Genomic DNA, 288,358 nt, shown 5'->3' with positions numbered 1-288,358 from the left:
CCTACCTGACCAACATAGTGAAACCCCGTGTCTACTAAAAATACAAAAATTAGCTGGGCGTGGTGGCGGGCACCTGTAATCCCAGCTACTCAGGAGGCTAAGGCAGGAGAATCACTTGAACCTGGGAGGTGGAGGTTGCAGTGAGCCAAGATCACACCACGGCATTCCAGCCTGGGCGACAGAGTGAGACTCTGTCTCAAAAAAACAAAACAAAACAAAACAAAATAAAATATAATAAAATAAAATTCTCCAGTAATTTCTTGTTGCATGTAGAGTAAACCTAACCTTACCGTAGTGGCCTCTCTGGCCTGGTGATCGAAACTTTCACCTTTGTCTCCTGATCTGCTCCCTTGTCTCTCTACTCCAGTCCCACTGGCCTCCTTCCAGCTCCTTGACCACTGCGCTGGCTCCTGCTCTTGGCCTCCACCCAGCTCCTGTTCCCCCTAGGTCCCTCTTTCCTCTCCCCTTTCACGTGGTTTTTCCTTCTCATCCCTCTGTGCTAAGCTCAAACGACCCCTCTTCCAAGGGGCCTTCCTTCTCCTTTACTCCCCGTCACAGGCCCCTGTATTTTCCTTGACATCATATATCATAATTTGTAATCACTCGCTTATTTGCCTTATGTATTTTTCTGTCACCCTCACTAGGCTGAAACACCAAGAGAGCAGCGACTGTATCTGTCTTGGTTGCCCTGGCCAGTCCCAACACTGTGCACACAGTAGGCACTTAATAAGTGTCTGTTGAATGAATGAGCAAATGGGGCCTTGGATACAGACCTTTCCAGGGACACAATGGATTCTGATATGTTTTGTTGATTCATTCATTCATCCACCCATTTATTCATTCTGTTTGTGGGCTGGAAGCTGAGCTGGGCATGAGCAGGACAGAAAGCTGCCACAGCTGACAGTCCTGGGGGAGGTGGACGTGGCACACGGCGGCCGAGACACAAGGAGAAGGTGAGGCCTGCCCTCAAGAGGGGAGTTGACTGTGTTTTGGGAGTTTGAGTGGATGAGGGTTACTTCCAAGTAGGGGAAGGAAAGATGTGGCTTTTCAGTTGGGCCTCAAAGGATGAGTGAGTTAGGAACACAGGGAAATGGAGGGGAAGGACATCCCCGGGGACAAGAAGAGCCAGAGCAAAGACAGAGGCAGGACGCAGGGAACTCACTCATGTGTAGCACAGAAGCTGTTTAGGGGCTTGGGGGCAGGGAAGATGGCAGCTGGGCCAGGGCTCGCTGAAGGCCTGAGGGTCTGGACTTCAACCTGCCGCCTTGGAGAGCCCCTCACAGGGCAGGTGGGCTGGGGTGGTGCCATCACTGGCAGCATGTGTGGTCCGCTGGCCCACAATTTCCGTGTGTCTAGAATAGAGAGCATGAGCTGTGTTGTTTCAACAGGCAGCAGTGGAGGAATGGAAGGACGTCTGGGATGTACGAACTGTGACTTCCTGGCAGGGACAAAGCACCAACAAAGCTCCCAGAGATAAGGCAGGTGATGGGCTGGCCATCTCCTTGTGGGTCCCTAGGCCACAGGCAGGAGTAATGGGGGCCAAGATGACGGCTCCCGCTCTCCTTCCACTCGCCTCCACCCCTGGGTTATCCCCTGAGATGTGGCAGCTGAGGGTCTGGGGGAGCTCCAAGCAACCTCCTCCCAGTGAATTTAAGAATGTTGGAGTCTGCCGGGCACGGTGGTTCACGTCTGTAATCCCAGTACTTTGGGAAAGCGAGGGAGGAGGACTGCTTGAATTCAGGAGTTCAAGACCAGCTTGGGCAACATAGCAAGACCCCGTCCCTACTAAAAAATGAAACAAATTAGCCAGGGATGGTAGCACGCGCCTGTAGTCTCAGCTACTCGGGAGGTGGGGTGGGAGGATCACTTGAGCTGCAGTGAGATACGATTGTGTCACTGCATGCCAGCCTGGATGACAGAGTGAGACTCTGTCTCAAAAAAAAAAAAAAAAAAAAAAGAATGTTGGAGTCACAAGGACTTGAGAGCAACATTTTGCAGATGGAGAAACTAAGGCCCAGAGAGGATCAGGACCCACCCAGAGCTCACATATTTATTCATTCAACAAACATTTTCTGAGCACCTGCTACAGTGTGCTGGGCTGTGGTCTGGGTGCCAGGGCAGACTGCAGCAGTGGCAAAGTCCCTGTCCTCACTGAGCTTGCATTCCAGAGGGAGGGGGCAGGCAGTAAATAGGGAAGCAAATAAGATAATTTTAGAGAGTGATAAATGAGAGGCTGAGCCAAGACTCAAACCCAGCTCCTCAGGAGCCAGGGCTGGAGTCCGTTTCACAAGCGAAAAGTCCGGTGGAACCTCCATTGAAATGGACGTTTGGGCGGAAGTGGTGGGCAAATTCAGGCCGTCCTGGGGGCCTGGAAGTGCTGAGCAGACAGGGATGGGGTGGGGGAGGAGGGGTTGGGAATCAGAGAGCCAGGCTGGGGCCAGCTGTCTGCGGGCAGGGAGCCGAGGCTGAGGACGCTGGAGGGCGAGGCAGCTCTTCTCTGGAGTGGGTCCAGCCCTGCATTGTCTCTCTCTGTGGTGCAGCCAGATCGGAACACCCAATTCCAGATATAGTCTGATCACAGAGGCCTTTTCTCCCTGGCCTGGACACCCTTTATATTCATTCATTCCGGGATGGCATCACTTCTTCCGCAGCCCAAACAAAGGTGGGGTTTGCAGTCACTCCTAGGTCTTTTCCTCATGAGCTGTAATCTAATTAGGTCTTCCCCTTCTTATGCACTGTGCAACTGATTTTTTTCTTTTAAACCCATGTGCACCTCACAAAATATTAGCATCTTGAATCCAACAATGTATGAAAAGAATTATACACCATGACCAAGTGGAATTTATCTCAGGTATGCGAGGCAGGTCCAACATTTAAAAATCAGACTGGACACATTGGTTTATTCCTGTAATCCCAGCACTTCGGAAAGCTGAGGCGGGCAGATTGCTTGAGCACAGTTCAATGACAACCTGGACAACATGGTGAAACCTCAACTCTACAAAAAGTACAAAAAGTTGGCTGGGTGTACTTTTTGTACATCGTGGCGCCCACCTATAGTCGCAGCTAACCAGGAAGCTGAGGTGGGAGGATCACCAGAGCCCAGGAGGTCAAGGCTGCAGTGAGCCGTGATCACACCACTGCACTCCAGCCTGAGTGACAGAGTGAGACCTTGTCCCCCCCCAAAAAAAAAAAAAATCAACTAATGTAATCCATCACATCAACAGGCTAAAGAAGAAAGATCACATAATTATATCAATAGATACAGCAAAAGCATTTGACAAAATGCAACTCCCATTCATGATGAAGTCTCAGCAAACTAGGAGTAGAGGGGAACTTCCTGAAGTTAACAGAGTGTTTACCAGGAAACCTACAGCTAACATTGCTTTGTTTTTCTTTTCTTTTCTTTTTTTTTTTTGAGACAGAGTTTCATTCTTGTTGCCCAGGCTGGAATGCGATGGAGCAATCTCGGCTGCAACCTCTGCCTCCTGGGTTCAAGAAATTCTCCTGCCTCAGCCTCCTAAGTATCTGGGATTACAGGCATGCACCATCATGCCTGGCTAATTTTGTATTTTTTTTTTTAGTAGAGACCAGGTTTCACCATGTTGGTCAGGCTGGTCTCGAACTCCTGACCTCAGGTGATCCACCCACCTCGGCCTCCCAAAGTGCTGGGATTACAGGCATGAGCCACCACGCCTGGCCTAACATTGCTCTTAATGGTGAGAAACTCAAAGCTTTCCCACTAAGATCATGAACAAGGCAAGGCTGTCCCCTCTCACCACAGCTTTCCAGCATCGGACAGGAAGTCCTAGCTAATGTAATAGGACAAGAAAAGGAAATAAAAGGTATTCTGACTGGGAAGGGAGAAATAAAACTATCTTTGTTCACAAATGATGTGATTGTCTAAGTATAAAAGCAGAATCAACACGAAAATTTCTAGTACTAATCATGATAACAGCAGGGTTGCAGGATACAAGGTTAATATAAATCCAGGTGCAAGATTTTACATCTTCCTTTACTTAAGTTCCTTTTGCTCATTGCACCTCTTCACCTCCAGTCCTCTGAAGGTCAGCTGGATCTTGATTTTCTTTCAGTTCAAGGCCATCCCTCACAGCTAAGTGTCTCTGATCCTGTCCTAAATTATTGGCCAGGCAAAGCTCAGGACAGATCTCCCTCCCTATCCCCATTATATCCTTCTAGAACCTTCCCTCATGGGACAACTAGACTTTTGGCAAGAGTTCTTCAAACATCCAGAAATCCACCCAGCTGAAGTGCATCAGCCTGAAATCCCCCAAGTGGTCTCAGCCATGCCTCTGCCAGCCTGGAATATAAAAGCCACTGTAGGGGCCTGTCGTGGGGTGGAGGGAGGGCGGGAGGGATAGCATTAGGAGGTATACCTAATGTAAATAACGAGTTAATGGGTGCAGCACACCAACATGGTACATGTATACATATGTAATAAACCTGCATGTTGTGCACATGTACTCTAGAACTTAAAGTATAATAATAATAAAAAAAAGCCACGGTAAGGTACTAATATGGTTTGACTCTGTGTACCCACCCAAATCTCATCTTGTAGCTCCCATAATTCCCACATGTTAGGAGGGACCCAGTGGGAGATAATTGAATCATGGGGGTGGATCTTTTCTGTGCTGTTCTCATGATACTGGATAAGTCTCATGAAAATCTGATGGTTTTAAAAATGGAAAGTTTCCCTGCACAAGGTCTCTCTCTCTCTCCTTTCACCTGCTGCCATCCACGTAAGATGTGACTTGCTCCTCCTTGCCTTCCGCCATGACTGTGAGGCCTCCCCAGCCATGTGGAACTGTAAGTCCAATAAACCTCTTTCTTTTGTAAATTGCCCAGTCTGGGTATGTCTTTATCAACAGCATGAAAACTAATACAAGTACTCTTTTGGAAGATTGAGAATGAATGTAATCTGCCCCTCACTGCCTTCCCTGTTAACTCCAGGGCACATCCTTCCAGATGCAGAGGTGGCGGGTTGCTTGCTGGCCTTGCTCAGGCACCAGCCACCTCCCCTCTTGCCAACCAAGCATGCTCTTCATCTCTAGCAAAGCTACTAGCCACCCACAAGGATCTAGCTGTTTTCTCTATGGATTGGGAGCAAAATGATCCAGTGCCATCTGTGGCCAGTGGAGACCCCACCCCCACCCCCAAGCTTCACCTGCAGTGGGGGCTCAGAATTGGAACTTCCTGGGAGTCTGAAACAGACCAGACTTCTTTTTCCTGGCCAAAGACAGCACCGGGTATCCGGGTGGCCCACTTCCCAAATTCCTATGTTCCTGCTATGGCCCAGCTCCAGGAGTGAAAAATCCACCCCTATGTCCCCCGGGTTGTAAGTCTCAAGTCACAACATTTTCTCAGCTAGGGCAGGCTGGGGGTGGGGACAGGAAGGGGGTAGCTGTATTGTTTCTCTGCCAGCACTTGGGGCCTGGAGAGGAGGAAGAGTGGCCTGTGCCTTGGCAGGCAGGGGCCTAGAGGAAGTCACCCCAGGTGGCCCTCCCCTCCTGGCCTGACACTCTGCAGAGGAAATCTGCTCTGAGAGACTTTGGAGGGAGGCCTGGAGCCAGGAGCCTCGGATGGAAACCTCCAGACACTCAGAGGCCCAGAGAGTTCCGGAAACCAACTGGGGTGATGTGGGGGTGGGCTCCTGCGTGAGGGGTGGGCTAAAGCTGATTGCATTTTCCATGGGGGCTCACTGGGTCAGAACAAGCCTCCCTGTTTTAAGCTCCTGATTCAACCGGACTAATAACTTGTTCTACCCAAGGGATAAGAGTAACAGTGGTGGCCATGTTTATTTTGCACCTACTGTATGGTTGGTTTCCTATTCAGGATGCATGGGCAGGCCCTCCTTTCACGATCAGCCCCATTCCCTGACAATTTCCAAAGGCTCTCCAAGAACACTGGTTAGTTTTTGTTTGTTTGTTTGTTTGTTTGTTTTTTTCGAGACAAAGTCTTACTTTGTCACCCAGGCTGGAGTGCAGTGGCACGAACGATCTCGGCTCATTGCAACCTCTGCCTCCCGGGTTCAAGCGATTCTCTCTGTCTCAGCCTCCCAAGTAGCTGGGATTACAGGTGCCCACAACCATGCGTGGCTAATTTTTGTTGGCCAGGCTGGTCTTGAACTCCTGGACTCAAGTGATCCACCTGCCTCGGCCTCTCAAAGTGCTGGGATTACAGGCATGAGCCACCGCACCCTGCCAACTGGTTAGTTTTTCCCCAACTTTCTTCCTCCTCTCCCAAACCTGACCCTTTTCCTCTACCCAGAGTGCTTCTAGCAGGCTCAGGTCTGATGAAATAAAAGCCCACAAACATGCTGGTTGGGTTTCAGGCACCGTGCCCACTTCCCACTAACTTCTCCCAGCTCATCTGTTGGCCCCAGAAGCCTTTTCTCCCCAGACACAAGGTTCCAGAGTGGGTTTCTCCTCCCAAGTCTGAGCCTTAAGTTAAAAGAATTTGTTGTAAGATGCGGAATTCTGAGCTTCAGTCAGCTTGGGAAAGATTTTCCATAGCGTGGGAGGGGCTGGTTTCTGGCCCCCAAATCTCTGTGCAGTCACCTGTAGTGCTGACGTGCACAGGCCCATGAGGTGGAGGCTTAAGAAATATTTCTAGATGAAAAGTTATCACGGACAAGTTCATTTGGAGCTTATCACGTGCCAGGCACTGTTCCAGGGACTTCGCTTTCATCATCCTAGCTAACCAGCGGTGGAGCCAGGACTTGAACGCAGCTCTCTCTCATGCCAAGCCCCTGCGCCTGCTACTACAGACTCGGCCTCCCTCCAGCCCCTTGGGGAACTCGGCTGGGCATAGCTGCCCTCCCTCAGCACGGGGCCCGCCCAGGTTGAGGTCCCACTCAGTTTGCTCCCTGGACCGGCCTGACTCTCAACCATCTATCCCCTTCGAAGGGCAGACCAGATCCTTGGGCCAAGCCCCTGAGAGGTGTGGGCTGGGGTCGGCATCTGGTAGGCCCTGGCAGGGTCGTGCTCAGGCCTCCTGGGGTTTTGTGCTGGGAGCTGTGTGTGGGAGGGGTCAGTGGGGGGAAGAGAACCACAGGTCAATTTGCACCAATTCACCCTCATATATCCCCTGACCCCCATATGGCCTACTTAGATGCATGCACATGCCCTCGCCAGTGTATACACACACACAGGCACACACATACTCTCACACACACACACACACTCTCACACACACACACACACTCACACACACACACACACACACACTCATTGCCTCTATGAGTCATTTCCCAGCTGCTCAAAAGGGTGGGGAGGCTAATTTGTTCCACTCAGGCCCAGGGCTTCCTGCCCTCTGTTGGCTTGGATCTTTCTTTTACAATATTTTCTACAGATAGGGTCTAACTATATTGCCCAGGATGGGCTCAAACTCCTGAGGTCAGTTGATCCTCCTGCCTCAGCCTCTCAACTAGCTGGGACTACAGGTGTGTACCACCATGCCTGGCATCAGATCTTTTTAAGGAGCCCCTGAGCATGATGGCCCCCCAAACTGGTGTGTGCACATCCTCTACACACACATCTAAGCCCACCTCCCCTGCCCTTAGACACATCGCCCCTGAACATAGAGCCACCTCCCTTCCCCTGCTTGCTCCTCAAAGCAGTGGGTCCACGGAGAGGCCACCAAGAGGCCTGCTCACACCTGATCCTGGGCCTGGAGAACTCCAGGCAACCTGGCTCCCCATTCCCTCCATCTGTCCCCAGCCATCCAGGGAGGGTGGGTTTCGAGTCTTCCCGACTTGAGACAGGAGAGCTGGGGGCACAGTCACCAGCACTAGAGAAGAGGCTTTTCAGTAACAGCCTGAAACCTGGAGGAAGGAAAGGCTGACACCCAGCTCCCCTGCTCCCACGACCACGAGCACGCCCCCTTCAGGAGCTGCGCCCTGCCGCTCGCTCTGGGAAAGTCCTCCACTGCAGAAAGTACTCCGGGGGTGTTTCCTCCCCAGCTACTCTTTGGAGAGCCTTCTCCAAAGCTAGACTGATCACGAACTTGCCAACCTCAAAAAAAGCTAAGTGTTGACAGCAGAGCTTACTGAAAGGTGGGCTGGAAGGACCCTGCTCTGCCGCTCTGGCGTCATGGCCATCATGGCCACATCTGCAAACCACAGGCCTTCATGGAAGGGGCTCTGCAGTCCACTTTATAGAAGGACCCTCACCCAGCCGGACATGGTGGCTCAAGCCTGTAATCCCAGCACTTTGGGAGGCTGAGGCAGGTGGATCACTGGAGGTCAGGAGTTAGAGACCAGCCTGGTCAACATGGTGAAACCTCATCTCTACTAAAAATACAACAACAACAAAAAAATTAGCTGGGTGTGGTGGCGGACGTCTGTAATCCCAGCTACTTGGGAGGCTGAGACAGGACAGTCACTTGAGCCTGCGAGGTGGAGGTTGCAGCGAGCCGAGTTTGCACCACTGCACTCCAGCCTGGGTGAAAGAGTGAGACTCTATCTGAAAAAAAAAAAAAAAAAAAAAAAAGGTCCCTCACCCAGGGGAGACCAGATAGGGAAAAAAAGCCCATCCCTGACCCCCCAGCTCCAAAGGGTGCCCAGAACTGAACAAAGCCATCCTTCTTGTAACTCTTTCTCTCTTCTTTTCCCTGGGATGAGACATTTTATGTCAGGGTCACAGACTGGCAATAGCCACAATAATACTGTTGAACACGTATGTAGAGCTGGTTACATGTCAAGCGCTGTTCCAGGCACCTCACATGTCCACGAGCACATTAAATTCTCACCCTGATCCTGTTATCACCCCGATTTGACAGATGAGGACACTGAGGGACAGGGGAGATAAGTAACTCACCAGATGGTATTTACATAGTAAACTGGGATTGGAAGCCTGGCCCTCAGGGTTTGAAAGAAACTTGGGCTCTTAATCAGGAGGTGGACCGTGACCTTCAAGCACCTATGGGGTAGGTGAGGGTGCCTGGTTTCACAATCCAGTTCAAAAACAGGATGGGGACCAGCAACTATTGGAGTTTCACTCTTTCCTTTTATGCGAGGGCTCTTGGCAGAGGGCCCTGCCCGGGCACTGTGGCTTCCCCACCACCCCTACTGTCCCTGGGTTCCTTGAGCCCCCCTCTCTCCTCCAGCAGCCCCATCCCCCCAACAAGGGCTGTTGACTGAAAACTGCGGGGAATAAAAATAGCTGTTGCTGATGAGGCAGAATGGGGGCCAGAATGCATGAAAGGCTGGGGTGAGGGTGCTGCAGGGAACCTGGGATCCCCCAGCCCCAACGAGCACCTTCCAATGCAGCCACGGGGGACCTGGCCTGTCCCTGCCACAGCAGGGCTGGGGACCCCTGCCGAAGTCACCAGAACTGCTGGGAGCCCCACATCTGCCCCAGCCGCAGGGCTGCCCATGAGACCCACTGCCCTCTGCCCCCACCCTGCCTTGCACCAGTCAGCTTCCTCCCCAGGGAGCGGGGGCCTTGGCTTCTGTGGACAGAGCCCTGTCCACTCGTGAGCTGTGCGCCCCGGGGAAGTGACAGGAGTCAAGGGCCTGACTGTTTCTATAACCTGTTCCCTGGTCCTTGACACCCTCCTCCAGCGTCCCCTCCCTTCTCCCAAGCTGCTCTCTGAGGCCTCAGGGCCAGATTTTCCGTTTGGAGAGAGCCTTTCCACTTCTCCCTGAAGGTTCCAATCCTTCCTGCCTCTCTGGTTATGCCTCCTCCAGGAGCCTTCTCAGAACCCCGCCCCTGCCCTGAAGATGCACTGTCCCCACCCCCACCACCATCAGATCTGTCCTCCTTTCTGATGGCCAGAGTTGCCCCCAAAAGGCAGACACCTTGTCAGAACCACCCCAACACTTGATAAGGAGTTCCATGCCTTCAGCATCAAACTCGGGGCTTCCCTAGGCCTGGCCTGGGGTCATGGCAGAGACCCTGGCGACGTTAAGTCAGCAGAGCAGGTCTCGACCAACACTCAGGCCAGCCTTGAGCTGAGGAGAAGACCCCTGAGGCTGAGCTCGCACCCCATGCAGGTTTCCAACCAGAAATGATGAGCAGGGCCAGGCTGGGATGGGAGCCACCTAGGAAGGACCCTCCGTTGCCTTCCCCAAGCCCCCTAAAATCCCAGCACGATTCCTTGAGAGATGCCAGGGATGGAGAGCGGGAGGGCTGCTGAGGAGCCCGGGGGCAGGGCACATGTGGCCAGGGGGCTGGGCAGGCCCTTACCCAGCTCATCTTTGCTCGGTCGCCCTGCCTGACACAGGTTCCAAGGCCCTTGGGTCTATTTACGTGGTCCCGCACAGGTGATGTGGCTCCAAATGCTAGCACAGTGACCATAGCTGTCCATACCACCGCCACACAGAGTGAGGCCACTGGCCACAGGGAGGGGACTTGGGGATGGCCCGGAAGAATCCGGAGGGTCCTGGTAGAACCAGCCCTCCCTGCCTCCAAACTACATACCCCCAACTCCACTCAGGCCACTCTGCCTTCTCCACCAGCCACGGCCCACCCCAGCAGGGAGGAAGGGAGGGGGCTGTGTTCTGTGCCAGCCCCGATCCCCGGACCCCACTCTCCAGCCCTGTGTCTCCTCCTAAGACCCCCCCCACCACACCCCTTCTGGTCCCCCAGAGTACCCTTTTTGCTGTGGTCACATATTTTTCCCCTCAAGCTGGGCTTTCTGGCTCCCGTCCCCATGTCCCCCTCGCCTTCCTGGCAGGGCTCAGCGCTCTTGACTTCTCTAGGAAAAGAGCCCAGCCGTGCCGGGTGGGCTGGGGGAGGGGCAGGGACATGGGCAGAGCCTGGGATGTGTCCTCTGCTGGCATCTCGCAGATTCCTGTTCTCAGCAGAGCAAAGGAGCCGCCGGCACCCCCCACCCCGGCCTCTTGCCGCACTCCTCCCCCAACAGCCCTGCCTCTGAGCCATGCAAACAGGCCAAGCAAAGTCACTGTTTTGGCTCCTTCCTCTCCTCTCCTGAAGAAACTGCAGCCCCGTTCTGTGTCCCTTGGGTCACCCATGCCCCTCCGGAGCCGAGCCTTAGCCCTTGGGCTGTTTGTGACCAGAACAAGGAACCTTGCTGAGGGCAAGGACAGCTCGCCAGGCAGGGGCAGAGGGAACTGATGACGGGACAGAGAGAGGCAAGTCTGGGGCTGGAGAGAGGGTCCAGGCACCAGAAGATTCAGCAGAGGCCGCGGGACAGAGCAGGGTCGGGCCGCAGAGTGTGCAGGCGGTCAGCAGTACCCAGAACAAAGTGGTGACTTCCTTGGAGCCAGGCTGGGGTTGGGGCCAGAGAGGCCTGCCCCTCGGGGTGGCCTGCCCCTCGGGGTACCCGGCCCGGGGCGGGTGTGGGGGTGCAGTACTCACTATTGGACGAGAGCAGAGCGGTTGCTGACAAGCCCAGAGTGCCGTGCCCACCTCAGGCTGGGGCTGGAACTCTGGGGGACTTGGCTGGGGGGCCGGGCCGGCGAGGACAGCTGCTGCCGCTGATGTCACAGGGTCATGAGTGAAACCTGAGGACTGGGCCAATCTTCAGGTGGGAGCCTCAGCCACAGTTCCCTCGCCGGGTGTGCTCTGGGCTCAGCCTGCGACCGCTTGGGCTCCGGCCTCACTGCTCCAGGAGTGACAGACTCCCGGGCACACGCACCCATTCACAAGGGCACACAAACACTCACTCACTGGGACACGTGTATTAGCCCACATAGGTGGTTCTTCTCCCAACCTCGACAGTTTACACAGGCTCATCTCACACTCGAATCTCCACACTTATACCCAGAAGCACTCCGGAGGTACGCGCTGGCTCACACTCACACAGTCGCTGGCTCACTCTCACAGTCACTCGAGTGCACACTCACGGACGCACCCACACAAAAGCTGTGCTCCCACAGGCTCAGTCATGTGCAAATCACCCTTCATATGTTCACGCAGATGCTTCTTCTGCTGTTACACCCGTTCACACACATGCCGCCAGCTCACATGCACAAACACACTCGCACCCGCGCAGCAGGCTTGTGCACATACACATGGCTTCTAGTTGTGCCCACAGTCACATCGTGCCCTGAGCAACACAAATGCCATATTGCACAGACACAAGACTCTTACTGAGTGCCTGCCTGTGTGTACACACACCACAGCACAAGCACACACACACCCACAACTACAGCCACAGCCACACCCACTCCCACACCCACTCCTACAGCCACACACACCCACACCACTACACACACACACACACACACACACACACACACGCACACACAGCCATGCCCCTGTGTTTATGGATTTCATGCATGTGACATGCTCCCATTCATGTGGAGAAGTACCACTAGCATGGTCACTGGATGTGCGCCAACGTATGCCCATCTGTACACCCACAGCCGTACCCTCACATCGCACACCAGACACACACAAGTGCATGCACACCCCCGCCCCCAGCTGTTTAGCTGGACCACACAGACATATCCAGGTCCCTTCTCCACCCCCACGCCCACCCCCCTGGCTGGACATCCGTCCGGGGCTGAGGGAGGGCTGTGCTGGGGGCCAGGTTGATGGACCCCACCTCGTCCCTCCACTCCGGGGCTCTGGTGACCCCTGGTGGAGCCGCTGTGAAGTGCCCCCGGCTGCTAGCTGGAGAAACCCCTGGGGAGTTCTGTCGCCCAACCGTTGTTCTCCCAAATCCGTCAGCCTTGGCAGTCCCGTGCCATCTTTCCTGGCAGCCCAGAGCTCCGGCGGCTGCCCTGGGCCCTGAGTGAGCTCAGCCCAGGTCAGAGCAGCCTTCGACAGAAGCATAGGGAGGCCTGGGGAGGGGCTGCCCACCCCCGTCCCCACAGCAGCTCCGCCCAGACCCCGTGGACACAGCCTCAGTCCTTGCCGAGCCCCTCCTGGGGGCCAGGCCTGCCCGTGGTTCAAGAAGTTCCTGCCAGGCCCGATGCCCATCTCTGCCCAGCCCTCCTCTGTCTGTGGCCTGTGGTCCCCACGGAGTTGCCTCACACCCCCAGCGCTGTTTTCTAAACCTAGGTGTGACGCTGGTGTTCCCTATGCAGAGAATCCTGACTTGTGATGGTTCCATTTAGGATCTTTCTTTCTTTCTTTCTTTCTTTCTTTCTTTCTTTCTTTCTTTCTTTCTTTCTTTCTTTCTCCTTCCTTCCTTCCTTCCTTCCTTCCTTCCTTTCTTTTTCTTTCTTTCTTCTTTTTTTAATGGAGTTTCACTCTTTTTGCCCAGGCTGGAGTGCCTTGGTGCGATCTTGGCTCACTGCAACCTCTGCCTCCCAGGTTCAAGTGATTCTCCTGCCTCAGCCTCCCAAGTAGCTGGGATTACAGGTGCCCGCCACCACACCCAGCTAATTTTGTATTTTTAGTAGAGATGGAGTTTCACCATGTTGGCTAGGCTGGTCTCAAACTTCTGACCTCAGGTGATCCGCCCACCTCGGCCTCCCAAAATGCTGGGATTACAGGCGTGAGCCACAGTGCCTGGACCATTTAGGATTTTTTCAACTTCACGATGGGTTTATTGGGACAGAGCCCATGGTAAGTGGAGGGGCACATGCACATGGTTCTTCCTCTGGTTCTGCTCACTGAAGAGACACGCCCAAACACACTCGCACCCGCAGAGCGGGCTTGTGCACACACACACGGCTTCTATATGCGCCCAGAGGCACACTTGTGCCCCCAGCAACACAAACGCCCTATCGCACAGACACAAGACTCTTACCAAGTGCCCATGTGTGTACACACACCACAGCACAAGCCCAGATACCGACAACTACAGCCACACACGTACCCACTCCCACCCACTGGAGTTTCATCGCTGATGTAATCCAAGTGCCTGCCCAGCCCCACCTCTTCTTTGCAAGGGTCTGCTTCTTCTAGCGTTCAGAGGAAAAGAAAATGTTTTTTCCCATTTCCTTCTCATGCTGTCTTCCCGAAGCTGCTCCTCGGGGGCTCTCTCATTACCCTGAGCCCTGCTGTGGCTTCAGTTCACTTTGCTGCTGGTCACCATCTGGGACTGCTGGTCACCACCCCGATAATCACTGGGCCGCTGCTCCCTGTCTGTGGGCATGGGAGAAGAGGGGGTAGGAGCTGCTGTCATTCCCATTTATGGCTCTACTCCTTGGTTTCTGCCTCTCCACTGCCCAAAGCTCTACAGGGCAAGACCTTTTTTAAAGAGCAATTGGACTAATTGAAGGGGATTACCACATACGAGCGGGCAGGGCTGCTACATTCAGTTGCATGGGTTGCATACTACACAATTCTGGGCACCAAGCACATTTGAAGTCAGTGTAGATTAGTATAACTTAAGATGATAATGTTCTGAAAGATGGCAGCAAAACGCCTAGGGGAAGGGGCTAATTTTTCTAATTTGCACAGTGTCTTTGGACTAAGGATGGGAATGATTGGACAAAAAAAGCTGTATGTTAAGTATGGCTTTTTCTCCACAACCTAAGGGGAGCGAATGCTTCCCTCTCTTGGCTCCTTCCTTTGGGAAGTGGCTTCCTCTCCTACTCCATCCAAGTATATGATTCTGCGGAGTTGCTGCTTAAAGGATGATCCCCTCCCCTAACACACGGAGGGGCATGTTACCCACCTCTGGCCAATCCTTTGGGCCATAGTGGTTCATCCGAAACCTGGGGACAAGACTCAAGCTGAACCAATCCTAGTCCTTCCCTGGGAGTTATGTGTACTGAGATTAGAGGAAAGACAATCTCTTTGGTCTTGGGAGTTTCTAAATGTGTCTGAAGGAGCCATGGTGTGTCTCCCACCTGTGGAGGAAGCTTGTCTGTAGGAGGAGGAAACAGGAACATCAAACAGAGAAGCAGAGATGTAGGAGGGGAAGGAAGGAGGAAGGAAGGAAGGAAGGAAGGAAGGAAGGAAGGAAGGAAGGAAGCTGGCATCCAGGCTGGCAGGGCTAGAGTCAGGAGGGAGGAAGGAAGGAAGGGGAAGGAAGGTGGGGAAGGAAGGAAAGAAGGAAGGAGGGAAGGAAGGAAGGAGGGAGGAAAGGAAGGAAAGAAGGAAAGAGGGAGGGAATGAGGGAGGAAGGAGGGGAGGAGGGAGGGAAGGGAAGGAGGGAAGGAAGGAGGGAGGGAAGGGGGAGGGAGGGAGGGTAAGGGAGGGAGGGAAGAAGGGAGGGAAGGAAGGAGGGAGGGAGGGAAGAAAGGAAAGAAGGAGGGAGGGAGGGAAGAAAGGAAAGAAGGAAGGAGGGAGGGAAGAGAAGGAGGGAGGGAGGGAAGGGGAGGAGGGAAGGAGGGAAGGAAGGAGGGAGGGAGGGAAGGAAGAAGGAGAGAGGGACCTGAAGACACTGAGTCTCTGAACCAGTTAAACTATAGACCAACTTCATTACTGTCCTGTCACATGAGCCAAAAAAGCCCACCCTTTTCTCTCAACCTAGTTTAAATTGAGTTTCAGTTACCCACAAACAAAATAATTCCGCAAAACAGAACCACATCTCAGAACCTGACACACAGGAATTGGCCTGGTCACACCCCACTCCACCCCAACCCCAGCCTGCTCAGTCAGCTTCCTCCGTGAGTGGTTTGGTTGGGGTGATTTCCTGGGAGCTGCATCAGGATGCTCCCCCATGGGTGGTGGCACCCTGACTCCAGGGGGCCGGGAGGGGAGGCTCTGGTACTCCACCCCACAATGCAGTTCCAATGGAGTGGGACCTCGAAGCCAGGTCCCCATCACGGGGCATCCCACCTATGCAATGCGCTCACTTGTAAGTCTGCAGAGTACCTGCAGGTGTCTGTTGGACAAAAGCACACCTGAGTATCTCACCAGGATAACCATAATTTGCAGAAACAGTGCAGCTAGAGCCTCTAGACAGAAAATTGAGGTTTCTTCACTGTTGAATTTTCAAGATTCCCTCTCTCCTGCATATCCAGTCAATAACATAATTCTGCAGAGCAATACTTAGTTCGTTTCCTTCAACTTTGATATTGCAGCTCCTTCCAATTTGTGTATCTTTAGGAACTGCACCCAAGGAAAGGGCTGATTTGCTGGGGTCACTCTCTGAACAATGCTTCCTCAACTGTACCAAAAATAGCTTTGAAATTTCCACTTGAATTCTTAGAAAGGGCCCTTTTCTCTCCATTTCCATCTGAGGAAAAGAGGAGGTAGCTTATTTTCACAGTTCCATGGTTTCTAATAATGGCACAATATTCTTTTGAGTGAACTGCCTTAATTCACTCAACCATCCCCCTATTATTAGACATTGGGTAACGTTCAATTTTTCCTTTTTCTTTTTTTTTAAGACAGAGTCTCACTCTGTCGCCCAGTGCAATGGCACCATCTCAGCTCAGTGCAACCTCCACCTCCTGGGTTCAAGCAATTCTCCTGCCTTAGACTCCCGAGTAGCTGGGATTACAAGTGCCCGCCACCAAGCCTGGCTAATTTTTGTATTTTTAGTAGAGACAAGGTTTCATCATGTTGGCCAGGCTGGTCTCAAACTCCTGACCTCAAATGACCCACCCGCCACGGCCTCCCAGAGTGCTGCGATTACAGGCGTGAGCCACCATGTCCTGCCAAATGTTTAATTTTTAACCCTTTAAAAATGACACTATGATGAACATGTTTGAGTATAAATCTTTTCCTATGTTTAGCTTATTCCCAGAAATAGATTTACCAAGGCAATGGGGAGGACTTTTAGCCCATATTGTCTTGGATCACAAAAAAAAAAAAAAAAAAAAAATCTGAAAAACAAAATAATCCAAAGAGGCCAACAAGAGTTCCTATTGAGAAGAAAATAAAAAAGAAATAGGTGGAGTGTTCAGTGTCTCAAAGAAAATAATAGTAGGCAAGTCAAATAGCAGGAAAGTAAGTCATCTCCTATTCTGCTGCGCTGATGTGAGATCTTCTATGAGCAAAATAGCTCAGACAGATAAGTGTGTGGCTTTCCTTTCTTCATGGCAAATGCTTCCGTTTCTTTTGACAAATAAATCGAATGGAATACCATAAGCCAGATAGTTTTGATCTCAGCCTTGTTTTTCAAAATACAAGCGGTTAACATGCCCTTTTACCTCTGAGGCATTGGAATGATCACCTCCTCCTGACTGTTTTCTATGGCCACCTCTAGTCCGCTGCAGGCTTCCTTAGAGGGACAAGTGTGGCAGCCTCTTTGCTGGGCCCCCTGCCTCCAGCCTTGCTTCAGTTGAATCTATTGACCATTGTACACCCAAACTCATTTTCTTCAATGTCTATTTCAGTAGTTCACATCTCTGAATGCAGATGTATCATAGAGCTACTTAAGTCCCTTTTCCAGGAGTTTTCAGTAGCCTGGAGGCAGATGTGGAGCGAGTAGGAGGCTGATGTCTTCGTTGGGATCCCCCAAAAACAGACCTTGACACAAGGCTTGGGGAGCAGTCGTTTCTTTGGAAGGAGATCCAAATGAGCACTACGAGAGAGTGGAGAAGGGACAGGGAGAGGAGAAAAGGCAGTAAAGTGTGTGTTTCTGAGCAGGTCACTGTGGGCCACCTGGGCACAAGCCCACAGGCATCACTGAGAGGCTCTGTGGGAGACACCTCAGAGTTGTCGCACTGAGACCAGGAGGCTGCGAGTTTAGCTATCAACTCCCATCCATTATTGCTTGTGGGCTGCTCCTGTGCCACCTTCTGGCCTGTCTCACCTGTGGCCAGGTGTCCTCAGGTGGAGGGGCCGTAGGTGAGGGCAGGAACCCTCTGCAGAAGACTCTAGGGGAGGCTGCGGGTACAGGCCAGCTCTGACAGCTGCTCCACAGTTGGATCTGTGTGTGTGTGTGTATGTGTATTCACACACACACACATATGTACATACACACATGTATATGCATATGAATTTTTTTTTTTTTTTAGATGGAGTCTCTGTTGCCCAGGCTGAAGTGCAGTGGCATGATCTCGGCTCACTGCAACCTCCACCTCCCAGGTTCAAGCGATTCTCCTGCCTCAGCCTCCTGAGTGTCTGGGATTGCAGGCACCGCCACCACGCCCGGCTAATTTTTGCTAATTTTTGTATTTTTAGTAGAGACAGGGTTTCACCATGTTGACCAGGCTGGTCCCGAACTCCTGACCTCAAGTGATCTGCCTGCCTTGGCCTCCCAAACTGCTGGGATTACAGGCGTGAGCCACCGTGCCTGGACTTATGCATATGATTTTTAAAACAAAAATAAGATCTTACTATGCTTACTGATATTTTTGACTCAACTCTCCTGGACAACTTTTCACATCAACAGAGATATTCTATTCCCACATTATCCATGGTTGAATAGTATTCTTTTGGGAGGATGCATCCCCATCAGACATTTGTTTGTTCGTTTGTTTTAGAAACTGGGTCTCACCCTGTTTCCCAGGCTGGAGTGCAGTGACGTGATCGTAGCTCACAGCATCCTTGAATCCCTGGGCTTGAGCGATCCTCCTGCCTCAGCCTCCTGAGTAGCTGGCACTATAGGCACAAGCCACCGCACCTGACCCCCTATCAGACATTTGTTACTTCTAAATGTGGTTGACATAAACAAAGGTGGACAAGAACAATCTTCCTGAAACATGGCTGGCCACAGCACTTGGTATCTCCCTTTTGCTTGAAACCCACTGAAAGCTCTCCATTACCCACAGGGCCAAGCCTAAATTCCAAACCTTGGCATTCCAAACCTTGGCCTGTCCCTGGACCTCTGCTCTCTGCCCGGCTCCTCTTCTACAGTCAGACAGTTTGACCCACCGGGTCATCTCAGGTCCTGTCCATTCATACACCTGGGTCTTGGCTTGGGCTCTGTCCCCAGCCTGATAGCGCCCGTCTTCCCCTGCTGCTTGGCCCCATCAAGGACTGCCTTCCTTGGAACTCCATCCCTCAGCGGTCAAGTCCTCTCTTTTTCATTATCCCTGGGGCGTAGTCTTATCTTTCTGCTCTCTTTCCATGGATACATTTTCACTTCCCAACAATGCTGGGACAAGTGACCATACTGCTTATGCCTCCAGGGTTCAGATGGCACATTGCACACGCAGACACTTCCTTGGTCAAGGTTTGTTGATGATGAGCAAAATGGCTGGTTCTCTTTCCACCTGGAATGAGAGAGGAGATGGAGAGAGGCATCTCTGTGTTCTACTCACTGGGGGGCTGTGACCCCAGTGCCTGGATCTCAGCTTGTTAATGGCTATTGAAGCCATAAGACCCATGGGGACAGTAAAGTAATGCCCACAAGCCTGCTCCCCTAGAGACAGGTACTACGGAGCAAAGGAGGAGGTGGGAATGGTCTTTCTGGTTCTTACTCAGGACTGGCAGGAAGGGGAGCTGACATGGAGAGTGGGGGAAGGGCTACTCGGGGTGCTAAGCCCAGCTTCCTGTCTGGATTTTCCTTGACTGCTGCCGGGGGCCTATCTTAGGATGGTCACAGCTGCAGAAATAGATCTCCCCCTTCACCTGTTCTTAAGCAAGGAAGACCTTGCTAACTTCCTGTCAAAAGAACGCGTGCTTTGGTAACTTTTCCAGTACGGGAGACAGTACTGGGGACGCGGGTGCTGAAGTCACCACGATTTTCCTCGTCTGAGGAGCAGTGGCTCACCTTGGCCAGGAAACAGGGCAAATAGCCGCAAGGAGAGAGGCGAGAAGCCGGCCACGTGTTTCCAGCCAGAGTCCTCAGCCTCTTCCGTGAATTCGGGCGGTGTTTCCTTCCTTGGTCTGCTCCAGAAACCACTCTTTCCTGGCAGGAAGCCTCTCTCTCTGTCAGAGTGACAGGAAACAGACCCTTTGTCCTCCTCACTCGTCTGCCCTGGCCCCCAGCCTGCTCCTGCAAAAGTCTCTGTTTCTCCTGAACTTTTCAGCTGAGTCAATCGGGCTCTGGGACCCCGAAACCAAGCCTCCCCAATCACTCGCTTATTCACTCAACAAACACACCCCCCTTCCCCGCACTAACCCAGGCCCAGTTCTGGGAACCAGCAAGGGGAGGGGAGGGGAGCCCCGAGTAGCGCGGCGGGAGGTGGACATGCCGGGGAGGAGACTGGCCTCCTGGTGGCGGGGGAAGGCTCCTGGGGACCCCAAGTCCGCGGAGGAGGAGACAGGAGGGAGCAGGGAGATGGAGGACCCGGGAGCACGGACGGGCTCCGCGCATGCGTGGGAAGAGACCTTGGCGTCCTCGGCATCGCCAAGGCAACCGGCGCCAGCCATGGCCTCTGGGGCGGGCGGAAGCTGGGGTCGCTCCCCACCGCAGAGCTCAGTCCCGACGGTGAGGGCTGAGCCCGGGAGCAGATCCTGCCTTAGCTTGGGAGACGGCAGAGTGGGGAGCTGTCCCTGGAGGGGCCAGATCCTGGAGGGGTGGGGGGCGAGGAGAGACAGCCCCAAACCGAGAGGAAGAGGCGTGGCAGGGAGCAGGGAGGCCGCGGGGCGGGGAGGAGAGAACCTGGCCCCTGCGGGGTTAGGGAGGCCACTGGCCGGGAGGGGTTGGGGCTCGCGACGTGTCCCCATCCATTCCCCCCACCCCACCTGGCTGACTCCGCGCACACCCCCAGCCCTGGGTCACCTTCCTGCAGCCCCTCTCGTGGGCCGTCCCACCTGCGCCCCCGCAGCCAGGCCGCGTGAAGGAAGGTGAGACTCCCGGGTCCCCCCACCCCACCGCCACCATCACCACCACTCACCCTCTTCTGCCTCGCACATCCTCTGGGAGTCCCCGCAGCACAACCCGCCAACCCATTCTTCACCCCCTGGGACCGGGGTGTCAGGGGGAGGGGGACTCGGAGGCCCGGCGTGGGCTTGCTGAACCCCGCTTCCTAGACCTGCTGGAACTGATGATGCTGCAGAACGCGCAGATGCACCAGCTGCTGCTGAGTCGCCTGGTGGCTGGAGCGCTGCAGCCCGGGCCTGCTTCGCCCTGCCCTCAGGTGTGTGTGGGTGGGCCGCCGGGGTCGCTCACCTGTGGGTCCAGGGATGGGGATCCACCTGGGGTTCCTGTTCAGGGGGGAAAAGAACTGGGAGACAGAGGAGCAGGAAGCCAGCCCGTCTCTCTGGCTGGGGCTGTTTGGCATCTGTCGTGTTTCAGCCTCCATGAAAGGTTGGGGCGGGGAAGAGACCCCCCAAAGTCCAGACCACCGAGGTCTTGTTTTCAAGGAGGTTTCCCTGCAGTGCCTCCCCCACTGGACTTAAGGCTCCAGGAAGGTAGGCACCCTGGTAACCCCGCGCCATGCATCATGAGCGTCTGGCCTGGTGCCTGACACCATGTAGGGGCTCAGCTGATATTTGTTGAACGAGTGAATGAATAAATGAATGGTTAGGGATACAAAGCCAGGTTGGCTGTGATGGCACATGGAGAGGTACAAAGCACAAGTGCACATAGGGTTGGGGGATGGGGACAGGCTCCTTGGAGGAGCAGAGGATCTTAGAACCACCCCTTGAAAGCCAGGTAGGATTTTGACCCTTGGAGGAGGCAAAGGGTGTGTCCCCCATCCAGGCTGGCAGGGGCAGAGTCAGGAGACAGAATGGGGGAAACCGTGTGCAGCAGTGTGTGTGTGCAAGAGTGTGTGTGTATGTGTGTGCAAGCGGGTGTCTGTGTGCATGCGTGTGTGTGTGCAAGGCTGTGTACATGCATACGTGTGTGCAAGTGTGCGTTCACGTGCGTGTGCAAGTGTGTGCGTGCACGTGTGTGCGAGCGGGTTGTGAAAGCAAGTGTGTGCGTGCAAGCATGTGTGTGCAAGTGGGGGTGTGTGCAAGCGTGTGTGTGCATGCATGTGCATATAGCTCTAAGGCTGAGCCTTACTCAGCCAATAGTGGGCATCCTGAGGTCAGGAGAAGCAGGGACTGGGTGGAGAGAGAATGTTGTTCAGCTCAGAGGAGGCGGAGAGGGGTTCAAGGAATCCAGACAGAAGGAGACCCTGAGGAGCTACTGCCACCCCTCACCCCTGGGTCCTCAGTGATGACACATAGGGGGGTCCAGGGGCTGGGGGTGAGGCCGGGGACAGCTCAGTGGACTCCTGGCCCCAGCTCTCGGGGTCACACCTGGAATCAACTGGGTGGCCAAGTTGCTCAACGTCCTTGAGCTACAGGAGTAAATGTTTCCACAATTCGTTGTCCTCATGTAGTAAATGCTCAATAAACACAAGCCATTCTTTTTTTCTTTCTTTTCTTTTCTTTTCTTTCTTTTTTTTTTTTTTTTTTTTTGAGACGGAGTCTCTCTCTGTCACCTAGGCTGGAGTATAGTGGTGCGATCTCGGCTCACTGCAACTTCCGCCTCCTGGGTTCATACGATTCTCCTGCCCCAGCCTCCCGAGTAGCTGGGACCACAGGCGCCTGCCACCACACCCGGCTACTTTTTTGTGTTTTTAGTAGAGACGGGGTTTCACTGTGTTAGCCAGGATGGTCTCGATCTCCTGACCTTGTGATCCGCCCGCCTCAGCCTCCCAAAGTGCCGGGATTACAGGCATGAGCCACCGCGCCCCGCCTACACAAGACATTCTTTTTTTTTTTTTTTCCTTTTTTTTCTTTTGAGATGGAGTCTCGCTCTGCCGCCCAGGCTGGAGTGCAGTAGCTGGATCTCTGCTCACTGCAAGCTCTGCCTCCTGGGTTCACGCCATTCTCTTGCCTCAGCCTCCTGAGTAGCTGGGACTACAGGCGCCCACCACCATGCCCGGCTAATTTTTTTTTTTTTTTTGGTTTTTTTAGTAGAGACGGGGTTTCACCGTGTTAGTCAGGATGGTCTCAATCTCCTGACCTTGTGATCCGCCCGCCTCGGCCTCCCACAGTGCTGGGATTACAGGCGTGAGCCACCGTGCCTGGCCACAAGCCATTCTTACAAAGCCTATCTGGAGGAAATAACTTAGGGGAATGGAGGAGTGGCGGTGGGGAGAGCCTGATGGTGGATTCTCATTTCCCCTGCCTGTTTTGCACAATCCCCAGGTCTACCTGGAGGTTCCGCAGGAAGAGCCTGAGGAGGAGGAGGAGGAGGAGATGGATGTGCGGGAGAAAGGGCCTTTGGTGTTTCACCACCACTACTTGCCCTATTTGATGCCCTCCCCGGGTGCCCTGCTGCCCTGGCCAGCCCCCTTCTTCCCCACCCCCGCTTGTCAGCCCTACTTGCAGGACGTGCCCAGGATTCAGCACTGTCCTGCCTCCAGGGAAAGGGAGGTGTAAGTGAGGCTGGGTGCTGCCAGGGTTCTGCTCTGGGCTGGAAGTTGCAGAAGAGCTGTGCAGGGGCTGGTGGTCGGTGGAGATAACTTGTGGGTGAAACTCCAGAGGCCACCCCTGGGCCTCTGATGGGGGTCTTTTTCTTTCCCCCATCTCAGGAGAGCTGTGCCCCCACCCCCACCCCCCAGTGCCACAGGGACTGTGGGTGCTGATGTACCCCCGGCTTCAGGTAGGGCTGGGGTGGTGGGCAGCGGGGCCCAGGCCTGGGAGTGAATCAGGAGGCCAGGAGGGCCCTGTGCCCTCTGGTGGGGTTTGGGGGTTTCCTACCATCACTGCTGCAGGCAACTGGCCTGTCCCCTTCCCTTTTCCTCTTTGGGGTCCACTGAGACAGGAGGGAGTCAAGATGAGGTTCTTGTTTCCCCAGACTACTATGATGCCGAGAGCCTCCTATGAGGACAGACCCTGGCCCTGGGAACTGCACCAGCTTCCTGCTCTGGATACAGCCCCGGAGCCGCCTCCTGCACCTCTCTTGTCGACTCCCCTGTGCCCATGGCTGGCAGTCCTTCTCACTCTCTCAACCTCAGCCAGGCCCCCTTCTCCTGGGGAAATCAGTCCCTGCCCCACGCCAATGAGTTCCTGGATGGGCTGGATCTGTGCTGTTGTGTAAGAGCTCCTTGGAGCACCACCCAGGCCCTTGAAGCCACGTCAGCCCGCCTCTGCCCCACTGCTTCCTGCCTGGAGCAGGGGGAGGCCTGGGAACAGAGCCCCCACCCTCTCTCCCTCACCCCTCTCTCTGGGATGATGAGGTCTCCTTCCAGCCTGGTAATGGAGCAAGAGGGGAGGGGGGGATTCCTTCTGCTTTCCACAGCTTTGAAGGCCCCTTTGAGGTGGCTGGAGGGGCCCAGAGTGGTGGGGGAGAGACCTTGCTGGGCAGCGCCCCTGAGCAGAGTCAGTTCGCTGGGCCCCCCACCCCTCGTCCCAGGAAGCAGCTCTGTTGGCAGAAAGGAGAGGTCAGAGCTTTGTCCTGCTGTGGCCAGGAGTGGCCTGAGGTCTCCTGGGGCCAGGTGGGAACAGTGTGTCCTCTGCCCCCTGGGCCGGGGTGTGTTTCCCCCACCCTCCCTCAGTAGCAATGAGCTACTCAGGCCAGATGGGGGCCTGTTGCATGGGCTGGGAGTCCCCTGTGAAGGAGAGGGTGGGGAGGGAGGCATCTAGGGAGAGGGGTCCCCCATGGTGGCTCCCCTCCCTGGCCATTGTTATCCCAGGAGGAGACACTGTGGGCACAGGGCTAAGTCCAGGTGTTTGTATTCTGGCTAGAAAAGGCAATGTCCCAAGTCTCTGCTGCCTGTCACAGTCCTTCAGCCAGGGCTGGACCTCAACCCTGAGGAGTCACACTGAGTTCCAGTGACCACCGTGGTGGTGGCCATGCCACTCATGCTTGCTATGGCCGGAAGGCCTGGGGCAGCCTCCTCCAAGCCGCTCGCACCCCATAGGTGCCCATCCGCTGCTGGCGCAAGTGCTGGCCGAAGATGAAGCAGAGCAGGACAGATGTCACGAACAGGGACAGCAACACCGACACCACCGTGACTATGATGACCATCTGGCTGTCCGACACAGGCTCTGAGGGGGGAGGGGGCAAGGGTCTTAGACGTCCTGTGATCCCAGTTACCAGGGACCAAAAGGGAGTGGAAGTCCACCCCCAGCCCAGACCCCCAGCCCCCGCCGCCCGCTCATGCATCCAGCAGTCACCCCAGTTGCAGAGATGAGTGGTAAATGGTGTCTGCATTAAAATTATTATCTGGAAAAAAGGTGGCCCAGGGCTCAGGCTACCAGCTGGACTTCTGTGTGGCTGTGAGGGCAGATGTCCCCTTGTCAGCAGCCATGGGACCAGTATGTAGCTGCTGGACACTGTGGCCTGGAGGGTGGCATGGTCCCAGCCAAGCCCCTTCTTGGGCAGAGCTGAGTGAACTTCATGCCAAGCTCCCTGTGTGCCGGCCGTCCAGTCACCGAGCAGCAGAGCTCTGGGGACCTCAGCGGGGGCAGTCAGGCCAAACTTCTCATTGTGGAGGGGAGCCAAGGCCAGGGAGAGCAGTCAAGGTCATGGGGCTTGATGGTGGCCGAGGAACTAGTTGACTTCTCCCGACCTCTGGAGCAGTTGAGGTCCAAGCTGGGGACTTGGAAAGAACTTCAGGGAAGAGGGAGAGTAAGAGGGAAGCCTCAGGGTGAAGGGTGGGCTCCTGGGTGTTTGCTTCCCAAGTGGGACTCGAGATTTTTCTTCCCCCGAGGGGCTGAAAGTGACTTCTCACTCCCAACTCCATCCACGGATCCCCCCTCACCATAGATCTCCAACATCTTTGGGGCTGAGTGTTCCTGAAAGATGTTGCCACCGCGAGATATCAAGTCCAGCACAGCCAGGCAGGAGAAGTTGCGGTGGCCATCCTCTCTGTCAGCCGTGCTGTTGAATGTGGCTGTGGCCTCCTGCAGAGCAGGGGCTGCCTTCCCGAAGGTCTGATTGTGCAGAGTCTCATTGCCACGGAACAGGAAGAGGGTGAGGCTGTCCAGGGGCTCCACGGTGGGCACCCTGCACTCAATGGTGAAGGACTTGCCCACAGCCACCAAAGTGGGTTGCAGTGTCAGGATGACCTGCCTTGGAGGCTCTGCAGGGGACAAAGGAGGGAGGTCTGGTCAGGATGGGGGTGCAGTCCCAGCAGCCTCCCCCTGGCCAGGGCCATCTCCTGTCACCATGGTGTTCCACGGTTGGGGAGGAGGTGGCCTGGCCGGCTCCAGTGCAGAGAGGAAGAGGGCGGCAGTTGAGGATGGAGGCTGGACTGTGTGGTAGTTTTACAGACATGATGGTTTCCGGTGACCAGGTGTCTACAAGGACAAGGTTCAGAAATTGTACAGCCAACTGGAAAGATATAAAAGTTTGGGTCTGTCTCCTCTCCTTCAGAAATGAAATATAAATTTCAAACATTAAACAGTTGGGTGATCACGTTGAGAGAGACTTAGATGGGCATTGCTCACTGGAACTGGGCACTGGAGGAACTGAGCTGTGAAGTTCATCACTTAGGAGGCAGAGGCCAGAGCCAGACCTGCCCAGGTTCTCCAGGGTCAGGGCCATGGCCACCACGATTCCTCACGTATTCAACCACCCGAGGGGGTGCCCTGGATTCTCTTTTGAATTAGAATATTTCACTTCCACTCACCCCACCTCCCACCCCGAGAAAATATGTTGGATTTAAGATGTTTTTCTGTTCATTGATCCACTGAAACTGGTGATGGAATGGACCCAGGTGATACCCTTAGCGCCAAGATGTCCTATCCCAGCCCATCTGGAAGGTTTTCATGGCTCATGTGCAGGTGGAGTGTGATGGCCACACATTTGCTGTGGGCCCTGAGGGGAAGATAAAAACCCTGGGCGACACTTCAACCTTCTTGCCATGAGATGGACAGGCTCAGCTCCCCTGATGGTGACCCCACTACTTGGCATGGGACATGGGGTGCTCTGGTGACTCAGCTATGTTGGGAAATGACTTCTGGATTTGGTTAAATGTTGGTTAGATTGTCCTCCCCTAAGCAAGACTCAAAATGTGGGTTGTCTGCATCTTGAGATGCCAGCGGGCTCAAGGCATCCAACCAAGGGCTGGCCTGGTCCTGCCCCTTGTCACCCCAGGAGCTCAGGGAGGCAGGGCCCCATGATGACAGTGCCCAGGAGCAGGCACAGAGGGGCTCTGTGTGCATTCAGTAGACACAGCCTCTGTCCCAGGGGAGAGGAGGGCCCTGCAGCACAGCCACTCACGGTACACGCTGACGTTGGAATTCATTGACTCCTGCTTCCCGGAGCAGGTGAAGTGGCATTGGAGGACCGTGTCATGGGAGATGTTTGAGACCAAGTAATGTTTCCACTGAGCCTGTTCGTCCAGCAGAATCTTATCTAGAGAGGTCTCCAGACCACCCACTTCAGGCTGGTTACAGGTGGTGCTGCAGTTGACCTCGAGGGACGCTTTGGGCTCAACCGCCAGCTTCTTTGGCCTCACGTGTACCTCAAATACCTTCTCATCAGATCCTGGAAAACCAGAAACACTGGGCAGTCGTGTCATCCCCCCGCCCCCTGCCCTCCAGTGGAGCTGTCCATTGAGGCAGTCTGGCTCCTGGGTCAGGGGCTGAAGAGGAAAGGTCATTGGGGACCCCGCTGCTACTTTCCCCTTGTCAGATGTCATGGCCCCGGCTAGACCAGGAGGCCACCCCCCAGCTGACTCCCTGCCTCTGGCTGTCCTTCCTCCAGCCCCCTAGCTGACACCCTGCCTCTGGCTCTCCTTCCTCCAGCCCATCTGCCCATCAGCTCCAGATTAGTCTTCCTCAGGCTGTGCTCCATCTCCATGGAGTGGGATCCGACTCAGTCTTTAAGGTCAGCCCAAACGTCCCCTCCCCCATAAAGCCCTCCCACAGAGGGCCCTCTGTAGCCCTCCCTCCTTTCCTTTCTTGCACAAACACTTTTTGAACACCTGCTATGTCCAAAGCATCAGGCTCTGGGGATACAGCAGTGATCACAGTAGACCAAACACTGCCCTGGCAGAGCTCCAGTAAACAGTGACAGGCAGAGCACCCAGCCGGTCAGATGGCAGGAAAGCGCCGAGAAAGGGAGCAGGGAGTGGGGGTGAGGCCACTTTAAATACTGTGCTCAATAAAAGCCTCACCCAGATGCTGACTCTGTGGGCAAAGGCATGCAGGGGTGTGGCACGCCCTGCAGATACTCAGGGGCAGTGATCCAGGGGAAGGGGGCCAGCAGTGCAAAGGCTGGGGCAGGAGGATTGTTGAGCCCAGGAGTTGGAGGCTGCAGTGAGCTATGATCACACCCTGCACTCCAGCCTGGGCAACAGAACAGGAACCTGCCTATAATAAAAATAAAAAATTTAAAAAGCTTCAGCAGGCTGGGCATGGTGGCTCATGCCTGTAATCCCAGCACTTTGGGAGACCAAGGCGGGTGGATCACTTGAGTCCAGGAGTTCGAGACCAGCCCCTGCCATCTCTACAAAAAATACAAAAATTAGCTGGGCATGGTGGCTCTCACCTGTGATCCCAGCTACTCAGGAGGCTGAGGTGGGAGGATCACCCGAGCCCAGGGAGGTGCAGTGAGCCATGATCACGCCACTGTACTCCAGCCTGGGTGATAGACCGAGACCCTGTCTTAAAACAAAACAAAAAAACCTAAGAACCTCAGCAACTTTTGGGACTTCTCTTCCGCCTGAAGCCACAGGGAATGGGGCACCCCCACCCTCTCGGCTGGCATGTGCCAAATCAGGAACCCCAGGAAACTGGCTTACCTGGACAGCAGATCAGGGCGAAGAGGGCCACAGTCAGTGTCCTGTAACCGAAAGAGGACATCTCTGGCAGTGTCCACGGGCTCGCAGGGACCAGCCAAGGGCTGCCTGGAGGGAGATGGTGGGCGCAGGTCTGAGCTATGGCCCAGAATCCCTAGCCTTCTGCAAACTGATGACTGCATTTCCTCTCATTATCTGAGAGATATTTGGGAAGCCATGTGCACCAGCTGGTTCTAGGACCCCAGGCCTCTAAGAATCCAGGCAGAGGAAGCTGGGAAGCTGCTGATAAGCAGGGCATAACCCAGTCCTCCCTGCTGACTCCCTGTGCAAGGGGCGGGGCAGGCAATGGGTGCACGCATGCGTGTATGAGACGTGTGCACAGGGGAGAGTCAGGCCTATAAGCCCCAGATCTGGGGAACCCCAAATCCCATGGGATGCATTGTTGGAGTCATGCCTGGGAGACAGCCATCCAAAGGCCAGGACCTGTCCAGGACTTGCAGTTACCATAGCAAAAGGGGACAGTGACTTGGGCTTTTCTAAGGAAGCCTGGACGGAAATTTGAGCTTCTCCTGCTAAATGCCTGCTGCAATTCTGCATAAACCTTCACATTCCACTCAGTTTTCTTTTCTTTTCTTTTCTTTTTTTTTTTTTTTTTTTTTTGAGATGGAGTCTCACTCTTGTCGCCCAGGCTGGAGTGCTGTGGCACAATTTTTGGTTCACTGCAACCTCTGCCTCCCAGATTCAAGCAATTCTCCTGCCTCAGCCTCCAGAGTAGCTGACATAACAGGATTGCGTCACCACACCCAGCTAATTTTGTATTTTTAATAGAGATGGCGTTTCACCACGTTGGCTAGGCTGGTCTTGAACTCCTGACCTCAGGTGATCTGCCTGCCTTGGCCTCCCAAAGTGCTGGGATTACAGGCCTGAGCCACCGCACCTGGCCCTCACTCAATTTTCAACCTAGACTTGATCTTGACTCAGCTGATTCAGGGCCAACTTGAGGCCCAGAGCCTCAGGAAATGCATCCCATAATAGTCCCCAGCAACCCAGGCACAGACAGAGAATGGGGTCAGTCTGGCTGCAGCCACACCCCCCAAACCATGGCCTTCATTTCCTGGGCTACCTGATGTCCTCCATCCTCTCTCTCCCTCCAGGAGGGAGCCTTGGGTTGGGAGGGTTGGAGCCTGAGGTGTTTCACTTTATTCCTAGGGAGGAATCCGCAGAAGCAGTGAGCAGGTAAGGGAGGGATTTCAATGGACGAGAGGACCTTCCTGGGTGATCGCCACACAGTCTCATCCCTCAGTTCTGCCTAAGATCCCTTTTGCAACCAGGCAGGGAAAGAGCAGGACTTCTTGCTTTCTCAGGGGAACCCCTGATGGGGCCTTTCCAAAGGGATGCCCCAGAATCCTCAGGACTTTGGCCAAGCTCCATTCCAGGTTGGGAGGGCAGGGTGAGGTCCTGCCCTTCCCTCACTGCTGAGGCCAAAGGCGGTTACTACTGTACACAACCATCAAGGGCTGCCATTGTCAGCCTGGACCCAGGGAAGTCCCTGGACGGGGTTGCTGGACTTGGGAATGATGCAGGGAGGAAGGGGCAGGGCCTGGGGCCAGCAGAGAAAAGGAGAACAGGGTGGAGTTTCACCCCCAGCCTGAAGGAATCTGATTTCATGTGGGGCCGGCAAAGTCCTGAGAGCAGGAAACACTCCTGAAACCCAAGCCAGGGGCTGGGACAGAAGGGTGGGGATGGGGACATTGCTGTAGTGGAGACTCTGTGTCCTCCACTGAGTCAGAATAATAATAACAATAACAACATCAATAATAATAATAGTAAACATTTACTTACTACAGGTCGGGCACTGTCACAAGCACTCTATAAATATTAACCAATTAATCCCCTAACTCTCTGAGGCAGGTACTGTTACTGTCTCCATCTCACAGATGGGAAAACTGAGGCACGTCAAGGTTAAATGACTTGTTCAAGATCACATACCTAGAAAAAATGAAGTCACCATGAATGATAGCCTGCCATGGTGACTGTTGAAGCCCGCCCGAGCAGGCGCAAGAAGAGGATTGTTAGGAGCCTGGTTCCCAGGAGACCCTCAAGAGGGAAAAGCAACATAGCAGAAGGCCAGAGGAAGGTTCTGGGGCCTGCCTCACTGTGAGGGACTGTGGGAAGGTGGGGTGATCCACGCCTGGAGTGCTCCAAACAGCTTCTGGAAGGGACAGTGCTTGGGAATCCCACCTGCTTACACAGCAGGGCCAGCCTGATTCCCTCTTCAAGCAAGGCTTCTGCAGCCCCACGTCCTCCCTGAAAGCACAGGCTCCAGTTCCTACCCCCCATCTCCTCCTGTGATGTCTCCCATCCTTCCTGGGCAGGCCCTGCTTGGCTGGGACACACCGGGCATGTGACCATCTATTTGTTAGAAATAGTTACTGTATTCTAACCTTTGACACATCAACCTCCCTGCCTCCCCACTGGCCCATCAACAGTGAGGGCAGAAGCTGAATCTCATGTACCGCTACATCCACCCAGTGTAGGACACTGCCTGGCACACAGTAGGTGCTTCGTCATTGTTGAATTGGTAGATGGATGGGTGCATGCATGGATTAGTGAATGAATGAGAGAGTTTGTCCTAAACAAGCTTGTGCGAAGGCTGTTTTTAGTTTTAGGTCCTAAGCATTTACTGTTTTTTTTTTTTTTTTTTTGTCCAGCATCTTCCTCCTGCTGCTGCTAAAGTCTCTGCTTCCCAAGGCCACAAGGCTGACCTTATAATGTAAACAAGGCCAATCATGGTACCTTACTCCTTGAGGATGGGCACTTTGAGTTAGGCCTGCACAAAGGTTTTCTTTTTTTGAGATGGAGTCTCGCTCTGTCACCCAGGCTGGAGTGCAGTGATGCAATCTCAGCTCACTGCAACGTCCGCCTCCTGGGTTCAAGTGATTCTCCTGCCTCAGCCTCCTGAGTAGCTAGGATTACAGGTGCCCACCACCACGCCCAGCTAATTTTTGTATTTTTAGTAGAGACGGGGTTTCACTCTGTTGGCCAGGCTGGTCTCGAACTCCTGACCTCATGATCAGCCCGCCTCTGAGCAGAGGTTTTCCTGGGACTTTCTGAACCAGAGCCGGTTCCTTCTAGCCAGACCCTTCCCTTTCTAGTCCTAACACTAGATGCACATGAGCCAGCAGCTGTGCGTGCTCATGCCCCACAACTGAAGAAGCTGAAAGGAAGGAAAGTCAACTCAGTGTAGCAGGTACCCTTAATCCAAGATGGAAGGTGATCTAGAATTCTAGAGTGCTGGTTGTAGGGGTAAGGGGTGGACTCTGATGGGTGGTGGGCTGGGTTAGGTGCCTGGCGATGACTCTGTGTTCACTCAGGAATCGTGTTGCAGAAGTGAAAGAGCTATCCAGGCTGAATACAGTGGAAAGTTCTGACCCTTCAAACCTGCCCGTGGGAGGTTTGGACATGGGTCCTTGCGTACAGAGAGTTACTGTGGGGCTTGCCCTACAAAATGTCCACGACAGGAAAAGAGCTTGCAGCACACTCAACATTAATCATTAGGTCAGCATGCTCTCTGACCTGCTTCCTCATAGTTGCTCGGTGCCTATTGCCCCAGAATTATGCAGACTCTGTCATAGGATTAGAGTTCCCCTAACTGCTCTAAAGGTAACAGCTTGAACATTATAAAATGTTAAGCTTTCCCTTTGAGATATTCTTTCAGGTCCTGCATACCAGTGAAAGTACTCATGCAGGCTGGTCTGAAGGACCCCACTGATGCCAGCCAGTCTGCAGGACCCAATTGATGCCAGCTGGCCTGAAGGACCCCATGAGGAGCTGACTCACAAAAGAATGCAGTTTCCATATTCCAGTGATTTATCCCCTTACCTCGACTAGTCATTGACCCCAGTTTACCAGCCTGTTGCCCTCCACAATGTCCTCTAAAATCCCAGCCCAGAACTCTTTGGGGAGATGGATTTGACGGTCTCCCCGATCTCCTCATTTGGCACCCTGGGATCATTAAACTTTTTCTCTGCAGGAAACCCTGCTGTGCTGGTGTAATTGGCCTGTTGCTGCACAGCAGTGGGCCTACACACCTGTTGGTCCTGTAACACAGGAATAAGAGGAAACTGACCATGATGTAGAAGAGAGAAGAAACTTGGGGTCCTTCCTGGAAAATTGTTTTCACCATGAAATGTCTCCTGTTTTGCTCTCTGGATCCCTAAGTTTCTCAAGGAAGGGGGCTATAAAACTGGAGGAGTTAAGATAGTTCTGGAAAACGTGAGAGAATTTTTGAGGGGAGGGGAGATTAGAGTCTCAGTTTAGAAAGTGAACTCATCTCTCCCACAGAGCTTTGGAAGGATTATGCTCTGAGAGGGTCCTAATCCAGTGACTTTCCTCTCTTGTTTGAAAGAAAAAAAAAAAAAACTATTAGAATTGTGTACCCAGCAAAACCATCTTTCAAGAGCCAAAGTTAACAAAAACAGATAAACAAAAAGTTTATCCCCCAAAATACCTAAATGAGCATTTAAAAATGTGCTTCAGTAAGAAGAAAAAATGATTACAGAACAGTTTGCTATGCAAAGAAGGGCAAGAAAATAAAATGGCAAATGAGTACACAACTCCAAACAAATATTGTTTACAATAATGGTAATATTAATCATTATAATGTTTATTTTGAGAAGTTTTAGAAGTTCAAAACTAAAATACTGGGTAAGAATATATAAGGAAGTATTGGAGTTAAAGCATTCTAAGATTCTAACTTGGAATTTTTAGGAGGGAGGACACATTTTAAGTTATATAAGGAATGGGAGAAAATATTTGCAAACCATACATGCAGTAAGGGGCTAATATCCAAAATATGTAAGAAACTCAAACAACTCAATAGCAAGAAAAAAAAACACAATTTTAAAATGGGCACAGACCAGCCCAATGTCTCTTGGACTTTATTTAATGCCATATAATGTTGTCAGAATAAAGAGAAAGATGAAAAAAATAAACAAAAATGGGCAAAGGACCTGAGCAGACATTTCTCAAAAGAAGACATACAAATGGGCCAGGCGTGGTGGCTTACACCCATAATCCCAGCACTTTGGAAGGCCGAGGTGGGTGGATCACGAAGTCAGGAGATGGAGACCATCCTGGCTAACACGGTGAAACCATGTCTCTACTAAAAACACAAAAAAGTAGCTGGGCGTAGTGGCACGTGCCTGTAGTCTCAGCTCCTCGGGAGGCTGAGGCAGGAGAATTGCTTGAACCTGGGAGGCAGAGGTTGCGGTGAGCCGAGATCGCGCCACTGCACTTCAGCCTGGGTGACAGAGCGAGACTCCATCTCAAAAAAAGAGGACATACAAATGGCCAAGAGGTATATTAAGAAGTGCCCACCATCACTAATTATTAAGGAAATGCAAATTAAACCCACAATGAGATATCACTTCACACCTGTTAGAATGGCTATTTTCAAAAAGACAAGAGATAAGTGTTGATGACAGCTGGGCATGATGGCTCACGTCTGTAATCCTAATACTTTGGGAGGCTGAGGCAGGAGGATCCCTTGAACCCAGGAGTTTGAGATCAGCCTGGGCAACATAGGGAGACTCTGTCTCTAAAAAAACAATAATAATACTTTTTTAAAAGAGATATGTGTTGATGAGAATGTAGAGAAAAAGGAATGCTTACATGCAGTTAGGAAGAATGTGAATTAGTACAGCTGTTATGGAAAATAGAATGGAGGCTCCTCAAAAAATTAAAAGTAGAACTACAGAGGATCTAGCAATCCCACTACTGGGTGTATATCCAAATGAAATGAAACCAGCATGTCAAAGAGATATGTGCACTCCCATGTTCATTGCAGCAGTATTCACAATAGACAAGATATAGAATCAAACTAAGTGCCCATCAGTGGATGAATGGATAAAGAAAATCTGATACATATATACAGTGGAATACTATTCAGCCTTAAAAAGAAGGAAATCCTGTCATTTTTGACAACATGAACAAACCTGGAGGACGATATGCTAAGTGAAATAAGACAGGCATAGAAAGACAAATACTGGCCAGGTATGGTGGCTCACACTTGTAATCCCAGCACTTTGGGAGGTTGAGGCAGGAGGATTGATTGAACCCAGGAGTTTGAAACCAGCCTGGACAACATAGTGAGACCCTGTGTCTATTATTTTAAAAATTTTAGGCTGGGCAAGGTGGCTTATGCCTGTAATCCCAGCACTTTGGGAGGCTGAGGCGGGTGGATCACTTGAGGTCAGGAGTTCGAGGCCAGCCTGGACAACATGGTGGAACCCCATCTCTACTAAATATATATAAAAATTGGCTGGGCATAGTGGTGTGTGTCTGTAATCCCAGCTACTCGGGAGGCTGAAGCAGGAGAATTGCTTGAACCCGGGAGGTGGAGGTTGCTGTGAGCTGAGATTGTGCCACTGCACTCCAGCTTGGGTAACACAGCAAAATTCTGTTTCAAAAGAAAAAAAAAATTATTAAAATGTTTACACAACATTTCAAAAAGCAAAACTTGGGTCTGCTGCACACCAAGTACTGTTGAATCCACGTGAATGAAGGGATGTGTAACACTGTATTAGGTGTCCTAAATAATCTAGAGATAGTTTAAAGTATACAGGAGGATGTGTGTAGGTTATACGAAAACGCTATACAATTTTATATTAGGGACTTGAGCATCCTCAAATTTTGGTATCTGTTGGGAGGGTTCTGAAACCAATCCCCCCATGTATACTGAATAGTGACTCTACAATTTTTGTCAAATATTAAAAGAACATGTAAAATTTCAAGGAAAACTAGTAAAGTATATAAATTCTAAACCACTAGAGAGGCTTAAAATTGTATAAAAACAATCCAAACAATCCTTAGTTAAAAAAAATTAAGAAGAAAGCTGAGTGTGGTGGCTTATGCTGATAATCCCAGCACTTTGGGAGGCTGGGGTGAGTGGATTACCTGAGGTCAGGAGTTCGAGACCAGCATGGCCAACATGGTGAAACCACTCTCTATTAAAAATACAAAAATTAGCTGGATATGGTGGCGTGTGCCTGTGGTCTCAGCTACTCAGGAGGCCGAGGCATGAGAATTGCCTGAACATGCGAGACAGAGCTTGCAGTGAGTTGAGATCGCACCACTGCACTCCAGCCTGGGCAACAGAGTCTCACTCTGTCTCAAGAAATAAAAAAATACAAAAACAAATACAAATACAAAAATTAGCCAGGTGTGGTGATGTGTGCCTGTAGTCTCAGCTACTTGGGAGGCTGAGGTGGGAGGATTGCTTGAACCCAGGAGGTGGAGGTTGCAGTGAGCCAAGACCATGCCACTGCACTCCAGCCTGGGTGATAGGGTGAGTTCCTATCTCAAAAAAGAAAAAAAAAATACTAAAACACAAAGCTCAGCTCTATGTTGTTTACAAGAGACATACTTCATGCATAAGGATATGGAATTGGTTGAAAGTCAAAGGATGAAAAAGATATACTAGGCAAACACCAAAAGAAAGCTTGGAAAGCTATATTTATATCAGACAAAAATGAATTTAAAGACAAAAACATTTATTAGGGATAGAGTGAGTACCTAGAATAAAGGGTCAATTCACCAGGAAGTTACAATAGTTCTAAACTTCTATATAGAAGTTTCTATATAGAACTATATACGTCTATATATACTCTTTATAGTTCTATATACTCCCATATAGAACTATAAAGAGGTAAAACCACCATCACAACAGGAAATTTTAACATATATCTCTTAATTATGAGTAATGATGCGGACAGAAAAAAAAATCAGTGGTGTAAATGCTTGAACTGCATCTATAAAGTAGAGAATACAAATTCTTCAAGAAGATGAGTTTTAAAACCCTTATATATTTGACAGTTTAAAAACAGAATCTAATGCATTGGTCAAAGAAGAAATCATAATGACACATTTATAAATTCTTAAAATTGAATGATAATGAAAATACCATGTTAAAATTTCTGCGAGGCGCAAAAGTTGTGCTTGGAGGGAAATCTATAGCCTAGAATGCTTGTATTAGAAAAGAACTCTGGGCCAGATGCAGTGGCTCATGCCTGTAATCCCAGCACTTTGGGAGGCCAAGGCAGGAGGATTGCCCCTGCCCAGGAATTTGAGACAGGCCTGGGCAACATGGTAAGATCACATAGAAAGAAAAAGAAAGAAAGAAAGAAAGAAAGAAAGAAAGAAAGAAAGAAAGAAAGAAAGAAAGAAAGAAAGAAAGAGAAAGAAAGAAAGAAAGAGAGAAAGAAAGGAAAGAAAGAAGGAAAAGAAAGAATGAAAGAGAGAGAGAGAGAAAGAAAGAAAGAGAAAGAAAGAAAGAGAAAGAAAGGAAGGAAGAGAAAGAGAGAGAGAAGGAGAGAGAGAGGGGAAGGAAGGAAGGAAGAAAGAAAGAAAGGAAGGAAGAAAGGAAGGAAGGAAGGAAGGGAGAGAGAGAGAAAGAAAGAAAGAGAGGAAGGAAGGAAGAAAGAAAGAGAGAGAAAGGAAGGAACGAAAAAAGAAAGAAAGGGAGGGAGGGAGAGAGAGAAAGAAAGAAAGAGAGAGAGAAAGAAAGAAAGAGAGAGAGAGAAAGAAAGGAAGAGAGAGAGAGAAAGAAAGAAAGAGAGAGAGAGAAAGAAAGGAAGAGAGAGAGAGAAAGAAAGGAAGAGAGAGAGGGAGAAAGAAAGGAAGGAAGGAAGAAAGAAAGAAAGAAAGAAGGAAAATAAGTCTGATGGCCAGGCATGGTGACTCATGCCTATAATCCTAGCACTTTGGGAGGCCAAGGTGGAAGGATCACCTGAGCTCAGGGGTTTGAGACCAGCCTGGGCAACATAGTGCGATATTATCTCTCTATTAAAATAAAAAATATTACAAAAAAACCCTTCCCTACAAAACTCAATAGGATAGGTAAGTCTCCAGTGAAATCGATATATAAAGAAAAAGAAGGCACGCGTAAACATGATTAGGAATGTAAATGGAAACGTAAACATGAGAAGAAAGAAAGCTATACAAATTTATAGAAACAGAAAGTGAAACAGTAGTTGCCAGGGGCTGTGGGAGAGGGGAAATGAGAGTCCTTTAAATGGGTTTAGTTCTGGTTTTGCAAGATGGAACAATTTCTGGAGATGGGTTGCAAAACAATGAGAACATACTTAGCATTAATTGCTGAAGTGTACACTTAAAAATGGTTAATTTGGTACATTTTATGTTATGTGTATTTTACCACAATGAAAAATAAAGAAGACTATAAAAAAGTTATGCTACAACATAGGAATTGAAGTAGATCAAGTCTTAGACAAATATAACTTACCAAACTTATTTAAGAAGAAATAAAAAGCCTAAATGGTTCTATAACTATTAAAGAAATTGAATCAGGGCCAGGCATAGTGGCTCACAGGTAATTCCAAGAAAGTGCTTACGGCTAATCCCAGCACTTTGGAAGGCTGAGGTGGGAAGATCCCTTAAGCCCAAGAGTTTGAGACCAGCATGGGCAACATGACAAAACCCCATCTCTACAAAAAATACAAAAATTAGCCAGGCGTGGTGAAACACGCCTGTAGTCACAACTACTTGGGAGGTGGAGTTAGGGGGATGGCTTGAGCCTGGGAGGTTGAGGCTGCAGTAAACTGAGATTACGCCACTGTACTGTAGCCTAGGTAACAAAGTGAGACCATGTCTCCAAGAAAAAAATAAAAGAAAACAAAAAAACTTGAATCAGTAATTTAAAGATCTTCCCATGAAGAAAATACCAGGTCTAGATGGTTTTGCAGAAGTTCAAGTAAGGGTAACTCTTTTAAAAAAATTATTATTATTATTTTTTTTTTTAGAAATGGAGTTTTGCTATATTGCCCAGGCTAGTCTCAAACTCTTGGGCTCAAGAGATCTTCCTGCCTTAGTCTCTTGAGTAACTGGGACTATAGGCATACAGCACTGTGCCTGGTTAGTAATTCCAATTTTATAAAAACTCTTTCTGAGAATGGAAAAAATGAAAACATTAACTCTTTCCATGAGGCCAGTGTAACCTTAATATCTAAACAAGACAAGTACAGGAAGAGAAAGCAATATTAGAGGCCAGTTTCACTCATGACTATAAATGCAACAGTTATAAGAAAAATACTGGTAAATCAAATCTGGCAGTGTAAAAATCAAAAGGCATCACATTCTAGTTGGGTTTATCTCAGGTGTGCAAGGATGGTTTAACAACGAAGAAATGTCTATAAACATTATTTATTATGTTGGTAATAGTAGACTTTGGTCCTCTGTGTCATATCACTTCTGCCCTCTGCTGATTTCAGCTGTCCCTACAGTGGATAATTTTGTGCAAGCCTAGACTCCCTTTTAAGCTGCCAGTGCCCCTCCACCTACCCCCAAACTTATACTATGCTTCTTTTTGCTTTTTGTCTCAGGGTCTTCTTCAATGCTTTAGGAACAATTTACTTGCCAGCTAGTGATTCCCAGAAGTGTGGGAGAGTTAAGGTCCCTAGAATGCGATCCTCACCCAGTTGGGGAACAGGAGTCAGTGGATATACTTTCCAGCCTCCTTCTTGCCAGTGGGCAATTCTGGGAGACATCCTGTAGTTTTATCAGAGGTCTCAGCAGAATAAGCTTCCGTCGCCTACAGCTGCAACATCAGTCACCCGCCTTTAAATGGGCTTTTCCTTCCTTCCTGTCTGTTTTACCTGCTCCTTCACCCCCTGCTTCCTGGAATCACCTCTCAAATAACCTATCTGAATCTAAGTCCTTGCTCCAGCCTCTGCTTTGGAACAAAGGATTCTGCTTTAGAGCAAAAGGAGACCAAACTAAAACTTACATTAACAGATTTAAAAAGAAAAAACATACAAAAATATCAACAGATTAAAAAAATTGACAACATTCAACACCCTTTTACGATACAAGCTCTTAGCAAATTAGAAGCAAATGTCCTTAACCTGATAAAGAAAACTTACATAAAACTTCTATATTGTTTTTAATGAGTAAATCTTAGGAGAATTTCCTTTAAAATCAGGAAGAGACAAAGATGCCTATGATTTCTGCCTCTGTTTAATATTGTACCAAAGGTCTTATATATTGCAGTAAAAGGAAAGGAAGGAAAGAAGGAAGGAAGGAAAAAAGGAAGAAGGAAGGAAGGAAAGGCGATCAAAACCATCGGTATTTGTGTATGGCGTGACTACCCAGGTAGAAAATCCAAAAGAATCATCAGGCAAGTGATTCAAAGTAATAAGAGATTTTAGCAAGGCAACTAGCTAAAAGATCAATATTCAAAAATTGGTTGTTCTTGTGTATATCAGTAACATACAAAAACGTAATTTAAAAAATACATCATTTATAACAGTCAAAAAAGTAGAGCAAGAAAAGTAACAAAACCTAGAACTATAAGACCTATAGTAAGAAAATTATAATACTTTATTGAAAAATATTAAAGACAATCTAAATAAATGGAGAGATAACACATGTTCATGGATAGGAAATTCAATATTATAAAGATGTAAATTATTCTGTAACTGATCTACAGGGTCAGTGCAATTCCAATTAACCCCAATAGGGTTTTTCATGGAAACTGAAAGCTGATTTTAAGGTTTATATGGAAGAACAAAAGAACAAAGACGCCCCTAAAGGAAATGAATAAGGTGAGGGATTTGCTCTGCTAGATATTAAGACTTTCTGTAAAATATGGAGTTAGTGTAGGTATAGGCAAATTAACTGATGAAACAGAACAAAGAGCCCAGAAATACACCTATGCTTGTTTGAAACTTTGATGCATGACAAAGATGACATAGAAGATCACTGGGTAAAAGAAGGGCCTGTTAAATGACACAGGATCAATTGATTAACCATATGGAGAAAAAAAGGGGAAAATGTATCCCTGTCTCACACCAAATATAGAAATCAATTCCATTTAGATTAAGGATTTATATGTGAAAGAAAATCTTTATAAGAAAATATAGGAGAGTATTTCCATATCCTTGGGGCAAGACCTTGAAATTGTCAATCATAAAATCAACAATTGGTATCTTTGACCAAGATACAAAGAAACAGGTCTGGTGCGGCTGTGACCCCAGCACTTTGGGAGGCCGAGGCGGGCTGATCACGAGGTCAGAAGATCGAGACCATCCTGGCCAACATGGTGAAACCCCATCGCTACTAAAAATACAAAAAAATTAGCCAGGCATGGTGGCGGGCACTTGTAGTCCCAGCTACTCGGGAGGCTGAGGCAGGAGAATGGCGTGAACCTAGGAGGCAGAGCTTGCAGTGAGCTGAGATCGCGACACTGCATTCCAGCCTGGGTGACAGAGTGAGACTCTGTCTCAAAAAAAAAAAAAAAAAGACACAAAGAAACATTTCAAAGAAAGGGAAACATGTCTAAACAAGTGAAAAGATTATTTAGCTCGAGTAGCCAGGGAAATTAAAATTAAAATTACAATGGGACTGATACTATTTTATATGTATTAGGTTGGCAAAAGTTAAGAAATATGACAAGACCAATTGTTGGAGAGGCCGTAGGTTAATAGGCACCCTTCTAACTGCTGATGAGAGTGTATATTGGTGCTCTCAGAGATAATTAGGCATTATCTTGTAAACGGAATATTCTTATACCCTGTAACTCGCAGTTCAATTCTTAGATGTATGCCCTAGAAACGCTGTCACACTAAGAACCAGACATGTCCTTGTGTTTCCTTCTCTTTTTTTTTTTTTTTTTTTTTTTGAGACGGGGTCTCGTTCTGTCGCCCAGGCTGGAGTGCAGTGGCGCGATCTTGGCTTACTGCAACCTCCACCTCCCGGGTTCGAGCTATTCTCCTGCCTCAGCCTCCTGAATAGCTGAAACTACCGGCGTACACCATCACACCCAGCTAATTTTTGTATTTTTAGTAGAGATGGGGTTTCATCTTGTTGGCCAGGACCGTCTCTATCTCTTGACCTCATGATCCTCCTGCCTTGGCCTCCCAAAGTGCTGGGATTACAGGCATGAGCCACTGCTCCCGGCCTTACTTCTTACCATCTGTGTGACCTTGAGCAAATCACTTAATCTTTCTGTGCCTCAATTTCCTCATCTGCAAAAAGGAATCAATAATAGTATCTTCCTCATAGGGTTTTTGTGCAGATTAAACAAATAAAATAAGTAAATATTTTAAAGCATTTAGAACAGTGCCTAGCACACAGTAACGCTATATAACTGTTTCATAAAATAAAAATAAATAGGCATAGCCAGGCACAGCAGTTCAAGACTGTAGTCCCAACTAATCAGGAGGCTGAGGTGGGAAGATCACTGGATCCCAGGAGTTCGAGGTTGTAGTGTGCTATGATCATGCCTGTGAATAGCCACTGCACTCCAGCCTGGGCAATATAGTGTGACCCCATCTCAGTAAATAAATAAATAAATAAATAGAGATGCATATGTAATAAAGCACTTAAAAATAAGAGAACAATAAACACAAAATTCCAGAGGGTGGCTACCTGTGGGTGGGAGGCAAGTAGCATAAAAGTGGACAAGTGGTGGCCAGGTGTGGTGGCTCACGCCTGTAATCCCAGCATTTTGGGAGGCCGAGGTGGGTGGATCATGAGGTCAAGAGATCGAGACTTTCCTGGCCACCATAGTGAAACCCTGTCGCTACCAAAAACACAAAAATTAGCTGGGCATGGTGGCATGCGCACCTGTAGTCCCAGCTACTTGGGAGGCTGAGACAAGAGAATCGCTTGAACCCAGCAGGCGAAGGTTGTGGTGAGCCAAGATTGTGCCACTGCACTCCAGCCTGGGCGACAAGAATGAAAACTCTGTCTCAAAAAAAAAAAAAAAAAAAAGCAGATAAGTGGTGTTTGCAGTTTGGTGATACTCCATCCTTGTGCTGAGTGGCAGCTTCAGGTGTGTTTGGTATATTACTGTGCAGTATGATGTATATGTATGTTACATATGCTTTTTATGCGTTACCTAGTAAATTTTACAAAAATAATAAAAGGGAAAAAGGGCCTTTCTACGTGCCTAGAAAGAAGAGGCTTCATGGGAATGTGAGCCATGGGTTAGGAAAGACCCCTTCGAACGGAGGCAGGTAGGAAGTGAGTGACTGAGATTCATTATGAACCCACCACGCCTGCCGGGGAGAACAGGGACTGTCCCTTCCCCTCTGCATCAGCTCAGATGGTCCAGATCACAGCCCACGTGGGCCCCTAAATAAGGAGGCAGCCCCACATTTCTACATCGGCCACCGAGATGGCAGAGCAGAGGAAGGAGAGAGGGGAGACAAATCAGGAAAGGAGCGCCAGGGCAAGTGCGTGAGCTCAGAGACCCAGCAGGGCAGGGCAGGAGCTTCACAGAGTGCAGGATGTCGAGCCACAGGAGCGCTGGGGATTCCCCAACCCCTGCACTTACCAGCGAGAAACTGAGACCCAGAGAGGGGAACGGACTAAAACTCAGACCTCGACACTGCCAAAATTCTTCCCATGCTGCCAAGCTTCATTGGAGGGAAAGTGAGAAGCTCAACCTTACCCCTGTGGGCTCCAAGAAGGGTAGCTCTGGGATCCCGGGCAGGAAATTGGTGACAAGGTGACAAGGTGCGCGTGTCACAGCTGCCCAGTTCACGGCTTGTTATTCAGTCTTCTCCCTCCCCCCACTCCCCACCAGAAGTGACGTGCTTCCTGTGCCCCGGTTCCCACCCTAAACTAGCCTCATTTAGCTCCACTCCCATCCCGCTTTTTTTTTTTTTAATTGTGGTAAAACGTACACAACAGAATTTACCATTTCAATTTTTTTTTTTTTTTTTTTAGACTGAGTCTCAGTCACCCAGGCTGGAGTGCAGTGGTGTGATCTCGGCTCACTGCAACCTCTGCCTCCCGAGTTCACGTGATTCTTGTGCCTCAGCCCGCAGAGTAACTGGGACCACAGGCACCTGCCACCACACCTGGCTAATTTTTGTATTTTTAGTAGAGACAGGGTTTCACCATGTTGGCCAGGCTGGTCTCGAACTCCTGACCTCAAGTGAACTGCCTTCCTCGGCCTCCTAAAGTGCTAGGATTACAGGCAAGAGCCACTGCGTCCAGCCAATTTTTCGTTGTGTTGTTTTTAAGACAGAGTCTTGCTTTTGTCACCTAGGCTGGAGTGCAGTGGCACAATCACAGTTCGTGGCAACCTCTGACCCCTGAGCTCAAGTGACCCTCCCTCCTCAACTTCCCAAGTGACTGGGACTACAAGTGTGCAGCCACCAGGCTTGGCTAATTTCTGTAGTTTTTGTAGAGACAGAGTCTTGCTTATGTTGCCCAGCCTGGTCTCAAACTCTTGAGCTCAAGCAATCCTCCCACCTCAGCCTCCCAAATGCTGGGAATGAGCCACCGTGCTAGGCCCATTTTAATTATGTTTAAGTGTACAGTTTGGGGCACTAAGTACATTCACATTGTTCTGCAACCATCACCACCATCCGTCTCTGGAGCTCTCTCTTTCTCTTTTCTTTCTTTTTTTTTTTTTGAGATGGAGTTTCGCTCTGTTGCCCAGGCTGGAGTGCAGTGGTGTGATCTTGGCTCACTGTAACCTCTGCCTCCCAGGTTCAAACGATTCTCTTGCCTCAGCGTTTTTGTTGTTGTTGTTGTTGTTTGTTTGTTTGTTTGTTTTGTAGAGATGGAGCCTCACTCTGTCGCCCAGGCTGGAGTGCTGGAGTGCAGTGGTGTGATCTCGGTTCACTGCAACCTCCGCCTCCCGAGTTCAAGCAATTCTCCTGCCTCAGCCTCCTGAGTAGCTGGGACTACAGGTGCACGCCACCACACCTGGTTAATTTCTTTTGTATTTTAGCAGAGATGGGGTTTCACCATGTTGCCTAGGCTGGTCTCAAACTCTTGAGCTCAGGCAATCCGCCCGCCTTGGCCTCCCAAAGTGTTGGGATTACAGGCGTGAGCCACCGTGCCTGGCCTTGCCTCAGCCTCTTGAGTAGCTGGGATTACAGGCACGTGCCGACTGGCTAATTTTTGTATTTTTAGCAGAGATGGGGTTTCATCATGTTGGCCAGGCTGGTCTCGAACTCCTGACCTCAAATGATCCGCCCACCTCGGCCTCCCAAAGTGCTGGTATTACAGGCATGAACCACCACGCTTGACCAGAACTGCCTTCCTTTTGAAGGCTGAGCAATATCCTATTGTGTGTGTGTGCTGCATTCTGTTCATGCATTCATATACTGATGGACACCTGTGTTGCTTCCACCTTTGGCTATTGTGAATAGTGCTGCTACAAACAGGGTTGTACAAATACCTGCTCAAGACTCTGCTTTCAGTTCTCTGGGGTATGTACCCAGAAGTGGAAATGCTGGATCATAATGGTAAAATATACACAACAAAATCTACCATCTTAACCTTTTTTCTTTTTTTTTTAGTGGTAATTCTGACTGGGCTTGGTGGCTCACACCTGTAAATCCGGCACTTTGGGAGGCTGAGGTGGGAGGATTGCTTGAGTCTAGGACTTCAAGACCAGCCTGGGTGACAAAGTGAGACCCCATCGCTACAAAAAAAAAAAAAAGTAATTTTGTTTAATTTTTGAAGATTTGCCATCCTGTTTTCCTTACTCCTCCCTTTGATGTGCAGTTTCTGTACTCACTGGGGCCTTCTGTGAATGAGGCAGTTCCAGGACAAGCTACCTTCTGGTCCCCCAAGTGAGGCAGGCGAAGATCACAGAGCTGAGGCTTCCTTGGCTGTGACACACCATTCCACAAAAGCCTCTTATTAGTGACTAAGACCTATCACTTCATCAAATCTTATCAGACCTGCCACCTTGCCTAGCAATTTTACAACAATTACTCTAGAAGAGTGACTTTGTACAAACAAGCAGAAAGTATGAACACTGGGTGCAGAGGTGGCTGGCGGGCAGCCAGCTAGGCTCACCCACGAGCAGAGGATCTTGCTCCCACGGGCCAGCCTCACAGCACATTGAAACTTCTGGCTTAGCAAAGTCACAAATTAGACCATTCAGAGGCCAGGAGGACAGTCAAGGCCACACATTTCTCTGGCGCAATTTCTCTTGGTGCTTGTGTGCATCAATTTCTTCAGCTCAGTTCTTTTTGGAATCTCCTTGTCATACTGCTGGCAAAACAGAGCCAATATAAAATGACTATGGTGGGAAGGAGGCAGCAGGGCCCAGAGCTTTGAAGGGCCCACGTGACTTTAATGTTTTGGTGGCATCTGTCATAGACACAAATGGGGGTGGATGTCCCATTTGGGACAATTTCTCCAGGAGCCATGTTTGGACTCACCCTTTTTTAAAGATAACCCCTTCTTTTTCTACTTTAGACAAGTTTTTTGGGAAGCTTCCATCTTCCTACTCAGCTCCACCTTCCTGGTCAAATGATTGGTCCAAGGTTGGCATCATGGTACCTCACCTTCTGGCTCTTTCTTTTCTTTTATCCTTTTTTTTCCTTTTTTTTGAGACAGAGTCTTGCTCTATCGCCCAGGCTGGAGGACAGTGATGGTGTGATCTCAGCTCACTGCAACCTCTGCCTCCCAGGTTCAAGGGATTCTCCTGCCTCAACCTCCTGAGTAGATGGGATTACAGGCATCTGCCACCATGCCCACCTAATTTTTGTATTTTTAGTAGAGACGGGGTTTCACCATATTGGCCAGGCTGGTCTTGAACTCTTGACCTCAAGTGATCTGCCTGCCTTGGCCTTCCAAAGTGCTGGGATTACAGGAGTGAGCCACTGTGCCCGGCCAGAACTGCCTTCCTTTTGAAGGCTGAGTAATATTTTATTGTGCGTGTGTGCCGCATTCTGTTCATCCATTCATATATTGAGGGACACCTGTGTTGCTTCCACCTTTGGCTATTGTGAATAGTGCTGCTATCAACAGGGTTGTACAAATACCTGTTCGAGACTCTGCTTTCAATTCTCTGGGGCATGTACCCAGAAGTGGAAATGCTGGATCATACTGGTAAAATATACACAACAAAATTTACCATCTTAACCTTTTTTCTTTTTGTCAGTGGTAATTCTGGCTGAGGTGGGTGGCTCACACCTGTAAATCCAGCACTTTGGGAGGCTGAGATGGGAGAATTGCTTGAGCCTAGGACTTCAAGACCAGTCTGGGTGACAAAGTGAGACCCCGTTTCTACAAAAAAAAAAAATTAAAAAGGTAATTTTGTTTAATTTTTGAGGATTCACCATCTTGTTTTCCTTACTCCTCCCTTTGACGTGCAGTTTCTGTACTCACTGGTGTCTTATGTGAATGAGGCAGTTCCAAGACAAGCTGCCTTCTGGTCCCCCAAGTGAGGCAGGCGAAGATCACAGAGCTGAGCCTTCCCTGGCTGTGACACGCCACTCCACAAAAGCCTCTTATTAGCGACTAAGAGCCATTACGTCATCAAATCCTATCAGACCTGCCACCTTGCCTAGCAATTTTACAACAATTACTCTAGAAGAATGACTTTGTACAAACAAGCAGAAAGTATGAACGCTGGCCATCTATGCAAGTTTTAACAATCCAGGTGCTAGATCCACCCAGAACTTGCAGATTACCCTGTGTACCCACTTCGTGAGCTGCACACACAGTCCTGCTGTTCTGTTGTGTAGCCAGAGTTGAGACCCCTTTACGTACTTCCTCAGGCAACATTTGGGCCAAATCCCACTCTGGAAACCTCCTCCCTCAACTTTGTGGCCTCTGAGCAGATCACTTTCCATTTCCATTTATTTCTTTTTCTTCTTTGCTTGGTTTCTGGCACATTCCTCTTTGAACTGCCAAGATCATGCTAGGTAAATGTTTATTGAATGTAAGCTAGCAGCTTGGTTTTAGGAGACACATATTTTATAGCAAGGGGTTTCAAACTTGAACGTGTGTCAGGATTACTGGGGGGCTTGCTGCAACAGCCCACCAGGCCCCATCCCTAGAGTTCCTGAGTAGTAGGTCTGGAGGGAGGCCTGAGAATTTTTTGCATTTCTAACAGGTTCCCAGGTAATGATGCTGCTGCTGGCATCAGTATCACCCGGGAACTTCTTAGAAATGAGGACCACACTGTTTCAGCGGAATACGAAAGTGTTCTCAATTCACATAGCGTCCAGCTAGCTAATCAAAACCACAAGTAGAAACTAGAGGTATCACCAGCCTATAGACTGACTTAACAGAGACTGTGAGCTCAGTCTGGCAGAGTGGAATTATAAGGCTGTGTGACCTTGAGCAAGTTGTGTAACCTCTCTGACCTTCAGTTTGCTTATCTGCAAAATGGGGTAATAATAATAGCCAACGTTTGTGACGTGCTTACTACATATGCCACACACTGTTCTAAGCACTCCACAGTAAGTATCATCACATTTCATCCTCATAACAAGCCTATGAGTCGAAACTGTTGTTATGCCTCTTACAGATGAAGAACATGAGACATGGTAGAGTAGATGGCGGGCAGTAGCTGGCACACAGCCAGCAAGAGGCTGAACCAAGATTCAAATCCAGGCAGTTGGGACCCAACGTCTGAGCTTTCATACTAGGGAGCCCCTCTCGCCCCCTTCAGATCCCCCCTCCAAGGGCTTCTGAGAGGAAAGTGTGATGATTTGTAAAACGCTGGCTGATAGCCTGGTACACGGAAGCACTCAACAAAGTTTGTGGTTATTGTGAGTTGGTGCCTGGACGTGCACCTATCTGTGTCCTTGTAGGCTGTGCCCAAGGACATCCCAGCACGTGTGTTGACTATTGCACAGATCCACAGAATATCAGACCCCAAAATCATGCCCGTTGGACAGGAGGGGGCTGTCCATATTATGTAATGTGTTAATTCTTGGGTCCTTGGATGGGACAAGGTTGTGAATATGCATCACTTAGAAAACTTATCAGCGGGTGAGGAATGGAGTTGTTTACAAAACCAAGCCCTTGACGTCTTCCTGGACCTCAGCCTCATCTCATCAGCTCCCCCTGCGGAGTGGGGCGGAGGCGGCGGACACGCTGAACGCTCATGGTCGACAGGAGCAGGGGCTGCACTGCCCGCCACCTAGTGGCCAAAGTGAGCCCGTCCCCTAAAAGACACGACGCCCTGAAATCTGCGGTAAATCACATTCCTTGCGATTCTGCAATCACAGGCAGATTTGGAATGGGCTAGGATCCCCTGAGAGACTGTTTATAAGGAGGGCGGTCTATGTAGATGCACTAATTTGAGGGAGGGAGAGCGTGGGAGGGTCTCTGCGGAGAAAAGATGCCTTCTCTCTGGAAACCCTGGACGTGAAGGCACCTGCCAGCTGCCATTTTTCTTGCTCTAAGCTTTTCTGCAAAGGAGAGAATAAAACTGAGATGCTTTACTAGGAACTCAGGTAGGAAAATAAACAGTTTCCTTAGGAAAGATGCCAGAGGCAGCGAGCAGAGGCAAAATCCAAGAGAGAGATGAGGTTGTTTTTTGTTTTTGTTTTTGTTCGTTTTAAATCAATTTGGGCCGGGCGCGGTGGCTCACGCCTGTAATCCCAGCACTTTGGGAGGCCGAGGCGGGCAGATCACAAGGTCAGGAGTTTGAGATCAGCTTGGCCAATATGGTGAAACCCCGTCTCTACTAAAACTACAAATATATATACATATCTATATGTACATACATATATATACACACACATATATATACATATATACACACATATATATACATATATATACACTCATATATATATATACATATATATACACACATATATATATACACATATATATAAACACACACATATATATATATTAGCCGGGCGTGGTGGCACGCACCTGTAGTCCCAGCTACTCGGGAGGCTGAGGCAGAAGAATCACTTGAACCCAGGAGGCGGAGGATGCAGTGAGCCGAGATCGCCCCGCTGCACTGCAGCCTGAGCCACAGAACGGGACTCCGTCTAAAAAAATAAATAAAAAACAAATATTTCTCCACTCTGCCACATCGAGAGGCCGGCATGGTTCACCCGTGGGAGGGGAGGAGCAGGTGTGCTAAGCAGTAGCTGTGGTTTTAAAATGTTTTTCTTTTCACCATCATCCTTCTTTATCCCTCAGTTTCTTCCCTCTGCAGCCCCGGAAGAAGGAGGTGGGCCGTTCTCGCATTGCTGTAAAGGAATACCTCAGACTGGGTAATTTATAAAGGAAGAGGATTCATTGGCTCACAGTTCTGCAGGCTGTACAGGAAGCGTAGCAGCATCTGCTTCTTGGAAGGCCTCAGGAAGCTCCCGATCATGGCAGAAGGCAAAGAGGGAGCAGATGCATCACACGGCGAAAGCAGGAGCAACAGGAGCAGGAGGTGCCACACACTTTTTTTTTTTTTTTTTGAGATGGAGTCTCGCTCTGTCGCCCAGACTGGAGTGAAGTGGCGCGATCTTGGCTCGCTGTAACCTCTGCCGCCTGGGTTCAAGCGATTTTAGTGCCTCATCCTCCCGAGTAGCTGGGAGGCCTCCACAATCACCGATCACTGTGTCCAAGGGAGAAGGTGCTGGAGGAGCGTGTTCTGCTCCTGAAGACTGTGGCTCAGAAGCAACACATGTCTCTTCTACTCCCATTGGCCAGAATTAGTCACATGGCCCCAACCTAACTGCAGTGGTGGCTGGGAGTGTTGTCTTCCTGAGTACCCAGAAAGAGAAAAATGCAAAAAGATTTGGTGAAAATATAGCATTATCTTTGCCATAACAAACATGCTTCCTTTGTTGATTTTTTTAAATCAAAGGCAATAATTGGAGATAAATGTGTTATATCTCCTCTTGGAGAATATTTTGTTGTCATGTTAAAAGCCTCTGAAAAGTCTTGCAGTAAATATGGAACTTTTATTTAATCTGGCATTTCCCAGATTTGGTGATTGAGGCCTTTTAAATAATTTAATAGCTTTGGAATTAATATTTGGAGGTATAAACTTTGGGAAATTGCCCTAAATGTGTCAACTGGTGAGTCCAAATCTGTGGGGGGAAAATGATGAGCAAAGAGATGAGTAATGTGTTCTACAAAAGTAGAGGACAGTCAGGTGCAGTGGCTCAGGCCTGTAATCTCAGCACTTTGGGAGGCTGAGGTGGGCAGATCACTTGTTAGTAGTTCAAGACCAGCCTGGCCAACATGGTGAAACCCTGTTTCTACTAAAAATATAAAAATTAGCTGGGGGTTGTGGCGGACACCTGTAATCCCAGCTTCTAGAGAGGCTGAGGCAGGGGAATCACTTGAACCCGGGAGGTGGAGGTTGCAGTGAGCAGAGATCATGCCACTGCACTCCAGCCTGGGCAACAGAGCAAGACTCTGTCTCAAAAAAAAAAAAAAAAAAAAAAAAGTAAGGAATGAATTAGACCTGGGGCTGAGAGAGGGAGAGGATAACACTGGGGAAAATTTTCCTGAGATGGGAAAGGCCTGGGAAACAATGACAGGCTCAGAGCAGAGGGTGATTCGGCCCAGGCCACAAGCTTGAGGGCCCTGGAGCAGATGCAGCTATAAACCAGGAGAGTCGGTGCAGCCAGTGTCAAGAGCTGGGAGGCTTGTTTGGTGCCAACTCGTAGCCCTGTGTAGCTAGAGGAATCTTAGGGCTCATTCAAACTGCCTTCTTCATGTTATAGACAAGAAGGGTAGGGGCTTAGAAAAATGTAGTTTTTTATTCTTAAAGTAATTCATATTCATGAAAGACAATCTGAACTAAGCACAAAGAAGATTTAAAAAAAAACAACCACCATATTCTGGTCAGGTGCGATGGTTCATGCCTGTAATTCCAGCACTTTGGGAGGCCGACACAGGTAGATTGCTTGAGCCCAGAAGTCTGAGACCAGCCTGGTCAACAGAATGAGACCCCATCTCTAAAAAAGAATTTATAAATTAGCTGGGCATAGTGGCACTTGCCTGTAGTCCCAGCTACTCAGAAGGCTGAGGTGGGAGGATCACCTGAACCCAGGAGGTTGAGGCTGTAGTAAGCTGTGATCCCACCACTGCACTCCAGCCTAGGGGGGCAACAGAGCAAGATCTTGTCTCAAAAAATATATAAATATAAATAAAAACGTATTCCACCTTGTAAAGGTTAAGTGTTTTATTCTGGAGGAGACAACTGCCACCAGGTGGCACTAAACCTAGCTGGCCTGGGCTGATGGGGAACCCCAGCTGTGCAGGCTCTCCAAGGCCACTCATTAACCTCAAAATAAGGCAGCTCCGTAAATCATATGGTTGTATTTCTGGACCCCACTTACTGGTTATGAAAATATTTTACCATTTATTTGGTCGGTCTTTCTAATTGTGCTGTACAAATCTTCCACATCTTAAATTTTTGGGGGTCTATATGATCAGTGAGAAAAATGGTTAAAATATCCATTGTTGACAATTTTTCCTTGTAGTTCAGTTTTTGCCTTATATATTTTGAAGCTATGTTGTTAGGTGTGTAAAGGTTCGTGCCTTATATGTTCTATTCAGTTATTTTTTTGATAAAAATGAAATATCTTTTTCTGTCCCATTCAATCCTTTTCTTTTTGAATTCTGTCTATAGCCAGCCATAGCACTCTGAACATGCCTGATCTTGTCTGAATTCTATAGAATCTGATTGGTATTGCTAAACCAGCATTTTGTTAATATTTGTTTGCTATATCTTTTTCTATGTATTTATTTTTTAAAAAAATTTTTGAGACAGGGTCTCACTCTGTTGCCCAGGCTGGAGTGCAGTGGCACCATCATGGCTCACAGCAGCCTAGGCCTCCCCAGGCTCACGTAACCTCAACCTCAACCTCCCAAGCAGCTGGGACTACAGGTGCACACCACCACACCAGCTAATTTTTGTATTTTTTTGTAGAGACAAGGTCTCTCTGTGTTGCCCAGGCTGGTCTTGAACTCCTGGGCTCAAGCAAATCCACCCACCTTGGCCTCCCAAAGTGCTGGGATTACAGGTGTGAACCATCGTGTCCAGCCCATGCTGTCTTAATTATAATATTATAGCATTTGGAAGGATAATGCCCTAATATTATTCTTTTTCAGAGCTCTCCTAGTCATTGGTTACTGTTCTTTATGCAATTCTACAAGAAACCTATTCAGATTTTTATTGAGGTCACATATGACATCTTTACAGTGTTGAACAGTGTTGAGCTTTTCCGTCTCTCTTTCTATGGTTTGTGTGTGTGTGTGTGTGTTTTCTTTTTTCTTTTTTCTTTTTTTTTTTTGAGACAGGGTCTCACTCTGTCACCCAGGCTGGAGTGCAGTGGCCCGATCACGGCTTACTGCAGCCTCCACCTCTTGGCTTAAGCAATCCTCCCACCTCGGCCTCCAGAGTAGCTGGGACTACAGGCACACACCACCATGCCCAGCTAATTTTTGTATTTTTTTTTTTTTTTTTTGTAGAGATGGGAGTCTCGCCATGTTGCCTAGGCTGATCTTGACTCCTGGGCTCAAGCAATCCACCCACCTTGGCCTCCCAAAGTGCCGGGATTACAGGTGTGAGCCACTGCGCCCAGGTCCTATGTCTTTATTTTCAGCTTTCCTGTGTGCATTGATTGGGAATTGGTTTCACTTCATGTAGTAGAAACAAACTAATGCAGCTCTGTCAGTAAGATTTTTTTCTCACACAAGAAGTCTGAAGGCTGTGGTCCAGAAGAGGTGAACGTCAAAGATGCATCAACCAACTGGGCTTCTTCTACCATTTGCTCCTCTGTATTTTTTTCTTTTCTTTTCTTTTCTTTTTTTTTTTGAGACGGGGTCTTGCTCTGTTGTCAGGCTGCTGGAGTGTAGTGGTGCGATCTCAGCTCACTGCAACCTCTGCCTCCTGGGTTCGAGAGATTCTCCTGAGTAGCTGGGACTACAGGCATGCACCAGCACGCCCGGCTAATTTTTTGTATTTTAGTAGAGATGGGGTTTCACCACATTGGCCAGGATGGCCTTGATCTCCTGACCTCGTGATCTGACCGCCTTGGCCTCCCAAAATGCTGGGATTACAGGCATGAGCCACCGTGCCCAGCATTTGTTTTTTTTTTAGGCGGAGTCTCGCTCTGTCGCCCAGGCTGGAGTGCAGTGGAGCAATCTCAGCTCACTGCAACCTCCACCTCCTGGGCTCAAGCAATTCTCCTGGCTCAGCCTCCTGAGTAGCTGGGACTACAGGCACCTGCCACCATGCCCAGCTAACTTTTTGTATTTTTAGTAGAGATGGGGTTTCACCATGTTAGCCAGGATGGCCTTGATCTCCTGACCTTGTGATCCGCCTGCCTTGGCCTCTGAAAGTGCTGGGATTACAGGTATGAGCCACGGTGCCCGGCCAATGCTCCTCTGTATTTAGGGCATAACTTAGACCTCCTGGTTGGGAGAGAGCTACTGTACCTCCATGTCGGTGACAGCATTCCAGACAGGAAAAGGTAACAAGGGTAAAGGACACAGAGACATGCAGATGGAACAGTCCTTTTTAGCAGAAAAATGAGAGCTTGCTATGAAGCTGCACCCAGCAGAATTCCACTTACATCTTAGTGCCTGGAACTGGGTTCCATGGACACCACCAGCTGCAAGAGAGTCTGGGGAGTTCAGCCTTTTAAAATGAGCACGTTGCTTCCCTTAAAAAAATAGGGTCTCCATTAGTAAGAGGGGAGGATGAATCTTGGGTGAATAACTGGCACTGTCTGCTTCACCACAGTATTTTGCTTTTGCTATTTCTTGTAAACAGCATATAAATGAGTTCTTTTTAAAAACCCAATATGAATTTATAAACCTTCAATAATAAAATAGTATGAGACCAGTGCGTGAATAGACAGGGATAATTAGAACAGAATATAAATTTCAGGAATAGGCCTAAATACACATCATAGTTTAATAATGTGATAGGGGTGACATGGGGGAAGTCATGGACTATTCAGTAAATTATGTAGAAAAAAATAAGGTTAGACCTATACTTCACACCATATACCAGGATAGATTCTAAAAGGTCCAAAGGCCAAAATGTAAAAAAAAAAAAAAAAAAAAAAAAAAAGAAAAGAAACCTTAGAAATCTGTAAGAAAACCTGGAATAACTGTTTTATAACATAATCCATATTTCAAAGTGAGTGTGATACACCGCAAATGACCACAAATTCTTTGAAGCTCTTTTCCATCAAGAGATGGAGTCTATTTCTCTACTCCTTGAATCTGGCCTGGGCTTGTGACTTGTGTAGATCAACAAAGTCATCAGAAATGCCACTGACAAGTTCCAGAGCCTAGGCCTCCAAAGGCTCTGAGCCTTTGGCTGTGCTCTCTTGGAATGCTGTGGTCTGTGAAGAAGCCCAGGCAAGCCCACAAAAGGATGAGTGACCGCGTGGAGCAGAGACAAGTCACGACTCAGATAGATGAGCAAGGCCATCCTAGACCATCCACCTCCTGCTGAGCTGGCCCTGACTGAAAGAGCCACCCAACCACCTACAGAGTTGTAGGCAAACAAATGATTGCTATTTCAAGCTGTTTTGTTTGTTTGTTTGTTTTACTACATATTGGAGTAATTTATCACTTTGCAACAAAAGATAACTGTAACGTCACTTCTAAAAATTTATCCTGCAGATAGAATTGCAACATGTGCAAAATGACAGACATTAGGTCCAGACCATTCATTGCCCCTTTGTCTGTAAAATCTTTTTGTGGGGCAGAAACGGGGATGACAGGGTCTCACTCTGTCACCCAGGCTGGAGTGCAGTGGCATGATCATGGCTCACCACAGCCTTGACCTCCCAAGCTCAGGTGATCCTCCCACCTCAGCCTCTAGAGTAGTTGGGACTATAGGCACCTGCCACCATGCTTGGCTAATTTTTTTTATTTTTTGTAAAGACAAGGTTTTGCCATGTTGCCCTGACTGGTCTCAAACTCCTAGGCTCAAGCGATTCACCTGCCTCAGCCTCCCAAAGTACTAGGATTACAGGCATGAACCACTGGACCTAGTATTGACCCATCGTTTGTAATATCTAAAGACTGAAAACAACCTAAATCTCTATCACTAAGGGATGGGTGAGTAAGTTATTATATATTCATACAAAGGGATACTAGACAATGTGAAAAAATATTAGCACCTATATGCTGATATGGAAGGATCTTCAAGAATATTGCTAAGGTATATAATAAAAAGATATATATGGCCAGGTGTGGTGGCACATGCCTGTAATCCCAGCACTTTGGGAGGCCAAGGTGGGAAGATCATGAGGTCAGGGGTTCGAGACCAACCTGACCAACATGGTGAAATCCCGTCTCTACTAAAACTACAAAAAATTAGCCGGGCATGGTGGCATGTGCCTGTAATCCAAGCTACTTAGGAGGCTGAGGCAGAAGAATCACTTGAACCCAGGAGGTGGAGGTTGCAGTGAGCTGAGATCGAGCCACTGCACTCCAACCTGGGCAACAGACCGAGACTCCGTCTCCAAAAAAAAAAAAAAAAAGTATATACAAGAATGTTCATAATCACCTTATTCATAATAGCTAAAACTGATCATTCAAATGTCCACCAACAGGTAAAGTATGGCGTATTCATACAATGAAATGCTACACAACAAAGAACAAATAACTAATATACCCAACAACATGGATGATCTGAAACAATATTGAGTCGAAGAAGTCAGACACAAAGAGAACATATTGCATGCTTCCATTTCTATGAAGAGTAAGAGCAGATGGATCTAATCTATGGTGATGGAAGCCAGAGGGGTGGTTACCCCCTGGGGAATGGAGAGGTGTGTTTGGACTGAAAGGGGCAAAAGAGGACCTTCTGGGGAGGTGGAAATGCTCCATGTCTAGATCTGGGAGGTGGTTATACTGGTTTTTATAATGTATGTAAAAATCACCAAGTTGCACATTTAAGATCTATGCATTTTACTATATGTAAATTATATCTTAATTTTTCTTTCATTTTTTTTTTTTTGGAGACAGAGTCTGGCTTTGTTGCCCAGGCTGGAGTATAGTGGTGCAATCTCAGCTTACCTAGGCTCAAGTGATCCTCCCACCTCAGCCTTCTGAGTAGCTGGGACTACAGGTGTGCGTACCATGCCTGGCTAATTTCTGTTTTTTTTTTTTTGGTTTTTGTTTTTGGTAGAGGTGGGTTTTTTTCATGTTGTCCAGACTGGTCTTGAACTCCTGGGCTCAAGTAATCCTCCCGGCCCAGCCTCCTAATCTTTCATTTTTTTTTTAAGAGACAGGGTTTCACTATGTTGCCCAGGCTGGCCTTGAACTTCTGGGCTCAAGTGAACCTCCTACCTCGTCCTCTCAAGTACCTGGGACTACAGGTGTGTGCCACTGTACTCAGCTTTATAGCTTAACTTTTAAAAAGAAATATTGCTAAAGAGAAGAAAAAAAAGCAAGATTCAGACTAGTGTGCATAGTATGTGCATAAAAAAGTGGGAGAAAGAATATGAAGTCATGTTTGCTTAAACAACGACTGTAAGGATACCCTAGAATCCAAAGGAGACAGTCTACTTTGGTGGTGGATTTACCAGAAGGGGCCAGGGAGGGGAGAGGGAGGCATTTCACCTTTTATCGTTTTGGACTTCTTTTTTTTTTTTTTTAATTTTATTATTATTATACTTTAAGTTTTAGGGTACATGTGCACAATGTGCAGGTTAGTTACATATGTATACATGTGCCATGTTGGTGTGCTGCACCCATTAACTCGTCATTTAGCATTAGGTATATCTCCTAATGCTATCCCTTCCCCCTCCCCCCACCCCACAACAGTCCCCGGTGTGTGATGCCCCCTTCCTGTGTCCATGTGTTCTCATTGCTCAATTCCCACGTATGAGTGAGAACATGTGGTGTTTGGTTTTTTGTCCTTGTGATTGAGTCTCGCTCTGTCGCCCAGGCTGGAGTGCAGTGGTGTGATCTCGGCTCACTGCAAGCTCCGCCTCCTGGGTTCACACCATTCTCCTGCCTCAGCCTCCCGAGTAGCTGGGACTGCAGGCTCCCGCCACCACGCCTGGCTAATTTTTTGTATTTTTAGTAGAGACGGGTTTCACCGTGTTGGCCAGGATGGTCTTGATCTCCTGACCTCATGATCTGCCAGCCTTGGCCTCCCAAAGTGCTGGGATTACAGGCATGAGCCACCATACCCGACCCCGTTTTGGACTTTTGAATCCTAAGCATAAGTTACTCATTCAAACAATTTTAGAAGTTTAAATTTAAAAAGAGTCCAGCCTGAGGACTGCTGCACTTCAGTAAGTGAGTTTATGCCATTGACTTCTGTCATTTGAAATTTTCCTCTATCCTACTTCTGTACTTTTCTTGTTTACCAGGTTTTTACCTCTTTCACACAGTTAGTGGGTTGAATTTTGTTGTTCCATTCCTCACCTGGCCCCAGTAATTTGAAAGGTTCTGCCTGTCCTGCAGTCACCCCCCACTTAACCCGCCTACTTAAGCTCATTGTTTCACCATGTCTAGAGTTGACCATTATCTATAACCTCCCACCAAGCAGGTCAAGAGCCTTTGCAGACATCTGCCAAACATTGGCACCCCTCTCCCTAAGTATTTGGGAATTTTAGACTCAAATTTGGGAGGGGGAGGTTTCAAAGAGAAATTAATGGAAATATTTAATTTTTAATAATTTTACTAGGCGTGGTGGCTCACGCCTCTAATCTCAGAGCTTCAGGAGACAAGGTGGGAGCATCACTCGAACCCAGGAGTTTTAGACCTTTTCTCTACAAACAATAAAAATACAAAAAATTAGCCAGGGGGGTTGCATATGTCTGTAATCCCAACTACTTGGGAGGCTGAGGCAGGAGGATCACTTGAGCCCAGGAGTTCGAGGCTGCAGTGAGCTATGATTGGGCCATTGTACTCCAGCCTGGATGACATAGTGAGATCATCTCTAAAATAAACACACAAACTTCTATACTTACCATCGTGGGTCTTAGTATCCCACTACCTTCTCCTGAATTCCTTTTTGTTACTATGTATCTGCCAGTAATTCCTTTGTTGTGGGTTTGTGGGTGGTAATCTTTTTAAATTCTTTTATACTGTATGTGAAAATGTCGGCCAGGCACAGTGGCTTACGTCTCTAATTCCAGCACTTTGGGAGTCCAAGGTGGGAGGATCACTTGTGCCCAGGAGTTTGAGACCAGCCTGGGCAACGTAAGTGAGACCCCTGTCTCTACAAAAAAAAAATTTTTAATTAGCCGGGCATGGTGGCACTCACCTATAGTCCCAGCTGCTCGGGAGGCTGAAGCAGGAGGATTGCTTAAGCCCAGGGTCTTGGAAAGAGTCCACTTCCTGACCTTTTCCAGTTCCATGGCCTTTTCTTCCATCAACATACATCCCTCCAACCCCTGACCCTGTCACCGTCTTCTCCCCCACTGTCACATCACCTCTCATGGCCCTGTCTCAGTCCCCAGCCCCATCGTTAGGGGACATCAGGCCCAGTACGGACATGGGACTGGAGCGCCAGGCCTCTCCTGGTCACTGTTGGTCAGTGACAGGCTCCCCCGGCCCGCCCTCACCCAATCACTTTCTCTTTAACACGGAAGCAGGCCTCCCTGTCATCCTCTGCGTCTTGGGTCAGCATTCCAGCTTCTGCTTATCCTCTAGAAACTTCACTGGGCCATAGTCCTGGTGGTGATTACTCTTTCCAGCTCTGTGTCACCTGGAAGCAAACTCCAGGAGCACCTCTGTGACTTCAACCAGTAGGGGAGCAGGGCTGGGAAGAGAAAGGGCAGTTTCAAGAGGCACAGGGATGAGAAGAAAGGGAAGAACACAACAGTCGCCACCTACAGGACTGACCAGCCAAACCTTGCTCAGAGGCCAAGTCTACTCAGTTACTGTCTGGCCAGTCCTACCCCTCAACCCCCACTGTGGGGGCTAAAGCTACTCCAGCTTGGATGCTGATCCCACACGTTGACCTCGATTAACCCTAGTTCTGGGAATGCTTCTAAGATTTCTAATTTCACGTACTTACCCTTAGGTCAAAAAAGGTTGATGTAATTGCAAATGTACACTTACCCTAAATCCTGGTCCTTAGGCAAATCCTGAGTCTGGAAGGTAGCAGTGCAGGGATCCACCCTCTCATCTTATGGCTGCCTGAGACATGGCTTCTATCTCTATGTCCCTATTAAATGTTTCTGAGAAAACTGGATTTGTCACCCTCTTTTTTCAGCCTCTCAGCTCCCTCAGCCTTCAAGGGTAGGTTTTCCAGGGCTGCCATGTTCTAATCAGCCCTGACCCTCGGCCCACAGCAACTGGCCTGGAGATAGGTGGGCTCATGATTTGATTTTTGGCCTTGGCACAGGGTCTGGTCAGTCTCTTGCTAAAGTGAAAGATGTTAAATGTTTTCAATAGCGAAGGAAACACTGGTCTGTGGAGAGAGGAATAAGTTAATCAGGGGACTTCCCCAAGGCACAGGACACTCCAGCACGGGTGCCTGGCCCACCATGGAAAGGCAGACAGGGGAGGTGACTGTCACGAGGATCTGGGAGTGATGCATGGAAGTGACTACTGGAACAGATACTGAGGTAGTATGAATAAGGACACTCACTGACAGAATACAGATGTGTGCACACTGATCCGGCTATATTTTATGAAATGGATCAAACATCTGGAAAAGAACATTTTTGCAGTCCAGTATGGACTTGGCACGCAAAGCTGCAGACCCTGCCTCTGTGCCCCATCTTTGACAACTGTCCCCAGGCCCCAGAAGTACATCCAGGTCGTGCCTGCCCTCCTCCCAGGCCTGGACCATTTCAAGACTCAGTCCCAGCCCTGGTGAGAATCCAAGAGCTGTCTCTGCTGCCACATGAAGTGAGACAAGGCAGCCAACTGAGGCAGAAGAGTAGGGTCGGGAGGCAGGGAACCTAAGGCTGTTTCACGCCGACTTCCTAGAACTAAATCGAAAGGAAAACCCTAACTTTCCACGCCTAAGTAACAAAAGGACCAGAGGCTACTCCCTTTGATCTTTTCTGTCCACAACCAATCAGATTGATTGCAGACTGAGTCTTCATTTGCATAGAAGTATAACTTTGTAACTTCATCCTAGCCTCTGATTGGTTGCTTTTGGCAACCAATCAGATGTTTCGCACAGGGGTGTGACCTTTGTAACTTCACTTAAGCCTCTGGTTGGCTGCTGTCTGCAACCAACTGATTGCAGGCTACCACTTCATTTACCTGAGGTGAGCATGAGTGGCCAATGGGAATCTTCTAAGGGGATATTTGGACCCAAGAAGATTCTGTATCTGGGCCCTTGAGCTGCTTCCTGGGTCCACTCCCACACTGTGGAGCCTACTTTTGTTTTCAATAAATCCCTTTCGTTCTTTTGTTGCTTCATTCTTTCTGTGCTTTTCTGGGCGTTTTGTCCAATTATTTGTTCAAAACGCCAAGAACCTGGGCAACTTGCAGTCACAACCCTCTACCGGTGACACAACAACACCTCACTGCCCTTCATTCACCCTTGGAGTTGGCTGTGTCCAAGACTGCATCTCAGAGGAGGTGTGTGTCCAGAGGCCTCAGGGTCGCTCCTGGTGCCCTGCGAGGCGTGAGGCGAGTAGGATGGGATGGTGGCAGGTGGAGCTTGCGGAGGGCAGGAGCTAGCCTGGATGCAGCCCCCGCTAAGCTGTCCTGGGGCACGTGGGCCCTTGGGGTCCTCCCTTGTAAGTTGCCCCCGGCCTGGCACTGCAAGAGCAAGTGGAGCCTCACCTGATTTCTCCATAGAGAGGGTGCAGGGGAAGGAGCAGGTGTGTTGGGAGGATTGCAAAGTCCAAGCAGACGTCAGCTGAGCTCATTCCACACGCCGCTGACCCACTCTTTGGGGGCACTCCCAGCCCTTGTTGGCCTCAATGGCATTTCTTCCCTCCTGGGTTTCCTGGTCTGGTATCCTACCTACTGTACACATGCCCCAAACTCTGCTTTGAAGCCCAATTCTCACCACGTGGCATGACTGTCCCAGCTGGCCACCTTCCTGGAATTCAGCCCAAATCAGTACTTTTGGGAACTTCCTGCAAGGTTTCAAAGAAGCTTCTCTGACACACAGCCACCATGGAGGGTGTTCCAGTCCCCGGACCCTGCTGTGGACATGAGGACACTCATCCCCCACCGGCCGAGCCAGCTGCAAAGGCCTCATAATCCAGCCCCGGCCACCCAGAAGGACAGTGAGCACAGCCTGTCTGAGAATGGTATTTGAATCTTTAAGAAAATGAGACTGACTCCAAAATCTAAAACTACCTTTATTGTGGTTGGCTTGACATAAGATGCCGCCATCAGCAGAATTATAAAACTGTACAGGAGGCACAAAAATAGGCTGTTTAACTTAGATAATGACCCTCATGTCTTCAAGCTTTAAAAATGCACATAAAAGTTGTACAATCTGGCAGTTTATAAAATATAAAGCTAAAAAGAGGATTTTGGGTTCCACAAAGAAGACTGTATCACACAATTAACATGTACTAATTAAACAATTAACCATCCACACAGAAGACATAATGGCACAGAATTCTTAAAAATCACCTAAAAATTAACATTTTACCCCGACCAAATTAATCACCCTTTAATAATAAGACTACTGTAAAGCATCCATCCCATGGAAGGATACAGTATCACTTTTCCAGTTTTAAAATGGTCAAGGGTGTTGTCCAAAACAAATCTGATGTGCTTTAAGCAAGTACAATTGTAACTGGATACATTTCAGAGTAAAAATTAAATAAATATAAATAGGTTAAATAAATAGGTCATTGCAAAAAGAACACTACACAAGGTTTACATCTGAGAATGCAGAGTAGGTGACTGGTAATGCTTTCTAGGTAAGTGGGGACTCCCCATCACAGCTTTAGGGACACTGAAAAGGAATACTGTATCCACCAAACACACACACAGTACACAGGGGAGGTGGGGGGGCTTTGGCCAAAGTGTTGGTTAAGGCTGCTCCAGTGGGAGGCTCACTGCAGTCACGTTCTTTGTGGCTTTCCAACGTCTACAGAAAGAATTTAAGCGCCGGTACAAAAAATCAGAACCAGAGTTACTCACGGGAAATCACTGTTTCATAAAGAAGGAGGGGAGTAGACCATTGGGTTTAAAAGATGATGTCCAACCTGGGAGGGTGGAATTTCGGCTCACCTGGAGAGGATGCCTGATGACTTCCTGCCAGGAGAAGCCAAAGCCAGGACATAGTCAACCAAAATAACTCCAGGTTGGTGAGGGAAGGGACAAGGAAAAGAAACACTGGGAAATTCAAAGAAAGGCAATCTCAGACACTAAAAGAGCAGAGAGAGAAAGCGACATGGGGAACTTAAAGAGGCTCCTTCCAGGGCGCTGGGCTTCTCTTCCAGCACAGAAGGCTGCAAAAGTGGAACTGGCCCCCAGTTCCCAGAGGATCACAAGGCCAAGGATCCAATGGGCACACCATGAGGACCCAAGGAAAGGACAGAGAAAGGAACGGCTCTGGGAAAGCCAAACCTGGCCAAAGTCCAACTTCCTGAAAAGAAAGCAGCCAAGAGGAGAACGGCTTGTACAATCCAAAGGTCCCCCCATCTGCATGAACGGTTTGATCAGCAACCAATTAATCTCTCACTGCAGCAAGAAAAGAATTGCCAAAGATAACTGAATCGTATGCACACAAAACCTTACCAAAGGCTCGGGGTCAACTCTGATAAGGCCCTTTCTTCTAGAGTTGGTGGCAAGAAACTGCTGGATTTACTCACCTGCAGATCTTCCAGAACATCTATCTGTAACTGATCAGAGTGATGTCTCCTTGGAAGGGCCTCTGACCACCACTGCACTGAGAACACGGCGGGAGTGAGAACACCTGCGCACCCAGGATTTCACACTTAGCCGCTAGATTGCTTCACAGCTAATCAGGGAAATGCCAATGTTCCCCAGGTGAAAATGTTTTGGTGCCTAATGACTTGTGGAGCACTTCAAAAACTGAGATTAGGCCGGGTGCGGTGGCTCAAGCCTGTAATCCCAGCACTTTGGGAGGCTGAGGCAGGCGGATCACGAGGTTAGGAGATTGAGACCATCCTGCCTAACATGGGGAAACCCCGTCTCTACTAAAAAAAAATATAAAAAATTAGCCGAGCGTGGTGGCACACACCTGTAATCCCAGCTACTCGGGAGGCTGAGGCAGGAGAATCGCTTGAACCCAGGAGGCGGAGGTTGCAGTGAGCTGAGATCGTGCCACTGCACTCCAGCCTGGGTGACAGAGCGAGACTCTGTCTCAAAAAAACAAAAAACAAACGAAAAAACACTGAAATTAAAAAGACTCAAGAAGCAACAAGAGAAATTCTGGCACACATGCCCAAGAGAGGTTTAGTAAGACAAGATTTAAATAAGTCATAGTGTCCTTTGGATTCCTAACAGATGTGACCAAGCTCCATCTTGAAGATAGCGTACAGTACTTCTAAAAAGCTCAACAGCCTTCCAGGATTGGAGAAGTCCCATAACCTGAACTACAGACCAAACAGCTAAGCCGCAACACGATATGTGATGGTGCAGAGCTGTTCTGGCCTGAAAAGAACTTTCCACTTGCTGAGCACAGTGGGAAACCAGAATTCTCGAGACTAGAACTGGATACACCAGATGATGCCCAAGGTGTTTTCACGACAAGTACCCACACGAGATCTCTTCAAACAAACTCCCCAGAGGATGGACGGGAACCAGGGCTCCTAAAGGTGACTAAGAGGAAAGACCAGAGGTGACCGGACCAGATCCCTGTGATTCTGGGACAGAAGAGATGTAAACCACAAACACGCGCCCTTCCCCACACACTTTGGTTTCTTTGTGGCAGCAACACTTTTTTATTGTTCTCTCATCACAAGTTTTAGGAAAGCAGAAGTTTTGCCTGTCTTGTTCATCGCTGTATCTCCAGCACCCTATATTCTGCCTAGCTCAATACACTAAGTGCTCAAATAAAATACATTGAATAAATGATTTTGAGAAATCTGGGTGGTTAGAAACTAGTATGATAAGCAGAAAAGGCATCGGAAACAGTTGTCTCTAGGCAAGTGGGGCTAAAACAGGGAGATGACACAAAATTGGGTCACTAGAAATCACCTGGGTACTCCCAAAGAGACAACCTGTGCTGAGAACGAGCTGGGCGGGGGGCACTCCCTGTGGCAGTCCTGCTAAATCACTCGTGGCACCTTCTCCACCTTCTGATCCTCTCTTGGGTTACTGCCAAAGCCCACAGGTAAAGCACCTTGCAGCCGTATGGGGAGCTCTGTCTCAGGCCACCTGGCATGCGGCATGGGAGCAGCAGGAAACGCAGTCTGGCCACATTTCTGAACAACACACAGCCTTGCTTAGAAGACGCCAAGGACAGCGACCAAGGGCCAAGGTTCCAAGGCCTAAGTGAGGTAATTGATGAGATTTAAGGATGTAGGATCACGTTAATAGTAGGGAAAAAAGTCACTTTAGCTATGATGAAAGGAAGGGAACTGAATTCTACAAAGGTAGAATGAGAGCTTTTGATGAGTAACCATGATACAAATACACAAACAGAAAACATCTTACAACATGAAGAAACAGTGATTTCTCTGTGAGTAAAATTCAACAATTCCATTCTTAATATTGAATGGAATCTCTGAGTTCACCAGGCCTGAGCTGCAATGATCCCCCAACTGGCTGGAGAAAGTACATGGACAACATCTCCTTACACGGTAGGCTGATTGCATTTTAACCTCTAAGGCTCTTGGGAGAGAAAAGACAAAGTTTTGACTGAAACTAAAGCTAAAAATTATGTTAAGTTTAGAAAAAAAAATATGGTACAAACAATTTAGAGACTATTTCTTTGATACTGTTCAATACATTTACATAGTGTTGCTATAATGTTTTACTCTTCAGCATTAGAGAATGTTCTATACATGAACACTCTTGAGGGGATGGTGATTTTTGGTACCACAAAAAATAGAAGATGTATTCTATCTTGCATTTATTCTTCACAAGAAAGCTTCAAGTTTAGCTTACTTATGCTGACATAGCATTCTACAGTATAATCAAAATATAGTTATTAAAATTTGCCAAGAAAAACAAAAAAGCTGGCCCATGAAGCACACAGTGACCCTGGCCTTTGCCACCCACCCTGGCCCTGACTCACCACGAGCCTCTTGTTCCACCAGCCTTGGGGACGAAGGAGTTTGACTGCCTACTCGCTGGCCCAGGGCTTTCTCCTGGTGACCAGGAGGGTCCCATTCGGCGGCCTCCCTCTGGTCCTGAAGGCTAGCCCCTGTCTGGGTCTTCGCTGCTCTCCTTGAAGGCCAGGGAACTCTTTACCTCTTGCCCCAGGCGCTCCTGAGCACCACCCCCAGATGGCCCGGGACACACCCACCAAAGGCCACTGTTCTGGCCACTGGCACTGGGCCACAGCTGCCTCCAGAACAGAGCAGCCTCTTCATTTCTGAGACCTGCAGACAAAACCCCACCTGCCAGCATGCATAGCTGACCGGTCCCTAATGCCACGCCTCATGCTCATGGCTCCTGCTGCCTCTGCAGAAACACTAGTTAACAGTGACCTGGGCTACTCTGGGCACATCTGTGATCAATGAGAAATCTCATACTGCAGGACGACACCCTCTGAACTCCGTCCTCCCGCTCCTCAGCATCCCCCACCTCTCAAGTCCGGTCTCCAGTGAAGGCTGTACTTGGTGCATCTCAGCCTAGCTGTCCCAGCACGCAAGCAAAATGTAGGATTCCTTCCTCTCCCTTCCTGAAAGGCCTGTAGACTGACATTAAGCAGGAATTTAAAAAGTCTGAAGCAAGTTTATCCAGTAGATGGCTGGGGGTGCTACTCGCGCTGTCTCTGAGGCCCTCCTTTGCAGACATCATGACCGTAAGGCTTTTGGGGCCAGCATCTTCCCACTTTCCTGTAGGTCACGAGGGGCCACTTCTCCCACTTCCTGGGGTCAGCACTGTCCTCTGTGGGCTGCAGAGCAGGCAGCTCAAGGCACTTGGTTTGGGAAGCCTGGTCTCCCTGCAAAGCCGGGAGGCATCAAGCTCTAATTGTGGTGACCAGGCCCTCAGTCACAGCTGGGGCCACCAGAACAGAGGGGCCGCCCTCGCTCAGAGGGCGTCTGGAGTCACTGGGGGCTGGGGCTCTGGGGGCTCGTGGAAGTAGTAGGGCTGGAAGAGTCTCTCGTGGCTGCACAGCTCCATGGCCCGGTAGGTGTGTGCGAGGAGGTGGGGGAAGCGAGATGTGAAGTAGCACATGAAGTCGTCGGGGAGGGACCCCAGCGTCTCCCGCACCTCTGCAGGCAGCTCCCGGTAGTGGTGCTTCTGCAAAGAGTTAGAAAGCTCGGGAGATTAGAAAGGGGTTAGAAAGCTCGGGAAATGTTGGCAAAACACCCTTTCATCATTCAAGGAAGAGACAGAATGTGAGTGTTGGTTTTTGGTAAAGAAAAAGAAAAAAGGCTTATGTATCCAAGAATCCAGCCCCATCATCTCGCCTGCTCCCCTCACTCAGGAGGAGGCCTTGAAGTGAGCAAGGCCCAGCCAGTCCAGGGGGTGCTCAGGCCTTCTGTGACAGTCAGGACCTGGAGACACTCCTGGCCACCTCAGGAGGAGTAAAGTCGCCTGAGATTGGAGTGTCCGTCCCAGCGGGGTCCCCGCATTTGAGGTATGTTTATACATGTTTACACACAGTGGCTGCATCAGACAGGGAGAGGGCCCCACAAAAGTCAGCGACCAGAGACCATGAGGGACATGGGCCGCAGAGCACTGCTTCCCGGAGCTTCACCTGCACCTACGTCCCTGAAGGGAAAATCAGCGTAAGAGAGGCAACAGCCTGCAGTTTGTCAAGTCCAGCTGAAGCCGCCTAGCTCCTGAGAGATGAGAATGCCAGTACAGATAAAAGATTTATAAAGAATGGATGAAAGGAGGAAGGTGTCCATGTCATGGCCACTGGGTCTCCTCCTCAGTATTTACAAACTGCTTACCTTATTTCTCATGGCTCGGAGGAGATCTCTGACAGAACCACCTTTATAGGTCCTGAATTTACGCAGGTCTAGAAAAACATTGAGGGAAGCAATGGGTAATCAAATTTAAAACTAATACATTTTAAAAGAAAACAATTCATGGGGTCCTGGGGATTAGGGAGTTGGACTGAAAGGTGAGGTCACTCCACACCCAGGCATGGGAGCAGATCCTCCCATCCAACCCAAGGGTGGTGTCCCCCTGAACCCCACCTGGTGATCACACCCAGGTCAGAAATGACCACCTAGAGCACGACACCATCACTCACCTGTCACTCTAGGGAACAAAAATGAAACACACATCGGTGTAACCAAACCACAGAGGACACACCCAAGAAAGTCTCAAACCTGACAGGTGGGATGTGGGGCCTGAACAGCCTGGAGCGGCCATTTCCACGTTTACTTTTTGGAAAGGCAGCAGCGACTTTTGCAACCTGCCCTCTCACACGCTGCAGCATGATCACCTGTCTGGAGGGGGACAGTGATGTTCTCCCGCCAGTCCATCTTCACCACGGCTCTCCCGCCTCTCTCTAACTGCTTCACGATCGGGCCATCCAGGGATTCCTTTTCTATTCTGTCGCTCACGTCCTGTGAGAGAAACAAGGGCAGCAGATGATGGTCAGTGCTGGAGATGCTGAGAGCTGTGCGACTGGGACTCAGTAACAGATCATCACTGACACATAAGCCTGCCCCAGAGCTGGGCAGCAGGTACCCTGCCCCCTGCCTCCCTCATCCATGACTTTCCCTGTGAGCTGCTCTGTTCCTCACGAAGCACAGGCCCACAGAGAGCTTCTCCCATGTCAGAGAGGTGTCACAGAGTACACCTGCATATAGACCACGAACGCATACCCTGAATTTCACATGTGCACACACACGCCATGTGTACGGAGCCGCAAGTGCAATCTATATCCAATGAACCAAAACCAAAAAGAAAAGGAAAGCTCAGATTTGATGTGCATCCCGTGCTTTGTCTACTCACTGAAACAGGGTATGCTCAAGCCCATAACTGGTGGAGGGTTGCCACTCTTCCCTCCACCAGTAGAAAAGACCTGTGAAGCTGGGCCTTCTTCTCAAAGAGGAAACTTGGTGGCAAGAGTATGGGCTCCAGGGGCTCCTGTTGGGATTCAAACCTTGCTCTGCATTTGACTTTGGTAATAAGGAGAGGGTCAGGAAGCACCCAAGTATGGCCTCTTGAAGTCCCACCAGTAAGACAGGTCGACAGCTGAGGACACAGGGAGTGGTGAGCCCTGTCTACATCAGTGTTAAGTAGCCTTAGGAGACCCTTTTCTCAGAGCAGCCTTTTCTATGATGAAGATGAAGCCAGACTGGCTGAACTCCTAATTTACAATTGTCAGAGAGAAGCTGTGGAGAGGTTAGATTGTCAACTTGGGTACACTGGGAACACACGTGTCTGAGCTGCAAAGCTGTTACGGCTAAATGACCTGAGTGGAAGCCAGGTGTGTTCGAGAGACATATGACCTGGAGATACTAAGCATTTAAATCCTGTCCCTTGGTGGGTGAAGGTCCCTTTGTGTGGGTTTTATTCCTGTTCTATATTTTGCGATCAAAATGACCTGGTTAGTTTTCACAAGTCCCTGGAAGACATATGGACTTGAGAATTTTCACATTATGTCCATGGACACAGTGACCAATCCTTACGCTACAACATGGGAGACAGCATTAAACTCTTCCATCTGAATGGTTACTAAGCCCCACCTTGGGCCAGGCAGCGTCCTCCCTAGGAGGCAGGGACACAGTAGTGAATGCAGCAGTCAAGCACTCCTGTCCTCGAGGAGCTTACATTCTGGGGGCTTCCCTCTGGCCAAGGCCCCAGTCAGACCCCAGGAGAGCATGATGGTCACTTCTCAGTACGGTGCCCACCAAGCTGCACTCTGCCTGGACCCAAGGGGAAAAGCACTGCCCCACAAGCCTGCTTTCAGAGCCACATGCTGGGCAGGAGGCGTTCGGGTGAGTTATGTTCAATTCATACATGGAAGACTTTGAAAAACACATTACCTCTTCAAAAGTCACCTGACATTGTCACAAAGCTTTAAAACAGTCAAATCACCAAAGGAGTTCTAACTTTGCAGAACCTATTTTAAGCAAAAGGAGATCTGGGCCAAGACTGTGTAAAAGATGATAGAAACAAATACAGTATAAGAAAGCACTGAAATTTATGACACTTGGGCTGGGCCTGGTGGCTCATGCCTGTAATCCCAGCACTTTGGGAGGCTGAGGCGGGCAGATCACCTGAGGTCCGGAGTTCAAGACCAGCCTGGCCAACATGGTGAAACCCCATCTCTACTAAAAATACAAAAAAACTTAGGCAGGCGTGGTGGTGCATATCTGTAATCCCAGCTACTCAGGAAGCTGAGGCAGGAGAATCACTTGAACCCGGGAGGCAGAGGTTGCAGTGAGCCAAGACTGCACCACTGTACTCCAGCCTGGGTAACGGAGTGAAACGCTGTCTCAAAAAAAATAAAAATAAATAAATAAGCTTATGACACTTGAATGAAATTATATGATGCCTGAGATTTACTTCGAAATAACCTGGGGTGGGGAGAGGGTGAAGGTTAATATTTATTGAACCTGAGGGATGAATAAAGGAGTGCTCATTATAGCATTTAAACATTTATGTATTATATATTTGGAAATTCCATAATATAAAGCTTAACCATTATGGCACATCCATACGATAGAATACTATGGTCATTGGAATTTTAGAACTTTAACATGAAAGAAACTTAGAATATCATGTACAGTTAAAAAAAGGGATTCTGAAACTGTATATACGGTTAGATCCCAATTATACTTTTATATATGAAGAAAACATTAAAACATCAGCCATGATTATCTTCCAGTTTTAGGGTAATGGGCAATTTATTTTATTCTTTGTCCTTTTCTGTATTTTCAAAATCTGAAAAACATTAAATGAAGACTCTGGATAAAGAGAACAGACGTCTCTACCTGGAAGAACTGGAGCTGCTTCTCTAGGCTCCAGAAGAACGGGTGTTTGAGCACGTGCTTCGCTGAGGGGCGTTTCTGAGGATCCATCGCAATCATCTTCTCTATCAATTCACGTGCAATGACGTCTTCTATAAAGGAGGAAAATAAGCAACTCATGACTACCAGTCCAAAGCCACAGTGAAATACCAAAAACTTTAAAAAGCTGCACACCCTCTCATTTATGATTCTATTTACAGGAATTTATTCCAATAAAATAATTAGGAACAGACACAAAACCTCAGCCAATGAGGTGAGTCCTCACTGCATGGTTTGTGAAGGAAGTGACTGTAAATATCCAGTATCAGAGGCCCAAGTGGATACACTACGGTGCCTCCCTACGCTGGGCCATGAGCTGTTAAAGTGCAGCTGTGACTAAATGTGGATTGACGTGGAGAGAGATTCAAGGTGACGCGGAAAAACGTGCATGCTGCAAAACAGTATGCAGGATTTAACTGTATTTTTATAAAATATGCAAACACGTCTAGATAAATGACTGGAATAACGTATATGCAAAGGTATCAATAGCCATCATTCATCCCTGTATAATGGGAATATATGGGCCTTTATGCTAATCTGTGTTTTCTACAATAAGAAAAATTAAGCATAAACAAAACAATAATTTAGTTGTAATTTTTTCAAAAGGCAGCACTGGAGTGTCATGGGCCAGTTACCACCCAGGAAAACCTGAAGTCTGGAAGAAAGACTTGTTGCACCCATACCAGGAGACCAGGAGGGTGAGGATAAAGCTTGTCTGTCCCCAGCCCAGCACGGACTGCACCTACTGACCACTCGCCATCCCAAGAGAGAAGACAATTTGTCTTCCCAAATGCCAGTGCAGGAAGGGACCTCTGATTATTCAACCCTCATGTCACCAGGTAGAAAAAGAAGGTCTCCAAAGGGGGCTTTGCCTAGGTCACACAAGTAGTTGGTGACCTGGAGGAACCTTGGAGCGTCTCAGCTTTAGAAGGTGGTGCCCCAGAGATAACCCTACCAACCCTCTACCAGATTTGGCACAAGTCTGGAGGTCCTGAGGCCTGCGGGGTGAGCAGCTGAGGCTCCAGGGCCTCTGTGAGTGCAGAGGTGGCACCAGCCCAGCTCTGCAGGGCCATCTGAGGCAGCTGAGGAGCTACTCCCAACCCCAACCCCTGGACCGCTCACCGTGCTTCTCCGGGTGCAAGCAGTCAAGGCTGCAGGCACCCAGGAGGATGTTGGCCTGCCGCTGCAGGGACTTGCCAAAAGGGTGGCTGCCCTCAGAGATTACGTAGTAAAAGACGCAGCCTGCAGAAAAGATGTCCACCGTGTAGGTCTGAAAAGAGACATGAGGCGTGAGAGGTCTGGAAGCAGAGTTTTCATCCTCACTCACAGTCAGGGAGGGAGGAGCATTGCTGCTGCTTCTGCCACCTAGAAGGTGTCCTGGGAGAATCAGCTGACATACATGAGCTGCACAGAGCAGCGAGGGCTAACCTGCAGCACTGCACGGGTGTCAGAGGTCCCAGTGGAGAACCTGGGCTTGGAGCCACCTGGAAGCCCCTGGTTCCCTCTCATGTGAGATGAGGACACTGACAGCATGGGGCTGTTGTCAAAAGAGATGCATTAATATGCAAAAATGGTTGCTTACGACAGTGCTTGGCCCATCAAAAGCCCTCCTGGCTGTTATATATTCCTTACCCCCAACATGAAAGTGCTCACAGACAGGGTCTCTGTGTCGTTGCTTCCCTGCTGTACCCCCAGGGCCCAGAATGGTGCAAACAGTAGGTATCAAACAGTAGGTATCAAAATTGCTAATAAGTGAATAAAACAGCTTATGATTCAAAAACAGCCCTAGAAAGAAACTATCTGACAAGTTACCAAGGAGGTCATGTATGATGTTAATCCGAGAAAGCCTCTCACTTATCCCATGAAACCATTCTGTGTCTACAGAATAGCTTCCTTTGAGGGAAATGTACGTTTGTGTTTTTTAGCTCATGCTACCTGGGGTGTAATACCAGGGTGGTTCCTGAGCACAGCTTGGGTCCCTGTTAGTAGGCCCTGCCTCTGAGATTCTCCACCAGGTGAAGTGAGGGTCTAGTGTGAGGAAGCAGGGGCTCATCGCCTCCCATGCTGGAGGAGACACACCTTGAACAACACAGCACTCTCATTCAGCCTCACAACAACCTTGTGAGGCGAGCAGAGCAAATGCTTTCATCCCCAGATGAGAACGTGGACAGAAAGGTTGCATGACAAGCTCAGGGTCACTGCTGGATGTGACAAACCAGGATGAGACTCAGGTCTTCCAATCTCCAAACCTACCATGCTTTATTCTACCTCACTGGATTTTCCCTTAGGAAGGTGCTGGATTCGGGACAGGAGGAACATGGCCACCACAGCTGGAGCTCGCCCCTGACTCCCAGAGCTCTCTGGGTCTTTCACGCCCCCCACACTCTCTGTAGCCTGCTGTCCCCAGCATAGACAACACTAAGGTGAAGAGGCATCTTTCCTACCTGCCTGGCCCAATTATGTTCTTTCCCAAACTTATTATTGCCACTTGTCCTTGTAATTTGGATATTCCATAAGCTGTTAAACATGAGTGCCACGAAGTCTGAGATAAGCTGAATCTTTAGAAAGACTCGATAAAGGAAAGGGAATGGTTACAAGAGCTGCTGCGGCATTTGGTGTGGTGGATTCAACTGTAAGGGACTGGGTCATGAAGTGTTAAAAACCAGGCTTCTGCTCTCAAATCGCTTAGGAAGTGTTTGAAGTGTCCAAGCCTCCATGCAGAAGTCACAGAAGTGGTACAGAAGTGTGCTTAATGCAAGGGGGAAAATGAGGACTCCAGTCAGTCAGACCCAAATCTGAAAAGACCTTAGCCTATAGCACAAGATTTCTATGACTTAAAGGCTAATATTACTTGCTTTAAGTTAAAATTAAGTGTTATGGCGTGTGTGCGTGTTTTTATGATTCTTCGCTGTAACTGACTTCTTTGATGATCTGACCAGCTGCTGGTCCCCAGTGAGCTGGATAAGAGGCGGCCATATCTAATCCACTCAAGATGGCTGACCCACCCAGGTCTCCATCGGGGAGTGTCCAAGGTGAGCCTCGGCAACTTGTGCTAGAATAAGGTGCTCAAGTGTGAGTGCGCTCCCAGCAAATGGATGCAGAAGCCAGCTTGAAGGGGTTCCAGGTTGGCCAAATTTGGAACAATTTGTGTATCAAAAGAAGTAAATAACAAAAAAAGGACTAAAATAGATTATAATATTAGTTTTAAAATCCTTGAGCCCATAGCGATTAAGAAAAAAAAAAAAGAGAGAGAGAGAAGTGAAAAGAAAGCTCTGCTTTACAGAAAAATGTCAGCTAATAATGTAGAAGAATTTCTACTCAACTGAGTACTTCAGGCAAGGGTGATCAACAGATGCTAAACCACTGGGTGAGTGACTGTCAGTAAACAGGATATTCACATTGTGCTGAAGTATCACCCCAAATACTAACAACAGAGGAGGAAATGAACCCTTATGGTAGAGAGATCAGCTGTAGCATCACTAAGAGGAGGCGATAATAATCTTACAGATACAATCTGCCATCACATGCTTTCTGATGTAGAGACCTGCCAAAAACATTCGTGCCAAACACATTTAACTTGAACCTAATCAAGCCTCTCCACCTAACTTCTGGTTTCCAGGAAATACGAGGAATACAGAGAAATGTTCAACGCTGTCATGAGGAAAAAAGCAAACAAATCAGAATGGGGCATCCTATAACCCACTGCCTGGACTCTTCAAAATGGAACTTCAACATGGAACAAAATATAGGTGGAAAGATTTGTAAATTCCAAGAGACAGAATCAAATGTAACGCAAGACACCTGATTCCATCCTGGTATACAAAACCCAGTAGGTATCAAAACCCAGTAGGTAGCAAAATACCAACTCTATAAAAGACATTTGGGGACTAATTGGGGAAATTTGAATATGGATTGAATATGAGATGATGGATAGAAACAGTATTAACTGTTGAGGTGGGATAATGGTATTGTGGTTGGAAACCCAATGTATTCCTTAGGAGACACGTGCTGAGGTCTTCAGGGGTGAAGGGCCAGGATGCCTGCTACTTATATATTCAAATGGTTCAGTAACAGGTAAAGATAAAGCAAATGTGGCAAAAGTATTAACAAATGTTGAATCTAGGTGGAGATACACAGGTATTCATGTTAACATTGTTTCAGCCAGATGCTGTGGCTCATGTCTGCAATCCCAGCACTTTGGGAGGCTAAGCCTGAGCCCAGGAGTTCAAGACCAGCCTGGGCAAAATAGCGAGATCCCCTTCTAAAAAATTTTTTTCTTTTAATTTTCTCTATGTCTAAAAATTATCAAAATAAGTTGAGAAAACAAAAACAAAATTTTAAAAATAATGAAAACTTGAAGTTTGCTCACGCTAAGCAAGCCCTGACTTCCCAGTTTACCAAAATTAAAAAGGGGTTAAAAAATGATTGATTTAGCTGGGTGTGGTGGCAGGTACCTGTAATCCCAGCTACTCAGGAGGCTGAAGCAGGAGAATCGCTTGAACCTGGGAGGTGGAGATTGCAGTGAGCTGAGATCATGCCACTACACTCCAGCCTGGGTGACAGTAAGACTGTCACACACACACACACAAAACCCAACCAACCAACCAACCAAAAAAAAAAAACAAGTGATTGGAAGAATAGGGAAAAAAAAATAGATAATTGCCCACATTTGCCCCTTTAATCAGCTGAACATGAGATGACACAGAATGTTCACACAGAAGCTCTTGGTGAAAGGAATGCCATTCTCCAGCTACACGGGCACCAGCCCCCAAACCTGGAATTTAAAGGTTCTACTCCTGAAGATACAATGGGCTGGTTCTGTAGTTTTCAAAGGGCCATTGCCTATTACTCACAGGGTTCTCCTTACAGTCTTCGCTCAGCATCTCCGGAGCAATCCAGCCTTCTGTGCCAGGCACCCCAGATCGGCGGCTGAAACTGTGTCTGCCCACTGCCAGCTTCTTGCAGAGGCCAAAGTCGGAGATCATGGCCTTGATCTTGCCGTGTGCATTGGGCATGGATATGAGAATGTTGTGTGGCTTTAGGTCTCTGTGAACTAACAGAGAACTCCAGATTAGTCCAGTGCTTACCAGGTGCAACCCCAGGCCTCCTCCTCCAATGGGGAATGTGTCCTCGTCAGACTCCCAATATGCCTGCCGCCACCTCCAAATGTTCTGATTTTCAACTATGTCGGATTCCCCTCAAATTCTTACACCACTCATCTTTGCTACTGGTGATATAGCCAAGAGCTTGAACAGAAGCAAGGCCCACCCGAGCTACCGGTTAGCCCCACCTGGGCCACTGATTATCCCCACCCGGGCCGCTGGCCTGGTAAAGTGCAGCCTCTCACCGATGTTGAGGGAGTGGAGGTGGGCCAGGCCCGAGGTGGTCTGCTGCAGCAAGGTGATGGGCTCCAGGCCGAGATGCGCAAAGTCCTTCTGCTCCACATACTGCAAAAGACATGACAGCAAGGTCACGGCACACAGTCCTCAGGACTTGGCCCCTCGGCTCATTTTCTTTGCTACCATTTTAAGAAAGAAATGGGAAGTTTTACTGACAACATTCTGTCTAAATCCATGTTTTCCAGCAAGGAGCAAACCTCCAAATCTACTAATTTACAATGAGAAAGATAAGAAGGCAAGAAACTCAAGTTCATTGCCTCATATAAGTAAACCTACAAAGGAATCCAAATGATACTGATATGGTTTCAAAGTGAGCCTGGAAAATGAGCAAAAGGAGTTTGCTGGATGATCTTAAAGACTGGAGTTACCAACTGGCATCCTCCAAGCCCACACCAGCCATGACTGAAGATGGAAAGAACAACTGTCCAGGTTTCCTGGAGGCAAAGAGGGAGAGACATGCCAACTGCAAGCAGACTGCCCAGGCATGCTGGGGGGACCACCCTGTTACAACTAGAGGGATAAAAATGCTCCACATTTTGACTGTGTATGTGGTTAAATGGGTATAGACATTTGTCAAAATTCATCAAGCTATTACATTTAAAATTAGTACAATTCACTGTAACATTTTTTTTTTTAATTTGATGGGGTCTCACTCTGTTGTCCAGGCTGGAGTGCAGTGGCACAATCACTGCTTACTGCAGCCTTGATCTCCCAGGCTCAAGCAATCTTCCCACCTCAGCCTCCCTAGTAGCTGGGGCTACAGGAGCACACCGCTAGGCCTGGCTAATTTTTGGTTTCTTTGTAGAGATGGGGTTTCACCATGTTGTCCAGGCTGGTCTCAAACTCCTGAGCTCACGTGATCTGCTCACCTTGGCCTCCCAAAGTGCTATGACTTTAATAAAGTTAACAAAATAAAAAAAATAAATCCACCTCTTGCAGGGTGGCTGCACACAGCTCGATGGCAATGTACTGGAATTGCCGGTCCTTCTCCGTGCAGAAGTAGCGGATCACGTTCGGGTGCTCATCCGATTCTCGCAACAGCTGGACCTCACGGTCTGCGAAGCTAAAACATTCGGGGAGGATCCTCTTCACGGCCACGTCGCGGTTGTCAAACATGCCCCTGCGGGATGAGGAGTGGGAGTTGTGTCTGGGAAGCACGAGTCAGGCTGTGTAAATGAGGTGAGAACCTGGGTCCACAGCATTCACCTACTGCCTCCCAGCCTAGAGAGCCCCGACTGACTGCCTGGTGGCCCCGGAATCATCACTTGTCTCTGTGCAAGCTCCCTGGAGGCCGGACTCCACGCGTCTAGGTCACTGATTTGACCCTGCTGTGCTCTGAGCCTGGCACCAGGCTCGCAACCTGACAGGCACTTAGACACCAGGCGGTGAGGGCAGGGGGCTGGCTAATCCACTCACCGGTACACAATTGTGCCCTCAGCTCCATGGCCCAGGACATCCTTGGGACAGAAGGAAATTTTCCCAACTATCACCATGCTGGTTTCCTCATCTGGGACAAAATAGGAAAAAGAGATTGTTTCAAACAGATATCACCTAAAGAACCTTGAGGTTAACATAGTGACAAGCTTCCTGACCTCAGATTAAAAGATGGGATTTAAGAGGCACTGCACCCCAGACTGCTGCTCAGCAAGAGCCTGCCGGGCCCACTCCCCATGTACACCCAGGGCTGCCTCTTCCCCCTGCCCCTGCATTCTGTCTCTGCCTTTACCTTATTGTGCGATTGCATATCTTAAAACCTTCTGGAAGGCAGGGATTCTCCATAGCGTTTCACACACTTATACATATTCATTGTGATATAGTTAGAATGGTTTAATAGTTAACAACCACCACAAAGTCCACTGTAAAGATCCGCACTGAAACATTCAGGTGGCGGCAATGGACATGTAAAACGAGGAGACTGCCTGGGACAGAGGGCTCTGAGTTCCCTGCACCAGCTCTGTGCCAATTCCCTCAGAATTGGGGCTCTGACAACTGGCTTGAGCCAACTTCCACAGAGGAAAGCAAATCAACTGTGACACTTCCACACTTGGCCACCGGCTGGCCCTGGGAACTCTCTTCAGCCCAATGGGCAGCTCACCTCTGGTCAGCCGCGATGCCCAGCCCTTGTGGAGAAAGACAGGAGGATGGCCAGGGTGGTCCCCAGAAGGCCCTCTGAAGGGGAGATGCCAAGGGATGGGGCAGAAGCCTTCTCACAGAGACCCCCAGAGTGGAAGTTAGAGGAGAACACAGTGAACCCCTGAGAATGGTACTTTACAATCTTATGGAGACTCCTTGGACTTCTCAGGAGGTGCTCAAATAAAGCATAAAATAGCACCAAGATGGCAACTGGCTTTACCTCCATCGTCTTGTTCCAGGGAGGGGCTGCTGCCAGCCTTGGAGGCAGAGCTGCCGGAGCAGAGCGAGTGGTTGGAGGCCCTGGGGGACGTGCTGGGGCTGCTGGTGCCCGAGCTCTCTGAGTATGGGCCAGACGTGTCCAGGAGCTCGCCGTCCTGAGCCATGTCTCCAGGTGGGTGGAACGGCAGCTGCTGCTGCTGCTGCTGCAGGAGCTGGATCTTCTCCAGTTCCTTCTGGAACTGCTGGTGCTGGAGCTGCTGCTGCTGATGCATGCTCTGGGAAGAGAAACCCACATCCAGACAAGGGCAGCTGTTCCCACATGGAAACAAGCAGCTGGGAAGGGACAGGTCCCAGTGGCGGAGGGAGCATGTGTACTTTATGTGACCCCACAGGGCACAAAGAGACCAGTGAGAAGGCACCTGGAAGCAGAATTGCTTTGATGACTGGACGTCTTTCCACCGACTAGTTGATCCTTGCTCGTACAGCCCACTCCCCAACCCTAGGAGGGGCTGGATGGCCACCAGGGGAGGGACTGTGCCCTAGGTTGAGGGCTGTGCCAGTTTCATTCAGTTCTAAAATTCTGTGATTTTCATGGAAGTCTGAGAGTTGTTGCAAAGGTGAAACCAAACAGGAAGCACAGGTAGCATGGCTGAGCCAGTGGTGGGTGAGAGCAAGCCCCAGGTTCGCCACCCACCATGTCTGTGTGTTGGCTAGAGGCTAGCGCACAGACACTCAGTAGTCCAGAGGGGCAGGTGAGGAAGCTCTAGTATTCTAGGTATGCAGAGTACATCTGCATACACATAGCCAGGAGGTGGCAGTGGGGCTGACACATGGTGAGCCTGGCTGAGGTCCTGCTTCCGCCTTTCATCCCACTGCCTTCCCCGAGGCCACATGCCTCTCAAATACTCTGAAGGATTCATTCTGTCATTATCTGAAGTAGCAGCGATCTGTGATCATCCCTACCCATGTGCAGGAGGTGGACTGAAGGGACTTCTGTGAGCCACCAACCCACCAGGGAGTCGTCTCTTCTTCCCTCCACCATGGGGTGGAGTCCTGGAAATGTCGTCTACTAGCTGGGTACCCGTGGGGAAAGTTACTTAGCTTCTCAGGGTCTACTTCCTTCTTTTGTGGACAAGGGATCAATAATAATGACCTCATAGGACTGAGTGAGGTGAAAAGTGAAACTATCAGGTGCAGACGTGCCAGTGGGGAGTGCCATAAAGAGTCTGTCATTCCCATTCCTGGGCGGGTCATTAGCTTCCTGAGCTCTCAGGTAACAGCATCTCGATGCTCTGAGCAACCTGCTGAAGGACCACGCCCCTCACATATTTCATCCCACCCACGGCCTGTTCTGCTACAGAACTTGCTCATTTCCAACTAGGAAGTAAAGGGATGGCCACACTGCCTTTTTCACACAAGCTGATCTCACAGGCAGCTTCTTTTTTCTTTTTTTGGTTCTTCTCCCCAGCAGAAGTTCTAATGGCAGTTTTTAAGGGAGGAAAGGTCTTCATCTATTATCCTTATTCTTTAAAAATACAGATAACTATTCAAAATCATCTTTGAGCAAGGCTTATAAATCAGCTCTTAGCTGAAAAACACTAAGATTTAGGAACAAAATTGTCCCTTTCTGGGAGGCTAGTGTCTCTTTAATTATGTTTTTGAAGATAAACAAACACTGACTTTTTTTTTTTTCTTTTTTTTGAGATGGAGTCTTGCTCTGTCGCCCAGGCTGGAGTGCAGTGGTGCAATCTCAGCTCACTGTAAGCTCCGCCTCACGGGTTCACGCCATTCTCCTGCCTCAGCCTCCAGAGTGGCTGGGACTACAGGCCCCTGCCACCATGCCCGGCTAATTTTTTGTATTTTTAGTAGAGACAGGGTTTCACTGTGTTAGCCAGGATGGTCTCGATCTCCTGACCTTGTAATCCACCCGCCTTGGCCTCCCAAAGTGCTGCGATTACAGGCGTGAGCCACTGCGCCTGCCCGGCCAACAAACACTGACTTTTAAATGGGGAAAGAAATGTGCTGGTTGTTTTTGTCTGGATCTCACTGACATGAGGCGACAGGCAGAGAAGCCCCAGAAATAGGTGGATGGCAAAGGGGAATTGTTGAGCTTTACCAGGGGATAGGTGATGATGAAGGCCACCCAGCCAATCAGCAGGAAGGTGCTCAGGATGATGGTAGCCATGTCCTTAAGCATGGAGTCCACGGGGGCCTCGGGCCGGGCAGGGGCATGGGCGGGCTTCTCCTCCACATCCCGAGACACGGTGGTAGGTGCGTTTTCTGAAGTCTGGTCAACCAGGTTGATAACCTTGCATGGGAGAGAGTTGCGACATCACTGCAAAATTTCTAGCCAGATACAGATGAGGCCAGCAATCAAGAGAAGCAATCACTGTTTACAAGGATATGACTGTACTGCAGGTTGTTGTATTTGTTTTAAGCCCACCAAAGATCATGTAGCCAGATAATTGTTGCCTCTTTCAAAGCAATTGCTTTGAGAGGCCATGCATCTTTGCAGTGAGGTTATCATTATTCAAAAATAGTTTTTGGAGCAATACTTTTGGCAGGTGTCTTCAGACCCTACATATTTTTTTCAAAAATCCTCAAAAAGGCAAACACTTCCTCCTTTGATGGTAGGTTCAGTCTCCAGGAAAACACTGAAGTCATCTGTAACAAAGTCTGGTGAAAAGTTGGTATTTGATTTAATAATATCATTTCACATTAAAAGGAAATCCGCACGTATACAGAGGTGCATGGCTAGAAAGCAATAAAGCAGTTTTCTCATGTTGCCTGTAAACTGTCAGTGCAATCCCAAAATTATAATTTATTCCAGTAGTCCACTATTTCTTCAAAGTTTTTAAGAAGCATCAGAAGCGTTTGTTAAAGAAAATTTAGAAGCCCAAAATTAAATCAGATAAAAATGGAGCTTCCCTAGAGTTCCTCAGAATCTCTAAGACTTCACGGAACAGGCATTTAGAAAAATGCATTGACTCACTTTCAAATATCTAGTATTCTAGGTATGCCGTTATCATTTGCCCAACAAAACTAACACAGCCTCCCTGGCACATGCTGAATTTCCCACATGCTAAACTTCCCACACGCTCACACCATTTCACCCCTCCCCCCAGATGGCTGCCTAGAATGTTCTTCTCTCCCCTTCCAGGTGTACCCCTCTTATTCATGCCTCTCCCACAGTGCCTCCCACATTTTTGGGGGTTTGTGGCCTGCAGAGTATATAGGAAGCATCTGGGCATGTGGCCAGGGACATCTGTATGTCTCATCACCATACAGATGCACCTGAGAGTATTTTAAAACATACTTTTTCAAAGACCGTTATCCAAGACCAGATGGTTAAATACAAAGATTTGACACGTGGCTACCTCTGGGTGTTAAATTAAGGGCACTGTCTTATTTTCTTCTGTATGTGTTTATTTTCTAAGTGTTCAATAATGAATATGCAGGACTTTAATAAGATTATAGGACAATGCTGTTTAAGATTGCTGTTTTAGGAATCAATGTATTTCTCCAACCTGGCTACTTCCGTAGATGATGGTAAACAGATACTGTGCCCTGGAATCTTGAAAGTCTACAATTTCCTTTGTCTCTGGATAAAATCTAAATCTCTCAACTGAGTTTGTTGTGCTTTTAGTCTCGGCATCAGTCAGCCATTCTCTTCTTCTTCTGACCCTACTCATGTAGCCCAGGTGCATCTCTGTCCCTGGGCCCTCCATGGCAGGGGTGCTGAAGCTGCCAGGCCTGAATAGGTCACTAAGCCTCAGACGTCCCCTCTTCCCCTTTCCTGGCCATGTTGCATTCCCTCCTGCAGAGCCACCCTTCCACCTCCTCCACCGGCTCTGTGCCCCAGAAGGCTGACCTGTATGGGCCAAAGCAATGGCTTCCCCAACCCCCTGGGGTTTTTGATTGGGTAAAGCTAACAGGGGGCACCAGCAGATGAGAGAGAGAGGTAAGAGAAAGAGGTTGACTTCTGTGGGGCTGCTGAATTCCTCAACTGATGCTTTCAGCTCCCAGTCTGGAGTCCTTTCTACTCCCTCTCCTCTGGCTTTAGGCCAAGGTGTGCTAAGAGAGCCCCTGGAACTCTGTGCAAATAGTCCCAGGCCACTCTCTGTCTGCTTCATAAAACTTCAGATCTCATCACTTCTTCAACAATTTTTTTTTTTTTTTTTTAGCAATAGGGTCTTGCTATGTTGCCCAGGCTGGTCTCAAACTCCTGGGCTCAAGCGATCCTCCTGCCTTGGTCTCCCAAAGCACTGGGATTACAGGTGTGAGACACCCAACCCAGCCTTCAACAACTCTTAAACTCCTCCACAGGGCTTGTTTCAGGCCCTGTAACATGGTTCCTTTTTACCCATGTGAGCCCATTTCCTACTACCCCCTACTTAGTAGCCTCGGGTCTGGCCAGGCCTTTCTCCCCACAGCCTGTGAGCTGGGCACACCAGCATTCTTCCCACTCCAGGCTTTTGCCCTTGCTGTTCCATTCCCTCCTGTGCCCTCTTGCTCCCTCCACCTGGCCAAATCCTACCCATTCATCCAGGTCCAGGCCTAGCTTGGTCCTGCTGCCTTTCCTGCACCTTCTTTCACAAGTTGCTTCCTATTCCTCTCCACTAGCCCTTAACCATTTATGTTTTTTGCTTTGGATTCTGGTGCATTCCTCTTCCCTCCCAGACTAGGCTGCAAGCTCAGAAGGCAGAGTCAAAGTCTAATGCCTCACCCTCCCAACACCTAACACCAACAACCCCCGACTGGTCGCTCCCTCACTCACTTCCTCAAAGCTCTTTTTCTCTGAATCAGCAGGAATCACATTTTCCCGATGTTTGGGTAGATTGTTGGGAAATCTCTCCAGCATCTTGGTAGACGCAGATAGTGGGGTTTCATGGTGTCCTATGACAGGAAACAAAACCTTTAGTGAGAACAATTTCCCGAGCTGTGGTGGCACTCAATGCTAAACTTAGGCAACAGGTGCTACCCACTGAGGGGTCCACAATGCAAACTCTCAGCAGGACTGTGAGTTAGAGAAAATGAGTGGCAGTTACCAGAAAATTCCATCAAAGCAGGACCTTTATTACTTGATGGCAGAATACAGTATTCCAAGTCTCCTACTGAGGAGTGAAGAAGTATCCTTGTCATGACAGGGATCAGGACATTTGGGAGGCACCAGACGCAAGGCTCGTGGGGCTGCATGGGCCCGATCCACAGGTGAAGTATTATGAGGCTTCATTAAAAGTTCAAGGAGTTCTCCTTTCAATGCTTTTTCCTGTAACGTCACTCTTCTATGGCCGCCGAATTCCCATCTTGGTATTTAAATTGCTCAGGTGGAGTTCCAGTCCTACTATTATCTAAATGTGAGCTTCCATCGGGGAAAGTGGTACATTACTTGCGAGAAAGCAGTAGGACACACCTGCTAGATGGATGGGGCCATAGCTCACTCCACGTTCATTTGCTGTTCACTACACAACTATCGCATGGCTACTGAGTGAGCATTCATTACACATTTGTTGAGCATCTATCGTGTGCAAATTGCTGTAAGAGATACAAAGCTGACTAGAATAGGGAACTGGGATTTGATAGGGCTTGATAATCCATTCAGCTCTAAAAATGAGTCCACATACTGCCCCAAAGAGCCAGGTCACTTCTTCAGATTAGGCTGCCAGTAGCCTGGCTGACTTTCCTTTCTGTTCTCTGGCTGTGAGCAGATCTCACTCTGACTCACGTCTCTTTCACCTTATGATCTTTCCGTTGTTCCCCTAAACCTATCAAAGGTTTCATGACATACATGCCAAGATGACAACAAACAGGAACTAGTCTAAGCTGTGTACATTTCTTGATCTGGAAAATTCCTCTTTGAGTTCCCATCTTTAGGTCAGTTCTCTACCTACAACATAATATCATTCTTTAAGGGAAACCTACTTTTGTTTTGAGCCACCACTAGTTTCTCTTGTGTACCAAGGAGCTCTGAGACATGCTTTGCTTGGGAGCAGGATTTCTCCACGTGTGGTCTGCCCACTTCAGACCTCTGAATCAGACTTGCTGGTAGGGCCCAGGAATCCGAATGTGAGTATGTGCGGGTAACTCTGAGGCTCACTAACAAGAGACCTATGGCCTAAGAAAAGTGAGGTGTTCTTCCACATGCCACGCTGTGCAGCAGTGTCCTGTCCTTCCCACAACACCCACTCAGTGCTCAGGGTCCTACCTGTCTGGTAGGACACCTGCCAAGAGACTGCTATGGAAGGCATTAGCCTGAATCCCCCTAGTTCTTCTGTCAACCTTCTTGTAAACAGGCTTCTCCTGGAGCTGGGCCTTCACTGATATCACGCTGTACACACTGGATCAACCACTGTACAACCTTACTCATGAGACCACTAAATATTTTGTACAAATATTACCTGGTCTTCTTGATGTATTCATCTATCATTATCTCTTAGGTCCAGATTCCAGAGCAAAAAGCAGATGGCTAGGCCCTGCCCCAGACCTACTGAATCAGGCTCTCCCGGGCTTATATATGCCTAGTTAACTAAGCTCTGATGCCGAAAGCACCCAAGGTCAGGGCCATGGCTTTGGGGCAACCCACAGACCATGCCTCTCAAGCTAATTGGATCCTTGTATTTTCACGATTAATGACAACCTGGAATATCTTTAATGCTTTCCACAAAGAGAAAATGAAAGGACACATTTGGACATAGTAGGGCATATCCTTTTACTTGTGGCCCTCGTCAAGAGGAGACACTGCCGTAGTCTCAGTGCCATATTTTAAGATGACGAGCTTTGGAGCTCCTCAAAAGAGGCTTTCGAATTGTGGGATCCTTACACTTAACAGATTCCTTATACTTTGCTGTTTTCGCAGTTTCCTTACTTGGACAACCTTTCCATTTTAAAGGGATCTCATTTTACAAGTTAACCATGAAGACTCCCTGCCCCCATATTTTCTGTATTCTCATATATACACATTTCCTTAATTCCACTTCTTAATCACTGGTGGGCAGTCTGTGAGCCCCTTAACTGGCACATAATGCTGAGCAGCCTTGTAATTGCAATGACCTCTTCTCATTAGCTATTTTTTTCTCACCATGGGCCTATTCATACATGTTCCTTCAACTACTTCTGTTAATAAAAACGTATTATTATTTTGTCATCTCCTTTACCCGTTATTTGGTAAAAATAAAATAAAAATGGCTACAAGGAAACAGGATGAAAAAAGAAATGGACCTTGACAATCTATAAAGAAAGCGAGCAGGGCTCAAGGATACCTGGTTTCCCCCCATAATACCTGGTTACACACATCCCCCCCTACACCGCACTGCCTGGCAGATCCTGCTGTTTCCTGGTCCCCACATGCTCCCAGCCGCCCCACATCTCTTTTCCAGAGCCCCAGCCCTGACCTCTTTCTCCCCCAGTACCTGTCACCAGCAAGCACGACAGGAAGAGAACAGAAGAAGAAACTGCACCGGCCCCTGGGTGCTCCAGCACCCGACTGACCTCCTGCCCTGCTCTGCCCCTACTGGGGCTGGGAGGTGGCAGAACAGTGGGGGATGGGGCACAGGAAGGGCAGATGGGGTTCAAGAAAACTCCTTCCTGCTCTAATGACTTGGCACACTCGCCAGGAACACAGCTCTTCTCACCTCCGCCTTCGTTTGTCACACTCACTGCCAACTCAAGAAGTGTCATCTCAACTCATCTCTCTTGGGACAGGGCCTCTAGTTCAATCCCTGGCCATTAGTGATGGCAGCAAAAACAAGAGAGAGAGGAAAAAAGGGACCTTCCCACACACCTGGGATGACACTGCCCTAGAACCACGACCAGCCCCTGACTCTGCTGCTCTCAATCCATCCTGGGATTTAATCCCTCCTGGGTCTTCAGCCCTCGCCTCTCCAACCCCTCACCCTCATGCCCACGTGGACTCCAAGTTAATTCTTCCATAGAAACAGTCTCAGTTTTCTTAACTATAAAATGGAAATGACAAGGGTACCTACCTCACACAGGGTTGCTGTGAGGAATGAGGAAATGCATTCTAAAGGGCTTAATGTCGGATACTCACACAAGGTTTACATTAATTTAGTACCTGAGTTTTGGAACATTAAACAGTTTTCAAAAACTGACTCAGAAACACAGCTACCTTGTTGATTTTCCTTGGGGGTAAAAATGTCCCAAGGTCTCAGGGGCCAGCCGGGAAGGGCTCTGAGCACAAGGCCTTCCGAGCTCAGTACAGTGTAACTACCAGGGCCGGCGGTCGCCCACCAGGAGGCAGCACGCTGTCACCTCAGGCTACTGTGGGAGACCCGCTCTTACCTATCAGAAGCCAGTAATTCCTCAAGTAGTTGAACTTGTTCTTGCTTTTGAGTCCGGGGTCAAACTTGACGTCCGTGCTGGGCGTGATCACACACTCCCCCTTGTCCCCGATGGTGACGCCATCAGTCTGGGGCCCTTCCAGCAAAGGAAGTGTGCTGCCGCGGGGCTGTGGAGAGGGTGCAGTGAGGGTCAGGAGCCCTGGAGGGAAAGCGGGTCCCACGGCACACCATCCCAGCCACTGTCCTGAAAGGTGAGCAATTTCTAGTGCAGGGCTAGTCCAGGACAGAGCAAGACACAAAGGCCCAAAGTCTGGGCAAAGAAGCTTCTCCCTCAGGATGTGACAAGCTGCACTGATGTCTTTATGGACGTCTTTTTAGATTCTTATGTCTGGGTACTGGGGAACAAGAAGTGTGTGTGTAGAACTCCAAGAAGCTATTATGAGAAGCAGACATAAGTGAAGGAGAATGAATGGATATCTCTGTTAGTCACCATCTACGCAACCAACGGGGCGGAATAAAGTCCAGCCACACGCCCAGTGCTGGCTCAGGTGCTGCTGGAACTATGACAGAGGCAGGTGCTGTCTATTCACAGAAGCAGCCGCCCAAATCACTGGGAAGACAACAGAGCCAATCACACAGCCCAAGCATTGTAGGGATCAGGACAAACAGCTAGGATTATGACGCCTCGGACTTTCGGAGACAGAATGCTTGAGGCAGGCATGTGAGGCCCAAGGAGGCTCGGCGAGATTGCAAAAGCATGCAAAGGGTTTGAGTAGGGAAAAGGAAGAAGAAAGGGCATTTGAAGTGTGAGGTGAGGAGCAGCCTGAACAAAGGCCCCGGGGAAAGATGAACACGGGGCTTGTAGAAGTCAGGGAGAAGGTGCACACGGTTGGGCCACGCAACTCACACAGAGAAACTAACAGGGTGGAGGAAGGGCATCGTGGGACTGGATGAAGCAGGGCCATGAACACCAGCCTGGGGAGTTTAGATTTGACCACAAAAGCAAAAGGGAATAATCAGGGATTCCTCGGCTTTAAGAAGCTGTTTTTGTCATGTATCTTTCTTTCAAAGTAGAATGTGGCATGTGCAGAAACTGTTTTTGAGAATTTAAGATTTGTGTTTTTCATTCTTAACCTGCAGGATGCTCGTGCATAGCAAAGTCATTCTTTGCTAAAATGGAACAGAAGTGGTTAGGCAGCTGCGAGCCCTCCGTAGTGGACTTACCACGACAGCAACCCCCTCGTGTACCATTGAGGGAGAGGCATAGAGGCTGGTAGAGTATTTCCCAACATACAGAGTGGGCCTAGGAGAAAAACAGATACATGCATTCCAGAGTCATTGAATTTCCAGATCCCACAGAAGGGAGGAATCATCACCCCAAATACCACCCGCAGGGGTGACCACATTAACCCCCCAGACATGGAGGAAAGCAGTAGGGGTGTGAAGCTAGGGGCACTGCCCTGGGAACAGGACCACAGGACTTCAGTCCCAGCTGTCACTCACTGCAGAAACATGGACAAGCCACCTAACGGCAAGCCTCAGCAAAATCGCAGGGCTGGACTAGACGATGCCCATGATGCCTGCAGAAAGGAAGAAAGGACTACGCCCAGTGGCCACAGAGGAGACTGAGTGCTTACCACCACCGCCGAGGCCCCTCAGATGACCCTCTACAACACACTTTCACTCCAGCGATCACTCCAGCGACCACCAGAACTACCCCCATTCTGCCTTGTGCTTTCTAAGGATCCTGGAGGTTTTACAGAACTCCTGAGAAATGGTCAGCTGCTCTACTCTGGATGCTGAGAGCAAAAGGGATGCATAAGAAATTCCAGACTTGGTGAGACTTCTGGTTCCCCAGCTGTGTAGTCTGTCCCCATGTGGGACATCAGGGAGACAGAAAATGGTGAGAGCTACACCTCCTGGCCCTTCTGCTTACTGTCAAGAGCCCACCTGGGATCGATCATCCACTACATTATCTAAACCTCTCTCAACGAATACCTTACATTTGAATGCTGTTTTACAATCTAAACACTTTCTGGCATATTATCTTATCTGATCTTCCACACAACTCTATATATAAAGTAGGAAACTGAGGCTTGGGGAGTTTAAGTGACTCGGTGATAGGCTATGAAGAGGGGGATGGAGAACAGAAGCCTGCTGAGTCTTGGACACACACACGCTGTAACTATTTTTTCTGATTTTTAAAATGAATATAACCTAAAAATTTAGAAAATACAGAAAGTTAAAAAAATAAATCTCTTGCATCCCTACCACCTAAGATAGATCCAAACTATACTTACACTGGCAGTCTCTTTCCTATCCCTTTATTTGTGTGTGTGTGGTGGCAGGGGGAGGGTCTTGCCATGTTGCCCAGGTTGGCCTCAAACTCCTGTGCTCAAACAATCCTCCCACCTCAGCCTCTCAAGTAGCTGGAATTACAGGTGTATGCCATGGTGTCCGACACCTCCCATCCATGATTTTTATGTAATATTTAAGAACTCTGAAGTGTTAATGGGTGCCCCTCAGCTCTTGTATTCTGAGGTTTCCAAATGAAGCAGTCTTGGCTCTGAATATTCCTCATGGCTTCAGAGACTGCCCTGTCTTTGGCCTCCCGTGCAGGGCCTGCTATACTGCAACAGCACCAGAACACGAAGGCCACGGCCGCCCCCTCCTTCCCCGAGCTCCCAACTCACGTCAGCTTGCTCTTGGCCTCTGTCTCCTTGGGGAACGGGTACTTCCACTTTGTGATGCGCCCCACCTCCCCAGACATGAAGGTCAGATAGCGCAGGGTCTCCACAGCGACATTGATGTGCATCACCTTCCTCAGACCCTCCCGCTGCCAGACATAAAAGGCCACCACAGGGGAGGCGTAGTTTTGGATCCACAGGACGTCCCCAGATTCACTGTCCACAGTCACCACCAGCCCATCACCATTGGACACAAAGTGGGACATCTCTGTACAGATCAAATAAACAAAGCATGCTGAGTCTCACCCCATCTTGCAACCACATCCTCTACTCTTGTGGCAGGCTCTAGTCACTCAGTTAGAGGAAACAAGACTTCTGGAATATTCTCAGATCTCCTCTGAGCAATTTCACTTGTTTCCAATGAACTCGCTTAGTCTCTATAATATCAAGACACTGAGAGCTGGCTGGCTTATAAACACAAGCCAGGATCACTCTCCCAAAGGCAATTTATTTGGTGATGTTCCTTACCACTCTATTCAATAAGTGAGAGTAAATACTGAGGAGGAAGGAGCCAGTGGAGATGCCTATTAATCTGGCATTTCATAGCAGTCACTTGAAACCCATCGATCAAACTGAAAGTCAGGGACAGCTGTGGTGGCTCATGTCTATAACCCCAAGAATTTGGGAGGCTGAGGTGGGAAGATCACTTGAGTCCAGGAGTTCAAGACCGGCCTGGGCAACATAGTGAGACCCCCGTCTCTACAAAAAAAAAAAAAAAAAAAAAATTAGCCAGGTAGGTGGGGGAGTGGTGGTACGTGCCTGTGGTCCCAGCTACTCAGTAGGCTGAGGTGGGAAGATCGCTTGAGCCTAGGAGTTTGAGGCTGCAGTGAGCCCTGATTGCACTCCTGCACACATCCTGGGGAACAGAGGGAGAACTTGCCTCAAAAAAAAAAACAACAAAAAAACACCCTGAAAGTCAGACCTGAACCACTGACACTGTCCCATCAGATTCACAAAGGAGTCCTCAGAGAAAAATGAAAATATTCTAGGTCCTTGACCAGAAAAAGCAGAGTCCAACTTTGATACCAATGTTAAGGTGGCAAATTGGTTTTTAGTCTTCATTTGAGTTGGGTGAATGTTAACCGCAGAAATAACTAGGGATGAGTCACATTTGCAGAGTGGCCTTCTTGACAGGGTTGTTAATGTCCTATGCTGATTTTACTTCTACTTTCCATGGGCTTGCAGTAAATTCCTTCTGTGACATAGAAAGACTCAACGAGGGATGTCCTCCTTCCTCTCTGGCTAAGCTTGTCACCATTTTACTTCGGTTTCCCTTCAGACTTCACCAAGGCCCCTGCACATTGACTGTGGGAAGTATTTATGATAAGCCCATGAAAAGTCCATGGAAAAAAAGAACCTGGTGACAAAGAGTATCTTAAAAGAAAATCCTACTTTCTGGAGCCACTGTTTCCACATAGGTCAAAAGTACTGGCCCAAGCTTGTGAAATCCAGCAGAGAGCACTTACTGTAGTCCACGTCGTCCTCAGGCAGCGAGGCCGCATAGTCAAAGTAGGTGGCATTCCACCGGAGCTCTCGGGTTTTGGTGTCGTACATGGTGATGGTGTATTCTAAAGAACACAGACCAGCCAGCCCATTACCACGGAGGGGCCATAGTACCTACTGAGGTGTGGTCCTTATCTAATTATAACAAACAAATCCTCCCTAAACTGTAGGCCAAAAAGTCCAGACTATCCATGTCGATAGAGAAAGGCAATGTGAGGAGAACTGAAGGCCCAGACACATGAGTGAACCTGGCCGACAGCATGTGGAAGCAGAGACGACCCACCCTCGCTATGCCCTTGGACTCACGGCTCACAGAAGTGTAAGCAATAGAATGTTGTTGTTAGCCATTAAGCTTTGGGGTGCCTTATTACATAGCAATGGATTGCTGACAATTAAAAATTGGCACCTTGAAGCAGGATGGCGCCATAACAAACACCTAAAACATGTGGCATTGACTTTAGGACCAGCTGGCAGGTGGAGGCTGGGAGGCTGATAAAAAGGTTGGTGGAGACTTGCTAGTGCAGAGGGGGCACTGCTATTCAAAATGGAAAAGGGGTGACCCGGCTTGTGGAGGGTGCCATGATGAGTATGACTATTGCTTGCAGTAACTTGGAAGACAGAAAAAGTACCTAATCAACTGAGGGATCCAACTAAGGAGATTTCCAGACAGAAGGCAGAAAATGTTGAATGGTTTCTCTTAGCTGTCTATGATATATTGTGAGACAAATGAGCTGAGGAAGAAATCATTCAGCAGAATACAGAGGAACTATAAAGGGTCCAGGACTGAATATTGCTGGAAAAGATTCTCAATATAAAAAATAACTTTAGGGAAAAGATCAAATCCAGGGTACTGCCAGCAACAAAAAATGGGCTCAGGGTAAAGATCAACCAAATCAAAGTTGAAGCTGTAAGATCCTTCTTTGAGACCTCTGAAAGATTTTAAGGTGGCCCCTCATAGACCCTCTGCATCAAGGGAGTTCTAAAAACCATGTGTTGTCCCATTGCACTCACATTCCAAAGTCTAGAGACTTGTGGGTATGGCTTTTATCTAATGGAATAAATTATAATTTGACACATGGGAAGCCCACATAGTTTTTAAAGGAGGGTATCAGCATAGACTAAAAGGATCAGAGACAGTCAAATTGAAAAAAAAGGGCTTCTAGATCCCCAAATTTCAATGGACAAGGAATGGATTGAGAAAGATACAAAACTGGCCATTTGTTATGGAAAAGAAAGGACTTCTCAGAGGGCAGAACCAAGAGCCACTGAGAGCACTATATTAGGGAACCAATCCCAGAGGGCAAAACTGGGCCCTAATGAAGGAATATTCCCTACCCCTGGAGGAGGGGAACCTGAAAACATGTGCCTGGCTGGATTTCAGAATTACTAAGGCCCAATGTGTGATATGTGTCTCTCTTTCCTGCCCTTTTTTGAGTGAACATGTTTACTGCAGCTATCCTGTCTCTGTCTCACCACTGCATGTTGAGTGGGGGATGGGAAGGGGAGAAAGACCCTGTCTCTTTAATTCACAGGTCTCCGATCAAGAGGTGCCACATTTGAGGAGCATCATCTACCTCCAGACCTCATGCAGATAATGAGACGTGAGATTTTGGGACTGATGCTGGGATTGGACTTTGGGGGTCTTTGGAGGGAGTGGGAGGGTTGTAAACTACTGCAGCCTGAGGGAGGACTGCAGTAGAACATCTCTAAAGGTCACTACCACCAATTCTTCCCATTCCTGTAATATGCATGTTACTCTTCCCATCAAGAAGCCGAGTCTATATCTCTACCCTTGATTCTCAGCTGGCCTTGAGACTTGCTTTGACCAACAGACTGCAGTGGAAGGAAGGTTCTGGAACTTTTGAGCCCAGACCTTAGGAGGCACTGTAACACCCATTTTTACTCAAGAGGGAGCCCGCTGCCATATCAAGAGTCCAGGCTATCTGTATGGAGAAAGGTCACACGGAACTGAACTGAAGTCTCAGATACATGAGTGAGGCCAACCAAGCATGTGGAATAAAGATGATGGGTTCTTGTTGAGTCCTTCCTGAATTCCCTACAGAATCATTAACAATAAAATGCTTGTTTTAAGGCACTAAGTTGGGGTGGTTTGTCATGCAGCAATAGATAATGGAGGCAATGGATTTACACACCTATGCACACACATTCCACCTCATGCATACCCCAGCTCCTTCGAACACCACAATTTCACCTGAGAATGACGCAATTTTTATATCTGGATGAAGCTGGGGCCACTGTAAGAATTTACTTAATGGAAAAGGTAAACACATAAATACTAAGCAGTCACTACAGTTAGAAGCTGGAATACGTGATTTCTACAGTCTAAGACCTTCCACCCATTTCCATGAGAGCCCGGCCAGCTTCTGCAGGGCCGAAGATTAGTCTCACTGAGTTTTAGAAATGCAGTGCTTTCCCCAGCACTTTCAGGACGGTTCTCTTTTTTCAAATCCTTGGCTGCCTGAAAGTTTAGACCTAAATGTAGTGCTCAATTGTAATGAATTCATCCTAGGTTTTTGGTATAATTTCTTCCTTCTAAATGTTTTTTGTTTCTCCTTTTAGCTTTAAGTATTGTTCAACAATTTTCATGGCATCCCCGACATGTGTGAGGTGCTGCACATATGGTAATAAGTAAGGCAGGTCTCTGCAATAATGGGACCCACCCATTCATACATTCAAACATTGAGCCCCTGCTACACATCAGGCAATATGCCTGATGTAGAGAGACAGCAGCTGAGCAAAACAAAGTCATACCCTCAGGGAACTGATATTCTAGTGAGGGAGGCAGGAAGTAGGCACATAGAATTTATAAATATGCAGTGCCAAGTGTTAAGAAGAAAGAGGCTGAAAAGGGAGGAAACACAAAATGGTGCGGTGAAGAGGGTGCAAGCCATGCCTGTAAAGGGACAATGACGAGGGGTGAGATGGCTGCCACTACAGGCCTGTTAACTGCTACGTGTGCCCCTAGAATGGGAGAGCCGGGTGTTCCTGAGCAGGGTGCAGGCTGTGAGGCTGCAGAAGAGGCTTCACAGAGAAGGTGACTTTTGAGTACAGTTGTGAGAGAGGATATTTGCCAGATAGGCAAAAACAGGCATACCTGGTGGAAAGGACCACACCACTACAAGTCTTTAAAAACAACACTGCTATTCTGGGAGCTGCAGGTAGTTCATCCTAATTGGGAAACTTTTTTTTTTTTTTTGGCGGGGGGGGGATGGAGTTTTACTCTTGTTGCCCAGGCTAGAGTGCAGTGGCTTGATCTTGGCTCACTGCAACCTCCACCTCCCCAGTTCAGGCAATTCTCCTGCCTCAGCCTCCTGAGTAGCTGGGATTACAGGCGCATGCCACCACACCTGGCTAATTTTGTATTTTTTTAGTACAGATGGGGTTTCGCCATGTTGGTCAGGCTGGTCTCGAACTCCTGACCTCAGGTGATCCACCTGCCTCGGCCTCCCAAAGTACTGGAATTACAGGCGTGAGCCACCACGCCCAGCCGGGCAACTTTGAAATGAGAGAAATGAGGCGAGAAAGGTGGCAGCGGCGTCACAGGGGTTTTTCTGGGCCGTGGTGCAGTTTGGACTGTATCCCTTGCGCACTGGGGGGACACTGAAGGGTCTTATAAAGGAAAATGACATGATGGGACCTGTGTTTGGAAAAAAGCAGCTCTGGCCACCTTCTAGGGAAGGAGGCTGGGGAGCTTCTTCCGATCTTCTGGAAACAGGCAGGTTGTAGAAGACAAAGGTTCATTTCTTACCTGTTCGCCCAAGATACAGAAGAGAGGTTGATGGGCAGAGACTATCTGCAAAGGCCGATGACAAAGTCTGCTGCTTCTCCCCAGTCAGGAGGTCAATAACATACCAGATGTCCTGCTTTTTACCTGAAAGGACACAAAAACACATCGTCGTTTACACCATATGGAAAAAAGTATCGCTGCCAAACTAGCAGCCAAGATGCTCTGTATTGAGAGAGATAGACCTGAAATTCTTAGGATGTCATTTCTAAGGTGATGATATAAATGGTAATGCAGCGATAATAAAACTTCTTAGGTCCATAGGTCTTACAATAATTTAATAACCTAAACATGGTATACAAATTCCTCCAAACCCAATAACATAATTATAGTTTCAAAAAGTTCCCCAAACTTTCAAGTTAGATTTTATTGCTTTGATGAGTGGCTTTAAATGTGAAAAGTCTTGCCTGTGAAGGGCAATCCTTTTCCCGTGGACTGGGATCTATAGAAATACAGAAATGTGCCCAGGGGTTCATTTCCCTAATAACCATCATTCACATTTCTCAACCTCCCTACTAACCAGCCACCATGTGAGAAGGATCTACAGTTACTGTTTATGACTATAATTAACTAGTACCTGGGACTGGTCAGTGGAGTTGGTTGCAACCTGATGCTAAGGATGTCAAAGTTGTCTCGGCCTCTGTTCCTAGCCAGTAAGTAATTCCCTGGACTCGGGCCATACCCCTAATCTTGGTCAGCTGATTATGACAGGCAGACAGCACAGTAAATAACACTATATATTAAGAAAACCCAAAGCATATGTATCAATGGTATATACCCAACAGCATCCTAGCAATGGAGAGTCTGTAGCAAGGGCCTCCAATGTGAAGGTCAACACAGTCACTGTGATGCATGTATTTCCATTTTGTAAAGCATGATCTCTGGTGGTCATTTTTATCTTCCTAACTTATTGGAAAAGTCTCCTGTTTTGGAGACTCTTAGAAGAAGAATATTGAGATGCTGGAGAAGGTCACAGAGCCTTTGAAATTTTTTTTTTTTTTTTGAGACAGGGTCTTGCTCTGTCGCCCAAGGAGGAGTACAGAGGTGTGATCAGGGCTCACTGCAGCCTCAAACTCCTGGACTCAAGTCATCCTTTTGCCTCAGCCTCCCCACAGTTGAAACTACAGGCATGTGCCACTATGCCTGGCTCTTTTTTTATTTTTTTTGAGATGGAGTCTCGCTCTGTCGCCCAGGCTGGAGTGCAGTGGAGTGATCTCGGCTCACTGCAACCTCCACCTCCCAGGTTCAAGCGATTCTCCTGCCTCAGCCTCCTGAGTAGCTGGGACTACAGGTGTGTGCCACCACACCCAGCAAATATATATATTTTTTTTTTTAGTAGAGACAGGGTTTCACTGTGTTAGTCAGGATGGTCTCCATCTCCTGACTTCGTGATCCACCCAACTCGGCCTCCCAAAGTGCTGGGATTACAGGTGTGAGCCACCATGCCCGGCCACCTGGCTAATTTTTATTTATTTTTTAATTTTTTTTGAGACGGAGTCTCGCTCTGTCACCCAGGCTGGAGTGCAGTGGTGCAACCTCAGCTCACTGCAACCTCCGCCTCCAGGGTTCAAGCGATACTGCTGCCTCAGCCTCCTGAGTAGCTGGGACTACAAGCACGTGCTACCACGCTTGGCTTATTTTTTGTATTTTTAGTAGAGATGGGGTTTCACCGTGTTAGCCAGGATGGTCTCGATCTCCTGACCTCGTGATCTGCCCGCCTCAGCCTCCCAAAGTGTTGGGATTACAGGCGTGAGCCACTGCACCTGGCCTACACCTGGCTAATTTTTTAAAAATGTTTCTTTTGTAGAGACGGGGTCTCACTATGTTGACCAGGCTAGTTTCAAACTCCTGGCCTCAAGCAAACCTCCTGCCTCACCCTCCCAAAGTACTGGGATTACAGTGGTGAGCCACTGCACCTGGCCTATAATTTGCTAATGCTATACTTCTAAAGTTCCAACAGATGTTGCATACATGCCTGCTCCACATGTGTGCAACTTACCCATGGATCGCAACTCTGTTCTCACTGACAAAATCATAATATGAATATGATCTGAAGGTAGAGGAGAACAGAGCTAGGACCACGAACCTTTTCCATCTAGCATGACATAGCTGGTTACTTCAAGAACCACTAGAGTTTACATAACTCAGTTATTACTTTAATGGGTAGATTGGGCAACTACCATGCTCTTAAATATGTTTAATGAACTCGCCTAAGAGGCCACAGCACAAAGATGATAAGAAGACAATATCCTAAGCAGACTATAAGTGATGAACTGCTGGCAAAAGCTGGAAGACCAGATAGGACACAGTGACATGGATGGTCAGAAGATTATCAGATGTTCCCAGGTCACGGCCCACAGAGAGAAAAATCTGTGCTGATCGTTTCCTCCAAATTCCTAGGCTGGGAGTTCCTCATTCTGAAGGTGTGGAAAGAAGCAAGAGTCTCAATGTCCTGAGCAAAACCTTAAAAGTCTGGCCTGCACTTGAGACCCAGAAATACACATAAAGCTCCTCGAGGCATGAATAGGCAATAAGCACTTTCAGTTCCTCAAAAAGAAAGCTGCTGTATAAATACGGGCTATTATTACTACTATGATTGCAAGATAAATACAGCTCTCCTTTGTGTTGCAAATACTTTTTTATTGACATTTTGGCAGCAACACAGTAAAAGAAAAGCAGGTGATCTGATGCTTTGAAAGCTGTGACCCCATAGGTATGAAAGCAGTTTATCTAGGCAAGCTATTAAGTGCTGTTCTATCAAACATTCTGATAGCAGGAAATACTAAGAAAGCGCTATAATTAACAGGCAGAGCCTGGCTTCCCTTCCTTGGCTTAGATGATTGTACTCACTTTAAATTTCATCCATTTGCCACTGGGTATGTTGCAATCTTGGAATCTCAGGACTAAGTCAACACAGCAACTAAAAGCTTGTTAAATGAGTAACCATATTAATGATGTCAATTCTTCTCCCAAGTTGGGGGAGCCCTTTCTTAATTGGTCAGCTGATCCTGGGGAGAACAGCACCTGAAGCACAACCCAGGAAAGAAAGGGTTGGCAAGGCGGTGACTGCGCCCTCTCTCTCGGCATGCCACTTTCCCAGATTCCGGGACTTACATCAAAGAGACACAAGTTTCTGGAGACAGGAACTCTTACCCATGTAGAGGATCCCATCTGAACTTCGGCATGGGGATGCCTGCACCAATTCTGGGATGGTAAAAGGAAGTTTCTTTAAAAAAAAAAAAAAAAAAGAAAAAAAAGTTAACCAAGTCTTGTGCAATTATTACAATTTTACCAGGCAGTTTGTTTCTATTACCTAATTCTGCTAAAAAGAGAGAAGCACTTTGCAGATGAGAGTTTTCCTAACTGAATACAAAGGAGAAGGGGGCACCCTATGCTTCCACATCTACTTTGTTTTTATTTTTATTTTTTTGAGACAGGGTCTCATTCTGTCGCCCAGGCTGGAGTGCGGTGGCGCCATCTTGGCTCACTGCAACCTCTGCCTCCTGGGTGCAAGTAATTCTCTCACCTCAGCCTCCAAAGTAGCTGGGATTACAGGCATGTTGCCACTACACCCAGCTAATTTTCCACATCTATTTTGACAAGTTCCCAGGTCCCTGAGCTCCGTAAACATCCACTCCTTTACTTGACACCATGTGCGGAGGCCCCTCAAGGTCTCCTGTCCAGGGTGCTTCCCAGGGGTGACACAAATCTTTTCTGAAAAGATTTACACAAATATGGAGAGTTATATATTCTTTGAAATTCTAAGAGTGGGAGAAAGAATTGTCCTGGCTTGGAATACAGAGCCAGAGCTGGCTAGACTGAGTAAAATGACAGTGCTTTGTAGAGCCCCATGGGAGGGAGCCAGGACATTGATGCTGAAGGGATGCAACCTTGGTGCCAAGCTCAAGCTTCGAGGGAAAGGAGAAGTCGCCATTACAGGGGCAACACAAGAGTGTGAGGTGGAAAAGAGTTTTGATGTTTTCTTCAGTAAATAATCCACTACTGAAAAACAAGAAAAATTGAGACTTTTGGTTTTAAAGAGGAAGTTAAGATAGGTGCCAGGAAAAGAAACTCAAAGGAATCCAAATGTTTCAACTGCATTTCATCATAAAACTGATTCTTCTGAGTCTACAGCTGACATCTGACGAGCTCTTTTGGTTAATGCTCGTTTCAGTATACTTTATTTTTAGAACATTCTGTGTTTTTGAAATTGTTCTATAGATACCTGCTTTTATAGAAATGCCTCTACTGCATGGTCACCTTTTTCTCCAAGAAAGAAAAGATTTCTCTCTAGCTTTAATAAGCAGAGCTTTGCATACTAAATAACTTGGATTTTCCCATCATCCCAACATTCGAACCAAGCCTCAGAAGAGGAAAAATGCTTCAGAGAGGCTGCAATGACTGGGTTTTGCCACGTGTTTCTGAGAATCAGAAAGGCACTGCAGATCTTCTAGTCTTCTGGAGTCCTATGATCTCTGCTGAGCACTGCCACGGGTGCCCTGATTCAAGGCCCAAGCTTGGGAAACATTGTTTCTGGAGCTGCTAAACCACAACCCAGAAAGGAGCACAAGGGAGTGATGAAGGGCATCCTCTTTTTTTTTTTGAGACGGAGTCTCACTCTCACCCAGGCTGAAGTGCAGTGGCGTGATCTCGGCTCACTGCAAGCTCTGCCTCCTGGGTTCATGCCATTCTCCTGCCTCAGCCTCCCAAGTAGCTGGGACTACAGGCGCCCGCCACTGTGCCTGGCTAATTTTTTGTATTTTTTAGTAGAGATGGGGTTTCACTGTGTTAGCCAGGATGGTCTCGATCTCCTGACCTTGTGATCCGCCCGCCTCGGCCTCCCAAAGTGCTGGGATTACAGGCCCGGCTGGGCATCCTCTTTAAGAACCAACTCCAACACTAGAAGACTCGGCCCTGGACATATTCCTTCACTTCTCCAGGCTGTTTCCATACCTCTAAAACGGGGATATCACCCACAGGGCTGCTGAGAGATTCCAACGAGATAACTTATACAACTCACTCACCCCAGTTTCTGGCAAACAAATTGCTTAAGAAATGGGGACTACAGAGCTGTGGAGAGAAACCAACGGAGAGCAGTGTTGAAGGTGAAATACACACAGCTCTATACAAGCTTGCCCTCCTCCCCTCTGTTTTGGTCACAGGCATTCACAAAATAATTTTAAAACACCCAAGTTAAAGTCCACAATCCACTTACAGCCTAGATCAGTGGTTCTCATCCTTGGTTGCCCATGAGAATTACTTGGAAGCTTTAAAAACTTCCTACTGATGCATAATACGCAAACAGAAAAGCACTCATCATCACACAGCTCAGTCAGTTTTCACAAAGTGAACATACCCACGTAACCGGCATCCAGGTGAAGAAACAGAAGCCCCCCTCCTCTCTTGCCCCCCTTTCTAGCCATAACTCTCCAGGGTAACTATTATCCTAACTTCAAAACAGCAGAGACTCGTTTTTCCTGTTTTTGGCTTTACATAAGTGAATGGCAGCGTGTGGCCTTTTTTGTCTGTCATGTTTTGCTCAACATCACGCTTGTGAGTCATCTGCGGCGTGTGTCGTCATAGACTGTTGGTCCTCATCACCGTGCATGCCGCTTCCAGAGTTTATTTTTCCACTCCACTGTGGATGTTATTTGGCCACCCTCTGCTTATTATAAGTGGTGCTGCTGTACATTTGGGCACATGTCCATTGGTGAACAAAAGTGCATTTCTTCTTTTTTTTTTTTTTTTTTGAGTTGGAGTGTCGCTCTGTTGCCCAGGCTGGAGTGTAGTGGCGTGATCTCAGCTCACTGCAAGCTCCACCTCCCGGGTTCACGCCATTTTCCTGCCTCAGCCTCCCAAGTAGCTGGGACTACAGGTGCCCGCCACCGCACCTGGCTAATTTTTTGTATTTTTAGTAGAGACGGGGTTTCACCATGGTCTCGATCTCCTGACCTCGTGATCCACCCACCTCGGCCTCCCAAAGTGCTGGGATTACAGGCGTGAGCCACCGCACCTGGCCACAAATGTGCATTTCTGTTGGGTCTGTAACCTAGGAGGGCATTACTGGGTCCTAAGGACTTTAGCACTTACTGCCAACAGTTTTCCAAACCACTTGTGCCACCCTGCACTTCTGCCAGCAGTAGGTGAGAGTCCTGGTTGCTCCACAGCACCAACATGTTTTCTTTTTCTACTTTCCTTGTTTTGGCCATTCTGGTGAGTAGCAGTATGGCACTGTGGCTTTAATTTGCATTTCCAAATGACTAATAAAATGGAACATCTTTTCATATGTTTATGACCATTTGGATATTCTCTTCTGTTATTCTTCCATTGGGCTGTCTTTTTTTAATGTACCATAGGATTTCTTCATATATTCTGAATATGAACTTTTGTTGGATGTGTATACTACAAATACTTTGTGGCCTCTTAATGAGGAAAAGTTCTTAATTTTAATATAATCAATATATTGATTTTTTCCTAAATTTATAGTGTTCTTTAATATCCTACTTAATAAATCTCTACTTACTCTAAGATCATGAAGATGGTTCCATTACTTTTTTTCTTAAAGCTTTATTATTTTGCATTTCACATTTAGATGTGTGATCTATCTGGAACTGATTTTATATGTGTTGTGGGGGGGTAGGAGTCAAGACTTTTATTCCTATATGGATATCCCAACTGACCTACACCACTTATTGCAAAAACACTGTAAGCTGGGTGGTGGTGGCTCACGTCTGTAATCCCAGCACTTTGGGAGGCCGAGGTGGGTGGATCACTTGAGCCCAGAAGTTGGAGACCAGCCTAGGCAATATGATGAAACCCCATTTCTACCAAAAATACAAAAAATTAGCTGGGCGTGGAGATGTGCACCTGTGGTCCCAGCTACTCAGGAGGCTGAGGTGGGAGGCTGGCTTGAGCCTGTGAGACGGAGGTTGTAGTGAGCCAAGACTGTGCCACTGCATTCCAACCTGGGTGACAAAGTGAGACCCCGTCTCAAAAGAAAAGAAAAGAGAAAAGACAAGACAAGACAGGACACTGCAGTGTCACCTTTGTCACATATCAGATGACCATATGTGTGGGCCTGTTTCTAAATTCTCTTATCTGGGGAGCTTTTAAAAAGTCCTGATGACTTAGATCAATTAAATCGGGACCTTCTGGGATTGGGCCCTATGTTCTAGGTCCTAATGCTGTTTTTTCGAATTCCAGGTTATTACAATGTATAATTAAGGCTGAAAACCACTGGTTTAGATTCTCAAATGGAAATGAGGGTAGAATATCACAAGACTCCCCTAAGGAGTCATCGGAAGGTGGGGCAGGTGGAGACAGCACTTCAAACTATATCCCTCCCGCCTAAGGTGAGGGTCGCCAGTTAGAGCAAACCCTGTTCTTAACATTATATCCTCCAGTGTATGGCTGGGCCATGAGAACCTGCTGGTCTGCATCTGTGTTTCTGAACTCTGGCACCACATTTAAAAGCTCATTTAGGAAGCTCTCTGAAAAGACTGATGCCCAGGCTCCTCTCTAGACCACCTGAATCAGAATCCCCAGGGGTTGTTTTTAAAAGCTCCAGGTGGGAGACACAGTAAGACACCGTGCAGACACACTTAAGGACCGCTGGTCTAGAACCCCTGGAGTACAAAAAGCAGCTAAATATACTCACCGTCAGGCCTTCATTATTCTTGCTTCCAAGCGTATACAGGCTGCCATCATTAGGATCTGGGAGAAAGGCAGGCCTAGAGATTAAATAATAAATATCAAAGATAAATTACAGCCCAGGGCATGGAACAACATACCAAAGCCATGCAAACCCATGATGGAGGAATACAGAGTGGAGGGTGGTTGTGTGTAGGTGTGTAAGTGAGTATATAAGACAATTCCACCCACTACTCTCTCTCACTTCAACCACAGATAAATAAAATACCCCTATGGTGGTATACACTATCCTCGAGTGGAGAAAAGCGGCCTGAAAGGAAAAATCATACAAAACCATAGAAGACAAATCATCATTTGGTCAAAGCACCCTGGATGAAGGCAAAATATGTGAAAAGGACCCAGTAAGTCCACTTTTCAATTTCTACATCAATTGTATATAGAACTTCAGCCACTAATATTTAACAGGATGGCATGGTACATAAACAGGTAGAACAAATCTGCTTTTAGTTTTCAAGAGATATTTTTTGTTTAACTTGGAGGCAATAAAAGCAGACTCTAACAGCTTGACATCAGAGAGAACCCGCCAAGGGGACAGATCAAGGTCCCTCCGTCAGTAGCTTCCCTTGAAGCAGATGTGAAGTGGTCTTTTGTCAAGTTAATCTGCTAAAGACTAAACTATAACTACAGTCCCTCAGAAACCCTTGGCTGAATCGTTCCTTAGGTTGCGCCATCATTTAAAGCTCTTACAGGTGCTATCCAGCTTTTACCCCAACACACACTCTGTAGTAGCAGGTCACATTCACCTTTTTTCTCCATGATATGACACAGCAAAGAGGAAGAGGTCCAGTCCCCCTGAGGACTCTGGAAGTTTAAGTTCAAGGCTCAACTTGAGTTTCATCTCAAATAAGCCTTTTTAAAACCACTACCCTTCTCCCTCAGGAAACTGACCACCTCCTCCTCAACACAAGCTTTCATCATAGCACCTGTAAGACTTTATATGTCACTCACTGTTATTCCTCAAACTTACACACATATGCTCTCCCAGCAACTGGCCTCATAAACACTGATTGAATGAAGAAGACTGAATTAAAGGGAAGTACTGAGCAAATCAGAAAACTTACTCTTCCACATGTGTTGGGACCTGCAGGACTGGATCTGTGCAAAAGAACAACAAAGGCATCATCAGAAACATCCCAAAATGTCAAGATTCCCAGAGGCTTCCCAGGACCAGGCCAAGTTGTACCGGTAATAACTTTCTCCCTCCTGTTAACCTACATGGGCTAGTGTACGTGAAGGTTATATGCACTTTTGTATCACCGTGCATATCTTTTAGAAAACATATCCACAATGATGCAAATGTAAGCTCTTAGATAGTTACTGAGGCTGGGTAGAGAACTGAGACCAGAACAGAACTGCTTTCAAGAAACTTGCATATAACTTGGGGGATGGATGCAGAACGAAGAACCAGTCACCACACACCGTGGACAAGGGGTCAGAGCATCACTATGTGACACCTCAAAGACTTCTAAAACCTTAATCATTACCTTGTCCGATGCCTGGAGTAGCTCTACATATTCCCATTAGGAAAAGTAAAATGGGTTTAAGAACTGACTTTGATTGGCCAGTAAATGGACATACCTCTTTGGAGCGGCAATTCTAGAGCCTCCAAGTGTTCATTCCCTTTGGCCCCCCCATTGCATTTCTATAAAATCTAATTTAAAGACAATATAAACTATAGAAAATGGTTTTTGTACAAAGATGTGTACGTAGCAGCATTACAAATGACCTACCCAATAATATGGTTAAGTTATAGAATGTCCACTTGGCAAAAAATTAAGGCTTCTAAGAGGGCTAATAAAATTTTAAGACATATACAAACCTATGCTATTATGTTCAGGAGAAAAGATAACATTGTACATAGAGTATTAATGCAACTATGGGGAAAGGCTTCAATGTACCTAATTAGATGGAAAGATCAAAAATGCTAATTGTAAGTTATCCTTGTTAGAAATGCAACTCCCCCCAACCTTTTCTATATCTTAAAATTTCTGCAAGAGCAGGCATTACTTTTTAAATTGAGAACATGTTTTTTTCTCTAAGTCAATTTTACATTTGCAGCAATTAATGGCAGAATTCTTCCCTCCCTAGATTTTCCTGGGCACAAAGCAAGAGGAAGCTCCTGATTTCAGGGGCAGATGGTGGTGGCAGTGAGAGAGCATGAACACTTGCACAGCAGCACTGTGTAGTGACAGATCCAAAAGTCCGCAGGCAGGAGACTCACAGCGATGAGGTATTTCCAGCAACCAAAACCCCACAGCCATGCTATACACAACTTAATCTCTGGGGGCAAGAACAGCAAGTATTCTTATATGATTTTGTATGCAGAATTCCAGACTCTGTAGGCTCTGCTTATGGTGACAGACAGCTGTCCAATCCATCCAATTATTGGATGAAGGAAAATCTTTTAAGCCTTATCATATGTTGACTTTGCTTAAAAGCCCAGCTCCTATACAAAGGCATATGGTGTTCACAACAACAGAGGTGTACACACACCATATGCGGTCTGTGGGCAGCAAACAAACAACTCACTAAACCAAAAACACTCTAGGAAACAGGAAGAACTTTCAGTCAGTAAGCACATGTTTATCTTTCCCATTAATCACCTCTCGGTACACTCTCACAAACAGACTGATGCAAGAGACAGGAAATAAAGGCACACCACACTCATCCTACTGAAACAAGCTAGTCAAGGTGCAATAACCCAGTTATTTTAACACCGGCTGAAGGCATGCAAGCCAAGAAGAGCAAGAATATCATATTCCGAAGAAAACACGGCAGTAAAATGGCATCTTTTTTGTTTGTTTCAGCCACTTAAAGGTATCACAGATAAACGCAGATTAAGAGGACATGGCCAAATTCCAGGAATTCACCAGAAACAAGACATGGAGACCAACGTGATTTAAATTCCTGTTCCTAACCTGATCTTTGCTGTACAGTGTTTGCTCAGTCACACAGACTCGTCTTCAGATGCAGATTTTCCTGGTTTTCTATAGCTTATCCACTGGTCACCTGACACTGAGGCCTCAGGTCCCAAGATATGCCCTGTATCAGGAAGGTTCCAGTTAAGATTCAGGACATTGGCAGGAGACAGGGGAAGATTCCCGGGACAACTACATTGGTGTTTAAGAACTGTGATTTTTTTTTCTAGGCTTAGGAGAAGATAAACTCCAGTAGGAGGACCTTATGGTTATCTTAGCATTTCCCATCCACTCAGTAAAATAAGCACCTGGAATAAGCCTCTTCAAAGCTGCAGCCCAGGTAAAGACACAATTATTAAGACAGTTCTGACAGAGGCAGACACACTGCTGCTTGGCTTCTGAAATGTAACAATGACCTAATTCTGTAAATGTTTTTCTTTAAGAATCATCTGAATTCAAGATTTGCTTTAAAATACTACAGAAAATAATTATACGGGGGGCGGGGAGGACAGATAAAACAAGAAGTGGCAGGCTGTTGATAACAGTTAAAGATGAGAAACGGGAACACTGGAGTGTTATTTTACTACTCTCTGTACATATGGTTAAATTTTTTCATATTAAAAAAGGTTAAAGAGAAAATTATCTTTGGAAAGTCAGCAAAAATAAAAAGAGCATTATCTGAAAATGTACACTAAAAGAGTAACATGAAAAAGTGGTTTTGATTTAATAATGAGAACTGATATCAGGTAAGATTCTTGCTTTAAAAAAAAAAGTTTTCAGCCATGTGAAAAGAAACACTGTCCTACCTGTAGGGATGTAAACAAATACTGCTGTAAAATAAGCCACTATCTATATGGGGCCTGATAAGAATAAAAGCCAATGTCACCAAGTTGTTTTACTTTCAGAAAAAAAAAGTTGTGGGGGAGTTACTTCACAAATATAAAAAGTGGCTGTTATGTAAGGTAAAGGTAAGGTTATCTGGTAAAGGTAGAGATATGGCAAAATATAGCTGAAATCAAGGTTTGGTCTCCCAGGATTAACACGGGAAAGAAACAAACCTGCTCACTGATCCCCTGGGAGCAGCCACTGGCCTCAACTCCACTCCCCGGCCCCCATCGTGTGTCCAGCTGAGGCCTGGAATGGCACAAGTTTTACACCTGCAGGAACTGACATCCTGGGTGAGGTCACAAGATGCTCATTGCTAGGCTAATCTAAATCACTTCTTTAAGCTCAAATAACAAAACAGACGTCCACATCTTTCCTTTGTCCATGTTCATAAGGGTAAAGTTTTAAACATTTCTGTCCCCAAAAGCAGCGAATTTTTGTCCCCACTCCCTCCTCCACACAGGGAGGAACATTGCCAGCTTCTCCCTTCAGCCTTTCTTCTCACTCAGAGAGCACATGCCTCTCTATAACTTCCACCCTAACCACAGTGGGGTTCTAGGCTCCCCTCTCCCGGGTCCTCTCTCTGGATCAACTGGACACGCCCACTACTTCCCACCAACGCCTCAGCCTCTGCTTGCCCAAGTCACGCCCTCTGTCTGTTGCCTGAGACTGGCTTCTACTCCTGACTATCGTATTTTATTAACAGTACCACCATTCTCCTAGAAGAGAGCCATGACTCAAACGACACTGTTGACGTCTATTTCTCCCTAACACATGCTATCAGTTGCCAAACTCTGTGGTCTATTTCGATGCCAATCATAATTCTGTGTCCTGTTCCCATTCCCTTCAACACCATTGGAACCCTTTGTCTCTCAAGCCTTCCCTCCTCTCTTAATCTGTGTGGCCTTTGGAATCAGACAAACCAAGGCATAAATCCTGGCTCTGCCAATCACCAGCTGAGTGACCTTGGCAAAGTTACTTAAGCTCGCGGAGCCTCAATTTCCTCATCAGTAAGGACAAAAAAATAGAGATAACATCAACCTCATGGGGCATCTCTATGTAGGTTAAATGTTTGTCAAGACTGTAAGTCAGTGCCTTTACACTGAGAAGAGTGATCCTTTTAAAGGCATAAATCAGATTAAGCTTCTCTGTTACTCAAAATCCTTTGGTGGTTCCCCGTCTCACTCAGTGAAGGCCAGTGTTTACACAGTGGCTCATAAATCCCAAGCAGTCCCTCCCTTTCAACCTGTCACCCTTTAACAATCTCCCACTATTTCCCACACACTCCATTCCAGCCATGCCGGCCTCCAAGTATTCAACAAGCACTGCCAGGCCTGCCCCTGCCTCAGGACCTTTGCACTGGCTGTTCCTCTGCCTAGGTCTTTGATCAACTGTTGCCACCTCAGAGCGGTCTTCCATGATCACCTCCTACTGCCCAGGATTTCCAACCCTTCTTCCCTGCTTAATTTTTCTCCATGTCACTTACCACCTCTGTAGTTCTGTATATTTTATTGCTTACTTAATGCCCGACTCTGGCCACTGAGGGTTGGGATTTATTTTTTGTTGTCTGCATCTTCCCAAGGATCTAAAACAATACCTGACACACAGGTGGTAACCAACGTATTTGCTGAATGGAGTAATTAAGTGTCATTTCCTGTCTTAGTCTGTTTGTGTTCCTATAAAGGAATACCTGAGGCTGGGTAATTTATAAAGAAAAGAGGTTTATTTGGCTCACAGTTCTGCAGGCTGTACAAGAAGCATGGCATTAGCATTTGCCTCTGATGAGGGCTTCTGGCTGCTTCCACTAGTGGCAGAAGGCAAAGGGGAGCCAGAGTGTACAGAGATCACAGGGCGAGAGAAGCAGCGAGAGGGGAGAAAGTGCCAGGCTCTTTTTAACAACCATCTCTCACAGGAATTAATAGGGTGAGGATTCACTCACTACAATGAGGACAGCGCCAAGCCATTCATGAGGGATCCACCCCCAAGACCCAAACACTTCCCATTAGGCTCCACCTCCATCACTGGGAATCAAATTTCAACATGAGGTTTGGAGGGTCAAATATTCAAACTAGCGCAGTTTCTTTCCTACTTCCACTCTTGGCTAGCCTGGAAATCCATTGTTGATCACTTTTAATAATCCAGCAGATAAGCTCTACTCACCCTGAACCCAGGATCTGCATAGCAGTCCCTCTTCCTCCACCCAGGCTTCTGAGCACAGCTGTAGAAAACACTGCGATCATTTGTGGAGATACCATCATACGTGGTATCTCCATGGTGTGGCCAGCTAGGCCCCTGCCACTAGGAGATCCTGGCTGGCTTCTGTTCTCACCCCTGTAGCTGATATTTCAAACTACTCCTTGCCTCAAGGTCCCTGTCTCTCCACAAATGACTCTGCCTTCTGTGTCACAGGGGATATTAAGGGAGACTGAGTGAGCTTGCTGAAACTTCCTACCCTTTGTCTTCTACATTTGCCCAGCTCCACCCTTCCATTCACATCTCTATAAAGGAACAATGCTTTTGTCTTCACACTCATAGATTTTTCACACTCACATCTAGATCCTGTCTTCAAGGATCTTCAACTCCTCCTTTGCCTATAAACACAAAAACCTCTTGGCTCTGCCTGCTCTTCTGCACACTCTCCTTTTCCTCCAAAGTGCATCCATTTTAAGTTTACAGTTCAATCAATCTTGAAAAACACACACCCATGTAACTATCTTCACCATCAAGATACAGAACATTTCCATCACCCTAAAACATTTTTTCACATCCCTTTGGATTCAGTATTTCCAAATCTTGCTCCAGATAAGTACCAGTTCATTTTGTTTGTTCTAAAATTTCACAAATGACCACGTCATAGATACTCATTTGTGCCTGGCCTCTTTATCTCACATAATGTCTTGGAAATTCATCCATATTGTTGTGTGTATCATAGTTCGCTCTTTTTTATTACTGAATAGTATTCTACTATAAGAATTTACCACAATCTGTTTACCTATTTACCTGCTGAGGGACATTTGAGTTGCTTCTATTTTCTTGGCTGGTGTGAATAAAGCTTCTGTGAACATTTGTGTACGAGTGTTTATTTGGACCTATTTTCATTTCTTTTTTTTCTTTTCTTTCCCTTTTTTTTTTTTTTTTTTTGAGATGGAGTCTCGCTCTGTCGCCCAGGCTGGAGTGCAGTGGCACAATCTCAGCTCCCTGCAACCTCCACCTCCTGAGTTCAAGTGACTCTCCTGCCTCAGCCTACCGAGTAGCTGGGACTACAGGCGTGTGCCACCACACCCAGCTAATTTTTGTATTTGTAGTATAGACGGGGTTTCACCTATTGGTCAGGCTGGTCTTGAATTCCTGACCTCGTGATTCACCCGCCGTGGCCTCCCAAAGTGCTGGGATTATAGGTGTGAGCCACCGTGCCCAGCCTATTTTCATTTCTTAAAACAAGGAGGGGGACTGGCTGCATCATATTGTTTACATCTGATAAAAAATTGACAAACAGTTTGCAAAAATGGTAGTACTGTTTTATATTTCCACCAGCAATGTATTAGAGATTCCTATGGAATTTTTAGAATGTTGATTCCTAGGTTCTTCCCCCAGGAAGCTGGCTTTGTAGGTAGAGACAAGGAATCTGCCTTTATAACCCAAGCTGGGTGATTGAGCCATGTGGGGAAACTACACTGCTCCGAATCCTCTGCTCCACCTTCCTGCCTTCTTACCTTCCTCCACTCACTGCCCTCTGGCCCCTGCCCTCAGAATAAGATCAGAACTGCCACTGTCAAGTTCCCGTGATCAAAACCAACACTTGCAAATCATCAGACGCCGCATGGCATCTGAGGATGTTCTCCCTTGGACTCCTGACCCAGTCCCACTTGCAACTGCTATGGGTGTCTCAGCCCAAGGCCATACCCCCAGGACCTGCTCCTCGGTTCACATTCCCCAGATTGGCTAGTGGGTCCCACTTCCACCAAGTCACACAATCTAGAAACTCAGAAAGTCCCCAAACCAGTCCCTTTTAAGTGTACCTCTAGCAGTGACTGTAAATGTTTTGGGTTGGCCCTTTTGAAAAGTATTTAAGGGAGAGGGACAGGGATTACCCCGCATTGATCATTACTGAAGCTGGGTGCTGGGTACATGGTTTCATGATACTACTCTTCTTACTTTGGGGTATGTATAAAGTTTTTATAAAATGAAAAGTTAAAAGAAAAAAAAGCCAAAAAAAGAAGCTATTTAAGGCAAACATCTGCAATAGGTTGGAGAGAATGGCCTGTTCCTCCTGCTCTCACCTGTGGCATAATTCTGAAGAGCCTGCTCTTCCAGTTGCACAGGGCACAGAGAGACTGAACGGAAACCCATGTTAAGAGCATGAAGGACCCTGTCAGGACCATCCCAGGCTTCCCTAAATGCAGGGCTGGCAAAATTCGTGAGGGCCTGGGGAAAACATGGGGTGATAAGTCAGCTGAACAGAAAAATGTCTTTGACGCAATCAACCAAAATTTAAATAACTGTTTCAAACCAGACTTCGAGATTGACGGCCTCTCTCTGGAGGTAGCTCTGGGCAGACTTCCTTCCATGTAGGAAGAAGTAAGATCCCTTTGATTATAGAAGCCACAAGAACAGGTTGCTCACTTAACTGGAGCTCAAGGAGCCTTGCAAGATCCTTCTCTTCTCTTTCCCAGATGAGCACGGATATTTCTGGAACACCCTGCTTTTGCTTTTCCATTGGACTCTAGATGACCTCTGGCTTTACTGTCCTCCTCCACCTTGTTCTTTCTGACCCCATCTGACCACGCTTCTGACCCCCATAACGCAGCAATGGAAATCAGCTCTCTCTTCTGTACAACTAAGACGTTACCACACAGTTAAAAAGTCCCCAAACCAGTCCCTTCTAAGTGTACCCCTAGCAGTGATTTTAAATGTTTTGGGTTGGTATTCAAAATACCTTTTGAAAGGTATTTAAGGACCCAAAGAGCAGAGATGAAGTCTCAAATGCTTTATAGTCTGTGTAATCCTCTACACACATGCACCCCCATTCCCCGCCGAGGAGGAAGAGGACTGACAACCCTGCTACTAGTAACTTTCTGTTGAGATGCGCCAAACACATCTCAGAAACAACTGTCAGATATCTGCTTCAGCTGGGCTCTCTGTTAAGTGCCATGCAGGATAAAGAAGGGAGCTTATGGTTTGAGTTACGAAGCTAATACACATGAACCATACATAACGAACTGCTAGAACATGGGGCATGCACCACAGGCTTTCCTAGGTGGGGACCAGAATACTCGGAGCAGAAAACCCTCATAAAGGCAGCCGGCCCCGAGCACAGGGATGACAAGACAACATGAGTGAAAAAATGTCACTGTGTTCGCGGGACAGAGGACGCAGGCTCAGTAAGTGTGACATGTTCCTCCTGAGGAACAACACAAATGAGGCTGGACTGCAGGCAGTGCCACCATGGGGAAGAAAGCCTTGAAAACTTTGTGATGTGGAATGTTGGTCACTAGAGTCCAACTGGAAGCCTCTGAGAAATAGAGGAATGTGGGCCAGGCGCGGTGGCTCACGCCTGTAATCCCAGCACTTTGGGAGGCCAAGGTGGGTGGATCATGAGGTCAGGAGATCGAAACCATCCTGGCTAACATGGTGAAACCTTCTCTCTACTAAAAATACAAAAAATTAGCCGGGCATGGTGGCAGGCACGTGTAGTCCCAGCTACTCAGGAGGCTGAGGCAGGAGAATGGCATGAACCTGGGAGGCAGAGCTTGCAGTGAGCCGAGATCGTGCCACTGCACCCTAGCCTGGGCAAAAGAGTGAGAATCCGTCTCAAAAAAAAAAAAAAAAAAAAAAAAGAGGAACGTGACACAGGGTGAGCATCCCAAATCCGAAAATCCAAAATCTGAAATGTTCCAAAATCTGAAGCCTGAGCGCCAACATGATGTGCAAAGGAAATGCTCACTGGAACATTTTGGGTTTCAGATTTTCAGATTTGAGATGTTCAACTGGTAAATATAATGCAAATATTCCAAACCTAAAAAAATCCAAAATCAGAAGCACTTCAGGTCCCAAGCATTTCGGGTAAGGGATATTCAACCTGTACAAGTCCTCTGAAGGCAAGTTAGACAGGCGGGCATTGAGGCACAAAATGAAGGGAAAAAGGGAGAAGGAATCACAAAGGTGCTGCAACAGACAGACCCGAGCCGGGGAGGAGGGGAGTCAGAAACAGACAGCAGGGAAAAGAGTGTCAGCAAAACTGAGCCCTGTCTAGATAAATGCAGTGGGAGAAAGGAACGATTTAAAGGTGACATGGAGATTTTAACCCTGGCTGACAGGCAACAGTGAAACTAGAAAGGCATAGTCTGAATGAGGTAAACAACTGCTATTTTCTCAAGAATGTGCTTAAGGTTCTAATACTGTTTTCTTATTAAAAAAAAAAATTTTTTGGCAGAAACAAAGCCATTCATTCACCCTTCCTTAACTCAAACCTTCAGTCTCCCAAATATGTTTCATACATTCGAGTGGCCCAATTAGGGAGTACTTCTCCCCAGTGGCAGCTCATTCCTTCCCTCCAGAGAAAAAGCACTTCATTAACCTAAGCCATAAACTCCCATTAAAGCTGTTAGGTCCAAATTTTAAGACAGAAAGTCTCAGACATTCTTTACAGTTCAGCTTTCATGAGGAAAGCATTTTTTTTTTAAAGACATCTAATAAAAAGCTCCTCAATTTCTAATCTCAGCAGAATTGGAAAAGGATGTAATAAGTTTTCTTTGGAGGTAACCTCCATAAGTCACAAAGTGTCACATTTGGCAAAGACGATCACATAGAAATGACCAAGTAATCCGGAAAACTGCCCATACGAAAAGCAGCTGAAGTCTACTGCATTCTCATTTATCTCTACCTTGGCAGAAGTAACTCAGGCCAAAAAACACACTGAACGTTATAATCAATCATGAAGGCACTGAAGACAATTCAACACTACAGCCTGTGTCCAAATGCCTCTCAGGATGTCATAACTTCACAGAATTCATTCCTGAGTGATGGAGTGCCATCAAACCAGACACTCAAAAGTGAACAAAGGGACAGGTAACTAAGTCACAGACAAAATAAGGCACTTTATCCATGTACTTCAACAATGACAACCATATTCCAACACACACCAACCAATGCTGCAAAGACGACCCATCGAAGCTGAGATCCCCGCTACTACGTGTGTGGCAGCTGCTAAGAGGAGCCATCTGAAATGAGAAATGCATTACTTTGAAGCAAGTCGCAAAAATAAGGGAAGAAAGTGAGTGGGGGTGCAGGTGAACAAGGCTAGATACAAACCAGTCCCTGTTGAAGCTGAGTGATGAGTACATGGGGGTTCTTTACATAATACTTCTACATTTGGATATGTTTTAAATCGTCTATGTTTAAAAGTAAAATACAAAAAAAGAAAGAACCAACACATTTCCAAGATGCTCAAAAGTAAAAACAGGTTTCTCTCACAGCCCCTTTCATAAAACTTAATTTTCAATCCTTCACAACAATGAAGAGGAAATAAACACCTTTCTTATACTTAAGCAGTGAGGGTAAAAAGGTAGACGATGCATATTGTAAGCCTAGAAAAGTCCTTGAGAGAAAACAGGTTAGATCTATTAACAAAACATCATCACTTTTCACAATTTTCCCTTCTCATGTTTCCATTGCACTTCTGAAGACAGATCTCCAACTCTTCCAGAGTCCCACACACTGCCTAAAGTGCAGGACAGAAAAACCAACTGCCAAAGGCCATGCAAAACTCAAGATCAGAAACCAGAACCGGAAACTGTCATGACTATGATACAAGCAACAAATGATTCATCCTGAGAAGGCAGTCAAGTCCCATTTGTTTCTCAGGACTCCCAAAAGACGTCCAGGCAGAAGAGTTCTGGGACCCGAGTCAGCATCAAGTGCCTTGGACATTTACTGAGCATCCTGGCTGCCCAGAGCCCCAGTAAGGAGGTAGAAATCCACTAGGAAGCAAATGAGAACAAAAATTTACAACACAAGCCAGAAGTGCCACAACAGAGGGTTCAGAAAAGCACCTCCAGGACCCAGAGAAAAAATGGGCTCACCCTGCTTGAGAAGCCAGGGAGGTAAATGGGATCTTCACAGATGAACAGGAGCTTATCTAACATTGCAGGCTGCTGGTGGAGAGGGAGCATGAGCAAAGGCCAGAGGTCTCCAAGGCCTGGTAAGGAGTTACATGGCTGCAAGTAGGGCACCTGCTGAGCAGGGGAGGGAGCCCAGGGAGTTGGGGCCGGGGGGCGGTGGCGAGAGACCACGAATGGCCTCGCACATGCACTAAGGAGCTTAGACTTGACTCTGTGGAGCAGCACTTCTCAAACTAGCAGTGGTGAAGGGCCAGTTGTTGAAACGGCCAGCCCATCATGGATGATGCTCACGCTCCCTATTTGTCCTTTCCTCATCATTCACAGGTAACACACCACACACACTGGTGCAGGCGCAACGCCACCACTATAGACAACACCAAGAGCATTTCAGCAGGCAGGGGTACAGCTAGGTCCAATTGGTCTTTTTGGGGGTGTATCTGAGGGCAGTGTGATGAGTGAACGAGAGGGCTAAGGTGTGGGGGGCATGGATGGTGGTCAGAAGGCTGCTGCATTCATCTAGGAAATGAGTGCCAAGAGCCTGGCTAAGGCACCAGCAATGGGGCCAGAGAGGAGTCAGGTTTGCAGGGTCCTTCCCAGTCTGCATGACAGGGCTTGGTGACCACTGGGCATCAAGGGGGAAGTAGCACAGCATCATTCTATTTTCTCTAGTTTCTATACTGCTTGGACGTGATTCTGTCGGCACAGGGAGGAACTGTGGCAAGAGGCACATGTTTAGAAAGAGACACTCACGTGAGAATAAAATTGTCTTCAAATTTCAAATAACTTTGTTCTGACTCTTCCCTCCTAAGAAATCTCCAGTATTATGTCCTGTTTTGTTCACCTGCTGTATACTCAGAACCTGGAGTAGTATCTGGATAGCTTTATCATTTATCTAAATGTCCACTCAAGGGACATCTCAGGAGTCTGGGCCCAGCTGGCTAGGAGAGTAGTCATATTGCATATTTAGCAGATTTTCATGATTAGTAAAGAATGGTTCTAATTTGACCCAGCTCTTCATGCCTACTATTATTGGAAAGGAGACAGAAAAGAATAGAGCAGGGTTGCTATAGAATAACCTGTAATTTGATGGGGATTTGAGTGTTAAATATCAGCATTAACTAGTATTTTAAGGTGAGCTCAAGAAGCCCTACACCATCCCTGGAAATACTAAAGAAAGTCCTCTCAACTCCATCAGGCCAAAGCAAGCTAATCTAAAACAAAACATGATGGCAACATCCTCAGTTTGCATTTGGTCTAAAAGTACAGAGATGAAATATATTCAACTCTATTCACTGGTGAGGTTTTAGAGAAAGACAGACTACAGCTACAAAATCAGTGCTTAGAAGGATGGCCCCTAAAGTAAAATGTCACAACCCAAATGAGTTCCAGAAAACAAAACGCATTTTCTCTATTAGGTATAATTTGCCACTATGGTGTAAGAAACCACCATTTCTGGGAACTACAACACGTTTGGCTGAGGAACAAAAGCACCTGCCAAACCACCACAGAAAGCAAAAAAAAAAAAAAAAAAAAAGTAAATAAATAAATAAAAATGTCCAGTTCATTGGCTCCTGAAAAAAGTAAACAGCCGAATGGAGTTGCAGGCCTCTATTCTGAAGAACCCCAGTTTGGTGAGTTAAAGGTATGTGTTTGCATCAGCAAGTTTATTCCATTCAGCTCTGAATCCCTCTTTGAGACTCAGACTCAAGCTTGTATCCTCTCTTGTCTGGACTAGTGCAGTACACCCCTGCCTGGCCTCCCAGTTTCTTCCTGGCCCCATCTGTTCAGTTTCAACACAGCACTTGTTGATCTTGTAAAGTGGAGGCCATGTGCCTTACTCTGCTCAAACTACTATAACAAAATACCATAGACTAGGGGGCTTGAACAACACAAATTTATTTCTTATGGTTCTGGAAGCTGGAAGTCTGAGATTGGTTTCTGGTGAGGGCTCTCTTCTTGGCTTGCAGACGGCCACCTTCTCACCATGTCCTCACATGGTGGAGAGAGAATGAGCGAGCTCTGGTCTCTCCCTTCTCATAAGGACACTCATCCATCCTAAGGGCCCCATCTTCATGATTATCTCCCAAAGGCCCCATCTCAAAATACCATCACGCCGAGGGCCAGGGCTTCAGCTTATGAATGGCAGTGGAAGGATGACACAAATATTCAGTCCAGAACAACAGGGCATGTTGCTCCTTGCCTCAGGTTCCTCCAACGGCTGAGGAAAAGCCAATGTCCTCACACCAGCCACTAGGCCCTACACCAGTGGTATCCGTAGGGAGAGCACAGCTCCCCAGGGAATGCTTGAGAAATCGATGAAGGTATTTTCTGGTGGTCACAGACTAGCGGACTTTACAGGCACTAAGTGTGGGGGACCAGGGATGCTAGCGGTCCTGTACAACCAAGGATTGCCCTGCATCTGCATGCCACTCTGATGTCCTGCCAGACATTCTCATGGGCCAAAACCCTTTACTAATTATCCGAGGCTATAGTCTGTTTTACACATAAGCACAAATGTACTTTTTCATAATATACAGAATTTTCTTGGAACGTAACTACTGTGTAAGGCAGGTAAGGATGTACTTCTTTCGTTTGAAACACTACCAAGAACAGTTCACCGTCCTGGAAATCCAGTTGCCATGGCTATGGTGGTAAACTATCCTGCACTTGTCTCCATCTGCATCAACAGGCACAGCATTTGTTCCTGGGGGGAGTGTCAGCGTGTGTCCGAGCATTTACATGCTATATCTATGTGATTAAAAAAATACTTTCCTATTATTTGTTTTAGATTACCAGTTCAGTAATATGTTTATTTCTTTTTGAAACTGTGTATATGTAGTTTACTGACTATAAATTTTGTTTCAGTAAGCATCTTTATAGTACATGTGAAGTAAAGGAAGCGCTGGGTCCCTCCTGCCCTGTATGACTGGCCCATCTCTCTCTGAGCTGATCTCCTCCCGCCACATCAACTCTGTGCTCCTCCTCTACCGTGCCAGGGACACTCCCATCCTTTCTTTTTTTTTTTTTTTTAAGGACACTCCACCTTTGACCCGCTATGCCGGCTGTCTACAAGACTCCCTTGCCTCCTTGAGCTCTTGCTCAAATGACACCTTCTCCGTGGAGCCCTCCCTGTTTAAAACTGCAGACTCCCACCCCAACCTGGCACTGCCCATTCCGTGTCCCCACTTCATTTTTTCTCCAAACCTCTCATCACTACTAAGTAACTGATTTCCTGTTTTCCCACTAGAATGAAAGCTGTATGATAAAAGGGTTTGCCTGTTTTGTTCACTTGCTGTATCCTCAGGACCTAGAGTAGCATCTGGATACCTTTATCATTTATCTATATTTAACAATTTAGAAAAATGTTGAAATCTTTAGTTATAACCACAAGATTAAACTGAAAACTCAGGGTATCTACACATTACCATCTTTAATCTTTGTATAGAAATATAAGTCAAGGCCACTGGTATCCAGGGCTGAACTAAAACATGCCAGTTTATTCTTAGAAAAACAGATCATCAAGAATACTACTGGAAATTATTAGGCTGGGCACAGTGGCTCACATCTTAAACCCAGCACTTTGAGAGGCAGATCACTTGAGGCCAGGAGTTTGAGACCACCCTGGCCAACATGGTGAAACTCCATCTCTACTGAAAATACAAAAATTAGCCAGGCATAGTGGCGCATGCCTGTAATCCAAGCTACTCAAGAGGCTGAGGCATGAGAATCACTTCAACCTAAGAGGCAAAGGTTACAGTGAGCCAAGATCGCACCATTGCACTCCAGCCTGGGCAACAGAGGGAAACTCTGTCTCAAAAAAAAAAAAAAAAAAAAGAAAAGAAATTATTAGACCTTAATTGGATTTATCTAATTCTTCTTTAAGTGTCTTGTAACTCCTCCTCCCTAGTCAGTCACTAGATTCTACTGATTCTATTTCTGGCTTGCCTCTCACCCTTCCCATCCCTCCTCCCTTTCCACGTCTGCTTCCTGTTTCTAGTCATCCCACACACAGCTGCTAGAGTCATCGAAAAGCGAGCACCTGTTGAGTCACTCACCTGTTCAATCACATTAACAGCTCCCAATTTCCTGTTCAGTCAGATACAAATGCCTAAGTGCTCCAGTAAGGCTCAACATCCCCTTGTAATCCTCCCTCCCTCTACCTGGAAACGCTAAGCTCCCGCTAAACGGGATAAGCTCCTGCACCCTAGACCTGCTGCCTCCTTCGCTCTTCTCCAGGCCTCACTCCTGACAGAACTCAATTCATCCACCTGGGTTTACCTCTGACACCCCACTTCACAGAGCCTCCTGCCCTCCAAATGGATGTGGGCTCACAGCACATTACTAGTCCCTCTCATGAGTGGTTACAGGACTCGGCTGTGTTGAAGTCCTGTGTTCTTATATTTTCACCATGGGTTTAGATCATGGGCTTCTTGAGGACAAGGTCTGCCTTTTTCATTTTGGTGTCCTACAGAACAGGGGTCCCCAACCCCCAGGCTGTGGACCCATACTGATCTGTGGATGGGTCTGTGGCCTGTTAGGAACCAGGCCACACAGCAAGAGGTGAGCAGTGAGTGAGCAAGCAAAGCTTCATCTGTATTTACAGCCGCTCCTTGTCACTGGCATTACTGCCTAAGCTCCACCTCCTGTCAGATCAGTGGCAGCATTAGATTTTCATAGGAGTGTGAACCCTATTGTGTACTACGCATGCAAGTGTAGTGTGGCATGTTTCTTATGAGAATCTAATGCCTGATGATCTGTCACTGTTTCCCATCACACCCAGATGGGACTGTCTAGTTGCAGGAAAAGAAGTTCAGGGCTCCTACTGATTCTACATTATGGTGAGTTGTATAATTATTTCATTCTACATTACAATGTAGTAATACTTATAGAAATAAAGTGCACAATAAATGTAATCCACTTGAGTCATCCCAAAACATTCCCTGCCCCTGCTCCCCCGGTCCATGGAAAAACTTCCACGAAACTGGTCCCTGGTGCAAGAAAGGTTGGGGACTGCTGCTATACAGTATCTCTCACATTCTAGGTTCTCTAAATACACATTCAATTGAGTTAAAAAGAGGCAAATTCTTTCAGCTCTAAGTTAGAAGAGAAAACAGGTTAATTCTTATGTTTGACTAAGTAACAGAGAGGACACAGTTTTGTTGGATACAGATGACATTACTTGCAGAAATGAAGACTTGGAAAAAATCAACTTAAAGCATTATGTACAGGGAAAAGCAAAGCAGAATGAAGTGGCTCAGGGTGAAGATGCCCTGCCTGGGAACAATGAAACTGAAAGACATGCCCTAACATTCCACAGCCAAAGTGTTTCTCTCAATTCTTGTGTGATTTGTTGATTTTCATCTCTGGACAAAATAGGAAATCTTGAAGTTTGAAGGACTCTGTTTCATTTAAAAAACATTAAAAGGCTTAAATGTGATGGAGATATAGTACAGATGACGTTCTTGGAACCTGTAATAAAACACTCTACAGTCTTCCTGTGGCCACACACTCCTGAGAGAGCTGGTATTTGGGCTGCTTAAAGTTCCTGCTGATCCAAGCAGGGCCCATGCAGGTGGGGCAGGATGGCCTGTGGTAACCCAGCTGCCATCATCTATGGATGGTAACGAGGTTTGCTGCTGAATTCACAAGACAATGTGTGACCTTCTGACATATGCCAATATTTTTCCATCTAGCATACTGTTTTGGAACACTTTATTAAGGTAGGAAAAACACTGGCTGTGCTCGTGAAAGTAATGAGTCACAGAGTAGTGACGAAAGAGAACGATGCTGTTCAGACCCGAACCTCGGGCCAAATGAGATTTATTACTAGACAGATTAAATAATATAGATGACTCTGAAAGTCCCAAATCCTGGGATTTGCATGGCTTTATCTGGAAAGATTACTTTGGAAATCAAATACAATTTCCCAGCTGTAGGGCTTGACTCTGCTAGTTACCACCAGGAAGATCAGATCATAACATGGACACATGGTATGTTAAGTAAGAAAGAAGCTCAGTCTTTATTCTCCTCACCATAACAACCCAATAAAGTGGTTAACTTGGATGAATGTCAAATCTTACAGCCCTCCATTATTTCAGCCTCTATAAAAACAAATGAGTAATTTGAGGTGTTGAGAAGATACCTTCTTGTAATTATGATTACAAGATTCTAATCATGAGAACAAATTTAGTGCAGCATGTCTTCATAAAGACCAACTAGCTAGAGCTATTAATAGAAAAGCCTAGAGCCATTTTAACATGAAGTCTAAACAGAAGCAAAAAAGAAGATAAAACGTGCTTCTTTAACTGATGCACTTAGTGGATAACCACAGCAAAGCTATAAACGTCCTTTGAGCAGAATGCCTTTTCCTCTCTTGATCCCATTCTTCTTTATTTCTTATTTATTTTATTAGATAATGAGTAATGTTTTCTCTTTCTCCAGAATATGTTTCTGTGGAACCAGTTAAGCAAATGTCCATGTCGCCCAAGGACCAAATCCAAATTACCTTCTTTTAAAGTCCATTTGATTGAGCCTGTCCTCTTGCTGACAGCATGCAAACTTCCATCCAGCGTTGACACAAACAACAAGGTTTCAGGAAGCGTCACTGTGCTGGTACTTCCAAAAATCTGCAACGAGATGTAGAAGACTCTTAATGTTGATATGATTCTTCACCTTGGGCATGTACAATCACAGACCCCCCACTCCCAAGGTTATCCTACTAAAACCCTCAATTTTACACATGAAGAAATGGAAGGTGGAGAGCCTAAATTCCCACTCAGTCAGGACTAGAACCCAGGTCACCTCACTCTAAGCAGTGATCCTGCCTGCAGACAGGCAGGCTCATGACCTAACATTACAAGGACAAGAATTCTGAAATAATCCATGGGCAGCCTCCACTGAAACAGAGGGGCAAAGTATGCTCAGCTTTCTGACTTCCTTCTCTTGGGCCTATTCTATTCTCTAAAACCTGGTCATCTCATAAGACGTTATGATAAAAAAGAATGCCAATACCCACTCGCACACACACTCATGAAATTTTAAAAAGCAAAGAATTAGGGGAAAATGCTTAAAGCAAAATAGGAAAAACAGCTTTCATTATACAAAGAATTTATAAAATAAAACACCAAGATTCCAGTAAAGATATGTTATAAAAGTAAATGAATAAAAAGCATAACCCCAAACTGGTCCTCACTTAGAATAAAAATAAAATTTAAATTAAAATGTACCTTTTTTCTCAACAAACTTAAAACAAAACAAAAAAAATTTTAAAGGAAATAACCAAAGGCTGTGACATTTCCCATCCATTGCTAGTAGCACTGAAAATTACTAGTATCATCTTTCTGGAAAATATAAAAGTGCTCTTAGTTTTTGATCCTGTAATTCCACTTCTATACTCTAAAGAAATAACTCCAGAAATGGAAAAAGTTCTGTGCACAATGATATTCATGATGTCCCATTTATAAACACAAAAACTGGAAAGAACCAAATTTCCAATAATATCTAAATGGCTAAGATAAAGACATACGTTCAGTGAAATAATTATCATTAAAATAACACTTGGAAAAATCTACAATATAGAAAAATGCTTATATACATTATCAATTAAATATAGAATCCAAGATTTGATATCCACTGTGGTTACAATTATACTCGACAGATTTTTTTTTTTTGCCTGCCTGTCTTCTGGCTTTGCTAGGAATTGTACCCTCATTCCACAGGGTTTCCTTGGGAGCAGGTGTGTGCGCACATGTACACATGGACGCATATGCAGGTGACAGCTGGTAAGGTTTCCTGGATAAGATTTCCCTTTTGAGGTAGGGGTCCCCTCAGCAACCCCACCCTTGTAATGAGATTTTCTCTTCCTTTGTCACATACTATCCTGCAAATAGCTTTTTCCCTGGGTCTTCAATTAAAAAAAAAATGCCAATGCAACTTGCTTATACTGCAACAGTTTGAATTCTGGCACAAATGCTATTTTTGAAATACAGAAGTATGGAGCATTAAATGTAAAAGGATTGGGGTTATTTGTGCATGGGAGCCTGATCTCAGAAGGCCCGGCTACTCTCGGTAAGAGCCAGGATGCCTAGTTAATCCTTCAAAGGGAAGGCCCCACAGGCTCTCTCTGGGGCAGCCTGAGGTGGCAGGACAAATACTCTGGGGTCCTGTATTCCTTTTCTGTGGTGGAGACCCACCAACGGAGGGAGTGAAACAGCTGCTAGAACTTTGCACATCCCACCTCTTCGCTTTGCCCAGGGCCAGGGCCTGGGCCCACTCCCTGGAATGGGAGAAAGGACAGCAAGCTGTGTTGCCACCTACCGAGTCTACTCTGTGCAAAGCCTCAAGTCTGAGGAAGAAGAGTGCTTTTAATTCTACCTTTGGAACTAGGAAATTAATATCAGAGTATGAATCGGCCAGGAAAACATAAGCCTCAAGGGTGGTATCTGCCCTAGCCGGGGATGCAAAGGTCACTGTTTGGGAGTGGTTAGAATTATTTCAGCCCAGAGGGTCCAGATGGTGACAAGCCACCTGAACCACAGGTACCTGGGCCTAGAGAACTGTGGCCCTATGACAAGGCCACTGGGAGTTCATGAGTAAACAGGGGCTAAGTGAATTGGGGCTGTCTGCCACTGAGGAGGGGGAATGGGTGTGCAGCTTGGTGTGGGATGGCTGGATTATGTTAGGTGTGACAGTTTGGAGGATGAATAAATGAAAGGGCAAATTATGCATACCTGGGGCCAAGAAGTGGAAATCCCTGCTGAGCCCTCCTCCACCCCCCAAAGTTACCACAGGAATAACCACTCTGTACAACAGGTCTTGGGAGGCCACACAAGAAAGTGAGTTAAACTCTGGGTGGCTAAAGTGGAAATAAGGCCAGGCGTGGTGGCTCACACCTGTAATCCCAACATTTTGGGAGGCCAAGGCAGGCGGATCACTTGAGGTCAGGCGTTCGAGACCAGCCTGGCCAACATGGTGAAAACCCATCTCTACTAAACACACAAAAATTAGCCAGGCATGGTGGCATGTGCCTGTATTCCCAGCTATTCAGAAGGCTGAGGCAGGAGAATTGCTTGAACCTGGGAGGTAGAGTTTGCAGGGAGGTTACACTGAGCCAAGGTCGCACCACTGCACTCTAGCCTGGGTGACAGAGTGAGACTCTGTCTCAATAAATAAATTAATTAATTAATAAAATGGAAATAAAACTTGAGAGAGCTCTGTGAATGTGTTTTCTGCCACACGGAAAAAGCTGAATGAGAAAGACACAGAAACAGAAAGCAGCCTGAGAAGAAACACGACTGAAAAGACTGGGAGAGCCCACCCTGGCTTCCACAGCTCCTCAGGCCCAGCTAAGTTCTTGCCCTTGGGCTCAGAGACCCTCCAGTCCTTACAATAAATTCCCCTCTTTGCTTAAGTCTGTTAGAATTAGGTTTCTGTCACTTGCAGCCCAAACAGTCCCCACCACACACTCAATGAGGAAAAATGCAGATAGAAAAAGGGAAAAAAAAGGGCCAGGCGCGGTGACTCATGACTACATGTAATCCCAGCACTTTGGGAGGCCGAGGCAGGCAGATCACTTGAGGTCAGATGTTCGAGACCAGCCTGGCCAACATGGCGAAACCTCGTCTCTACTAAAAATACAAAAATTAGCCGGGCATGGTGGTGGGTGCCTGTAATCCCAGCTACTCGAGAGGCTGAGGCAGAAGAAACCACTTGAACCCAGGAGGTGGAGGTTGCAGTGAGCTGAGATCACGCCACTGTACGCCAGCCTGGGGGATAGAGCAAGGCTCTGTCTCCAAAAAAAAAAAAAAGAAAGGGAAAACAATACTGCAAAATTATAGCAATATTTCTTCTTTTCTCATTTTTTAAACTTCCAATAATATGATTTGCTAATCTGTAGATTAGCAAATTTTTCACAAAGTAGCATTTGTCACAAAGTAGAAAGGAAATGGACAAGCTAGCAGGTAGGAGAGAAGCTTGAATTTGAAGGAGCTTCAGCAAGTGCCTAAGTTCCACATGAAGCACTTTCCACCTCAGGATACTAGGCAAGTCAACCACCTTTGATCATTAATCTCCACCAAACAAGGGACCAGAGTTTAGAAACACAGGGGTCTCCCAATAAGAATGTATGCATCCAAGAATAAGAAGTGTTTGCTGTTATTAAAGCCTACAGTACAACCATAATGAACTAAGTGCCCCCAAGTATATCTTATCACAGTATTAATATTAAAAAGGGTTAATATTTACCAAAACATATCAGTGCTCCTTTGCTACTAGTGGAAGCACTAGTGGAAACAAAAGCCACCTGCCTTGTCTGAGCATCTTGGAAGCCACTGGAAGAGCAACATTCTACAGTTGGTTTATGGATCAAAATAAAACACTAATCATGGCCGGGACCGGTGGCTCATGCCTGTAATCTCAGCACTTTGGGAGGCTGAGGTGGGTGGATCACCTGAGGTCAGAAGTTTGACACCAGCCTGGTCAACATGGTGAAACCCTGTCTGTACTAAAAAAAATACTAAAAAATCAGCCAGGCCTGGTGGCAGACACCTGCAATCCCAGCTACTTGGGAGGCTGAAGCAGGAGAATTGCTTGAACCCGGGAGGCAGAGGTTGCAGTGAGCTAAGATCATGCCATTGCACTCCAGCGTAGGCAACAGAGCAAGACTCTGTCTCAAAAACAAAAACAACAACAACACTAATCACATGACTAATTTAGTCTTGGAAAAATCTCAAAAATACAAAGTTTAGAGAGAAGCTGAATTTGGCAACTGAGAATTCTGTCAATCACAATGTCTACAGAAATGCCACAAACTATTACAATTGGCAGGTTCTTCTCAAGGCTCTCAACTGTACCAAATCGAAACTCCTGGGAGCCACTCGGAACAGTGTTATTCTCTCATAAGGCAAATAAAAATGACAAATTTTCTGGCTTTTTCCCCTCTGGCATTTTTAAAAGCATGAACATGCCTGAGTTCAAATGTAGTTGCTATAGCTAACATGAATTAAACATGTTTCCAGATGCCTTGTGTGATACTGAGCACAGCTGAGAACTATTTGTACCTGAACACTGAAAAATGCTGCTTCACAAAGATGAACTTGTGCCTTGTCTTTGCCCAGCCATTTCAGTCCTCAGTGCTCACTTTTCTCTACAAGCAACATACCCTACGGCACACACACTGGTTTCCAGAGAGCTTGAAAATGGAAAGAAAATGTCGAGTCTGCAGATCTGTTTCAAGTTAACAACTATTTGAAATTTGATTCAGTTTTAAAACTAGTAGTTGGGAGGTTAAAAAAAAAAAAAGTGGAATATATACTCCTGGCTTTGATGGTGACTTGTAGGAAGTAACCAACAGTAACTGTGGAGGGTGGGAAGGGTAGTGGCAGGCATCTAGTCTAGCCCAAAACTAAACATCCATTAGCTAATTGGTCCCCACAGACATCAGACTCTGTCTAGCATGTGTCACTTAGTGGGCTTCAGCAGTATAAGGGTCCTCACTGCAGCCCTACTCAGCTGGACTGCAGCAGGAGTCTCCCTCCCATGAAAGCCAACACAAGACCAGCACTGGATCCTGATGTTCAATGTTCTGATCATAAAGCAATGTTACGGCTGGACGTGGTGACTCACACCTGTAATCCCAGCACCTCTGGGAGGCCGGGGTGGGCGGATTACTTGAGGTCAGGAATTCAAGACCAGCCTGGCCAACATGGTGAAACCCTGTCTCTACTAAAAATACAAAAATTAGCTGGATGTGGTGGCAGTCACCTGTAATCCCAGCTACTTGGGAGGCTGAGGCAGGAGAATCGCTTGAACCCAGGAGGCGGAGGCTGCAGTGAGCCAAGATCACGCCACTGCACTCCAGGCTGGGCAACAGAGTAAGACTCCATCTCAAAAAAAAAAAAAAAAAAAAGCAATGTTACACAAAATCCAGCAGCTTCCCCATTCATAAAATCCACCATTCACTCTGCATCTACTACAAAGATACAGAAGTGGCTATCAACTGCTTATGCAGAGATGATTGAAAGGTACATCACCAACAATTTAATCATTCCCTAATATTGTGAATTCAGCTAATTGTTAAGGCTCTTGCATTAATTAACTACTTATATATATTTCAGGTAAGAAAAAATATTTTCTTAAATGCCTTCTGAAATAACTTCATTTAGAAAAAGTTTTCAGTAAAGAGAATTATGGACACAGGGGCAGACAGGTGTTCAAACAGCACAAAAACAAATGAAATGGCCGCTAACAAAAAACCACCAGTTTCTAAACTTGCATTTGGGACTGACTGGTCAGGCAGGGAGGGAAGCTCATCAGTGGCTGGAGAACAATCAGCATAAAACCCACAGCTTCCTGGGCATGGTGGCTCACGCCTGTAATTCCAATACTTTGGGAGGCCCAGGGAGGAGGATTGCTTGAGCCCAGGAGTTTCAGGCCAGCCTGTGCAATATAGGGAGACCCCATCTTGACAAAAAAAAAAAAAATTAATTTGCCAGGTGTGGTGGTTTATGTATGTAGTCCCAGCTACTCAGGAGGCCAAGGAGGGAGGATTGCTTGAGCCTGGGAGGCAAAGGTTACAGTGAGCCAAGACAGTGCTACTGCACTCTAACCTGAGCAACAGAGCCAGACCCTGTCTCAAAATAAAACAAACAAATAAACAAACAAAAAACACAGGGCTTGATTTCAGCAGCCTTATCACTGAAGTTTTGGTTTGTTTCCACTTACCACTGCCCTGTTGCCCCCTGCAATGATAAGTACAGCAGGGAAGACCCTGCAAGCTCCTCTGAGATTCAGAACGTGTGAAAGCTGAATGTTCCTTATCAGGGGTTTCAGAAATGTTGCTTTTGCCAAAAAAAAATGCAGCTTGTCAATTTCAGACATACATTTCAAGAACTGATTCCCAGGTTGACTACCTGATAACAAGGGTCAGGGCCAGGTGTGGTGGCTAATGCCTGTAATCCCAGCACTTTGGGAGGCCCAGGCAGGTGGATCACCTGAGGTCAGGAGTTCGAGAACAGCCTGGCCAACATAGTGAAACCCTGTCTCTACTAAAAATACAAAAATTAGCCAGGCGTGGTGGTGCACACCTGTAATCCCAGCCACTCAGGAGACTGAGTCAGGAGAATCGCTTGAATCCAGGAGGAAGGGGTTGCAGTGAGCCAAGATCGCACCACTGCACTCCAGCCTGGGTGACAGAGAGAGACTCCATCTCAAAAAAAAAAAAAAAAAAAAAAAAGGGTCAGAAATAAGATCATTAAAATGGCACAGACTTTTCACCTCTAAGTCAATGGGAAGATACAGTGTCATGCACACGTGTTCCATACCCACAGTTTTCCAGTGATCTATACTTAACGAGGTTTATAATCTTTGCTCCATTTACAAAACTGGAGCATCTTACCCCTGCAAAAAAAAAGGCGTGTACACACAAACACACACACACAGAAAACCTACGATTGTGAACAAGAGAGTCACACACTTCTCAGGTGGCATGTAAATGGATCAAGTCCAACCCAACTGTACATCCCTCTCTCTTTTTTCTTCTTTTTTTCTGAGATGAGGTCTTTGTCACCCAGGCGGGAGTGCAGTTGAGCGATCAGAGCTCACTGCAGCCTTAAGGCTCAAGCAATCCTCTCCCCTCAGTCTTCCAAGTAGCTGGGACTACAGGTGTGTGACACCAGCCTGGCCAATTTTTAAATTTTTTGTAGAGTCGGGAGTTTCACTACATTGACCAGGCTGGTCTTGAACTCCTGGCCTCATGCAATCCTCCCACCTCAGCCTCCTGAGTTGCTGAGATTACAGGCATAAGCTTAAAAAATAAAAATAAAAAAAAAAGACTTAAAAATATTTTCTATGAATCTTCTCCCCATCCCACCTCCACTCCAACAGACCAGAAGTTTATATAATCATCTGGCTAATAATAAAAATTTGTTTTAGGAATATCACACCAATGTCTAGAATTTGTTCAGAGGCTGGTTTTTTCTGTATGTGTGTGTGTTTTTGTTTGTTTTACTAATAGTCCTCTATGTTCATTGGATTACTGTTATATTGCATAATCCCAACTTTAGTTTTATTTATTTAAGGTTAAGAAAACAACCGGGTACAGTGGCTCGCGCCTGTAATCCCAGCATTTTGGGAGGCCAAGGTGGGCAGATCACCTGAGGTCAGGAGTTCGAGACCAGCCTAGCCAACGTGGTGAAACCCCGTCTCTACTAAAAATACAAAAATTAGCCAGGCATGGTGTAATCCCAGCTACCTGGGAGGCTGAGGCAGGAGAATCGATTGAACCTGGGAGGCGGAGGTTGCAGTGAGCTGAGATGGTGCCGTTGTACTCCAGTCCAGCCTAGGCGACAAGAGCAAAACTCCAACTCGAAAAAAAAAAAAAAAAAGAAAGAAAGAAAACCATTCCTCCAAACTAAAAATACGTAATTTGAGCAAGGACAATAGAATATCATACAATACCACGTGTACCTCAGTTCTTGGAACCCACAAACTGCCAACAACAGCCAGGCTGCCTTTTGCAGTGCAGGGTTCCTTGCCAGGACTCAAATCTACTGGATGGTTGGCACAGAGGTAAAGCAATAAATTGGCTTTAAGGGTTCCTTTTAGTTGGCTAATGAATACATATCACAGTATTAAAGGTAAGACTTGAAACAAGTTATGCAAGTGAGAGAAGGATTATATAAGAAAGATTTCCAAGATATTTTGTTTTACTGCTCAGTTAGGACACATGAAATCTTGAGAACAATTAAAAGTGCATGTTGCTAAATGTAGAATAATGATTTCAAGTGGATTAGAATGTGCTAAGGAATTAGAGCTTATAATTATTAACCTTGGCAATCATGCTTGGAGGTGGGAAGGGCATGCCACACAGGGGAATGTGCCTATGCCAAAGCACCTATCAAAAAAAGCAAGATAAGGCTGATCCACCACACATGTGGATGTGGTGAGGGGTGCTGTCTAGATGGATAAGAAAGTAGGGGTTAATAATGAGTAATGGCAAATAGACTGGATTATTCTGCTGGCTATAACCGGCTGAAAGCCACAGGATGGATCAGCTGATTTTAAGAAATACCAGTAAGACACTTTCTGGCATGCCGTAACAGGACACCAGTCCTACAGGGTTTCTTACACGCACACACATACACACACACACACATACACACAAGCTCGCTGTCTCTCTCATAGGACACCAGTCCGTACAGGGTTTCTTATACACACACACACACACACACACAAGCTCTCTCTCACTCAACCTGTGCAGTAACATCAAAACAACAGGAAGAAGTACCTCAAAATGGTATTCTATAACACAGACCCTTGAAAGGCACTAAAGGATATTCAAAACAAGGACATCTGTGTCTACAACTCTTCTACTTGCAGCAATATTACCTACCTCAGACTATAAACTCAAAGCCTGGCCATTTGGGATTCTCTGCTTTATAAAGGCAGCCAGCAGAGTACCGCTTTCTAATACCATTTCATCACATAGTAGGAGACTGTCCGATCATGGCCAAAAAGACATCAAAAATTCACCAAAGCAGTAGAACACTGAAATCAGTGCCCAGTAAGTGCAAAGGTCCATGACATAAAACTCTCTCAATGATTAAAGCAAGCCCTCAGAGTAAAAGCCTCACAATGATCAGGAGGGGCTCAACTCTCCGCTCACAAAGGACTATCTTTGAAGTTATGTTAAGTAAAGGCCTAATTAAGACAGATACAAAAAAAATTTGTTTTGTTTTGTTTCTTTGAGACAGGGTCTTGCTCTGTCACCCAGGCTGGAGTACAGCAGCACAAATCATGGCTCACTGCAGCCTCGACCTCCTGGGCTCAAGTGATTCTCCCACCTCAGCCTCCCGAGTAGCTGGGACTACAAGCATGCACCACTATGCCTGGCTTTTTATTTCATTTTTTGTAGAGATGGGGTCCTACTATGTTGCCCAGGCTGGTGTTGAACTCCTGGGCTCAAGCAATCTTCCCGCCTCACCTCTCAAAGTGCTGGGATTACAGGCTTGAGCGGCTGGCCTACAAAACAGATTTTTATTCAAATCAAACCCTGTTCCCTGACCCTCATCTCATTTACACATACTGCAGCAAAGTACTTATACCCAAATATGGAGATTTCTATACAGCCACCTGAACAGTGAGTAACAAAAATTTCACTACTTTTAGTCTCCTGTCTGTGGAAGAACATTCAGAACCAAATTAAAACATCAGCCATAGACACAAACAAAAGTCTTACTGTTTTAAAGATTTCAGTCCACTAGTAAATCATTCCAAATTCTGTTATACTTCGTTTACCTGTGTGTAGGTCAGCAATAATCCATCAACCATACAGTTCCTTCTAACCAGTCTATCGGCTGTTATGTTTCCTGATATTAAGTCAATAAAGGCAACCATGACATTTGCTTTGGATGGGAGTCAAGTTTCTAGCTGGGATGCAGAAAAGGCCAAGGCCTAACTGAACAGCACTGTGTGGTTTCCAAACTAAGCAGCTGAGAGAGTTAAACTTTCAGTGTTTGTGGCAAGTCTGGCGTATGGTGTAATTAACCACCACCCAAGACAGTTAGGACTCTTCTTCAGTTTAGGCTACTGTCCTCCTTTAACAGATCTGATTTAAAAAAAAAAAAAAGTACCTCATAAATCCACTGTATTCCTGAATGCAAAGGTATGCTAATTTCATAATAGGTGAATACAGTTCCCCCCAAACTGGTTTTGGGGCCTGGGCTGAGTGTCTGAGTTCAACCATTTGCAGTTCTGTTTATGTTCATGGTTGCTCTGCCATCAACTTACATTGCCATCATTGGAAGAAGAAATATATCTGGACATGAATGGTGCTACATGAAATCGTTTTCCCTGACGTGGTTAGGAAAACAAGCCCTTTTTCTTAGGGTGGTATCAAATCCCTAAGGTCCCTCAGGATACCTGGGGAGCTAAGCCAAATCCCACACTTTACGAAAACTGAAACCCAAGGTTGCATGCTCATTTAGTGGCTGAGCTTTAGAATGCAGGTGTCACTACTCTATTTTGTTGTCTTTGCTAAAGGGAAACAGCATCAACTGACATCTAGTAACAACCGAGAAACGTATCGGGCTAATTTACTTTAACGGAGAAACATCCTAAACTAAAATAAACTAATACATACAGGCCTGACAGACTATAAATTTGTATGTGCACCATCGGCCTTACAAAAAGTCAAATTTTACCCATTTGAGTATGTCTACTCATGTGCAGTTAAACCTACTATTAAGAAGTCCTGGCCGGGTGCAGTAGCTCACGCCTGTAATCCCAGCACTTTGGGAGGCCAACGCAGGTGGATCACCTGAGGTCAGGAGTTCGCGACCAGCCTGGTCAACATGGGGAAACCCCGTATCTACTAAAAACACAAAAAATTAGCTGGGCGTGGTGGCGGGCACCTGTAACCCCAATTACTTGGGAGGCTGAGGCAGAAGAATCACTTGAACCCGGGAGGCAGAGGTTGCAGTGAGCTGAGATCGCGCCATTGCACTCCAGCCTGGGTGACAAGAGGGAAACTCCATCTCAAAAAAAATAGAAAAAAAAAGAAGTCCTCACGTAGAAACCCCAAGGGAAAAAAAATTTAATTACATACCAAGTTTTTCAGTCCTGGTAACAGCAACTAATCTGAAACTGTCAATTTTGCTCTTCATATTTAGTTAGGAATTTCTTGCAGGGGACAGTAGAGGAGTAGACAGAAGAGTCAAGTAGAAAGTGGAAAAATACTCTAGTTAAATTAAAATTACCTACAAACAACTGTATTTATGACATAATTGCTACCTACACTGGCCAGATGTTGCCAAACTTTAGGCTAGAAAAGAAGTACTATGAAATACACCCCGAGTTGAGATATCTGGCTTGACTGACTTCTGCCAGCCAGGACCCCCATTGTTTGAAGTTGATTTGAGGATCACACACTTCTCTACCGGCCCAGGCCACCATACCACCTTCCTCTCTCCAATTAGCTGGATAATCCTTTAAGTCCATGTGGCTCCACACAACGCAGATCAACCAGTAGGGACTGTTTACTGCTTCTGGGATGTGTAATTTTTGAGATGAAAAGGACCGAAGAGATTACCTTACCCAACCCTCTCATTTCACAGGAAAAGAAATCAAGGCTCAGAGAGGTGAAGTGACTTGCCCAGGGCACCACAGACAGTTAACCATAGACACAGGACTGGAACCAAGGTCTCCGCCTCCCCGTCTAGCCCTTTTGCCCACTATGCCACACTATAATTTCACTACTTTAAATCATGGTTCACTGAGAGCTAAAGCCTAAATTACTTCAGGCCTGAAGCTCCCCCTTTGAATCCTGCTGGGGTAGATGAAGATCAGCACTCCACTTTGATATGAGGGTTGGATCTTTTGGATGAGACCAAAATGTAATTTTTAGAGTCTCTATAGAAACCCAATATACCAAATGGCAATGCAAATTATACAGGGAGGGGTCTTTAAAAAATGTTCAGCATGAAAATTCCTGAGATCTCACTGTACATCTAAGTGGGTGGGAATGGGAATAACACAACAAAAGGTCAAAGGTCTCAGCTTTAACCACCATAAAAAAATTCCTACAATACACACTTACCTAAACCAGTCTTTTTAAAAAAAGTTTGTTTTTATTTTTTACACTGACATATAAAAATTATATATACTTACGGTGTACAACATGATGTTCTGATGTATGTATACATTGTGGAATGGCTACATCAAGCTAATTAACATATCCATTACCTTACATACTTATCATTTTTTTGTGGTGAGAACATTTCAAATCTACTCTCTTAGCCATTTTCAAGTATATAATATGTTGTTATTAACTATAGTCACCATGTTATATAATAGATCTCCTGAACAGCCCAGTTCTAATGGTTTTAAAAAATGTCCTTTGATGAAGACGATGATAATGTAGCCACTGCCAATTCCTTTGATGAAGCCAACATTCTTTTAATGTCAGTGCCAAGGAAACGCGCATTACTGATCAGCACAGGACAACTCCTTTGAACTGTAAGGCCCATTTTAATGACCAAGCATAAACTGATGGGCCCCACACAGTAAGCTATGGCTGCTTCACTTGGTAGGAATAAGATGCTCACAGAAAAGAAAGCATATTCTGATACTGACTTTTTCATGTCAATATTACATCAGATTTCTGTAATTTCAGCATAGGTTTTCCATTATCTAGGCTTCTCTGAGAAGCGATCTTTATGCATCCTCACACATTTGAATAGAGATTGGAAAGCACAAGAAACTGCTGGGAAGACTGTGCTGGCACAACCAAACCTTCCGAGTTGAGGCTCGAAAACAGGACTCAGAAAAAGGGGCAAAGCATGAGGAACCGGCCAAGAGCGAACAACGTTGCTTTCTCCAGCTTATCAAGTGGTCGGCAGGAAACAGAAGCAGGAAAGAATTACCAACCAGAAGATAGCAAACCTATGGGCTCAAAGAGGAGGGCTTTCCAGACATCAAAGGAAGAACTCCCTCGTGAAAAGGGAAAAATGGCTGTCCCAGGCAGGAATGGACAAGGGACCATATTATAAAATATTTTTTAAAAGTTTGTTTTTATTTTTTACATTGACATATAAAATTTATATATACTTATGGTATACAACATGATGTTCTGATATATGTACACATTGTGGAATGGCTATAATGATCCTATAAAGGATATTCTCTGCTGTCATTCTCAGTTTTCCCAGGAATCTCTCTTTCTAAAGTCACTACCCTGGTCAGGCTTCTGCCTAGCCTGGAGGTCATCCAATCTTTTTTTTTTTTTTTTTTTTGAGACAGAGTTTCACTCTTGTTGTCCAAGCTGGAGTGCAATGGCGCAATCTCGGCTCACGGCAACCTCCATCTCCTGGGTTCAAGCGATTCTCCTGCCTCAGCCTCCCGAGTAGCTGGGATTACAGGCACATGCCACCGTGCCCAGCTAATTTTTTGTATTTTTAGTAGAAATGAGGTTTCACCATGTTAGCCAGGCTGGTCTCAAACTCCTGACTTTAGGTGATCCATCCACCTCAGCCTCCCAAAGTGCTGGGATTACAGGCATGAGCCATCGCGCCCGGCCAGGTCATCCAATCTTATTGCCATCTTCTCTAGGTCCCAGAAGTGGACCTGGGCATCTGGATTGTGGGGCAAGGTGGCTAAGCTTCCACATTTGTTTTTTCTTTTAAAAACTGAAGAATAGCAACATCTCTCTAAACACTAAGAAAGCAAAACAAATATTGAGAATTTCAAAAGAGTTATACAAATATTAAGGGAGACTATTTAATTTAAAAAAAATTGGTGGCAGCCAAAGAAATCATCAGGAAGTAAACAAAACTCAAAAACCTGATAATCCACTGCTCCTCATCTCTTACCTCCATTGCTCCTCATCTCTTACCCTCGTGGGCAGACAGCAATAATGTAACAACTGGTGCTAGGAGACAATCAGGAATAATTAAGGAAGAGTTAAAATATGTTTGGCTCGTGGTGTTCAAGAAGGAAGCAGTGGCCGGGAGCAGTGGCTCATGCCTGTAATCCCAGCACTTTGGGATGCCAAAGTGGGCAGATCACTTGAGGTCAGGAGTTCAAGACCAGCCTAGCCAACGTGGTGAAACCCCATCTCTATTAAATACTCAAAAATTAGCCGGACACGGTGGCACATGCTTGTAATCCCAGCTCCTCGAGTGGGTGAGGCAGGAGAATCACTTGAACCCAGGAGGTGGACAGCGCAGTGAGCTGAGATTGCACCATTGCACTCCAGCTTGGGCGACAGAGCGAGACTCTGTCTCAAAAAAAAAAAAAGAAGAAGAAGAAGGAAGTAGAGTATAACTGCTGAGGAGATTGTCAGTAAACATTACTACATTTTAAGTTATGGGATTGTATTTCCATCATTTGGAAACTCACCTATGATGCTGCGGCTAAACGATTCAATAGATACTTGTTAAGTTCAGTGTAGTTCCTGAGCAGTATAATGTGGTTGTTAAAAAGGTAGATTCTGGAGCCAGATCACCTCAGGCAATCACTTACCTCTCTGTGCCTTCAGTTTCTCATCCATAAAATGGGGATAATGCTAATTAACTTTAAAAAGTTGTTGGGAAAAGCTTCTGCACAGCTGAACACATGGAGGTTCCTGATGGGTGGGGCATACCCCAAGGGCATGAGATCTCCATGCCCCTTCCCGCATGCCTTGCCCTATGCGTCTCTTCATCTGTATCCTTTATCATAAACCAGTAAATGCAAAAGTCACCAACTCTAGTCTAATTGGAGTGGGCTACACACAGACTCTGAGGCCTGGTGTGAGGCTCACACTGTCTGCTCTGGTAGACAAGAGATCATCAATGCTGGAGACCACAAACTTGGGTGTGCTCTGGAGGTGGAGGCTTAATCTAGCTGAAAGAAACCTCTGGGAATGGATATCAGAAGATTGGGCCTTAATATATTTCCACTGTGACTAGCAGGCTTTTTTCCCAAGAAGGTGATCCAAAGGATGATCTAAACAAAAGCTGTATTTTAAATATTTTAACAGTTACTGGTTAGTTGGTTCCCTGACTATCTAGTTATCAGTGCGGCATCATGCAGTGACCTATATGTTTAAGCTGTTAAATGTGCTACCCCCACCAATAATGAGATAGACTTTCATGAAAACTGTGCAGCTGTGTGGATGTTTGTTTTTATGTTCCCTTAACCACTGCATATTGCCATTGAATGAGATGGATCAGTGGATATTTTAGGATGAGGTTAAAAACATTTTATTAAATTCAACCATGATTCACATTACTTTTACTATCCTAGACCATTACAAATTATGAATAAAACAAGTATACATAATTAGTGGCTCCAAGTATTCGCAGAGTTAAACATTTCCAGCTATGGCCAAATCTCCCTGGTACCTAACACTTTATTTTTCCAGAGCATTTTGCCCTTTACGTAAATCTTTTTTTTTTTTTTTGAGACGGAGTCTCGCTCTGTCGCCCAGGCTGGAGTGCAGCAGCATGATCCCGGCTCACTGCAACCTCTGCCTCCTACGTTCCAGCAATTCTCCTGCCTCAGCCTCTGGAGTAGCTGGGATTATAGGCACGAGCCACCATGCCGCCAGGCAATTTTTTTGTTTTGTTTTGTTTTGGAGACAGAGTCTCACTCTGTCGCCCAGGCTGGAGTGCAGTGGCATGATCTCGGCCCACTGCAACCTTTGCCTCCTGGGTTCAAGCAATTCTCTGCCTCAGCCTCCCGAGTAGCTGGGATTACAGGCGCCCACCACCATGCCTGGCTAATTTTTGTATTTTCAGTAGAGATGGGGGTTTCACCATCTTGGCCAGGCTGGTCTTGAACTCCTGACCTTGTGATCCACCCACCTCGGCCTCCCAAAGTGCTGGGATTACAGGCGTGAGCCACCATGCCCGGTGACCTTTACCTAAATCTATGCCACAAAGTCCTCTGTGTCCCTAGAATAATTCCATGGGCTTTTAAAGACTGTAATAAGAAGGTAAATGCTAAAAAAAAAAAAAAAAAAAAAAAAAAGCTTTTGCAAGGAGTGTTGAGTCAACATAGGCAAAGCTCTTAGAACGGGCCTAATATACAGTAAGCATCATGTAAGTGTCAGTTACTATTATTCATTAAGAACTGTATGAGACACTAGGATCTAATCACAGCAAATGAGATCTGGTTTCCTGCTTTCATGGAGCTTACAGTCCAATAGGAGACCCCAGTAATCAATAATGACACAAACATAAAATGACAAATTGTAGTAAGTGCCATGAAAAGGACATACTGGAAACTGCGACAGCATAACAGAAGAAGAGCATCTGGTCTTGTGATGGTGGGGGAAGCACAGTGTTAAAAATGATGTTTGAGTTAAGATCTATAGGAAAGGGAGAAGGAAAGAAGAATTTCCTGGGCAGAGGGAATAGCCTATGCAAAATTCTGAGACTGCAGAGAATTTGTTGTGTTTGAGGACCCAGTGGACCAGTGTAGCTGGACAGAGAAGGCAGAGGGGATATGGGACACGGTGAGGTTGGGGGAGAAGCCCCAGAATGGAGTGGGCCACAAGAGTCAGAATCTTTTTTTTACGTGTCTTATTTGTTATCTATGCAGCTGAAGGAAAGAACAGGAAGGTTGCTGTTCACATCGTTGTAAAGCCACCTGGAAGAAAAAAAAGCACTCTCCCTAAGGTGAGGCGTGTAATACACCAACCACAATCTGTTCACACTCTCGGTGAGTCTCCTCCAGTGTTTTAATTTATACTAACATTCGACTGATGTTGCCTAGCTGGTTTACAGCTGAATATCATCAGAACTTCGTAGGAGAGTGTAGTAAATATGGCTGATTTTGTGATGAAATGTGGCCTTCAGGACAAACCCCAAGGCAGGTTTTCTTGCTTCCTGAGACTCCTCATTTGACGGGGAGCCATTTCTCTGACTAGCCGTCATGCATGGAATCAGAAAGCTCCCTCTGAAGGGCTGAGGAGTTAAACCTGCATCTTCCCGTCTTTTTAATCTTCCAGGCGCCCCATCTCCACAGTACCTGCAGTCAGTGCCAGGACTATTTTCATTACAAGAGGCAGAGATCTTGGGGATACTAAACTTACAGGACAAGGTAAGTCATTGGCTCATGGTCTCACATTACTCAAGTAGGCTGGCAAGCACTTCAGGATTTGTCAATCTCTTCCAGGCACTCCCTGCCTCATACTTCTTCCTCTTGGCTGACTCTTCTATTTCAACTCCTGTGTGCTAGTTCACTTACTCCAACCCTGCCCCTAGGCTGGACTCTTATCCTACATATATGCAGAAAGAAGGGTCCAGTTACACACAAGGCAATGCCGCCCCAAGGCCTGTAAAACTCCTGGCTTCAAGGGGTTTGCCGTCTAGCAGGAGAGTCGTGTAATGCAGAAAAAAAGATGGCAAGTTCCATGGCCGAACTTCCCGAAAGCTGACTTGGCAGCATATCCAGGTCCTGCTCAGAGCAGTTCCAAGAGTCTGGTCCCATCCTACCCTGCTCAGCTGTCTTCTCACTCCTTGCCCTAGCCTGTGTCCATATAGCTTCAAAACCTGTTATTTTATCCTCTCAAAACTCTTTGGTTTAAAAACAAAACCAAAGTTCCTCAGGTATCCTCATGAGTCTGGAACATATAAATGCTTTTGGGGTGAATGAAGCTGACAGAAGATGAGGTGGGCACACAGATGCATGGTCTGGTTTGAGCTCTGGGCAAGTCATTAGATTTCTCCAGGCATGGGTTTCCGAGAAAGTAAGAAGCCTGAGGTGGATGGTGGCTGCAGCTCTGAAGCATGATGATCCGTGACTTACCAGACCCTCATCTCTCCTCAGGCTTTGCTGCAGCTTCTTCTAGCCCCAACCAATCAAAACATGCCCAAAATCTGCATAACAATTTGAGAGAGTTTAGAAGTCCTGATGCCTTTGAACACAGTCATTTCCAATCCTGGTCTTGCAACATCTAAGTGTCTCCGCTTATCAAAATATTGCAACATTAGAAATTAGTAATAATCTGACTCACTTTAAGGTTCAGGATGGGGAAAAGAAATACCATGAAAATCAACTAATGTTACATGGTACCAGGTGGCTGACTCCCAGGCACACCTACCTACTATAGACTCTAAAAGCAACCATCTCCTAAACTGAAAGGGTGATACCTTTTCTTCTGCCAACCATAAATCAGATAAGTGATTGAACTTTTACCAGGCACCGAAAGCCCCAGAGATTTCCAAGCACTGAACCATCAAGATCAAGATAACTTAGGGTCCGTTTTACAAGCAACTGTGGCTTGGTTCCCAGTTAGTCGAGCACCAAAACTACAGATAAACTTGTTCTTAATCTCCACATATAAAGGAAACCGTTTTCTTCTTTGCAAAACCAGCTCATGGCAAGTGGAAAACGAACCCTAACAGAATTCTAGAATAAGGTCACTGGATTGCTCATAATGAGGTAGTACCTTTAAAGGTCAGAGATTCCCCAAATTTGTTCTTAGAACTTTCTTACTGCATTTGAATTTATCAGGAGATGTTACAAATACTTCTACAATGGAAAAAAAATGTAATCTTATTTAATGTAAAAAAAAAAAATAACACACACACACACACACAAACACACCCATTTGTGTATTTGGGAGCACAGCCATCATAAAAATCAAAGAATGGCTGGTTCTGACCCCTCTGAATTGTGGGGGTTTTCTGAGGTTTCCCTGACAGGATTTAATGTCTTATCATGTTATCCTTAAAAATCAACAACGTGGCCAGGAGCAGTGGCTCATGCCTGTAATCCCAGCACTTTGGGAGGCCGAGGCGGGCGGATCACAAGGTCTGGAGATTGAGACCATCCTGGCTAACACGGTGAAACCCTGTCTTTACTAAAAATACAAAAAAAAAAAAAAAAAAAAAGCTGGGTGGCGTGTGCCTGTAGTCCCAGCTACTTGGGAGGCTGAGGCAGGAGAATGGTGTGAACCCGGGAGGTGGAGGTTGCAGTGAGCAGAGATCGTGCCACTGCACTCACTCCAGCCTCAGTGACAGAGTGAGATTCCATCTCAAAAAACAAATAAATAATAAAAATTTTTTTAAAGAATCAACAATGTGGCCAGGCGCAGTGGCTCATGCCTGTAATCCCAGCACTTTGGGAGGCCAAAGCAGGTGGATCACTTGAGGCCAGGAGTTTGAGACTCACCTGGGCAACATGGCGAAACCCCGTCTCTACTAAAAATACAAAAATTAGCTGGGCATGTTGGCACATGGCTGTAATCCCAGCTACTCGGGAGGCTGAAGCACGAAAATCGCTTGAACCCGGGAGGCGGAGGTTGCAGTGAGCCAAAATCACGCCACTGCACTCCAGTGTGGGCGACATAGTGAGACTCTACCTCAAAAAAAAAAAAAAAAAAAAGAAGAAAGCAAAAGAAAAAGAAAAGAAAAAAGAAATAGAAAGTAAAGAAAAATCAACAATGTTCACACTCAGTCCCTCATATTTGCTCAGGATTTTCAGACATACCTGAGGACTATCAACACCAGTCCTCCAGAAGATTAGACAAGAAACAAACAGGAGCACCAACCTGTACATTACCCCAACACTAAGTGACGTGGTGCTATTTGGAGTGCAGGAAGGGATCTAGTCTACGAGAGTACAGTGGTCAGGGAAGGCCCTAGGCCCTATACAAGACAGGTGAGCGACAGCTGATGAAACCACACCACGGTGTGTGGCAACTTACGAGGCCTCCATCTCCCTTACTCTGCTCTGTGTTTCTCCCCTACAACCCCTGCAGAATTTTATCACCTTATCACATTCTATATAATGTATTTACCATGCTATTGTCTATCCCAACCAACTAGGTAGAAGTTCCATGAGGGCGGGGGTCTTTGTTTTGTTCATGTTTCCCAAGCATCTCAAACAGTGCTTGGCATAAAATATGTACTCAAAAAGTTGATAAATAAATGGATGAACAGATGAAATTCACTACATTCAAGAGCTAGGAAGCTGGGAGGCTCAAAGCAAAGCAGCCCTCCCATCTTCTACCTCCCCATATGAGGCTGCACCAGAAAAAGAGGCGGCTGGGGGACTAGTCGCTTTCACCTAAATGGTGATCCTAATTTGGGAAGACATTTGGAAACAGGCCCACCAAAGAGATTTTCTGGTTCCATTGCTTTGTTTTACAGATGAGGAAGCAGAGGGGGAAATAACTCATTTGCCCAAAGTTGCACAGCTAGCTAGTACAGAACCTCCGGACTCTCACTTGCTGAAAGAATGCATACAATTTCATCATATGGGGCAAACACACATATAGAAACAAGATACTGGCCCTATGATTACATTTAAAAACAGCTAAAATGATTTTACATTTAAAAACAGCTAAATGCCTATCTGCTCAAGGAGTGCAGAACTGGTCTGCCACTTGGGATTTCCTTTAAGCATTAAGTTAAATTAGGAAACAGCCCTGGTGCTGGAGTCCACACAGCGCTTTCAGGCCAGGTGCCAAGCCCCATTCCAAGGTTGTATTCAAAGAGCGGGCTCCCAGTTCTACTGACATTTGTCAACCTGGTTCCAGCAGAGCTTTGGATTTGGTCCAGCCCACTCAATGTGATGCTTGAAAGCAAGTGTCCTCCTGTTTCTAAACCAGCTAATAAAGATCCTCTGAGAAACAACTGAGATGGGTCCGGGGGCTGAGACAACTGACTGGTCCTCTCCTGTGTTCTACAGTTGGGCTTGTCAACTCGGCAACCCCTTCGAGGGAACTCTGCCTGACTCAGGCAATAAGGCTAATAGCCAGCTCTCACATGAAAAGGGGAAGGGAGTGTCACAGCCTGCACCCTCCCACCATTTGCTTCCAAAACATACGTTCCCACCCTGATAGGAAAGTTCCTGTTGGTTCACAAGCTTCTTCTTGTGCTTTAACTCACTCACTCCTTCTACAAATCCCTTCTCCTCACTCGCACTGGCTACTTCATTTTTGTTATAGAAGGTTCTTTTAAAACCATGAAGATGATTTTACCCATCAGGATACTGTGAAGGAACCTGGAAAACAATATGGTTTTGATTTCTTAAGCCTCTTAATATATGGAAAAGGCAATAAACAAATATATAAATAAATAAACAAGCATAAGTCGGGTAACTTTAAATAAACATTTAAACATCTTACAATTCAGTAACTAAATACGTTTTAATATAAGGCCTATTAGTTAAAGCTGATAAAAGCAATTTCAACAGTTTGTATTCAAAGAAAAAAATCCATTAAATTACCTGCTCTTTAAAAGTTGAATGATATAGTACAGTAGAGAAAATGTAATATTAGGTTCCTTTTTTTCTAGGGTTTCTTTTTTTTTTTTTGAGATTGAGTTTCACTGTTGTTCCCCAGGCTGGAGTGCAGTGGTGGGATCTTGGCTCACTGCAACCTCTGCCTCCTGGGTTCAAGCGATTCTCCTGCCTCAGCCTCCCAAGTAGCTGGGATTACAGGCACGTGCCACCACACCTGGCTAATTTTTGTTATTTTTTTTAGTAGAGATGGGGTTTCACCATGTTGGCCAGGCTGATCTCCAACTCCTGACCTCAAGATGATCCGCCCGCCTCAGCCTCCCAAAGTGCTGGGATTACAGGCGTGAGCCACCGTGCCTAGAACTAGAAATAAAGTTAGAACTTTATTTCTAGTTCTAACGCTAACTAGCGGACTCTATCACTCCTAACCTCTCTGTAAAATGAGCCAAATGCTGTGTCTAGTCTGGTCCCGTGCTCTGTGACGTGACTGGGAATTTGGAGATGCATTTGTTCTTTCCAGGATTAAGGTACAAAAATTACTTGAAGGCCTCATCCTGGCTGCACATCAGAGTCACTTGGGCCTTAAAACATTTTTTGTTGGTTTATTTGGTAGAGATGGGGTCTTTCATTGTTGCCCAGTCTGGTCTCAAACTCCTGACTTCAAGTGATCCTCTTGTCTTGGCCTCCCAAAGTGCTAGGATTACAGGTGTAAGCCACTGAGCCTGGCCTTAAACATTTTTTTTTTAAAAAAGAAAAGATGCTGGTCCCCACTCCCAGAGATTCCAATTTCATTCACATAGGATGGGGCCCCAGCACAGCGTTTTTAAAAAGCTCCCCAGGTGACTGAGTCATGGCTCGGAAGCACCGCCTCAAGTAACACATTCCTAGCCACAGTTGTGGCCCCCTGTACAGGTGATTCTCTCACTCCTAGCGGCCCCTCAGGAGTCATGGGCCATTTGCTTTAAGAGAAGAGAGATCTGATTTACCTTGGTCAACAAACTTCTCTGACTCAACTGGAGATCAATGACGATGTCAGGTTCTAGGGATGTGACAGCACTGTTTGTTCAGAGAATGTACAGAAAAATTCGGTTTCCATGACAGACACTCCTGGAGCCCAGATAAACAATTATTCCTTCATCTGACAGAGAGGGGGGAAATAATCCACTGGAGAATGGGATGGTTTTGAATTATAATTATAAATTAGTCTACTAACAAAGGAAGTCATGTTTAATACATGAGAGGACAACTCTGGGCCAAGGTTCATTTTTTTAACAGTGAAACATCATGCTGAGTGAAAAATGAAACTGACATGAAATAATCACAAACCGTTTACCTCATGGAGTTTGGCAATGCAAAAATTAATCTCATTACTGATAAGAAGAGCCCACCAAAAGAACACTACACACTATGGGTCACGTCCACCCAAGCAAATATCCTGAAAGCTCCTCTAGTTCTGTAGAAAGACACACAACTGGTGCAATCCCATTAAAGAATATAAAATATAGCTGAAGCAATACCTCCCACCCCCATCCACAACCCACTTGCTTGATGATATAATACAGCCCCTTTATTGGTCTTAATGAGTCTCAAAGAAGAATTCAATAAATATTTGCTGAGTGCCCCCTACAGTGGGTATAACCAGCATGCCACGTTAAACGCCACAGAGGATGCAACCATCAGCAAGCCAGGGTCCCTGCCTTCTCGGATGAACCAGCAAGGGAAGTGAGACACACTCCCAGGGGCACCTTCCTGCCCCCGTTGCTCCTTCCTTCCCTCATTAGTCTCTTCTGAGAGCTACCTAAGCTAACTTGAATCCCTCCATTGTGGTTTAAGAGCCAGAGTCACAGCCACTGTCTCCTGTCATCACAGACCTGCTCCCTGGTGCCAGAACTGCTTGGCAGGTGGCGCCTCTGCAAAGGCAAACACCCAGAACCAGCACGGTAATGCAAGAGTTCTATCTTTTCAGGACTTCTTGGTGAAGGCTGTGACTGAGCTAGAGAAGAGCGGCTTGGGTTAAAGGCCTCTAAGGAAAGAACTTTCAGTTTTGTTCTTTCAGACATATGACTAGGTGAGATGTTACTGAAAACATGCACCTGCTTGGATATTATTAGACTCCAAGCAAAGAAATTAGCTTAAACTGTGAATTAGGCGTAGCAGGCAATTTTTTGTTGTTGTTGTTGAGACGGAGTCTCTGTTGCCCAGGCTGAACTGCAATGGCAGGATCTCAGCTCACTGCAACCTCCGCCTCCCAGGTTCAAGCGATTCTTCTGCCTCAGCCTCACGAGTAGCTGGGATTACAGGTGCCCGCCACCATGCCTGGCTAATTTTTGTATTTTTGTAGAGATGGGGTTTCACCATGTTGGCCAGGCTGGTCTTGAACTCCTGACCTTATGATCTGCCCGCTTCAGCTTCCTGAAGTGCTGGAATTACAGGCGTAAGCCACCGTGCCCAGCCGAGCAGGCTTTTAATCCCTACTCTCTCCATGATTGCTGGATTTGACTCTACAGTTGAAAATGGCCAATTTCCTTGATGGAGACTCTCAGGTGAAGGCAGCATTCCCATCTCAAAATGGCATCTTCGCACAACTGCAACAAAGGGTAGAAGGCCATGATTCTTAACGGAGGAAAAAGAACATTATCTGGGTATTTTCCTGAAGCTTACAAGAAAGCCTACTGGCCTAGACCTTCTCTAGATCCTTCTCTCATGGCCACATAGTTTGGTCAGCTCCTCAGGGTATGACTGAGGGTAGCCAGACTGGTTTGTCCCAACATACACACTAGAACATAAGCACTGCAGGGGCTGCTCTTCAAAGGGAGGTAGGAGGATCAAGTTTAAGGTTTGGTTCTGCCACTCACACATGACCTTGGACAGGTTACCAGCCCTTGCTGGTTGCCTTTTCCCATCTGTCTGCTCTGGAAGACAGAGCAGGGTAGTAATTTTTCTCAGCTTGGGAGAGGAGGGTAATGCCTGAGAGAGGGTGCCCCAAACACCACCCTCCTAGGTTCTGATGTGCTCATACTGTTACTGAGGGATGTGCGTCATATTTCTTATGTGCAGCTGGAGGGGGAAGAAATTGAGACTCATTGGACTACATGGCCGAGAGCCCATCAAGCAGTCTAATGCACTCTGATTCCAGTTGTCTTGGGAGGCTACACATCTATTCATACATGCTTCTAGGGCTCAAAATATTTCTGGAATTCTTTGGAAATTCCCTTCAAAGAATATACTTTTGAATCCCCTAAATGGTAAAAACCCTGCTCACTTTAGGATGGATTTCATCTTAATAAATAGCTGAAAACCAAATCCAAGTGTCCTCAATAAATTGTGTGATCAAACTGGGTAATAACAATTTTGATCAAAAGTGTAGTGTGAATCATGTAAAAGTCCTATTAAGCAAAGACTGGAAGGAATTGGAGAATGTTTTAACTTGTATAAGGATAACTGGCTTAAGAGTAAATATTTGTTTTCAAAGGTTCGTTTTTGTTTTAAAGTTGAATTAAAATGGGTTAGATAAGTTGTTAAATTTAACTGGAAATTTTTTTTAAGACTGATTTCAATAACCCGTAAATTCACGCCAAAGGGTGATTATTTTGAAAGGGACATTTTTTTTTTGGAAGAATAAATTTGCAGGAAAAGCAAAACAAAACAAAAAATAAAACACCACAGATATTACATTTTATTTTTAATTTTTTGTTCCCTTTTTTTTTCCAGGTAGATAATCCCAGCAAAAGGTAGTACTTTATTATCAAGTGGTACTTAAATATTCCTAGGAAAAACAGCCACATGTTTTAAGAACTGCAGCCTCCAAAAGGGACAATCAATGTATCAACTCTGATTTATGAAGTCTTAAGGCAAAATTTTTAAATGGCCTCACAACCGACCATACAAAGAATCTTATCTGTAGGAGGTGGGCCACCCTCAAAACCAGAGAATTATCCCGAGGTATTTCAGGGTGCTCATGGGTGCCACATCTCCTAGAAAGTTGATCTGAAACCACTGCAAACCAAAGGACCCCACAAATGAGTCATTTAACAAATCCAAATAAAACATTTTCTCAATAGCTTTTAGGTACAAAGGGTATCATCCAGAGACTGCCTTGGTTTATTTACATCTTCAAAATATAAACAAAATGTAAACATTCTATTTTCATCCAACTTTTAAAGTCTACGCTCCTAAAAGAAAGTGGCCACTGATAAAAGAAAATAGCATACTTTAAACCGCCTATCAGAAAAACAATTTAAGGTTAGATTTGTTTTTAAAACACTCAACATTGCTTAGGGGTTGGGGGAGAGGGCTGTAAAATACTACATACAATCAGCAAATTTCAATTGTAGGAATCTATCTCAAGGAAATAACTAAGCACTTAAAACTCATTCAAGAGTTTAGCAACAAGAAAGTTCATTACATTGTTATAATTTTTATAATGAAAATAAAAACATATCTGTGTAGTGAAAAAAATAAAAAAAAATAAAAACAGCCTCAATATCTAAATGATTGAGTGGTCAAATTATGGTACATCCATTCCATTCAGAGAAATACTACACAGCCAATTAAGAATAATGTTGCAGAATTAAGCTGATTGACATAGATCTATATGTTCCAGTGTGGGGAAGAAAAGTATTACCTGTAAATATGTGCACAGAAAAAGTATCTGAAAGAACATATGTCAAGATATTAGATTAGTTATTAGAGAAATGCAAATCAAAGCTATAATGAGTTACCACTCCACATCCACCAGGATGGCTAAGATTAAAAAGATAGGTAATAACGAGTATCAGTGAGGGTATAAGAGACACTGTAACCCTCCTTCCTACATTGCAGGTGGGAATGTAAAATAGTGCAGCTGCCTTGGAAAACAGTCAGACAGTTCCCTGAAAGGTTAAACAAAGAGTTACCATATGACCCAACAATCTCTTTCCTAGATATATGCCCAAGAAGAGTGAAAATAAATGTCCATGCAAAAATCTGTACACAAATGTTCATGGCAGAATTATTAATAGCCCCAAAGCAGAAACAATCCAAATGTTCCTCAATGGATGGATGATATGGGTTGGCTCTGTGTCCCCACCCAAATCTCATCTTGTAGCTCCCACTATTCCCATGTGCTGTTGGAGGGACCCCATGGGAGACAACTGAATCATGGGGATGGGTCTTTCCCGTGCTGTTCTTGTGATAGTGAATAAGTCTCACGAGATTTGACGGTATTAAAAATGGGAAGCTCCCTGCACAAGCTCTCTCTTTGCCGGCTGCCATCAACGTAAGATGTGACTTGCTCCTCCTTACCTTTTTTCATGATTGTGAGGCCTCCCCAGCCATGTGGAACTGTAAGTCCATTAAACCTATTTCTTTTGTAAATTGCCCAGTCTCGGGTATGTCTTTATCAGCAGCATGAAAATGGACTAATACAATGGATAAATAAAATGTGGTATATTCATATAATGGAATATTATTCAGCAATAAAAAGGAACAAAGTACTGACACATGCTATTATACAACATGGATGAACCTTGAGAACATGATGCTAAGTTAAAGAGGCCAGTTACAAAAGACCACATAATGTATGATTCCATTTATATAAGAGGTCCAGAATAGGCAAATTTATAGACAGAAAGTAGATTTGTGGTTGCCAAGGACTAGGAGGTTTGGGGGGAAACGGTGTGTAACAGCTAATAGGTATGAAGTTTATTTCTGGGATGATGAAAATGTTCTAAAATGGACTGTGGTGATGACTGCAGAATTCCGTCAGTATACTAAAACCCACCGAATTGTACACTTTAAATGGGTGAATTGTGATGATAGGTGAATTATATCTCAATAAAATTGTTTAAAATCTTCATAGAGGTAATGTTTGGAAAATAAGATAATAGAAGGCTTGTTTTTTATTTTTTACTTTAGGCTTATCTATCCTTTCTAACTTTTCTACAATGAATATGATTACTTTGAGATAATGCCTCAAAAAAGAAAATCTTCCCCTGTTATCATACAGAAAGCACCAAACACAAAATAATTGAAAAAATGAAAATACCCCTTTCTTTATGATCCCTACGGCCACAGCAAGATGACTGGCAGGCAAAGCTCGGCTTATTACCACATCAACCCTGATCAGTTATAACCCCAGTCCCCAACCCACAGCTGGGCACAGAAGCTCAATGTTTTTTGTTTTTTTGTTTTTCTTTTTGAGACAGAGTCTCGCTCTGTTGCCAAGGCTGCAGTGCAGTGGTCCGATCTCAGCTCACTGCAACCTCTACCTCCCAGGTTCAAGCAATTCTCCTGCCTCGGCCTCCCGAGTAGCTGGGATTACAGGTGCATGCCACCTTGCCCAGCTAATTTTTGTATTTTTAGTACAGACGGAGTTTTGCCATGTTGGCCAGGCTGGTCTCGAATGCCTGACCTCAAGTGATTTGCCCGCCTTGGCCTCCTAAAGTGCTGGGATTACAGGCGCAAACCACCAAGCCCGGCTGAGAAGCTCAATGTTTTTTACATGGATGATGGTTTACTAAGGTGCTACTAAAGTGACAAATGTGATGGTGTACTCAGAACATTTCCTACCGGGTTACAGAAGATGTTCTGTGGGGAAAAAGTGAACAAAAATAGATAACATCGTATTTTTATACTGTTGTATTTGCTGTATGTTTGTACATGAGCAAAGATTATAAGATATTGATAGGAAGACTGTCTAAAACCAGCTGTGTTGCTCTAACGCAGGGAAGTTTGAAACCAAACATGGGATATAGGTAAAGATAGAAAGGAAAAAAAAAACTGCTTCTGGGAAATATTTCCAACCAGTATGTTTATTATTCACAAACTGTGATTCACCAGTCCTATTTTTTAAGCCAGCATCACGCTCTAATCATATTCCTAGGTTACAAGCCCAGAGTTATTTGTGCATAATAAAAACTGAATCCATTAAGATGATACATTAGGCTTTTCTTCCCTATGTCATCTCTTTAGGGAGAACATTTGATTATAAAACCTACAAAATATTGAACCTACATATTACTTTGGATCCCGAAACCAAAGAGGTTTCCCATGAAAATGAAACAGTTATCCAAGGATTCTTTCACCTGAAAAACGGAGTCCAAATCTGGGGCAGGCAAATAATGAAACCCTCGGACCTATGCAAGTGACACTATTCCATCCAGACATGAAGAAACTTTAATGCGGCTCACTAGATTTATGTTCGGAAATATGGGCTATTGTTGAACTCTCTCTCGAATAACTCTCAGATACATTTTTCTCCTGTGTTCTGAGAAGCTACATTACTGCAGAAGGCTGAGTAGGCAGGCAAGTTAACGAAACAATACACATGTGCACAACTACAGTTTAATTTCATGATCAGCAGCCCTGATAACAAACTCAATGAAACATTCTACTTATGGCCTCAGTATAAACACTTGATATCGCCTATTAGGATAATTAATGCAGGTGATCATTGTCAGAATAAATGATAAGCAAAGACATTGCTAGTTAAGACTCATCTATCAGATTACAGTGTTTCTATACACACATGATCCTCAGTTCTCGGTGACTTTTTAAAAACCTCCCTCTAAAACCAAAATATTGGCTAAATGAAAGAAATCTGATATATTACAGTTTTTTTTAAAAAAAGGTACTTTGCCTCACATTGTACTGATCTCTTTGGTAATTGAGAGATGTGGCACCTAAACACCATAAAATGAGGACTGCTGACAGTGATGATGTAACCCTAACCAACTCTAGGAGCAAGATATAGGTCTAGGAAGAAAGGAAAAACTCACTGACTAAATAAGCACATTCTGGATTAACAAAAGACAGCCTCAAGTGCTTAATAATACCAATGTTATTGCGTTTTGGATCTGGTAGCCTAAAGTCTCAACTCATAATGAGTCAATGTCTGGCTCAATAAGACACACACTGAAAGAAAATCACAGTATTGCCTCCAATGCAATAGTTACTACATCAATCAAAAAGAAATATCAAAAACTATTTCTTGCAGAGGCATAGTATAACATTCAAAAAATGATGGCTTAGAGTAAAAAGCATCTTTGGAGCATAAAGAGAATTTACATTTATTATCTATTAAGCACGTGTGAAGGTGGTGCCTTCTTTCACATGTTAGCTGTCCCCATTTCACCTATCAGGAAGGAGTCTCTAAGAAGTAAAATCATGGCCGGGTGCGGTGGCTCACGCCTGTAATCCCAGCATTTTGGAAGGCCAAGGTGGGTGGATCACTTGAGGTCAGGAGTTCGAGACCAGCCTGGCCAACATGGTGAAACCACGTCTCTACTAAAAATACAAAAATTAGCCGGGTGTGGTGGTGGGCACCTGTAATCCCAGCTACTCGGGAGGCTGAGGCAGGAGAATCGCTTGAACCCGGGAGGCGGAGGTTGCAGTGAGCTGAGACCACACCATTGCACTCCAGCCTGGGCAACAAGAGCAAAGAAACTCCATATCAAAAAAAAAAAAAAAAGTAGTAGTAGTAGTAAAAGAATATGCCTAGGGCACAGCTAGCAAGTGACCAGTTAGAGCTCAGGTTTCTCTGATTTTATACCCACTGCGTTCTGCACATCACTGCTGCCTGGTTTAACTGCAAACTTTGCTATGAGTTTCATTTACAATTTTAAAATAATAATTCTTACTATGTTTGGGGGTAAAAACTCTTGGGAGAAGATTCTAGGAGTGAAATTCTGACCTTTCTTTTTTTTTTTTTTTTGAGACAGAGTCTTGCTCTGTCACCCAGGCTATAGCACAGTGACTCCATCTCTGCAACCTCTGCCTCCCGGGTTCGGGTGATTCTCCTGCCTCAGCCTCCCCAGTAGCTGGGATTACAGGCCTGTGCTACCACGCCTGGCTAATTTTTTTTTTTTTTTTTTTGTATTTTTAGTAGAGACAAGGTTTCACCATGTTGGCCAGGCTGGTCTCAAACTCCTGACCTCAAGTGATCCACCCACCTCAGCCTCCCAAAGTGCTGGGATTACAGGCATGAGCCACCGGGCCCGGCCTGACCTTTCACCTAAACAGTAGTTACGCTAAACTATAACCTTTTGATAAGGGTCTGGAATATTTTATCATGAACTCTGAGAAGTTTGGATTTCTAAATACAAATTGGAAATATTTACACGAACTGAAACTATAGTTCCAACTACAGCTAAATCGTTATTTTTGGCTCTTTAGCCTAAGTTATTCAATAACCAAACACTAGAATCCAGTGACAAAGTAGCAAAAGGAAAGATGTGGCAAAGGAAACCATTATACACCTATCCCTTGACGATATGAAATGATCGAATTCATGTCAAACATTTGGTCATTCTGCTTATACCCTCGTTTGTGAACAGATGCCAGGCAGTAGTTACCAATCCAAGGTGAGGTGCTCAAGTTCAAAACCTGACCTTAGTTGTAAAAGTGGGGTTTTTATTTGAAAGAAAAACTTAACTTCCACAAGTTCTATTATAAAGAGTCTACAAATTTTCCTTTATTTTAAAAAAAAAACCCTGAATTTGAAAAAGGCAACGTTATTTATTTACTTCTCCTGTTTCCAAATTCTTGTTACTCCAAGAGTACAGACAGTTATTTACCTAAAATGCAAAACCTACAAAGAGTTCACGCTGTGGCTGGCACTCAGGCACACACATGTCAGTGCTCTACTGGGACACCCGGTACATGATATCCCTATTAAAGAGTACACAGTACCTTTAAAGAGGTCATTAAACAGAACACGGACAAATTTGCCACGCTCACATCCTGAACAATACATTTTGTGAAAAATATTCGCTAATTTAGGTTCTTCCAACCAGAAGAAAAAAAAAAGCCAAGTCTCCCACAAAGTGCCCCCAAATCCACAGCTGAGTGAAGGTCATAAAGAGTTAAATGAATGTAAACCAGGCCCTATCATTCGTCTCCTCCAGAAAAAGATGAAAAGACATTTCTGATGGCCCCAGGTGCTCTCCCACGAGGAGACAGTCTTTCATTTGAGGTTCTGAAGCGGCCTCACCTCGAACCCATGCGGGATCTTCCAAGAGTGCAATTCCCACAGCTCCACTTGCTCAAGGAAGTCTCGGTGCACAGAAGGAAGCCTGCAGCCTCCCAGTACCAAGAAACCGGCAGGGCAAGTGGCAGAGGCCAGCTCTCGGGTGAGAGTCCTTACTCCCTGTTGCATTCGTTCCCCAAAGTTTTCGAATTTTTAAAAAGTTCAAACAAGGATTCGAAGCGCAGGACAGACCCTTCCCCTGGATCCCAACGCCCTTTCGGCTCCTCCGCGGCCGCCGCCAGGCAGCGCCGGCGCCCGCCCGCGAGGAGGAGGGTCCCGCAGGTGGGCGGCCTCCTCAGGCCGGGGCCTTCTGGGACCCCCAAGTGCCGTCCAGGACGCCACGAAGTTGCGCCCGAGCCCGCGGGGTCCGGGGAGCCGCTGCCCGTGACAGCCGCGCTGGCTTGGGAGGCTCTTCGGGTGGCCGACGCCTCGGTGGGGCCGCGACTCCCGTCAGGGAAGCTCTCCCGGCCCGGTGCCGCCTCCTACGCCCGGCCCGAGCCTCCCACGGCTGGGCGCACGGGGCCTCTGGCCGCCGCCGTCGCGCTCCCAGCTCGGACTCCAGCCCCGGCGGTGCGACGCTGCCCCGGCCCCGACCCGGCCGTCGCGAGCTGTCCTCCACCCCACGCTCCCCGGTCACTCACCCCGAGGCCGGGCAGCAGCAGCGTCAGCAGCAGCAGCAGCCGCCGGGCCGGCATGGCGAGGACTCGGCCCTGGCTCCGGGGGCGGTACGGTCAGAGGACGGGGCGGGGGCGCCGCGACGACAGCGAGGCGGTGACCCAGCCTCAGCGGACGCAGAACTGACTAGGCAGCGGCGGCACCCCCATTCCCGGCCCTATAAGCGCTGGGTGCCGCGGCTTCTTCCGGTCGGGGCGGGGTTGGGGGCGGGGACAGGGCGGGGCCAATCTAGGGGCTTGTTCGGGGCGGAGATGGGGGCGGGCCGAGGGCGGGCCTCGGGCGGGGATGTGGGAGGGGCTGGCTCGGGGCGGGGCCGAAGGCGGTGCTGGCATCTGGCTGGCTTCGCTCAGAAGGCGTCGGCGGCTGTAAAGGACCAGGCCTCGGCATCCAGCATCTGGGGGCGCTGGGGGATCGAGGCGCGAAGCTTGTCTGTGGCTGGGAAAGACCGGCAATGCCCCACCAGGCGGTCCCATTAACCCTGCCGAGGGACCTGCCGCGTCAGACTTCATCGGGGAAAAGGGCGGGACACGGGCGGTCCCGGGTGCCTAGAAGCCTCCTTTTCGTCTTTCCGCCGTGGTGGAATCATCGGCAAGGTTTACCGAGGCGACCTCCGGAGCGAAGGTTTCAGCAGCTACCGGAGGCTTCCAGCAAACACGGCGCAGCTGCCCCGCGCGGCAGTCGCAGTGTTCACAGCCCTAGGGTTCTCCAGCTGTGCCTCGTCTTCTCCGGGGCCCCTTTCTTCCTTTTCCTTGCCCTGAGGAATTCCCCTCAAGTCATATCCACCAGCCATCACTTCCGCTTGGAATGAACCACGGCCAAGTCACTCACCAAAAATTATAAGGAGGAAACCATTTCGGCCACTTGTGTCACGTGCGTTGATGTGACACGTGTGGATGTGAAGTTTGAGATGGTCTGCGTCACAACTCGTTGGCGGGAGTGGGTGGGTTGAGGCCTCCTGCAAGGTCTATGTGAGGGTGTGGAGTACTAATTAGAGTTAAAGAGCTCGGCAGCTGTTTGGTCACTGGCACTGGCCTCCACTGAGAAGGACATGGGGAGGGAGGACACGTCTTTTGCAAGGAAAGACAGTAAACTGAGATTTGGAGCCCAAGGAAAGGTATCTAACTTATCCTAGGAGAAAAAGAAAACGGCTATGAAATTCTCTAATTTTTCCTGACTTGCTTATATGAGAGCCTAAGATTTTTCAGATTTGAAGGAAAAGAATAAGCAATCCTAGACAAAACAATAAAGTAGTAGTGGAGGACTGGCCAAATGTCCAGTCTGTGTGCATTGTGGTCAATCTTATCCAACTAAAACAGACCAAAATGACAGTAAGCCCAAATCCTGCAAATAGAGCTCCCCATTCCTAACCCGCTAGGCCTGGATTACAGTGAAGGGACTAAGTCCTACCGCATGCTGGAGACTCCAACACATCTCTGTAAGAGTGGGAAGAATCTTGGCAACAGTGAAAACAGTAGAGACATTTTGAAAAGTGTTACCTGAATGTCTAAATGCAAACAGGTTTGGGATTGGCAGAGAGATGTACTGAGAGGCCCAGCACTCCTGAGCAGTATAGCCGGGCATCCAGGGAGGCCTACAGCCCTGAAACTGGGAGGAGCTCTTTATTTCTTGAACTTTTATCTTTTCTTTTTAGAGATGAGGTCTCACTGTGTTGCCCAGGCTGCTCTAAAACTCCTGGGCTCAAGAGATCCTCCCCAGTAGCTGGGACTTCAGGTGTGCCCCACGACACCTGGCTTGGGAGGACCTCTTTAATGATTACCTGTCCAGTTTGCCAGCTGACGACAGCATCTGTTAGACCCTGTATACTTGACTTAAAAGAGAAGCTTGACTGAAAAATGTCACTTTCACATCCCCCCCTCTGGTGCTTTTTCTCAAACAGAGTAAGTCTAGGAGGGGAAAATTTGCTGTACTGGAACTCTGGCAGCCCTTTTACAATTCAAAATGTCACTGTGACCCTGTAACATCAGCAGATGAAACACAAAGGGGAATGCTGACCTCAATTTCACTCATAAATCAGTTTTGAAGATCTTAGAAAGAAAAAAAATCTGTTCCAAGAAGCCTGGACAGGTAGGTATTATTTATCTTACACTCAGTTGGACCAAATCCCCAGGGCTTAATTGCAGTGTTACATGTTCTCTGAATTTTTTTTTTTTTTTTTTTTTTTTGAGACGGAGTTTCACTCTTTCGCCCAGGCTAGAGTGCAGTGGCATGATCGTGGCTCACTGCAACCTCTGCCTTTTCGGTTTCAAGCGATTCTCCTGCCTGAGACTCCCGAGTAGCTGGGATTACAGGTGCCCGCCACCACGCCTGGCTAATTTTTGTATTTTTAGTAGAGATGGGGTTTCACCATGTTGGCCAGGCTGGTCTTGAACTCCTGACCTCGTGATCTGCCCACCTCTGCCTCCTAAAGTGCTGGGATTACAGGCGTGAGCCACTGTGCCCGGCCCCATTCTCTGAATTTCTTATGCATCGTCCACATGCTTCATGCACTTCTTCACTTGATTGGCAATCCAGACAGATAAGCACTGGTTTTATTTATGGTGGCATTACCCATAATCTTGCTCTACAGTCAAGTACTTCTTTAGGCAGCTTTTTGCTTATGATAAAGTAAAAGCTGATAGCACTGATAAACACAAACAGAAATGGAATATTTTGTAGGGTGCCTTCGAAGTGGACCTGCCCATATAAAAGACCTGCAAATGGGCAGTAAATGACCTTTCTGCAAGTCACATTAAATAACATCCACTGAATAAAGCAAAGGTCATGGTCTTAGTGTAAAGATAAGCCCTCTTTTCCACCAGTGTAAGAAACATATATACATCAGATTCAACAAAGAACTACAGCAGGATCTGACTATGGGGAGGTGGGAGAAAATCTTATTTTCACTTCCCTTTAAACCACTGGTTCCCAAACTTGGAGAGCTAAAAAAACAAAACAAAACAACAACAACAAAAAACAGATTTCCAGGCCAGGCATGGTGGCTCACACCTGTAATCCCAGCACTTTGGGAGGCTGAAGCAGGAGGATTGCTTGAGATCAAGACCAGCCTAGGGAACATGGTGAGACCCTGTTTCTGTAAAAAAAAAAAAAAAAAAAAAAAAAAAAAAATTAGTCAGGCATAGTGGTTCACACCTGTAGTTCCAGTGACTTGGGAAGCTGAGGTGGGAGGATGGCTTGAGCCCAGGAGGTCAAGGCTGCAGTGAGCTTTGATCGTGCCATGGCACTCCAGCCTGGACGACAGAGCAAGACCCTGTCTCAAAAAAACAGAAATAAAAAGCTGGGCATGGTGGCTCACACCTGTAATCCCAGCACTTTGGGAGGACGAGGCAGGTGGATCACGAGGTCAGGAGTTGAAGACCAGCCTGAGCAACATGGTGAAACCCTGTCTCAACTAAAAATACAAAAATTAGCCGGGCGTGGTGGTGTGCGCCTGTAGTCCCAGCTACTTGGGAGGCTGAGGGAGAAAAATCGCTTGAACCCAGGAGGCAGAGGTTGCAGTGAGCCAAGACTGCGCCACTGCACTCCAGTCTGGGTGACAGAGTGAGACTCCATCTCAAAAAACAAACAAAAAAAAAGAAATTAAAAACATATTTCCAATAACTTCTTGTACCCCTTTCCCTGACTGATTCACAATGTCCAGGGGCAGAGCCCAGAGACCTGTGCGTTTTACAGTTTCCACCGTACACTGAAGGCAGTCAAGATCCAGGGCTCTAGCTCAATCATGATGTCCAGCCTTGATCCCTGCAACAATGAATCCCTTTTAGTTTAGCAAATGTCGCCCTCTAGTGGAATAAATTATGACCCCAAAAAAGGAGCTTGTGCCTGTCTCATTTGTGTTTAAAACCCTTCAAAATCTCATCTAAAAATGCTTGTGAGGTTGATTTGCAGATAGCTAGTGAGAGGATAGATACCTCTGAAGGCGGAGACTTGAAAGAAAAATCTAGTAAAACCAGAAAGAAAGGTCATGGTTGAAAACTCCAGTAACATTTCAAAGGAATAGTATCTTTATCAGAATAAATCAAGTCAGTTTTTGTTGTTGTTGTTGTTTTTAGTGATATCGCTGCTGCTGCTTCTTGAACTGAACCTACAGAGTGTGTGGAAGTAGTTATGGGATAAATATTAATACAACCATAAAGGGGCAAGGCGCTGTGACTTACACCTGTAATCCCAGCACTTTGGGAGGCTGAGGTGGCGGATATCTTCAGCCTAAGAGTTTGAAACCAGTCTGGGCAACATAGTGACACCTTGTCCCTACAAAAAAATAAAATAATTAGCCAGGTGCCATGGTGCACACCTGTAGTCCCAGCTACTCTGGAAGCTGAGGTGAGAGGATCGCTTGAGCCTGAGAGGTGGAGGCTGCAGTGAGCTGCGATAGCACCACTGCACTCCAGCCTGGGCAGCAGAGTGAGACCCTGTCTCAAAACAAACAAACAAACAAACACAAACAAAAAACAATGAAGCAAGAGTCTCTGACAGCAAGCTAAATTCTCATCTCCGTCCTCCCCTCATGTTTAAGGAACATTTTAAAAGTTGTTCTCACTGTGAACACTTTGGTTTTTAGGTAAATAGGACTTTGGCTTTTCCTGTTCTAGGATGACTGGATTTGAAAAGATTGTGACACTCGTTCTAAGAACTTCCCTTTACCACAGAATCCCACTCACTACACACTTTCTTAGGTTGCAAAAGTGATTATTTCTTTTTTTTCACATTATACCATAAGGAGTAAAAAGTGATTATTTCTTATTATCTTTTTTATTGGCTGTTTGCTGTTTGGAAATGTGCAACTACATGCTTTATGGTATCATCTTGTCTTATCTTTACTCTAAGACCATGACCTTTGCCTGATGTAGTGGATGTCATTTAATTTTAAGAGACAAGGCCTCTGCCCCGCTACCTGGCACCTGTCACTCACAACCCCACTCCCAGGTTCTACCCTGTGGGGTAGCTTAGGCTAATCCTGACTGGTTATTTGTTCACTTGTCTCTGGGTGTTGTATTTCACACGCACTTGTGCCAAGTCTATACGCCGCCACAGAAAGTATCCGTGTCCCCAGTTTATATACATTAATATTCTCAAAGGGCCAAGGCAGCACCAAGATGGAAACGGCCATCTCTCAGAGTACCTCCACTTCCTCACTGGCCAGGCCGTCCTAATCCCCTGAGGTCTGGCTTAATTCCACAGAACTCTCTGGAAACTTCTCTCAAGCACCTCATAAACATTCTTCCTCTTGTAAAATCCCTTTGGACCTAATTCCTGGGTTTGTTTTCTTTCCCCCCCGCCACCGGGCCTCTTTTCAATTCAGGTATATTAAGGGTTCTTTTCTCTTGAACTTTTCCTCCTTGGATATTACCGTTTTCTGGCTTTCCTCCTGTGTCTCTGCCTTTTTTCCTCCTTCCAGATTCTGTGTGGTTTATTTGGGGGGCAGGGGATGGGGGTAGGGACGGGGTTTGAGTCAGGGTCTGGGTCTATTGCCCAGGCTAGAGTGCAGTGGTGTGATCTAGGCTCACTGCAACCTCTGCCTCCCAGGCTGAAACCTCCAGGGGCATACCATCCTCTCTTCTCGGCCTCTGGAGCAGCTGGGACCACAGACAGGCACCACCACACCCAGCCAATTTTTTTATATTTTGTAGATGCCAGGTGAGTGGGTCTCACTTTGTTGCCCAGGCTGGTCTCAAACTCATGAGCTCAAGCAATCAGCCTGCCTAAGCCTCCCAGAGTGCTGGGATTTGGCCCGGCGCGGTGGCTCACGCCTGTAATCCCAGCACTTTGGGAGGCCAGGGAGGGCGGATCAGGAGGTCAGGAGTTCGAGACCAGCCTGGCCAATATGGTGAAACCCCATCTCTACTAAAAATACAAAAATTAGCCGGGCGTGGTGGCACGTGCCTGTAGTCCCAGCTACGCGGGAGGCTGAGGCAGAAGAATCACTTGGACCCCAGAGGCAGAGATTGCAGTGAGCTGAGATCGTGCCAGTGCACTCCAGCCTGGGCGATAGAGCAAGACTCCGTCTCAAAAAAAAAAAAAAAAAAGTGTTGGAATTACAGGCATGAGCCCCTGTGGCCAGCCAGTACATTGCTTGAGGCTTAACATGTAGACCTTATCTATTCTCTCTTTCCTTTCTTCCTAGGAGGACTCATTTAACATATTTTATATACCAAATTTTATTTTATTTTATTATTTATTTTTGAGACAGAGTCTTTCTGTCGCCCAGGCTAGAGTGTAGTGGCGTGATCTTGGCTCACTGCAACCTCTGCCTCCCGGGTTCAAGCAATTCTCTGCCTCAGCCTCCCAGGTAGCTGGGATTACAGGCGCCTGCCACCAAGCCTGGCTAATTTTTTGTATTTTTAGTAGAGGCGGGGTTTCACCATCTTGGCCAGGCTGGTCTTGAACTCCTGACGTCATGATCCACCCGCCTCAGCCTCCCAAAGTGCTGGGATTACAGGCATGAGCCACCGCGCCCGGCCTTTTATATACCAAATTTTAGAGCAGAAAGGCACTTTAGCCATAATGTAGTCAGCTTCATTTTGCAGATGACTTCGTCTTTGACCTCTACATGGATAACTACCATGCATTCATTCAACAAAAATCACTGAAGGCTTCCACCAGGGATTAGTGCCATAAGGAAATATTAGAGAATTTTCAGGTTGATACAGGGCATGCACAGAAATAACCAAGGTACAAGACTGATGGTGAAGGCCGGGCGTGGTGGCTCACGCTTGTGATCCCAGCACTTTGGGAGGCCGAGGCAGGGAGATCACCTGAGGTCAGGAGTTTGAGACCAGCCTGGCCAACATGGTGAAACCCTGTCTCTGTTAAAAATACAAAAATTATCTGGGTGTGGTGGCAGATGCCTTTAGTACCAGCTACTTGGGAGACTGAGGCAGGAGAATCACTTGAACCCTAGGAGGCAGAGGTTGCAGTTAGCTGAGATCATGCCATTGCACTCCAGCCTGGGCGACAAGAGCAAAACTTCATCTAAAAATAATAATAATAATAATAATAATAATAAAGACTGACTGTGAAAAGTGCAAGAGGGAGGAAATAAACTTAGAGAAACAGAACTTTGGTCATCAAGAGAGAGATCAGGAAGGAAGGTGGTGGATGGATAGAGCAGGGAGGGCTTCATGGAAGAAGTGATGTCTGGAATGTGCCATCTGTCAGATTTGACTAGAAAGGACATTCTAGAGGCACAAGGAGGATCTGAACAAAGGCCTGGGGAAAGGAAAGCACCGAGTAACTTCATGGAAGCCCTTCCCACAGTAGTTGGTTCAGGATGAACCCATGATATGAAAAACCTTCAGGGGGAATGCATGTGAGGGAGCAGGGAGCCCAGGAGCTGCTGGGTCTGCCCTTAGGATGATGCTGTCAGCACGGTGGCTGAGTGGGGCCAAGGGGCAAGTGTTGCCTGGAGTCTGGCTCCTCTGTTTTTTTTTTTTTTTCTTGAGACGGAGTCTTGCTCTGTCACCCAGGCTGGAGTGGAATGGCACAATCTCATCTCACTGCAACCTCCGCCTCCTGGGTTCAAGTGATTCTCGTGCCTCAACCTCCCAAGTAGCTGAGACTACAGGTGTGTGCCACCGTGCCCAGCTAATTTTTGTATTTTTAGTAGAGATGGGGTTCCACCATGTTGGTCAGGCTGGTCTCGAACTCCTGACCTCAAGTGATCCGCCCACCTCAGTCTCCCAAAATGCTGGGATTACAGGTGTGAGCCACCACGCCCGGCTGTGGTTCCTCTGGGTTTTCAAGTTGTGTCAGCTGGTCAGTTACTTTACGTTTTCCATTAAAATAAAAAGCATTCTGAAATTATATATATATAATTTATATATATGTAAAAATTACATAATTTTACATAGTATTTACTAACAGCACTAGAGAGAACTTAGAAAATTTTAAAAGGTGGCTTGATTACAAATTACTACGGAAGATGAAACAAAATGAAACAAAACATAGTCAGCATAGTAAATTACAAAAAAACAAGGGGAACTTCCCAATTAAAAAGCAAATACTTCCCGAAGAGAAATTAAAACACACTGTCGGGTGCAGTGGCTCATGCCTGTAATCCCAGCACTTTGGGAGGCTGAGGCAGGTGGATCACCTGAGGTCGGGAGTTTGAGACCAGCCTGACCAACATGGCGAAACCCCGTCTCTACTAAAAATAAAAAATCAGCTGGGCATGCTGGCGCATGCCTGTAATCCCAGCTACTCAGGAGGCTGAGGCAGGAGAATCACTTGAACCCGGGAGGCAGAGGTTACAGTGAGCCGAGATCACACCATTGCACTCCAGCCTGGGCAACAAGAGCAAAACTCTGTCTAAAAAATAAAAATAAAAAAAATACACCCATACAAAAACTTGTACACAAATGTTCATGGCAACATTATTCATAATAGTCAAAAAGTGGAACCAACCCAAGTGTCCATCAACTGAAATGGATCAACAAAATATGGCATTATCTATTTAATGGAATATTTAACAATTGAAAAGCAATGGAGTATTGATACATGCTCCAATAGGGATGAACCTTGAGGAAGTTACGCTTAGTGAAAGAAGCCAGTCACAAAAGACCATATGTTGTACCATTCTGTGTATATAACATGTCCAAATCTAGAAAGACAGAAAGTAGATGAGCGGTTGCTTAGGGAAGGGGAAGCAGATGAGGGAGACTGGAGAGTGATGATAAAGGAGTGTGGATTTCTATTTGGGTTAATGAAAATATTTTGAAGTCGATGGCAGTGATGGCTGCACAACTCTGTTAATACACCAAAGCCATTGAATTTGTACTTTATTTTCTTTGAGACAAAGTTTCACTTTGTTGCCCAGGCTAGAGTGCAGTGGTGTGATCATGGCTCATTGCAGCCTCAACCTCCTGGGCTCAAGCAATTCTCCCGCTTCAGCCTTCCGAGTAGCTGGGACTACAGGTGCCCCGCCACCGTGCCTGGCTAATTTTTAAAAAATTATTTGTAGAGATGAGGTCTCCCTATGTTGCCTAGGTTGGTTTCCAACTCCGGGGCTCAAGCAATCCTCCCACCTTGGTCTCCCAAAGTGCTGGGATTACAGCCATGAGCCACGGTGCCCAGCCTGAATTTTTACCTAAATGAGTTCATTGTATGGTATGTAAATTATTCTTCAATAAAGCTATTATAAAAATATAAATGGTCTATACAGGTCAAGTAAAAGGCTGAAAATGACCAAGCTGAAAAAAAATCGGCCGGGCGCGGTGGCTCACGACTGTAATCCCAGCACTTTGGGAGGCCGAGGCGGGTGGATCACGAGGTCAGGAGATCGAGACCATCCTGGCTAACACAGTGAAACCCCGTCTCTACTAAAAAATACAAATAAAATTAGCCGGGCATGGTGGCGGGCGCCTATAGTCCCAGCTACTTAGGAGGCTGAGGCAGGAGAATGGTGTGAACCCAGGAAGCGGAGCTTGCAGTGAGCCGAGATCATGCCGCTGCACTCCAGCCTGGGCAACAGAGCAAGAGAGCGAGACTCTGTCTCAAAAAAAAAAAAAAAAGAAAGAAAGAAATCAAGACCATTATATGATGACTACAAAAATTAAACTTCAGATACAAAGGCATAGGTAGGCTAAAAGTGAAAAGATGGAGAAAAATAAGATAGACCTTGTGAAACCGATAAGAAAGTTGGAAAGGTTATACTGACATTGGGACTGACTTTAATACAAGGAATGTTACCAGAGATAAAAAGCGGCATTTCACAATGATAAAAGAGTCTGTTCATAAACAAAACATAGCGATCCTAAACGTGTAAACACCTAAAAACAGTTTGAAAATACGTGAAGGAAAAATTGAAACAACTGATGGGGTGAAAAAAATAAACCCACAATTAGATTAGATTTCAACACTTATTTACTGATAGGATAAGTAGGCAGACACTAAATTATAAGACAACAATTTTCAGCCTCTGTGTTACTGACATTTTTGGCCAGATAATTTGTTTGTATTTATTTATTTATTTATTTGAGATGGAGTCTCACTCTGTCACCCAGGCTGGTGTGCAGTGGCGCTGCCTCGGCTCACTGCAACCTCTGCCTCCCGGGTTCAAGTGATTCTCCTGCCTCAGCCTCCTGAGTAGCTGGGACTATATGTGAGCCACCATGCCTGGCTAATTTTTGTATTTTTGGTAGAGACTGGGTTTCACCCTGTTGGCCAGGCTGTTCTTGAACTCCTGACCTCAGGGGATCCGCCCACCTTGGCCTCCAGAAGTGCTGGGATTACAAGCGTGAGCCACCATGCCTGGCCAAGTTTTTAATTTTACTTTTAATTGACCAGCTCAGTCTTTGTTGTGGGGGGCTGTCTTGTGCATTGTGGTATGTTTAGCAGCAGGCCAGGTGTGGTGGCTCACGCCTGTAATCCTAGCACTTTGAGAGGCCGAGGAGAGTGAATCACTTGAGTCTAGGAGTTTGAGACCAGCCCAGGCAACATGGTGAAACCTCATCTCTACAAAAATAAATAAATAAACAAACATATACATGAATGTTTAGCAGTATCCCTGGTCTTTATCTGTATGAGTTACCTAGGGCTGCCATATCAAAGTACTGCAAACTGGGTGGCTCAAAACAACAGAAATTTATTCTTTCACAGTTCTGGGGCTAGAAGTCTGAGATAAAAGTGTTGGCAGGGCCACGCTGTCTCCGAACCCTCTAGGGAAGGGTCTTTCTATGCATCTTCCAGCTTCTGGGAGCCCCAGGTATCCTTGGCTTGTGGCAGACTAACTCCAATCTCTACCTCTGTCCTCAAATGGCTGTTTTCCCCTCGTGTGTCTCTGTGTCCAAATTTATCCTGCTTCTTATAAGAACACCAAATTGGATTAGGGCCCATCCTATGAACTCACCTTGATTATATCTGTAAAGACCCTGTTTCCAAATAACGTCACATTCACAGGTGATGGGGGTTAAGGTTACAACATTTTTTTTTTTTTTTTGACACAGAGTCTCTGTCACCTAGGCTTGAGTGCAGTGGCACGATCATGGCTCACTGCAGCCTCCAACTCCTGGGTTCAAGCCATCCTCCTGCCTTAGCCTCCTGAGTAGCTGGGACTACAGGCACAAATCACTGTGGCTGGCTAACTTTTTAAATTTTTTTGTAGAGATGGGGGTCTTGCTTGTTGCCCAGGCCGGTCTTGAAATCCTAGCCTCAAGCAATTCTCCTGCCCCAGCTTCCCAAAGTGCTGAGATTACAAGCATGAGCCACCATGCCTGGCCAGCTTCAGCATTTCCTTTTGGAGGATACAACCCATAACACTACCTAATAGGTGTCAGGGGCATCCCTCCTAGTTGTGAAAAACAAAAATGTCTCCAGATATTGCCAAATGTTCCCTGGATGGCAAAATCGCCACCCTCCCATTGAGATTTGAATAACACTATCAACTACCTTGATCTCCTTTACACTTATAAAACATTATACCCAACAACAAAAGAATACACATTCTGGAAACACTTATTCTATTTTATGGAATGAAGTGTTGCCAATTTAAAAAAAAAAAAGGAGGGTGGCATGGTGGCGCACACCTGTAATCCCAGCACTTTGGAAGGCAGAGGTGGAAGGACTGCCTGAGACTGCGAGTTCAAGACCAGTGTGGCCAACATAATGAGACTCTGTCTCTAAAATAAAATTTAAAAACTTAGTGGGGCATGGTAGTGCACTCCTGTAGTCCCAGCTACTTAGGAGGCTGAGGCCCAGGGATCTCTTGAGTTCAGGAGGGTGAGGCTGCAGTGACCCATGATTGCACCACTGCATTCCACTCCAGCCTGGGTGACAGAGTGAGACCGTGTCTCAAAAATAAAATAAAAATAAATAAATAAATAAATAAATATTTTAAAATATAGGCCAGGTGCAGTGGCTTATGCCTGTAATCCCAGCACTTTGGGAGCCCGATGTGGGTGGATCACTTGAGGTCAGGAGTTCAAGACCAGCTTGGCCAACATGGTGAAACCCTGTCTTTACTAAAAATACAAAAAAAAAAAAAATTAGCTGGGCATGGTGGCACGTGCCTGTAATCCCAGCCACTTAGGAGGCTGAGGCAGGAGAATTGCTTGAACCCAGGAGGCGGAGGTTGCAGTGAGCTGAGATTGCTCCACTGCACTCCAGCCTGGGTAATGGAGTGAGATTCTGTCTTCAATAAATAAATAAAAATATTTGAAAAGAAAAATTATTTTCAAGTGCAAGATAGACCATATGCTGGGCAATAAAATAAGTCTTAATATGATAGCCAACCTCTAAGATGGCTCCCCCAAATCCCTAACTCCTGGTATTCATGCCCTGGTGTAGTCCTTGCCCACATGCTACCAGAGTTGGTCCAAGTGACCAACAGAATGTGGGAAGTGACGATGCCTCTTCCAAGACTGGATTATAAAAGACATCACAGCTTGTGTCCCCCCATCTTCCCCACCTCTCAGAAGCACTTACTCTGCGGGACAAAACTGGTGTGAAGGCGAGGGCTGTAGGGTGAGGGATGGAGGCCTCTTACCAACAGCATATGAATGAGGCCAGAAGTGGATGCTCCAGTCAAGCCTACAGACCTCGGTGACATCCTGATTACAGCCTCGTAAGAAACCCTAAGCCAGAATCACAGCACTAAGGTGCTCCCCAATTTCTGACTCACAGAAGCCGTGAGATAATAAATGCCTGTTGCTTTAAACCACCAGGCTCCAGGGTAATTAATTTGTTATGCAGTAACAAAGAAGTTAATACATAAAATAATTAAAAGGATTAAATTGTACAGAGCATATTCTATGACCACAACAGAATTAAACTAGATATTAGTAAAACAAGATATCTGGAAAATTGCTATTTTTTATTTATTTTTATTTTTTGAGACCGAGTCTCGCTCTGTTGCCCAGGCTGGAGTGCAGTGGTATGATCTTAGCTCACTGCAACCTCCACCTCCTGGATTCAAGCAATTCTCTGCTTCAGTCTCCTGAGTAGCTGGAATTACAGGCACCCGCCACCACACCCAGCTAATTTTTGTATTTTTAGTAAAGACAGGGTTTCACCATCTTGGCCAGGAAGGTCTTGAACTCCTGACCTCGTGATTCACTCACCTCAGCCTCTCAAAGTGCTGGGATTACAGGCGTGAGCCACCACACCCAGCCTATTTTTGTTTGTTTGTTTGTTTGAGACAGAGTCTTGCTCCGTCACCCAGGCTGGAGTGCAGTGGCACGATCTTGGCTCACTGCAACCTCTGCCTCCTGGGTTCCAGCGATTCTCCTGTCTCAGCCTCCCGAGTAGCTGGGATTACAGGCGTCTGCCACCACGCCCAGCTAATTTTTTGTATTTTTAGTAGAGATGGGGTTTCACCATATTGGGCAGGCTTGTCTCGAACTCCTGAACTTGTGGTCTGCCCACCTCAGCCTCCCAAAGTGCTGGGATGACAGGCGTGAGTCACCACTCCCGGTCACTATTTGGAAATTAAACATCATTCTTCTAAATAACCCATGGGCCTTTTCTGCCTCAACTGCTTCCAGGGCACCTGTGAAAAAGCTTTTGATGAGGTGGGGCAAAAAATAGAAGCCAGTTCTCAAGTTCACCTTTGATTGTACCCACCCTACAGAAGATGGAATCAATTTACAAAAATTTACCAAATTACAAAAATTTATTTAAATGATTTTAGTAAAATTAGATTTAAATTAATAGAAATTGCATTTCTATATACCAGCAATGAACTCTTGGAAATTGAAATTTAAAAATAGTATCTCTCATCTTAGAGGCTTGACTAAAAAAAAAAGAATAAATATAGTATCATTCATAATAGCATTATAAATGAAATCCTGAGGGATAAATTTCACAAAATATATGCAAGATTGTACAATGAAAACTATGACATTGCTGAGGGAAATGAGTAAGACTTAAATGAAGAAATATACTGTATTCATGGGATGAAAGACTGAGTGTTAAGATGTCAATTATTCCCAAATTGATCTACAGATTCAATATAATTTCAGGCAAAATTCCTACTGGTCTTCTGTGGAAATTGACAAGCTGATTCTAAAATGTTTCTGGAAATACAAACAACCTAAAATAGTCAAAATAATTTTGAGAAAGGACAAAGTTACAGATCTTGTATATCTGATTTTAAGACGTACTATAAAGCAACAGTAATAAAGGGTAGATAAATAACAGTGCAAAAGAAGATACTGCTTAGAAACAAACCAACTCATATATGGTCAATTTTTTTTTTTTTTCTTTTTTTTTTACAAACATGACAAGGTACTTTAAGTGAAAGGATATCCTCTTCAACAAATGGTGCTGGAAGAAGTGAATATCCATATACAAACAAATGAACCTAACTCTTGTCTCACACTAGACACAAAAATTAACTTGAAAAAGATAATAGACCTGAATGCGAGAGCAAACACTATAAAACTTCTCGAAGAGTGTGTGCAGTGGCTCACACCTGTAATCTCAAGAAATTTGGGAGGTCAAGGTGGGCGGAACACGAGGTCAAGAGATTGAGATCATCCTGGCCAACATGGTGAAACCCCGTCTCTACTAAAAATACAAAAATTAGCCAGGCATGGTGGCGTGCGCCTGTAATCCCAGCTACTCGGGAGGCTGAGGCAAGAGAATCACTTGAACCTGGGAGACAGAGGTTGTAGTGAGCTGAGATCGCACCACTGCACTCCAGCCTGGTGACAGAGCGAGACTTCGTCTCAATAAATAAATAAATTAATTAAATTAAATTAAACTTCTAGAAGAAACCATATAAAAGAAAAATCTCTATTAGGCCAAGATTTCTTAGATATGAAACCAGAAGTACTATCTATTAAAAAATTGATAAATTAGATTTTCATCAAAATTAAAAATGTCTCCTCTTTGAAAGACACTGTCAAGAAAATAAAAAAGCAGGCCAGGCACGGTGGCTCATGCCTGTAATCCCAGCACTTTGGGAGGCTGATGCGGGTGGATCACTTGAGGTCAGGAGTTCAAGACCAGCCTGGCCAACATGGTGAAACCCCGTCTCTACTAAAAATACAAAAATTAGCCGGGCATGGTGGTCCGTGCCTGTAGTCCCAGCACTAGGGAGGCTGAGGCAGCAGAGTCACTTGAACCCGGGTGGCAGAGGTTGCAGTGAGCCAAGATAGTGCCACTGTACTCCAGCCTGGGTGACAGAGCCAGACTCTGTCTCAAAAAAAAAAAGAAAAGAAAAGAGAAGAGGAGAAGAAAAGAAAAGAGCAGGCCGGGCGCGGTGGCTCACGCCTGTAATCCCAGCACTTTGGGAGGCCGAGGCGGGAGGATCATGAGGTCAGGAGTTTGAGAACAGCCTGGCCAATATGGTAAAACCCCATCTCTACTAAAAATACAAAAATTAGCCAGGCATGGTTGTGCATGCCTATAATTCCAGCTACTGGGGAGGCTGACGCAGGAGAATCGCTTGAAGTCGGGAGGCGGAGGTTGCAGTAAGCCAAGATTGTGCCACTGCACTCCAGCCTGGGCAACAGAGTGAGACTGTCTCAAAAAACAAAACGAAACAAGTAATGGAGCAAAGCTTCTGTTGCTCCACATCCTCACTGGCATTTGGTATTTGAGGCATAATCTTAACACATCACAATCAAAGCCAACAGCCAACTTCCAAGCAAGTACATAATACACAAAACAGAGCTGTGGACAATGTAATTACAACACAATTAAGGTTGAATTAATAAATAAATATTTTATACCATGTTTGTACTTGATAGTGAAAACATCTTCATTTCAACAATCTGTGGAACACTTATAAAAGCTGATATTTTAGGTCACAAAGAAAACTTTCATACATTGCCCAATGCGGAAACTGTACCATAATGTAATAAATGTTGAGATAACGAAAGTTAAAACAGCAACAAAAATAAATAATCTAGAGACTACTAAACACTTGTCAAAGTCATTATCGCTTTGGATTAAACAGGATTTTTTTTTTTTTTTTTTTTTTTTTTGAGATGGAGTCTCGCTCTGTTGCTCAGGTTAGAGTGTAATGGTGCGATCTCGGCTCACTGCAACCTCCGCCTCCCGGGTTCAAGCGATTCTCCTGCCTCAACCTCCTGAGTAGCTGGGATTACAGGGGCCTGCCACCACGCCCGGCTAATTTTTGTATTTTTAGTAGAGACAGGGTTTCGCCATGTTGGCCAGGCTGTTCTTGAACTCCTGACCTGATCCATCCGCCTCGGTCTCCCAGAGTGCTGGGATTACAGGCGTGAGCCACCGCGCCCGGCCAAAGAGGAATTTTTTGAATTTAAAGTCTATATAGAAAATAATGAAAATAAGAGCCCATTCAACTACAAACCCACAGGGTGAAATGGTTTCACTGTCACATACACACACACACACAACAATAAATTTTCCGTATTAAGAGGAAAAAAAGGAAAAGAATTCCCAAGGAAAACAGGGAGGCAATAAAGATAACCGGCGACTGTGACTGCTGGTGTACTGTGTCCTCCCCCAGTTAAGCAAACTCTCATTCATCCACCTGTATGTCCGGGGAATAGGCTCAATCAACTCTGCGAAGCTTTCCCAAAGTCAGGCTTTCTGTCCTTTGGGTTTCTACAGTAGGCTGTTCATAGCGCTATGTTAGTATTTATTAAAGTTTTGCAATCCCAGGATGTTTTCCACATCACTCTGCCCTTTAAATACCTTTGTTTACCACTTAGAATGTGCCAGGCAATTGGCATTAATTCACCGAATCCTTACAATTTTTTTTTTTCGCGGTGTGTGTGTGGGTGGGGGGAGTGGGGCGGGGGGTATTCCTAATTTCCAGAAACTGAATCTCAGAAACGTTAACTGAGCAAGGTCACAGAGCGAACGCATCACAAAGTCAGGATGTGGTGCAGATCGGTCCATTTTCAATACAAGCTCTTTCTGCCACGACAGGTTATTTTGCACTTGGGGACAGTTTTTAACTTTCCATTCTCAACTCCTATCCTAGCTCCTGGCACAGAACATGTCATCCAAGTTAGGCATCATCGTCGCCTGCTCTTGGTGAAGTTTTCTTTTGCGTACTGTGGAGAGATGCGCTCATTACCAGCTGGCGATGGAGACGCTGAAACGCAAATGGATTTGAGACTGGGCGACTCCCATCTCTATGGTTGGTATGTGACCCATCTATCCTCTGGAGGACTCAGCAAGGACTACCAGTCACCAGACAACTTTACGCGCACGTGGTCGCAAGGTGAACTTGCTATTGGTTAATGGCAGTAAAGCCCGCCCATCAGCGCCCGCCCATTAGCGCTGGTCTGCTCCTTTAAAAGAACGCCATCGACGCTCCTCTGTCTTTCAGCGCCTGCAGGTTCCGGGAGGTCAGGTTGTATTCCTGGCGGGTCGTCTGGCTGGGTGGGCCGCGGAGGTCGTGGTCCGGGAGCAGGGAGGCGTAGGGGGGCTGGCCTGCTGTGATGACATTCCAATTAAAGCACGTGTTAGACTGCTGACGCGGGTGATGCGAACTGGAGTCTGAGCCTACCCGAGCGGAGCTGGGAGGGGGCTGGCGGGCGGGCGGGCGCGCGCACACACACACTCGCTGATCTGTCACTCTCGTTCTTGTAGCTCCCAGCCGAGGACGTCGGATGTCATCGTCCTTGCTGCTTTACCACCCCATTCCCGTCAATAAAGTGCTTTGAACCCAACCCTGGTGTCGGTGTGTGTCGTTGGCGACGCGCTGTCTTTGAGCCCCCGCCGAGCCTCCTCGTGGCGCCGGGGGTCAATCTGCAGCGCTAGAGCATGTGCTTGCGCATAACTGGGGCCGCCTGGCTCCCCGCGGGCGGCCCTTTTAACCGCGAGCGACAACAAGTAACCTGACCGGCTGCTAGGCTGGGCAATTTTCCAGGTGTTTTGCCACGAGAGGCCTCAATCCGTAATACCAAGGCTGGAATGGCGTGTTAGGGGGGCGGTGGCTGACGGGGATACGCGGACTCTGCTGCGTAAGGAGTGCCCCTCTGCTCCCATACGTTCCCCAGCCCACTCCTCCGAGTGTATCGCGCGCGCTGTGCCTTCGCCGTGAGTTCGACATAAGTCCCAAGCTGTCTCGTCTGCCATCAGACGCGCAGATTTAGTTGAAGGCAGCGTGGAATGGCGTCTGCAGGGCTGTTGTGTACTTGACGTAAACGGATTCGGTGTGGAACTGTATTGAGTTAACTCCTGACTAAAGGGTAATCGACCTGTTTACAAATAACCATGCAGGAGTACTGACAAGCATGGGACTAAAGCTTTGGGCAGGTTAATCTGTCACTCCTAAACAGTTCAAAATTATAGGGCGGTTGTGAAGGTGAACTAGATTTTATATATGGTTGGGGACAACATAGACACCTAGTTACACAGTCCAGATTCAGTGATTGGTAAAAGATCTTCCACAAGGGCTCCAGTGAAATGTGCATCAGTTCTGAGTACAGGGTAGCAATGGTGGGCAAGGATGCACGTATGCGTTCACTACATGGGCATTCGATGAATGAAGGTGTCCCAAATTAAGATTATACTAGACGATGAAGGGTGTAAACTGCAGCCCAGGAGCACCACTGCCCTACCCCCTCAGTTACAAACTTTCACTGAATTCTTTAAATGTGGGCTGAAGATAATGGCACATAGTTTGAAGGATGTGGTGAGGATGGCTTTGTGGCCTTAGGACTGGGCAGTGATCAACCCAGTAAATGAAAGCTGCGATTGCCAGGTGAGGGCCCCGGTGCTCTGTACTCATTTTATTGTGCCCCTATCTGAACAGGATTCAGTAGAAATGACTTAGATGCTTATCTAGTATTTGACATGAGATATTTATTTTGTGAAACAATGCAAGCGATTTTAAATCCCCACATACTATTTGATTAAGTGCAACATGGTACAGTCATGTGTAATCTCTTTACACGATAGTGCATCTAGTCCTTAGCCTTTAGTTATTGCACAACAATTATAAAGACCAGTGACCAGGACACATGGACTCTGACAGGCAGATCGGCCTACACAACGAAAAATCAGAACAGTACACCAATTGGAATGGTCAAACAATTTAAGTCAAATGTTTTAATGGTGCAATTAAAATAAGGGTTCAAACATGTTTTCAATATATTAATTTCTTTAAAGTCATGTTCAGGCAAGGTGCTGTTTAAAAAACCACTATTAGCTTTGTCCACACATGTAAGTTATCAAAAGTTACCCAAGGTAATTTTGACGTTGAATGCAGCTTTAAACAATAAAAAAATGGTATTAGGTTTACTTCTCGAAGCAAAGAGAGCCCCCAACCTTGTAAACTAAACATTCTGACACAAATGCACAAAATTAAGTTGGCAACATTAATTTTGAGATGTAGTGTGATGCTGAGCAAACTTTTGGTCTTGACTCTTGAAATAATTAAAGAGAGCAGTTCTCCGTTTTGGCCTTCAGGAAGGGAAATCTGCCCATGGAACTCTCCCAATCAGATTAACAAACTGTTTCGATTCCCATATAAAACCTGGAGGACACAGGAAACACCAGATGGAAAAACTGGCTCTGGCTTTCTAACCCCATCCCATCTGTATGAGAGGACCCATCCTGTCATGTGCAGTGTTTGATGTTTTCACATACGCTCCTGTCTCAGGAAAACATTCAAGATTAGCTAGCCCCCAGGTGGTTGTACCTCATTGGTGAAAGGCTTGGGATGGTTTGATCTCATGGCTTTGCCTGATGTTCACATAAATCCCACTGTCCTTACCCAAGCTGATAGCGTGTTGTGTGTGTACTATGGCTACTTGCTTCCCAAATGCACAATTTAATGTGGAAAATAAGTTGCTCTGCCCATCTCTTCTGTCACCGAAATGAAAAGGCTCACAGAATTCCTCTCCCCACCCTCCAGACACATTGCACACTGACATTCTCTGGAAGTGTGGAAGGCCGCATACAAAGTATAGAAGTGAAAAAGTCCACTGTGCACCGGCTGCCTGAAGAAAAGCTTTGGAGGAGTAGAGGAGGCAAGTTGTTCAGCTTTGCTCTTACTGTGCCCATTTGCTGCCACAAACATGGGTAGACTTTTAAAAGCCATGGTGTGGGTCACCTATAACTTCTGGATCCACCATGATTCTTCCATGGTCTCCTTTGCCAAATCAAAGCTTTGCAGCAGGCAATCCAGACAGTTGTCACTAGATGCAGGAAATGACACCTCACAGTGGAATGGGCACTGGCAGGCAGAGGGCAGAAGCAGTCCTTTAAGAAACAGTAGCTGTGGCACAGAGGCCAGTGCTACAGTACAGATGGCGGCCAAGAACCCCACACATCCAGCTCGATATCACAATATGGGGAACATCTGACATCACCCATCATGGCTGATCAGCAGCCTCCACAGGTGGGTCTTTCAGGAGGCAGGAAGTAGAGCGAGGGTCCATGGCTGAGTGCATTATAGTGATATAAACATCATCCATGTTTGGCATGACAAAAACTTTCTGTAGGAAGATATTAAAGAACAGCTATGTGGAAGAATGCCTTGCCAGGCTGTCACCCTCCTTTGTTCTGATAATTTTAGGGCTTAGACTGATTTTTAAAAGTACATATAAAAACTTGCTATGCATTCCAAACTAATTCTCCCACCATACATACTTTAGAAAGAGTTGAGGAATCATACCAGCGCATGGATACGAGAATCCTCTAATATATCAGCTCGGAGGCAGAAGTGGCCTTTGATTTTGTATACATATAATAAGGTTGCCCATATGCACTGATATATATCCAACAATTTAAGAGAATTGGCTTAAGCTGTTCACAGTAGTTCCCAGTTACTATGTCTAGAACACATATTCCATGTGAATTATCCTTTTATTAATAAATCCTAGCGATAAAATGTAAGCTAATGGCCAGGTGCGATGGTTCACGCCTGTAATCCCAGTACTTTGGGAGGCCAAGGCAGGCAGATCATCTGAGGTCCAGAGTTCAAGACCAGCCTGGCCAACATGGTGAAACCCTGTCTCAACTAAAAATACAAAAAAATTAGGCCAGGCACGGTGGCTCACACCTGTAATCCCAGCACTTTGGGAGGCCGAGGTGGGCAGATCACGAGGTTAGGAAATCGAGACCATCCTGGCTAATACAGTGTAAACCCCCATCTCTACTAAAAATACAAAAATTAGCTGGGTGTGGTGGCGGGTGCCTGTAGTCCCAGCTACTCGGGAGGCTGAGGCATGAGAATGGTGTGAACCTGGGGGACGGAGTTTGCAGTGAGCCAAGATGGCGCCATTGCACTCCAGCCTGGGCGACACAGCAAGACTCTGTCTTAAAAAAAAAAAAAAAAAGGAAAGAAAAAGGGAAAAATAAAAGGCATGATGTTCTTTCCCCTCAGTAGGTTCAAAGTACTTTTCTATTTGGTGATGACATTAAGCTTTTTCAGAAATTGGTTATCAGTTATGTTTAATCTCTAGTTTTTAAATAAGAGGATTTTTTTAAGGCAGTAACTCAAAATATACCACTGCAAAAAGAATGTAGGTCTTCTTCAAAAGGTGAATTTCATTAAAAGTAAATAGTTTGCTAATCCATAAAACCCCAACAGACAACTGTGCTTCAAACATCTGATAAAAGTTTGATGGAAATAGCTCATCCTAGGGCCTCAGCTATACTGCTATTACCTTTGGTGGCCAAATGCAGAAACAAAAGCTGAGAGAGTAAGCTCTGGCTTAATGAACTCCCAGACTACACTAGAAGCTACCCAGGGGAGGGAGAGGCCTGATTCATCTTTGGACTCCCAGGGCAGGTGGTACCTGGCACACAGAAGGGTTTCCAGGAATGTTTGTTGAACTGAACAAACTGAGCAAGGTGAACAGCACACAAGAACAGGGGGCAGCCTCCCTGCCCACAGGCCGGGTGCTAAGAGTTGGGCAAGGCCAGGCCTTGCATAAGAGAAAACAAAGCCTGACAGTCCTGGCAGGCTTGCTGGGAAAAGACATCATCATTTTGCTCTGACCCACATCTTTTGGGTTTCCTCTGAAGATGACTTAGTAATGTTCTGTGGATAAGTTTCAGGGCTTTGATACTGTACCTAAAGTTTTATTCCCATATTTGATCAAATGTAATACTCTTCCGGGATGAAGGTCACCATCAGATTTTCAAAAGAGGATCCTGACCCAGCTGAAGTTCAGAACCTCGGCTAAACCCAGAGCTTCTATACTTGGTGTGAAATACTAGATAACACTAGAGGTTTACCTGAAACTCTTGCTCCAGTTTCTTCTCTATCCAGTCTGTCACATGAACTAAAGTCACTTCTCTCTCTCCAAGTTTTGGCCGAGCTTTCAGCTCCACATGTGGTGGCTTTCGGAAACCATACCTTTTTGAAGACAAGTAATAACCACATTTAGAAGCAAAGCAAGGAATGAGACAGGCACTGACAGCAAACAGTTCTCATTTACACGGGGCTTTATCACTACTTAAAATGTTATTTTCTTCTGAAAATGCCCTCTAAAAATATTCCACACACAAAGTATGAATTGTGAACCCCCTGTGTTCCCTGGATGGTGTTAGGGCTGTGGCGGATTTAGAACAGTTCTGACAAACTGAGAGAGCCAGGAAGCACCACTGGAAAAGTCCATGACCTGGGCATTGGTTTCTGTTTTTTTCTAAAATGGCAATAAACTTTTTTCTTTCAATTTTTATAAAAGTAGTATATGTACATTACAAAAACAAAACATACATACAAGCAGATAAAGCAGAGAGTGAAAGACACACTGCCTCTCTCCGAATGTCATCCCCAAGAGAGGACTATTGACAGAAGTGGGGTGAACTCCCCTTACATTCTCCTGTGCATATGTCGATCAGTAAGGTTTGAAACCTGTTTTTTCACCCTACACCCCAACAATACGCTTTTTATGACTTCCCGAGGGAGCAGACTGGCAATCAGAACTGTTGGCAAAGTATCCAGACAAGACCCTGTGTGCTATCAACTATCTAAAACCTTAAATCTGTCCTGGACCAGTGCTTTTGGAAATACAGTAAAAATGTCAAGTTGCCATAAATATTTCTAAACACTCTATACTTGTCTTTATGGATCAATAACACATAGTTCAGCATTTGAGCATGCCTTGGGTAGCGCTATCCTAGAGCCCTTTTATTTTATCTCCCCCTGAGCAGAGGCATTTAAAACTGATAAATCTAAAGAACTGGCAGTAAGGAGAAGAAATGTATCAATTTTAACTATTAAAATTTTTTTAAGGTTTGAAAGACCATACAATATATTAACAGTGGTTATTTCTGGATGGTGAGATTATGGGTTTTTATTTATTTATCTATTTTTCACCTTTTCCCAATCTTTCTCTTTTTTTAACAATGAAAATATTACTTTAAAAAAGTATAAAAAGGCATTTTAAAGTTTTATTGGGAAATACCAGCATTATCGTTAAATGGTTAGTCAATTCAAAACCCCTCTTCTGATCATTCCTAGAAATCCTTCTGAATACCGATGGTATGTACTAGCATGTTGGTTTCACTCTATGATAGAACAGAGCTATATTTTTGTTATGAGTGCAGTTTATGGTACAATGAGATCTCTTATGCAATCACTATTTACACTTATGCCCATTTTTATAGGACTTAGCATGTCAATTTTAAATTGAGATTCACAGACAGTGATGCTGAACTCATCAGTAATTTATTTCAGTGACTCTCAACCCTGGCTTCATCACCCCCGATCCCTGAAATCCTGGGGGATGGGCCAGGCATATCTATATTTTTAGCAAGTCCCCAGGTGATTTTAACATGCAGCTGGGGCTGAGAATCAAGTCCTTAGACACCAAATGCACATGCTCCTGACTCCTCAGCATTGAGGCCTAACTCAGGGAAGTCTCCCTAACTTCCCAGACTCTGTTGGCTCTGTGATCCCCATCTTTAAAGTAGGGATAACAATGGCATCTACCTCAACAGGATGCTATGAGGACTAATCAGGTAATGCAATTACAACCAGGGCCAGGCAGAGAATAAAGGTGCTATCTACAAATGACAGCTGTTATTACTGGCAGAACAGTTGGCTTTACAGAGGAGGAAGACCAATAATAGAAACAGCTTATCTCATAAACTTCATGTATTGACTTTAACTTTTCCTACCATGTGAACATGACTTCTTAAATGTGAATTCACCACTCACAGAAGAAAGTACCATCAGATTTGCAACTAATATTAAGGTCCCATGAAAAATGTTTGGAAGTGCTTCTGCCCGGGAGAAGGTACTTTCCATAACCTCAAGGTTAAGCAGGCTGGGATATCTGTGGCCATGCAATAGGAGGAATCACTTATTGTCCCTGAGGGCCCTCTACGCACCATACTCGGTCAGTCGGGGGTGGTGGAATGTTGACTGCCAAGGTTCCTCTACATTCTTGTACTTCAACAGTGAGCAGCAGGGGTGTGTTGGAGACTTCTTCGATCTTCTTTTTAATAAACTCTGTCTCTGTTGCTTTTTGGAAATATTTTGACTTGGTAATTTTATCAACAAACCTCATAATCTTACTTGTTCGATGACCTCCAACGTACCTTCAAATGTGGAACACAAAGGGCGGTTAGCACGAACTTTGCTCTTTCACAGACAAAAACCTGTGGCTCTTCGTTCCCCTTACTTTAGAGCACCACTCGATGTTTTGGATGTGGTGATTCTGTGTTAGGGCGGGGGGCATCCTGTGCATTGCAGGGTGTTCAGCAGCATCCCTGGTCTCTACCTACCAGATGCCAATAGCACTCCCCCTAGTTATGACAATAAAAAATGTCGCCAGACATCGGCAAATGTCCTCTGGGGGGCCAAATCACCCCCAGTTGAGAACTACTACTTCAGAGAAGGTGTAAATGTCTGAAACAGTCCAAACCTTGACAATGGAGAGCTGGACAAAGTCCTCATGCAGAGGTTTCTCACCTGTCCTCCTTTATACTACTCTAATACCAGACAGAAATCCAATGACATATCAATCTCATAATCTCCATGCAGCAAGTAACAAATCATGCTGCATCAATAGGACACAAATCAGTAATTAATGGACTGTCTTTAGGTGGTGTCACATGGCTACCTTGAGTGGCAATTACTTTTCAAAGGGCTTGGAACTTCTTAAAGAAAAATGTAGCCTGGGCAACACAGTGAGACCCCCATCTCTACAAAAAACAAACAGAAAATTAGCCAGGAGTGGTGGTGTGCACCTGTAGTCCCAGCTACTCAGGAGGCTAAAATGGGAGGATCACTTGAGCCCAGGAGGTTGAGGCTGCATTGAGCTATGATCGTGCCACTGCACTCCAGGCCTGGGTGATAGAGCAAGATGCTGTCTCAAGAAAACAAACAAACAAACAAAACGCTACATCAAGTTGACGTGCTCACAGGCCAAGAAAATAAGCTGTTGTATCAGGTCACATGTACCATGAGACTCAGAAGAAAGGATATTTGCTTTTTAAAATCCCCCACAGTTCCAGAACATGAGGAATAGTATGTGTTCAGGGAAAAGCAATCATTCTTCAGAGGGTCAAGCAGCTAGACTGTAAATAATACACACAAACTTTGGCACCAACTCCTCAAACATCTGAATTCTCATCTCCTGTAGGATTTCAAAAGTGAATAGGTTGGTTTTTTCTTATAAAAGTTTCTGAATTATTTGGCTTCTTTTAGTTTCTTCAATTCACTTTATGTAATTAAAAGATCCTTGTGGATAGGCTATTTAAGCACTTTGATCATTTCACAGCCCAAGTAACAGGCAAAGAGTAACCCCCTCCAAATGAAGTTCATGATCCAAAAGATCAGCTCAGTCATCAGCGCTTTCAAAACTCGCCAAAGAAAATCATCTGAATGTTTCTGCTTTGCAGGAACTTGCAGCTCAACAGAAGCAAATGCACTCCAGCTGAAGCTGAGGGGAGGGAGACTCTCCGGGGGGAGGGGGCGTATGCTCGGTTCCTTCTGAAGGCTCAGGGAGATGCTTTTCATCATCAGCACACCCTTCAACTTCTCTATTATTTAATCAAACAGCAGCAGAAAGCCATTTTAGTAAGGAAAGCTATATGGGTCTTTTTGCTTGGTTGCCTGGAATTTAAACAGACCACTGACCTGGGATATTAATACAAAAACCATCTACTCAACATTAAAGAGGAAGGAAGATCACAGAGGAAGGAAGGGAAACAAGGTTCACTCCCAACTTGCTGTTCTGATCCCTGGAGACTCAGAGGCACAGAAGCACTGATCCACTCACCCTTCAGCCCCTGGGAGGAGCTGTTTGTCTCCCCCGCTGGGCTCTGGGGCATCGTCTTCCTCAGAGGAGCCAGCGCTGGAGGATTCCTCATCGCTGTCCGCCAGACAGAATGCCCGGGGCCTGCAACTGGACAGAGAGAGAGTCACCACCACCGCCTGCCCTCACCCAAGCTCTGCTTAGAAAGAGAACACACACACCCATGCAGACACACTCAACCACAACAGGGTCGGGATGTAACTGTTACTACATCTCGTCATTCTCTCCAACCCACCCAAACCAGAAGAGGCCCAATCCAAGAATCCTTGGATCAGCGCAGATGCTCAGGACACTCTTCAGCACCAAGGCCTCTGACAGGACCACAGAGGCCTTGGACCCAGAAGAGGTTGCTTTTGAGCATGCATCAGAAGGACAGGAGGTGGGAGTGTGATGCGCACATAAAATGCAGTGATTTCAACCAGCAGTGCAGCGGAGCCACACGGGAGGATGAACAGAAAGAGCGGATGGTTGCAAGAGTGAGGTGACAGCTTATACTGGTGACATGGCCACTTCTCACTGATGATGGGATGTTGAGGCAAGTCCCTTGGCTCTGGCTTAGTTCAGCAACTCTGATGCTTTCTGGCTTAGTAACCCTCCAAGTGAGTTTTGACTCATGACTCCTTTCCAGTGAAATTACGTATTTCACTCCACACCTGCCCTATCTCCTGAGGGTCACAGAAAAAGCCAACAACCACATACACACACACAAAAAAAAAGTCTCAGGAGACTCTAGGAAGCAACTGACATGAGAACCCAGGAAATTTTCTGGAAAAATACATGTCTAAAGACCATTCCTTTGACTGAAGTAAGGGAAAGCCTCATGGGACAGCAGTGTCCCTCACTCAGCTCTCCAGGGCAGATACTCAGTTCCAGAGGTGTGGGGTTGCTGGATTACCCGCAGAGGTGAGGGGTCCAGTTCCCGTCGGAGGGGACCTGGGGGCTTCTGGGCTGAGCCTCGGGCCTACAGAAAGCAGCTTCCTCCCTGGACCGTGGCTTTGCTTCAGAAAGTACTGGCAGGGCTGTGTCTGAGCCCAGAGACTTAAATGGGACAAAATGAACAAGGGACAGAGTAGTCTCTGAACACTATTACACAACCAAATGGTCACCAAGCAGAGGCTGGTCATTGTATTTTTGACAAGGACACAATTACATGGACAAGGGGAGGCAGTGGGGCTCAGGGCCTATCTCCCTGCAGCTGCAGTCCTTTGGTTTTCCTGATGCTGTCCTTGGGCCATCAGAGGCCCACGGGGACAGTTATCTCCTGACCAACAGGGGCCAAAGGCACCCAAGGGCACAGCACACATGCCAGTGTGGAACTGAAGGCCCAGCAATGGCCCCAGCCCTGTGCACTGGGAGGGTAGGACTGAAACCTCTACCCTGGAAACAGGAGCCGGCTGTAAGAGGACCCGGACTGTGTCCTCCCTGGCAGGACACACAGCTCCTCCCTAACCCCACTCTGAAACATTAGAGCCAGCGATTCAGCCAACAGGCTGGACTTCCACATTAAAGGGAAACTCCCTCTGCAGAAACAAAACCTTCTTGTCCCTGGCCATGGGACAGCACGTAACTGAGTCTTCCTCCTTCCACCAGAGGCCTGGCTGGTCCAGGAAATGCTTATGTGTATCCACTGGTTGCAGAGCCATATCAGAGTGTGCTGTGGTTAGGCAGCCCTCACAGGAATCTTATATTTAAAATGTATATAGCAAAATTCAATTCCTATGAAAGCCTAAACCGGGTCTTGGGTGAGGAAAGTCAGAGATGTAAATCCCCAAAGATCACACGCCCCTCTCAGAAGAGCATCGGAGTTCTCCATCAGTAGGATGGCAGTGCCTGAGGCTCTCTGACCTCATGCTGCCAGGTGTGAAATCTGTCCCCACAGCACAGGGAGCCTGCTCCTCACCCACAAAGCACAAAAGGCTGCCTGCAAGCTCTGGGACCCCAGTGAGATCTGCTGAGCCACTGCTCCTTGTGTCTCCACTGGGCCATATCATCTGGCAGCTCCAACCCTGGGCAGAAGATGCCAGAGGCTGAGCGCTGTGGCAAGCTCTCAGGTTACTGGTTAATCCTCTGCAGGTCACAGAACAGGACAAATTTTGTGGCTTGAAGTGAACACTTTAGGTAATGCTGTACCAGTTCAAGCTGATTAGATGATGTGAAAATCTGATTTTGACCGAGTGGTACCTCTGCTCTCCGCACTGGGGGCAGTATTATGCGGCACCCAATACTTAGGAATTATAAGTGTAGCCCAGTGTTTGCCTGATATTCACTTTTATAAATGAACATGCATTTTATGACCTCAGCATGAACTTCAGAGAAAGATATACCGCACTTACTTGTAGAAGACGTGCTGGAATGTAATTAGCCTACTTGTTTCAAACACACCTCAGAATTCCAGATGTGTGATATCCTTTCAAAGAGACACCTTAAAAGGCTTATTCCAGTTATGTTCCTTCTGCCAAAAATCTTTTGGAAATGTCAGATATATAAGAAAAAGTGAATTATTTTATCACTGACACTCTTAGACCAAATATTTTATTTCTTGGTCTCATAATGACCAACACCTCTGATGACTTCTGGCAATTTCTCAAAGGTCCAAACCATCTACAAAGCAGGAAAATTTGCTGTCACTCAGGATAGCTAAAAGAATGTCATGGACTCTGGAGGCAATTCTAAAAAGAAGCCCCCAAAATGCTTTAAATGAAGATGCATAATTAAATTAAGAAGCCCTGTGAGATGTTTGCTTTGAGGGAGACCACACTCAAGAATGCACTAATTTTCTTTTGAGAAAATCAGTTCTATACACCTGCCACAGGCACACATGTGCATACACACCCACGAACTAGACTGAGTCACAGTGTAAACTGCAGGCACTCAGTGCCCAGAACACCAGGGGCCTGGGGGCAGATGGGTGGTTTGGGGTAGATGTGAACTAGTAACCCAAAAGAGGTCAGATGGGGCCACCTTCTGACTTGGGGACTTGTACAAAGGGCCCAGACTGCAGTGGTGGAGCAGGAAGAGGCCAAGTGCCTTATAGGAAACACTTCACTTCCATGCCACTTTCCATTTAAAGGCCACCCAAAAGGCAGAGCGCTCCCTTTACTAACTCATTCTGGCCCTCTGCAGGGCAGTTCCTAAAGCAGAGGCTGCTCAGGTCACTATCTCGATCCCAACTGAATGTTGTATGTTATGTTACCTGCAGTGTGCGACAAAAGGACTATTTGGGAAATGAAAAGACTAAAGGAAAAATGCCCATGAAAATACAGCAGACACACATTTCAAAGGGAAGAGACTTTGCTAGGGCAAAGCTACACAGGTTAAAATCTCAGTCTAACCCTCAGGGTGCTAACTAAAGGTGAACAAACTTCCTACCAGTAAGGAGGACATCTCACAGGCTGAGCAGCATCTCCTCAGAGACTCCGCAAAAGCACAATCATTTGCACACTTGAACAGGGACTGAGAAAAGCAGTGAGATGAAGCCGAGGCCCTGCCAGGCAGGACACCAGGGAGCAGACCCTGATGTGGAGTGAGGCCCTGGACAGGTGGCCATGGGCTGAAGGGAGAGCCTGCAGGAAAGGGCTGCTGCTGGCCAATTCTTCAGATGTTCTGCGCTTTGGAGGTTTAATATTAAGGAAGATATCAGTTCCAAAGGTCACACGCTTCAAACAGCTAATAAGCATGCTGACCCCTGTCCCTCCTCTGCTACTAAGCTGCGTGGTGATTCTGTAAACCTCATGACTGAGGAAGTAAAGTGGATTCTGGAATCACTTCTGGGATTAGGTTCTTAACCACGGATGGGCTTTCAGAGGTTCACAATGCTCCTAGAAACTGTGAGCCAAATGGTGCATGTGGAAGCATTTTCAGAAAGAAGGACCCAGTGCTCTCAGGTTCCCGAAAGGGTCCTTTCTGAAAAAAAGGGGTAAGGGTCCATTTTTCTGGGCCTTTTTCTCCCAAATGAAGTGCTGCTGGATTGTATTCCTCCTTACTTTTAAAAACAAATGACAGCCAACTACACATCAACATATAATTTAACACCCTCACAGGAAGAAGCAAAACATTTTATAACAGACTGTTCTAGAAAAAAATAGTACTTTAGAAATATAAGTGAAATATAATACCATCACATTCCTAAAGCAGAGGATCTTTTTTTCACTCAGTCTAGAGAAGCACAGCTTTCCAGAAACACGTCCATCCTCTGATCGGCCAGAGTTTATGAACTTGAAACTGGGCTATGAGGGCTGCATGAATAGCAGTCAATGTGGACGCATACGTGGCAAGCACCTCAGGGACCGGCCTGGTTGCCACCCCTGGTGCCCAAGACCCCCTTTGCAATGGAGTCCCTGTGCCCCTGTGCCCACACAGTGCTGTTTCTAGAAAGGGCTCCTTGCAAAAATGCATCTGCCCGAGGTTGCTCTGCCACACTCCCTTTTTATTAGATCTCATTTTCAAGACTGCTTCTGCTTCAGGTGCTTCATTTTCTAGGCAGCTGGTTCTGCAACTCTGTCGTCATGAGCTGGATTTAATGTGCTCAGCTATGCGTGGGGGTGGGGTGGGGACAGCAGGACCAGGAATTGAGTCTGACTAGATCAGGACTCCAGCAATTCAAACTGGGGAAGTCTATAAGACTTTCCCTGTCAGGAAAGCCTCTTAACTACTCCTGGTCTCGGTTCTCTCAGGCTTTTATGTCCAAGAACGTGATGGCTTTATGTCCAAGAACGTGATGAAAAGACAGGTTTCCTCATGGTTTCACATGTGACCGAACAAGACTCAGAAGTTACAGGGTATGAAATGCTATGTGGAGAGTTGATAAATACCACACTCACCAGAAAATATAAATCCACAGATTGCCGAATCCAAACATATTTTAACAAATAGAAAAATGAAAGGAAAATAGCACAGACACAGGTTAGATTGCATATAGCTGGTAAAATTCTCCAATTATTAAAATAGAAACATTTCATTAAGTAACTTGAATAAATCAGAATAATCTAAGTAAAAGAATATTCTCCAATGTATAACCCAGCTCCCCCAATCTGCTACTACCACAAGCATGAATAAAAGCATTAGGTCAGTACCAGAACCAAGCAAAAGTCTAAGAGCCAGTATCTTATATTTAGACCCCATGGAGGTAGCTCCTTGTGACATTTTCATGTCATCATACTGTTGATTCCATGCAAAGGGCTAAAGATGTGAGAAGTAGCCTCTAGTCAACATTTTTAATTTGGTAAAAACAATAATATAATTTAAATTTATAGTCAAAGCAGTCATTTTAAGGAGAATAGGATGTAAAAGTTCCAGTTTATCTATTCTAGGCATTTAAGAGGGAAAAAAATTAAGCTTCATGAGTTACCTCACAATTTTGGAATATTTACTAAATCAGACAAACCCTAGGCGCAGATACACTATCTACAAAGAGAGGGATTTACTACGCAAGTCAATATTGTATTATTTAGGGAAAATGCTTCTCAAAACACTTTTAGGAGCACCCTCTGTGCTACAAAATCAATCATCTAATTATAAATAATTCTGACTTTGTGATTAAAGCAGGTAGATTCAGCCTGCTCCACATATTGCTGTTTATGACCGGAAGGATCTTCATGATTCTATTCGAGGATCATTTTATTGCTCGGATGAGTCTGCCCTGCTTGTCTGAGTCAGTGATGTTTTCTGGGTAATCAATTCCATGTGTACCACTGCCAGCACTGAGGTCAAAGGCGCTGTCACAGCTGAGCTGGGTTGGGAACCCATAGGCCACTGGGGATGAGACTAGGAAACCATTCCCTGAAATGCTCTGGTCCAGGAGCACTTACACAGAAGCTCACTCAACATCCAGGGGCCACTACACATCAAATCTGCTTCTCAAAGGCTGGAGGGAGAAGCTGGTGCCCCAGGATTAGATTAGTAAATTCATATATAGCCCCTTACCCTTCTTTGCCAATTTCTCCAACCTTCAGGGCTTCAACAAGAGGCTCTTTACCTAGTTTGGTCAAATTCATTTTGGTCTCGAGAGTCATCAGAAAGGACCCATTGTAGGACATTTCCAAATCAATCCAGAGTCCTGGAGAAATGGTGAAAAAACAGAAGGTTTTTTTCCCTCAAAAAAACACATGACTATAAATGACTTACATTTAAAAATATCTAAATAGGCACCATACTGAAAGTCCATGTATCGCCTACTACTCTAGTTGAGAAGAGGACTGAGAGCACATTATGCCATCGACACACACGAGAACAGGTCATGGAATACATCGAGCCCCTGGTAAACAGCCAGCATCTCAGGACCCATTCACAGGATCCTGGGGAATTCAGTGCACAAGTCAGCATTGGAAGGGTCCCATCCTCTGGCTTCTAAAATCTCCTTGTATTTAGTAAGAAGACATATGCCTAGCGGAAGAAAATGGCTTGACCCAGGGCAAAGCCAGGACAAGGCATGCTGATGCCCAGCCAGTTACGAGGCACAAGGGAAGTGCTAAGACTTCTCTGTAAGCTGGGTTGTTCTTTAAAGACACATATGAGAACCGCTGTCTTTCTTAAAATTCTCCAGTATTGGGAGTGGGACACAGAAAATGGCTCAGATTTAACAGGAAGAGTGACAAAAACGTTTAAGACCTTCCTTTCTTTCTGGAAACTGCCCACTGATGGGAACCAAAGAATTAACTTTCAATTCCCAGGATTATCCAGATACAATTGCGTAATCACTTTGTACCTTAGGCTTAAAATCAGCTCCTTAGGAAAGATACTATGCCAATGAGATCATATCTAAAAGGCTTGTAGCTTCATGGAATTTTACTAGGATGGCCGCTGTTCAGTGGTTTAAAATGCAAACAGGGTTTATCTCATGACCCTCTTCTACTTGAGGATTCTACGATTTGTCAAGTATTTTTCTGTGATTTTTCAGACTCGGGGCTCCAGAAGACCTCATGGACTTTCTATCAAAATGTGATCCTTTAAGTGGGTGTTTAAATGTTAATAAACTTTTATAGATCCTCACATGACAAATGACATCTAAAAGGAAGCAGGAAATTAATCTAAAACCATCGTTCACATACAGCATTGTTTTCAAGCAATGACTGTAAACAGCCCATCCCCTACACGGCCACCACCTCAGATAAAAGCACTGCTTAACCCCACCCAGCACTAATGGTGTCATTCCTCACTAAAGGCAGGATGATTTCCATTTTGTTTTCAACAAATTCTTTTTACCATAATGGAAGGTAATTATTTTCCATGAATGACCTGGTTTAATTAAGTGATATGGAGATCAATTGTGATTATCTTCTTTGCAGCAATAATTACAAAACTGTTGTATTTCTTGTTTACATTAAGCAGTTAGAAAGAATTACTTAGCTTGCTCTTCAAAGGTACTATTACTGGAAATAAAGGGTATATCTGCTTTAATAAAAACATTTAGTTTTTAATCACTTCAGGAGAAAGGGGATTAGAGCAAAAGGCTAACGTTAATAGATTTAAACTCAATGTAAAAAAACAACAATAAAGGAGATATTTATTGTTGTATAGTATTTCCAGCTTTGAAAATTAATATTCAAACTACCTAGTTACTATATACATCCAAACATAATCGTTTCTTTTGAAAATTCTAGTCAAGTTTCCAATAAATATTAATAGTATGCGTTGCCTTTGAAAATGGACATATTAAAGGCACCAGAATTATACTTCTTACAAAATGGAAAGTTTTGCTAGTCTGTTTTTTAAATGAAGATATATGGATTTAGGCTTAGTAAACTGCTGGCTCATGCCCAGTCACGGGGACATTCTACCAAATGATGTGTGGTCCAGCGTCCCTGCCAGGAGCTGGGAGGTGGAGGAAGGCCCAGGGAAGAGCAAGGAGCCCAGTCACATAGATTGGGGCTTGTGTTTCACTGGAAGTTTCTTCACTTCTGTGCCATCAGTACCCTTGTCTGCACCAAGGAGACCTATACTGCCTCTTCCAGGGAGAGCTGTGTACACCCTGGCACCTGGCACAGTCTGACCAGGCAGCCTCCCTTTTTCTGCATTCACCAGCCCACCCTTACTTCTTGCTCTGTCTCCCTTGCTGCTGTTGCTAGGGAAGAGGCTGTACTGGTCAGCCATGGAGCCTGATATCTGAGGATGAGGCTTGGGCATCTGACTGAGCCTCTGCCTGGGTGAGGGGTCTGTTTTAAACACTGAATGTACCTCATGAGACCCACTCACAGGGCCCTGCTCAGCCCTGGCACTCATAAAAATATGAAAGAGTCAAGAATGCTTTAAGAACTTTTTTCTTCCCTGAGATGGGGTCTCACTCTCACCCAGGCTGGAGTGCCACCTGGTACGATCTTGGCTGACTGCAACCTCCGCCTCCCAGGCTCAAGTGATCCTCCCACCACAGCCTCCTGAGTAGCTGGGACCACAGGGGTGCGCCACCATGCCCAGCTAATATATATATATATTTTATTTTTGGTAGAGATGGGGTTTTGCCATGTTGCCCAGGCTGATTTCAAACTCCTGAGCTCAAGTGATCCACCTGCCTTGGCCTCCCAAAGTGCTCGGATTACTTTGGGAGGTGTGAGCCACTGCACCTGGCCTGGAATGGTTTAAGAACTTTTAAAAGCAGACATGAATGGTAAATAAATATTCCAACAAATGACTCTAATATGATGTGCTTGCATTCAGATGAGGGTAAGAAGACTATTTTAGCATTAAGTGTAAGAGAAATTTGCTTTTGTAACAATGATTCAGCAGGCAGAACGTGACCTGAAAACCTGGGGACACGGGCAACTCCCAGAACTTGGAGCAAAGACCAACTGGTTATGTGACAGGTGAGTCAGGAGGCCCCTGCCTTGCAAGACTGAAAGATGAAATTCACAGTTACTAGAAAGGTTGTCTTCCCCTTGGGGACTAACATAGCAACAATGAGCACACGGGGACACACACTGCCCCATGAGCAGCATCTTCCACTGTAACCCAGCTAAATGCTACTTAATCTAGAGGAATGCAGTTATAGGGCCCTTTCTTTTGTAGTCTTGACAAATGGTTAAGACTTAGCTGTAGGCATTTCACTGAAAATACTTTCTATAACCATGTGCCCTGGCTGGTGCTCAAGAACAAAACCAGAAATTGAGGAGCGGGATAATTTTTGATGCCTTTAAATAGGAGTAAGGCAGGCAGTCCTGAGAGGTTCTCTGGGAAAGGGGGCTGGAGGCAGGCATATGAAGGGTCTATTCCACATCATGTTGAGAGGTTGTCCAGTGGTAACCAGTGGCACCCGATTATTAACGAGCCCCTATAAAACTGGCACTTCAGGCTGGGTACAGTGTCTCACGCCTGTAATCCCAGCACTTTGGGAGGCTGAGGCAGGCGGATCACTTGAGGCCAGGAGTTCAAGACCAGCCTGGCCATCATGGTGAAACCTCGTCTCTACTAAAAATACACAAATTAGCTAGGCATGGTGGTGCGCACCTGTAGTCCCAGCTGCTAGGTACGCTGAGGCACGAGAATGTCTTGAGCCTGGGGGGCAGAGGTTGCAGTGAGCCGCGATCGCCCTACTGCACTCTAGCCTCTGTCTCAAAAGAAGAAGAAGAAGAAAAAAAAAAACCCTGGCACTTCATGCAGCAACACGAGTGACAATGTAGTAAGACTTAGTCTGTGTACAAGGACCTGGAAGGAGCTCAGATGCTGTTTTTCCACTCTGCAGTTTCACAGCGGCAGGATCAATTACCACTACCACCACTACACAGAGACACTGTGGCAAAAATTACAGCTTATTCCACCAAAAAGCATGTATGTGTTCTTAACGTACAATATCAGAGCCAAAAGCACTGAGATGAACCCCTGCCCTCAGGAAGTGTATGTTTGAAGAAAAATAAAAGTGGCCTAGGCCAGCTGGTGCAGCTCAGACCATGATGCCAGTTGGTATCATAAAATGCCTTGGCATATGTCCCCACAGATAAGGGGTGGCCACAGCCACAAGAGGCTCTTCTGCCTTCGGCCTGGTTTTCCAGTTAACAGACCCCATGGCCTCAGTCCTCCCGTGGCCATGTGAATCTAATAATCTCACACAGCGGTTCACTGTTTTATTACTATTTAGGCATCTGTCTCACTGGAGTAGGCTTGAGAGGGCACCTGCTGCTTGGGAGTAGTTAAGGGAACCAAAACCCTGCACACCTGAACTTGGTCCTCACGTTATTTTCTCCTCCATTTCCTTCTACCCGTAACTATTAATAGCTGATTTCACTCTGAAAGTCAATATTTGGCATCCAAAGAACAAAACTTCTTAAAATGGAACATTTGATAACATTATCAAGAACACATGTTGGAGTTATTCAGCTCTGGGAAGAACACACCAGTGACTGTTGTGCTCCTGGCAAAGAGACTGGTGCCATATTGCTCATTCAGATACTACAGAAAATTAGCAATTCCTTGTGTGTGGATGTGTCTTTGATGATAGACATCATTTTTAGCTTTATCTACCTGTAACTGTCCTCTGAAATAGAGCTCCACCCCTTCAAGGTTGACAAGCTGCAAATCAGGGTCCCCTGTCCCCCACCTGACCCATGTTCCACAAGAGGTATGATTTCCCCTTCCCACACTAAGCCCTTTCCACACTAAGTGTTTTTCTTCCCGTAGCAGTCTGGTCAGAGCCACTCCTATCAGCCCCATGTGCTAGAGTATGGCCCTGCCTTGGTGCTCAGGCCCAGGCAGCCCCAGTGGCTGTAGCTGCCCTCTGATGTCACTCTTGAAGCAGGTGTGGCAGGAGGAGTGGGCAAGTCATGACTGACTCTGGCTCTAGTTTTCTGTCATTACTCAGGTGGCAAAGTAGCATCACTCCCAACACTGGATGTGAAGGCAGCAGGCACATAGGTAGTGGATCCTGGTAGGATCCAGTCTGGAACACTGGATGTGAAGGCACCAGGCACGTGGGTTAAGGTCTGGAATATCAGTCCAGATGACTAAGGGCAGCTCTGGAGACAGACAAGGTTTCTATTTCTGTGGGACATGGTAATATTTCCATAGAATCTGAGACATTCAGTCTAAATTTGGGCTGTTATTTGGTATCTTGAAAACAAGGCAAAACCCAATAGGGTCCTCTGTCTATGTGGACACTCAGTGGCTATTTGCAGTTTTAAATTCATGTTGCAAACATCCCGAAGACTAAATGAATTCATCTAAGCCTGAGGGGTTGTGGTCTGCATCCTTGGATCATTCTGACCCTGCTGACACACCTGTGGGCACCTGTTCTGAAACCGCTGGACTCAGGCACAGAAGATAAAAACCTGCTGACAGAAGCGGCCCCCACCCAGCCTCTTCAGGATGATTTTATTAATACTAACAAAGTGGCCGGAGAGCAGCAGCTAACACTGATGCTTACTACGTGCCACGTGCTCCGAGTGCTTTACACATAACACTGCATCTCTACCACACCCAAACGAGGCGGGCAGGACTGCCATCAGCACTTGAAGGATGAGGAAACTGAGGTATAGAGTGGTTAGTGGCTTCCCCACAGTTGTACCGCTGAATGATGTACGAGCAGGACCCAAACACAGGTGACCTGGCTGTAGAGCCAGTGCTCATGGGCAGCCTCTGATGGGGCCTAGACTCCATGAAACAGGTTGGAAGTGTGAGGCTGCTGCTGACCCAGGCAAGTCACCCCTCTCTGGGCTTTGGCTCATACACACATGGCAGGGTGGATTGAGGCAATCTGACTGCCCTTTCAAGTCTCCCCAGTTCTTCAAGGGTTTTGAAAAAGAGCTATGTTTTCTAAATTTTTAGCCATAAGAAAAAAGATTTGGAGAGCATATACCAAAAATGTACTAAAAAGGTAACCCTGGTTATCTCTGAATGGTGGGATGATGGGTAATATTTTCCTTTTTACCTTTCCTGAATATTTCTATTTTTCCCACAATGAGTATTTGTTGAATGAATGAACAAACATTACCCTAATGGAGTTAATAAAATGACTGGAAAGAGTTTGGCTGAGTGGCAGGCCCTGGAGGTGGCAGCCCAGGGTAGGGATGAGGGCTGGGTAGAGGAGGCCAGTCTGGTGGGGGAAGGGTAACATACACAGGTTTCTGGACCTTGCTGTGTGGCCTAAAGGAAAGAAAGGAAATCCATATATATCCCACAGGTAGAGCAGCTAGTTCCAGGGTGTGTGTGGAGTGAGGAGGCGTCAGAGCTGAGGCAGGAGGAGCACAGCCAGTTTCTAAGGGACACAGCTTGTCTATCGTCCAGCCATCTGCCTTTGGTGGGAAGTGAGGCTGCTCTGGAAAAGGTGGTCATTTAACCTCATTCAATTCACTTGAGACAGGTTGTGTGTGTTGGAACAGGCACAAGCCAACATGCATTGTGTGCGATTTCATTCAGAAGAACCACAGACTTGACTTCTTACAGCAGCAAGGTCATGAAAGCTGAGAATGCCATTTTGTTTTGTTTTGTTTTGTTTTTGTTTATCCTAGTAGGATCTGCCAGCTTTGATCTGTAGGATGGTCAACTGGACACTATGGCCGCCTCCATGCTAAATGCCTTAACAGCAGCATCCAGGCAGCTATGATAATAACAATCCTTAGTTGGCATGCATAGAGCTCCTCCTTGCTCCAGATGCTGTTCTAGTGCCTTTTTTGTATTGACTCATTTAATCCTCACGACAAGCTTATGAAGTAGGTGCTGTAAGAATCCCTATTTGAGCCAGGCGCAGTGGCTCATGCATGTAATCCCAGCACTTTGAGAGGCTGAGGTGGGTGGATCACCTGAGGTCAGGAGTTCAAGACCAGCCTGGCCAACACGGAGAAACCCCCTCTCTACTAAAAATATAAAAATTAGCCAGTCGTGGTGGCAGGTGCCTGTAATCCCAGCTACTTGGGAGGCTGAGACAGGAGAATCACTTGAACCCAGGAGGTGGAGGTTGCAGTGAGTTGAGATCATGCCACTGCACTCCAGCCTGGACGACAAGAGTGAAACTCCATCTCAAAAAAAAAAAAAAAAAAAAAAAAGAATCCCTATTTGAGAGATGAGGAAGTGAAGTGGTTCAGGGGTTTGCTTGAGGCCACGAAGCTGTGGACCAGGTAGTCGGGTCCAGAGCTGGTGCTCAAAACCAGTGCTGCCTCTTGCCTCAAGAAGAGCATCCCTAGGATGGGATAATCCAACCAGTTGTGGCCAAAATATCCCTTCTGAACATATGCCTCCAACAAACAAGCACAAGCCAGGAAATATTTTTAAAAAGAACGTGAGGGGATCCCATAGGAGGTGGCGCTCCTTAGAGCTGTGAAGGCCTCCTTCACCTGGGTCGCATTTCCCTGGAAGGTGAGCTCTGCTTTTCAGAGTCAGTTTGCTTGTCACCCAGATTCAAATTTCACTAAAAGGAAAGATTCCCCCGTAGAGCACTGGAATCCAAAATGCTTATTTATTTCTTTCACTGTCATTTCTGTTTTATCATCATATATGCATCATTTGTGGACTTGGAAAAACCTGATTTGATCAAACTTTGAAAACCCCACTGGCTTTATGTCTTTATCGTTCCTTTAATACCATTTTCTCCCTTGTTACACAAGCAGGCAAGTCTCTAAAAACATACCCTGAAAGGAGTTAAATAGCCTCAAATGGATTAAAAACTGGCAAAGCTTTGATCTATATAGTGAAATGTCTCACCATAGCTCCTGCTCTAGAAGAACAGTTAAGAAGCTTGACACTTAGGTGTTTGGTGAATTTTACTCAAAGCCTGACCAAAGCTGCCCTGAGAGGCTGCAGAGTTCAAAGCCACAGGGGCCCGGTTGTGGCCCTGCTCCCCTCTCCTTGGAACTTTCTACAAATTCAGCAAAGGGCAGTCCTGAGATAAGAGGCTGCTAACACATTAGAAAATAGAGCGTGCACACTTATTCTTTACTTTCTTTAAGCCTCTCATGAGGTTTGTGTTAGCTGATCATTCACCAGCTTGTTATACATTTCTAAAGTGGCAAAGAGCAAAAAGGAATAGAGAGGCCACCTGAGTTAGAGGAAGAAAGGTAGCAGTTGTACACTGATGGAGTGAAGATGCTAGCTAGCTATGCAGTGAACACATAGACGGTGCTTTTTTTTTTTTTTTGAGACAGATTCTCGCTCTGTTGCCCAGGCCTCAGACTCCCGAGTAGCTGGGATTACAGGCCAGGGTGATGCTAGGGCCCGAGGTTACATCTTCATCTTATTTCTAAAGCTCTGTTATTTTCTTTCTTTCTTTTTTTTAAGACAGAGTCTTGCTCTGTCGCCCAGGCTGGAGTGCAGTGGCACAGTCTTGGCTCATTGCACCCTCTGCCTCCTGGGTTCAAGCTATTCTTGTGCCTCAGCCTACTGAGTCACTGGGATTACAGGCACACACCACCATGCCCGGCTGACTTTTGTATTTTTAGTAGAGACGGGGTTTCACCACGTTGGCCAGGCTGGTCTTGAACTCCTGGTCTCAAGTAATCTACCTGCCTTGGCCTTTCAAAGTGCTAGGATTACAGGAGTGAGCCACCGCACTCAGCCAATGCATCTTTTACAATTTTGCATGGGGTTAAAAACACTCTAGTTCAGCCATTTGCCAAGAATTGAAAGGTTTTCTACTTTTACTTTCAGTGAACCAGAAATTCCCAAACCTAGACACACCCAGATTCATCAAGGTATAGACATAATTGAGGGGTTACAGGTGAGCTCAACATGCAGGAATTAGATGGACTTCTCTGGATGTGCAAATACTACCCTGGTCTATCTTTCTCTGAAATTGATGTGATGCGAAAAACATGGATGGGTTGTCCGCTGAAATATTGCTGGACAGATATGCTAGAGCTGCTAACTATAGTGCTAGAAAAATCTCTTCATATTTACATCAAATGTACACAACAGCAGAAAAACTGATTTCACTAAACACAATTCAAGAACCATCTGATAGAGCCAGAGAGAAAAGTAGCTTCCATGCTCTACAAATTTTATAAAACATTTACTTTAAAACAACTATCACTCTCTTGAAAAGCTATAATTAGTTTTTCTCCTACCTTGTTCCTAAGCCATTTTAAGAAAAATGTAAATATGGTTGAAGTGGAAAGAGGCTCACTTGCCAAGGGAGGCTACAGTAAAAACGTCAGTGAGAATTCTCTCTGCATACTAATGGGCTATTCTGGCCTACCTGGCTCATTCCTCTTTTTTGCCAAACTCCTGTGTACTAAATTTTCCCTGTCAAGATCCTTTTAAAACCGTATTTATGGTTTATGTGACATAAGAGATACAAATCTTTACATCATCATCATCATCATCATCATGTTACACAAACTCTCTACAATCTGATCAACTCTTTAACCCCCCACCCACAAAAGCAGACATAAATAATGTCTTAGTAACATGTTTAAAAACTCAAATCTGAGAACTTTCCTCCAGCAAGGAGCCCTACTCTCAAAATATTGCCTTTGAATATACTGTATGTCTTCATTTCTCAAACATGTACTGAGCACCTACTAGGAGCAGCAAGGAACATAAAGACAGAAGACATGAAAGTAAAAAAATCTGGAACCTACAAGTCAGGAGAGGTAAGGATGTGAACACATGTGAGGAGAGGCAGCTCCTGGCAAGGGGCTGGGGCTGGGGCAGCTGCACCCGTGAGGGCCATGAGAGGTGAGCGGAACTGAAATCCAGCCACTGCCTCATGCCCTGGCAAGGGCTGCAACCCCTACAAAAGCAAAGGCCCCATCAGGTGGCATGTGTGCATCACTGGGCTGGAGGAGGCCCTATAATAACCAAGAGACTAGAAGACTTAGGACAGGAGCTTGGATCTATTCCAAATCTTTTTTTTTTTTTTTTTTTTTGAGACAGAGTCTCGCTCTTGTCACCCAGGCTGGAGTCCAGTGGCACGATCTTGGCTCACTGCAACCTCCGTCTCCTGGGTTCAAGCGATTCTCCTGCCTCAGCCTCCTGAGTAGCTGGGATTACAGGCACCCGCCACCACGCCCGACTAATTTTTGTACTTTTTTAGTAGAGACGGTGTTTCGCCATGTTGGCCAGGCTGGCCTGGAATTCCTGACCTCAGGTGATCCGCCTGCCTTGGCCTCCCAAAATGCTGGGATTACAGGAGTGAGCCACCATGCCCGGCCCCAAATCAGTTTTAAGGCCATGATTGGTAAGAACAGAAAGACACTCAACATGAAACAGATGATTTAAAAAGTCCTCAACACCCTCCAAACACAAAGCCATCATGGTACTGAATCTGCAGCAAAGGATATATTTTAACACTCATAGAATGGTCAGTTAGGAGTTACCTTGGTGATCAACGTAAGGCTTGAAGGCCTGGAGGATTTTTGGCACAGCCACGCCCATGTCAAGTTCCGTCAGAGTGAGCTCATTCATAAAGTAGGGGAGCTAGAGGAAACAAGCAAACAATGAGTGAGACCCATGAGCAACCTACAAAACATGCTGTTGGAAGTCAACATGCTTCCGGAGAGGATGGTGGCCAAGGTTTTGGGGACATATCATTTATGTAACAAAAACGTAATGTGCACACATCATGTACTAGGCTTCGTACTCCAGACAGAGCCATGAAGAGGTCAGGCCAGGGCCTGGCTCTCACGGGGTTTATAATAGAAAGGCAGAAACAGGTAAATACGTAGACAATATACTTCCAGAGAGTGGTTAGTGCTGCAAAGAACATCAAGCAGGTAATGGGCAGAGGGAACACGGGGGTGGCTGTTTTGGCTGAAGAGGTCAGGGACGGCTTCCCTGAGGAGTGGCATTTGAGCAGAGGCCACCTATGGAGAAGGAGCCAGCCATGCTGGTTAACAGTACCCCACATTTGCTGAAGTATGGGAAAACAGACCTCTCTCAGACTCTCAGTGGGTAGTAAGAAACTGCTACAACAAGGTCAGGTGTGGTGGTTCATGTCTGTAATCCCAACACTTTGGGAGGCCAAGGTGGATGGATCACTTGAGGTCAGGAGTTCGAGACCAGCCTGGCCAACATGGTGAAACCCCATCTCTACCAAAAAATACAAAAATCCACCAGGCAAAGTGGTGTGCACTTGTAGTCCCAGCTACTCGGAGAGGCTGAGGTGGGAGGATCACTTGAACCTGGGGGCAGAGGTTGCAGTGAGCTGAGAATGTGCCACTGCACCCCAGCCTGGAGGACAGAGCGAGACACTGCGTCAAAAAAAAAAAAAAAGAAAAGAAATTGCTACATTTCCGATAGGCAAACTTACACGTGTATGAAAATCCTTGAAAAACAGCACATGCTGGCCAGGCGCAGTGGCTCATGCCTGTAATCCCAGCACTTTGGGAGGCCGAGGTGGGCGGATCACGAGATCAAGAGATTGAGACCATCCTGGCTAACACGGTGAAACCCGTCTCTACTAAATATACAAAAAATTAGCCGGGTGTGGTGGCACGTGCCTGTAGTCCCAGCTACTCAGGAGGCTGAGGCAGGAGAATTGCTTGAACCTGAGAGGCAGAGGTTGCAGCAAGCCAAGATCGCACCACTGCACTCCAGCCTGGGTGACAGAGCGAGAATCCGTCTCAAAAAAAAAAAAAAAGAAAAATAGCACATCCTTTGACCTCATGCTGGACATTTTCTGTTTGCCCTGCCAGATCTACACTCTATCCCCAGTGGTTGGTCTGCGTGAACTGTGCCAACGGTCTCTCTTACCCTCCAGCTTCTGGTTGGGCATGGCCAATGGGATACACCAATGGGCAGTTGATGGGGAGGCACACGGAGAAGAGTGTTGGGCATTTGTCCCCCCCATCTACTGAAGGCCACAGCTCCTGTAACACAGGAAGCCTCTCCACACAGCTGCCCTGTCCAAGTTCTCCTTGCCTTTGCTGCTCCAGGGAGAGTAACAGCCCCCACTTCTGCTAGCTCTGGAGTGTAGCACTCTCTCTACGAGTTTTTCTCCATCTGCCCACACCCTTATAAATCTTCCCTTCAGCAAACTCTCCCCAGAGTTACTTATCTGAGTGTGCCATCTGCTTCCTGCTGGGACCCTGACTAATACACACCCCCAAATCTACCCGTAGGAATTTATTCTACAGGAAATAACATAAGAATACTGGCATCATGTTTAAAAATTCCTACTTCATCTCAAGATTATAGAATTAATTCATCTATATTTTCTCTGCTTGGATTTGTGGATGTATATGTATTTCTTAAAATATTTATTCCATTCATAATTTTAATGTAAGACGTAAATTAGGGATCTAGCTTAATTTTTCCCCCAAATGGTTGGTCAGCAATCTCGACCTATTTATTCAGCAACCAACACTTGCCCTACTAATCTGTTCCGCCATCTTTAAGTGCTAAATTCCCACTGCACTGGAGTCTGTACTGAATTTCCACCAGTATCAAACTGCTTTGACTACTTTAGCTTTATAATATATTTTAGCTTTATAATACACTTTTAGCTTTATAATATACTTTTAAATCTGGCAAGTCCCTCTCCTTTTTTTCTCCCAGAATTCTCTTAGTTATTTTCATAAGTATTTTTCCAGTTGAATGTTACAATAGTTTTATAAAATTTAGAATAAAATTAAGAGGTTTTTAAAAATTAAATGTAAACTAAATATTCCACATAAAATGAGGTAGCATCTAGTCAGGCATGGATTTAATACCTAACTTGGCTGGACCTCTTCAGCTGTTTCTCTGCAGAGAAACATAAGCTTTCAGGACTCACCAATCAGAGAATGTAATCTCTGATTTTTTGTGGAGGGGATGTTAAAGAGGTTATAATGTCTATGACGAACAAAACGTAAGTAGAGACAGTGTTCAAAGGCATAGTTTTGAATTGGTGTTTGCTATATTTGGAGAACCTTTTTCCAAAGCATCAATGTTATAAGTGGTATTGGCCTCTCTACCAACCTATAAAATGCTACTTGGCTAAGAATGTAACCGAAGTCTTGCACACTTGCCCTGTCCTTTTTGTCCACTATTGTCATTCAAATGTTGTGCTTCAGGAGCATGCCAAGTTAGAGAGACTTCCAAGGGTGAGCCAGGGAATACTGTCACCTCCAATGGTGTTTCTTTTCTTTTTTTTTTTTTGAAACAGGATTTCGCTCTGTCACTCAGGCTGGAGTGCAGTGGTGCAATCATGGCTCACTGAAGCCACAACCTCCTGGGGTGAAGCGATCCTCCCACCTCAACCTTCTGAGTAGCTGGGACTATAGGCATGTACCACTACCACGCCTGGATAATTTTTTCTTTTTTGTAGAGACAGGGTCTTACTATGTTGCCTAGTCTGGTCTCAAACTACTGGGCTCAAGATTTCCTCCACTTCGGCCTCCCGAAGTGCTGGATTACAGGCATGAGCCACCAGGCCCAGACACCCAACGGTGTTTCTATGGGAATGTCAGTCTGACACTGAGCCACAGCAGTGAATAAAGAGACAGCAGGAACATAACTGTCCCTTCTCTTCCCCTGTCAACCACTACCTGCCATTCTGCAACCTCTAGTCCCTGCAAAGGCAAAGGAAGGACCTGAGACAGGACCTGAGACAAAGGACGGACCTGCAGGACCTGGGGACTGAGGAGGACTTGGCAGGGGAAGGTGGGCTCTACCTACTAGTAAGCAGAATGGGGAGGGGAGATCAGAGGGCCTGGTTTCCTATTTATTTGCCCGTCTATCCAACCCGAAGACCCCAGAACATCTATAACCAACCCTCCAGCACTCATACACTCCCCTCCTAGTTCACATCCCTGCCCTTGAGCAGCCTTCTTCTGTTAAGGTCATTCCTCCTGTTCTTTTCGACAAGAAACTCTTTTCTTCCCACCCAAAGGGTATCACAGTGAGACAGAAATCCAGGGGCACATTCTTTACCCTCCTGAGTAAACCCAATTAGGGACTAGGCATTCAAGGGTATGGGACGTTCTCAGGCTGGTGGGTGCTAAGTTAGAAGCTGTATGTGATCTCAGCAACATTTGCTGACATAGGCACAAGAGGCTCATAACCACTGAGGGCCCTAGGGCGGTTATCTGAGCGGCTGGCTAAGGCCAAGAGCACACTTACTACTGGGGCAGAAACTCAGCTTGTTTTAAACCCATCACTGGGCACCAGATGCACACACAGGGCTGCTTTTTCACAACATGAGTCATGATCATGTGCAAGGCTGACAATCCGAGACTACAGGGCAAGGCCAGCAAAGAGTTCTCCATATGTCAGGCCTTGCAGGGAAACCAGGGGATCAGGGAGATCTGTGTCACAGGGGAAAGCTCAGGCTCCTCTAGATACCACTTCCCTATTCCCATTTTGGCTCTTGACTGGCTATTAATCAATACCCACTCACTACTAGGCTTAAGGCTTAGTTCCTCCCAGGGGTACTTGGATATTTGGTGGCAATCAGTTCTTTTCGTAGGGGCAGTGACAGCTTCAGAATTTGGTAATGTCCTTCTGCTTTCCTGTTTATTCTGTAACCAGGGGCTCCTCTGGTCTGCAGGCACTTCACAGTGCAGCAGATCAGGAGAGGGGTGGAAGGCATGGATGGAACACACTGAGGGAACACAATGCCCACCTCTAGCCTCTGGCACTGCTGGATCTAGGCCACACTTCTCCATTCTAACCTTTTAGTACTTCTGACCTCAAAAAACAAAAGGAAGTTTAAGTCTGTGAACTACCAGTGCCTCCATGATTATCAACGGGAGAAAATGAAAACAGACTTTCCCTCAACTTTCTCCAGGAGGAGGGGGGCACCTTCACAAATAGGGCAGAGGCTCTGTGGACTTCCAGCTCAAGAGAGAAGGGTGGGACCTCTCAAACCAGTTTGGTTTTGTCGGTGGTGTTGTTGTTTTTAGAGATGAGAGTCTTGCTCTGTCACCCAGGCTGGAGTTTGGTGGTGCGATCATAGCTCAGAACTCCTGGGTTCAAGTCATCCTCTTGCCTCAGCAACCCAAGTATCTGGGACTACAGGTGTGCACCAGCACTCCTGGCTCAAGTCAGTTTTGGAATGCATGTAGCAGGGGAGCAGCATCCCATCTGGAGTTCAAGTATGTCCTGCTTTCTTTTTGCACACTGCCAAGAACTGCAGCCCTGCTGCTCAGGGAAGGGCCCCTCTTGCTTAGGGAAGGGCTCGAGATAGACTCTGGGAAAACAGCAGGGCCAGTCCTACCCATATGCCTTGACCTGGGAACTCAAGCCTTCCATCATTTCCAAAAACGGGGAGAGGCTGAGTGAGCTCTAGGTTGGCTGCTGACACTGCATCTCCCAACACAGAGGGTTACTGCTACTTGTTGTCTCCTGCTATGGAACTGGCTAGCAGAAGCATGTTCAACCCTCAAACTACCTCAGGAACACAAACAGGCTGACACCTGTCAACAGAGCCCTCCCCCAAAATCTGCCTTGAAATCCACCCTTCTGGCTCAGAAGGCAGCCCCTCCTTCCTCTTTCTCAGGAGCTGGGGAAGAAGGGACACTGGCCCACAGACAGCAGCCAGAGCTTGACAAGGCCAGGAAAAGCTCTGTTCTTTACCCAAAGGAACAAAAGAAATCAACCTGAAGCTCCTCTAGGCCCATATTTTCCTTCTAATCTAGTTTACCATAGTTCACAGTTTCTTAATCTAGAGTCCTTGAACTTTCTGAAATAATGGGCAAAATTTTGTGTCAACGTGTTTTTCTAGTGAAAGGATCTCATAGGCTTCTGCTTCTCAAAAATATCTCTGATCCATACAACTTCAGGGCTACTGACTTAAGCTATTGACAGTGTTCAGTGAAGATTTGGGATCCAAAGTGACTCTTCTTGGCTGGGTCTTCACTGGGTCAAAAACTTAATTTTAAAGAACCTCAAGATCCTCAATAAGGTCTCCTGGTTGGCAAATGAGTCATTTAATGACAGCCATACTTACACAGTTCAAACTCACTTCCAACTGGCCCTGGATTAGCACCAGAGTGTTTCTTCAGGAGAGAGCCCAAAATAAAGTACCATCTGGCCAAAAAGTAAAGGTCAAACACAGACACATTTAAAGTGCAATGCTAACTTTCCCAGCTTGAGAGGGAGCACAGCCTGGGAAAGAGGCCTTAAGTAGTCTGGTGTTTTCCTCAGTCAGTATACTAAGAGGCCTTAAGTAGTCTAGCATTTTCTTCAGTGAGTATACTAAGAGGCCTTAAGTAATTTGTATTTTCCTCAGAGGATATACCATGTGGCCTAGACTGCTGTGGGGCTGGGTGGGCTCTGGATGTACAATTTAAGTTCATTTCCAACTTAAAAATAACAATTATATAAGACGAATCGGTTATAAGAGCTCACATTTTCCCAAACTAAATTCTGGATTATCACCTAGAGTGAACAACGAGGGCAACACAAAAAAATGAGTAAACATTAATGTTCACTAAGCCCCCAGATGCAGTTAATCATAAGGTCAGTCTGTGATCAAGGTCGGATGTGCTGTTTGAGAACTTACTACCCTCATATGTTATATGTTTAAACCAAGTTATTTTTCACTTAGGACATAAGGGCACAAAATTTCCAGAAATGAAGAAGTATAGAGGATTAGAAGCCTCTTGTGTGGAAAGTGATACCTTTATTTTGCTGAGTTTCATTTGGATCTTCTTAGACACCAGATCAGACCAGTATTTCTCTCCTAAGAAGTCCCAAAATATTCTTCCAAGCAAGGCATTCACCCAGGCTTCCTGTTCTTCCTCTTCAGAGGGTGGAACCTCTGGCAACTGGCAAAAGAAAAGGGACCAAAATTAGCTAGAAAGCAACTGGAGAATAAGACGGGTGCTTATTTTTATAAAGTCACTGGAGTTCCCTCCTTATAGAAACAGGAGACCACACGAGTCATACTCCTTCCCTATAAATTACAAGTCCCACATTATATTGGTGACTAGGAAAGGGGAGAAACGAAAGCTGCCATCACAGCTAAAACCTTCTCTTTGTCTGTTTTCTTTTTCTACCAGTCTTCCTATAAACCAGCTAATATTTCATACCATTAGCTTAGCCAAACTGCTCTGCCTCCAAATTAGCTTGGTATCAACATTATGCATCAGTGACACATCTGATAAAATGCCTGCCCATCTTTCTTCAAGCTAAGGCTTGGACGTGTAATTGTCAAGCTGGTGCTCATCCAGGCAGACGCCACAGTTCCCCAATGGCCAGGACTCAAGTTCAGCCTGAACCCTGTGAGGTCAAAATACTCCCGGGATGCTTAAAAATACTGATGTCTGGATCCTACCCCCAGAGTCACTGATTTCAGTGGGCATCAGGAGTTTCAGACGCTCCCCTGGTAATGTAATGAACAGGCAAGACAAAGAATCACAGATGTGGATTAGAGAGAGCTGCTCTCAGGGCTTCCATGAAACATCTACAGCTGTTCTCACCAATCTCGGCCCAGCGAAATACCCTGATCCTTACTTCCATTTGATACAATCCATCTGAAGCATCTGCTGTGGCCAATGTGTGAGGTGGGGGAGAAAGTAAACCCAAGTCTCCGATTTCCTTGGCTAATCATTAGACTGTGCACTCTGGCCTGGAGGGGGTCAGGGATGGAGATAAAGAAGGGTAAACAGCAGCACCCACAGACGGTGTTGTAAGGTTTATGTGGTTGGTGCAGGCACGGGCTGAGAACTCAGTAATGTAGCAGCTGTCCACTGACCACATGCCAGCCCTATGGGCACATTCCTGTCTCAGGTCCACTCATGTCTCACAATACCCTGGAAAGACAGGAAGTTTACTTCCATTTTAGAAATGAGTGCAGCGCCTGACACACAGTCCTGTTTTCCCATCCTCTATCTGCTCTGTCCTGTGTGTGGCGGTGGGGGTGGGGGAAGGGTAGCTGGCCCCCTGATATGGCAGACATTTTCCTGTGCTGAGGTCTCTAATTAGACTGTAGCCTTGCAGAAACAATGAGCTTTGGAAAGCAAAAATGAAAAGATTTAGAAATGCAGAATCTGTGAATTATTCCCCCTTTCCCCTCCCTCTATGGCTACTATATGTGCATCTGTTCTGCCCTCATGGGCTGGCTGCAGCTATAACACACACCAGACACTCTCATTACCTCCACGCTTTATGCTTGTGCATTCACGCCAGTGCTATCCATTCTGAGCAGCTGTGACTGTGCCCATATTGAAGCTGTGTGCCTGGGTCAGTGGTGTGCTGCACACGTTGTTGCTTGGTGTGTATGGATTTGAACCTGCAGATCCAATTGTTTGTGAGTACTCTGAAGGTCTACAGCACATAGCTCCTTGCACTCATTCTGAAGCCTGGTGTTCCCCAGTCACTGAGCTGTGCCTGAACCAGCACACTGCTCAGTCCCACCTGTCTGCCAGTCTTGCTGAGAGGTGAGGCCAGCTAGACTTCCTGGGTGGAGTGGGGACTTGGAGAAATTTTCTGTCTTACAAGAGGATTGTAAAATGCACCAATCAGCGCTCTGTAAAAACGTACCAATCAATCAGCACTCTGTAGCTAGCAAGAGGATTGTAAAATGCACCAATCAGTGCCCTGTAAAACGCACCAATCAGCACTCTGTAAAATGTACCAATCAGCACTCTGTAAAATGCACCAATCAGCAGGATCCTAAAAGTAGCCAATCGCAGAGAGGATTGAAAAAAGGGCATTCTGATAGGACAAAAACAGAACATGGGAGGGGACAATAAGGGAATAAAAGCTGGGCACCCCAGCCAGCAGCGGCAGCCACCCGCTTGGGTGCCGTTATGTGCTGTGGAAGCTTTGTCCTTTTGCCCTTCACAATAAACGTTCCTACTGTTCACTATTTGGGTCCGTGCCAACTTTAAGAGCTGTAATACTCATGGTGAAGGTCTGAGACTTCATTCTTGAAGTCAGTGAGACCACGAACCCACCAGCAGGAACCAACTGCAGATAGATTGCCACAGCCTGTGCCCTCTCTTGCTGGGGGCCTAGGGTTCGCTTACATTTTTCAATCACATGTCACTGCATGACTTTATATTCTACAGGCGTCCTTCACATTCGAGTTTTCAAAGGTCTCCCTTATGAACATTGGTGAGTCTCATTTAAAAAAAAAAAAATGTTTTAAAAAAGAGGGCATGCTGGTCAGCCCATTTCAGAAGACATGGATCTGCCTCACCCTTCTTAATGGACATGGATTATTCTCTCTGGGCTTTTCGAGTGCTGTGACGTTTTCTGTCATTAACCAAGACATTTTCCACCACTAGGTCCTGGATGGAAGGGCAAAAGTCTGCAGCGGTGAATGCTTGGCCATGCCCTAACTTGCAGTTTTTTTGAATCCCTTTTCTCTCTGACTGAACATCTCCTTCCCAGCCCCAAGGGTAACTGGTTCAGCTTTTCTGAGGTTACTGTCTTTGAGTCCCATTCGATTATTTATACAGACTTCTGCATAAACACTCATCCAAGGGCAATGACCACCTGGCCCCTCAGATGGTACTAAGTTGCTGCCCACGTAAGACACCACGTGTCTTATTTTAGATTTGTAGGTTATACGAGAGAATAAGTTACTTTTTCCCTTCCCTAGAGGGAGCATCTACCCTTTATTAGCCTTTCTTTACAACCCTAGTTACTCACAGGAAACAGTTTTAGCACAAAATAGCAAGCAAGAAAGGCTATTTCACAATGTATGTCCAAGCCAATGGCATATGATGTGGTAAACAAATTTCTGAAATAACCGACAAGCAGGTTGTTTTTTCAACAGTTCCTTTTTCCAAAGTAAGCTTCTCTCCACAGACTCATTGGGAACAAAGAAAAATTCCAGAGCAGAACATCGATAATGCATCAAAGAAGCTTTTATGAGCAAAACCTGGATTCAACAGCCTGCTAGGAAGGCCCAACGAATGTTATAAAAATTTAAGAGTTTAAAGAATCAATGTGCATACATTTCCTAATATCGCCATTTGGCTATAGGATGCAATGTGTGGAGGATATTCATTTTGCTGTCTCAACTGTATAAACATACTAAGAAATGGTAACTTTCCAAAAATGGCTTCCAAGTAAGTGTAGAGAAAATTCAATGGTTTGAAGCTGAAGCAAGCCCATCAAAACTGCGTCGCTCTTGGGATATGTGTTATTTAAAACTAACCTCTAAAACTAAAGTAGGACAGATTTACTGAAGTCTGTGGTGTAACATTTCCTATTACAAATGGCCAGGAGGCCAGCCCAGTTTTTCTATTACAAAGAGTGTGTAGTGCCCCCACTCCTTTCTGGCCGCACCCAGTGTACCGCCAGGGGGGTTGCACAAGGGACAGTGTGGTCCAGGAGATGACACAGTGGAGGACCCTACCCCTGTGTGTTTCTTTCCCTTGATTATAAAAACAATGCATATTCACTGCAGAAAACACCCATAATCCTGCTACTCAGATTTAAAACATTTTAAACATTATTTAAAACATTTTTACTATATTTTCTTTCAGTCTCTTTTCAGTGTATATATACATTTAAGAATATAGAACTTTTAAAAAGCAAAATTAGGCCGGGCGTGGTGGCTCCTGCCTGTAATCCCAGCACTTTGGGAGGCCAAGGCGGGCAAATCACGGAGTCAAGAGATTGAGACCATCTTGGCCAACACGGTAAAGTCCCGTCTCTACCAAAAATACAAAAATTAGCTGGGTGTGGTGGTGCGTGCCTATAGTCCCAGCTACTCAGGAGGCTGAGGCAGGAGAATTGCTTGAGCCCAGGAGGCAGAGTTTGCAGTGGGCCGAGACCATGCCACTGTACTCCACCCTGGCAACAGAGCAAGACTGTCTTAAAAAAAAAAAAAAAAAAAAAGCAAAATTAGATCTAGCTACATGGTTTTGTATTCTTTGAGAAGGAGTCTCGCTCTGTCTCTCAGGCTGGAGTGCAGTGGCGCGATCTCGGCTCACTGCAAGCTCCGCCTCCCAGGTTCAAGGGAGGCTACCTCAGCCTCCCAAGTAGCTGGTATTACAGGCATTCACCACCACGCCCGGCTAATTTTTTGTATTTTTAGTAGAGACGGGGCTTCTCCATGGTGGTCAGGCTGGTCTCAAACTCCCAACCTCAGGTGATCTGCCTGCCTCGGCCTCCCAAAGTGCTGAGATTACAGGCGTGAGCCACCATGCCCGGCTGGTTCTGTATTTTTTTTTTTTTTTTACAGTTTTACTTAGATGTAATTCACAGATCATACAATTTGTCCATCCTTCCATAGCTGCTGTGGAAAACAGTATTGCAGTTCCTTAAACAATTTAAACAGAATTACCCTTAAGATGCACTAATTTCACTTCTGGCTATATACCCCAACAAATTTGAAAGCAGGGTCTCAAAACAAGATATGTGTACACTGATGTTCAGAGCAGCATCATTCACAATAGCTAAAATGTGGAAGCAAGCCAAGCACCCACCGATGGAGGAATGGATAAGCAAAATGGCGTACGTACACAATGGAGCATGATTCAGCCTCAAAAAGGAAGGCGATTCTGACTTACGCTACCACATGGATGAATCTTGAGGGCATTAGGCTAAGTGAAATAAGTCAGTCACAAAAAGACAAATACTGTATAATTCTACCTATATGAGGTACTTAGGATAGTCAAAATCCGAGAGACAGGGAATGGTGGTTGCCAGGGGCTGGGAGGAGGGGGACAGGGGAGTTACTGTTGAATAAGTATAGAGTTTCAATTATACAAGTTGAAGAGAATGGTGGTGGTCAATGCATAACATTATGAATGTATTTAATTCTACTGAACTATACATTTTAAAATGATTAAGATGGCAAACTTTATGTCTATGTATTTTACCACAAAAATAATTTTTAAAAATAGAGTACAATTCAATAGTTTTCAGTATATTGAGAGTTGTGTAGCTATCACCACAGTCAATTTTAGAACATTTTCGTCACTCACCAAATAAACCCTGTACCCATTAGCAGTCACTCCCTATTCCTCCCCAACTCCTCCCCATCCCCCTGCCCACCAGTCTAGGAAACTAGTTTGTCTCTATGAATTTGCCTATTCCAGACATTTCCTATAAATGAAGTCATACAATGTGTTCTTTTGTGACTGACTCCCTTCACTAATGTTTTCAAGGCATATCCATGTTGTAGCAGTGCGTCCTTTTTATTGCATAATAAACTTATTTTTATTGCATAATAATATTATCATCTATGCATATACCACACTTTATCCACTCACCAGTTAATGGAAATAGGGGTTGTTTGCCACTTTTGTTTTGTTTTTTTAAACAGAGTCTTGCTGTGTCATCCAGGCTGGAGTGCAGTGGCGTGATCTCGGCTCACCGCAACCTATGCCTCCTGAGTTCAAGCCATTCTTGTGCCTCAGCCTCCCGAGTAGCTGGGACTACAGACGTGCACTACTACGCCCGGCTAATTTTTGTCTTTTTAGTAGAGATGGGGTTTCGCCATGTTGGCCAGGCTGGTCTTGAACTCCTGGCCTCAAGTAATCCGCCCACCTCAGCCTTCCAAAGTGCCGGGCTTACAGGCGCAAGCCACTGTGCCCCACCATTTTCCACTTTTGGCTATTGTGAATAATGCTACTATAAATATTTGTGTACAAGTGTTTGTGTAAACATGTATTTTCATTTCTCTTGGATATATATCTAGGAGTGGAACTGCTGGCTCATATGGTGACTCTGTTTAACTTTTTGAGGAAATACCAAACTATTTCCCACAGTGGCTGGACCATTTTACATTCCTGCCAGCAACGTATGAGGACTCCAATTTCTTTCTTTTCTTTCTTTTTTGAGGCAGAGTCTCACTCTGTTGTCCAGGCTGGAGTGAAGCGGCATGATTTTGGCTCCCTGTAACCTCTGCCTCCCAGGTTCAAGTGATTCTCGTGCCTCAGCCTCCCCAGTAGCTGGGATTACAGGCATGCGCCACCATGCCTGGCTAATTTTTTGTATTTTTAGTAGAGATGGGATTTTGCCATGTTGCCCAGGCTGGCCTCAAACTCCTGAGCTCAGGCAGTCCACCCGCCTTGGCCTCCCAAAGTGTTAGGATTATAGGCATGAGCCACTGCACCCGGCCAAGGATTCCAATTTCTCTACATCCTCACTAAACTTGTTATCATCTATCTTTTTAAAAATTTTTATTATTTATTTATTTATTTGGTAGAGATGGAGTTTTGTCATCTTGCCCAGGCTGGTCTCGAACTCCTGAGCTCAAGTGATCCATTCGCCTCAGTCTCCCAAAGTGTTGGGATTACAAGTGTGAGCCACCACCGTGCCTGGCCATCATCTGTCTTTTTCATTGTGGCCATCTGGGTGGGTGTGAAGTGACATCTGACTGTGGTTTTGATTCACATTTCCTTGATGACTAATGATACTGAGCATCTTTTCATGTGCTTGCTTATTTGGGCGTTAGTGCATCTTCTTTGGAGAAATGTCTATTCGGATCCTTTACCCTTTTATTTTTTGAGACAGGGTCTTGCTCTGTTGCTCAGGTTGAAGTTCAGTGGTGCAATCACTAATCACTGCAGCTCTGACCTCCCTGACTCGAGCAATTCTTGATTCAGCCTTCTGAGTAGCTGGGACTGCAGGCACATGCCACTTTGTCTGGCTAATTTTTTTTTTCTTCTTTTTTGTAGAGATGGAGTCTCAATATGTTGCCCAGGCTGGTCTCGAACTCCTGAGCTCAAGTGATCCTCCTGCCTTGGCCTCCCAAAGTGCTCAGATTATAGGCGTGAGCCACTGCACCCAGGCCCGTTTCTTAATCTGGTTGTTTATCTCTTTGTTATTGAGTTGTAAGAGTCCTTTATACATTTCTAGGTACCAGTCCTTTATAGTTCTAGGTACCAGATCCTTACCAGATAAATGATTTGTAAACATTTTCTCCCATCCTGTGGGTTATCTTTTCACTTTCTTGGTGGTATTGTTGACAGCACAAAAGTTTATTTTTGTGATTAATTTTGATGAAGTCCAATTTACCTATCTTTTCTTTGGTTGCTTATGCTTTTGGTATCTTAGCTAAGAAGGTTTACCGAACCCAAAGTCACAAATTTTACTTCTGAGAGTTTTATGGTTTTAGCTCTTACATTGAGGTCTATGATCCATTTTGAGTTAATTTTTATGTATGGTGTGAGGTAGAGGGCCAACTCCATTCTCTTGCCCGTAGATATCCAGTTGTTCCCACACCATTTGTTGAAAAGACTATTCTTTCTCTCCACTGATTTGTTTTAGCACTCGTCTGAATTCTTTTTAAAATTTATTTTTAAATTGGATATATAGCTTCATTTTTTACTTAGTGCAACAAAAACATTTTCCAATTCAACTTCTAAGTGTTTAAAAAGCCTACTTTGTGGGGGTAGCAAGGGAAGCCCTGGAAAACTATTCTGCCAGTTACAGACTTCCTGGTTTCTATTTGACTCCTATTTGCTTTGTAACATTCTCATCTTCTGATAACACCAAACAGGTAATAATATCTTGTAATCCAGTTTATAGATAAGAGATGATGAGCACGACTAGTAGTAATAAGGACAGGACTCTCCATACCAGGGTGGCATATTTTAATATTATCTCTAACATTTTTTAAAACTGTCTGTTGAAATGGAGAGTGGAAGTGCCTTATGCAACCTGAACACCAGAGCCTCACTACTGGAGGACAGGCACCATGGCCTCTCTCCCAGGCAGGCAATGCAGGGCACACAGAACCAGCAGCCTCCCTGGACTCACACCCCTGAGCAAATCTGCAGCCGACCTGTGGGGTCTCTCTTCCTGATGTACCCATGCTGGAAGTAGTACCATTGCACTTTCAGACATTTTTAAAAAAAGAGTTTCCTTGTTTCCTGAATTAAATCCCCTTCCAAACCAGGCACTAAACATTTGGAAAACTAGGCCCTTGCCCCCCCAAAATAGTGATCTTTTCTAATTCAAATTTTCAGCACCACTGCACTCCAGTCTGGGCGACAGAGTGAGACTCCAACTAAAAAAAGAAAAAAAAATTTCATCAGAGGCCAGGCACAGTGGCTCACGCTGTAATCCCACCACTTTGGGAGGCCAAGGAGAGTGGATCACCAGAGGTCAGGAGTTCAAGACCAGCCTGGCCAACATTGTGAAACTCCGTCTCTACTAAAAATACAAAATTAGCCGGACGTGGTAGCGTGTGACTGTAGTCCTGGCTACTCAGGAGGCTGAGGCAGAAGAATCGCTTGAACCTGGGAGGCGGAGATGGCAGTGAGCCAAGATCACACCACTGCACTCCAGCCTGGGGAAAAAGAGCAAAACTCCGTCTCAAAAAAAAAAGTCATCAGACTTAGAAGAGGGAAAAGAAATGTCTGGGTGCTTAAAGGGTAAGTGCCAGGTGGCTGGAACGAGAGAGCCCCTGACAGCAATGCTGGGCTGTGACATCAGGGACCCCAGTGAACATAGCATACAATATGCACATGTAACACAAACCAAGGAAACAAAGCTCTAAAATCAGGTTTGTTTTTTAATTTGGGGAAATCTTTCAAAAGGAAGCACTTTATTGGATAATTTTCTTACGTCAGTGCACAATTCTCCTCTTGATTTTCTTGAGTCTGATGAGAGTCCAGACAGCTGACAGCCTAGCATTTGGAGGGAGGAGAAACTCACCAGTGGTAAACAGGACCATTTGTAGAAAAGTTTTATATCACCCCACTCTTGGCTTGAGGGAGGTCTGCTTCCCACTAAAGCCGGGGTGACTCAGTGCAGAGGTAGTGGGTCGCAGGCCAGCAGAGGCATATGGTCTTTTATTGCCCTGACAACTTCAAACAGATCAGGTGAGTGACCTCTTCCACACTGAAGAGGATCAACGGATAAAGAGCAATGGCTTGCTTCTCATTAAGAACAGAAATACACATGGTCATTGTAAGAGGTCAAACACAGCCAAGGGCGGTGGCTCACGCCTGTAATCGCAGCACTTTGGGAGGCCGAGGCAGGTGGATCTCTTGAGCTCAGGAGTTCAAGACCAGACTGGGCAACATGGTGAAACCCCATCTCTACAAAAAATACAAAAATTAGCTGGGCATGGTGGCACACACCTGTAGTTCCAGCTACTTGGGAGGCTGAGCCCAGGAGGGTGAGAGGATCACTTGAGCCCAGGAGGTCGAGGTTGCAGTGAGCCATGTTCACGACACTGCACTCCAGCCTGGGTGACACAGCGAGACCTTGTCTCAAAAAAAAAGAGGTCAAACACCTGGATATGAAAGAGAGGTTAAGTGTACCCCAGGCAGAGACTGTGACTCTGAATAGTGTGCAAAGTAGAGGCAGGAGGCCTCAGGCCAAGCAGGCTTTCAGAATAACCCAGCAAAATAGTCTCAGCGAGCCAAGGGGCCCCTGGGTTCTCAGGTCAGGTTTGCACACTCCATCACTTAGCAACTGTGTGACTAGGCTACCTAACTTCATCAAGCCTCAGTTTCTCCGCTTACAAAATGGAGACAATCGTGTCTAGTTTGCAGGACTGTTCAGGAGAGCAGAGTAATTCTATTAAAGTGCCTAACAGAGCCTGGCATCTGGCAGCTTACAGGAGTTATCTTATCAGAGATGATCCTAAGTCCGTGTCCGGTTACGCTTTGTAAAGAATGTTCATGGTAAATCTTCAAAAGCACTGGGCATAGCCGAGGAGATTGAGAATTTGAAAATACAATGGTTATGGAGGAATGAGACCTGAATCACCAGTGATTCTGCAACAACCCCTAGTGATCACCCAGTTGCTCAGGTCAAAGTGCAAATCTTGGCCTCTGCGTTCTCTCACGTCAGCAAATCCAGCCAGCGCCTCCTGCCACGCACACCCCAGTCCAGCCTCTCCTCACCACCTACTGTCACTACCTTCACGTTGGTCCAGCCTTCACTATGACAGTCACCTCCCACTCCTTCTTTCCCTCTAGAGCCAGTTCTCCACCAAGAGCCACTTATCTTTTTATACTTAGATCAGTCAACATCATACCCTGCTCAAAACCCTCCCATGGCCTCCCATCCTGATCCTCCAGCCTCCCTACCTCCCCATTTCCCTTGCTCACTGTCCGGCCAGGCCTCCTTGCTGTTCCTCGAATATTCCAAGCACATGCCTACAGCGGGCCCTTGGGTTGCTGCTTTTCCCACCGGGAGTGCTCCTCCCACACCCATCACCATGGCTCACTTCCCCGTGACCAACTGGTCTGTGCCCAAAAGTCACCTCCTCAAAGAGGCCCTTCCTGACCACCCATCCAAAATAGCAGAGAAAAACAGTACAAACTTTTTAAAATTAAAAATAAATAAATACATAAATAAATAAAATAGCAGTTCTGGCCACTTCCCCTCCTTCCTTGTCTGACTTTATTTTCATTCTTCCCACCACCTGGTGCTTGTTTCTTGCTGTCTTCCTGAGTAGATTACAAGTTCCCCAAAGGCAGGGTCCTTCTCTGTCTTGTGTACCACTGTTATCCCAGTGCCCACAACAGGGCTTCGGAGCACTTATGCGTGAAGAAATGTGTCTAAGTCGAAAAGTGAAAAAGGTCCGGCCCAGCAGCCAGCTTTACCTTCTTCCCAGCTGTGGGGCTGCTCTCCGCACTCTGCAGGGGGCTCCTCTGGGGGCTTCGGCTTTCCTGGGGGACACATCTGCCCATGTACACGCTGTAGTCGAGAAGCATCTTCTGCCGCACACTGCCTGCCAGCTCCTTCTGCTTTGGCTGTGACATGATCTCCTCCACACTGCCTTTGCTGCTGCTGCGGCTGTGGGTCAGGTGCCCGGACGGACTGTTGTGTCTGCTGTGCGCAGGCAAAAGCCCTGGAGCCAAGAAGACGGGGGCTATTCACACAATGAAGACAACAACTGCAAAGTAAGCGGACTCCTGAGAAAAGCAGCTACAATGCTATCAAATGACTGTTTAAAAATATTTATAAGGGGCCGGGCATGGTGGCTCACGCCTGTAATCCCAGCACTTTGGGAGGCCAAGGCAGGCGGATCACGAGGTCAGGAGATCGAGACCATCCTGGCTAACATGGTGAAACCCCATCTCTACTAAAAATACAAAAAATTAGCCGGGTGTGGTGCTGGGCGCCAGTAGTCTCAGCTACTCGGGAGGCTGAGGCAGGAGAATGGTGTGAACCCAGGAGGTGGAGCTTGCAGTGAGCCAAGATCATGCCACTGCACTCCAGTTTGGGCAACAGAGCGAGACTCCGTCTCAAAAAAAAAAAAAAAAATTTATAAGTTTATTTCCCACCCTGAAAAGTACCTTTTTCTCTAAGGTAATTTTTAAGAACAGTTTTTATTCCTCTCCAAGATAATTAGAGTAATGGGAGTAAAGAAATGTAGTTGGTAGGTACTATTCTCTTTTGTCCTGATGATCTTTTAGGAAAAGGTCAAATATAGGACCAACACATCCCAAGTAGTGGTGAACTTGTCAGTGCTATCAGGGGTAAATGGAAAGTGGGTAGAGAGATAATTAATTGTTCATCCACAAGCTCACAGCAATTCCAAAGATGTCATCTTTCATTCGAGAACTTATGCATCAAGCACTTTCAAGCACACCATGCTAAAAAGAAGAAGACATAATCCCTGCCCTTGAACTCACACACCTAAGCAGATAAATCACAGTCTTCTGTAACAAGTGTCAAAATTGTAGCACAACTAAGGGACTCTCTGGGCAAAAAGAAGGGGGTGACTACCTCTGCCCAAGAGACTGGAGCGGTGCTTACCCTAGCTGACTTTCACAGCAGTGACATCTACGCTGTATCTTGAGGGAATAGTTGCCATTTTCCTGGCCCAGGTGGGGAAGAGTATTCCAGGTAGAGGAAGCAGCATATGCAAAAAGCAGTGACAGGGCACAGTATGTTTGGAGGCCAGTGAGAGATTCAGTGAAGTTCTAAGCATAGTACAGGGGGCAGAGGATAGGAAATGAGGATGGAGAGATTAGCCAGGAACAGACTGCAAAGTGCCTCAAAAGCCAACCTTGGATTTAATATTGACCCTGTTGCGCCAGAGGTTTTAAGCATGGGATGCGCCTGATGCAAACAATTTTATTTAGATTTACTCTGATGGCCAGGTGAAATGTAAAGTGGTTAAAATCAAACCAGGCTGGGCGCAGTGGCTCACGCCTATAATCTCGGCACTTTGGGAGGCCGAGACAGATGAATCACTTGAGGTCAGGAGTTCGAGACCAGCCTGGCCAACATGGTGAAACCCCATCTCTACTAAAAATACAAAACATTAGCCTGGCATGGTGGCCCGTACCTGTAGTCCTAGCTACTGGGGGAGGCTGAAGGCAGGATAATCGCTTGAACCTGGGAGGCGGAGTTTGCAGTGAGCCAAGATCATACCACTGCACTCCAGCTTGGGCAACAGAGCAAGACTCTGTCTCAAAAAAAAAAAAAAAAAAAGAAAGAAAGAAAGAAATCAAAAAATCAAATCAAACCATTTTCTTCTTAAGAGGCTCCAACCATCAGAACCATAATTCCCCAGAGCCTCACAAAGGGTCATGCAAGCCATTTCTTAATTTAAATTTTAGCCAGATAATTTCCAGCACTTCAATATTTAATATCTTACACTGCATAACTATAAAAATACATTTTTGTAACTTTTATTATCCTTATACCATTTTCATGTTTAGCATTTTTTTAACTAAGATAAAAGCTACATCAAAAACATTAAAAAATAGATGTAAACTAATATTACATTTAATATCCTGGATTGGATCCTGGAAGAGAAAAAGAACATTAGTAGAAAAACCAGTGAAATCCAAATAAAGATTAGTTTAGTTAATAGTGAAAAAGAGAAAAATAGATTAAATAAACAGGGCAGCATGATACCAACACTTCAAACCAAACTGATCCCATTTGGACTGAGCCACAGTCCATGTAGAGGAGGAAAGGAACCCCCTACGAGGCCTGGCTGGTGCTCATTGCCCACAGAACAGCCTCTTCACATCACCTCACCCTTCCCCTGAGTGGGACAAAGCACAGGAGTCGTCACTGCACTGTGGGTCTCATGGACAACAGCCCCTGATAAAGTCAAGGACCTTCCTGTGCAGAGACCATACTGGAATTCTGCCAAATGACCGTGTGGCTTTCCTGCTGTCTCCAGACTCTTATTCCTCCGGGAGGCCTTTCCTGACCTGCAGCCTGGGCACTGCTGGCTGGAAATGCAGAATCTCAGCCCCACCCATGACCTCGAGTCAGAACCTGCATCTTAAGATCCCGTCAAACATTCAAGTCTGAGAAGCACAATCCGTGTTGCTAGAGAAATCTATGATTTTGGTGACAGCATCCCTGAGGGAGAGGACAGAGCAGGTCGTCGAGCAGGAAGACTTCTAACTTCTTGGTACTGACAGATGTACCTGGCCTCAGAGAATCAGACCAGTCCTACCTTCACGGCTGACCACCTATGTAGTCACTGATTCAGAGATGGTTTTGAAGAACAGCACAGTGCTGACCAATTTACCTTGCTACTAGTTTAATCACACTTTTGGTGGCTTAAACTTACCATAAATATCTCAATTCATAGCTTTCAAAGGCAACCCAGACTTACAGATGTACGAAAAGACATTAGTGGTGTGTAAGCCTTGCTTTAGTACCAGTGAGTGCACTGAAGGTTTTCCCACATCTCTGACTCTTACCATTATGTTTGTTGTGTGGTGAGTGGAACTTTTGGCAGGATTTCCAAAAATTGAACTTGTTAAAAATAATCAAATGCTTTATTTAAGTCCATGAATAACATGCCTCTTTTGAAGGTGCTCTGGGGGGCCCCTAAGTACCTAAGGTGGTGTTTCCTGGTGGCCCCATATACCCCCGTGGGTTACCTGATTCTGAGCTTCAGTGCCTAGACCAGTAGACCTTTATATTCCCAGTAGGAATACAATCTGAGCCACATAAACAATTTTAAATTTTCTAGTAGTCACATTTAAAAATGTAAAAAGAGGTCGGGCACAGTGGCTCACGCCTGTAATCCCAGCACTTTGGGAGGCCAAGGTGGGTGGTTCACTTGAGGCTGGGAGTTTAAGATCAGCCTGACCAACATAGTGAAATCCTGTCCCTACTAAAAATATAAAAAATTAGCTGGGCGTGATGGCGGGCGCCTGTAATCCCAGCTACTCAGGAGGCTGAGGCAGGAGAACTGCTTGAACCTGGGAGGCGGAGGTTTCAGTGAGCCAAGATCGTGTCACTGCACTCCAGCCTGGGCAACAAAGTTAGACTCCATCTCAGGAAAAAAAAAAAAAAAAAAGAAAGAAAGAGAAAGGTAAAAAGAATACAATTAATTTGAATATATTTTTAACCCAATATATCTAAAATATTATTTCAACATGTAACCAATATAAGAAGTTATTAATGAGATATTTTACATTCTTTTATTGGACTAAGACTTTGAAATCCAATGTGCATCTTATACTTAGAGCACACCTCCATCTGGACTGGCCACACTTCAAGTGTTCAAAAGCCACATGGGGCTGGTGGCTACCGTAAGAAGCAGCACAGGTTTAGACCTACCAGGAGAGCTAGGCAGTGCCTGGTGCTGAGGAGTTCTTACCCACTTGAATTTTCTTTTACTCAGTGTTATGGGTTGAATTGTGTCCTCCAAAAAATATGTTAAAGTCCTAACCCCAGTATCTCAGAATGTGACCTTATTTGGAAACAGAGTCATTGTAGATGCCATTCATTAAAATAAAGTCATACTAGAAACAGGGTGGGCTCCTAATCCCATATGACTGGTGTCCTTCCAAGAAGACACAGAGCCACTGACAGACAATGCCATGTGATGACAGGCCAGTGTGGAGTGATGCGGCTGCGGGCCAAGTATTGATGGTCACCACCAGAAGCTGCAAACACGCAAGGAAGGATTCTATGCAGAGTCTCACAAGGAGCATGGCCCTGCTAACACCTTGATTTCAGACTTCCAGCCTCCAGTACTGTGAGAGAATACATTTCTGTTGTAAATCACCCAGCTTGTGGTATTTTGTCCCAGCAGCCCTAGGAAGTAAATATATCTAGTAATCTCCCCATTCGTCTTGATTCTTAAAAGGGACTTCTTAGATCTCAGTGCTGGGATTAGGATGGAATCTGGTGTTGAAGCTGACAGAATGGAAGGTTAGCAAAGGAGTTAGGGCAAAGGCTCAGATTATGTTCCAGGGGAAGGAACCAAAGCACTCTGAAGCAATGTGTGACACTCATGTGACCAGCATAACTCCCGGATCAACACAAATGCCTTGTTAGAGAAAGCCCCAGAGTGGCTCCCTCCTAGTCTTTGTTTCAGATCCATGAAAGAAAGCTTTCCCTAATAACACCCACACTGGTCTTGTCCCAATTATTGGTTACACCACACTCATTTTAGCACGGCAATTTGTGAACACCTGACTCATACGTGCCAGTTTTGCATAACAGGCACAACACCTGAAGGACAGGGGAGCTACTGCTTTTTACTGGTTTTGTGTCTCTTGCAGCTCCAAGCCCAGCCAAAGCTGAGCAAAGAGGTGCTGCATGGTTATCAATCCGAATGACCATGATCTGACCTGAATGGTCAGGAAGTGCAAGGATTCTGCATTCTATGGCAAGCTCAGGCTCGGAAGACATATTGAGGGTCAGGTGCTCGAAAGTACCAGCCGGAAGGATCTCCCTGACTCACCTGCCATCTCAGAACCAGGGTTTTTCTGTTGCTGCTTCTCTCAGGGGAGTCACATTATATACAAATAAAACATAACCAGCAAAGGCTAATAAACATCATCTGCAAATGGATCCATCATTGGTTAAATGATTTGGGACAGAGGGCTGCAGTTATCAGCCTAGATGGTAAATGAGTCAAGAGAACGCACATTAGGTGGCAGACAACCATCGATTCAGGGTGGGCTTCCTTCCTTCCTTCCTTCCTTCCTACCTGGCATTCTTTCTCTATTCTCCCTAGTGGCCCTTTAAAAATGCATAAGCATTTAGCACAAACGTCATTACCTGGTTTACCTCCAGAGACACCCGACGACTTCTTGATTTCCGACTTTAGCTTAGATGCCAGAATAAATCTCCTAAACCATTCCTCTTTTTCTCGGCCAGTTCTCCCAAAGAGATAGAGTATCTGATCTCGCTGGCTAGATCTTGTTCCCTCCTGAGGGCGGGGTGGCTTCTTAGGGTCCTCGCTTCCCTCAGCTGGCGGCTTCTCTTCTGAAGTCTCCTTATCAGTCTGAGCTTTAGACATAAAATCATCTTGCTGACCAAGCTCGATACAAATGGGGTACTTTTTATTCCAGATTCGCTTTCGAGCCAAAGTTTTAGGTACAAGATAAATCTACAGAGAAAGAAAAATGATGATTTATATATTAAAGATTGGCTACACTATGCATTAATATTATGCATAGCACAAAGTGCAAACCTTATAGACTTTTTGACTAAAATGATGAATATGAAATAACTTTTAACACTTGTTCATAACATGACTACAGAAACTGGGATTTTCAGAAGTGTCTTGTTATTCTTCAAAATCATTCCACAAAGTAGGTATTTAATAATTTTGCGAGAGTTATAAATATCCGTAATTTTCAGGTGGCAGTAGCACAATAATAATGTTTAGCTGCTTATCATCAACTACGTTTGGCTATCAACTGAATTTAATGACCTTGGACCAAACTTAAGTTGGAAGAAAAAAAAAGATAGCTAAAATCTAGATGGGAAGCTAAAGTCAACCTTGAGTATCAAACTCAAGAATAAACTTATATAAAAACTATTTTAAGTACTTCTCTCACTTTGGAGAAATCTAAAGATCATTCAGATGAACTGTAAGAACAGAGAAACACTAGCTTTGTGGAATACATAATTTACATTTCTCACAAAAATAGAAGTATATAATACTTAATCAAAATGTAGTTATTTTGCATATCTATCATTTTCACATGTACAAAGACTTCAATAGTTAAGTACCGTAGAATCACCACACATAGCCACACAGCTTTTTGTTTGACTGAAATAATTAGCTTTTAAAGTCAGAATTCTGAGTGCACAACACTTGTTCCTCAAGTTGTGGTCTGTGGACCAGCAGCCTGAGTATCATCTGGGAGCTCATAAAAATGCAGGCCCGTGGCCCTACCCACAGCTACTGAATCAGAATCTGCATTTAACAAGATGCCCAGGTGATGTGCATAAACTTTAAAGTGTGAGAGGTACTGTCCTAAGGTATACTGATACTTCAACGACAACAAACCTTTTTAGGGTATAAAAAAATGCAGTTAAGCATCCAAGATGCCATATGCTTTTCATTCATCTAAGCTATCCTTCCAAAATTGCTCAGGCTCACCTTGCTGTCTGAGAGGTCATAGATTTTCTGGCTGATGTAGGTGACCTCTGGCTTGGGTTCATTGTAGCTGGCCCTCCTGGATATATTTTTATTGGGCTTTGAAAGTCTTAAGGTTCCACCCTCAAGTCGAACAAAGACTGAATGTGTCAAAGTCGCATGGTAGGTTTCTGGATCATAGTTGTAAATCTCATTCATCCATCCCTGATGAAGAAAAACTTCCATTAGTAATATCAGAATAATCGCAAATCTGATTTAGTGTGAAATGATGAACACTGTGGTATTTGGGACACTGAAACCAAACTTGATCACGACACAGATATCAGCTCACCAATGACTACAGGCTGCAAAGAGAAGTGCTTAGCTGGGAAGATAACTGGAACCGAGGAGGTTTTTGATAACCAAAAATCTGGATTTGGAGGAAAAATGGCAATGTTCATTATCCTAAATAAAAGGTTCTTTCTTTTTTTAAAGCTTATAAGCACATCAGGAAACTCAGAAGATTTGTTCATGTGACTGAGCAAGCCTCTCTGCCTGACCTCCTTTGGGGTGATTAATCCCACCCAGTCTGGCCTTCTTAATTAGCTAAACACATGCTCTTCCCAGCCCAGTTGGAATCTTTGAAATTTCAGGTATTAATTCATGTTATCACAGGACTGAGAGAACTACCTCTCCACTTCTGTTGCACTACAATATGTACCTCATTGAAACCATGCAGTAAAGCAGATGATTGAGAATTAGGCATTAAATACATCATAAATGTAATCAATAATATATCAAAATTCAAAGATACATAGTAACTTAAATGGGTAAAATTGTGCTCCAGGTCCCCCTGCCAAATTGGACATAAATGATTTTTTGTTACATATCTTGATTTTTTAAAAGAGCAAACACTGAAATGTATGACAAAAAATACATACACAAAAGCCTAATACACTATACACTGTGTTAAAGCTAATTTCATAGCTGTCATCATCATTCATCACTGAACACTTCTCCTGCCTCAATACTTTTTCAGGTTATGAGTAGCCCAGATCTCACAAAAGAAGTCCTCTGGGGAGTTTTAATTGATATCTTCCTACTCGCCCCAACTTTTTAAAAATACATGTCTTTGTAATGAGCAGAGAGATGCTAAAGCTCACTACATGGGAGTTGGGACTGTCATTCTTTTCAAGCAATAGCCATTTCCATGCTAAGTATTTGAGTCTCACACTAAAGTCTTGAATTGAAAGCCTGTGAGAATGAGGACTTCTCAGAATTCCTTCATTCATCCTTTTATTAAAACACGCATTGAATCTATGTGCGAAGTAATGGGTTAGGAGTTGGGACAAAGATTTTTTAAAAGGACAGGATTCTTGATCCAAAGGTGCCTCCAAAAGAGTAGAGAATTAGGTCTTCATTCCCGTATCCTATGACCCCACTGTAGTAAACATAATAGAGACAAGTTGTCACAAAAAGAGCACCTAAGTGTGAAGTGGAAGGAAAAATGGACAAACATATCTCTTTGTCATGGGGGAAAGAGTGTGAAGCTTATGAGCCAATTATATGGATTTATATACCTCAGTAGATGTTTTGGCCTGAGCTGGGAGGTTCTCTCCCTCCTCCCAAAGAATCACCGGACAGGAACAGCATCTATTCAACAATATTGAGTGAGCAAGCAGTGGCCATGGGAAGAGGCGTTTGTGAGGAAACAGCAACAATCAGAGCAATGAAGAGAAAAAGATGACAATTACAGATCACAGTGGGGCCTGAAGTGGACCGTATTGTCAGAGCATCCGTTTGGGTGGGTGTATTTTTGCTAAATGTAGAACTAAGTACTTTCTTTGGCTCACAGTTTTTTTGTCTTTTTCTTTAGTCTGTTCTTATGGCAAATTACATTCATTGACTTTCAAATGTTGAACCAGTCTTGCATTCTCAGGATTAAGGATGTATGAGTCATGATGTGCTGAAATTGGGCTGTATGAGCTCACAAGAACAGATTCTACACATCTCTTCCTAACTCCATGTTCAGTGACTTCACGTTGGTAGCTTGCAACTGGCAACAGTGGGAGTTGCTACATCACGGAAATCAGGGAATAGTCAAATCAAGATTTTTTTTTTTTTTTTTTTTTTGGAGAGCCAGTTTACCAGCATAACACTTTGCTGATATTTTGTTCATTTGTCCCTCTAAGTTCATGAAGGAAAATAGTCTACAGTTTTCTTGCAGTGTTTTTTGATATTAATGAGCCTCAGAAAATGCAGGTAAGTGCATTTGGGAAGTGTTCCCTCTTCTCTATTTTCTGGAAGTTTGTGTAGAATTAATAATATTTCTTCTTTAAAGGTTTGATAGCATTTGCCCATGAAGCTATCTGAGCCTAGAGTTTTCCTTGCAGAAAGGTCCCAAACTATGAATTCAATTTCTTTACTTGCTATTGGACTATTTAGGTTATCTATTTCTTCTTGAGTAAGCTTTGGTTTGTATCTTTCAAAGAGTTTATCTATTTTATCTATGTTGTCCAATTTCTGGGCATAATGTTGTTTACAATATTTCCCTATAATCCTGTGAATATCTGTAGTGTCTATGGTGGTGCCCCCTCTTTCAGTCCTGACACTGGTAATTTGTGCTTCTCTCAAATCTTTCTTTTCGTATGTATGTATGCACATATATATGTATATATGTATGTATCTATCATCTATGTATTTGAGACAGGGTCTTTCTCTGTCATCCTGGCTGTACTGCAGTGGCACAATCATAACTTACTGTAACCTGGAACTCCTGGGCTCAATTAATCCTCCCAAGTAGCAAGGGCTACAGATATGTGTCACTACACCAAGCTAATTTTTTAAAAAAGTTCTTTGTAGAAATGGAGTCTTGCTATGTTGCCCAAGCTGGTCTTGAACTCTTGGTCTCAAGCAGTTCTCCCACCTTGGCCTCCCAAAGTGCTGGGATTACATGCATGAACTACCACACCCATCCTCTAACAAGCTTTTAATACGATTAATTTCCCTCTAGGCACTGTATTACCTGCAATTTCTGATAGGTTGTATTTTCAGTTTCCTTCAGTTAAAAATATTTTCTATTTTCCCTTATGACTTTATCTTTAGGCCCACAGGCTGTTTAGAAGTATTTTGCTTAATTTCCAAATATTTGAGAAATTTTCAGATATCTTTCTTACTGGTTTTTAGTGTAATTTCATAATAGGGAACAGGCTTTGTATAATTTCAATTCTTTTAAGCTTGTTATATGGTCTATCTTGGTTCCAAGTGCAGTTGAAAAAAATGCATTCTGCTGTTGAGTAGGGTTTTCTATAAATATATTTATTTGTCTTTTTAAACACAACCATTTTCACCAAAGATCTCCTGACACAGAACACACAGCTTTCTTCTTATCCAATTTGGTTGCAGAAAATACTGTCTTACATATATAACAGGTTTACCAGGGCTAAAGTTCTAAAGGCAACTAGATTAATAAAGAACTTGAAGCAGATATAATCGTTTTTCTAAGATACTTCAGAGGTTGTTTATGCTTGCAGAGCTACTAAAACCAAGAAGAATCCATGAAGGAGGGGGGGGGGAGTTGGAGCTGATGAGAACTCTATTAGATCAAAACAGCCACTTGCTATCAGTGTCATTTATGAGCCATTTGGCCATACAGTCCCTGCATGCAATTGCTCTTCTTGAATCATTTCACTCTGAGCATACGTCTGCTGGCTAGAGTAGAGGCTACTTGAGAATATGGATTATGTGTGATACTGCTTTCGTCCATCCTAATACCTAAGCTGAGATGCTCAGCATTTATTTAATGGCTGTTTTTGAATTATGATAATCACAATTTGATATAAGATAGACATTACTGCAACAAATCACCATATAAAATATTTTTCGTTATTTCCAGGTACATAGAATTACAGATACATGTACAAAAGCCAGTAGAATTAACATGATACTGGCACCAAATGAGAAAAAAAGGATTAACATGATACTGGAATTTCAGACAAAAATCCCTGCATTATGTTTATCAACCACTCACCACCAGACTAGAAGGGCTAAAGGAGAAAAAAAAGACAAGTATTATATTACATGAAACTGTTCTCCAAGAAAAGGACAGTCTCTGAGAAATAGAGTAAAATAAGCTGTGGGGATTTTTCCCATTTGAAACTGCTGGGATTGTACAGGTTAATTATCTGATTTATGAATAAGAGAAACTTAAGGATAAAAGTTGTTTCTCTCCAATTGCTTTCATTTCGTCTTTCCTAGATCAGAAAATGCAGACTTGTCCAGGGAGGTGCTGTACAATGGAAATATTAATATAATGTGAGCCATAAATGTGATCATGAAAATATGTAATTTTATTTTTATTTTATTTTTTTGAGATGGAGTCTCACTCTGTTGCCCAGGCTGGAGTGCAGTGGCGTGACCTTGGCTCACTGCAACCTGCACCTCCTGGGTTCAAGCGATTCTCCTGCCTCAGTCTCCTGAATAGCTGGGATTACAGGTGTGTGCCACCACGCCTGGCTAATTTTCGTATTTTTAGTAGAGACGGAGTTTCACCATGTTGGCCAGGCTGGTCTCAAACTCCTGACCTCAAGTGATCCACCCATCTTGGCCTCCCAAAGTGCTGGGATTACAGGCGTGAGCCACTGCGCCTTGCCGAAAATGTGTAATTTTAAATGGTCTACGAGCCACATTAAGAAAGAAAAAGCAGGTAAAATTAATTTAAACAATGTATTTTATTTAAATTCATATCAAAATTATGATTTCAACATGTAATCAATATTAAAAATTATTACTGGTATTTTACATTCTGTTTCATACCAAGTCTTCAGAATCCAGTGCGTACTTTACGCTTAGAACACATCTTGATTCCAACTAGCTACACTTCAAGGGCTCAACAGCCACATATGGCTCAGGACTAGTATATAAGAGACAGTTCAGGGCCAGTTATTGGGTTCAAGCTTTTTAGCCCTAGACCCTTGGCTCAACTATGAATAGAATGGGCAAAGCCTTCCTTTCTCTTCTTGTGCATGCTTTCAACACACTCAGTCTTAGTGATAAGAGACAGTCATTCAGTACACGGCAGTTTTCTGCCATTTTATTAGATGCTTTGCATAATTAAATGAGAGAAGATAATCTAAGTAATCACCTAATGAAATTGTCTATTGTAGAAATTCAAAATCCCTTTTAAAAGTTAACCTGCAATATTAAAAACTCAGAAATATTAATAAGAGTATTCTATGTAGGAAGCTTTTGAAAAACTCATAGTTCTATAGGAAAATTAAGATAATAGACAAACATATCTTTTTTTAGCTTATTCTTTTGATTTTTAGATTTAGAAAACAAAACAAGACATACAGGCATGTGTGTTGAGATACATACACCAGCTCATCTGTTCACAGGTCAGTTTCAGGTGCTGAGCTGTTACTCTGCCCCAGTCTAACCAACTGCTACTCAATTATTATTCCTAGGAAAATTCCTGTCCCTGGATAACAAGAGCAACCATTTCCACAGTGCTTCAGGGATTCGGTTTTTAGCCACAAAGCCAGGCATTCAACCCAGCAACCTGAGCTACCACCTTAGCTGAAGAACAGCCACTGTGGAGTTCTTGCTGGCTGCAGCCTGTGTGCTCGCTCACACATGGGCACAGTTCTGAGATGCGTATGCAGTTACCTTCTTTGCTGACAGCTCTGACAGATAAAGGTCATCCTCTACCACTTGCCAAATTCAGGAATCCCAGAACAACCTGATTCAGAAGAATGTGAAAGAGAGAAGGGAGTTTGAAGTCCTACCTACACAGTTCAAAAGCACAAAACCTTACCTGCTGCACTGCAGGAGGCAGAAGTGAGAGGCAAGAAGTAGGTAGGCATAGAAAGAGAATCTAGGAGATGCTTTCCTTCTCTTGCAAAAGCCTGGAGGGGACCCAAATTCCTTTATTCTGCATGGGCTTGGCTTGGCCCTTCTTCTCCCTACCCCCATCTTTTCAGAATCACCAGCTGCTGTGGTTTCTTCTTCCCTTTTATCTTCAAATTTCCTCCTTCCTGAACTACCATGTTCCTATCTTTGTATTAAAGATTCATCAGATGCTAAAGTCCACAGCTGCTAAAAAACAAATAAACACAGCACACAAATCAGGATTTGAATTACACATTTATTGTGAACAATCCTTTGTTAGCCTAAATGAGACCCTACACTGATCGTATCCAATTACACAAAAGACTGCTGGTCAAAACACATGCGCTGAAACCAACTCACCTACCTTAGCAGAAGTACTGGGAATGTGACAGACCTGGGTTCCAATCACGCCTGCACCACTCACCTCCTGCCAAGGTAGGTGATGCTTATCCCTCAGACACTTGCTTTGCTCACCTGTAAAAGGGTCCAGGTGGCTTACTGCCCAGTTTCATGCCTCCCTGGCCCCTACACCTCACCCTCTGCTCAAGCCATAATGATTTTTCTCCTACTGACAGTTTATTAAGGTACAATTTGTTTAGAGTTTATAAAGAAATCATAAGCATATGGTTTTTTAAACACTAATATTACTATTCATAATAATAGCTGACATTTAAGCTCACCTTATGGCCTAGGTACCCCAGGTGCATTATCTCCTGTATTTCTGTCAATTCCCTACGATTTTACAGGTAAGAAAAGTGGGGAGAGAGGGGATGTGATTTGCCTTCCAATGTCTACAGAGTGGCAAATCTGGGACTCAAACCAAGTGTTCCTGACTCCAAGGTGTGGGATGCTATCTCAGTTCCATGGCACGGCCCCACCTGCAGTCTGGCTTGTGCCTAGTCACCCCTCAGGTCAGGAAGCCTCCCTCCTCACCTAGGCTCAGTTCTCTGGTACTCTCCCATCACTGTATCTGTTAACTGCCTGGTTTACTAAACTGAGTTATAAACTCCACAAGAGCAGGGATCATCATGTCTGCCAACCACAACTGTAACAAATGTTTGTTGACTGAATACATGAGGGAAGCCTAATTCAGAGGTGGCTGTGAGGATTAAATGAAATCTATGGGAAGCAGGAGTAAGCAGGAAGGCTAGCGAGCCCCTCACAGCTTATAAGTACAGTGCTAGCTGCGTGAGACGAACAAGCAAAGGAAGAAGCTGACGCCCTAATAAGTGCAAGGAGCTGTAGAGGTTACTTAGAAGACTTGGTCACTCTTCTCAAAAAGAAAAACCAAGGTAAAAATGCACAAAATAGCACAGAACAAGAAAATAACCCCAGAAACCAAAGATTTTCAGGACAGAAATCGGATGGGCTAAGTCTTATCTAGAGCAGAGAGGGGTATTGTGACTGGAGCCCATGTTTCCTGCCCCCTATCTAAGGCTCTTTCCAGAACACTACAGGCTTTGACAGGAAATCTTGAGAGGATCACAGGAGTTGCTACTTGACCCCACTTTCAAGAACCAGGTTGCAGACTGGCCTTAGGGAGGCTCAGGACAAGAGGCTGAGGCACAACTTTCCTCCAAGCCTCCCTAATTCTGCCCCCTCACACTCCTACTGACCTGAAACCAGGTTGCTCTTGCAGAAAGCAATTTCCCAGTGCAAACCTAATCACCTTTTCATACCATTAATCAGCCATTTCCCCCCACCCAGGATCTGACCAAGTCCCTGGATTAAGCTGCAAATGAAATTTCCAGACTTCAGCAATTGTCGAATCTTGAGAGAAGCACAGCAACTCCAAGGTCTTCATCCTGTTCTCCATATAGTGCCCAACTGTCCAGTGCTCAGCTGTTCTAAAATTCTTAAGCCTGAATTTCTTACCAGGTAAAGTATTCATCCAACCTTGTTATGAGACATGGGAATGGGTATAGAGAGATATGGCATATAGATAGCAACATTCCATTTCAACAGCTCAACCGAAAACTCTGAGATGCTCTCAACCCACACTAAAGCAACTCAGACAAGCTTTGTTTCTTTCTGAAGCTGGAGCTGTTAAAATGGACACAGTGCACCCCGCTGGGGACAATGACCCAGTCAGCCAGGCTGCAGCTGTCTGGCCCACAGACTAGTCCTGTGATGGCATTTGTAAAAGGTCAGGGGTTTCTCTCAATTCTCTGCTGGATTTAGAAGCCACGTATGGCTGAAAGTACAAAACCACAATCTATAAAGGGGCCATTTAATATTTTAAAAGATTAAAAGCTACAATTAACCTTTTGCAAAATAATAAAGTCTGGAAGAACTACTACCGTGCTTTCAGTTACAGTGCCAATCAGAAGTTCAAGGCCAATGCTCTATTGCTCAGCTTGATACTGAGCTGACCAGAGAAAAGTGCCAGCCCTATAGCCCGAGGAAGTGATGAGAATTCAGGCACTGTGTGCCTGGCTGACAGCAGTAACAATGCAGCATGTTTTCACCCTGCTGACATGTGGCTGTGCTGGCATTTCAGTCCACCTGTCATTCAGATCCCTGTATCATTGCTTCATCAAGTGTATCAGGGAAGGAGCAAATCCTACACAAGAATAGAGCCAGGGCCTGAGGCCCCTCCTGTTGAAAATCATCTCTGAAGCACATAAAAAGGTAATTACTCTCTGTCTCCAAAACTAAAACATAAGCAGGATTTTGTCTTTACCAGGCCTAAACCTTTTTTGATGTATTAATGGTTTAGGACCAGCGTCATCAGTATCAGAAACACAGCACCACAGATAATGGAGTTTGAGAATACGGCAGGGGTGGGACCGTCTAATAAACTTTATAGGTCCTGAGATACAAATTTGATTTTACCCATGAAAGGCAAGCAGACCCACAGACATCCAGAATTCATACTATAAATGATAGCCTTAAGCAGGGAGTCAACATTCAAAATAAATGCTGCTCAAAGACACTATAAAGAACATTAAGAAAAGAAAAGAAAGAAAGCCCATTGGGGAGGAAAGTGCCATTAATACCGTCCACATCCTCCAACTGCCTGCTTCAAGGTCACCTTCCCAGCAGTGACACTAGAAGCACTGGAGTCAGGGCTAAAGCCACAGCTTTATCCTGCTCTCCTATCCTCCAGTGCAGAATCTCCCAAACTCAGGTGGCCATAGAACATTTTTGAAATTATAATGCACTGACAGACAGTAATAGAATAGGAGATAACGTGGATTCAAATTAGAAAGGTAAAATGATCTCAGATGAACCACTGAAATGACCAAGGTCTGAGTTACATTAATACATGATAAACATTAAATCATATTAACAAGGGTTAAAATTGTAAGATAAATAGATCAGCAAGCAAATAAATTAGCAGCCTCTGTCACTTTTCAGATCACGCATTATATCAAACAACTTTTTGGGTATGTACAAATATATACCTTTACTTATAAGTTATACACATGTTCCAACATATACAGCTTTTATATAAAGTACAGAATAGAAATAAAGAGCAAAAGATGAAATAATTATCCTTTTGATAATGTTTAGTTTTTCCAGTATGACAGCTTTGTACTATCTTCAGCTGACACCTTAAGGCACAATACATACACTCAAGGTGAGGATCACTGTTGATGATCCTGAGTGTAAATCTGTATTTCAGAGTCTTACTGATAATTTCCAAGGTTTTTGGCCAAAAGTCAATATATGGTCATCTGTATGTTAAATATCAGCAAGGCTTATTTACTTTCTCAACTAGAAAGAGCAAAGACTGATACAGACAGAAACTTTACTATTTTCTTCTTGATTAGTGTCTTCTGCAACCCATTTGAACACCACTGAAAGAAGCAATGGAATGAAAACAGTGAGTCAACAACTATGGCCTGGGCACCCACAAAAAAACACGCTCATGCCCTAGAACCATCTTGCTGGCAAACTCATCTTTGGAGTACAGCAAACCTCTTCTTAACGGCTAATTATTGAACAATAATTACAATAAGAATCTTCGATGTTTTTGGTACTTTTCTTACAGAGTTCAGAAGGCATTTTCAGGATGCTAAAAACTGTACTTATATATAGGTAACCAGAATTACAATTCAGCCATGCCATAAGTTAATGAATTGAGTGAAAAACTGACAAAATGTTGACAATTGTTGAAACTGGGTGTCAGGCACATGGGGGGTTCATTTTACTATTGCCTCTACTTTTGTCTGTATTTAATATTTTCATCAATAAATAGTTTAAAAATGAAAGTTCAAAAAAGTCATTTTGGGACTACCTGACATCTTTAACCATATTGTTCCTATGGAATTCAGGAAGCACGTTCCACACAGCTGCCTCTCCAACTTCAACACAAGGGGTACCTTCTGGTAAGTGAGGGCTGCCTGCATCAAAACATCTCACTGATTAGCCGTGCGTGATGGTGCGCACATGTAATCCCAGCTACTCTGGAGGCTGAGGCAGGAGAACTGCGTGAACCCAGGAGGCAGAGGTTGCAGTGAGCCAAGATTGTGCCACTGCACTCTAGCCTGAGCGACAGAGCGAGGCAAAACAAACAAACACACAAACAAACAAACATCTCACCTGAAAACTATTCTACAAGGGGCACTGGGAAATAGCCATGTTTATAAAAAACATACATAAAAACTCAGGTAACCCATTATAGGGGCAGGATATTTTCAGTAAAGTATAATGTAGAAAGAAATGCACTCACATTTCTTGTCCTTACTCTAAGTTATAAGAGACCAACAAAAAGCAATCCAAGTCTCTTTGGGCTGCATGTAATGGCCATTTCCTCCTAAAGACTTGCTTACTCTAATTTCTTGAAAGAATTTCAAGAAATTGAGATTAAATTTACAAATTGGAATTTCTTCTCAAAATTTATCATGTCCTCCCCCCAAAATTATTCTTTTATATATCAAAACCAAAGCCTATATTGAGGGAATCTATTTTTAAAACCTATCCCTCTTATTAAATATCTACATGTGACACAATCTAAAGAAAAAAAAGTTCTCCAAAATCCATTTCTATTAGTTTCTGCAATGGCCTAAATATAATTTTAGTCAAACTTGCAGGCCATATCTTTAAAAAAGAAATGGATTATCACTCTGGAAACCAATATGCTACTGCTGTGTTCTGCTGGTGGTTTATAAATCTGAGATAAAGAATTTGCTCGTGAATATAATTCAAAATTGCATCTGAGTCATATACTCAAACATAAATCCAAGACCCTTATGAAATCTTCAGGAAGCTTTTCATTATAAACATGTAGAAAGTTAGTGTGCAACAGGAATGGCTCTGAATTAAAAATAATCCTGGGCAAGGGACCATCTGATTTGGCTAAGCAAACATGCCAAGTGCAGTTTGCTGACTCTAAATGCCCCATTTTCCCCGTGCCCAAACCCACCCTTTCCCAAGGTCCCCAGCTTAGGGCATCTAGACAGTCACCCAACATAAAAACTCCTGAAGGCTACCACACAGGGGGTGTCACTACAGGGATGCCCTTGGTCTGTGGCACACACGAAGCTCTTTGCCTTGAGCTAACCTGCCCAGCCCACCATGCTCTAAGTCCTATGAGCTTCTTCTCACATTTTGGTATTGGCCTTTGCTTTCATGCATTCACATGCCACTTCCTGTTGAATGCCTGTAGCAACCTTTCTCCTATTTGCTGCTTCTCATCAGCTATGAACTCCAACATACTAAGAACAAGCAAGCTTTGGAGGAGGTCCTAAGAATTCTTCTGTGGACTTTGTGACAGCTCTTTGGCCACATAGAGGTCTTACTTTTTTTTTTTTTTTTCTTTTTTTTGAGACGGAGTTTCGTTCTTGTTGCCCAGGCAACAAGAGTACAGTGGTGCGATCTCAGCTCACTGCAACCTCCACCTCCCAGGTTCAAGCAATTCGCCTGCCTCAGCCTCCCAAGTAGCTAGGATTACAGGCATGCCCCACCACACCTGGCTAATTTTGTATTTTTAGCAGAGAAGGGGGTTCCACCATGTTGGCCAGGCTGGTCTTGAACTCCTGACCTCACATGATCCACCCACCTCAGCCCCCTAAAGTGCTGGGATTACAGGCATGAGCCATCACACCTGGCCTCTTTTTTACTTATATTCTAGACAGTACAGCTGCTGATCAAATGGGTTCAGAGGGGGAGATGGCGGAGTACCATAGGGCCTAGCCAACCACACAACAGTCTTTGAGATTAGCTACTACTTGGCTGCAAATTGGTCTTTTTGGTTTGTCATCCCATAAATGCATCACTGCTGCAGCATCATATATAAATACATATGTCTGCAGTGAGGACCCTGATAAAGTACACAAAAACTTTCCTTTTCTCCATTCTTTCCTCAGCATGTGAAGTTACACAGAAGAAAAACTGCAATGCTCCTTGAACTGCTCATGGAACCAGTAAAGGAGCAAGACTCTTAGTCCAGTCTGGCTGCAAGCAGTTCCTGGACCCATCAGTGAGAACTTATACGGCTCAGAGGTTCAAAACCACATGGTCTCCTAAAACAGTCCCTGAGCACCCAGCTCACTGCCTGACTGGTTCACAGCTCATATATGGAGTCCTCTTAGGGCATAAAGTATGCGGGATCTCGGTTCTGGGCTGGGCCTGTCTTAGAGATCTTGGTCGCAGGCAGGTATTATAGTCTTCCATATTGGTGAGCTTTTTAAAAAGGCTTCCGTACCTTCCCTCAAGAATTGCACCATCTTCTGTAAATACCAACTAAATTGGATCAGATGTACACAAAATAATTCAAACCAGCTCACTTATCCCCTGAAATCAAACATTTTCAAGAAGTGGCTCTTTTGGCTTGCCCTAGAAACAAGTTCACAGGCCTGTTTTATAAAGAAACCAAGGCCTATCTCCTACATCACTTTAAAGCCATCAACCTGGAGGCAGAGTGGAAATCTGGAACTCATCACTGCCCATTTCTCCAATCCTCCACTTAGTATTTGCCTTTTTTTTTTCTTTTTTTTTTTGAGACGGAGTCTCGCTCTGTCACTCAGGCTGGAGGGCAGTGGCGTGATCGCAGCTCACTGCAAGCTCTGCCTCCCAGGCTCACGCCATTCTTCTGCCTCAGCCTCACGACTAGCTGGGACTACAGGCACCCGCCATCACGCCCGGCTAATTTTTTTGTATTTTTAGTAGAGACAGGATTTCACTGTGTTAGCCAGGATGGTCTCCATCTCCTGACCTCATGATCCACCCGCCTCAGCCTCCCAAAGTGCTGGGATTACAGGCGTGAGCCACCGCACCCAGCCAGTATTTGCCTTTCTACTACTCCCTTTGCATTCAGGAGGGCAGCACTGCGTGAGCACTGGTCACAGGACAGCAGACTTGTCACCAGTCGATTTCTAAGCAACAAATGTCAAGCTTCAAATCCTGTTAAAGATGGACTGTCTTGGCTTGTCCACTTTCAGAAAAAAAGCTTAGGAAAAGCTTTACTGTTTTGTTTTTGGTTTTTTTTGTTTTTTTGAGACAGGGTCACACTCTATTGCCCAGGCTGGAGTGCAGTGGCATGATCACGGCTCAGTGCAGCCTTGACCCCCTGAGTTCAAGCGATCTTCCTGCCTCAGCCTCTCGAGTGGCTGGGACTGCAAGCTGCGCCACCACACCTGGCTTTTTAAACAAAACTTTTACAGAGATGGTGGTTCCACTATGTTGCCCAGGCTGGTCTTGAACTCCTGACCTCAAGCAATCCTCTGCCTTGGCCTTCCAAAGTGCTGGGATTACAGGGGTGAGCCACCACGCCCAACCAAAAGCTTTACTTTTTAGTAATTATTTTCATTTTCTTAAAAGATCACTCCTATTAAACCCTATTTTTTTTTAAAGCAAGCATCAAGGATTTATTTTATTTTTTTAGAGACAGAGTCTCATTCTGTCACCCAGGCTGGAGTGCAGTGGTGTTATCATGGCTCACTGCAGCTTCAAACTCCTGGACTCAAGTGATCCTCCCACCTCACCCTCCTGAGTAGCTGGGACCACATGCATGCACCACCATACCTAGCTAATTATTTTAAATTTTTTGTAGAGATGGGATCTTGCCGTGTTGCCCAGGCTGGTCTCAAACTCCTGGCTTCAGGTGATCCTTCTGCCTCAGCCTCCCAAAGCTCTGGGATTACAGGTGTGGGCTACCATGCCCAGCTAGGGATTTCTTTTAAAAAGCAACATCACCAGGAGATGACAGGGTCAATACCAACTCACTGCTCAAATCTTCTGATAAAATCTCACTCCTTCATTCATCTACCCATCCATTCAGCCAACAATTACCTATCACATACCTAATACATGGCAGGTGCTGAGGATACAAGATGAACAAGATGGACAGGGCCTATGCATTCATGAAGCTTATGGAATATTAGGGAAGACAGATAACAATAAACTTGGGTCCTAAAGTTAATGTCAACGCTGCTAAATGTTTTAAAGTACCATAGTTTAAAAACGGTTCCCAAGAGTATAATCTCCCATTCAGTAAAATTAACTAAGTCCAAAGAACATTTGCATTTGAAATTAGCTTGTAACAGACAGCATATCCTTCTAATTCATAGTAGTGTCCCTTTTCTAAATAGAGAATGCATTCAGCCCAGTTTCTAAAAACAACACCGCATACCCAACAAAAGACTTCAGGCTAAAATATACTTTTCCTCTTTAGTAATGAAACCATTCTAAACAAGTTAAGGCTAAGAATGAAAAAAGAATTACCAAAGTGATCAGAGTTGTCCAAACAGCAATAAGGAAGAATAAATGCTTAGTCTATGACAGTTTGCTTGGATTAGGGGTGTCAGACTATGAAAGCATTAAAGTACTTGTTCTCTACAAGGAAAATTCAAATATGTTTATCCTAGCCACTGTGGGCAAAACACCTTCCTTAAAAGAAAACACTGTCCTACAAGGCTCCACCACTCACTAGCTGTGTGACCTTGGGCAATAACTTAACTTCTGCGGGCCTCCATCTGCATGAGCACATATACGCTAACTGAACAGGGTTGTGACGAGGATTGAATGAGATAATACACCCAACACTTAGCCCACTGCAGTGCTCAGCATCACAGTGTTGCCTTTATTCTTCCAGTGATTGGATCAAAGCAACCAGGCTGTGCCATAACATTAAAATCCCATTCCATCGGCACCCTGTGTAGTTAGTAAACTCTTGACATATCACAGTGATTGGATTGACACTAAATAATTTACATGTGAGAAGAGGGTAGGAAAAAACACTAAAGATTGACTGGATTAAAATTAAAATCTTCCTAAGACAAGTCAGTGCTCAAGCCAGTTTAAACTGAATGCCACAGTCAGTCATTAGGTACTAGAGTTAATATAAGCGCAATTTTTCCTTGCTAAAGTTAGCACGAACTTACTTGGAGAGCATGTACTTCAGGTAGTCACTGCACCACCCTATCAAAAAAAGCTCAGCAACCACACGTGAGTCATTTTTGCTCCACTTCATTTATTAACACTAAGCTTAAGGGTGTCACATCCACAAGACTCAACATCAGCTTCTCTTAAAGAAGAAAGTGTCATAACATATTGCCATGTGAAAGAAAGAAGGTCAGACTGCAAAATATATGATCCTATTAAATCAAAACAAAAAGAGTGGGTGAGTATGCATGTATGTGATGTATATCTTCATATATGCAGAAATTTAAAAAACCCAAAAAACTAGGATATATACCAAATCATTAACTGTAATTCCCTTCCACCAGTGTGATCAAAAATTTTTTTTTCTTTGGGTTTCCTGTGTTTTTAAAACATTAACCATGTATTTCCTTTGAACAAGGAAAAAAGTCAATGAAATTTAAAAACAAATATTATTTTGGATCCTAAAAGAGTTCTCCCCAACCCCCAGCTTTTTTTTTTTTTTTTTTTTTTTGCAATAGAGACATCATGCTGCCATTTTTAGAGCATTCTCATTTAAATAGATGGGAGAATAATACCTTTAATTTAACTAAGAAGCCAAACAAGCTTTGAACTTGAAAAGCTAAAGATTAAAACCAATAATTAAGGTTCAAAATTGCTCCAGGGAAACGAAGTTCTCCTTTTCATACATCTCCTGTAACACAAGGAATTCTCCAGGCAGGTCTAGGCATGAACCTTCTGCAGAGAGGTGTCATGGGAAAAGCAGGAAGAGGACACACAAAGGCTCCAAAGCCTACCTCTGTTACTTATTTTATTATTATTATTATTATTATTGAGACAGAGTCTCACTCTGTCACCCAGGCTGGAGTGCAGTGGCGCAATCTCAGCTCACTGCAGCCTCAGCCCCCAGGCCCAAGCAATTCTCCTGCTTCAGCCTCCCAAGTAGCTGAGATTATAGGTGCACACCACCAAGCCCAGCTAATTTTTGTATTTTTAGTAGAGACAGGGTTTCACCATGTTGGCCAGGCTGGTCTTGAACTCCTGACCTCAAGTGATCTGCCTCCCTCAGCCTCCAAAAGTGCTGGAATTACAGGCGTGAGCCACCATGCCCAGCCTCTATTACTTATTAAGTAGCAAGACACCTTGGACAATGACCACCTCTCTCAGAGCCTGAATCTCCTCATGTGTAAAACTGGAAGCATCAAACTCCTGGATGGTTGTGAAGCTGAATTAGATAACTTTTATAAAGCAGTGGTCTCTGAACTTTTCTGGCTCTCCACCTTATCTCTAAAAACATACACAGTCAGCCCTCTGTATCCATGGATTCAATCAACCTTGGATTGAAAATATGAAATTAAAAAAAAAATAACAATCCAACAGTAAAAAAGATACGAATTTAAAAATACAGCATAATAACCATTCACATTATGTTAGGTATTATAAGTAATCTAGAGATGATTTAAAAGTATACAGGAGAATGAGCATAGGTTATATATTAATACAAATACTATGCCATTTTACATAAGGGACTGAAACATTCATGGATTTTGGTATCCTTGGGGGGTCCTGAAACCAATGCCCCCTTGGATACTGTACATAAATGTGTGTGTGCATATAACTTACAAACTATATAAGTTCTAATTGTACTTTTATAGTGTGTATACACATAACCAGAAATTTTAATATGCAAAAAAATAATAATAAATAGAAGTTCTAGGCTGGACACCGCGACTCACACCTGTAATCCCAGCACTTTGGAAGGCTGAAGCAGGAGGATCACTCGAGCCCAGAAGTTTGAGACCACCCTAGGCAACATAGTGAGACTCCGTCTCAATCGATAGATTAGACAGGTAGATGAATGTTTCTTCCTGCTTCCCAATGAATTGTCCCAGGGACCCCTCAGGAGGCCCAAAAGCCTGACATCTGATATGCAGTGAAAGATGACATCTTTCTCCATCCCATTCCCCACCGTGCAAAGGAAAGAGGAGCACCAGCAGGGGCCAACAGCTGACATTAATTTGCCTTCTCTTCTTCCTTCCCTCCTCTTGCAATTCCGGGAGTATTTAACCCTTCTTCAAGGTCTCAAGAATAGTGAACCCTAACAGATTCAGCCATTACAAATGCTCAGCAAGTAGCACATTCCAAGCAAGTATAGAGACAGACCAGAACAGGAACTGATATAAACACTATTCTCTAGAGTCACAGAGATCTTTCAGAAACTACTTTGTGAATCTGCAAAGCTTGGGTTAGAATGAGGTTTACCAGATGAGTTGACTGGGTGCCTGGAGAATGAAGTGGCCCCAAGCTCTTAAAAAACACGGCCTGTGCAAAAATCTATAACAGCTAACCAAAAAACAAGTCAGATCTAAAATACAGCTGTATGTGGGAAGTGTGTGTACTAGCCAGCTCCCGGGGAGAGGCTTACCTTCAGTATTTCAGGTTCTTTGATATCCAGAGATCTTGTGTTCCAGTGTCGCAGATTTTTATGTAACTTGTGATATTTATGAGCACTTGGTGGTGTAAAAAACCAAATCACGCAAACCGCAGTCATGAATCCAAGGCCAATTCCCAGAAAGAGTCCACTCACATAGTGGGGGAGGGGGAGGATGAGGTACACATAGACACATATTATAAAGAAGCCCAACGTCTTCACTGGCAATTCCGGGTGCTGCACGGCCGAGTCCACCTCGTCCTCACTGTCAAGGACCACACCATCTTCCGCGAGCACCTCTGGCTTGAGAGGAATATCTGAGAGCTTATCAACTTTACTCTCCCCCTCCACTTCCAAATCGAAGTCCTCAGTGTACAGTTCACAAAACTCTTCATCTTCTTTGCTCACTAAGGCAGACAAAGAACATTTCTCCAGAACTAGAGAACTTGTCTTCAGGCCTAAATCCTTCAGACTGCTCCCCTGGGAACTTTTCAGTTCTATCTCTCTTGTGGGCTCATCAGTGGACTTTGGGTGGTCACTTCTGGGGATGTTGGAATCACTTCCGTAGCCATCCCCCTCAGAATCACACTCCTCCTCCTTGATGCTGTAGTTGTTATTGCTTTCCAAGTGCCCATTCAAGCTGGACAGATTGGAGAGTTCTGAAGCACTTGAAGATAAGGCTTTGGGCCTATGGCTGCCACTTTCTTCCCCTATAATTTTACTAAGGAGCTGAAAAGGCTCATAGATGACTTCTGAAAGGCGTCGTTTAGTATCTTCAATTTTAGCCTCCATTTCGGGCACTTTAAAAAAGGAACGAGTATCAGAGGGAGAAGTCAGTGGGGAAGAAGGTGCAGTTTTGGAATCTCCACCTGTGTTTCGGGGCTGTGTGAACTGCTTGAACAGGTGTAAGTTCAGTTTGGAATCAGGTGGCTTATAGGACACTGTATCCGACTCCTGCCGGGAAGTGTCCGTGGACAGAGACTTGACTAATGTCTTCATCAAGTGCCTGTGCCTTGGGGGGTGTGGGGATTCTTTTGGCTCCACCTCGGTCGACAGGGACTTCACAAGGCTCATGAAGGGTTTTGCACTGGAAAGGGTGGAGGTTGAGGCACTGGATGAGAGGATGGGAGACTTAGAAGGAGAGGACAATGGGGAGGAAGAACTGGTTTTCTGCTCAGAAAGGGATGACACACTGGGAGAGCTAGCTAAGGGCCCCGACGAAGATGACCCTGGGGACACAGCCAATGGCACTGTACTTAATACTTGTGCTGCTGGAACAGGGGACTCCAACAGCTTTACAGTGTTCTTGGAGACGGGCAAAATGGCAGGGGCCTGGGACACGGACAGTCCATCTGCCAGGACAGGCGAGGCAGCAGGGCCGGCGGGGTCATGGCCAACTTGGGGTTCAAGATAGAGGTCTTCCTTGGCTTCCAGCCCTGTTACAATGCTTTGGTCATCCAGCCCCTCCTCAAAGTACTCCCTGAACTCCTCCTCCTCTTCCTCCTCCTCCTCGCCAGATGCCGAGAAGTGAATGGCGATGGTATCTCGGGACACGGACCTCTGCACGTGCACTTTAGGGGCTGATGGTTTTGGCATGTCAGTGGTTTTCTCGGCATGGCGACCATACAGACTTGTCATTGCCGGCTTCACAAGGGCTCAGGCTCTGTGAAAACAGTGAGAAAACCAGAAGTCAGAGAGCAGTTTCTCCACAGGAGACACTGTCATTCGCAGATATGAGCACAGATGAAGCTGTTTAAGTGGTGATTATGCTTTTACTTGGCAGATGTCCACCGTTTTTCACTTCATTGGGTTTAATGGTTTAATTTTCACTAAATTCCAGTTAGGCATTCTCTTTTATGAGCAAACTACATAACCAATGTTATAAATGCCATACAATCTGTCTTACTTCACAACACCTGAGTAATCGTTTCCTCCCTTTTAACTGGTTAATTTCTACCAACAATTTTCTATCTTAAGCCTTGAAATACCTGAACAATAGATGTTACCAGCATTGCTTCAGAAGCCCAACAGGATAAAATGTAGCATCCTGTTGAGTTTGAGGATCTTGGAACAAAAATCTCACTAGGAGTCTTGTAGCTGTAACAAGCTAATCCAGGAGGGGTATTGCGTTCACTGCAATTTTCACAGCGATCCTAACAATTATTTGGCCTGCATCTCCCAACTTCCTGCTATTGCAAGTAAGTAGCAAAGCATCCAAATGTGGAAATCTGTAAACTAATTGCCATGACCTGTTGGCCTCCTCAAATGGTAGGTACCATAAGACCAGAGTATTTAGGCAGCCATGAAGACATGAGGCAGCCATGAAGACATGGCCACGTTCTGAGGCGTCAGGATAAAGCAAACATATTTTAAACTGAATGCAAGATTCATGTGTCAGGAAAAGGAAGTATCACTGCTGTAACCCACCACCAACCAAGAACTCTACCAAGGACTGTGGTGAGAGATGTGGAAGCTATGCTTTCTGCCCTTCTGGAGCTTAATAGCTGATTGCTTCTTTCTGGAGCTTAGCTGGAACGAAGTCAGAAGCCTGAAAAGCTGGGCAGCAAAACAAGATGCCACGCCCACCTTGTGACATGGTACAGTCATCTCTCTTTATTCACTCATGGCCCATTTACTGGGCACTAGCCCTAACTATGTAAAAATTAAGACCACACCTGAACAGAGACCATGTAAAAAGAGCCAAGACACAGGGCATGCTTCAGAAGTTCTGAGGAGGATGACACCAGTGTGGGAGGTGGGACATCCAACGGGTCTTTGGAACTGATGGTGAGTTGTACTGGCATGAGCATGATTAGGCAGAGGGAAGGGACAAGGGCATAAAGATGGCAATGGGCATGGTGTGTGCAGCCACCTGGCTCTATTCTGTTTCCAGGACAGAGGGTGAGTGTGGGGAGCAGTGGGAGGCCATTGAGACAAGAGGGGCATCGTGGGGCAGTGGAAAGAGCACCCAGCTTGGGCCCAGGACATAGGGCTTCTAGTACTTGTCTTTCTACAGCTGACTCTGTGGGACTTTGAACAAGCCAGGGCCTCTCGATGTCTCAGTATCTTGGTCTGTAAAATGGAGGTAGATCCACAGTCCTTTCCAAATTTAAAACGCTACACGTTTATGTTTACAGGTGACTGTATCCAACCCAACACAATACGCTTACAAGTAATCTACCACAATCGACATTATGTGGCTTGCTTATTTCTTTAATTTGAAGAGCTCCTCATTTAAGCCTTCTGCTAAATATTCAGGTTCAAAATGCTGGCAACTGATATTACCAACAAGAGAAATCATAAAATGGGTAGGGGAATAAGGGGGTTTGGGAAACAGTGATCCTGGATCACTAGAAGGAGGAAATATTCCAAGGATGACAAGAATTACATTCAAGGGCCCAGCTGCAACATGGACTCGAGCTGAAACTACACAATTTCAGTATCAAATATTTGAGAGAAGTTACCGTAAAAACTTTCACACACAGTTCTGTCCAGGCTCATTTGTGACCCTCAGGCTTTCCTATCCTGAATCCAGGAAAAGGGAATGATGTCTATCCACCAACAAAGCAATTTAAATCCAGGAACTGGCAGCAGCCAGAAAAACACAGCCTCGGGTCCAGGACAATCCTTCCCTGTTATCTTAAGCTAAGGAGTTTGTAGGCTTAGTAAGAAGAAAAATATCAGAAGCAACATATGTTTTTCATTTAACTATCACCTAGTTTTATAAGGGCAATTTAAAAAGAAAATTATAGAGGTAATTTAAAAAGAAAGTTTGGTATTTGATAATTCTCAGTGGGCTGAAAAACTCATTTAAGTTGCTTTCATAACATAAAAGGATGATATGTAAGGCTCTGCTGTTCTGAGGCTGCTTCACCCACAGTGGTGGCTATAAATGAAGGTAACTGTGGGCACAAGTCCAAGTACAAAGTGCATGATTTTGAGGTTGAACAGAGTGAATAGGTCCTTCAGGAACCAAGACAAGAGTGGAGAGGCCCGTCTGCAGTTGAGGATAAGAAGGCCTGGGAATCTAAGGGCAAAGTTAGGCCCAGCCTAGCGCCAAAGGGTGAAAACAGCAATGCGTTCAGAAGCCTGCGGTCTCAGCAGTCAGGCCAGGCCCCAGGGAACAAAAAGCTGGCACCTGCTCAGGAAGCAGAGTTATTTTTCGTGTGGAGGTCACCAGGACCCTGCTTGCCTAATCCTCCACACACTTGGGCCCCCTGACTGGCCAGGTAAAGCAACCTCTGATCAGACTGGGTGGACAGAGCTGAAGGTGGGCCCCAGGGAGAGCTGGGTGTCAGGTGGCCAGATGGGGGGCAGGCTCTGGCTCACTGTTGTTATTGTCCTCCAGGGCTCACTCAGACAGTGGCCTCAGAGGTTCACAGTAAATGCCCCCAAACCCACACTAACCAAAGCCTGGCTCCACTTCTCTAGATTTTTACTAAAATAAGCCACACAAGGCCAGAGCATCACTACTGCTCTTTAAATACAAGAAAATGTCCAGGCTTCTCTTTGCTCATCTGCAAAATGAGGGGATTAGGCTAGATAAACAAAGGCTGCTTCCAGGCCCCAAACTGCTGGGTAATTGAGTGTGCTAGAACCAGAGACCATGGTTTGGGCTCTAGACAACCTATCAAGTGGTCACTGCCTCTGCCTCCTCCTGGGGACCACTTCAAGTTCCCTTTTCTCTCTGTCCTCCCAATGGCTGGCTGCTAAGGCCAACTGAGCCGACCCTCCCACAGCCACAGCCATGCAGGACAGCCAAGGCCAAGAGGAAGGACCTGACTGACACCCAGGAAGACTACATGGTTTGTCCAAGGGCACAGCACTGACAACATGGGCTTCCTGACACTGAGGCCCGATGCCCGGCAGGGTGCCTTTTCAAACATGCCACACAAGCTCTTTATTCCTGCTTTGTCCCAGCTTTTGTACCTGCCCTCTGTGCTCCGTCATGGACAGCTCACTTACAAGCTAAGACCTCAGTTCTCAACCAGCAGCATGTGACTGGCCGCACTGAGAAATGAAAGGTCTCATTATCCATCTGACAATCTGGTACCATATAAAATGGCTAGCCTCCTGCCCTCTACTCCTGAAACTCAATTATACCCAGGCTCAAAAAAAGAGACACGCTTCTCTCAAGCCCTCAGGAACTGAAAGGCCAAAAAAGAAAGCATCCTTCTCAACAGTCTCTTTTTCCCATACTTCCAGCAGACTACAAAGCCCTCGGGTTTTAACACTGACCCCCCAAGCCTTGTGATGGGAAGGGGGGCTGTAGCTCATGTTGTCGCCAGGCTCCCATAGGTATGATTTCATGCTGGAGAGGTGTTTAAGCAAAAATCTGACATGATCAAAGTGGTACACAAAATTAATCACGTCCCGTCCCAGAATGGATGAGGGTGGCAGAGGCAACATGGAAAAACAGGTCTGGAGTCTGGTGTCTGGGAAGGCAGGCTCCATTATCAGGCCCACAATTCTGCTGAACACAACTAACAATGAATACATTGAAAAAAAATTTCTGAATGGCTGGGCACGGTGGCTCACACCTGTAATCCCAGCTACTAGGGAGGCTGAGGCACAAGAATTGCTTGAATCCATGAAACAGAGGTTTCAGTGAGCTGAGACTGTGGCACTGCACCCCAGCGTGGGTGACAAAGTGAGACTCTGACTCAAGAAAAAAAAAAGTCTGAAAGGCTTTGAAGCTTCAAGAACTGAGCAAGGAATAACAGTACAGAAACTAAAGAAAACAGGAACCCCGAGGTATGAGCTCTAGAGAAGCCACCTTGCCCTCAAGCATTGGCCTAGCCTAGTCTGGCAAAGGACACTTTCACTTTTTTTTTTTTTTTTTTAAAGACAGAGTCTTGCTCTGTCACCCAGCCTGGAGTGCAGTGGCACAATCTCAGCTCATTGCAACCTCCGCCTCCCAGGTTCAAGTGATTCTCCTGCCTCGGGCTCCCCAGTAGCTGGGACTACAGGTGCCCGCCACCACACCTGGCTAATTTTTGTATTTTTAGTAGAAATGGGGTTTCACCATATTGGCCAGGCTGGTCTTGAACTCCTGACCTTGTGATCCACCCATCTTGGCCTCCCAAAGTGCTGGGATTACAGGCGTGAGCCACCACACCCGGCAGCCTTTCACTTTAACAGCCTCCTGAGCAGAAGTCAACATCCAGGGCTGGCCAGCGTGGAACACCAACTGGAGACTCTTCCTCAAGGAGCCGGGACCCCAAAGGACTACAGCTACTAGGTAATAGGTGAACCAGAAGCAAACCAGGCCTCACTTAGACTGGAGGCCTAGGTTTGCCTCCTCTGAAAGAACCAGGGAATCTCAACCATGAGCTTCTTCCAAGGTGGTCTTGGACCAGAAATACCTCCAGGGACCTGGCAGAAGAAATTCTCTCCCCATGAAAGCAAAGCACTTTCACCCGAAGCCTCAAGTTATTCCTAGAAATACTTTCTCAAATACAATGAATGGTAAGCACATAACCAAAGGTAACCAAGCAGATGAGGAAACAAGACTAAGGACCAGCAGAAATAGAATATAACAGAAAAATAAGGACTTCAGATAATGGAATTATCAGGCATAGATTTGTTTTTACAAGTATGCATCAAGATGAGTTTAAAATACCTACAGGGAGTCCAGGCATGGTGGCTCACGCCTGTAATCCCAGCACTTTGGGAGGCTGAGGTGGGTGGATCCCTTGAGGTCAGGAATTCAAGACCAGCCTGGCCAACATGGCAAAACCTCATCTCTACTAAAAATACAAAAATCAGCTGGATGTGGTGGCGCATGCCTGTAATTCAAGCTACTCAGGAGGCTGAGGCACAAGAATCGCTTGAAACTGAGAGAAGGAGGTTTCAGTAAGGCAAGATTGGGCCACTGCACTCCAGCCTGGGCAACAGAGTGAGACTCCATCTCATCAAATAAAATAAAATAAAATAAAATATCTAAAGGGAGAATTACAGGCAAGCAGACCAGTTTTAAGGCTATTCTGGCAGCCAAAGCATGATGTAAGAAATGCCTAAACTAGAGGAGTGGATGTGGAGCTGGCAAGAAAAGGCAGATGGAAAGAGAAGGAAAAGAATGAAGCAATAGGACCAGATGGAAGGTTGGAAAGGAAAAGAAAACATGAGGAACAGTCCAAATTGACTTAAGTCACTAAAGACATAAGTCTAGTTCCTGTGAAGGCAGGCAGGGGAGATAAGGGACGTGGTACACAGGTAATGCTCCTCCCCTCAGAGCATTCTGTGGACTCAGAGACGTCCACATCCTAGTCCCTAAAACCTGTGAATCTGTTACTTCCCATGGCAACAGAGATTTTGCAGATATGATTGAGATGGAAAGATTATCCTGGATTGCCTGGGTGGGCCCAATGTAATCACAAGTGCCCTTAAAAGATAAGAGGAAGGCAGAAACTCAGAGAAGGCGATGTGAAACAGAAGCAGACATCAGAGTAATGAGAGCAAGGAGCATGAGCCAAGGAATGCAGGTGGCCTATGGAGGGGAAGAAAATATCTGCAAATCATTTATCTGATAAGGGGTTAATATCCAGAAAATGTAAAGAACTCTAATAACAAACAACTTGACACCTTATACAAAAATTAACTCAAGATGGATTAAAGACTTAAACGGAAAACCCAAAAACTATAAAAACCCTAGAAGAAAATCTAGGCAATACCATTCATGACATAGGCACAGACAAAGATTTCATGATGAAAACGTCAAAAGCAATTGCAACAAAAGCAAAAACTGACAAATGGAATCTCATTAAACTAAAGAGCTTCTGCACAGCAAAATAAACTATCATCAGAGTGAACAGGCAACCTACAGAATGGGAGAAAATTTTTGTAATCTATCCATCTGACAAAGGTCTAATATCCAGAATCTACAAGGAACTTAAACAAATGTACAAGAAAAAAACAACCCCATTAAAAGGTGGGCAAAGGACATGAACAGACATTTCTCAAAAGAAGACATTTATGCAGCAAAAAAACATATAAAAAAAGCTAAATATCACTGATCATTAGAGAAATGCAAATCAAAACCACAATGAGCTACCATCTCATGCCAGTCAGATGACAATTATTAAAAAGTCAAGAGAAAACAGATGCTGGTGAGACTGTGGAGAAATAGGAATGCTTTTACACTGTTGGTGGGAATATAAATTAGTTCAACCATTGTGGAAGACAGTGTGGCAATTCCTCAAAGACCTAGAACCAGAAATACCAGTTGACCCAGCAATGCCATTACTGGGTATATACCCAAAGGAATATAAATCATTCTCTTATAAATATACATGCACACATACGTTCACTGCACCACTATTCACAATAGTAAAGACATAGAATCAACCCAAATGCCCATCAATGATAGACTGGACCAAAAAAATGTGGTATATATACACCATGGGATACTATGCAGCCATAAAAAGAAATGAGATCATGTCCTTTCCAGGGACATGGATGGAGCTAGAAGCCATTATCCTCAGCAAACTAACACAGTAACAGAAAACCAAACACTGCATGTTCTTACTTATAAGTGGGACCTGAACAATGAGAACACTTGGACACAGAGAAGGGAATAACACACACTGGGGCATGTCAGGGGGCAGGGGGCAGGAAGAGGGAGAGCATCAGGATAAATAGCTAATGCATGTGGGGGTTAACACCTAGGTTGACAGGTGCAGCAAACAAGCATGGCACACATTTACCTATGTTAACAAACCTGCAAGTCCTGCACATGTATCCTGGAACTTAAAATTAAATTACATTTTTAAAAAAATGGGCAAAGGACTTGAAAGGACAGTTCTCCAAAAACATATACAAATGGGCAACAAGCATATGGAAAGATGCTCAACATCACTAGTTATTAGGAAAATGCAATTAAAACCACAATGAGATATCACCCCACATCCATTAGGATGACTACAATTAAAAAAGAAGAAGAAAAGAAGTGTTGGCAAGGTTGTACAGAGATTAGAGTTTTTGTGCACTATTGGCAAGATTGTAAAATGGCACAACTGGTATGGAAGTTTCTCAAAAGTTAAAAATATAACTACCATATAATCCTCCAATCCCACTTCTGGGTATATATCCAAAAGAATTGAAAGCAGGGTCTCAAAAAGATATTTGCACACCCATGTTCACAGTGGCATTTCAGACAATAGCCAAGAGGTGGAAGCAACCTAAGTGTCCACTGACAGATGAATGGACAAACACAAGGGAATATTATTCAGCCTTAAAAGGAAGGAAATCCTGTCACATGCTACTACATGGATGAACCTTGAGGACATTATGCTAAGTGAAATAAGCTGACTAGTCACATAAAGACAAATACTGTATGATTCCACTTACAAGAGGTATCTAAAGTAGTCAAATTCATAGCAACAGAAAGGAAAATGAAGATTTCCGTGGGCTGGCAGAGGAGGAAATGGGGAGATGTTGTTTAATGGACACAGAATTTCAGTTTTATAAGATGAAAAAGTTCTGGAGATTGGTTGTATAACAATGTGAATATACTTAATACTACTGAACTTAAAAATGGTTAAGATGGTAAAATTTTGCTATACGTATTTTATCATAATTAAAAATAAAATTTGAAGGCCAGTATATGTGCAGGTTAGTTACATTTTAAAAAGCAAAAATTGGCCAGGCGCGGTGGCTCACGCTTGTAATCTCAGCACTTTGGGAGGCTGAGGCGGGTGGATCACCAGGTCAAGAGATTGAGACCATCCTGGCCAACATGGTGAAACCCGTCTCTACTAAAAATACAAAAATTAGCTGGGTTGGTGGTGGGCACCTGTAATCCCAGTTACTCGGGAGGCTGAGGCAGAAGAATCGCTTGAACCTGGGAGTCAGAGGTTGCAGTGAGCTGAGATCGCGCCACTGCACTCCAGCCTGGCAACAGAGCGAGACTCCAACTCACACACACACAAAAAAAAGGCAAAAATTGGAGGTCAAGATGGGAGGACTGCTTAAGGCTAGGAGTTTGAGGCCAGCCTGGTCAACACAGGAGACCCATCACTATTTTACAAAATGAATAAATAATATAAAATTTTAAAAGATTTCACTCTTCAAAATTACAAAGAAATAATACTCTGAACTACTTATTATGCCAACTAAAACAATTCTATTCAAAAACTTCACATTGTTCTTTAGTGTTTACGCTACAGTGTGGTTAAGTTCTAAGATAATAGATGTAAATATTTATGCTCCCATACATTTGGGGTGGGGCAGGGGTGGGGTGGGGGGAGGCTATTTAGAGCCAAATGCTCTCTAAACCTTAGCCTTGATCGGATATGTTTCCAGAAAGCAGGATGTCTCAAACTCTTCTGCTGATGGGTCCTTCCTAAGGTCTTTGCCAGAATCCTCCTTTAAGGTTGCTATCCCTATGAAGAAGTTCATCTCTCCCATTAAGACTGAGAAAGCCTCTAATAAGGGCTTCTCTCTCCAGAATTTATGTAGGATTCTGTTCTATCTAGTTTACAAATTAGTAGCTGCCATCTAACTTGAACTCATAAAAAACAAAGGCCTCAAACTGGAGCCAACTGCGCTCTGTATCAGTGGAGTCAGAGTGAGCATATCAAACAGCAATGAGGTTTATTTGCTTTCTATTCACCCAAAAAGGTCGTCATCATCAATTAGGCCATGAAAAACCAATCAACAATAAATCAGGCTGTATAATAAAAAATGAAGAGCCATTTCAAGACTCAATATTAGCATTTATTAATTCCAAGATAATATTAGCCTCACCGAATCTGGCTTTTTTTTTTTTCACTTTTTTTCTTTGGTCTCATTTTCTACTAATAACTGCCCTTCCTAGCTCTGTCTTTCACAATCCTGGGGTCCTAGAATCAGAGCCATAAAAAGAGCAGATGGTTCGTTCCAGGCCACTCAATTATCACCAACACGTGTTTGTTCATAGCAAACACACTAGGCCAAATAGTAGTATAGCCATTAATATTATTTACTTCTAATTCATATACTAGATTAGAGGAAGTACTGGAGGAAGGAACGAGAGACAGGGTAAGGCAGGGAGGGAAGAAAGCAAATTTCATTGAAAATGGAACTAGCCTCCAGGTACAGCGTACAGTGAGCACGGTAACAGAGCATCTTTTTGTTTTGTTTTGTTTTATTTTGCGATGGAGTTTCACTCTTACTGCCCAGGCTGGAGAGCAATGGCACGATCTAGGCTCACTGCAACCTCCAGCTCCCGGGTTCAAGCGATTCTCCTGCTTCAGCCTCCTGAGTTGCTGGGATTACAAGTGCCTGCCACAACACCTGACTAATGTTTTGTATTTTTAGTAGAGACGGGGTTTTACCATGTTGGCCAGGAGGCCGAGGCAGGTAACACAGCATGTGAAGGGGCAAGCCTGGTGTCGAGTGTGCTTCCTTTTTCGGGACCATCCCTAATCCTTCAAGGTCATTATTCATTCTTTGTCTTTGTAAAATTCAGCCTGTTAGGCATTTGCTACCTCTGAACAAGCTTGCATTTGGACATTTGATGTATGAGTACCATCTGCTAGCTTGTGTGGGGAAAAGCAAGAGAGATCAGATTGTTACTGTGTCTGTATAGAAAGAAGTAGACATAGGAGACTCCATTTTGTTCTGTACTAAGAAAAATTCTTCTGCCTTGAGATTCTGTTAATCTATAACCTTACCCCCAACCCCGTGCTCTCTGAAACAAGTGCTGTGTCAACTCAGAGTTAAATGGATTAAGGGCGGTGCAAGATGTGCTTTGTTAAACAGATGCTTGAAGGCAGCATGCTCCTTAAGAGTCATCACCACTCCCTAATCTCAAGTACCCAGGGACACAAAAACCGCGGAAGGCCGCAGGGACCTCCGCCTAGGAAAGCCAGGTATTGTCCAAGGTTTCTCCCCATGTGATAGTCTGAAATATGGCCTCGTGGGAAGGGAAAGACCTGACCGTCCCCCAGCCCGACACCCATAAAGGGTCTGTGCTGAGGAGGATTAGTATAAGAGGAAGGCATGCCTCTTGCCGTTGAGACAAGAGGAAGGCATCTGTCTCCTGCCTGTCCCTGGGCAATGGAATGTCTCGGTATAAAACCCGATTGTATGCTCCATCTACTGAGATAGGGAAAAACCGCCTTAGGGCTGGAGGTGGGACCTGCGGGCAGCAATACTGCTTTGTAAAGCATTGAGATGTTTATGTGTATGCATATCTAAAAGCACAGCACTTAATCCTTTACACTGTCTATGATGCAAAGACCTTTGTTCACATGTTTGTCTGCTGACCCTCTCCCCACTATTGTCTTGTGACCCTGACACAACCCCCTTTTCGAGAAGCACCCACGAATGATCAATAAATACTAAGGGAACTCAGAGGCTGGCGGGATCCTCCATATGCTGAACGCTGGTTCCCCGGGTCTCCTTATTTCTTTCTCTATACTTTGTCTCTGTGTCTTTTTCTTTCCTAAGTCTCTCGTTCCACCTTATGAGAAAGACCCACAGGTGTGTAGGGGCAACCCACCCCTACAGCTTGGGTTATGTCAGTCAACAGTTTCAATCCAAAAGCTCCTGGCGGAGGAAAAAAAGGCAAGCTGCATTCTATTGCAGAGGATGTCTTAATACCTCTTACCTGTGCATTTTTTAATAGGAGTTGGTTTTGTAAAAAGGAGGGAAAAGGCTATAAGATTCTGTATTTTTCTGCCTTGATGCCACAGAGCAAAACAGTGAATCTGGTCAAAACCAACCACGGCAGGAAGGTCTGATTTAGCCTACAAATCTCAAGTACATCTTAAGAGCTATCCCTTGATTCATTTAAATTCAATGAAGCAGCTGAGAACTGCCAGCAGCCATTCTAATCTGTTAATACTCCACCTCACAAACAAAAATCAATATGACATTGTAGATAATGAACTAGCTCTAGCCTTAGTTTCATTTAAAGAAAAGAAAAAGACAAGACTCTATCTTCAGCACTGGCAAGAAACTTGGAAATCCTTTCCCATTAGTTGTTAGGTTCCCAGGCCCCTACTCACCATCTCTTCCGACCCAGCAGGGTCCTGCACCACCACCAACACAGCACAGGGTTTAGACGAAGAAACTAGCAGGCCCACTCCCTTCCACCACCGCATAGACCTTTTACCTGGCATGAAGAAAGCCCACTCTGGGAAGAGTGCCACATCCCAGAGGAAAAGGGGGTTCGAAAGCATCAATACAATTAGAATTTTGCTTTATAGATTGCTAGACGGTTCAAATAACAAAATCAAATTCAATTCACAGTAACTCATTGAAAACCAGTTCATGCGTTCAGCACAACCACACAAGGCCTGTGGAGGTTTATAAAAAATAATAATGGGGGCATCTACAGGGGAAAACTCAAGGAGACAACACATAGACATCAGAAAATGACATCAATATGGGGTCACAGAAACCCTAGAATAAGTAATGATAACTCAGGACAGGTGTGTCCTCAACAGATGGTACTCATCAAGTAAAGAAGTCTGGGAATAACTTTTTTTTTTTTTAAAGCAGAAAAGTCATCTATGTGTCTTAGAAGGAGGATATGTAGAGAAGAGAATATTGCAGGCTGGGCACAGTGGCTCAAGCCTGTAATTCCAGCACTCTGAGAAGCCGAGGCGGGAGGAATGCTTGAGTCCAGGGGTTCGAGACAAGCCTGGACAATACAGCGAGACACTATCTCGATTTAAAAACAACAAAAAAAGAATATTGTGGATATGAAGCAACAGCACATGGAAGGGCACTGAGACGGGAACAAGGCAGCTACACAAGAGGGACGTTAACTGCTACCTGAAGCTGAGGGGTGGTGCTAGGGGTGAGGAAAGAATATTAATATTTGAATTCAGGAGCAGGCAATCAATTGTTCCAAACCTCTAAATGGGCTTGAATTTATATTTAAATCTTAAAAAGAAAACCTTTCCATGTACTTTTCACCAATCATTCCTAAACCGTAGGCTCTTGAGAAATCTGAAAACCAGGTGTAAGCATTTTTCTTCAGGGGAATAAATGCCTGGAAGCCAAGAGAGTGTGGTGCCGAAAGCCCAAGATATGAGAATAGTGTGTTGTGGCTGTGGTCACAAAACAACACATTTTTCTTTTCTTTTTTTTTTTTTGTTTGTTTTTTGTTTTTTTGAGACAGATCTGTCACCCAGGCTGGAATGCAGTGGCAAGATTTCAGCTCACTCCAACCTCCACCTCCTGGGTTCAAGCCATTCTCCTGCCTCAGCCTCCTGAGTAGCTGGGATTACAGGTGTATGCCACCACAACCAGCTAATTTTTGTATTTTTAGTAGAAACGGGAATTCGCCATGTTGGCCAGGCTGGTCTTGAACTCCTGGCCTCAGGTGATCTGCCTGCCTTGGCTTCCCAAAGTGCTGGGATTACAGGCGGGAGCCACCATGCCTAGCCAAAACAACACATTTTCAAAAGCTGATGCTCATGGGGTAAAATGTTAACAACAATGTACATTTGGGAAAGGGTTTAAGATTCCATTTTTACTTTTGCATCCATTTTAAAGTTTGAAACTATGTCCAAATTAAAAACAAAAGCAGCGTTCCTAACCACTGTTTGGCTTTGGGGATATCATGAGAGCTGCTCCCCTCCCGTCCCTATTGGTTCTACCAGTTGGGATTATCAAGCAGGGTTCCAGGCAGTAAGAGGAGAGAGCTGAAGTTGTACCATTCCTTAAATTCTCAAGCTTCATTTTGAAATAATTACAGATTCTTAGGAAGTTGCCAAAGTGGTATAGAGAGGTTCCATGTACTTTTCACCAATCATTTCTAAAATTTTAAAGGCAAATCTTGTAAGTCAGATAAATTCCAAGTGGTTAAGAAATCATGTTTTTAACTTTCATGCAATGTAAGAAAAATGCATTCCACCTGGCAGAGTAAAACTTCCCCTTAGAAGGACTTACAGTCTTTCTTAAGGTCTTTCTTTAATGGTCAAATTTAGGAAGGCATCTTCAATAGATATCTCCCAAGTACATGAACAGGCACTTCACCCCAAAGTTCAAATGGCCAAGAAACAAATAAAAAACTCAACCTTACTAAAAATAATACAGAATTGCAAACAAACCGATGAAATAATTTCTCTCAATGATTAAAACATGTATGACACTGGCAAGGGCACAATGAGACAAACCCTCTCTTGCACTAAGGCTGGAACATAATTAGCAAAAACTTTGCTGAAAACTGGCATTAGAAACTAGAAAATTAGTAAAAACTTTTCCGTAGTATAAAAGTAGTATAAAAAATAATAAAATATTTATAAAAAATAATGGGTGCATCCACAGGGAAAACTCAAGGAGACAACACATAGACATCAGAAAATGACATCAGGCCGGGCACGGGGGCTCACGCCTGTAATCCCAGCACTTTGGGAGGTCGAGGCAGGCAGATCACAAGGTCAAGAGATCGAGACCATCTGGGCCAACATGGTGAAACCCCGTCTCTACTGAAAATACAAAAATTAGCTGGGAGTGGTGGTGCGCGCCTGTAGTCCCAGCTACTCGGGAGGGTGAGGCAGGAGAATTGCTTGAACCCTGGAGGCGGAGGTTACAGTGAGCTGAGATCCTGCCACTGCACTCCAGCCTGGTGACAGAGTGAGACTCCGTATCAAAAAAAAAAAAAAAAAGAAAATGACATCAATATGGGGGCAAAAAATCCCTAGAATAAGTAATGAAAACTCAGGACAGGTATGTCCTAAACAGATGGTACTCATCAAGTAAGTACTCATCAAGCTGACACCAATGTACAAATGTCTGCACTGGGCAAAAAAAAGGAGAGGGTAGCATTAATTCTCATTTTCTCCATATAACAGGCTTAACAGTAATTGTTATTTGCTAATTTCAGGTATTTCCAAATACTTTTGTGATCTGGAAAAAAAATTATATGTAAACACATGTCAATCTTTTAAAAATTATTATAATCATTATCTTCAGAATATAAAATTGCCCTAGCCAATCCTCTGTGCCTTACCCACAAGAAAACTAAGGCAGAAAGACTCATTTTTATTAAATGAGGACACACTGTATGTATGTATGTAATCTGCTTTTATACTCAAGATTACACACTGAAGTAATCTATCATTAGCAAGGCCTTTAGTTTGAGTTCCACCAACTTGGTAGCAGTCTGGCCCTCTGGCAAATCATTTACCCTAACCAAGCCTAAGTTTCTTTTCATCTGTAAAATGGGAATGGCAACTGACTGTTCAGAAGATTAAACGAAACAACTTAAGCAAAGCACTGAGCATGATCCCTGGCACAGAGCAGGCCCTCCCTAATTGTTTACTGTTCTTATAAGCATTTTCTCAAATCAAAGATTATTTCATGCATGATTTTTAATCGCTGTATAGGATGAATATTCCATAATGTAATTCAAGAATACCACTTGAATTTCTTGTTACAAACAAGACTGCAATGCTGCACATGATGCTACAGATAAACCTTTGACTGCCCTCTGGTTATTTCCTTAGGAAATATTTCTAGAAGTGAAATGAGAGAGTTGAACCATATGTATACATCTTCACTTCAATAAAAAATATATAATTTCAAACTCATTGAAAAAAACTTCAAAAACAGATGTAGAGGAAAAGTGAAATTTTCTCCTCCTCCCTGCAAAATCAGTTTCATGGAAGACAATTTTTCCATGGACCAGAGGCAGCGGGGTATGGTTTCGGGACGATTCAAGTATACTGCATTTATTGTGCATTTCATTTCTATTGTTATTACTATGTATATAATGACACAATTCTACAACTCACAATAATGTAGAATCAGTGGAAGCCCTGAGCTTGTTTTCCTGCAACTAGACAGTCCTATCTGGGGGTGCTGGGAGACAGTGACAGATCATCAAGCATTAGATTCTCATAAGGAGGGGCAACCTAGATCCCTTGCATGCGCAGTTCACAGTAGGGTTTACACTCCTATGAGAGTCTGTGCCGCTACTGATGTGACAGGAGGTGGAGCTCAGGCAGTCATGCGAGGGATGGAAAGGGGCTGTAAATACAGATGAAGCTTTGCTCACTCACCCACAGCTCACCTCCTGGTGTGCAGCCTGGTTCCTAGCAGGCCATGGACCGCTCCTGGTCTGTGGCCCGGGGATTGGGGACCCCTGGTTTAGAACGTATCTTTCCAGACCTTTCATAGGCATTTTGTGTGCATACAAAAGGTAGTGCGCACAAATAAAGTTGTTTTTGTTTTTACTTTTAAATGAGATCATATTATACAAATTGTTTTGCATTTGTTTTTTACTTACTATTTCTTGGACCACCTCCTATGGCCTATACCTATGGACTGACGGGTACACACACACACACACACACACACACACACACACACCCCTTTTCTACACAGTAAGGTATGCCACCATTTACTTAATCATTTTTTTATTTGATAGAAATTTGCAGGGTTTCCTGTTTTCACCATTAGAAACAATGCTGCCTTTAAAAGCTGTGTTTCCATATAAATCTTGTGCAAAGAGAAAGTCTATCTGTAGGATGTATTTCTAGAGTAGAGTTGCTGGGTCAAATGAGGTACATATTTAAAATTCTGAAACTGTGTGCCAATTTGTCCAATTTACCCTCCTGATTAACATTGTATAAAATGTCCACCTTCAACCCTGGTCAAGACTGAATATTATTTTAAATTTCTGCCCATTCAATGGGCAGGGAAAAGGTATCTCAATGCTTTGATAGTCACTTCATACTTTTCCCTCATTTGCTTCTCTTCTTCTGTTAACCGGTCATTCATATTTCTTGCCCAAGGACTTTTGTTATTCACTTCTTTATCAAGGATAGTTAATACTTTGTCCATTGTATGTGTTCCAAATATTTCCTTCCATCTCTGACTTGCCTTTTAATTGTATGGGCTTTTTTTTAATATACAAAGTTTTACATTTTGAGATGTTGAAGCTCTCTATCTTTTTCTTTATGGCTTCTGGATTTTTTTACAGCTTCCTGATGAAGCCTTCCCATTCCATCAGCATAAAAACATTCGTCTTTGAAATCTTTTTAGAAAACGCTGACAATAGTGTATATAACACACATAACACACATATTGCTCTGTTTCCTATACAAGGATCTAAATTTTAACTTTGGAAAAACTGACTGATATGGACAATCATTTCTCTGTATTTTCTAGCTATAATAAACTGTAAAGCATTGAATTTATTCCCTTCAAATCATATTAGGAAATTAGACAACCTAGCTTACATCTAGGTTGATCACTGGCCATTCAACTTCTCAATGTGAGGAACGTATTTCAGATTAATTCTTCAAAAACTGAGAAAACTCTTTGAGAACTCAAAAAAATTAGTCGTTTCCCCCAGTCAGAAACACTCCTTTTCACACAGGCATCAGCAGACTTAACCTTGATATAGGGCAGTAAATTTGCTAAGTGTAATCTTACATCAGAATTTTATTTATAGGTAAGGCATCTGAGGGCCAAAGAAGATAAATTTTTTAAAACCAGGTTTAAGATGTGTGCATGCATGTATGCACATGTGTATGTGCATGTATGTGTGCACACGTGTCTGTAGGGGAAAGAGTGGGACTGAGGGAAATAGGAATTGATGGGAGGAACAAGAGAAGGCATGGTGGAAGGTTTCCCAGGGGCCCCGTGTGAGCTGGCCCATGGAGACCTGACAAGGTGCCCCGCCGAGACAAAATGGAGAGTACATTCTAAGTGGAGGACAAAGCAGAAGAAAAGGAATAGAGGCAAGAAACCCAGAGCCATGTTCACAACTGGCAAGGTTAGGAGATACTGGTTCCTGGCACAGGCATGGTCCTGACCTGGCCGGCTGGCCACCTCATGGTTCCCTGAGGAGAACCAATTGCTTATAGGCCCTGAGGGGGAACATTCCCCACCCAACTCTACCTCTGTTGTGGATCATGCCAAGAAAGGATTGCCCGGTGATGAGATGATTGGGATTCAGACAACTGTTCAGTTAGTAGTAAATCAGTCATTGAAAATACAGACCAAGTGAGGCCATGAGGCAGCAGAGGGAGGAGCTCCACGGAGGACCACAGCCCTCAAATGGCCCTCAAATGACAGTGACGGAGCTCCCCACTTCACCTCCCTGAGCCTGGGGTTCTGCTGTAAACTGAGGGAACCTTCCTCCATTGTCTTCAAGGAATTTTCCAGAAGGCTCTAAATTCTAAGAGTCTATGACTCAATTTCCATGAAACAGAACATACTTAGAGTCCTACTTTTCTCTTTTGTAACAAGAGAAATTCTTGGCAACTGTTAAAGTCAAGCAAACGAAACCAGAGTGCACATCAGCTGACTAATGTGCTTAAGGCAATTAAGTCAAAATATTTTTCAAATAGTATTGAAACAGCTCATCTCCCATTAACAAATACTTCTAGACTTTCCAGACTTGTCTTGCTCAGCCCAGCTGTAGAAACATCCCTTATGTGCGCTGGCCATTAGGTGGAGAGTTTCCAACCTATGAGAATGAGCTGCAGATCAGCCGCACCTGCATGTGCTCAGGCACCAGAGGACAGGCATCAACTTGGCCTCCTCAGCAGCCCCTATCTTTCCCCCACCTACTGCCAAACAGTACAGAAGGTGACTCTGAGGCTGCTCCTGCTCAGGCTGTGATGGGGTTGAACTTCATGGGGCTCTCTATCCCAGTGCTCATTAGTTCTTACTCTGTATAAACATCACCCAAGCACCACTTCTCAGCCTCACTAAGAATCTTGAGTCTCCACCAAGTACCATATATGTGCTTCAGGCAACCCTGTGTGGTCACTGTTGTGCCCATTCAAGTCTGAAAAACTCTGAGGTTGACTAAAGGACGGAACCAAAGGAGAGACTGAATGCAGGCTGGCCCTTCACACCACTCTGCTCTAGGAAAACTAACAAAGCCTCATGTGGACAGGACAGTCTCTGGGGCTCCTGTTCGCCGGCAGCATCCACTCTATCTTGTTTCAGTATTAAGCTTCTGTCACTTTAATGCATATTAATAGATGTGTTTGTCATTATTAAGGTGGAAGGTGGTTAGATCTCTGAAGGGAGGTGAGAACTGAATAGGTCCTGGGGTGCAACACAATTGCACAGAAAACCTGGTTAAGAACTCAAACTCTGAAATTAAACAGACCCAGCTTTGGATTCCAGTTCCACCTCTTATCAGTGTGTCACCCTGGACAAGTTACGGCAAAAGGCCTCTTTTTCCTTACATATAATGCAGATAATAGTGCCTATCTCATAGGGGCTGCTGGGAGAATTAAGAAATAACACTTAACATATGTAAGCTACTATTATCAGCATCCACAGCAGGTGTGAGCACATCTTTTTATCCGTGCCGACTCGGCCTGTGGACTCACCGGCATGTTATCCAGGATCAAACAGACAGCTTGTTTCCAGCCTTCTCTAATCACCAGCACTGGACTGTCCTGACTGTCTGACTTTAGGTTTAGTTCAGGCAGCTGTGACCATTAAGAATGACACAATGACAATGTAAAAATATGTATTGTACATATACATCGTAATACAAAATGAAAAGGCAGAATTTAGGATGATGTACATCACCTAGGTAAATGAACACAACAGGATCCTAGGAGGCATATAGAGACTAAGTATTAATAGGTGGTGTTTCGTGGTGAAAGAGTTATTGGTGTTTGATTTCAGTGAAAAGCTGATGAAAAAGGATCTTTTTTAAAGGAGAGCTGTGGATAAAATCTGTAGTTTCATCAACCTCTTTTTTTTCTGTCCCCTCCTCATGTTGGCCACATGTTTTTCAATATTCTTACACTGTTTACCAGTAAACTGATTAATTCTGTGTATTATTCTTCCATTTCAATACTGATCCAAATTTTAATCAACAATCCATATTTATAAGGGGTTCATAATGACATTATAAAAATCAAGTCACTGCCGCAGGTGTGATAATAAGCATAGCTGAGCAAGCAAGAAACAATCAGTGGCTTCATTTCCATAGTCAAGGGCACTCACATTCAAGGTCAACCTCATTCTAAAGGTAGTGGAAAGTGAGACCTGGTACCAGCTCTAGTAACAATGTCTACAGTTAGACCAATCCTGTGTCAGAAACTCCTATTATGTCATCCACAGCCAATCAGAACATGGAGTCAGCATGAAACCTTCCATACAGGGTTGCAATTCCAAACAAAAGCAAGGAAACTTGATGGTTTGGGTAGCTTTTGTATGTTCACCCTGGGTAAATGCATAGTTTCTGTTAAGCCTTTTCAAATGCTGAAAATGGCCCCTGGTTCCCATGGGTTCCTTTGCAGATGGCATGAGCCCAGGTCAGCTCCACCTAGCAGACTGCTGGTGAGACAACTGATCATCCCTAATCATTACCTTCTTAATCACAGTTCTAAAAAGGCAGAGGCATTTGGAATTGAGGGAAGGGTTAGTGTACCAGAAAATCCTAGGCAACATCTTCAACACACAGATGACCCAGCTCACCCCTATCCATCTTGAGGCTTATCATGATTGTGGAGTTTCACAACTGATGGATTGGAAGACATTTTTTTAATTCCCAGTCATCATAAGCCTATATGTGCACAACCACACACACAACTACCCCACCCCCAAACACACACACATACCCTGCCCCAGGGCCCACCCTGGAACTGAGATTCACTGGTGTAAAACAACTTGGACCATTAGGAATGCATTACACTTTAAAAACACACATGCGGCCTGGTGTGGTGGCTCGCGCCTGTAATCCCAGCACTTTGGGAGGCCAAGGTGGGTGGATCACGAGGTCAGGAGTTCAAGACCAGCCTGGCCAAGATGGTAAAACCCCATCTCTACTAAAAATACAAAAAATTAGCCAGGCACGGTGGCAGGCGCCTGTAATCCCAGCTACTTGGGAGGCTGAGGCAGGAGAATCGCTTGAACTTGGAGGGTGGAGGTTGCAGTGAGCCAAGATGGCACCACTGCACTCCAGCCTGGGTGACAGAGTGAGACTCCATCTCAAAAAACAAACAAACAAACAAAAACACATGCATACCCAGAAAGAGACAATGGAATCACGAGGAATTCAGGTGGAGATATAGTACCAGTTATTCCCTGGCACCAATAACTAGTTAATATAGTCTACACCTACCTTGCAAGGCACCATGTTAGAGGCAAGTGCTTTCTAACAGGCTATTGCTGTGTAACTACATCAAAGAAGGGCAAGTCTCTATCAAGGTCAATGAACTACTTCAGATATTTTAAATGAGGAATCAGAAATGGGCAGCTGCTTCCACAGACACAGGGCACAATGAGACCATGTCCTGCTCCCGATCTTCACTACACATGCCTGTAACTGTTTGCCCTTGAGTTGTGGCCTTACCTCCTGGGACGTGGTCCTAACCCCCCAACTCAGATCCTAGGTATAGAGCTGGCCCCCGCCAGGGCCTCCATGGACGCCCATTCCTGAAGGTCTGTTCCATTGCTGTCTAAAGGCCAAAAGCAGAGCAGAAGGCAGAAATAAGGGGTAAGGAAGAAAGGCAAGTGGAATAAAAAAGAAACGTGAATGCATAAAGGAACAAGAAAAAAGTGTTTCTCGGCAGATTGGGGAAAATAAGCACAAGGAGCATTTCATAACCAGAAATACAAGTACACAGCATGGAACCACACCGTCTAATCTAATTCTGGAGGTGCTATAAACCTGATGGCTGTATTGGGGCTCCATTTGACATTTCAAAGAAACAAACGCTGTAAAATTGTGATCTTGATGTTTTTCTGTTCACAGGTCCAATATCTGCCTAACAGCAGCATCCTGCTCTTTCCAGATGATTAGTATTGAGTTTGTTGTTGGGTTTTTTTCTTCCAGCTTATGTGAGTCCTCAGAGAGCACTGTCTGCCAAAGCAAAACGCCAAAACAGGAGCAGAACTTTCTGGCCATCCATGTGCAATTAGGAGCCCATTAAATATCACTCAGATAACTCAACACCCAAAATCATCCTCCATGGCGCAGCTGACAGCTGAGGCTAACTGGAAAAAACACCAGCTCAGGAGCAGCCTCACTGGGTCTGGATCTGTCGAATGAGGACCATGATGGTAAAACCCCACCCCTCAGCTTGTTGGGAGAAAGAATAAATGGGACGGCACTTCATACACTGTCAATTTAGGCAGTGACAGCACAGGAACATCATAATTAACCACACTGCTCTCTCCCCATGGATCTTTATGATGGAGTAAATTACACCAAGAAATATTACCACTTGTTCTCAAAAGATCCTATTGATTTGGCAGTTACTCTATTTAAATACAAAGATACAATGGTTATTTATTTCTTCAGAAAATACAGGTATTTTTTTTTCTCCAAAAACATTATGATTGCCATTTTAATTTCTGTGGTTAAAGAACACCGTTAGGTACTGGGCAGCGCATGACCCAGTTCAGTAAAGTGGCAGGAATTCTTCTTGGAAAAAAGGGCCATAGAGATCCAAGTCAAACGCAGTCCTGATCTGTGAAGATGTATCAGAGGGACCCTGAACCAATGAGAACAACAATCAACGTTTATGACTGCCAGCCCTCTAGCTAATCACTTTACCAACATTATAACACTATCTCATCTAAGCCTCACAATTCTGCCAGGTAGGTACTATCATCATTTCCACATTTAATACACGAGGAAAAAGAAAGTGGTTTAGGCAACTCACCAAGGTAACAAAGCTACTAACTAGCAGAGCTAGGACTCAGGTTCCAAGGCCATCCTCTTAACCACTGTGCGGCACTGCCTCATGCGGATGTTTCCGTTGACAAACCAATCTGGAGCCAACAGAAGCTTTCTGCAGGTGCTCTGTGCTCCAAGAAAGTGTTCCATCCACTCAGTACTTACTGAGCACATCACTTGAAAGACAAAGACTTTCACCCTATATACCCAGGGGGAACATCAATTCTGGGGGACCTTGAGTGTAATGACAACTCAGGCAAGCACTGAAAGGTGCTTTTAAAAAGTCACAGTAATTCACAGACCAGGCTATAAAAAGGTGCTTTTAAAAAGTCACAGTAATTCACAGACCAGGCTATAAAGCGCTTTTGTCTATTGTGATAGGCCCCTCAAAACTTGTTTGGGGTAAAAAGCTGTCTATTAGGGATATATGTTCCATACTGTGAAGACTTTCTTACAAAAAGTAAACCACAGTTTACAGCAAAAAGAAACCAGCAGGCCTAGGTCATCCCTGAGTATGAGCCATCCTATTCTGCTCCTCTAATTCATTGCTATACATAAGTAAATGTTCTACTACAAGTACTAAAATCATAAAAACTCCCAAATTCTGCACATCCCTTTTTGAGTGCTATGGGAATATATTTCCATCTTCAGGGAAGTTGGTTACATTAGCCTAGGACTTTACCGAGACACAAACAAGCTATATCAGATGAGCTTTCCTATGAAATTCCATCTGTAGCAAATGTTCATCCATATTACTGTTACCTGGTGACTTTGTTGATGACTCTGTCTTCCCCTTTACACTGGCCACCTTGGGCAGCTGCTACACAGATTTTTCCCTATGTAAACTCCTCCTTGAAATAGCAATCTAAATAGCTTAAGGTACAGCTGGCTCTCCATACCCACAGGTTCCACATCTGCAGATTCAACCAACTACAGATCGAAAATATTCAGGGAAAAAAAAAAAACAACTAAAAAAAAATAAAAATTTTAAAAACAATATACAATATAACAGCTATTCACATAGTATTCACATCTTATTAGATATTACAGGTAATCTAGAGATTATTTAAAGTATATATGAGGGCTGGGCCCAGTGTAATCCCAGCACTTTGGGAGGCTGAGGCAGGAGGATCGCTTGAGCCCCAGGAGTTTGAGACCAGCCTGAGCAACACGGTGAGACCCCGTCTCTACAAAAAGTTTTAAAAATTAGCTGGGTGTGGTGGCTCACGGCTGTAGTCCCAGCTACTTGGAGGCTGAGTGGGGAGGATCACCTGAGCCCAGGTTGACACTGCACTCCAGCCTGAGCGACAGAGCAAGACCCTGTCTCAAAAAATTAATTAATTTAAAAATAATGTATATGGGAGGATGTGCATAAGTTATATGCAAATATAACACCACTTTATACAAGCGACTTGAGCATTCTCTGATTTTGGTATCCATGGGGGATCCTAGAACTAATCTATGGATACCGAGGGACGATTACACTACAATACAGGAATTAATTTAAAAATAACACCTAGTTAAAGATAAACTCCTATTTTTCCCTCAATTTATTACGCACACAAACATTTGGAGTTAGCTATAGATCCATGGCTCTCTTAATTTCACAATTTATTCACTGTTAAAGGTCTGTTTGCATAAACATTTTAATGTAAGCCAAATCTTGACAGTTGGACACGCGGAATTTGAGCTCTGAGAGTGGAGGCAATGATTGAATATTCCGGACTTACTTGTTTCCTCTTATAATTTGCAAAGTGGTGCAGTACTCAGATTGACCTCAGGGAGCTTAGAGAGGGGTGAGGAGCGAGACAATCACATAATCAATGCAAGAACTAGGAAGTGATGTGAAGGGCACCAAGAGATCACAGTCAGCAGGGAAACCTGATCCGTTTTGAATATTAATCACAGAAGGGCCCCCTGAACAAGTGGGCATTGGGCTGACATCTCCAGGATGAGTCGAGCTGGCTAAGTGATGGCAGCGTGGGCACTCCAGAAACAAGAAGGGTAAGAGCAAGGGCCTGAGGCAGGCGCAGAGCCTCATGGGGGAATCTGAAGCAGCTTCTGGGGGGTGAGTATTATACACACAGTATGAGACAGGAGTGCGGCAGGGGCTGGGTCATGCAGTGCCTTGAAGGCCACATTGAGGATCTAGTCTTTTTCCTAAGGGAAAGGAGGAACAAGTGAAGGCTTATTGTATGTGGTCTGGAGACAGGTATGGAGGTGACCAGATGCGTATTTTGAAAAGCTTTTTCTGGCGGTAGTGTGGAAAATAAACTGGAAAGAGGCAAGAAGGGATTCAGGAAGGTCAGTTAGACAATAACAACATTTTAAGTGAGAGACAATGGCAGCCCGGACTAGCGGGGTGGCTGTGGAGATGGATGAAGGGATTTGAGATTAGGAGATGAAATGCATGGAACTTGATGGGTTGCGTATGGGAGTAAGGAAGAAGGTGTTCTTAAGCCCTAGGCTTTGGGCTACAAGACTGCAAGGACAGGCTCCCATTCACCAAGTGTGGGAATTTGAGAAGGGCTGGGTTTCTGGGAACATGGTAGGTTCAGTTTGGGACATTTTATTCTGAGATACTTGGTGACCTCCCAGTGTGAGTATCAGAAAGGTGTTTAAAGTTCTGGTTCAGTAACTGATACTATTACATGTCCACCCAGATAGGAGACTAACAGTTCCTTACAAATAACCTACAACCAGCAGAAAAATAACCTGTTGAATGACGAAGTATTTTCACCACTGTTAAAAGTCATGAACTTCTAACAAAACTGCACAAGCAACATCTATAATAAAAACAATTTCAGCCAGGCGCGGTGGTTCATGCCTGTAATCCTGAGACTTTGGGAGGCCGAGGTGGGAGAATCACGACGTCAGGAGTTCGAGACCAGCCTGGCCAACATGGTGAAACCCCGCCTCTACTAAAAACACAAAAATTAGCTGGGCATGGTGGTGGGCGCCTATAACCCCAGCTACTCAGGAAGCTGAGGCAAGAGAATCGCTTGACCCTGGAGGTGGAGGTTGCAGTGAGCCGAGATTGTGCCATTGCACTCCAGCCTGGGCAACACTGAGATTCTGTCTCAAAATAAATAAATAAATAAATAAAACTAAAATAAGACCATTTCAAAACTGTCTGTGTAAGTTCAATTTTTTAAAATATATCTTTCAAGAGAAAGTTAATTCCATCTACTATTCAATATAAAAATTATTTAAATTTTGGCATTCTAATTTAAACCAATGTATTAGTCTGTTCTCATGCTGCTTTGAAGGAATACCCAAGACTTGGTAATTTATAAAGAAAAGAGGTTTAATTGACTCACAGTTTCACATGGCCAGGGAGGCCTCAGGAAACTTACAATCACGGCAGGAGACACCTCTTCACAGGGCAACAGGAGAGAGAATGAGTGCCAAGCGAAGGGGGAAGCCCCTTATAAAACCATCAGCTCTTGCGAGAATTCACTCACTATCACAAGAACAGCATGAGGGTAACCACCCCCATGATTCAATTACCTCCCACCAGGTCCCTCCCATGACATGTGGGGATTATGGGAACTACAATTCAAGATGAGATTTGGGTGAGGACACAGCCAAACCATATCAACCAGGCAGCAAACAAGAAACTTCAAAATGGAGAAAGAAAAATAACTGTTCCTTAAAATGAGCAAAGCAGGGTCTTTGCATCACCTAAAAAGCTCACTGATAAGCACCAATTCACTAAAAGGTTTGAGATAACTGTAAAAAAAAGGAATTAGCTTTTATTGAAGATTTATGTCCCAGACACTTCAAGACACCCCTCATTTAATCTTCATGGCCCTATGAGGCAAGAATTATGCTTCCATTTTCTGAATAAGGAAACTGAGTCAGAGAAATTGAATAATTTGCCATGGCATAACTACTAATAAGGGCTGAAACAGAAATCAAACATGTCTAGACAACTCCTTTTACCAATGCCCAAGATAGGAAAGGGACGAAGCTGCCATTTCCTTGGTGCCAGTCTTCTGCCTTGGAGGTCAAATGATGGGATGTTTATTTCCAAGTTTTTTCTGTTATTACCTGCAATTAAGCAGTTATGTTCTTAGTCTCGAAATAACCTTAATGTTTAAAGAGCTTTGTCAGTTCAATCCTCTCTGCTTCATCTTCTTAGAAGAGTTTTACCTAGACATATAATCATACCCCAAAAAGCTTTGTAAATTTAGTTATAACTGTTCGCAGAATTTAGATCAAAATGTAAACTGAAACCTGGAAAATACAAATGTTTGTTTTCTGTCAAATGCTTACTGCATGTTTCCAACCCAAATCCACTAAAATGATGAATAAACTAACCCTAACTTACAAAAAAATTTTCAAAAGCAACTTATTTTCTTAAGGAAATAATGCTGGCCAGGCATGGCGGCTCACACCTGTAATCCCAGCACTTTGGGAGGCAGAGACAGGCAGATCACCTGAGGTCAGGAGTTCGAGACGAGGCTGGCCAATATGGTGAAACCCCGTCTCTACTAAAAATACAAAAATTAGCCAGGTGTGGTGGCAGGCACCTGTAATCCCTGCTACTCAAGAGGCTGAGGCAGGAGAACTGCTTGAACTTGGGAGGCAGAGGTTGCAGTGAGCCAAGATCATGCCACTGCACTCCAGCCTGGACAACAGAGTGAGACTCTGTCTCAAAAAAAAAAAAAAAAAAAAAGCAGAGAAGATAAGAGAAGAGAAATAATGTTATCTGGTAAGTTCCTTACCAGGCCACAAAAGGTTAACAACTTGAATTGTTAAATAAGGACTCTAGATGTGCTAACAGGAAATATTACAAGTCCTTACAGATGGTAAGTATGTGCACTGCCTAGAAATGCATAAATGAAATCACGATAAATGAGGGGGAAAATACAAACTAGTAAGTACACTGATTATACAATGTTTAAAAATATAAATGAATGCCTGCTATGGTAGGGTCATATGAAGCTTAACTTTCCTCTATGATCTTTATATATACAGATGTATATAAGTATGTGTATATGCAGATGTGTGTGTGTGTGTGTGTGTGTGTGTGTGTGTAAAGCTCTTTGTTAATAAATGTTTAAAAGCCTATTCATCCTCCAGGAACCTAAGATAACAGCACTTGTCACTGCCCACCCACGGGCCAGCCCACAACACCCTGTCCTGGCTCAGACACTGGGCAAGGTGACTGAGGGGACACTGAAGAGGAAGAGGGTGGAGGTGGAGTTACAAAGAGGAGGGAGCAAGCAGGGCTGTCCTCAGGCAGGTCAGACAGGCGCCTGGTGCAGTAGAAAGAGTATATGCTTCCAACTCAGACTGACCCCTCTGAGCAGTCAAACTCTAGCTCTGCCCCTCACCAGCTGTGTGACCTCAGGCAAGTGACACAAACTTTCTGAGCTTCAAAATGAGAAAAATAAAGTCTAACTCCTAGCATTTGCATGGGGAATGAAAGGAATTCTACAAAATTCCTGGCATAAGCGTCTGTCTCCTTGGATGGCCAGTCCCTCTTCTTCCTTGATCGGTTTAGAGTCAGTTGCCTGGTCGATGAAGGGGAAAGCAAGGCAAGAGTAACAATAGGGTATTGTGGGGATTAAAGGAAGATGTATGGCAATGGATCTGTCAACTGCAGCCCTGTACAAACACTGATTATTAATGTACTCTGGGACTCTGGAGTAATAGGAATAACTGCAGGGCTGAGCAGGTCACATGTGAAAAAATTTTTAAACAGCAGCAGCATCATTGGCAGTATTATACTGCTGCTTAAAAGACTTAGAATTTTGTGACTCTGTGCTTAAAATGGCATTCAGAAGAAAAATCGCCTCAGGCCAACAGCTGCAATCCTTCACCCTGTGCCCAGGCTCCTGTGTCTGGGATTCAGGGCCATGCTGAAGCCAGCTGGCCTCCAGATGCAGTGACGAATCCAGGGAAAGCATTTCGGGTTGTCAGAGCTCATGGAGTGACTGCTGAGGGGTCGGTTCGTGCGTCTGGAAGACAGTTGGGAACTACTGTCTAATGTCTGGCAGCTAGGTTCAGTGCTGAGCTCAGAAGCTGACCAGTGAGCAGGAAGATGCTCAGTTCTGCTTTGAACTGCGGCCAAGAGGCCAAGCGGTAATTTCATCTCTCCTCCGGTTCTTGCCGCAGGAAAACTGACAATAAGGAAAAAACAGATATGGCTCGGTCTCTCTCTCAAAAGGACACTGACACCAAAGTCCTAACTCCTCAAGAGGTCCTTCAAACAAATCTATCAAAATCTCTGAAAAGAAGCCTCACTGAATTCCAAGATCCCAAAGATAATTGTTACTCCTAAAATTTGTCGTAGTAAAAATAACAGGTCTCAGCTCAAGTGTCACATTCTCAGAAAGACCTTCCTGACTACCTCATCCTAAAAGTGGGGCCTCCTCATCCCCTTATTATCTTTCTAAAATTATTATTATTATTTTTTTAAAGGCAGGATCTCACTCTATCACCCAGGCTGGAGTGCACTCGTGCAATCATAGCTCACTGCAGCCTCGAACTCCTGGGCTCAAGCAATCCTCCTACTCAGCCTTCTGAGTAGCTAGGACTACAGGCACATGCCAGTACACCCAGCTAGTTTTTAAATGTTTTAAATAGAGACAGGGTCTCACTGTTGCCCAAACTGGTCTCAAACTCCTCGGCTCATGTATTCTTCCTGCCTCAGCCTCCCAAAGAGCTGGGATTACAGGAGTAAGCCACTGCACCTGGCTCTCTCTTTATTTTTGAGAACGGTACTGTCTGACATTGCCTACCTGTTACTTGTTGCCCCATAAGAAAAATATGCTGTATGTGGCAGAAAGTTAGGTTTATTCACTGCTGTATCCCATGCTGGCACTGAAATATTTATTAGTTTAATGAATGAATGAAGGAACACTGCACATAATACCTAAGTAACCTGTTTATGTCCTTTTTAGAAAATTCCATATAGTTCAGAAGAGGAATGTTTATAGTTGAGTATATTTTATAAGTTGAGCGTCAGGTTTTAGCTTCCATAATGTAACATTACAGCACTGTTGCTATAAGAAAGTGAAATCTAACTTAAAACTCAGATGTCACTATTCAATGGTATCCTTTCCAGGAACAAAAGCCTTCCTGAGGACTATAACATGGTAACTCTCTCTTCCACGGAACCACTTTGTATAAGGTTGTTTCTGCTGGGAAAATACATTTCTTTTAGGACATGGAAAATCTAATCCAGTTGCTGTAACAAAGAAAAGGATCCTTCCAGAAAAGGGAGGAATTACTACTTCTGGGTGGTGGAAACTTGTCATATCTTGATCATACAAATAAAGGCTCCTCTGCAGGATGCGATCTACCAGGGGTTTGGAAGTAGAAATCAAAGGGCTGTTGCCACCAAGAGGACTGCAGTTTCAGACCTGTGGTGCCAGGGCCTGCCTCTGAACCAGAATCATCCTCCTCCCAGCCTGTGAGAAAGTACAGCAAAGGACTTAAAAGCAGGACACAAATCCAACACATGCAGTTTTCATAACGTACTTTGTTAAAAACATGTATTCTCAAAACATGTATTCTCAAATTGTGTTACACATAATACAGGCACGCAATGCCTCCTTCATAACTAACGTAAAAAACAATTTGGCCAGGTGCAGGGGCTCATACCTATGATCCCAACACGTTTGGAAGCCAAGGTGGGAGGATCACTTGCGGCCAGAGTTTGAGACTAGCCTGGGCAACATAACGAGATCCCATCTCTAAAAAAAAAAAATTTTTTTTTTTTGAGATGGAGTCTTGCTCTGTCACCCAGGCTGGAGTGCAGTGGCACGATCTCAGCTGACTGCAACCTCTGCCCTCCAGGTTCAAGCGATTCTTCTGCCTCAGCCTCCCGAGTAGCTGGGACTACAGGCGCACACCACCACACCCGGCTAATTTTTGTATTTTTAGTAGAGACGGGATTTCACCATATTGGCCAGGCTGGTCTCGAACTGCTGACCTCGTGATCCGCCTGCCTCGGCCTCTCAAAGTGCTGGGATTACAGGCGTGAGCCACCACACCCGGCCAAAAATTTTTTTAAAGATAAAGCAATTTCTCTAAAAAATTAATTTCAGGCCATAAAAACCCACAAGGTCAAAGGTTAAACCCATCTTTTGACTCTCAGGGGAAAAAAAGCATATGAATAACCAGGAAAATGAATACAGAGTTGGTACAGCTTTTTCAATAATAAAAATAATAAAACTGTTATTAGACAAAAATGTCTTCTTCAAAAAGACCCTTAGGGGAAACACTGGGCCTCAGCTCCTGATGTGAGTGGGGAGGTGCATCTTTTGGAAGCACTACTGTCAGGCTGTACAAGTCTCAAAATGAGGCCTGGCTGGCAGGTTCCAGCTCTGCTAATCTTACTGAGGAACAACCAACAAGGGACATTCCCAGCTGAACGCTTTAACACTCAAGGGAAAATGGTGTCTGTAACAGCAGCAAACTTTCTCTTCAAAACTTTGCATCTTATTTTAAATGAAGGGTTCTTAACATATACATGCATGCAAGTTTTGGTCTGTGTGTACATGTGCGGATTTCTGTGGAGAGAGTTCATAGTGTTCAGAGTCCTAAATGGTGACTATGTCCTAAAAGAAGTTAAAACACCACTATTTTTTTTTTTTTTTTTTTGAGATGGAGTCTCACTCTGCTGCCCAGGCTGGAGTGCAGTGGTGGGATCTCGGCTCACCACAACCTCCACCTCCCGGGTTCAAGCGATTCTCCTGCCTCAGCCTCCCAAGTAGCTGGGACTACAGGCATGCACCACCATGCTCGGCTAATTTTTGTATTTTCAGTAGAGACGGGGTTTCACTATGTTGGCCAGGTTGGTCTCGAACTCCTGACCTCGTGATCCGCCCGCCTCGGTTTCCCAAAGTGCTGGGATTACAAGTGTGAACCACCGCGCCCAGCCAAAACACTACTCTTTTAAAGAGTGGCAGAACTTTAGCCTTTGGATTATTTTGGGAAACCAAAGTTTTTCTGAGCTGCCTCTAAAGATTTCTGTCAAGCTGGGAGCCACTTGGGGTCAAAAACCTTTTCCCAAGAAAAATCCTAGGAAGCCTGAGAACTAACACACAATCCTGATGTGGGTGTGGGCCTCTCGTATCTTTGGAATGCCTAACAACCCGCTGGACCTCACCGCTCAAACAGCCCCTGACGTCTAGACAGCAGGTCAGGAAGGTCTTCACTTAGGGTTTGGATTCTTGAATTTGCCTCACACTCATGGATGTTGACATTGTCCAGAGCAGGCTTTGACATTTCATAAGTTACTATTTTTTCTCAGAAATGCATTATTTTCTCCAGCTTCCCAAGAAAGATCAAAATTAATGCTGAGTCTTTGATGCTTCAGTACATCACTCCAAATGCAGGGTACATCTCCACAGAAACTTTCCTCCCAGGCAAGCTTTTTTCTTCAACTAGGCATTTCTACAAAAATGTAACCCTTTAGTCACTGTTCCCACTGTCCCCTGCCCCCTCAACAAACTGTATCGCAGCTATTTAAACATTTTTCAACATCCTGTAAGAATAACACGTACATTTCCCCCTCCCATTTAAAAAAATTATTTTTTTCTCTTTGTTTTGACAAAATCCTGTTCTCTAGTTGCTTTTTCAAATATGGAAATTTAAGCATGATACAAATTACATGAACGCTCTACTCCCCCCAACCCTGGCTGCTGGACCTGTTGTGATCACATATCTGTTTCTACAAGCCACAGAAGAAAGTGACCTTGTTACTCTGAAAATCTCACTTTCATTCCAACTCTACCCCATTACCAATATTCTTTCATACATTTTGGGCCTTTCTTCAAAAATGTGACCAAAGGTACAATAAAATGAAAGGCTGAAAAATGACTGCTTTCTGCTTGCTCTCCTGAACTACAATCTTCTTCCATCATTTTTTTTCTAAACCAAAAGGTACCAGTCTATTTGGAAAATAATCAGTTTTATAAAAGGTACCCTTACACTATTATTTTTACAATGACTACATGTATGGAAGGAGAAATTACAATCTGCTGAGAAAATTGCAAAATAATTTCTAACTCTATTTGCTATAATTTGACAATTCTATCTTAAGAGTCTAGAAAAGGTACCATTGCGAAATGTCTCAAACCCATTATCCTAATTGAAATCTATTTAAATGGAATAGTTCCTTTGCAAGTCACATAAAAGCACATATAGAGCAGAGATCCTTCCTATTAAATCAAGAAATGCTATGCCTATAAAGTACATGACATCAAAGCAGTAAAGATTTTAGCCTCAAAATTCCTTAACCATTTGTCATCGTGTATGTGAACGCTCATCTAGAGACCTTCATCTGCTGCCATAGATACAAAATCGAGGATTGAACAATGAATGCCCTTAAAAAGTAATAATAATAAAGTCAAGAAAAGCAGACATATTATGGTCATCTAGCTAGATTTCACTGCCCAGTTTTTATTCTCCACATTTGTTTTCTTTTTAATACGATGAACCTTTTTCACTTTTCTGATCTTAAACCTTTGACTTTGGAATATACTGCATATTTTGGTGGTGTTCCATTAAAATGGGTCTGTGTCATAGGGATACGAACCAACTGGACAAGAGGGAAGGGAGCCCCCAGGCACAACAGAGAGCAAAGGAAAGCCCGCAGACAGCTGAGAGCTAAAGCCATAACTGCCTCTGTATTTAAAATCCAGTGCTGACTCTTCATTAATTTTAGATGAAATTCCACAGTAGGTTTTCTGTAATTACCAACAGCTTGCATTACTTGCTCATGAGATGGCTCTATCAATAAAGAGATCAGGTTTCTTAAGCAGAGTCTCCCAGATCATACGCCCACCTTCATGTGAGGACGTGTGCTGCCAATGGTCTAAGAAGTCCTCAGAAGCAATACGGAAAGGAGACCTTTCTCCAGCACCCTGTAAGAGCCAGATCCCTGACCTCCTCCTGAGCGCTAGAGGCTGAAATTCAGAGAGGAAGAAGCTTAAATGGCCAAAGGCAGAAGATGACCATTCTTGACTCTAATTTAAATTTCTGCTAACAGGGATCTGCTGCAATCATGCATATTTGTCACCAGTGTTGTCCTTTTTTTTGACAGAGTCTCGCTCTGTCGCCCAGGCTGGAGTGCAGTGGCATGATCTCAGCTCACTGCAACCTTTGCCTCCCAGGTTCCAGCAATTCTCCTGCCTCAGCCTCCTGAGTAGCTGTTATTACAGGTGTGCGCCACCACGGCTGGCTAATTTTTGCATTTTTTAGTAGAGACAGGGTTTCACCATATTGGCCAGTCTGGTATCAAACTCATGACCTCGTGATCTGCCCACCTTGGCCTCCCAAAGTGCTGGGATTACAGGCGTGAGCCACCATGTCTGGCCTACCAGCATTGTCTTAAATATTGGGCCGCCCCCTAGAAGAATGGTCTTTCTGAAAGCAGCAACTTCTGTCTTTAAAAAAAGGTACATAAAACAATCATACTTTCATGAGCAGAGCCCACCATCACAGGACACACATGATGTTCATGAGGAAAGGAAGGAGTCAGTAACAGGCAACAGCAGATGTGTGTTCTAGACCAGCTGGAGGCTGCACGAGGAGAAGGCTGGACTTCTGGGCTAAAAGGGGTAAGCTGAGGCCCTAAGGCCTTCCAGGGAAGGGCAGGATCCACCTTCCAGAGTCACAGAGCTGGGAGGACCAGCCTCCTGGTGCTGTGTCTACGTCAGGGACCCCCTTTTCTTGCTGCAGATAAGAATCACCAGACCTAACAGAAAAGCCAATGACGGGGAACAGATTATTCAGAATACAGAAAAAGAAAGAAGGCGGCAGCTGGGCGTGGTGGCTCACGCCTGTAATTCTGTAATCCCAGCACTTTGGGAGGCTGAGGTGGGCAGATCACCTGAGGTCAGGAGTTCGTGACCAGCCTGACCAACATGGTGAAACCCCATCTCTACTAAAATTACAAAAATTAGCTGGGCGTGGTGGCAGTTGCCAGCTACTTGGGAGGCTGAGGCAGGATAATCACTTAAACCCAGGAGGTGGAGGTTGCAGTGAGCCAAGATCGGGCCATTGTACTCTAGCCTGGGTGACAGAGCGAGACTCTGTCTCAAAAAAAAAAAAAAAAAAGGAAAAGAAAAGAAAAGAAAAGAAAGAAGAAGGCAGAGGAGGAAGAAGAGGAATAAAAGAGGCAAACCCAAGAAAAAAAGATGCCCTGTGAAAACTCAGTAGGGTCCTGGTCAAAACAAATTGACTAAGAAAACTGAAGGAGAAAATATCCTGGCACAGGACACCTGGCTAGGAGGACGTGTATCTCCAATTCTCTCCCTCAAAGGTCTTCTACGATTTGAGGGGAGTGGGGCTAGCAGTGAGGAAAAAGAATGTCAGGGCTCCAGAGATGATCTGGTTTGAGCAGTGAGGAGGCGGCCAGGCTTGCGCACGGACCCCCTGCGCGGGGAGCCTGCAGTTCGCTCACCGGTGTTGTCTGTGCTCCAGGTTCTTCTACCGTGAATTGGTCTCTCCATTCTAAAAAGCTGGCTTTAGAGCTTTTTAGATGAGAGGTATGAGAGATTTAGACCTGAAGTTCCTCTTTAACCTTTCTCAGTTGAGGGCTTTTTGAAAGCCTGATGAACATCAAAGATCCCTCCCCACCACACAAATATATATACACAAATATCCTCAAGATTTTGCACTTGATTTTCAAGGAGACACAGATATTTCTCTTCCCCCTCCCCAAGATTAAAAAACCCAGATGTACAGAATTCATTACACTCTTTTGAATAGGAGGAGTAGGGTTTTAATCCACATTCCTTTGGATGGTGAGTGCATGGTCCTAGGGCATTTGGGCAAGACAGAGACAGCATGTGAAATCTCACTCCAGGAAGAAGACAGCCTTCTGGTGCCTCCCAAAGCTTTGCCAGCAATTTTACTCCTGGAACCAAGACTGTAGTGGGAAAACAGCTGGTTACTTTCTAGACAATAAATAACCAACCTATTGAAAAACAAACTATAACTGCAAAACATACCTAAGTGCTTTATGTTAGTGAGAGAAAGAATAAGAAATAATCAAAGAACAAGAGAGAAAGACAGAAAAGAAAAATTGGTACACTAATTTATAAGCTATTAATTTGGGAGAAAAGAATCTATTTTATAAGAATTTTCCATGCTTAATGCTACTTAAAGAGTTAAAATACTTGCTTTAAGATTCTTCAAAGACCTTCCCTAAAAGGAAACACAAGATGGGTAAGGACCTCATTTTAAAGATTCACAGGAGGCTGACTCTCACCAGTGTCCGGACCTGCCCAGTGACAGTCCCCAAGCATAGCCACTGTCTTCTAAGCAGTGTCATCTGCTGAATGCTGAAAGGATCACTGGATAACCAGTCCATATTAACTAAATGCAGGTATAGCCTATTTTATAAGCCTTTTATCAGGCCTCAAAGAATTTGGCTTGAAATCATCCCAGTGATTAGACAAGGGTTCCCATGCCAGATGGTAGGCTTCCTGCTTGTCTGTCAGGGACCCTCCCTCGCTTAGCAGTAGCATCACACTTGAAAAGATGTCCCTGTGTACCCACATTGACAGACAGAAATAAGAACTAAAGGGCTGGCCGGGCAGGGCTCACCCCTGTAATCCCAGCACTTTAGGAGGCCAAGGAGGGTGGATTGCTGGAGGTCAGGAGTTCGAGATGAGTCTGGCCAACATGGTGAAACCCCATCTCTACTAAAAATACAAACATTTACCAGGCATGGTGGTGCATGCCTGTAATCCCAGCTACTTAGGAGGCTGAGGAAGGAGGATCACTTGAACCCAGGAGGCAGAGGTTGCAGTGAGCCGAGATTACGCCACTGCACTTGAGACTGGGCAACAGAACAAGACTCTGTCTCAAAGAAAAAAAAAAAAAAGGAAAAAACATAAAGGGCTGACCCCAGGTACCTGCCCCCTTACCTACTGTTTACTGCTGTAAGAACAGGAAACCAAAACCTCTCATTCCAACTTTAAATACTGACTTAAGCACTTGTATAAATGAGCTCCTAAAACAGAAAAACATCGTTCAAAAAAATTCCTTTTTTCCTTAGCTTGAATAAAGCACCCATCTCACTCAACATTAACCAATCGACAGTACAGCCTGCTTTGTGCTTACTTAGCAGTGTGTAGGGTGAGAGGCTAGGACACTCCACTGGAGCACTGTGGGAAGGAGCTCAGGAGGAGCTGGAAGGCAGCTCTGAGAGGGAAAACGGAGGCTAACGGTTCAGTTCCGTGACAGATCCCACAAAATGGCTAAAATGCTTACAGACCTTAAGAAAGCTAAGTTTTAGAAATAGTGAAATTTGCAATTTCTGGAAGGCTTCTTTGGAGCTGTGGGTCAACAAATATATATATATTAAATTTGTTTTCAATTGTATTTTTTGAGATTAACACTTTGGCATTAAAAAATCATACAGACTTCTGGAAGGATCTCTTAACCATCCACCCCAGAAAATTCTGGGCCCTGCACTTGCTACACTTGCTGCCAAAACAACTCTATCATCTAACTGAAAAACTAAACTCAAGATGTGTTTTTCCTCTTCCCTAAGATTTTAGTACCTCCTGAAATAAAATTCACTTCAGGCTATTAGGCCTCCTCTGAACAATGATCACAGTCAGCCTTAAGACAAAACCTAGGCTGACCAAATGAGTTTGGTTTCTGGCTCAGAGCATGATCAATAGCCATTTCTGCTGGGAGTTTTAGCCTTAAAAAAAAATTAATGTTCCTGCTTCACTATTAACCTACCCCATCAGGATCGAATACCACTCACCGTATCCCCACAGACATTAGCCTACCCTGGGAAATTAAAACAAAAGCAATTCCTTTCCCACGGGTTTTCAGCTACTGACTTATTTTCCATTTTGATCTTGCCCCTGAACTTAGCCAGGCAAAGAGGCTCAATTCCTGAGGGCGGCTCCTGCCAGGCTTCCTACAGCAGTTTCTGCTCCTAACTGTAGGTGAGGTGCATAGGAAACTGGGATGGCCACATCAGATCAGCCACTGTCAGGGACTAACTGTCAAGCAGTCACTTCTAACACACATCCAGGCACTGAGGATACCAAGATGGCTCCTGCTCCAGGTTAAGTGGGAGCATTTCCATCATTTTTATCAAAGGAAACAATAATAGAAGGTAGGAAATGCTCAGCCATTAGTAAGCAACTTTAGTGAGCAGGTGCCAGCCTGCCTGCCTGACCAAGAGCTCTGTGCTTACTTCCCAGCCTCAGTCACAAGCTCCCTTGCCCTCTGGATGGCTTTTCCTCATTTGTCATCATTAAGTCCAACACACACACTTCCCTCTACCTGCTCTCAGATGTAAAATTATCAGCAAGGTAGGGCTAGAGTTTACTGCATGGTCCACTTGTAATAGACTTCACCTTATACAAACATCTGCATGGTCTACTACACCTGCCGGAGGCCTACTTTAAAATCTGTCTATGGAAAATAACACTGTCGTCTCGGTCTGGCAGGCAGCATCCTACAACAACATAACTTGCTCCCCTCTCACTTTTTTATCTTTTTTATTTTTGACAGGGTCTCGCTCTGTTGCCTGGGCTAGAGTGCAGTGGCACCATCTTGGCTCACTGTAACCTCTGCCTCCCAAGCTCAAGCAATCCTCCCACCTCAGCCTCCTAAGTAGCAGAGACCACAGGTGCATGTCACCATGCCCGGCTAACTTTTGTTTTTGTTTTTTATTTTGTAGAGACAGGGTTTCACCATGTTGCCCAGGTTGGTCTTGAACTCCTGAACTCAAGGGATCCACCTGCCTCAGCCTCCCAAAGTGCTGGGATTACAGGTGTAAGCCACCAGGCCCAGATTTCCCCTTTCCATCATAAAAGGAAATGCTTTCCACCAGGTTTCCATGATCAGGGCACACAGAGTAAATTACTTACAGGATTTTCCTTTGGGGCTAGGTGCACCCCATAGTACTTTGCTCTAACTCCAATCCTAACAACCACCAGATGGTATTTGCCTGCCTGTGCTGTTAAGGTTTCCAGCACATGGGGCATGAGCTGTTCACACTCAGGCATGAGCTTACAGATACCAGAGCCCCTCCCTTAATGGTGTTCCCAATCAGCTTTGGTGCTGGTTTCCACTCGAGAGTTCCGAGGCACCACTTTGGTACCTAGAATGCTACTAAGTCACACAGGTCTCCTCATTATCCGATTCTGTGATTTTCCTGTAGCCTTTTCTCTAATTACTATACATTAATACAAATTTCTAATTAATATAAAGCTTAAAGCCTTCTTAACTTGCAGTCTCCCAGAAAACGCATCACTCTAGTCTTCACAAAACATCTCCTCTCTGGTTACCAGAGGTGCTGGTCTGGGGAACCAGTCCCTTCCTTCCAAAAGAACATTATCTCGGCATCAAGTCCTTCGATTTCCTATTCATAACTTCAAAGTCCCCGGGGAAGACCCAGGTTTCTCCTTTTTCCTTATGACATGTCAGGTGGACCTGATGAGCACTGGCAGGCTCCCCCACTCATCTGGAAGTAGCCCTCAGGAAGAGAGAGAAGGGGGAAGCCTCCCCATCTGCAGGGTCAGTTCTAAACACAACTGCCCAGCTTCTTTCCAACAGGGAATCCAGCAACAGCAGGAAGCCTCCCCTGCACAAGGTACAACCAGAATTCCCTCTTATTACTGCCTAGAGCCCTCTTTAGTGTCCACCAGATAGTACCAGGGTCTACTCAGAAACACTTGGCAAACACCCCCCACAGGCAAAGTACTCTAGTTTGCTGATGGCAGTGAGGGAGGTCAGAGGGAGGAGAAAGGTGCAAATATGAGCAGGGCAGAATCTCTACCCTCTAGGAAGACAGGAAGACTACTGCACCCCTGGCTGTGGGCTGTATATGGAAGACTCCAACCTTAAGGTCTCAAAATGGAGCCTCATGTCAGTGCCTCCTGAGGCTGGGTGCAGAAAACCCATCCAGACAAGAGGATCAGCCTCAGATCCCATCCTTGCAACATGATGGGCAAATGCCTTTCAAGTCTGGGATAAGGGCATGGAACATGCTTTCTCAGAACATGTTTTTGTAGGATGCTCCAAACCCTCTGTACAGTTTTCATGATAGATCCCTGTGGACTCTTTCCCCCCATTTCCCTTCCTGGGTTATTCTCTAAAAACTACTTAACCTCTCCAATAAATCCAAGTTGTTTTTGTCTGTTTTTGAGGTGTCACCCAGGCTGGAGTGCAGTGGCACAATGATGGCTCACTGCAGCCTGGACCTCCCAGGCTCAAGCAATCCTCCCACCTCAGCACCCTGAGTAGGACTACAGGTGCACACCACCACGCCTAATTTTTAAATTTTTTGTAAAGAATTTAAAGATGGGGAGGTCTCCCTATGTTGCCCAGGCTGGTCTTGAATCCTGGGCTCAAGCGATCCTCCCACCCTAGCCTCCCAAAGTGCTGGGATTACAGGCATGACCCACTGTGCTCAGCCATATAACCAAGTTTTAAAGAGAAGTCCTCAAGTTGAGTTTCCCTTCTTTTCTAATGTGGCTTGCACTCTTTCATTCATTCACCCCGAGAATATTTAAGCAGCATGTCTAATGGGTCAGATACGAAGCTAGGTACTGGGTATATAATGCGGAGCAAAATAAACAAGGTCCCTGCCTTCTTGGAAGAAGAGGAAAAGCAGGTATCTACAACAGAATATATAGTAACAAACTGTGATGAGTGCTACAAAGGACAAGAGAAAATGGGGGTGGGGGTGAGGTAGGGAGTAGAGCTGTTTCCTGCAGAGGGTTCAGCTCCTAAAAAGTCTAGCTCCCTTCCAACTGGGAAGAGAAAGGTGGCCAGTGTGCCTGGAATACAATAAACCAGGAGAGACACAGAGGCCCAGGCTGGAGAAGGCAGGAGGGGCTAGATCACACAGCACCTAAACATGTTCGGAATGTAGATTTTATCCCACAGGCAACAAAGAAACCTTCAGAGAGTTTGAGCAAGGATGTGACATGATCATGTTAGAATTATTTATTATTTATTTGAGACAGGGTCTCTGTCACCCAGGCTGGATGCAGTGGTGTGATCACAGATCACTGCAGCCTCAACCTCCTGGGTTCAAACAATCCTCCCACCTCAGTCTCCCGAGTAATTGGGACCACAGGCACAGGCCACCAAACCCAGCTAATTTTAACTTTTCTTTCTTTCTTTTTTTTTTTTTTTTTTTTTTCTGTAGACAGGGTCTCACTATGTTGCCCAGGCTGGTGTCGAACTCCTGGGCTCAGGCAATCCTCCCACCTCAGCCTCCCCAAGTGTTGAGATTACAGGTGTGAGCCACCATGCCCGGCCATGTTAGGAATTTTTAAAAGACCACTCAGACTGCTGGGTGGTGAAGAGATTAGAAAGGAGTAGAGGTAGATGAGGGCAGGTCAGTGAGGGGCTGCTGGAGTATTCCAAGCAAAAAGATGGTTGTTTGCACCAAACTAGAACAGTGGCAGAGAAGCTTCAGAGAAAAGAACCATCCAAGAGTCGTTTATAAGATAAAAATCAGCAGTATTTGGTGCAGGACTAGATAAGGGCGAAAGGAGGGAGGTCGAGCTTGCATTAGTAGTGAGGAGAAATGTCAATTACCTCTGGCAGAAAGCACAGGCTGAACAAACTCTGCAGCTCACTGGCACTGCACTTCCCTTGGCACCTATTTTTCAGAATTTCTAGAAAAATTTCAAGCCCATCTCTTATTTACTCCTAAATCTATTCCTGAAACTGTCATCCATTTTTAACACATTTATCAAGCATCTACGATGCTCTGGGGACAGAGAGGTGACCAGCAGCTCATGCTCTCTGCGTCTGTCTTCTTTGAGCCCCTGGGTGTTGCCTAGAGGCAGCCTCTAAACCCTCCTGGCAGCAAACACAACTCCCAAAGCTGGGGCTCATCTTACCTTCTGAAACCTTCATACAAGCCACTTAACAGATGCCTCTCTACCTCTTAGAGACATTCCGCAATGCAACAAGCAGCTTGAGTTCTTTTCACTCAGAGATTCACTCCTCATTTCATAATATTCTGAGCCCCAGGAGACATCATAGCATCAAATCAAAACTCCCCAGGTCTTTGAGCCTTGCTCTTAAAGGAAGATCATGAGTCCCACCAGGCAGTTCTTCCTTCTACTACATAATCAAACTCCTTTTCTCTAAAATGTACTGAGTTTGGAACCTACATGCGACTTGTGCCCTTTGATTTGTTGCCCAGATTAGTTTGTGCTGGGTTCTATCCTATCACCGGGAATGGTGGTTTAATAAACCCTGGAGCTATACTGTCCAATATGGGCACATGGAACTATTTAAATTAAAATTAAAGCTTCGGTTTCAGCTTAATTAAAATTAAAGCTTCCAATTCTCAGTTGCACTAATCACCTTTCAAATGTTTAATGGTCTGTTGTACCATGATGCAAAGAGGCACTGCTACAGGGTTGTTTGCATGTTTGATGTGAATTTCCCCTTTAAACAATAAAAATGAAATTCAACATATAGAAACTTTCGACATATTAACTTGTGTCCTGTTTCATGCTACAAGTGAATACTATAAATTGAACTTAAAGTAACATATGCCACTAAAATACTGCTTCTTAATCAGTTTCACAGTTTGGGCTTTGTGTAAAATTCATTTGCTAAGAACGTTTGAAAATAACCTGTGACTTCAGCATGGGCTCATAATTTTATGAGCCGCTGTGGGCAAACACTGTCCTTTTTTGTTTGTTTGATTTTTAGATACAGGGTCTTACTCTGTCACCAAGGCTGTGGTGCAGTGGTGCCATCATGGCTCACAGCAGCCTTGAATTCCTGGGCTCAAGCAATCCTCCTCCCAGCTCAGCCTGCCAAGTAGCTAGGACTACAGGTGTGTGTCACTGCGTCTGGCTTTTTTTTTTTTTTTTTTTTTGTAGAGGCAGGGTCTCACTATGTTGCCTAGGCTGGTCTCAAACTCTTGGCCTCAAGTGATCCTCCACTTCGGTCTCCCAAAGTGCTGGGATTGCAGGCATAAGCCACAGCACCTGGCCTTTAAAAAAAAAAAAATGTACCTTGCACACTGCCCAGTACAGTTGCTATTTAGTAAATACATAGACTAACTGGTCATCTTGAAAGCACTCTTAATTTTATATGCCTACTTCTCATAGACAAGTCTATAAGAGGTTTACACTAAATGTTCATTTCAGATTCTGAATTTCAACTACCTAATACCAGCCCTATAATTATGCAGTGTGCAGGCATTTTTTTCTCTAGAATATCTACCAAATGATTTTATAGTCCAAAGACACATTTATACTGTGACAGAAAATCCACCAACAATGCTTCATTGTGGAACTATCTTGGAACAAGATTAGCAAAAGTTGATAATTATCAAAATTGAGTAACAGATGCCTGATATCCATTATATTATTCTTCACTTTTGTGTATGTTTTTTAAAATTCCAGAGCAAAAGATATTTTGAAAAACTTAGTCAATTATACACAAATTTGATGAGGCCTCACACATACTTTACAAGATAATTATAACTTTAATATGGCTGGGTTCATAGCACTTTATTGACTATCCCAAGCCAGTGACCTGTTTTATGAAGTCCTCTCCTTGTATGGTCCTGAGGCATGGTTGTTCCTTTGAATGGGGAAACATCATCAAATCTTGCTGGAGATGGGGTTCAGGCAGGTTTTGCACACAGCAACTCCGAGTTGTCATGTTTGACCACCTGGCTGTAAGGCCAGTAGTCTCTGTCTCCTCTTATCAGGAAAAAAGGTGAAAGATCTCCTGCCTGCATCCAAACACTAAAGCAAACAACTGCAGGCAAGAGCAGAGGAACAGCTGCTTCCGGTCCACCTTGCTCCACACTCAACACTGCACCCACTGCAGAGATGCCTACAGGTAGGGCCAAGTCTCCCAGGTACGGGTGCTTGAATGCTTAGCACACCACAGAAAGTCCAACACAATCTACCTTAGAAATGCCTCCATGGATACACCTACTCAGCTGTCTTAGTTTTACCTTCTGCCCTGTGGTTACGCTACACATGGAATCATGGGAAATGCTGACTAGGAAGAGAAGCTCATCCACTTGAAATCAAGTTCCCCACAGCCCTGAGAGTCAGCAAACCCTACCCGCAGTCCTTTCTGTACATGCCAGGCATGGCTCTCAAGGCTCATTCAACCCTCATAGCATCTTGGAGGTGGGAAAGTGAGGCAAAAGAGGTTAAGAAACTTCCCGAGGCCCCTTGAGCAGTGTCTGGTTCCCAAGCTTCTGCTCTCCCTGCTACACTATGCTGCCTTGTGACATGTCCTCTGCAGACTGGCACCTTCTGAGCCTGCCCTTCCCATATTCCCCTCTCTGCCCCTCTGCACAGCAGACAGACATCCACGTTGCTCTCTCTCTTGAAATGCTCTGCCCAAGACCCCCAGTTGCTGGTTTCTTCCTTTTCTTTCTTTCTTGGTGCCCTGTTCTTTTCCTTCAGAGGAAGGAGATTTTACACATATTACAATCCAATATATATGATGCATATGTCTATTGACTTGTTTGTTGTCTAGACTAGATAATGTGCTTTGTGCAGGAAGGAACCACATCTGTTTTGCTCCCCATCAGATCTCCAATGGCAAGCACAATGCTTGGCCCTGGTAGATGCTCAAATACTTGCTGAATGACGATCACTGTTCAGTCAATCCTTTCAGTAAAAAGATTTTTAAATTCTCTATTTTGAGCCTAAAATAATAAATATAACCATCTATAAGAATACAGCCCAAAAGACAGCATGAGGTCCAAGAAAGGACTGAAAATTGAATAAGAAAACAAGCCAGCTTATGTCAGCTTTGAACAGCAAGAGAAATGAAACTTATAAAATGCATATTGGGATTCTGAAAGGTTATTTGCAGCAGCAATCCAACGGGTAGGTTTTAATCTCAAATTCTAAATAAGCTTATGACTGAAGCCAGCTCCTCTTGCCCAGTGCTGCTTTCAACTGTTAGAATAAGCTGGGGAGGCACTTAATGTGTTTGTTGCAATAATCTTCTTAGGGAAAAGCCCTTAGAACCAATATTCCAGGCAAATCCAGCAGACAAAGGTTACCTGGTTGTTTCAAAGCCCACCCACATTTCCCATTCTCCCAGCTTCCACACAGAAAGGTTAGATTCTTCTCTCAATAGTCCCATTTACGCTCACAGTGACCTGGCACATGGCCTTTGTTCACCAAAGAAAAGCCTTTCCTTTCAAGGACTTAAGTCTTCTGCAATAAGAGTTAATTCTTTAAGTTTAACAAAGTTCTCCCAATACAAGTAGTCCCCACTTACCTGCAGTTTCCGTCACCCATAGCCAACCAAGTTCTGAAAATATCAAATGGAAAATTGCAGAAATAAACAATTCGCAAGTTTTAAACTGCATGCCATTCTGGGTAGTGTGATGAAATTTCTCACTGTCCAATCCCATCCTGCCCAGGATGTGAATCCTCCATTTGTCCAGCAGATCCACGCCGTAGGCGCTACCTACTCATTAGTCACCTTTAGCTGTCTCAGTTATCAGATCAACTGTCACGATATTACAGTTCTTGTGTTCAAGTAACCCTTATTTTACTTAATAATAGCCCCAAAGCACAAGATTAATGACGCTGGCAATTTGGATACGCCAAAGTGAAGCTGTAAAGTGCTTCCTTTAAGTGAAAAAGTCAAACTTCACAACTTAGGAAAGGAAAAAAATCTTGTACTGAGGTTGCTAAGATCTATGTTAAGAACGAATCTTCTATCTCCGAAAATTGTGAACAATGTGTGGTTGTTATAATCGTTTTTTTTTTTTTTTTTTTTTTGAGATGGAGTCTCGCTCTGTCGCCCAGGCTGGAATGCAATGGTGCAATCTCGGCTCACTGCAACCTCCGCCTCCTAGGCTCAAGCGATTCTCCTGCCTCAGCCTCCTGAATAGCTGGAACTACAGGTGCACGCCACCACACCTGGCTAATTTTTTGTATTTTGGTAGAGATGGGGTTTCACCGTGTTGCCCAGGCTGGTCTGGAACTCCTGAGCTCAGGCAATCTGCCCACCTCAGCCTCCCAAAATGCTGGGATTACAGGTGTGAGCCACCGCACCTGGCCCAACTGTTCTATTTTATTAGTTATATTGTTAATCTCTTACCGTGTCTAATTTATAAATTAAACTTTATTATAGGTATACATGCATAGGAAAAAAATGTGGTGTATATACGGTTCAGTACTATCCATGGTTTCAGGCATCCACTGGGGAGCAACATAAGCCAGTATTCTAGGCCCAGCTATCAGTCCTCGACCTTGCTGTGTAATCTTGGAAAGTTATTTAACCTTTCTGAGCCTCAGTTTTCTCATCTTAAAATAAGATTGATAATAGTATCTACTATTCATAGGGTGGTATAAAGTTTAAAGGTAGGAACAGTGCCTGGCACACGATTCCCCGTAAATGACAGTTACTCACATTGTTATCACCTGCGTATTGTTTTGTTTTTCAAAGCACTATCACAAACACCTGAGACTTCAAAAGTCCTGAATACAATCATTTTCTTTCAATCATTTAATTTCTCAGATTCTTAGAATCATAAACTCATATAATCTATGAGACTGCTGGCAGTAAGTAGGGGATGGCACTAAGAAATCAACTCTTCATTTTGGAAGAGAGACTTTTTTTTTTTTTTTAAACAGAGTCTCACTCTGTCACCCAGGCTGGAGTGCTGTGGCGCGATCTCGGCTCACTGCAACCTCCACCTCCCAGGTTCAAGCGATTCTCCTGATTCAGTCCCAAGTAGCTGGGACTACAGGCATGTGCCACCACGCCTGGCTAATTTTTGTATTTTTAATAGAGCCAGGTTTTCACCATGTTGGTCAGGCTGGTCTTGAACTCCTGACCTCAGGTGATCCGCCTCCCAAAGTGCTGGGATTACAGGCATGAGCCACCGTGCCCTGTCCTGGAAGAGAGACTTTTAAAAGTCCAAATTAGTGAAGTGACATGCAGCTGGTATCCTGCCTTGCTGCCCAGTGCAATTTTGGGTGATCCACGCATCCATTGGGAAATATGTTTCTAATGGTGAAGTAGGGATGACAGGTGAAACTGTCAGGACTGTAGCCTCCTGACTCCAAGTCTAGTGTTCTCTCCACCCCACCAATGCCAGTCAAGGGCTTCTGAACTTTCATGACCTCCTAGCATCCCTCTCATTAATGGTGCTTCATGGACATTTCACGCAGTGTAATTAAGCATTATAAAGAGTTTGGAAAGGAGCAACACAAAATCTTGTATAACCTATGAGTTGCTTTAAAACTCACATGTAAGAATATTCACAATAGCATGGGCTTCCAGTCTTCTTATTACAATATTTACTTTAAACTGGGGATTTAAAGTTGACAAAGACCTTAATGAATAGGAAGACAAAGGGAGCTGTCTGTCCATGGCTCGTTAGCTCCTGAAGTTAATGTTTCTCACAGGGACAAGAGTCAGCCAAAGGATAGTGCTCTAGGCAAATTGGAAAATGTTCCTCCAGCCACAAATCATGGATTATTGCCTGGGCGTTGAGTGGCAAATCTTACGAGATGCTTCCCAGCTTTTCCCAGTTAACCATTCATCCTGTCAGTGGACAGAATGACCTGTTATTGGGTGCTCACTAGAACCAGGGACATAAGTGATCTCATTTAATTCTTAAAACTACCTATAAATAATATACTACCCTAGTTCATCTAAGACCATTGACTATAAGACACACTGTTATTTTATGTGCCAAAAAAGGAAGCCACTGCTGACTACAAGTCTAAGACCCCATACATTACAAGATGCTTTTTTTCCCCAGGAATGTTAACATTACATAAATTACACTGTCTTAGCATTGTTGAAATGGGAATATTTTCCCACTTTACAAAGAAACTGAGGTACACAGAAAGAGAAGTAATTTACCCTTAAGGTCACAGAGCTGGTAAGCAGAGCACAAGGATACAGACCCAGTCAGTCCAGTCACCTTTTCATGGCAGTAAAAGATTTCCCAACAGCCTCGTGAATTACTCAAAACTGCACTTGGCAGAGAGACAGACATCGGCATCTAACTCAGGCTCCAGCAGGAGCACAGGAGCTCATTAGTGCAGCAATTCTCTGAACATCTCTGAACCTGACCACTCTGAACATGTCCACTCAAGAGGACACTGCAAGAGACATCTCTAATAAACTGCCATTTCTCTCCAGGGAAAAACAACGTGGTACAATGGAAAAAGCGTGTTTTGTTTGCTTGGACACAGGGTCTTACTCTGTCATCCAGGATGGTCTCAAACCCTTGGCCTCAAGTAATCCTCTTGCCTTGGCCTCCCAAGGTACTGGGATTACAAGATGTGAGCCACTGTGCCTGGCCCAAAAAAGCACGTTTTTTGAATCAATGTCCTAGACTGACATTCTTGCTCCACCATCTAACCAGCTTGTCACCTTTGGCAAGTTACTGCTTTGCTCTGAGCCTCGGTTTCCTCTTCTGTAAAACGAGGCTATCACACCTCCCTTAGAGGGCTGCTCTAGGACTGGAGAGGATATATACATAAGGGGCAGAAAACAGTACCTGGCTGAGTTGGAACTCAACACTGCTCTCTTTTCAATACTAGTCTTCTGCCTTGGGACAGAATCAAAGAATAAGCATTCCCTGTGACCTCAGCAATTCCCAAGGAGACCTTCAGGAGATAAGGATCAGACAGAAGAAAGCAGACCCTGAGGGATATTCAGGCAAAGAAAATGAACTAGAAACACCTAGAGGACAAGAGACAGTGTGTGTTTAATGAACTTCCTAACTCTGAATGAATGAATTGACAAATGGAAAAAAAGAAAGAACAGGCACTTTCCATCAAAAGATACCAGTCAACAGACGTGAGGATTAATATAATTTTATATTGAACCTGACACAGAAAACTGGTCTTTGAAGATTCAGTTTGATATTGAAAGTAATCTACAGTGAGGAGAATTTCCCCATTGCTCTGTTCTCATATTAAGTAATAAACTGTGCAGTTCTCCCCTCTCTTTCCTCAAGGGATTCAGAAAACCTTCCAGAAAACAGAAGCATTTGACTTGAAGGAAAGGCAACTAATATGACATATAGAAACAAACTCTTCATCCTTTAAAAACAAAAAAACCCTCCATCATTTCTATAATGTCTAGCAGTTTCTGGCATACAGCAAAATTATTATTATTTTAATAAATAATTTCTTTTTTAACTCCAGGCAACTGCTTTTTGTCCAAAACATGCTACGTATTTATTCTATCGAAAAGCCTAATCTTTCCTGCTTCTTCTCCAGAAGCATTCTAACATAACCTCTAATAATGAACATTATGTTTGGTATATGCTGTGTCTAATCTTCTCTCACGATGACATAACTTGCTCTTCAAACCTCCAACAATCAGCCCAAACCAAACTCCTGAATTTTTCCTCCTTCCTCGTCTGTCCCAGCCCCTCGGTTGCTTGTCAGTAGACTCAATTACCACCATCTTCTGATCTGAATCAATTTGTTAATCTCCTTCCTCTCAGGCAGAGTGCCTTTTACTGGAGATAAACATGCAAGCAAGTTCAGTTCACCCAGAGCCCTCCACATCCTCTCCCTCCAAGCCTTCACACTCCCAAAGGGGCCCAGAAAAAAAAGAAAGAAATGATATGGCAAAATCCCACTCTATCCACATCACCTCAGGAGGCTTGTTTACCATAACTTTAGACCAACTACCATTTTTGGGGAGAATCTGAAAGAATATTGTTTATGGGCTAGGTAAGAGCTAACAGAAATGGCAGTTTCATTCTTCCAATATGAGACAAGCGTCTCTGTGTGACCCAGCTCTAAAACTCACAAACCTAGACTCCTCAAACTCCCCATACTCCAGAGTTCAAGGATAACCTGCCCTCCATTTTTCCTTATTGTTTTCCATATAAAAGTCACTCGTTGTTTCCCCTCCAGCTTACACCTGGCTCCTGAAATGACTCCTCTGAATCCTCTGAGAATCCTCAAAACATGTAAAAGGCTCATTCCTTTTAATGCATGTGCAGAGCGGTGATGGTGTGAAGACGCTGGCACTTCAAACGTGAATGTGGCACGAGCCCTGCCCTCAAGGAGCCCACAATTTTCCCTCAACCCTAAAAAAGGATGTCCTCCCTGGGCAGTGTCTGTAAAATACAGTGACAAAGTACTTCATAGCTCTGGAGAAAGAGCGAGGGTGGAAACAGACTTTGCCCTTACATTTGACGCCCAGTAACCATAACAACCGATGGTTTAAGTAACTGTCAACCCACTGAGGGGCTAAGTTTTCCAAAAATCGTTTTCAAAAGGGGAAGACTCCCCTGCACCAACTCCCATGGCAGCCGTACGCTCTAGGCAGCGTGTGGTGCAATGTGGCCAGCCGTTCCCCGCCTTCTCCGGTCCCACCGTATGGTTTCCGTGCTCAGCAGCCAGCAGCGACGGCGTCCACGGCCACACCGCCTCCCCGCAAGGCACCTGGCGCTAGGCCTCAGCCCAATGTCACTTGTTAACCTTCTGATCCCCCGGATTTCGGCACGCCGCCGCCTCCCTGCTAAAGCACACAAACCACCCCACCGCCACCCGCGTTCTCCAGGAGTTGGAGAAAAACCACCGGGGCGCATACAACCTCTGACAGATTCGAGTAAAAGTAACTGCGGTTCTCGACTTTCAAGCATTTCGCGTCGCCGGTGAGGGGGGCAGCAGGAACCCGGGGCCCCATTCATAAAATTGCAAGCCGTTTTCCTCTAGTTTGCGCGTGACGGTGCCTCCCTGCCCGGGGCCGGGGACCGCAGGCTGAGGGGACGGGGCCGGCAGCTCCTCCGGCCGGAGTCGAGCCCGAGCCATCCGGCGGGGCCCCGAAGGAAGGGATTGCCCGGGGGCGTCTCCTTCAATACCCGAACCATGACAGCGGGGTGGGGGGCCGAGCCCCGCCACGCCAAGGGCCGCCGGACCCGACCGGTACTCTGAAGCCCGCGGGGTCGATCCGCGCCCAGCCCGGGCCTTATCCGCGGGGCGCTCCCTCCACCTCCCCCGCCTGGCCCCGAGACTGCTCACCCAAGATCCGCTGGCTGCCTCATTGTACTATGCCGGCGCCCGTGCTCCCGGCCGCGCGACTTCGGCTTCGGCTGGGGCACCGGCCGCGGTCCTGCCGCCCTGCCGCCCGCCCGCCCGCCCCCGGGCACACGCCGCCCCGCCCCGCCGGCGGACCCGCCCCGCGCCCGCGGCCGCCGCCGCCAACCAGAGGGCGCGGGGGCGGAGCAAACGGCACGCCAGGCCCAACCAATCCAGTTTTACCGCGCGCCGAGGTGAGGCCGCGGAAATGGGGAAGCGATTTGTCAGGTCTGTTAAAGGGGCCACCGCCCTTGGAGCTAGGGAGAGGAGTGGTGGGGAGGGTTACCTGGAAGAGCCCCAGGTGAGAGGGACAAAAGCTTCACTCTCCCAACGGGGCTGCACACTGTCCCCAGCTCTTTGCACTTCTTAATTTCCTCTTCCTGCAGTCTAGCAGCAACAAGTGCCCTTGAGACGAGGGCTGGGGGTTGAGGTGGGGTGACTGAGGCGCGGAGAACCAGTGGTATCCCCCTGGGCAAATTCACTCGATTTGCATTTTAGAGGGCCATCAGACGTATCTATCCCCATCCAACTGCAGACGTTGATTTAAAAAGGCAAATTCCCAGTTTCCCCCATTAT

The 288,358-nt window shown here is 45.4% G+C and overlaps 4 protein-coding genes, 2 long non-coding RNA genes and 2 other non-coding genes across 16 annotated transcripts; 5 read left to right on the top strand and 3 right to left on the bottom strand.

Moving 5' to 3' along the window:
* Positions 1-20,071: 20,071 nt before the first annotated feature.
* PRR29 (proline rich 29) lies at positions 20,072-24,241 on the top strand. Of its 4 annotated transcripts, none has more exons than XM_055386873.2 (6): positions 20,072-20,154; positions 20,459-20,513; positions 20,700-20,806; positions 22,815-23,044; positions 23,201-23,271; positions 23,467-24,241. In XM_055386873.2, exons 1-6 carry the CDS (start codon positions 20,095-20,097, stop codon positions 23,493-23,495), a joined length of 552 nt encoding a protein of 183 aa, XP_055242848.1. In that variant the 5' UTR covers positions 20,072-20,094; the 3' UTR covers positions 23,496-24,241. The 4 variants fall into 4 exon arrangements, with proteins under 4 accessions (XP_055242848.1, XP_004041247.4, XP_004041248.4 ...); XM_004041199.5 differs by having other exon boundaries at positions 20,438-20,513; XM_004041200.5 differs by lacking the exon at positions 23,201-23,271 and having other exon boundaries at positions 20,438-20,513; positions 22,815-23,042.
* A 97-nt stretch (positions 24,242-24,338) lies between these two features.
* On the bottom strand, positions 24,339-42,939 carry ICAM2 (intercellular adhesion molecule 2). Of its 2 annotated transcripts, XM_019026118.4 has the most exons (5): positions 42,831-42,939; positions 28,364-28,468; positions 26,839-27,105; positions 25,376-25,696; positions 24,481-24,659 (listed from the first exon to the last, which is right to left on the bottom strand). In XM_019026118.4, the coding sequence occupies exons 2-5, from the start codon at positions 28,422-28,424 to the stop codon at positions 24,481-24,483; spliced, it is 828 nt and encodes a 275-aa protein (XP_018881663.3). In that variant the 5' UTR covers positions 28,425-28,468; positions 42,831-42,939.
* Positions 42,940-61,360: 18,421 nt separating this feature from the next.
* Positions 61,361-152,492, bottom strand: ERN1 (endoplasmic reticulum to nucleus signaling 1). Its single transcript, XM_055386855.2, has 22 exons — positions 152,268-152,492; positions 120,397-120,517; positions 103,030-103,063; positions 101,916-101,988; positions 97,412-97,484; positions 94,223-94,345; positions 90,417-90,518; positions 88,897-89,158; positions 87,428-87,506; positions 86,205-86,370; positions 82,684-82,802; positions 80,023-80,214; positions 77,908-78,181; positions 76,971-77,061; positions 76,485-76,674; positions 75,503-75,602; positions 75,009-75,208; positions 71,278-71,425; positions 70,081-70,208; positions 67,578-67,701; positions 67,078-67,145; positions 61,361-66,418 (listed from the first exon to the last, which is right to left on the bottom strand). The coding sequence occupies exons 1-22, from the start codon at positions 152,319-152,321 to the stop codon at positions 66,206-66,208; spliced, it is 2,934 nt and encodes a 977-aa protein (XP_055242830.1). The 5' UTR covers positions 152,322-152,492; the 3' UTR covers positions 61,361-66,205.
* Positions 152,493-169,201: 16,709 nt separating this feature from the next.
* Positions 169,202-170,097, top strand: LOC101133398 (uncharacterized). Its single transcript, XR_174568.4, has 2 exons — positions 169,202-169,606; positions 169,846-170,097. It is a non-coding gene; the product is annotated as an uncharacterized lncRNA (long non-coding RNA).
* Positions 169,689-169,758, top strand: LOC115934841 (small nucleolar RNA SNORD104). The gene has a single exon (XR_004070583.1). It is a non-coding gene; the product is annotated as a small nucleolar RNA SNORD104 (small nucleolar RNA).
* LOC115934858 (small nucleolar RNA SNORA76) lies at positions 169,955-170,087 on the top strand. The gene has a single exon (XR_004070597.1). It is a non-coding gene; the product is annotated as a small nucleolar RNA SNORA76 (small nucleolar RNA).
* Positions 170,098-171,043: 946 nt separating the features above from the next.
* TEX2 (testis expressed 2) lies at positions 171,044-287,855 on the bottom strand. Of its 5 annotated transcripts, none has more exons than XM_004041205.5 (12): positions 287,726-287,855; positions 236,135-237,803; positions 218,518-218,718; positions 217,185-217,515; positions 211,790-212,037; positions 200,936-201,082; positions 194,711-194,810; positions 184,404-184,536; positions 178,446-178,571; positions 176,551-176,760; positions 174,448-174,568; positions 171,044-172,700 (listed from the first exon to the last, which is right to left on the bottom strand). In XM_004041205.5, exons 2-12 carry the CDS (start codon positions 237,776-237,778, stop codon positions 172,578-172,580), a joined length of 3,384 nt encoding a protein of 1,127 aa, XP_004041253.2. In that variant the 5' UTR covers positions 237,779-237,803; positions 287,726-287,855; the 3' UTR covers positions 171,044-172,577. The 5 variants fall into 5 exon arrangements, with proteins under 5 accessions (XP_004041253.2, XP_018883658.2, XP_055242829.1 ...); XM_019028113.4 differs by having other exon boundaries at positions 178,446-178,565; positions 287,726-287,843; XM_055386854.2 differs by lacking the exon at positions 287,726-287,855 and adding an exon at positions 287,298-287,680.
* Positions 238,807-239,332, top strand: LOC129533490 (uncharacterized). The gene is made up of 2 exons (XR_008679759.2): positions 238,807-238,927; positions 239,278-239,332. It is a non-coding gene; the product is annotated as an uncharacterized lncRNA (long non-coding RNA).
* Positions 287,856-288,358: the final 503 nt, after the last annotated feature.

The sequence above is a fragment of the Gorilla gorilla genome, chromosome 4 (assembly GCF_029281585.2).
Source record: "Gorilla gorilla gorilla isolate KB3781 chromosome 4, NHGRI_mGorGor1-v2.1_pri, whole genome shotgun sequence".
In the NCBI taxonomy this organism is placed as follows: domain Eukaryota; kingdom Metazoa; phylum Chordata; class Mammalia; order Primates; family Hominidae; genus Gorilla; species Gorilla gorilla.
This window is presented reverse-complemented; position numbering and strand designations above follow the sequence as displayed.

Coding starts and splice junctions, on each gene's coding strand:
- PRR29 (XM_004041200.5), top strand. CDS start 20,095: ATGGCCTCTGGGGCGGGCGGAAGCTGGGGTCGCTCCCCACCGCAGAGC. Junction 20,807..22,814: donor CTGCTTCGCCCTGCCCTCAG/GTGTGTGTGGGT, acceptor CACAATCCCCAG/GTCTACCTGGAGGTTCCGCA. Junction 23,043..23,466: donor CTGCCTCCAGGGAAAGGGAG/GTGTAAGTGAGG, acceptor TTGTTTCCCCAG/ACTACTATGATGCCGAGAGC.
- ICAM2 (XM_019026118.4), bottom strand. CDS start 28,424: ATGTCCTCTTTCGGTTACAGGACACTGACTGTGGCCCTCTTCGCCCTG. Junction 25,697..26,838: donor TTCCAACGTCAGCGTGTACC/GTGAGTGGCTGT, acceptor TGTCCCCTGCAG/AGCCTCCAAGGCAGGTCATC. Junction 24,660..25,375: donor AAAGATGTTGGAGATCTATG/GTGAGGGGGGAT, acceptor CTCCCCCCTCAG/AGCCTGTGTCGGACAGCCAG.
- ERN1 (XM_055386855.2), bottom strand. CDS start 152,321: ATGCCGGCCCGGCGGCTGCTGCTGCTGCTGACGCTGCTGCTGCCCGGC. Junction 78,182..80,022: donor TCATCATCACCTATCCCCTG/GTAAAGCTCAAC, acceptor TTCTCTTCCCAG/AGCATGCATCAGCAGCAGCA. Junction 75,603..76,484: donor GTGCAGCCACCCTGCAAGAG/GTGGATTTATTT, acceptor TGTCTTTTGCAG/TATGTGGAGCAGAAGGACTT.
- TEX2 (XM_004041205.5), bottom strand. CDS start 237,778: ATGACAAGTCTGTATGGTCGCCATGCCGAGAAAACCACTGACATGCCA. Junction 217,516..218,517: donor ATGACCTCTCAGACAGCAAG/GTGAGCCTGAGC, acceptor CTTTCTCTGTAG/ATTTATCTTGTACCTAAAAC. Junction 194,811..200,935: donor TGAAACTCAGCAAAATAAAG/GTATCACTTTCC, acceptor TGTTTCCTCTAG/CTCCCCTACTTTATGAATGA.